General features: G+C 38.2%; 3 protein-coding genes across 11 annotated transcripts; 2 read left to right on the top strand and 1 right to left on the bottom strand.

Moving 5' to 3' along the window:
• On the top strand, positions 13,693-40,006 carry METTL14 (methyltransferase like 14). The gene is made up of 12 exons (XM_021396422.1): positions 13,693-13,829; positions 13,921-14,321; positions 14,686-14,774; positions 15,492-15,579; positions 24,395-24,475; positions 24,822-24,909; positions 26,873-26,963; positions 28,487-28,628; positions 31,034-31,126; positions 32,395-32,511; positions 35,038-35,248; positions 38,335-40,006. Exons 2-12 carry the CDS (start codon positions 14,256-14,258, stop codon positions 38,646-38,648), a joined length of 1,380 nt encoding a protein of 459 aa, XP_021252097.1. The 5' UTR covers positions 13,693-13,829; positions 13,921-14,255; the 3' UTR covers positions 38,649-40,006.
• Positions 44,668-113,718, bottom strand: SEC24D (SEC24 homolog D, COPII coat complex component). Of its 7 annotated transcripts, XM_021396407.1 has the most exons (24): positions 98,297-98,313; positions 95,435-95,524; positions 95,126-95,320; positions 93,376-93,502; positions 90,470-90,618; positions 87,876-88,133; positions 87,007-87,128; positions 83,922-84,033; positions 82,439-82,566; positions 64,374-64,512; positions 62,621-62,736; positions 59,644-59,768; positions 56,338-56,529; positions 55,683-55,776; positions 53,328-53,444; positions 52,678-52,848; positions 51,874-51,970; positions 51,054-51,199; positions 49,533-49,671; positions 48,971-49,089; positions 48,108-48,287; positions 47,415-47,606; positions 46,769-46,858; positions 44,668-46,420 (listed from the first exon to the last, which is right to left on the bottom strand). In XM_021396407.1, exons 3-24 carry the CDS (start codon positions 95,274-95,276, stop codon positions 46,280-46,282), a joined length of 3,105 nt encoding a protein of 1,034 aa, XP_021252082.1. In that variant the 5' UTR covers positions 95,277-95,320; positions 95,435-95,524; positions 98,297-98,313; the 3' UTR covers positions 44,668-46,279. The 7 variants fall into 7 exon arrangements, with proteins under 7 accessions (XP_021252082.1, XP_021252078.1, XP_021252081.1 ...); XM_021396403.1 differs by lacking the exons at positions 95,435-95,524; positions 98,297-98,313 and adding an exon at positions 113,580-113,718; XM_021396406.1 differs by lacking the exons at positions 95,435-95,524; positions 98,297-98,313 and adding an exon at positions 98,648-98,760.
• SYNPO2 (synaptopodin 2) lies at positions 113,671-205,647 on the top strand. 3 transcript variants are annotated; one of them, XM_021396398.1, is made up of 5 exons: positions 113,671-113,913; positions 175,442-175,593; positions 179,732-180,525; positions 183,688-185,867; positions 201,277-205,647. In XM_021396398.1, exons 1-5 carry the CDS (start codon positions 113,785-113,787, stop codon positions 201,838-201,840), a joined length of 3,819 nt encoding a protein of 1,272 aa, XP_021252073.1. In that variant the 5' UTR covers positions 113,671-113,784; the 3' UTR covers positions 201,841-205,647. The 3 variants fall into 3 exon arrangements, with proteins under 3 accessions (XP_021252073.1, XP_021252075.1, XP_021252074.1); XM_021396400.1 differs by lacking the exon at positions 201,277-205,647 and adding an exon at positions 191,264-193,710; XM_021396399.1 differs by lacking the exon at positions 175,442-175,593 and having other exon boundaries at positions 113,780-113,913.

The raw sequence follows: 216,997 nt of genomic DNA, 5'->3' as shown, positions 1-216,997 counted from the left end.
CGCGGGCTCCGGGCAGCGTCCCGAGCACCAGCGCCACCACGAAGCCGGCGAATGTCATGGTGCCAGTCCCGCCGGCTCGCGTCCATCTCCCCTTCTCATCGCGCCCGGGATGCGAAGGGAGAAGGCGGGGCCGCGGCGCCCCGCTAATCCCCCCCGCCGCGCAACCCCCGCCACCTCCTCCCGGCTCCCCTGCGCGCGGGGGAAGGGCGAGCGGGGCGGCCGCCGCGGTGTGTGCCGCTACCTGCCGCTGCCTTCCCGCGCATCGCCCGCCCGGACCCGCGCATCACCCGCCCCGAACATACCGCCGGCCTCAGCCCGGCCCGGAGCCTGCCTCCAGCTCCGCCATCCCCTCTTCCCCGCCGCCCCCCGCCTTCGTCGCTGCTCGCCGTCCCGCCGAGTTTTCCCCCCACGCTTCTCCCTCGCGCGTGGGACTCCCCTACAGAGCCGCCTTCTTCGGAGGCCGTGCCCCCGCGGGAGGGGCTCCCCCGACCTCTCTGACACACTCACAAATTGCGGAGGGAGGCCGGGCACAGCTGGACCGGGGTGGGGGCAGCGAGTCAGCGAAGCCGCAGCGCGGCCAGGGGCAGAAGGGTGCGGGGAGCCCCAGACGGGTCTGCGGGAAACAAAAGGGCTGGAAACAAACGCCGCGAAGAGAGATGTCTTGGAGAGTTTAGGTTTATTCCAGTTCCATGTGCTCTGAATGGTAATCTGCTTCTTCCCAAACGCTGTGGAGTTTTGCGTGACCTGATCGTCGCCGATTTCCTCCTCCCACCAGCACAGCCAGCAGTTCGTTTTGTCTCTGTCTCACATTGTTCAGCTTGGGTTCTTTGCTATTTTTTTAAATTTACCACTGTTGATGCTGTTCATATTTTCCCAAGCCTGACTGCCTACTGGAGCGCACACCCTTTTGTCACCGACTTGTCTGTAGCGCAAGGCTTTAGGTTCACCTCTGCAGAGGATCTGCTTTCTCCCCAAATGTTTTCGGCTGAGAAGCACTCATCTGGGTGAGCTTATTAGTGTTGCCACAAGCTTACCTTGTGACAAAGATCTAAAAGAGAGAGGAGCGCGCTTTCTTCTTCATGTGAGGGATCCCATGTGTTTAAAGGGTCCCATCCATTAAACAGGGGCCTTACTTTAGCAGGCTCCAAAATGTTCTGAAGGGGCTGAAGGCTTTTTTTTTTTTATAAAGACAAATGAGCTCCAGTGCTGAGGAAAGGCAGGTACTAGTGTTTGGTGTTATTTGTATTTGTTTTAGTTCCATTGAGCTGTGATTAAAGCATTGTTGCAGCAATGTAGTTGGTACTTCAGTTGCTCATAGTTAAAGAACACTCTGCTATGGTTTCTACAGCAGCGTAATGTGTCTGTTGCATTTGTGTGTGGATGTTATACACAGACTCTTTGTTCTTTCTAGGTTATCATCTACGCATATGTGTGTTCATTAGTTTAGAAGCTGTTAGAATTGGCGAAAGTTCAGTTTATCTTTGGGAAAAAAAAGAATACGTACAAGACATTAGCCTGAAAACAACTCATTATGGCTGTGTTTTAATAGAAAATTCATTGCTATCTCAACAAGTTAGTTGCTTTTATCCTTTGGAAGGATTGGTTAAAAGCATGCTCGGCCTGCCTGGTTAGGGCTACCTTCATTGCCTAGCTAACATTTTTTGGCATCGCAATAACAGCTAAATTTCATTTTACCTTACCTAAGCTCTTTTTTTCTCCCCTCTAGCCTGGAAGAGGCAGGGTTCTGCTGATTAGCATGGGAGGGAGAGAGTAGATGAGAATGATGAATCTTGCAAAACACTTCAGGCAAAGCTTCAAGTCAGGTGCTTATTCATGTATTCTGATTTCATTTGTCTTCCCTAGGTGTGTGGGACTGCAGGAATCTCACATGCAGTGAATTCTGCTTATGAAGGGTAGAGGAGTTTGTTTTTGAGGTTACAAAATGCTACTTAAGCAAGGGGGAGGGAGGAAAAGGGGTTATACAGGTAAGACTAAGAAGTAACTGGAGTTATAAAAGATACATTGGGAAGAATAGAGTGGTTGTCATAATGATCCCTTTCCCGAGAGGGGTTTCAGGCTTAATCAAATAATGCATGTGTACAGATTCAATCCTGAAGATTTTAATTTTTATCATAATTTTTATTTTTGATGTAATCACATAACAAGAGTGAGCCTTAATTTCTTTTAAAAACCGTAAGTTAGCTTTCAGCATGTGAAGTTGTTAGCTTCAGGATGTGAGGTTGCTAATGCTACAGAAAGCATTTTATTAGAATTTGTAAATTAGGGACTTAGTTTATTTTCCATTTAAGATTCTAAGTATGCAGGACTTTTCTAACAAATACTGTTAGAGTCTGGTTTTCTCAGGAGGTATGGTCAGCATTTGTTTGCTGCTCCTGTCTTGGCTAGACCATTTATGAGCATCTCCCACTAATGGGGACCCTGTGGTTTCTCATGTGTCCGGACTGCACATGCTTATGTCACAGTTCTTTCCTGCAATTTACAGGTACCGTGTATAAAATCACTGTCATCTGCATGACTACCTACATTTATGACACTTGTAAGAAGCTCATTGTCTCTGTAACTTCTACCTCTGTCACATTTCCCACAGTCAGTCAGCAGCTATTGGGAAAAGCGTAGACAGTGCAGCAGTTACATGCACAGACTGTGTGATTTGCAGAACCTTGATTCTTTTGGATATCACTGAAAATAATGGTGAGAATTACAAGTGTGTCTAAAATGAAACTGCATTATAATTTAAGGGTAGCCTTTACGATCATATGTTTACAATGAAGAAATAAAGACTTATTACCCTTTTTAAAAAGATGCCAAACATGAGATGTTCTTGGTGCATTAAGATGTTTTGGTTCTTCTATACAAAACTGATTAAAACTCACTCACAAACTGAATTAGAAATGAAAAGCAAAGAAAAACTTATGTTTGCTCAGTTAGGAAAATAAGCAAGTAAACCTCAGAAGGTTTCAATAGATCTGGGAACTCAGTACAGTTTTGATCCTTAAATTAGAATATCAAACTTTCTGGGGAAAAAAATTCTCACAAAGTGTTGAGAAAATAATACATTTTTGGAAACTGTGCTAGCGATACGCCTTCAGCAGCAATTTGGGATTTAAAGTTAGTAATCTGTGTTTAATAATACACACATTTTTATATGGAAAGGCTTGCTTTTGTCTTCTTACATCGGTAAAGAAAGTAATCTATTAAGACTTTACAGTGGATGAACTGGCTCCAGCTGAAGTCCATAGCAATTGTACCTTTTGCAAAACATTTCCAATGCTTGTGCTTAGTATTTAGATTGCACCTCCTATTCCCTATCCACAGATGTAGTACCTGTCGATAGCAGTTCTATGGAAGCCCTTGGAACAATGCTCGTGACCACAGTTAGCAAATCTGTGCTACATGTCTGAAAACTTCCATGAGGGCAGTTGTAGGAAATCATCTACTAGAACAGGTTTTAATTTGTGTACAATTCCACAGGGTTCCACAGGGTTCCACAGGGCTGGTTGCTTTTTTCTCTGCTGATATTTGACAGCCCAAATACCGAACCGTTGATAAAACAATGAATAGTAAATAATTCATAAGTATGAACTCTATAATCTGACTACTTTAAAAAAAATACATGCTGTATTTCTGTGTGTAGATTCTTTACATTACCTGAAAAATAGAAAGATAAGAAACACTCCCACGCCACAACAGTAGCATGGATTATTCATGTAAGAAAGGGTTAAACAGAAACTTACACAAAAATTTCCATTTTTCTTTTTTCCTAGTAGGGACTAATTTCCAATAAATTGTTCTTGCAAACAAGCAAAGATACCTGATCTGTGGACTAAACTTGGAAAAATGCTGTAGTCTTGCATTTGGAAAACATTTAATACCAAGCATTGAAACTCAGCTGGAGAATCAGCCTAATTCTACTCCTATTTAAATCAATATCAAAATTCATTGATTAGCCTCTCCCTGTATGCAGTAAAGCTGCTTACCTTTATTTTAGAGTCACCCATACAGCATGCTCTCAGCATAGGTTTTAGAAATCTGAGCACTTCCAGGTGTTGGTGGAATTCAGTTAAAATACAAGTGACACATGAAGAACTGAGTCAGTCCCATTCTACTGCCACTGATACACCTAAACCCTCTTCTGTTCCCTCTTGACCAGGTTAGAGCCAAACAGCAATGCAGATGTGAAAGATCAGAGCAAGGGTTGACTTCAGGCTACGCAGAGGAAAGTTCAGTACCAATATATGAGAAGTTCTCCTAGGAAATAATTGCAAGTACAAAGCAGAGAATGTAGCCAAACAGGCAGGCATTGTATGTACTGAAATAATTTTCAGAATATTAGCCTAATAATTTCTTACTATTATTTCTTCTCATATTCAAGAATGCTGAGGCCAGTAGATCAACCACTGGAATCAATGGAAAAACTTATGCACATGACCTAGTGGGCATTGAGTGAGATCAAACAGCACCAGACAGGGTCTGAAATCAGGATTAGAAGGAGAGAAGGCAAGGCATCACACAAAGGAGATTTCCATTTTGAAAATGGTCTACAGAATGGGTGCTGTGATGAGTCAACATTTTTGGGGTATAAGTCAGCGCTCATATAAAATATTTTTATTCAGTAATCTCATTCTTTTTATTAAACATGGGCAGCAGAGATCTGTAGTCCTGCCAAGTCTGAGTCAAAAGTAATTTGGGTTCATGCTTATATGGAAGAGAATAGGCCTTTTGTCTGTAATTATATATAAGGTCCATAGGGTGACCCTGTGTTACACAGGATGTAACTGAACAGCCTGTAATTGATGAGGTTTCCATTACCACATAATGCAGTGCGCAAAGTAATGAGATCATAGAAAAATCTTTTTTAAAGTGTTAAATATTTTCTTGTACAACAAGAAAAAATCATATTATAAGGCAATAAGTACCTTAATTTCAATACGTAAGTATACATGTGCCGTGGATGGGTTATACAGACATGCATTAAATACATTTAAAACTGAAAGGTAAATTAAATTATGCAGAACAAATGAACACTTTTTGTTTCATGTAGTCAATGAAAAAATGCTAAGATAATTGAGATAATTTTGACACATCCAAAGTAACTAAATATAATTTTAAAATTATCACAGTTTTCCACGGGAGAAAATGGTTATCTGGATAACAATGAAATATAGCTATATTTGTTTGATTTTTTATAAACAACAAAAAAACAGTTGTAGTCAGTATAAGCTCTAATTCTCAAGTTCAGTTCTCTAATTCTTAAGTAAGTATCCTCATTCTAAATACGTACACATCCAAATACTGTAATGCATCCACGTATAAGGTAGATTAATGAGTACTGTATCTAGAACTTGAGATGACTAGACCTGTAATTTGTTCATGCTGTTGCTGCTATTTCAGACACACATGAACTAGCACAGCATACTGTCCTGTTCATGCCCTTGCAATGTGATAGTATTTGCAGCAGGAGCAACCTCACCTTTATGTTCCTCTCCTGGAAGGACCACTTGGCAAATTCCAAGGGTGCAATGCCATGAAAACACTGTGGTTGAGTTGGGAGTGAGATTCAAATGGAAGATTAGGCATACAGCAGCACAGCTGTGCAAATACAGCAGAGGTGCTGCTTTATTTCCCGATGCCTAGAATAGGAAGTAAATCTGGCATTGCATGTTGCAGTGTGTTAACTAGGCAAAAGGTGAGTAACCAATACAAGCAAAGCACATCTTATCTAAGTGCAGATACTGATAATATTTATTTAAGATTCATGTAAATGTGCAAATGTAGATTCATATGGACAATACATTCCATTGCTAAGAATATTTTAGAATTAGCAAGGGTAAACAGTTTAGGAAAATTACTAAAGTATGTACCAAAGCCAAATCTGCATCCAATTAAGTACTGGGAAACAAAATTTAACTAATTCTATATTATCATTTGTCCTTTCTACAGCTGTTAGTAAAAATGAGAAAAGTGATGTTGAAAATCTTCCTGCAGTTCTCTTATCTCAAGATGTGAGATAAGATGACGCTTAGCCACCTATTTAGTATTGATAATCATGTCTATGTGAGGAAAACCTCCTCTGAGCTACTGAGTTGTAGTCAATATAAAAGTACCAGGTATGTTATCTTTGTGTTCAGCTGGGAAAAATATAAGTACAAAGAACACGTTTTTGTAATCTTCACTGTCTAAAGTTGAAGAAGAAAATCAGGATTAAAATTTCAGGCTGTAAGCTCTCACCTAGCAGAATGTATCTATCTCATTGGTTCTATAAATAAATAGATTTAAAGAGGAAAGGCTATGGATATTTTGAATTGAACAAAAGTTGACATTTGTAAATAGTCCTACAGATTTGCTGAAAAATGGAAGTTTAGATGGAACATTAGTTTCTAATGTGTTTACCTTGTATATATACATTTTTTGGTACTTGCTGCAATGAATCTGTTCTTTAAGGGAAGCTCTGTGTTAGATTCTGTGTTCGTGCTGGAGAAACAACCCACTCAAAAGGAAAAAGGATCAATAGACAGACTGCACCTTTGTTAAAATATTTAACAATTTGTTAAAATGTTTAACATTTTGGCCTAGATCTAACGGATATGAGATGAAAAGCATTTTTAATGCCTTCCTCATCATAAAACATGCATTTCAGATTCTTTTTTCACAAAGTGGCCTTTACGAGACAGTCAACATTGTGTCAGCCTACCACAGAACAGGGTGAAGCCCTACTTATTCAAAACGTCCACTGTCAGTGAAGACAACTGTTTCAGAGAGCTGAGATATATGACGTTCTACAATTTCCTCTGACATTCATGGTGTAGAGGGTTCCCTGAGGTAAACAATGGTTTATAAACGCAGTTGTTTAAGTTAGTTCTTCTCTCACAAGTAAACCTATTGCAATTATTTACATCTGGAATGGTAGCAGGTGTATTCTCTTCGTTTGGAATGAAAACATCTCTTAACAATATCTATTTCAGAGCATTGCCCTTCACTTTTGTGAAGTGTAAATGGTCATGAAAAGAGAATCACAAAACACAGAAAGATAAGTTGACCAGGGCTGGTTTGTATTTCATCTTTAATCTAACCCTAGTGTCAGCTTCCCACTAGCAGCAATGGAACGAGGCATTTCTAACATTTCCTGCAAGGATTTCTCAGTGTCCTTCCTGCAAGAAATTGAACAGCAATGTGCACATAATGTGTCAATAGGATTTCTCCAGAGTTTCGGAGGGATGCAGGAATAATTTTTGTACAAAGCTACACATAGATGCATCCAATGACACATCAAGTATTTGATTTATCTTCTTTAACATAAGATTCTTTTACTGGGAATGAGAGGATACAGTGAGTCACAGCTGTATTTTTACAATATATGTAATGAGGGAAAGGCTAAACAAATTGTTTCTATTCACCTGATTTGAGGAGGTTGGGATTTGTAATTATCTGAAGAAAAAAAAATGTTGTGCTTCCAAAAAGATTTTACAAATTTTAATTCTTACCTTACGATGGTTACTGAAAGCACTTGGAAGTACTACTCATCATGTGTTCATAATACATGAATGTTCTATGTTCTCTTTTGGGTTTGTACTGGAAGCAGTTAAAGCCATTTTTAAAAGAAATTTACTTGCAATTTCAATTAGTTACAAAGTTTCACTGTTAGGACATAGAGTGCATTTTACAAGTGTTTATGAACCATGTCCACTATGCCATATTAATTGAGGAGAATTTAATCTAAATCAGTGAGTCTTCTCATGTTAGTGAATAGATTTTGTGCATTATGAAAACAATAATTAGTATGCTCATATTCCTTATATGTTTGAATATAAATCTCAGTTGTTCCTACCTTGTTTTCACAAATACAGGGAGAGTGCAAGCAACCACTGCATACTGACTAAGCAATGCACAAAGGTGCCTCTTTTCAACATTTTAGTTGAAATTATCAAATGCAACTAGAAAAGTTTTAAAATAAATAAAGTGAGGATACCATCTGCCAAATAGGAGGAGAAACTGTACAAGATAGGATCAGACAAGACCTTGCACTATTGAACTATGGCATTTGGAATTAGAACAATACTGGCATTGTGCAGACCTGTCTCAGACATTTGCACTTAGATAGCTTTCATTACTCAAGAAAGTGGAAACTGTCTCTCAGGAGCTTTGGGAAGGCAATCAAGAAAGGGGGCAGACCGGCTGCTATCCAACACTGTACTGGCAAAACAAACTGCTTTCTTGTTATCTTCACTGTTGGCTTAATGATCTCTTATCCTTTCTTGTCTTCTTACCGATGTCCGTTTCTTATCTCTCCTGGTCTCTCTTGTCCCATTATGATTTCCCTGTTGCTATTTGAAATCTAATGGCAATGTGGAATTACATATTCCAATTTAATATTATCTTGTTATCTTGTCTGGGATAATGATTTATCAATTAAAAAGTAAAAATGAAAATTAAACACATTGGATTATGAAGATCCATGGATTACATGGATACAAAAGATATGTAGTGACTTTTTGTGTTTTTATATTGATTTGCTTAACACACCATTTATTTATGTAAATAAAATAAACTCTATGTATGCTACTTTTTGGACAAAAGGCTTCAAAAAAAAAATTATTTTAACCAATACATTCTAGTGATGTGTAACTAAATTCTGCTAGACCAAGTACTCAATTTATATTAACTAGAAGTCCCGCTAAATTTATTAATTGTAAAATCTCAAAATCTCATGTTTTTTAGAATTATTATTATTGTCCTATTTTGGAAACAGGTCTCAGAATTTTGCTATTAGCTTCAACAGAATCTTTATTTTGCCATTAGAAAGCAAATAAGAAACTTCTCTTTGGATCCATAGGAGATGGACTTGCAATTTGGATCACGAATAGTTCACGTTTGCACCTTCTTTTTTTCTGTATGTGTAGATTTTTCATCCTGAATCTTCATTCTGAATTTCTTAGAACCTAGGAAAAGCAAAATGCAGCAGAATAACTTCCTTCTGTAGTATTTAACTGCAAGCCATCTTCTGGCATAACATTGTTCACATTTCTTTACCGTCTTCTGTCTGTACTTCTGGTGCTTCTGAGGCTGTGGTTGGATATTTGTGGGAAAAAAAAAAGGATGTGATCTAGGGACTGTTAATGTGCTGTAAACATAAAAGTGTTAAGATACAGATACTGAAAAAAAAGCCGAATTCATAGGAGCAACTGACTGATGACACTGTAAACACTCTGGAAAATGCTTAAGCAGATGGGAGACTGAAAAATGAAGATAAGCTCTAAGTTCAGAGATGTACTTTTAAATATCCTGTATATTTTAAATATACCATGTTGGTGAAAAATTCTCCATCCTAAGTAGCTATGGAGGTATCCAGAAAAACATTAAATAATATTAAAAACAAATGTTAAATGAAAAAGCATGGTTAGGCACTGGAACAGGCTGCCCAGGATGGTGGTTGTGTCACCATCCCTGGAGGTGTTCAATAAATGTGCAGATGTTGTAATAAGGGACATGGTTTAGTGGGGAAATATCGGAGGTAGGTGGACGGTTGGACTAGATGATCTTGGAGGTCTTTTCCAACCTTGCTGATTCTATGATCTCTGAGACAAAATAAGGGTAGTATATTCACGTAAAATATGCACAAGTATTATATTTTAAAATAAACCTGTATAGGATTGATTGTAAGTACAGTAGGATACAATTTCCATCTATAAGATAAAACTAGCAGTATAATTTTAGTATCTACTGTGAGAAGCAAACGCAAAGCAGAAAAAAATGATACATAATATTTTGTCATTTCAGTGCTGATAGAGTTAACTCTGAAAGTCAGTGCACACTGGCACATATGGAAATGTTTCTTTGTTATTCAAAGCAAAACAAATTCACACTTCTTTAGCGCTTTGAATTATAAGAAAGCCAGCAGATGTCATGTCATTAGATTTATACTGCCCAAGAGGGGAGTGGATCAAATTCTGCTCAATGTTAGAACAAATAACATCATTAAAGTACTTATAATTAGTGGATATTTGCTCCTGCCGCACTCACTAAGGGCTAATTCTGGACCAGTGTTGAAATGAGAAGGAGTAAAATACATGTGATCTTATACGTCCCTTCCAACCCAAACCATTCCATGATTCTGTGATCTAGATGCAATACAACATCCATCTGGTTGCAACATAATCCTGTACACTTTCTAGTTTTTGAGGCGTATGCACAAACATTTCAGTTAAAAAGTCAGCTGTATCTTAACATATTCTCTGAAGGTTGTGGGGAGCCAGCAGTGTGTCTTCAAGCAAAGTGGGACTTGTGGGCTCAGGGCCTTAATTTGGTGAAAATTCTTGCTAACTTAAAAGAAGGGTTGTGAATAGTTGCCATGGCTCCCTGAATTTGTCAAAAGAAAGACTGTGTTAATCTGTTTGTTAAAATATGAATGTAACTATTGGCAAGCTATGGGGATGACTATAGTGTGCAAGGTAGCACCTCTGAAATTACATATGCCTAGCACCTAAATTTTGATAGTGAGAGACACCAAGACACACATCATCATAGCTTCAGAATACAATATACTACAGTGATGAAAATGAGTTAGGGTCATATTGTGCCAACTTTATTCACATTTAATAGTATTGTATTGTCTATTCTCTGCAAATAGTGCCAGTGCTTTCAGTGGATCATATAAGTTGGGATGGTGCACTACAACTGTCTGTGTCCTCAAGAGAGCTAAAATGCCCAGATTGTCTGGGAGATAATGTGTGTTTATTCCATGCGGGTGAATTGAAAATATTTGTATAATATTTTAAACATTTGTTTGAATGGTACTTATTCATGCTGACAAAGTAGAGTGAAATATGACACCGCATAAAAGCAAAGAAAGGAAATGATCTCTTTCAAAATGTCTTCCTGCAGTCACTTCCAGGTTAGTAAGGAGGGTATGATTAGTTGGTCCAGCTGCACCAACTTTCATGCTGGGAGCAACATGCAACACTGAGGCTTCATGCCCGTTACAAAGGACACGTACAATACTGGGTCAAATGGCAACGAAATTTGATCTAGATGAAGTGTGAAATCATGGTACACGTCTGTCAAATTATTCAAACCATATGGTACAGTGTTTATGAAGGCTTTATTCTGGATGCATGGTGGCTTACTGCTGACAATTAGTATCGGGCCTAATAAAAACTGCTGGATTTAAATTACTTCTAAGAGGTTATTAAAGAAAATTTTAATTACCACAGTGAGTTTATATAGATGCATGGTTGTAGTGCTGAAATTGAAGTTCCCAACTATTTGTTGTCAACAAGTTTTTAAAGAGATGGATACTTGACTAAAAGCATTTGAAAAGTCATGCAAGAAGAGCCTGGGGTTACTCTGTGCTTATTTTCTGTTTGTCTCATTTCAGCTATAATGTTCTCTTTTATTTCATCTATTTGGCTTATTCTGTGCTCTTAATGTAGTAATTTATTGCACATCTGATTGGGCATAATTTATTTTGAGGTTTGTGATGTGAAGAATTACTAAGGTGGGAGACCAGTGATAAATTAAGCAGCTTTGGCCTCTCTAACCTTTACAGTCTTTTGTACTGATGCAAAATAAGCTAGCAATTTTTGCTAAATGGAAGAGACTAGGCTTGAATAGATGTCAGCGTAACAGAATTTCCAAATAGGTGTGAAATTTGACGTTTATTTGGTTGTGTTTTATAAATAATTTACACTACCATAAATGGTTTTAAAAAAGTGGAATAGAAAGTCTGCTTATTGCTTTTGGAGACACCCATTTGAAGCTGGAAGTAAATACAAGTATGCAGGAAAACAGTATTAGAATTCAAAATTGTTTCAAAAATAGAAATAGTTAAAATGATAGAATGCAGTCCAATAAAGAGATGTGAAAGATAATATAGTCAAGAATAACCAGTTAAACAAAAACAATGAGAAAACAATTGATTTCATAAACCTGGAGGAAAAAAGACTGGGGAATGGGTCAGAGTTGGATCGGTGCTGAATGCAGTTCAACAAAATCACTTGTTGCAAAAATGAGGAAAGCTGCACTGAGATTCCTGAACGGGTCTGCAGCCTATAGCTCATACTACACCATATTTGTATTTCACACAGCTTTGGAAAGGCTCCATCTGCAGCTGAATGCCTGGTTTTGGAAATAGCTATCTGAGAAAGACTTGACTTGATGAGATTCCAGGAGGGGAAAAGATCAGCAGTCTCCATCCACAGAACAGTAGGATGGGAAGAAACGCGATGGCAGTCTTCCCAGGCAGTAAGGACTGTTGCAGACAAGAAACAAATAAACTTCTACATGCTCCTGTTGAGCAGTATGAAGTGCAGTTATTTTGCTGTCCATCCGAAGTAGTGGCTACAAATTCCAGCAACAAATATTTAGACTGTAGACTAGCCACAAAAAAATCTAACTATCATGAAACTCTGGCATGGTTTGCCTGGGGGAGACTGATGCATTTCCAGAACTGGATATTGGCAGGTTTTACACAATGTCAGGGATGACATCAGGATATGAGCATGAATTAGATGATTTATGATTCCTTGATAAGGTTCAAAATCTGTAGATTGGACTATGGTATGGCATATCTGTGTGTGTAGCTCTTCTGACAAGCAAAATTTGGCCTGATATTTAACAGGATAAAAAAAAACCAAACCATAGACTGCAGACTATGCTCAGAGGTCAAAACAAGCAGCATATACACAGAAAAAAGGCAAGAAGCAAAAATATAAACTTTTTGTTTTGAAACAGTGTATCTATATAGCATAATATCTTTCACAGCCATTTGTGTTTGTAAAGACTAGATTGTTTTAGCAACGGTTCTAAAAACAGAGTGCAGGCTCACACAAACTTCATCATGTCACATCCAGGAGGAAGTGATTTTGTTACTGTGCAGGGATTTCTGCTGTATTCATTACAGCCAACGGCAGCAAAGAAGCATGCAGTAGTATGAGGTAGCATTTCTTTTTCCATAACATTTCCATAGATAGGACAGTATAACTAGGAATGTACTCTCTAAGGCGATAACAAATCACCTCTTGAGATTTGGGTTTTTTAACAATTGAAAGCTCCATCCTTTTGCTGTGATGCTCTAGTATTAAGAATGAGAGGAGGAAAGAGACCAAAAATCAGAGGAAAAAATGCCTGAAAGATTCGAAAAATTCCCTCAAACTGGAACTTCCTAAGTAATCAGAAAACTGTAGGTGAAACATACAAATAACCTACAAGTAACAGTATTTGATATTAAGATTGGCATGAAAGACATGGTGAGAAGCATAGAAGTGAAGTAGTATTTTGGCTTCAGGAGGAAATGACATAAAAACTGTTGCATGGAAAACCAAAATATCCACCCTCAAAATGCTACCATCGCGGTAAGCTGGCACAGCTGTGAAATACCTTGGAGAAAAAGATATTGCTGGAAAGAATTCTCTGATGTACAGCTGTTTGCCTGAAGCGATGGAACTTATTTTGTAGTGGTCAAATGAAAAATGATTTTTAACGTCTACATTTGAACTACGGTAAAAACAGGTCAGCAGTCCACTTTTTACATATATATATATAATTTTCTATTAATGGGAGAGAATTTGTGCAGGAATTATCTGTGAAGAGATTTACGACACATCCGTTGCAGGATGCGTAACACGGGGGATAACGTCGCTCACGGCGATCTCAACGGACGGACTAGGAAAGCGTTTCTCCCACGTCAGTCCTACCCATCAAAGCCAAGCCGCTAACTGCCCCCGGGATGCTGAGGAGGCGGCGGAGCAGCAGCTGCGGCCCCGGGCGCGCTTCCGAGCAGCCGCGGGCGGGATCGAGTGACGGAAGCGGGACAGGTGGGGGATGTGCTGAAACATGCGATGCCTTGGGAGCGCGATGATGCACGTCTTTATTTACTGTTCCATGCTTCTTCAACGTTTTCCTCAGATTTTCGAGCCTCACGCTTCTCCTCGGCGTTCCCAAACGCACCAAGCCATCGTTACTGACGGGAAAACCGCCGCCGGTGCGCTGCGGATACGACTCCCGCTCTCATCACCGTTAGCTCCCTTCGGGCCACCGCCGCCCGGCGCGCTGCTCCCAGTGCCTCGCGTCCTGGGCCCTCGGCTTCCCCCCACGCCGCTGCTCCGGCCGCGCTCTCCGCCAACATGGCGGCTGCCCCCGCACCCCGCGCAGCCGCCACGCACCCCCATCGGAACAGGGGGCGGAAGTGACGCGCAGGCGGGCGCCCGGCGAAGCGGGTGACGACCGGTGGCGGCGTGGGGATGAACAGCCGCCTGCAGGAGATCCGGGAGCGGCAGAAGCTCCGCCGGCAGCTCTTGGCTCAGCAGGTAGCGGCGGGCAGGGGCCGCGCCGGGTAGGCACGCCGAGAGCTGCGGTGGAGTCCGGTCGGGTTGGGCCGGGCCGGGCCGGGCCCAGCTGGGGAAGCTCGAGCGTGCAGGGCCCGCCCTTTCCCTCTGGGGAGGGGGAGCGCGCGCGTGCCTGCGCCAGGTGCGGGAGTTCCGTTAGCAGCTGTGGGGCGGCCGTTGGGACGGGGTGGGAGGTAGGTAGGCAGCAAGCATGTCGGGTTCTCGCGGCTGAGCTGCAGGGCCGCTGCCGTCCGATCGCTGTTTTGTCTTTTTTTTTTCCTTTTTTTTTTTTTTTTTTTCTAATCAGTGGTAACTTTGACTTGAATTTGGCTTGTCTTTTCCTCAGTTAGGAGCTGAAAACGCAGACAGTATTGGTGCTGTGTTGAACAGTAAAGATGACCAGCGGGAAATTGCGGAAACAAGAGAAACCTGTAGGTATGTATCAGCACACCGTTTCTGTCAGAAATTTCGCTTTTTTTTAGAGAAAAAAGAAGTAATACAAGGAAATAGGATGAGATAACTTTCCTAAAAGCCAAGTAAAAGTTATGTAAAAACATACAATGTAGTGGAAGACAGTGCTTCACTTATTGCTCAAATCTGAATAAAGTGAGTAGGGTTTTAAGCAACAACTTTTAACATCAGTTCAGAAATCAAAATTCACTTTTGTTTCCTATGTTGAAAAGTTACTGTGAAACAAAACTGAGGTGTTAGTTACGATATACTGTCTGCATTGCCCTTTATGATTTGCACAGAGCCATTACAGGGCAGTTTAGTTGAAAAGATCTTATGGAGTGGTAGAAATGTTTAGTTGAAAACTGGGCCAGAGTACCTAGTGTTTATTGATTCTCACACGTAACAGTGATTTTTCTTGTGTGAGCAGGGCTGATTTCAGATATGTGCTGCTTCAGGTAAAATAAGCTGTACTTTGTAGCATAGAAGAACAAGGACAGAAGATAACTGTTTTAGGAGTCCTGACATTAGTGGTACTTGTCTCAGGTATCCTGAGTGAGAACAGACTTCTCAAATATGAAGTTTCAGAATCATTTCAAACTAACAGAAGCATGCAGTCAAGGCAAATCACTGGGGATTTCTGAAATGTTCTCTGGAGACATAGGAACTATTTGATATGAAGATTTTTTCATATGTTTATAGGGCTTCTTACGATACTTCTGCACCAAATGCAAAACGCAGATATCCAGATGAGGGAGAAGCTGATGAAGAAGAGATTGAAGAATATAAGGTAAGAAAAAATAACTTTTTTTCTCTGGTGTTAATGGCTCCTTAAGGGACACGTAAAATGTGTGTGTGTATGTGCGCATGTAAGTAAAAACAAATGGGCTGTGTGTAGATTCCTTAAAAATATTCATGAGGGCTGAAGTAATCATAAGCCATACCCCATCATATTTGAAAAGTCATGGCAAAAGGTGAAGTTCCTAGAGACTGGATAAAGGGAAACATCACTCCTGTTTTTAAAAAGAGTATTAAGGAGAAACCTGGGAAGTACTGATCAGCCTCACCTCAATGCCTGTAAACGTCATGAAGTGGATTCTCCTGGAAGTTATGCTAGGACATATGGAAGACAGGGAGGTGATTAGAGATAGCCAGTGTGGCTGCACCAAGGGCAAATTGTGCCTGAGCAATCTTATGGACACCTGCTGTACAGTGGCTGTTTCGGTAGATGAGGGAGGAGCTGCTGATGTCATCTACCTGGACTTCTGTAAGGCCTGTGATTCAGTTCCCCATGACATTATTGCAACTAAATTGGAGGATATGGGTTTGATATGTGGGCTGTCAGAGAGAGAAAAAATTGGTTGCATGGCTGTGTCCGGAGAATTAGTCAGTAGCTCAGTGTCCAAGTGGAACCCAGTAACAAGTGATGTCCCTCAAGAGTCTCTGCTGACATCAGTAGTACTTAATACTTTCATCATTGGCATAGTTAAAGGATTGAGTGTGCCTTCAGCAAGTTTGTGGGTGACACCAAACTGAGTGGTACAGTTGATACACTAGAGGGAAAGGATGCCCTCCAGTGGGACTTTGACCGGCTTGAGGAGCAGGCCCATGTGAACCTCTGGAAGTTCACTGCAGCCAAGTGTAAGGTCCTGTACCTGGATCAGGGCAGACTGGCTGATGAATTGATTGAGAGCAGCCCTGCAGATAAGGACTTGGGGATATTTGGTGGATAAGTAATCAGTTATGAGCTAGCAATGTGTGCTTGCAGCTCAAAAAGCTGTGGTCAGTGGGTTGAGGGAGGTGATTTTCCCCCTCTGTTCTCATCTTGTGAGACCCTGCTTGGAGTATTGTGTCCGGTTCTGTGTTGCCAGTACAGATAAAAAACATGGACCTGTTAGGACAGGACCAGAGGAGAGTGCCACAGAAATGACCAAAAGGCTGGAATACCTCTCATGAAGAAAGGTTGAGAGAAATGATGTTGTTCAGCCTGAAGAAGAGAGAGCCTCTAGGGAGACCTTATTGCTTCCTTTCAATATGTAAAGAGAAAAACTTTTTACCAGAGTCTAGTGACAGAATAAAGGCAGCAGTTTTAAACAAAAGAGTGTAGGTGAGACACTGGAAGAAGCATCCCAGGGAAGCTGTGGATGCTGCATCCCTCAAATTGTTCAAGGCCAGGCTGGATGGGGCTTTGGGCTACTTGGTCTAGTGCATGGGTGTCTAACCTTTTGGCTTGCCTGGGCCGTATTGTGTGAGGAGGAATTGTCTTGGGCCACATATAAAATGTATTATAATGTATATAAATAGCAAAATTTAATTTATCTTTGACAGGCTGCCCAGAGAGGTTGTGGATGCCCTGTCCCTGGAGGTGTTCAAGGCCAGGTTGGATGGGGCCCTGGGCAGCCTGGTCTAGTATTAGATATGGAGGTTGGCAGCCCTGCCTGCAGCAAGGAGGCTGGAGCTTGATGATCCTTGAGGTCCCTTCCAACCCAAGCCATTCTATGATTTTAATTTTTTTTTATTAAAACATAAAGCTAATGGGATATTTGACCTTATTTTTGTGAAACTAACGCATCAGTCTGGTTCAGTGGATCTGGTTGCAATTCTTACTGAGTTCTCAAGGTATTCATCAGACACCTTTGATGAAATATTACTCTTCCTGTGCTTCGTCCTTGAAAATAGTTGTTCACTAATGCACATGCTGCCAAAAAGCAATGACATGAATAAGGCATGATTGTGAAGTGAGGGTTATTTTTCTCTGGTAAAGTAGATCTTACAAAAGTCTGGTAAAGAGTCATGATCCAGTTTTTGAGTTGAATATCTGATTGCAACTTGATAAATTTCATTTGAAAATTTGAGGGTAATGTATTTATGTCGACTGAAAATGGACTTGAAAAAGTATTAAAAATTTGATTATTTTTCCTGCAATCTTGAAACCTGTTCTCGAATTCCTTTATTAAAGCAGGAGGCATGGCTGCATATTTTTTTCTCTGTTCTTAGGACTGTCATTTGCCGTAACTTGAGTTAACACTGCACTGTGCCCTCCCCGTGCCCTGGTTTCAGGGCATTTGCTGATCAGTGTTTGGTTGTTGCTGAGTGGTGGGTGCACCACTCGGTGGAGGGCAGAGCCACCCCCATTATGGCACAGGGCAGGGGGTGGGCTGCAGGATGGGCTGATGTGGGCTGTGTGCCGCCCTTGGGTTGGATGTGCCTGCTCTAGTGCAAGGTAACACTGCTTATGCTAGGGGTGTTGGACAAGATGATCTTCAAGGAGCCCTTCCAACCCAAAACGTTGTATGATTTCATGTATGTTGCTCACTGACGTCTTCCTTGATGTCTTCCACTGCAAAGATCTGAGAGAAACAACACAGTTCTCTTCAGACATGGTTTAGGTGTAACTGTAAGTGCAACAGAATCCATTGTTTGGAGGCTTAATTTAGTTCTACTCCTTGGAGAAAGTATGTTAAGGTGATAATGCCCCCAGGGAATGGCAGTGTATATTATTGCTGTTTGTCTTGTGTTGGAAGAAGTGGTAAAATGTTTATGTGCTTGGCTAAACAAACGAACAAAAAATTGAAGCAAAATTTGTGTTGGAAGAAAAGCTTGCATTTAACAAATGGCACAGGCCATTGGATGAGATGCGGGGAAGTTGAGGGTGTCTTCCAGCCTCTCTGTTAGGTGCAAAATAATGTCTTCAACGAACAGAAGACATATGGGATCCTAGGAGAGGGGTAGTGAGAGGCTTGGTTTGGGGTATGCTTTAGGTATCCATAATATCTAGGAAAAGTGCAGCTTAAAAAAAACAACAACAAAAACCCCTGTGGTCATTGAAGAATGTTTAGTTGTCAAACTTTCATGCCTTTTGTTTTTCAAATAATCTTCCGAGAGCTGTTTCATAGCTTTCTTTTTTATCTAGCGTAAAGTTTTGGTTAACATGAATGGTGGAGAATGGAGGTTAAACAGAAGAGTGATTATGATAAAGTTATCTTTCTAATTTGCTTTGTATCTTGTTGCAGCATATGTCTTCCCTCTCCCTTTCTAATTCATCCTCATAACCTTGCTTCTGTGATTATGTAGAATCAAGGTCAGTTTATTTATGAAATAACGTCTGCTGTTCTCTTGGACACCTAAAAATAGAAGTTTTTTAAATTTTAGGGCTTGGTTGTGTTACACTTGTCTTTAGATATACAAAGCTTTCTGTAATACTATCTTAATAAAACCAAAAGTAAAAGTGTGAAGGGACTTTTTTTGTCTGTCTGTAAGCAAAGAGACGTTTCTTTTTAGTGCGCTAAGTGCTATTCTGTATGTCTTCTAGCAAACTAAATAACAGTCTGCAAACAATTTTCAGAGTGCATGCGATATTTGTGAAGTTGCATCTCTTGTAATGGGCGTGTCCAGAGCTGGGTGGAGTACTCCAGGTGTAGCCTCACAATTGCTGAGTAGAGGGGAAGGATCACCTCTGGTTACCTGTTGGTAATACTGTGTAGCATGTGGCTAAATGACTTTTTTTTTTCCTGTGAAATATAGGTATGTGGGTAAGTGACTTAAGCTATCAAAGCGTATGAATCCTATTATTCACATGCGGAAGGCTTACCCTGTCTGGGCTGTCATCACAAGTGATCGGACCCTTGCTGTATTGTCGGAGTGGAAAAATAATACTATCTCACAACTTCAGTCCAGCAGATGATTAGATTTAGTGAACTTGAAACCCGCAAGTAAAAAATCTATAATGGAACCATCAGCTGTTTCTGCAGACCTTGTTAAGTCGATTTTGGCAAGGACATAAGAACTGAGTAAAATCCTCTATGTATTTATATAACCTTTTCATTAGTACTTAGAGCATGTTTAAATATAGTCTTGTTATATGAACTGGTATAAAATTCTAGATCTTTACGGTAGCAAGCCTTACTGGATTGAATTTAATGTGCCTTAGAAAAAGTGATAATGAACTTGACTGTCATTGTTACAGACAAATATTACATATTTGTCATTTTTTCCATTTTTATTTTTAAGGAAAACTAGAGGTAAATATTTTTTGATGTAAAGTGACTGGCATGTCTATAAAATCCTGATTTGCAGTATTGTTGGGTTCTGTGTTATGCTATCAGTAAATCCTTCTGTAGTGGTTTAATTTTTTTTTGTGCCCAGGCCTTACATTTGGTGAAAATGATGATGCCCTCAAACTTTACCTGCTCTAGCTGGACTCTGAGCTTCTGGATGTAATGGCTGGTAAAGCTCGGTTACTGTGAAGGTAGAATATTGTCATTTACTGCAATTCAGTGTGAAGACACGGAATGTGAACATGAAACCTTTAAATACTTGCATACGTAGTTGGATATTTCAAAGGGTTGCTTCGTAGTCTTCCAAATGCCTTACAGTGATATTGGTTTCTGAGAAATCTGAACTGTGACATTGACTTTTTCATTATTTGTGGGAAGTCTGAGAAGAGCTTTTAAGCTGTTCTCTTGAAGTGTTAAGTGTGTCAATCTTCTCAGCCATTTAGGAACTTCTAATGCAAAGAAGCATTTTGGGGGTGTGTTTTTTTGTTTGCTTGTTTTTTGGTGTTCTGCTTATGAAGAAGCAAACTTGGTTCTGACAGGTTCTTGGCGATACCAGGCAAAGTATTCACAGGTAGGCCACTAGTCATATGGAATGGAACTGACTCAGCTGGTGAAGGAGATCTCTGCTATGCAGCACTCCTTCTCAGGAGACAGCCCAAGTCCAAGAGATGCTTTCCCTTCAGTGCTGGCCCAGGGTGGCTCTACCCTGGGTCCACCTGTTCTAATCAGGTGGGGAGCACAGGTGCAGTCAATGTGCCTGTGCTCCCTGGGCCAGCCACACCCCTTCACCAGGTGCTCAATCACCAGTTTGAACCCTGACCTGATAATTCCCTTACAGCTGCTTTGTTGTTCTATGAAATAAGTGTTATAGTGGTGGTTCTTAACAAACATTAGGCTGATAGGAAGATAGAGAGCAACATAGTAAAACACAGGATAGGATGTTTTTCTTGATGGAATGTGAAGATTTTGTTGTATGGTTGAAAGAGTTGAAACTCTGTGTTTAACTGTACTTGCTACTACTCATAGAGTTAAACAAAACAAAAGAGATGAAAGGAAACCACCAGGACCTAGGTTCTGTTGAGTCCTGTCCATAGGACTGAAACATTTCATTGTGTCTTGTTTCTCTTGATTATTTGGAAAAACATAAAATTATACAGAGTTTAACTTTTACATCAGCATTTTCAAACTTGTTGTATCTCAGCTGTTGTATCTTTAATGTTTTGCTATTACATGCTAGACTGCATTAGAAATTTTTTTTTGAAACCTTTTAAAATCCCAAATTTATATTTCTCACAAGAATGTCGTGGAGTGCGTTGCAATGGAGCTGTTAAATTACAAGATGAGTTCTTTGCTGGATAGTTCCTGCTCTTAGAAGAGTCCTTTGCATCTCAGTTATATCATATCCTCAGTTTACATTCACGATACATGTTTAGCATGAACTTAGAAAACAGATCATTTTGTATGATCCACAAGGCTGACTTTACAAATATTGGAAGCAAAGTGGAATACTAAAAGTAGAAATAAAAGTTATGCCAAATGAGTAAAAGTTTAACGTAGATTTAATCAAAGTAAGAGACTATTTCCTATTACTGAAAGTTTTCTATCTCTTACACATTGTTACAGTAGCATCCAGTGCCACTTGAAGCCAGATAGTGAGAGTGCTCCAGCTGTTGGGAGCATTAGTCACTGGTAAATTCATGGGCTATGAGCAGACCACCGTCAGATTAACTGGGGGCTTGGGCTCTGCATTGCAAACTGTAGAGGTAGAGGTCGTGAAGAGAGATGCTTCATTGGCAGAAATGAATAACTAATATTTTAAGACCAGAAAGTTCAGTGGTGGTTCTGAAGAACTTCTGCAGTGCGTTTGTTTTTGTGGCACTGTCACAGTTGTGCTAGCAGGGTGGTGAGGCACTGGCGCAGGCTGCCCAGAGGAGCTGTGGATGCCCCATTCCTGGAGCCATTCAAGGCCACGTTGGATGGGGCCCTAGGCAGCCTGATCTGGTGGGGAGCAGCCCTGCCCGTGGCAGAGAGTTGGAACTGGATGGGCTTAGGCTTTGTGTAGGCATGTGAGAGCTGTGATGCTCCATCTTTCCCTTTCCCCATGTACGAATTTAATCGGTTTTGCTCAAACCTGTATAAATGTCTGATATCAACAGTATCCTGTGGCAAAGAGTACCAGGGTTTTTATTTTTTACTAAGTAGAAAAATACTCTTGGTTCAAATTTGTCCTCTGCCATCCTAACTTGATATAGTCTTTTTTTCACTTAGTTTCAGCAGACAGTAGCCTGTGGCCTTGGAATGCTTCCTTATTATTGTTCTGAATGTTGAAAAAATCTTATTCTGTTGAATCATCCTAATTTTTAATTAGTTATTCAAGAAAACTGTGCTTCAGTATTGTAGTTAGCTTTTGTTTCCTCTACTTAGCAACAACAAAACAGATTTGTTAATTCTGTACGAGAACATCTTACCTTGTATTGCTAATTTCATTTGGCACCTGCTTTTATTGCGTACTTTGCCCTTTCAAACTTTCAAAAAAGCTGATGTTGTAGGCTTTTTTGTTCTCGGCTGCAAGATTTTTTAAAATTGATTATAAAAGCATAAAGAGGACTGGGATGACTCAGAAGAGGGTATTTAACAAGTGGTTACCATCAAAAGGCTAAGAATTAGAGGAAAATGGGAGAGAGAAAACAGGTGTAAGCTTATGATCACATAAGCAGTTTTTAGTAAAACTTGAGCTTTCTGCTTATTTTCCCGAATAACACTTGCTGGTACTTGTCTTCTGTTCACTCCTTTTCCTTGTAAACACTGTTGCTATTTCTAGTAGTAATTTTTCCTTTTTTAGTTTTCAGTCTGGTTAAAGAAGAAAAAAATAAGACTGTCGATCTAAGTTACGTATGAGAATAATTGGGGGATGTGGAAGGGAGGCAAAATCTCTTGCCACGTGTGAAATACCTGCTAAAATTACATTGGTTTTAAGCTCCTGTTTGAAAAGAACACAGAGCTTATTTCATAATTTCAGCAACTGGAGGGATCAAAATAGGGAAAACTATTTTTTGTTCTTATACGTCGTAGGGTAAATGCAGAGATGGTAACAGCCTTCTCTGTATCTTTTGACTTAATATGTATGGTGGACAGTTATTGTAACAGAAATCTGGTTCTCTGTCTTTTCATTCAGTGTCTTAAAAAAGCCTCAAGATGACTTTTCTCCTCGTATGAAACAATATAGTAACTGATTAAAATTTCTGTTGTAATCAGCAATGTGTGAGAGTACCTACTTCATATGGTAGACTGTGTTATTCAGTGAGTCTTCGGTTTTATTTATACATAATATGCTGTTTCAGAATGAACAGCAAAATAGGAGGTAATGTGGAATGAGTCATCTTTTTTATTTCTGATCTCTCTGTGAATTCTACATTGGAAGCTCAGAGTATATCAGCATGAGAGGTCTCTGAACTCCAGAAATCTGATCACAGAATCACAGAATTGTAGGGGCTGGAAGGGACCTCTAGAGATCATTGAGTCCAACCCCCCTGCAGAGCAGGCTCCCTAGACCAGGTTGCACAGGTAGGCGTCCAGGTGGGTCTGGAACGTCTCCAGAGAAGGAGACTCCACAACCTCCCTGGGCAGCCTGTTCCAGTGCTCCATCACCCTCACTGTGAAGAAGTTCTTATGCACATTTGTGTGGAACTTCCTGTGTTTCAGTTTGTGGCCATTTCCCCTTGTCCTGTCGCCACGCACCGCTGGAAAGTCTGTCCTCGTCTCTTTGCCTCTTGCGCTTTAGGTATTTATGGACATTGATCAGATCCCCTCTGAGTCTTCTTTTCTCAAGGCTGAACAGACCCAGGTCGCTCAGCCTTTCCTCATAAGAGAGGTGCTCCAGGCCCTCTATCATCTTTGTGGCCCTCTGCTGGACTCTTTCCAGGAAATCCGTGTCTTTTTTGTACTGGGAAACCCAGAACTGGATGCAATAATTGGTGACACACTAACTAGGAAAAAAATCTGTGATAAGATCCCTCTTTCCCATTTATCTTGAGACTACAAAATTCTAAGTTTTAAGTTACTTTTAAGAACGGTCCAAATGAAATATCAGCTTGTACTGTGTAGTATTTCTTCAAGTGTGTATTGTAACAGATTTATATAGAAAAGATAGTTTCAGCTGCTAAGGTTGAAACAAAACAGATGTTCAATGGATATAAATGTTCAAAGGTTCTACTGGTGAAGAACTGCAGCAAAATCTATCCCTTGCTTTAATTAAGGAGTGTAATTTGGGAGGACAAAAATTGCGTGTAAAGTAGTGCCTACACTGTCACAGCCTAGAAATGAATGTTTTTATTTTCCTCTCTGAGACTTTTCCAGTAGCTTTGTCCTCAGTGATGAGAGACAGACCTTTTTTGCAACAGGTTATCTTCCCCTCTGCCCAAAATCCAAAACCTGTTTGGAACTGACCATGATGCACTGTTGCAGGAGACTTTCATTAAGAAGCAGATTCATAATGAGGAAGGAAACAGCGTGATCTCACACACCTGTGAAATCTGTTTTACTTCCCAGGATGAAGTGGAGCTGCAGCAAGATGAAGAGAATCTACCCTATGAGGAAGAGATTTACAAAGATTCCAGTACCTTCCTGAAGGTGAGCAGTTTTGCAATTAGAAGACTAATTAAAGGTATATCTTTGTGTTAAATTGTTCATGCAATTGATTGTACTTGAAACGCAGCCTTAAAGGCTGAGTGAAGTAGTTAACTGAAGTTTACAGGTACAAAAGTTTCCTTGTGAAACACACAGCAGTAACAATGAGCAGTAGCAATGCTGAGTCTAATCAGAGAGAAAAAACAGAATGACAGCGATGACTAGTTTAGCTAGTAAAGGCATGTTGAAAAAAAAAATCAGCTATTTTCTTGTTTTTCAGACTTAATGCATTGCAGCGTGTGTTCAGTTATCTCCCCTTACTGCTTACTGAACTCCTTTTGTTCTTTAGGGCACTCAGAGCTTAAATCCACACAATGATTACTGCCAACATTTTGTGGATACAGGACACAGACCCCAGAATTTCATCAGAGATGTTGGTATGTCATAGTTATTGATTGATGCTGTGGTATCTCATTTTATTCACTGCCCCTCCTTTTTCTTCCTGTTTTTAATTTCTAACGGTTACTGGATAATGTAGATGTACCGTAGTTCTGTCCCTCTATGTACGTACGTATCAATGTATAAATTCATACAAATGACTTTTTTTATCATCATCTAGGAAATAAGCATTACCAAGGGGCTATCTTGGATTTTCTTTGAAAGTATTTAACCAGGAAAAGTTTTTTAAAACAAAGCTCTTGTTATTCCAGAAAGCAGACAAGCTTAATGAGCAGACTTTGAAACTTTTGGAAATGTAAATAACTCCTGTAGTTCAGCCATTCCTGGGCTGTGTTACCTCCAAGAATTCATGTAGCACGTAGAGTACAGATTGTACTGAAATATTTAATGCATTAGGCAATATGGATAATATTTACTTACCAAAGTATGTAACTTCTGACGGCTCATTAGAAGGCCCAATGTATTACTGAGTTTAGAGGATGTCATTTTTAAGTTTATATTCATCTGGCCTTTGATGAACTTTGAACAAAACAGGACACCTCCCTGTGTGCACTTGTCAGAAACATTTCATTCAGCCCGTATTTTACCATCTTTGTGTTTGTCAGGGTAAGAATGGCATGTTTATAGGTGCCAGCCCAAAGAGGTTTTGTTTGCCTGTTGAGGCAGTGTTAGTTTCTGTGTACGTTGTGAATGCTTCCGTAAAATACATCTCGTACATCTGGATGTTTGTTATTAAAACCGGCTCTTTTAACTCAATTATGTCTTTATTTAAAAAGCATCTGGGCAACTGTTGCACGCTTGAAATGGTCGTACATTGTTCTTGGAAATCAGTAGGTAGAGAGTACATATCAGCCTATGTTATTTACTTTGACTTTTTATCTGTTGTTTAGCTGATGGTGACCAGCTTCCGTTTCCGCTGGTCAGGAGTATTTGAATTCCACTGGCTGGAAGCAGCGCAGCAGCGGATATCAGATGTGTTTTTAAGACATTAGATGTTTGAGGAAAAGGATGAAAATAAGTTTCTGTTTTCTTATGTACAAGTAACAAGATGGCAACTTTAGATACTAAGAACTTTTCACTTACCAGTGTGATGTGAGATTTGGGAGTTCAGAAGTTTGAAGTAAAGGAGGGGGAAACTGTTTTTGTTTTTCTCTCTCCCGTTTGTGGCTGTAAATTGGAATGATCATAGAGCTTTATAAGCAAATTGAAATGATGTGGCTTGGGGACTGGGATTTTTATGTTTTCAGCTTATGCTGAGGCTGTTGTTAGCAGGAACAGAAATATATTGGTTTGGGAATGTTTTTGAAAAGGAAATGTAGTATACTGAAATTGATTTACTTGTATTCTGTTTTTTTTTTTTAATGAAGTTTTCTGCAGTAATATTAGTTTTCCCTTGTGCATTCTGTACATGTGAAAGGTTTGAAAATTAGCAATCATAGAGCTAAATCTAGGAGTCCAATAAATAAATATGCATAGGTTCAAATCTCCATGACTTACAGGAATTACCAAATCTTTGTGTAAGGGTTGCCTGAGGGAACCAGCTACAATCCAGTTGCCACCATAGAACTAGTCCTCAAAGATCAAGTAAGACTAGTATGGAAATCATAGAATTGTGAGTGTGAGTTGTATCTTAGTATAGACTTACGGATGGAGAGAATGAGAAAATAACTTTCTCTTATCGTTCTTCCTCTAGTAGTTTAAATGAGAGATTGTTTTCTTCTGATAAAAGGTGATTTGAACTCTTGATCACTCCAGAGAAGATTAGAACATTGACACTGAATTCAGTATCATCCGGCAACATGAATCTTAATTAACTGGGTGAAGGCAGGAGGCTTTTGTAAAGTACTGCACAGAAAACTGCTTGAAAGGTTTGGTTTGTTCTAACAAAAATAAAATGAGGCTAAGTATTAACGTGTTAACTTCATCTTTTCTTCTTCTTAGGCTTAGCAGATAGGTTTGAAGAATATCCAAAACTTAGAGAGCTCATCAGATTGAAGGATGAGCTGATATCTAAATCTAACACTCCTCCCATGTAAGTGTTCTTGTGGAAAACGCCCTTTCTTCTCCAGACTGGTTTGAAGTTAGCTGTCTGCTTTGCAAATCTCTATCTTTAGCACTTGTTCATAATTTACATTTTCTTTTTCTGTTTGTGTATACAAATTAATCAGTGGGAACTTCAGAAGACTAAAATCAGCTTGCTTTCGTTATTTTAATCCAGATGTTTAATGTAGTATGTAGAATAGACTTTCTAGTGTGTAATTATTATATCTGAAGCTTTGTTTTTTAAGACTGAGCTGCCAACTGATTGGGCAGCAGGCATTTATTGGGAAGGAAAAGATATATACCATGTGATCATGAATCTCTTTATCATGTAGTTTACAGTAACAACAAAACCCTAAGAAAATTGGCCTCGGTATAACCTTAGTTGTTCTTCTAAGTGCTTTTGTATAATATTCAGCTGTCGTTTTAGTATCCCTCGATCAGATGTTACCATAGAATTTAAGACAAAAAAAAGTTTGGGTTGACTGGACGTAATTTGTCCTATTAGTTCTGGATTACCTCTCAGTTTTTGCTGAATGCTAGACTCAGTGTAAGCATGCAGCATGTTACTCCCAGGAGTCTGAACCTTACGCTTTTAATGTACTGCACCCCTAATCAGCACCCAGAAAAGCAGTATTAATAAGTCTCATGAAAAACCTGGAAGAAATTATCTGAATGACTGATACATAAACTACAAAACACAGCTTGCTATTTTCAAGTTTGTGGGTGGTGTTTTTTGTTTGTTTGTTGGTTGGTTGGTTTTTGCATTCTTAACCTTAAAGCACAAAAGGGAATAATGAATAATCAAATTCTGCCTTCTCATAGCTCCAAATAAACTCCTGAAATGACAGTCTCATTTGGGAAGAAGGGTGGTGGTAGCCTGCTAATCAAATTTTGTAAATCTAAAGGTATTGGGGAAAGGATAGCAATACAACAGTGACTGGTGGGTACGTGTGGATGCCACGTCTAACAGTGGGATTGGTAAAACGATGATGTTAGGGACCTATACTTTTGCTACGGATAGAGAAATACATTTCTGCTAAGTGAAAAGTAACCACATTTCCAGTATTCAGAGTCTCCTGAACGTAACATAAAGTAAATGACAATTCTAAAAGTAGGCCGTTTTTGTGAAGTGAAGCAACATGGAAGTCTGTTGCTCTGTCACTGAGTGCTGGCTTCTTAAATGTTTTCTCCTGTGTAGTCTGTGGATGTACGAAACATTCAGTGATTCTGTACTAGATATTGCTGTACACTCTGTCTGGGCATCTGTATCTTGCTTGCTGAAGTAAGAGTGGCTATTTAAAAAAAAAAAATAATGCAACAGCATCCGCTGTAGGTTAAGCAAGAATGCATTATGCATCTTCCTTGGCTTCAGTGCATTTAGGCTTTATGAACTAAATAAGAGACTCCCTCTCCTCCCCCCCTTAATTTTCTACACAGAAATGCAGTGTGAAGTATAATTTTCAAAGCATTGTTATAACTTCTTCAAGCAGTTTGTCACCTTTGTTTAAATAGGTACTTGCAAGCAGACTTGGAAGCTTTTGATATTAGAGAACTGAAGTCCAAATTTGATGTGATTCTCCTGGAGCCACCACTGGAAGAATACTACAGAGAGACTGGCATTACTGCCAATGAGAAGTGCTGGACCTGGGATGATGTAAGTATTTTTCTTGCAATGAAAAGGATTCTGTGCATGTACTTAAAGGAATAGTTGGAGGGATGTAATTTGTAGCAGAATGTGTTAGAGGTACTTAAATTAAAATGTGAAGTTCCCCATTTTAATTAATGAATTTTAAAATTTCAAAACAAAATGGCAAGTTTCTTATGAAAACTTGATGTTTTTATCATGTGCGTGCCTACCGTATTTGTGTTAGCAGACTTCTTTTTTCCTCCCAAGGATTTTTATGAATTAGATACACCATTTTGTTCTTGCTGGGCCTGATTGAAAACTTAAATGTAATAACAGATTTTCTCTCTACCTCCAATTTCTGAGTTTTCTTTTCTTTTTGATTTCTGCTGTTGAAATTCACAGTATCTAGTGTAAATATTCTCTTGTTTCTTGAAATTCTTGAAGAGGCTTCTAAAGTACGCTTTTTAATGCGTTGGTCTTTAGTCAAAAGAGTAGATGAGTATGCGTCGCTGATATGGCTCCTTTCTCCAAAATACTGATCAGGTACGAAACTTTAACGATCCAGTTGTAATCTTGAGAAGGCTGAGAAAAAGATCAGTCTTACCTTTGAAGTTTGTTTCATGTATTTATATATTCCTTTACAACTTACTCGCCTAGAAGGCTTTTTGAAGCCATGTTAATTTCCGTCCCCCGTTTGGGAGCAAGGAGAAATATTAATGTGTAAGATGCGATCTCTTTGTTTTATTGTGCTCCAGGGAACTGAGTTCCAGAAAAGGTTTTAAAATTCTTCCTACAGTAGTGCATGTAGATGTAAAGAAGAAAATGCTCAAGACTTGCTGATAAGTAACTGTTTCATTTTGCTTCCTTTTCAATAAAGTCAGCTCTAGAAGAGCAAGGTGAGGCCTAGAAGCATTGAAGTGCTAGGTCATCAGGCACAGCAATTGGATGACACAAAGCAAGCTTGAGTATTCCTTCACTTGGATATTGAATTAAAAAATCTTACTGTACAAATGCTGGGTTCTGATAAGCTGTTCCTAGTCTATATACCCGTATTTTATCCATTATAAAAAAAAAAATCCACAAGAAAACAATCTCTCGCAGTAGAGAAGAATACCTGATTAAAAAATGTTTGAGTAACCATGTCAAGAATGCTTACGTTCAGGCATATGGATGGGAATATACATTTATTTACATTTACATGTTTATTAATATTTATGTTATTGGAGACCGTTTTTGAAAGGCATGTAGGACTACGGATTAGCAGCTAATTTGACATAATACAAGCAAACCAGTGAATTGAAGAAGTTGAAGTTGAAATTTTCTGTGTTCTGTGCAGTTCAGAAGATGAGGTGTTGGGGGGACGACTTCCTTTTAAGCCTAGATTTAGTTTGGTCCCTAGGCTGACACTTCTTCACAGGTGAATCAGTCAAACTAAAGGATCGTATGAACAATATAAAATTCAGTCCACCTTTAAGGAATGAATTTGATAACAAGGGCATTGAGTACTGTGATAATGAATAAGGTAACTTGTGTGTTAAGGAGTGTGTAGTTTCTGTGTTAGCCACCCTGTTATTTCATGCAAAACTGTTGCCTGACAGCACTGAAGGGAAAAACATTCTGTCCTAACAAAAAAACTGGAAGTGTTGGAGGAAGGAGTCATACTCGTAGTCAGGAATTATATCCCTTTAGAATGCCTCATACTGCATTATTTTTCTTCCCTGTGGCACTGAATGAAGCTTGATTTGACGTGTTAGCAATTTACAGATGAATCTCTTCAATTTGTAATGAGTCACATATGCTTTCCATCTGAAATTACTTCGTTCTGAATGTTTCTTATTTGTCATTGCTCAACCACTGTCCTGATAAATTCTTGTTTTTTTTCCTGAAAGTGAAAATGGATAGCATGTCTCTTCTATATGGTAATAGGAATTAGGCTGTGGGTGTGTTGGTTTTTTTTTAATGTGTCTTCACAAGCTTTACAGGAATGACTCTGGGGCTGAAAAGAATGAGACCACTGTTGTTCTTGTTGTTAAATCTTTTTGCTACCAAAGGAATGAAGCAGTGGTTCAGGAGGGGGAAAAAAAAAAAAAAAACAAAAAAACATGCGGAATGTGTTATTCTTTTAAGTCTAAAATTTTCTATATGGGTACAATTTATGCTGAAAAGAATGATTAGTCTGGTCATCAATTACATTGGAAGTAATTGGTAATTAGGTACTGATAAGGTAATCTACACAACATGCTTTCTGGAAACAGTTTTAAGAAGATAGCCAAAGTATAATGCTATCTAGACTACCATCTTTTATTTAAGTGCTTCTTGATGGTTGTCTGTGTTAATGTTCAATATTTGTTAACTATTTTTCCTCATGTAACTGTGATTAAATCACAAAAAGTAAGAAATATTTAATTCAGAAATGTTTATTATTTTTTTAGATCATGAAACTAGAAATTGAAGAAATTGCTGCCCCAAGGTCATTTGTTTTCCTATGGTGTGGTTCAGGAGAGGGTCTGGATCTTGGCCGAGTGGTAAGACAATGTTTTAATTGAATTTATCAGGGACATATTTAAGAGTTTATTTTTGTCATTGACTTTCTCTGTGTAGAATTCTCAGCTGTAAATGCTCAGAGATGTTCAGTAGAGTATAATTTTAAGTGGAGTAAATAAATGTAAGTAGGTGTGGCATTAACCTTTTAGATACTAATATTTTCCAGATGAGCTGCTGTGACTATGTGAGGAAGCGTTCATTCACGACGCAAAAGCTGTACTGCTGTTTTGTTTTGGATGCATGCAAGTTACCATAGGAGCCAGTTGCCATGTTTAATGCATTTAAATCATTATTTGTTTGTTAAAAACAACTCATAATAGTTTTCTGCCAGAAATACTAGTAGAAAGGTGTTACTATTTCATAAAGTAAGATAAAATCTTGTGCATAGCACTGTTTATTTTCAGGCGTCACTTGGAGTTGGAGTAGATTTAATGTCTTAGCTCTGTGAAGTTCTAGTACCCTAGAAGATCTTGGAGTTTAAGAGTAATCTTTCTGTGTGCTTGTGTTGGAGCTGGTGGAATAGGAATTTCCTCTAGGCTCTTATGCTGAAACGTCATTTTCTTAGTATGAGCAGTGCTTTCTATTAAAACAGCCATACGGTATTTGTTAAAGGACAACAAAGCAAGGTTACTAATCTGTTTGCTTTATTGTCTTATTTTGTCATTCTGAGGTTGGTTAAATTAGCTTTTGTGGATGGATTGATTTTGGTCACGCACATTTATGGTAGCCAGATAGTTCTTGACCACAGCAATAGCCTTGAGAGCTTGAGTCCTTAATGTTCAATTTCCTTCTTTTCCGTGATTACGCTAGCAGGAGTTAAGGGCTAAAAAGGCATATAAGGTTTTTTGCTTGTTTCGAAATATAAGGAGAATCACAAAGTGATAGCAAAGGCTTTTTATCTTCTTAACAGAATTTTACTTTGATGTGAATCGCTGCCTGAGTGCAGGTTCCAGTGAAGGCAGGGCCAAGGCAGCTGTTCTTTAGACTGGTTCTGATTAAATTTTTAAGTGTCACATAGTTTAAAACAAAACAAAAGTGATATATAGACAAGTCAGTGTGCATGTAAAACTTTTGTTTTGACAACTTGACAAAATATAGTACAGTCATGCTAGGCAACTATTTATTTCATCTGTAGCAAACTTCTCTTCCAGGTACATTTTAAGAAAAGTCAAGTACCTATATTCAGTGTCGGTTTAGGTTACTTTAGTTTTTGGTGCTGTATGAACTGTTTTATGTCTGTTACATTTAGTGTCTACGCAAATGGGGTTACAGAAGGTGCGAGGATATTTGTTGGATTAAAACGAATAAGAACAATCCTGGAAAGACCAAGACTCTAGACCCTAAGGCTGTTTTCCAAAGAACGAAGGTAAAAGTTTGGCTCAATTTCTGCTCTGTTCCGATTGTGGCTCTTGATGCTAATCAAAGACCTGGTGCCTTCCCAGCAATTGGTGACCCAGTTTCAGGGATGTAGACACCAGGAACTAAGTTCTTTTCCACAGAGTGCATTATATGGGAATAAACATTCATTGGATGCGTGGTGAACTTCTGTCCCCTTCTTGACTTCACCCAGTGTGAAGTATAGAGGTATCATCTACATGTAATACTGCTTGGTAAATTTCTGTTATAATAGTCTAAAAGTCATATGCTTAAACCTCGTTGAAATACTGAAGACTGCTGAAGATGGTTCATGGATAGCTGGAGCAGGAATGAAATCTTGAGAGTGAAAATGGAAAATGCTGCTGTATGTTGTAATGTGTTTTGTCTTCTGAGTGGTTTCAGTCATGGGTGAATAATAAATAAGCATCTAGTCTATTAGTAATACCTCTTGTATAATACACAGGCTTCTTTCCAAGTCAGACTGGTGAAGTTGTTGCTAGAGGAATATCTTTTGATTGGAACTAAACTTGGCAGTAGAATTTGACTGAATTTAGAGTCAAATATATAAAACCGTGAATTATAAATTGATGTAGTCATGAAAAATAACTCTGGAACACTTATGTACATGCCCTGAGCTTGAATCAGATTAGTTAGCATCTCCTGGCTTCTGACAGTGACTGTCCTGCACTAGCGACAGAATTAGTCAGCTTGGTTTAAACTAAGCAGTTTCATAGGCATGTGTGGTAGAAGTTCTGTATTGGAAGAGATGTAGAGGGGAAAAAAAAATATGCTGAGTTAAGAGACTGAAATGCATCTTATTGAAGACCTTATTAATCCTGTTAACTTTTTTCTAGATAAAGGTTTTGTATATGTCTGGATGCAACTCTGGCAGCTTTACTGAAGGCAGAGAGTTGGCTGATAAAGTGTCATTAACCTCAAGGCTCATTGTATGTTCATTAATCATTCATTAGTGCTAAACAGCCTCAACTCTCAGATTTGCAAGTTTTTAGGAATATAAACTTCCCTTTAAGATATCTTCATTTTTTCTTTGATTTGCATTTACGTTAATCTAAAGCTTGTTTTGGGAGTAAGATGTATTAGCTATAAATATTTTGAAATGTAAGTACTGCGTGTTTACGGCGTATAGTATTGCAAATACGTGCAGCTTGCCCATGAGGGAGAGGCTAAAACTGTTACAGAAGGATTTGGAGGCACTCCGTTTATTAATGGAGGAGAATAGCTTCTGGTATTAGGGTTTTTCTGTTTATTGAACAAAGGTTGGGCTGAGGTCACCGTGTAATAAACATAGAAATTGAACTAGCTTGTTTTGACTAAACAAAGAGCTCTGTTGTGCAAGATGCATTTCCAACAGTTACAATATCAAATTCTATCCATTTGGGTTTAGAGTTGGCATCTCGAGAGAGAGGTTTTATGCTGTGTCACCTTTTATAGAATCTAAGGTAACATTGCATATGTTATGAAAATAAGACTTTGGATAATTCTAAAAAGGCTCTGCTTAATCGGTAAGTGTCTTTTCCCACCTTTCTATTTAGTCACATTCAAGGTCCAAAAACCATGTAGCATCCACGCAGTTGATCAACTGCATGTATTTGGTGGATCTCTTGTTCTTCCTTTCGTATTTATTTACTGACTCTTAAAAACCCTTGCCAAAAGTCTGGAAACGATCACACATTCTTGTCTGCAACTTTTTTACAGTCATCTGGTGACACTTAATAAATCAATGTTTTATGATATCAGGGAAAATAGTTCATTTGGGTTTAGTATTCCTATAAACAGAACCTGGAAATCAATATATAGAGCCTGCGTTTTGTCCTGTACCAGATGAGGTGATTTCTTATCATATATCCTACAAACTAGTCAGTTCTGTAGATCTGTAATGTGCTAGAAGAAAGGAAAGCAATGCTTGTTACACTTAGCAAGTGTTTTTTTAATGCTGACAGAATTTACTGAGACTTTATAGATAGTTTGGTCCTGGTTTTACTTTTTTTTGATGAAGCAGTATCTTCTAGATAGGAATCTGAGCATGAAAGCAACTTTTGTAACTTAAAGTCTGAAAAAATAGAATTGATTTTCGCTGTTTTGTGAGTGGGAACTTTGAAAGTTTTTTGTATGAATAAAGTTAGGATTGGAACGTGGGTGAAATAAACTGTTCCCTCACTCTCGGCATATGTACTTTCTTGTGATGATTGCTCAGCATTTCCAACTTAAAGCTCTAATTTTGCTGTTACTGAAGAGGTCCAGATATTTTACCTCAACTTCTGTTTGAGTTCTAGCACTTTGTAGTGTAGTTCACCAAGCCAGGTAACTTGAACTACACTCTGCTTTGTTTTCGAAAGGCTCTACTGCTAGCTTCAGCTTGTTCTGTTTTTTTTAGTTCGTGCTTCAGGACGTTCTCTGTATAAAAATAGGATCTACTCTGTCTAGAATTTCCTTTCCTCAAACAACAGGTGTATGTGCAGCATGTGACAGGTACTCTTCTATCCTGTGTATGTAGGAGCACTGCCTCATGGGCATTAAAGGAACCGTGCGTCGCAGTACTGATGGTGACTTCATTCATGCTAATGTTGACATTGACCTCATTATCACAGAAGAGCCTGAAATCGGCAACATTGAAAAACCTGTAGAGATTTTCCACATCATTGAGCATTTCTGCCTTGGACGACGGCGTCTTCATCTGTTTGGAAGGGACAGTACAATTCGACCAGGTACCTGTGATGTTTGTCAAATGGTTACATTTTTATTTCCTTTAATAACCCTCTTCAGTATCTGGGACCACTTGATGAGGTCTGATGGAAGGTGAGGAAGTAATATTTAGACTTAGTGTATGTTTTTTTTTCCCCGTGAGGTTTTACAGCAGATGCAACTTCAGACAGTGCAGTATAAAACAGATTTCACTAAGCTTTTTGAACAAGGAGTTGCATGGGCCAGAGTATTTGTCTTGGTTACTTCTCTGTAGTGGACATGCAGTAAGGAGTGAGAGAATTCTTCCTCCCTTGCTGGAGAAACTTTCCAGGCTTCCCTCCCCTTCCATTCCCACACAACTAACCAGCCTAATGTTCAGCAGCAGAGAAGATTGTGGCATCACTTGACAGTTCTCCCAGCGCTGTGATATACTTCAGTAGTATCAAGTATTTAGGTAGTACAAAATGACTTCTGATCTAATTAATGTTCTGTCCCTCGTGATCAGATAGCAGAAAATTTTGCTAGACCTATGGATCTCACATGCATGCTTTCATACAGAACCATACCAAGTGATATCACAGTTACAGTTCCAATTTCTGCTATTACTGTTGCATATAGGAACAAATCCAAGTCACAGATAAAGGTTACCGCTGCTTTCTGTTTTCTTTTATAAATGTTTTTAAAAGTAATTACTTGATAGAATAATAAGAAAGACCTTTAGGCTTATATCTCTAACTGAAGGTAAATGCTGAAATTGGTCAGTATTCTACTGAAGTACCGAATGGTGTGATTTCTTTCTTTTAAGGTCAGACTTATATTTCTGTTCTACTGAATTTCAGCTTTTTGGAATTTCTGTAATGAAATAAACCTCACTGAAGCTATAAAAATTGAAATGTGTCTCTCACTACAAGACACAGTAGCAGATCTCTTGGCTTTTAAAAACTGTACCAGTATCCCAAAGAGATTTCCAGAGATACCTAATGAGTCAGACAGTACATTTTGAGGAGCTGCATTTTTAATTTATGTGAAGATCTTTCTGCTGGGAGGCCGTGTTGTTTGGAAGGTCTGTGACAACTGTCAGTTTTTCAGAATTTTTTTTGAAACCAGTGTTTTTCGCTTGTTCTTGTATTCGTCAGTGAGTTGACATTTCATTTTCCCCACATTGCATGTGGTTACACTTTACAGGAGCATCATTTCTTCTTCTAAACTGATTTTAAATTCCCTTGAGCGTGGTGCCAGTCCTATTGTCAGTATCTCAAGATGCAGTCTTACACCGAGTGTTTCATCTAGCATGGTAGAAAACGCACAGAAATATATTTATTTGGATTGAAGGTCACTGCATTTTATTTGTCTTACTAGTCAGGTTTTTCACTTTATTGTGTACATGATGAAGGAATTGTGCTGCGGGAGGATAGACTACAATAATAAAATTTTGACAGATATGCTTTTTATCAGTTGTCAGTGCTGCTTCTGCCTTAAGATCTAATGTGGAATACAGCTCAACAGCCCCGTTTCTTTCAGTTACCCATGAGTGCTTGAAGTGAGTGACTTTGCACCTAACATTATGGATAGTGTGGTCGTGCTTTACAGACAGGTTCTGCATCAGTCTCTCAACAATTTATGGTGCAACATGCCCCTTCAAAAATGAAGGGGAAGGAGACGTGGAGATGTGGAAGCGTTGTGGTTGCCCTTGGTTTAGATTCTTCTGGCGGTTTTGTATAGCAGTGTTTGCCACTAATTAGAGATTAATATTTTGGATGGTAGAGAAGAAAGGGATACAAGTCCAACCATGGCCTGTTTGCGGAATGTGAATGCTAATAATACATACGATAGGAAAAAAAATTGCTTTTTTTTTATGGCTGTTGGAAAAGGAGCTATCTCAGGAGGCGAGCTGTAGGCGGTGTTTTACTTAAGATAATATCCAAGTGTTTTTCCACTTCTGCTCACAAGACTGTAGAGAAGTGAGAGAAATTATTATTGGCCGTTCTTTGATGAGCCTCTGCCCATAGTGTTGCATTGGTGTTGCACTTGTGCCTTGTTCTTTTTATTTTTTTGGAGATTCTTTTATTTTTTTTAGCAGAAAAATATTGTTTAGGCATTACTTCAATGCTGTTGTAGGTAAATTCTTGTAAGTTACTGTCACACTGCGCCATGTTTGTCTGATTCACCATTTGTATCTTAAAATTCAGCGGTTATCTTGCTACTGGATTGCATACCCTAACTCTCTAATTCTTTGTTCAAGAAGTTGGCAGGGCACAGTGCTTCTAGCAGTTAGCATTTTGAGCGTACAACTACTCGATTTTGAATTTATGGATCCTCACAGTGCTTTGTGAAGTATGAAAATCTAAACAAGTAGACGTGGGGTTTTTTTGGTGTATTTTGAATTCTTGTTTTCCCTAAAATATGTGATGAAGATCACTGAGCCACGTTTTTCTTCATTAACAGGATGAACTAAAAATTAAATTGCCAGTGACATTTTCAAGTGGCCCAACCCAATTGTAGTTCATATTACAAAGAAACATGAATGTACTTGATGTAAATGCCTGCCTCCTTGGCTCAAATGGTGAAGTGTTCACTGACTGCTGCGTTTGCACAGAAACAGGTTGATTTAACTCTTTAAGCTCTATTTGCATATCATGAGATTCAGCAGCAGCATTGTTATTTTGTCTCCAGGTGCATGCTTGCAGCATGCTGTGCTCCTGGCTGCCCTGTCTTGATTGGTTTTTGGAGACAAAATCAAGCACCTTTTGAAAAGGGAAGAGTAGGCTGTCTTTAAACCAGATGAATTTATTGATCTGGGTTCCAGCGCAGTCCCAGAGGAGCTGGAAGATGTAGCATAGGAACAAGTGGGAAGGGGTGTTGCAAAACTACAACCTGGATGTTCCCCTCCCAAAAAAAAAACCAAAACAAAAAGCCATTACAAATTAATGTAAAATCTTAACTTTCATCAACTGCGGCTTTCCTAGAGGTGAGCTTTTTCGTTCTGTCCAATGTGTAGATAAGTGTCTGTCCCTGTCACTTGAATGTTCACTTAATGGGAAAAAGGAAATTACAGCCACGAAGCATGAAATTTGTTATTGCTTTCGTTGACTCTGGTTTTATTCCTTAGGATGGCTGACTGTAGGACCCACCCTCACAAACAGTAACTTCAATGCAGAAACGTATTCTTCATATTTCACTGCTCCAAATTCCCACCTGACCGGCTGCACCGAAGAGATCGAGAGACTTCGGCCCAAGTCGCCACCACCCAAATCCAAGTCTGACAGGGGAGGTGGCGCTCCCAGGGGAGGAGGAAGAGGTGGGACTTCAGCGGGCCGGGGAGAACGGGGCAGGGAGAGGAACAGAACTAACTTCCGGGGTGAGAGGGGTGGCTTCAGAGGCGGGAGGGGAGGCACCCACAGGGGAGGCTTCCCCACACGCTGATGACTATCAGGAGACTGCTTCTTCCCTCAGTCCCTTGCCCCATCTCTGAATCTTCTTAATATTTTCTTAGCTAAAACGAATTTTTCTTGAGGCACAAGCTACGTGACTTTTAAAACTGTTTTTGGTGCAAGCAGTTCCAAATAGTCTCCCTTCCGGTGAGTAGCTGGGCACGTCACCTCACTTGGCAGCGGTGCCTGAGGGTGCTAAATTGGGCTTCCTGACAGCTTCTGTTTGCCAGAGCAGAGCCATCTCTTCAAACCACAGATGGGACTGAAGTGAAGATACTTGCTGTTCCCATATTGCAAGTACTTGCAAGTTATGTGTTTTTTAAACTGTAATTTTATCCAAAATATGGATTCCTCTTCATTCTTTATAGTTCCAGGTTTGGACTGACTTGCATCAATATGGTGGAGTAGGCATGAAACGCAGTTCTGAATTGCATGGCAGTAGCAGACTTACTCTCTTACTCATGGAAGAAAAACTGCTGTGTCTATGTTGACACCTATTTTAACTTCTTTTAAACCAAGGAGCAAATTGAATAAATAGAATTCTATTTTTTCTTATTTGGTTTAAGTTTCCCGAATTATTCTTGGGAATAGGGAACAAGTGTTATTTTTCTTTTGAAAAAAAAAAAAAAAAGTATATGCACATACTTTTCATGCCTGTAATGAAGAGAGTGATAATTCTGTGCAGTCGCATGTTGTGTTTCATGAGAAATAACAAGTTGTGCATTTACATCCAGTCCGGAACTAATGTGTAGGTCTGGGTTGCTTCTTGAGTAAGGATTTTCACCCTACCTCTGTTAATAGTCATCTTCTTCAGTAGGGAAACCGTTTCATTGCAGAGCAGTTGCTCTGTATATAATAGAAAGACCTCATAAGAGGCCATATTAGAAATGTGAGTTGATGCTATGAGTGACAGCTTCCTAAAAATAATCACCTGAATGATGAAGTCTCAGCAACCAAACCGAGTTATTTTGTTTTGCCTGTCGACCTGATGTGCATTGGGAATGGACTGCTGGTCATCAGCTCCAGAATAGAGTATAAAAAGAAAGCAATTCATGTTGGTACGTACAGTACTTGTTTTTAGCAAAGCTGCAACTCTGAACTTCCTGAACAATGCTTGGTAGACAGAACAAACCTGGCTGTTGAAGTCTATAATTCTTAGGTATGAGTTTTGGAGAATTGGCTTTTAAGTCTCAAAATGTTTCTCTCTTGAAGTCTAACTTTACTGTCCTGTATATAGTAGTGAATTATTAAACTTGTTTATCAAAGCTAATGTTGAAATATTCTTGTCAATATTCTGTGTGTTTTGTTTCTTCTTACAGTTTTGGAATAAAGTTTTATTGTGGCTTCCTATCTATTGTTAGAAAAAAGAGGAGGCACTAAGTGTTCATGAAATCTTAGCGTGAAGGTTTTTGTAGGGTCTGGTCAACTTCACAGCCTTGGTGGTGCATTTATTAAGGGGCTGTTCAAGGATAAATGAAACTCACCTATTGTTCATGTTTTGTTTCTTGCTGTTAGACCTGGGGAGCTGAAGAGTGGCTGGGACTGGGAGGAGGGGATGTGTTTAACAGCAGGATTCATCTGACTGTTGGCAAGGGCTTCTGAACACTCTTTAGAACAGCACTTGAGAGATGTTATGCTGCAGTAAGAAAATGTTTTCTTCTTGATTTTGCCCTAATGATGTCCTTACTGAAAAATACTTAGGACACTTAAGGTTAAGAAGGTAGCCTGTGTACCAGTGGCAAATCTTTTTTTCTTCATTAGTATTCTAAGAAATGAGAGTTATGTTTTCTTCTATGTCCAAAGAGCTAAGCACCTAAACACTGAAGCATAGGCTATACTGAAGATGAGACTCAAGAAAAAAGTAGCTGAGTTGTGTTTCTGTATTAGTTTGCAGAAGCCAGGATGCTGCTTGAGACCTGTGACATGATATGTGATGCGTGGTATGTGAGTGTTGGGTTTTATCTATCTGGCCAGACCAACTTCACAAAGGAATTGTAATGTACGTGTTGTTAACAAGCAACCTTCCTTACTTTTCTAATTGAGGTGACTGCCAAAGAAGTAAGTTTTTCTACATGTCCTCAGTGAAGAGAAGCTGCTTGCTGGAGGTATTCTGAAGATGGTGTTTCAGCAGTGATGGATTGCCTCTAAAGGTAACAAAGTAGCACATGGACGTAGCATACTTGCCATTGTGGAGATGATGCTTAAAAAATACTGTAGTGAGTAACTGCTATTTTTGCCCCCACTTAAAACAGTGAAAACATATGGCTGCATTTTTTAATTGCTGTTAATTTGGGCCACATCTGAAGCTGTGACTAGAGATGAAAAGCTTTCAATTCCATTACCAGTTTTCAGTTATTTTTCTCAGTTTTAACACTCTAACAGAAGTAGGATAACACTCAGTGAACTGATGAATATTTCATTTACTGCAGTTGCCTTAATTTGAGCACGTTATCCTTGAAGATTAAAAAGCAAAAGCATAAAGCTACCGATCTGATTTGGGATGCCTGTCTAGATGTTCTCATGTCTTTCCATTCTGGAAGAGGCTTATAGGACTTTGAATATATTATACATCCCCTGTATGAATTAGGTGAAGGGTTTGACAATTACATTGACAAGATACTTGAAATGTCTTAGCGTTTAGCTTCAAAGGGATTTCAGAATACCAGTCAGCTGCAAATGATTGTGTGCAAGTCCAGCCATCAACCTAAGGATTCCTTCCACTCTCTGATATGGTCAGTTGAGATAAATTGGTTGGAATGCAAGAGGTCTGTGTAGGTTAGTAGGCAGTGCTTTCAGAATTTTTTTTAAGATTTTTCCCTAGGCAGTATCATGAATGCGGGCTCAGTGTTCATAGGTACTTCACTCGGTGGAATTCAGGTTGCAGACAATTTTGATCAGAAGATGGAAGTTAAATGGCATCAAGTCAAGGAATTAATTTTAGAGTACTCCGATTTTCTAAAGCCCTTGGCAGGGGATAGAAATATTCAGAATGTGTTCAAGAAAAGGATGAAGCTCACCAAAACGCTGGAAACACACATTTGTATTGAGTAACTGAAAGTGACAGGTAATGAGATCCCCATTTCCGTATATGATGTTCTTCCCAAGGGGTAATGTTGTTGGCAACTTCATTACTGTAGTGGGAATCAACTAATGTAATGGGGTGAAGGTCACCCTTATAAAGGGGAGGAAAGCTTACTAACCTGTACGTAATAGGGTCATTTCCATAGGTGAAGAAGCAAGGTAAGTTTGTGGAAAAACATGAAGTAATTTTGAGTGTGATTACTGTAGCCATTAAAGAAAGAGGGGGGGGGGGAAAAAGTCCTAGCTACAACTAATCTGAGTATTATAATCCTACCACTTATGCCAGAGACAAGAATTGCACTTCTCGAATGTCTGTGGAATAACTTCTGTGGTCAATTGCAAGAGCTGCTGTACGTCACCTGAAGATGTATCTCGGTGGTAGCTTAGTCACTGTGACACCTTAGTGTAGGTAAAATTAACTGTATGCGCAAGGCTAGTGTTCTGATGAGTTGTGCACAACTTGGTTCTGAATAGCAGCTCTGTACAGGAACTCCTGCTTTCTGCAGGCTTTATCAGTACACAGGTAAGCGATGTGAATGTGTTCCTAATGGGGCATAAAACTCATTTTGCTTCATAAAGTTCAAGCCTTTTTTTTTTGTGTAGAATTTGATATAGAATGTTGAGTATTGCCTGGAAAGTAGCAGGGTTAGCAGCAGGGGCAGTGCAGAATGGGTATGTGGGTCTGCAGCAGGTAACAGTGCTGCTGTCTCACTAGATTTTCCTACTTGATTTGTGTTGAACAGATAGATAAAGTGCACGCTAACCATGAAGCATCTCTGCTTTTCTTTTGGCAAATCTTAAGTCTTCTGAGGTGGAAAGCTGTACGTGTTTTCCCAGTGTATGATGGCATAAGCCCAAACAGAGCTTGTTGAACACCCAGCCCCATAAAAAGGACAACCGTAGAACAAGAGGAAAAACTATTCTGTATCTTTCAAACAACAAAAAAAGTTTCTCCCTTCCTTAATTGCTTATACTTCCATTACACTCATCTAAGCAAAATAATTGTGAGAAATGGGGATAGAGGGAGAGGTATCCAGAATAAGTATCTTTTTAAGTGTAATTTTGAAAGCTCCTTTTCTTTCCTTGTGCCTGAAACCAAATAAACAGGGTAGTCTTGTGATTACATCGACGCTGCTGTGATTCTTTCAGGCAGCCAAACACGTGGCTTGGTTTTTGCTTCTCCCAAATTCAGGGGAGATGCCTGCACTCCAAGGCTGTGTGTGCACAAAGGGCACTGGAAAGATTTGTCGTAATAAATACATAATAAATACTGGCTTGCCAGGCCAATAGTTTTTAAAGAGCATTTTACTATAATAAATTTTACTAACTTTTCAAATTAATGTATCACATCTCATTTTTCATAGCTTTAAAACAATCGGTTTAGCCAGTGAGTGGTTCTACAAAAAATACTCAAAAACAGGAACTGTTAGAGCTCAAGCTCGCATTCCTCTTATTAAGTGTCTGTTCAGAGAAAGGCAGTGTCCTTACAGTTACGTTGGCTGGTTGGTGTTCCTGTCTCATGAAACAGAAGCAAAGGCTTGTTGAATGTGAGTGCACAACTCTGGCCTGGCTGACTCCCTCCCCTTTTGCTGAGGTGATGCTGAGGGCACACAGGGTAGTTTGGGAGTGTCTGTAATTACAAGTAAGTGGCTCAAACAGGTCAGCAGCGGTGTCAGGGGTAGGGTGCCACTGTCTGCTGCGTTTCCGTGGTGCTCTTGTGACTCACCTGCTGCGAGCAAGTAGAAAAGAACCCCTGCCTGGTTTCTGTGCTACCACAACTAGATGTTCCTTTCCTTAAAGGCAAGTTCAGACAGAATAATCCTTCACCTCCTCACTCTGTGACATGATACAGATGATGTGAGAATGACACTAGGTGTTTTGCTCCACTGCCTAGCAGAGAGCCTATCACTAAACACTTTCTATTTATCAGTTTTGTACACTTACCTCAGTTACGTTTGTAATGTCAAGTGGAATTTGGGGGAGTGGTAAACCTGCTGCAAGCTATAGCAATGGTGGTGAATTTTCTGCTGCTGTGGTCTGAAATAAGATGCAATATGGAAGTATGTGACACTTTGCTCCAGAATTGTAGATGTAAAACTAAAGCTCTCGCTGTTATTTATGTGGCCTGAGCTGACCAAAGAGAAGACGAACGGACGTGGTACAGATGCAGTCTTCTGGCCATCAGCAAACTGAATGGCATAAGGTAAGGAAATAGATTCTAAGCAAGTTTGGCTGTGGCAGGAGCTGACGGCCTGAGCAGCTCTGTCCTCCTGCCTCTGAGGGAGAATGGTTTCACTGCAGCTGACAAGAACTCTTTGCTCAGCAGCTGAGTATAGACATTTCCCTTAATGACAGTGCCTTTCTCTGTGAGAATCCCAGCATCTCTCCCATTTCCTGACTCACATAACTGTTATTTCTAAAAGTTGACTTGTCATATTATTTTTTTCACCAGGCTTGCTTTTCTTTTTTTTGGCACACTGGAGACCCACCTAGGCCTTGCAGTGAGTCTCCTTGCCGCAAACTGAGCTTGCAGAACCAAACACTGAAAAGTCTATAATCCAGAGTAAGCTTCCTTGAGTAGGAGAAGGTGAGCTGTGTTGGTCAAACCCATAATATTCACGAATTGTTGGATGTGTGCCAGAATGTTGTTCTGCTTTGTAGGAACTAACTGCTGTTGTGCATTTAACTTGGCTGCGTTTCCTGCTCAGTGCGATGATCTTTTTATGTTGTCTTGCCGTGCTTACGGGGGAAAAAAGGCAGGGGAGGAGTTGTGTGAACCCTGCAGCAAGTTTCCAGTGCTGGTCGTCCTAGAAGCACCCGCTGTAGTGTCCTGGGTGCTAGCTTTAGGTGGTGCTGTTTAAGAGGTACTGGATAGCTTTTGGCAGAGAGGCTGATGGCATTAAAATAAAAAAAAATCTGAGACCTCTGTCTTAGGAAAGAATAAACACACACATTATCATTATATTTAATAATTCCTTATGTTTTTACACTTAAGAGTTGCTGGTGTCATTTTTACAAATTACGCTGATCTGGAAAGGCAACAAATACTTTTTACAAAGTAAAATGTCTTCAGCAAAGAGTGCTTACTTTGACAGCTGAATTTCGGTGAGAGTATCCTTTTGCAATATATCCATTTGTTTTCAAAGTTATTATTCAGTGCACAAGGATGCAGCTGTTTTGATAAGCTGTCAGGAATGCGCTCTGGACTGCTTATGAAAAGGATAAATACTATTTAGTGACACAAGCATGATCAAAGGCACTTTTTTTTTAAGAGGCCCACCTCTTACTCTGTGAGGTTGTGTTTTATTTTGGTTTTGCTTTCTGTGAAATCCTGGTATTTGTAACAACAGTTTTTCAAGTTTGGAGAAGTTCAGATCTCATGTGCAGAGGCATTGGTCCTAAAGCTACAGACTGAAGAGGTACTGAGGTAAACAGCTCTTGCTGCCGAAGACTGGCTTTCTAACATCTACCTTAAATATTGATACTAGCAGAAGTTTATTCTTCCAAGTGCTGACTGATTTATTCATCAGCCATTCAAGAGGAGGTCCCTGTCACAGGACTGGTGTTAAGCACGAGGCTTTCCTTTTATAGCACCGCAACTCACCTTTGCTTAATTTGTCAGCTGTCTTATGGCCGACCTGCCACTGTAAGGGTGAGGGAAGCAGATGGTTAGCTAAGTCGTATTGGGATTTATTCCAGTTAACGAATGTGCTAAATAAAGCACAACGTGTTCAATTTTGAAAATGTAATTAAATAGCATGCTAAATTAATCGCTGCCCTGAAGACTAGGGGATTGTACCATAATAGCGTGGCATTAACTGCCAAGCTTAGAATAAGCATTGTTTGACTACCACGTGTCCTGCGGTCCATTGTAAATTCATTTATTCAAGTCCAGTTAGAAAACTGAGGCATTTTTGTGTCCCGGATACTTGTGGTGTAGAAGGTTACCCGGAGCTCTGTTTCTGCAGAAAATTAATACTTGCCCTTTCTGGGAAAAAGGATTATTTTTCGAGGTTAGTTTACACGTGGAGCTTTGGAATATTCAAACGGAACTACAAGACTGCTGCAAAACTGATTCAGCTGTGTGCTCTCGCTTCTAGAGAAAGCAGCATCGTAAAACTTTTCCCTTCTTCTGTGTAGATTCTTAGCATCTTTCCTGGCTCTCAAACAATTTATGGCTAGTAATAGGAATAGTTAAGTTTTCTAAATTATATTTTGATACTTGAAAATGCATACCGTACGCTCTTAAGCATTGACAGTTTGGCAATTCAATCTGGCAATTCAACTTAGAGAAAGAGTCAAGACTCCTCAAAGATTAATACCTGAGTGCTGAACTTCTATTCTACAGCTTAATAAGTAAACTAAATATTTAGAGAGAGGCTGGGTGAAAAGAAACTGTACAAAAGAGCACAGAAAAAGTTTGGTAAAGCACAGCGGAATGTCTGGGTACAGTGAAGTTGTGGGCCAGCTTTCAGGTACCAATTACTGTCCCTCCTGCAAAATCAGAAAGTAATTGGCAAATTATATATACTAAAAGTTTCTTTAATTGAGAAGCTGGCAGATCTCTTTGTGAACACAGCATAAGAAATCCACGTAAGAAGCTCCTCCATGAATACTCTTGTCTTCTACTAGGAACTGCCGGAATAGCATCTCTGGCTGCTCCCGTTGTTTCACTATCATCAGCTGAAAAGAGACACATGTATGTATTTCTAGGATACAATCACAGTAAGTAGCAGTACCGTTCTCCTGTATCTACTATGGAATGCTACTGAAGGAAAATAAAACAACAAATTAATAGTGACATTTCAGTAGCTGTACTTAGGAATACAGGAGAGCGATTTACGTGCAAGCACCAGCTAGCGTGAAGGAAGCTTTGCAGAATTAAACTGACCTTTCAGAGTACATTTCAGTGGCATACTTGGAAATTCCTGGTATGTAAAAAGCCTTTTACAGCTACAAGAAAATCTGTCAAAGCTGGCAGTGTTCTTTTGAACAGCTATGAAAACAGGCTGAGGCAGAGAGAACTCTTACCTTCATAGTGTAGGGCTTCTGGTTCTGGATGTGCTCCACTATTGACTTAATTTTCTTAGAGTAGGGATTGGCCAGGTCAGGCAGTAACGTCTGTCAGAATTGAAGCATTGCAGGTTGGTTGGTACATTCCAGTCACATTTATTAAAAACTCGTATAAGACTAGTTGCTGGTACTTATGATGTGTATTGCTGCGGGTGTCATTCTAAACTGGGAAATGCTATATCTATCTCCTTTGCAGAAATTTCCAGAATAACCCATCAGTCTTTAAATCATTTTTCAGTTTAAAATAATCACTATATTAAAATTCATTATCGGGAAAAGTTCCGGCTGCAGGAGAAGCTTTAGCTATTATAGAGTGCTTTGCTGCTGCTTGACCCATGCATATTCAGTAGGATTTTAATACCTGTCATAACTTAGGATACTTTGAAAATTCTGTGAAAGCTTCTCTCATAGTTGTTCGGAGAGAAAGCTTAGGACAGTTTTATGCGTTACTTTTGGTGTCTTCACATCTTCTGCTGGTACCCATTTCTGCTTTTAGCTGAATGATGAATGCTCCAAGTTCCCCCTCTGGTTTCTCTAATTCGTGGCCTGGTCTTACTAAACGATGAGTTCTGAAAAACGGACTGTTTTCCCCCCATATACTCACAGCCTCTGTGCTGATGTGTGCAAAAGACGGCACGTTGAAAAGCCCTTGGATGAGCTCTGGGGGTGTGCTGACCCCCAGCCACAGGAACATGCTCAGACCATTGGCCAGAATGAAGGCCCCTCCTTCTGAGAGACGCTCCTCAGAGCAGCGCACTGCAGCTGGCACGGCGTCGCTCTTCAAATCCAGGTTGTGCTGTGGGGCAAAAGTACCTCAGTTGAAGCTTCAAGGTGAGTGATGCTCTAATAATAACAGGTTTATTACACCTTAACGCTTCCTTTCCAGATCAGAGGAAATTAGTGGTTACATCTTTTTCAGTTAACACGCTACATGCTAAGAATCACCTCTCCACAAGTACAAAGATGCATGCATACCAGCCTTGAGCTTGACTAAAGCTGCCATCTTCTATTAGCCAGGTCAGAAACCAGGCTCATGTTAAAAGTACGGTGTAATTATGAGAGGGTGACGATGTCAGCGACTGATCGTGTTACTTCCCCATTTTCATTAAACTAGAGGTTCTACCTTCCCTCCGAAGTCTAGTTCAGCTAGCAACTACTTCACTTTAAAAATATAATCCAGCTTGCTGCGTGTTGCACAGAGAAAATGTTCTGCATCTCTACAATTTAAAACATGACAGCAATTTAAAAAGAAAACAGTTTTACCAAAAGCGAACAGACGTGCAGATAACATACGTACAATCGGCAGAAGCTGGGGATAGAAGAACAGCTGTGTGTCAGCTACTCCCATAGACATGACCAGCTGCCGATGGTACGCTCTCTCGTCAGTTGGAATTTCTGGTCTGCCAGTCAGCACGCAGCTCTTCAACAGGCAGTTCATGTACACTGGTAGCACCTTCATTGCATCTGGAAGGATGAGCTGAAAGACAGCAGAGACTTGTATTTAATATATCCCACGTGCTGGGAAATGACAGCTGGACTTTCAAACTACTATTTAATTGTTTTCTTCCACAGTAAGTACCTCTCTGGTGTTAGAAGCAACATTTGGTCTTCACTGAAAGAAATAATTCACTGCCCAGGCTTGCGATTATAAGAAGCATTAAATGGTACATGAAAGCCTAATTGGAAAACGTAGTTTAAAGGAGACTCAAAGAAACAGTCTAAATTGAAAGCCTCCGGTATTGTTGGGAGTCCTTCGCTATTAACCTCAGCATTCAAGTAGAAAATTGCCAATTGTAGTTCAGAAAAGTGAGGAAAAAGCCACTTATGCAGCACCTCAAAATCCAGAAGGGATACAGAAGTATTTTGAGAGCTGTAAGAAAAATAAAAGTTAAAGGCTTACTGGATTTGAATTCAGTCAAGCTATCTTTGGATTGTCCTGTGAACTGGGAAAAGGCTTCTGTCAGGAACAGCTGCTGAAAGGATTTACTGTTCGTTAGTTCCGTGATACCCCCAAATGCTCTGAATTTATAAAAAGAGTCACCTGTCGTCATCTTCAAAAGAAAACCAAAAGTATGTATGTCCTGAAACGTTCTTTTCTGGTACTGCTGGTGGTGCAAGTGTGCTGGCTGCAAGGAGGGGCTGAGCTGGGGAGGTCTTTACCTGGCTTACTGCTGAGGGGCTAGCACAGTTCTTCCTGTAACACGCCAGCATGTGCGCTGTCTGACTGACCAGGATCTCTCTGACAGCCTTCAGCGGTTGGCTTAGAATAGCTTTAAAAGCTACGAATACAGAAGAACAAAAGAGCATGTTCGGGTTCTGTTGCTTGTGTGCATGACAAATATACACTTTTAAAGTATGCTGCTAGATTTTAATTTTATTAAACTCACGTCTGTGGCTGTTTTTTTCTGACTCTTAAATCATTTTAGAGAATTTGTTAATTTTCACACGAAAAGCCCCGCCCCAAACCAAACAGAAATCCTAACCAAATAATACAGTGCCTATACACTTCTGTGCATTACCTGTTTCTAGCAACCTTCACAGGCATTCCATTGAGGGCATAGATATCTAAAATTTGCAATCTAGTTCTCTTTTAAATTTTATAGTACTTAAAAGAGATGGCAGTAGCAAGTTACAAAACATGACTTCCCCCTTGCTAATCAGTCACTCCAACTCCCTTCATTCCCAGCCCAGAGAAGAAAAAATAAATTACGCTCGACTTTACCTGACTTAGCAAAGAAGTTGATAAGTGCATCAGTCTCACAGGTCTTGTAAACATCAGCTAACTGGGTGCTACAATTTAAACCTATATTGTGTATGCGAAGTCTTCTTTGCCCACTTACTGATGTGTAGAGGACAGCACACTGCAAAAGAGGAGCCAGTTGTCTTTCATTTCAATTTTAAAACAAGAAGTTGATAATCATCACACAAGAGCCACCGAGAGGCACAGAATGACTTTTGAGGAACAGCCCAGCTTTGTGGTGCTGTTTCAGTGCTAATGAACCAAAGGAACAACAGATATATTAATTTTTATGTAAGTACATTAGACATATAAATGAATTATAAAAGTTACTAGCCCTGTAAGTATAAAAATAATGATGACTGTTGGGAAGGCTTATTGCTTTCTTGTGCTACACACTGATGGTATCATCTGAAAACAAGAGACCACTGATTGTAAGCTATACTTGAACATGCTATCAAGAAAAATGCCCCAAAGAAATGCACCTGAAAAGACACACTACCAGAGATCAGAAGCTTGCTGAGTACGACTCTGCCATCTTAGTTTTTGTCAAAGCAACAAAGAAAAACTTGTTAATCTTGAAAAGTCAAGTGGGGTCCTACTATATCCACCCTGTATCTTGCCTCTTCCATTGGCTTAGATAGTAAAATTTGAGGGATAACTTAAGAAATAGCTTACGACTCCAGTTCCACTTTTATATAATGTTAGCGTGCAGGAAAACTTACTTACATGCATAAAAAGTAAAGGAACCGTGCTCAAGATTTCCTGAGTGCTAACATTTTGCTGGCACTGCATGCATCTCCCTGGCAGGCGTTTGTTTCCTACCACCACAATCAAAAAATAATTTCATCATTGTCTGCAGATACAAGCCAAAGCCTGCAGGGCATACAGCGCGTACCAACTGCAGGTAAATTCACTGTGGCCAGCTCTGCACTGGATCTTTCACAAGTAACTCTCATATGAAAGAGAGTTAAATGCAACATCCGTATGCCATGCACTTCTCCCATCGCTGCTGCACCAGTCTCCAGTAAGTGCCATCAGACATACCAAAGGGGATGTTTCACAGTGCTGTACTCATACAAGGATTAACTGCTAACCTATGAAGTATTTATAGGGGCAAGATAAAAGCTAAGCAGCTTAGCTTAGAAACAAAAGTTTAGATAATTCTACGGCTTGTGTGAAACTTTCAAGCTGTAACATTTTCTGTCATTAAAATAGCAAAAGGTCATGAGGTCATGACAAAACATCCAGAATAGTAAACAGCAACCTCCCATTATCTGATAATGGTTAGGATGAATCTTCTGCTAGGTATGAGCATATCCCAAGCGCTGGCAATTCAAGCAGTAATTAAAACTGGCCTTTCTGTGCCTAATCTACATTTCCTGGAACTACAGCTGGGGTTCCATACTGTGGAGTAAACAGCCTGGCATTTCAGGCATCAGTCCTACGGCGTAACTTTTTTTGCAATCATTACTATGTAAATAAATGACACGTTGCATTTTTTACCTGAATTAAGGCCCCGCTGTCCTCATTCAGTTTGTCGTCATGTTTGAACTCTACTGTCACAGCCTTATCGCAGTCAACTGCTGCCATTTCAACGTCTGTAGTGTTGTTCATGTAAATGGCACCAAAGAAGTCAGTAGCCCTGAAGCCTACAGCCAGATGAAAAAGTAAACAAACCGTATCCTTTTACAATTAACAAATAAAAATGATACTGTTTTCTGACTTCAGTTTTGCTTAATGAAACTATTTTCCCTCAAGGGTGTGCAGCCTCAGGGGGTTGCAGTCCCCACCAGTCTTCCTCGCTGGTGGCATTTTCTGTCCGCTGGGTAGGAGGAAGAAGTGAATCTGTGTGGGCCATGGAGGAGCGCGGTGACTCAGGGACACCCCAGAACCTTTGGCACTACTCACTGCGCCACTCTGTGTGTTCGTTTATGCTCTCCTCAAATACGTGCATTTGAAAGTGAGAACGAATGGTTGAAAAGTAGAAGCATTAATTTAATTAGAAGTATTTAGAAAACGAAAAAGCGTGTAAGTGTTGGGCAAACATGCTCTTCTCTAAGACTTCCTTGCATTTCAGAATGCATGCATAATGATCAGAAGCCTTACTGCTATTTGCAAATTTGTGTAGGCATATACGTCAGGGGATACTCATCTGTTTTCTCAGTCTGTACTTTTCAGAAGGTACACAATGAAGTTAAGACGGGCAGCCTGCTGTTACAAGTCTGTATAGTTACAAGTCAGTATAGCACTTCTAGCACAGAATTATTTAAAATTATATATTCTCATATGCATATTTATTCTCATTCCCAAGGGGTACCATTACCTGTACTTGTTCGAACCCTCATTATTGCATCAAATGCCGTCTTTTTCTCTACATCCCTCCTGAGATCGGTTAGGAACTGCAGGCTATCGGAACTGAGCTAGAAAGGCAAAGCAAAAGCAAGAGTTGCAGATCACCACTGGGTGGCAGCAAACGAGCAGAAACCCAACACACTCCCCCTCCCTGACATCGCATCCTTTCACATTTGACTTCTCTGTTTTCCTTTAAAAGAGACTTTATTAACAGGAGCAGAGATGCACAAGTATCCACCAGCTCATCACCAGCTTGGACACGCAGAATTTCTATTCAGTCAAATCCATCTCCAATAACATCCATCCTAGCGAAGTTCATATGGTGTGGCCGTAAGAATTACAGAGTAGCCTCGCTCACTTCACAAAAAATGCTTCTGTAGCTCAGCTCCTGACACAAGGTCCTATATTCCCCATAGATATTCCTCTGAAATTTTAAACAAACAAGTAGTGTTGTGGCTTTATTTTGCTCTTTATCATAAGCATTTTTACCTGTAAGTACTGGAGTAACAGACTTCCCTGCAGATGTCAGCATATTTAGGTGAGTCAGTTAATTTTAAGGTACCAACCAATTTATGCAAAAGTAAAATTACTCTTTCAACACTTCAGTTTCAGCCTGACCTGCCATTTCTAGGTTTAAATTTTATCCCCTGAGGTTTCTAAGTAAATTTTGTACAGTTACTCTACTTTTTGGTTAACTGTCAAAGGTGACTGTGAAATAAAAACAAGCAATCCCCAGATGTAACTAGCTGCCAGGTTGGGAGCTTGCACCGCTTACCTGGAAATTGTTGTACTTGTACAGTGTTCCTCCAGTGTACATGGTGACAAGACCCAAGGAAGCTACGTCCACGTACTGATTTGGGAAGAGGAACAAATTCACGCAGCAGCCGTTAGCCACGCAATCTCTGGCTAAGGACTCATAAGAGTTTACCTGAGGCTGGAAGAGTGTCTGCACAAAATTAAAAAATAGAAATGTGATAACATTAGATACTGTTGGCAGCCACTCACAATCCAAATGTCTGCCTGAAAAATAAAAGTGATGGAAGTTTTAAGTGAGACATGGATTTGAATAAAATCACATTGCCCCTGCAAATACATTCCACTGATATTTATATGCATCAAAAACTCCTTACTAAACTAAATCACTGAACGGGTAGGTAGCAAAGACTATTGATGGGTGGAATTATCTGCAGCTATGGATTTCCTTTATAAATGAGCGTTGCTGCTTGACCATAGTTCAACCTTGGTGTTCCCATATGGCCATACCAATATATTTGTCCATTATATCTAAATAAGCAGGACAAAGAGTGGGAATACTGTATAGTTACAAGCAAATCTTTGTAAAAGAAGATAAATGAAAAAGATCAAGGTTTTATTAGAGAAATTCAGCGTAATAGCACTCCCTTAGGAACTCTGAGTGGAAAATACCTTTTCTTTATCTGTGTTGAGTAGTTTTTTGTCATCTCTGTTTCTCAGTTTTCCTGGTGCTTCTGCAGTTGGCAGTGAAGAATGGAAGATAAACAGCTTCCCAGCACATTCTGCAGCCTGTTGTAATGACACCCATATTGGCATTGAATAATTTTCACACACCATTGTTTCTCAGAACAGCAACATTTCTGCAAAAGTTCTTCAGCGCTAAATAGTTCATTTTACAGTCCTTACATTTGATGGATTCCCAAAGCTGGGAATTTTATGTCTGTAAATAACTTAGTCTAATACAGATGTGTTGGATGATGCATAAGTACAGTAATTTCTATATAGGAAGCTAAAATCTTGATGACTACGAAAAGTACTTCTAGAGAATTTTAAGTTAGATACAAAAGAGTGACAACTACATTCCTGTACTGCATTCTACATTCAGATCTACACTAAAACACCGGAGCAGCAGAACTTGTGATGGACATCTCCTCCTTTCACTAAGAAACAAAGTGAATACCAGTTTCAGCCAAAGTTTTCAATTCTTATCTAGAACTGTAATGAGGCAATGATATTTGCTACCTGGGATGGCCATCTGCTGACAGAAAAACCTGAATTCCAGAGGATGGCAACAGTAGCAGTACCGTAAGCATCTTTGTACTGTAACAAGCTTTTCCACCAAAATTTAGGAAAAACAAAAGAGTTTTTCGCTCACTCTTGTTATTAAGATAGCTAATAGGAATGAAAACTGATCAGCAATTGTGAGTTCACTGAGTATTAAAGAAATGGGGTGAATGGAAAGGAGGAGGAAAGGGAGCAATTGTTCTTTTCCTTCTCCAGGCTTACCAACACATCCAGTTTAAAAACTCAATACCTGAGACTACCGACACTAATGTGCTTCAGTACTCTTTCCCCTCCAGATCTAAAGATGCGCACAAGGTTATTCCACATTTCAAAATACGCCATGGCATTCTTCTGGGATAAGTAGCAATTTGTTTGCTATGGCAGGAATGCAATCAAAGACAGTTATCATACTTCTAACAGAGCTGAAATTTCACCCCTAATAGTTTAAGCATTGTAGTTTTTAATTATGAACACCACTTTTTTTGGTAACTTTTAAAAAGCGTTCTGTAAAGAGTGAAAGACTGACTGAGCACATAGCCATTACTCACCACATGCATCAGGAATTATTGGGAAACTGCCTAAAATGTATTATTTCTAAAAATAGATTGATATCAAAGAGGAACAGAATCAATTTCATTCTTTTTAGACAAGGTTTGTTTTCTCGAACACATGTATGTGCATGTTAATAACTTACAGTGAAAATCCTTGCAAATTATCACTTTAAGTACCGAGTTAAAAAGCTTACTTAATAAAAACTTTTTTTTTTTTTTTTTTAATAGGAACAGCATCAAAAGAAAATTCATGTTTAAGTTTGTTTTGCAGAATTCAAATACCAAGGAAGAGCATTTTGATAGAACTGGTAACCAAATGGTTTGCACGTATACCCTCTGCTACTATGAATAAGTAAGAAGAAAATAAATATTTCGGAAACAAATTTGAGAAATGCTGTGTAATTTTGGTTTAACAGATTTATTTACTCAAAGTTTGTGATTTACTTGTACACAGCTGACAGATAAATCATCTATTGTAAAACAACACTGGCTGTTTTTCTGCCCCTACAAATCTTGTGGTGGCATTCCTTTATTGGCAGAGCTCCACAGAAATGTCAGCATTTCGAGGCCTATCCCTGACACACAGAAAGCGACCGGGGGCACATTTGATCCACAGATTCATTCTCAGCTGTATGCGTGCTGTGAGATGTTGGCAGCTCAGCAGAAACCCTCCCACTCCCCACTCAATTCTGTAGTCATAAATTCCTCACTTTGTACAAAACGTCAGCAGAAGTTGGAGAACAGGCAGAGAAAAACCGTAACTTACACCAATTCTTAATCTGCCTTTCAAACACACAAGGACTAGAAGTCTGTACAAACATCCAGAGTATCTACCAATTCTGTAGCAACTAAACACCTTTTTGTCTCTCAAATGCTGAACAAGAAACCAACTCCCGCTCCCCATCTTTTCTTAAACATCCTTCCAATACAGAACAGACTCTGGAGGGACCGGTTTCCCTCAAGGAGGAGAATTTGAAAACAGACCTGCCAGTGTTTTCATTTCAACTAAAAAAGTTCAGATGTACCATGAGAGTAGCGGAACATCAAAGCTGGAAACAATCAGCGATTCTTCTGATTTCCCACTGTGATTTGTAGGACTCGTCACTGGCCTTTAGCAAATGGAATTTATGTAGGTTATCAAGTCTAGTCCTAATCAAAGAGCTACCGCTTTTTCAGAGAGGAACGTTCTAACCTTTAGTGCCTCCATGCCAGCCTGGATAACAGGAGCAAAGATGGTGTCACTCTCATTCGTGTCTGCAAACATTTCAGGAATCTGGTCCAACAAGCTATGAAAGAGGAAAGTATTCATGTCTCAACTGGTTAGCATATTTTTTTATAACCCCCAAAAATGTAGCATACCAAGTCTTCACAGAAGAAGATATTTTCCATGTTTTCCAAGCAAATGCAAAACTAATTTTGATCGCTCAATTGCTTAGGATTTCAGCCAGAATAAAATGAAATTTTAATTTTAAAATTCTATTGAAATGTATTATTTCAAAGCTGATAACATAAAGGGATACACTAAGATATGTATCACATACATAGGAGGAAAAACATGCAACGTAGCACAAAGCCACAACCCTCTCTCTCATTTTTGCAATGGCACAGCTGATGATGCACGGCTTAGAGCTGGCCTAAATACGCTTTCAAATTCAGCATTGTGGAGTTGTTGATAGCACTTCTGCTTTGCCTCAAAGGTGGAAATACAGGACTTGAAGCATCCGATGGCTTCTAAAGCATTTCAACAAGTACATGCATCCCCCAAACCTCCAAGACAATGAGCTAAAAGGAAAAATGCGTATTATAGCATTTAGGTCTTATTCAGATATGGAGTAATTGTACTTTACTTGTTAACAACAGATCGTGATTCCTGAAAGTCAACAAGGAAACCATCCAGCAAAGGAACAAAAACTTCTCCAACGTCTGAGACCACCATCATCTGAGGCTGAGCTAAGTTACTTTTCACATTGAAGAAGTGGAGGACCTTGTTGTAAGTGACAAAACCAACTCGAATTGCTGAGGATTCTTCCTGCTCTTCTCTGTGAGAAAAATTAAAAAACAACTGTTATAATTTTGTAACCCTGACCTTGCAGTAGAGGCATTCCTTTGAAATGCGAGGCTATTTCAGATCACTGTCTGTACTGGGAGCAACATAGCAAACAACAGCCAAGAAGATATAATTAATTACCCCAATCCTTGCCTTGGGTCAAATTAAAAACACTGATTAAATGAACTGTTGTAATTTTTTTAAATTATTTATTCAAAGTCATCCCTATCAACTCTGCATCCTATTCGAGAAGTCAAAAGTAGGATATAATAATAAACCATGTTGTCTTCAAGACATGGAAAAGAGGATAGGACAATTAGTACAAGATATAATCAGAAAAACACCTTTATGTAGAATACATTATAATTCAGTGACCGTAGTGATTGATACCTAGTAATAGTAACTAGGCTTGAATAATGCCCGATGACTTTTGGACTTCGGTGGATCAAACTTGTGCTTTGGCAGGACTGCTTTTAAGCATCAAAAGCTCTTAGATCCTTCATAGCTGTGCATCATGCCGAAAATGCACTGTACAAATCACCTGGCATTGCCGGTACGTTCCCAGACTGACAGAAGCCAGCCAACTGCTGCTCTGAGCTACACCTGCAAGAACACTGCGAGCAGCAAGCTCACTATCTGTTTTCCAGGAGGTAACTCCTCTAAGCAGTAGCTACTGTGCAATTAGCAGCACCATCACTAACTGGTCTTAATCATATCTACAGTAGCACCTTCTGTTAGTTTTACAAGCTTCCTCTAAAAATTTGAGCTTGGGAGGGAAAAGAGTTTTCTCATCTACAATCCTCAACATTCATGACAATATAGAATGTAACTCCGCTATTTTTTTATGGAGACACTGCAGGATGAGAGAGGGGCTGCTTTGGTGTAAAAGAAATCAATATTCTATATTGAACACATTCCATAAAGAAGTATCTTAAATGATTCCTCCAAAATACTGTAACTCAAATAGATGCATAACTTCTGAATGCACGTTTCTCAACACTCCAAGCACTCAGACACTACTGTTTTCTCAGTAACACGATACCGCTGTTATCTGTGGTGGTCTGTACACTTTGCACAACCCAATTTCTCTTCATAATGTTAAAGATCAGTTGTAAACACAGTGGCTGATCACCTCTGCAGCTAACACGCAACACCGTTCATTTTCAAGTCTCAAAATGAGACATCCGTATCACACATGTTCAAATGTTGTTATGTGTCTAAAAACCATACTGGCACAGCTAGTTAGCCTGACTTTCTGAGGTCAGCGGCACAATTTCTATAAACAGATTTCTCCATATTTCTCTGAATAGTCAGGGTCCTGGTTTTGGACGTGTAAATTTGAAAATGTGTATTCTAACATTTCAAGCAAGCTAAGAACTTGTTTTCTGCCGTGCTACAAGTCTGCAAAAGCACAAAACCCTTTTAACAAGAGGTCTTGGAGCCACCCAGCTCAATCCATTTGATATTTTTAACTTCTCACTCCTCATCCACTTTCAGGCTAGGCTTCTCTGCCACATGTCTTTATACCAGTGGCCTTTCTGTTACACACGTTGCTTTGATATCCAGAAGTCTTTCCTCTTGAACAATTTGGGCTACCAGAAATCTAAGCACAGGGTGAATTCCCAGCATGGTGTTTTCACCTCATGTGGTAACAGCAGAATATTTTTGCAGGTGTTTGTCTTCAGCGAGAGAAAATGAACACACAGTGAAGTTCATGTCTCAGCACCAAAATAAAAGTTTCACTACAAATGCTGGCAGAGTCCCTTAATATCTTGGTTTTTTTTTTCTCCTCTCTGAAAAACCAAAGGGTCTGTCCCTTTTTTTCTTGCTTTTTGTTTCAGAAACATGAAAAACTTTGGCAGTGAGTAATTAGCAGCAGATCTCTGCTGGTGAGGAAAAGAATGTCACTTCTTGTGATACAGATACGCGTGCTTCCATTTTTCCTTTACTTTCCCTATTCAAGTCTAGGTGTTTCTAAAACTGCCAACTGTTTATTGTTACTACACTCATGGCTTGTATTATGTTCAGAGTGAACACCAGGCTTGATGGAAAGCTCTAAGATATGGTCCGGATAATATCAAACACTTCTATCTCCAGTGACAAAGTACTTGAGGTCTTACACGGGCATCTGACAAACTAACTTCCTGCCCTGGACTGGAATTTCTTTCACGCACAGAGATCCAACAAGCACACATGAGAGAAGATTTTTAATATATCCCAGATTATCTCAAGGATCTCATCTCCCACTGTTCTCCACTTTGCTCCCTGTACTTCTTAAGCCTGTTCTCCCTCTGCAAAAACTTATTTGGAATGCATTTTCTTCTTGTATGCTTTAATATGCCTAAACTGAGAAACATCTTGCCTACTTAATTTCTCAGTCTGACTCCTTACATTTAACTGCTTGCATTATTAAAATGTTAATGAAAACTGTATTAAACGTATAATACTAAATCCTATACTAAATGACACTAAAATAATATACTGTCATTAATACTGATCAGTAGTGAAAGTACTACTGCATGTTTAACGCTCACAAAGCCAACGCGCTGTATTTCACAAATTGTTGGTTACTAAGAGATTTGTTCCCCTCTCAGATACATCCCACGGCAGAAAAGTCTCACAGCACAGTAAAAAGCTTTAAAAGTTTTGCCAATTAAACAAAAAGGGCCATAGATGCAATCCACAAACACTATGGCTTCAGAGAGACTTTATGCTCGAGCATCCTGGTTTGTGATATTTCCCTGCTTAATTTAATGACAAAAGCAGTGTTTCAGTAAACAGAACTACAGCAAGTCAAAACTGCAAGCTGGGACTTTGTTGATAGCACCACTAGAGTTCACTGCAAGAAAGGAAAAGAAAGCATGCTGCATGTGCAGTCAGTACAACAGATGCTTTCTGTTCACACAGCAGTAAACCCAGACATCAATCTAAGATTCTCAAAAACTGCCAGCAATGTTAAAATTAACAAATTAACATTTGGTCACTATCAGCTCAAAAGTGCTTGTACTGTAAACTGTCACGTTTCCTTAGCTTTCTTGAATTCACACACAGCTGCATGATTACTGTAGTTTAGCAAGTTAAGCAAAACACATTTATGTTTCTTTACCTAGGAAGTTTATCGAGAAGAGTCTTCAGTTCATCACATATGAGTTTAACAAGGCCGCTGTTTATATTTCTGTATGATACATCAATCATGAAGATATAAGCAGGTGGATTTGGAGGCTTGTTATTCTACAGAAGAAAATATCATTATCAGGGAAAATTAGATGGTGTCCTGATAGTCAAAAAAAGATTTACAAATGGTACTGTAAGGCAATCTAAATACAGTGTGCAGTCATTTGAAAAATGCTATGGATGAAAAATAGTAATTATTACAGAAAGATGATGTATGGGTAAGGTCCATCCTTGCAATAAAACAGTATTACTGGAAAGTGGCATCCTACTAGAATAAAGTATTTAAAGGGTAACAGTTTATTACTCAATTATTTAAACAAATTTGTCTGTGGCTTTTTTCTGTACCCGTACTGTTTTTGTATTCCATTTACACATACAAAATAACCTTGTTAATAGGAATACTTAAATTTCTGTTAAGCAATTTCTAACCATCCTGGAAACAGAAAACGTGACCCAAGTATTGAACCAGAATTAAAATATCTCAGTCCTTAGCAATACTAAGCACTGATCATCTGCATCTTGTCTGTTTGTCTTTCTGTCTTGCTTTCTCATGCTCCAGTGCACTCTGAACAGATAAGAAAACTTTCAGGAATAAGCTGATTTTCTCTAAGATAATTAAAGCATGAGAGCATCACATTCACTGTATGCAACTGCTGCATATGCAGCAGTGACTTGGACTGGTACGGTCTCCTTTGGGCACAGCTTCTTAGCCATAGTCTCTTGCTCATAATGTAAGTGCATACAAATCGTATGACACTTACTGACACAATATTCTGTACGTAATATGATGATGAAGGTTTCGGTTTTAAATAAAGCAATGTCACGGTTACAGATGGACCCAAGAAGAAGATCTTACAGAGCACACGCAGCAACAGTAATCATCATAGATAGGCTCACCCCAGGCCTTGTATCAGTTTTCCTAATGCTGATTAAGACAAGTAGGGGTTATTAGTTGGTGTCAAACCCAGGAGAACCTTTAGTGTTACATATGCTGTTTCACAGCCTTCATGTAAAGACTTCTGACCATTTACCGAATCATGCTTGTTACAAATAGACTTCAGAAAACTTTGTGTAAGAAAAAAATCATCTGACCTTTGAATTATGACTTACTGTAGTCCTCAAACACTTAAAGCTAACCATTATACCTTTCATCTCACTTGACTTGAATCATGTAAATCAAGATTAACTCTCATCAACTAAAACCAGACAGTATTTTTAAAAGCTATTCTGTGTTCTATATTTGGATTCTAGTTTCATAAACCGTATCAAACACTACTTTATAAAACTCTCATAGCACACTGCTGTTTATAAAGAATCCCTGCATAATTTCTGACAAATATATGGCAGAAATGAGAACTCATGCTCTTGCCGCATCCGCTTAGCAGGAGCACAATAATGCAGAACAGCTGTTATTTGTTAACATTTTTTGTAGCTGTTCATCCTTGTCATTTGATAAGCACAAGAGGAAATGACTTTTCAGTTTTGGTCTTAAACTGATTTATAAAAGAACTAAATCTTGGAGCAAAATGAGAAAATGATTATAAGATAATGCTAACTTCTCTAAAATCCAGTGACTTTAGCATTAGCATTTAGCATTAGCTAAAGTCACTTAGCATTTCTAGTGCTAATTTTATAAAAAATTAATTTCTTCTAACATTCTACCAAGTCTATGAAACAGGCTTTTCCCATATGAAAACAAACCACACTGGACAACTTATCACAGGAACTCCCTGATTTAAACAATATGCCAAAATTCACTGCACTGAAAGCAGCATTGTGGTGGTGAATGCATCATGCCCGGTTACAACTCTAGAGGAGAAGAGAAAAACTAAAATTGGCACGGTGCTACTTAGTACACATGCTTTCAAAAGCCTAGCTGCAGAAATCAGCAAAGCTGAACAAAATTTGATGGAGCTACGCTGCATGTACAGTGAGTATCCCACACTGCATATATATAATGCCCGCTAGAGTCACTGAGTTGCAGTCCTGTGATCTGGGGTTTAACCCAGATATCAATGAAATCTATAGAGGCAACCTCAGGTATTTCACTGGATTTTGGAGCAGTATCCCTGAGAGAAAGCAGGATTGAACAACAATTGCTCATTCATTCATGCCAGCAAGAATTTGATCATCTGAGGAAGTATCTACTTCAAGACTTTGTCAGATCCAACTCACTTTCCTAATATTATCATGAACTCATTCCATCGACAGACAGTTCCACCCGACTTCAGCAAGAACCAAGAAATACGTCTGTACTGCAGCTGGATAAAGCCACACTGGGAATTTCATAAAATTCTGTAAGGAAGTTTGAAAAGCTGAAGTAATTTATGCTATGGGAAGTGTCAAATATAGTTCTCTAATAAAATCAACTACAAATATTTCCAGTGGCTCGAGTAGGCTTTGGAACAAGTATTTAAGTACTTTAGTATTAGGAGACAGAACCCATTGTAACTTACTGGTCAGAACACTAAAACTACGTGTCAGGAAAAGATTCGAATCCCCACGCTAAGGTTTGCAAAGCTGAGAAGGCAATTTAGGTGTATGTCTGTCTTCAAAATTAATAGAAGACACGCTGTTAAAATGCAACACTGCAACAGAATTTGAACTATATCCTCAAAACATCCTCTGCACGCTTGCTAGGACCAAACCAGCATCCCAGTTGAAGACTTGCGATCCAGGACTTTGATGCACTGTTTATGACTCTCACCTGCTAGGTTCACACTCTGCCACACAAAAGAACAAAACATATTATCATAAGCTTAAAGTCTCCACACCTGTAAATTTTGTAAAATGTTCCTGCACTCTGACATTTCAGCTTATGAGCACGCTTACTCGAAGGCAGGGATTTGTAGGATGTTGTTTGTGCTGACATCAAATCATAAAAGAATTTGCATATTGAAGATACTCACTCGGCAGTAATCCAAAGTAGCAACATATTCGTATGATCCCAGAGATAGCTCAGGCCTTTCATAGTGGTCTACTCGTCGGCCAATGTGGTCCAGATGTTGGAAGAAGAATGGAGGGACTAAAAGCCAGTACAAGAGCAGAAAGAAAAGTTTATATTTTGTAGCAGAGGGGAACAACCCAACAGCTCCTTTCCACAGATATGACGTGGTAATGTAGCCCACTCGGTTACTGACAAAGGGAAGAGTGTAAACACTCAGCCAGGTTATGCTTTTATCCCTACATTCATCTGTGAAAATGAACAAAACCTATATTCCAGTAATCCAGGTCCTCTTCTAATTGGAGAATAAAGCATATTCCCCCATACGTGTCAACTGTATCCCTTAAGCTCAAGTAGGTAAAACTGACTCAGGTTACTTCCACAGGCACAAGGTCTGCTATCGTCAGGATACAGGCTAAACAATGGCTCTTTTCTTAGTAGACACTGTCTCCTCATAACTTAATCCAAGTCACTGGAGTTAAAAAACAGAGCTTTTTCTAAAGCCTGTGCTGCTTTATGTAAAAATACCACTCTGCAATGTTCATATCCCTAGCCTACTGTACAGCAAAATGCATTCAGTCCATTTTATTGGGAACCTCCTGTAGCTACAGATAAAAGATGCAAAACTCCAAAGCCAGCATTAAGAAATCAAGGGTTTTACCACCAACAATTTATATGCAGTTAGTCTAAAGGTTGGTCATACTGGGGAGGAGTCACATCTGGATTTTAGCATATTTTTCCTCAATCAATGTACATATAGGATGATTATTTTTCACAATTTGCATCTGTTAAAAGCTGGGAGGGTGCAGAACACCCTCTAATTCGTAGGGCATTTGAGGTCTCGATTTTTTTTTAAATTATTTTTCAAGTGATTTCCTACTTGGACAAAAGACACTGTACTCATACAAAGCATAATTGAAAATGACACTTTCTTAAAATGTTCATAATGCATTCGAATCTCTCTTTATACGAGTTTAAATTGCTAACAAACTACGAAAATTGCTATCTGCTACGCCTGCACGAACATCTGAGCCTCAGGCAGAAAAGAAGTTGGAGTTAGCCTGTCAAGGTTCCTGTTTCAGAACTGAAAATATTACTGTATTAGGGAAAGCACTACAGCACTGCGATCCAGCTGAGGAAATCCAACTTGATACAAATGTCTAGAAAGGCTAGTTCTGGCAAAGATCTGGGAGTTAGCCAAGAACACAAGAACAGTTATGAGTCACATGCAGCACACTTGAACAAATATGGCATGGTATCTTCTGTGAAAACCAACAGTTGTCACAGTAAGATTAATAGGTTATTTAACCACTGCATCCGCAGCCGTGGACAGGACTAGTCTAACATGCTTCTAAATATTTGGTCTTTTCTGAACATTTACATTTCTTAAATTAATTTCTCTACACAAAAGTTGCTTTGGGATAGCAATACAAGCAGCTTTGTATCCTATCTTGATATAATATTTTAAAATAAACTTTTGACCACATCAGACTGGACTTCACAATTCAGCATTATGTTTTCTTACAGATTTTTAAAAACTGGATTGAAAAAGTGTTTGATTTTTTTGGGTTTTTTTTTGTTTGTTTGTTTTGATACTGTGAAATAGGCTTCCTTACTGCATTATCACGTCAGCAAGTCAAGGAAATCGTTTCAATACATGGTTCCTTTTTAGTTTTACTGAATTTGTAGGAATTACAGACCAGAGAAACATCACTTACCATCGTTTATACAGTTGCAAAATCCACACTGATACCTTCTACCACCTTCAATAAACTGCATGAAAGGGCACATATAAGCTTTGCACCTGTTACATCGGACTGGTCCGGTCTCACCATGGTTTACAACATAAAGAGGTGTCTAAATGAAGAGGTAAATGAAGTTATAAAAAGCACTCCAAACTTGAAATCAAATAAAGTGAGCTAGAAAGCTGCTGCTCAGTCTTAAATCTTGTTAAATTTCACCTCATCAAGGGATTATTGTTCAGCATTTACCCAAATTAGTAAAACTGACTCACAGGTACCCTGAGAAACTAAATTTGCAAGTTCACAAACCCTATTTTTATACTTACCAAAAAGGAAGAGAGGATTCACATCAAAAACCTAGAAAATTTTGAAAGCATTGCAAGTTTAGGGCCCCAGGCTGACTTTTTCCAAAGGAATTTCACAGCTCACTAGGGAAAAAAATCGCAGAGGTTCAGGTATTTTGACTTCTCTATCAGACTGAGCTTTCCCAAATAAATTTGTTGCTGCTCATGTATTGCATGTGGCTATCTCAAACAGCTATTTGCTATAGAAAGCTTCTAATCTTTCCTACTAAATGCCCTGGCCCCTCGTACAGCTGTGTTACATGCTATACTACAGTTTAAATGTTGTCAGGGTCACCAGCTAGAGTAGAGGATTTAGAAGAAATACTAATATTTATTGAAGGAGAGTATGTACAGTAAACAAACACAGTATCTTAAACACTTGTCATCTTAATTACACTGACCATGCTTGCTTATAACCTCTGCCAAAAAGCACAGTTAATGGAAGACATTTTCCAGATGCCTCTTTCAGTAATAACTGTACAGCAGAGATTCCTGTAATTGTAATTTATGTTAGAAAAGTCATACTTGAAGCCATTACACAAATAGAAGTTTATTCAATTATTTGTGAAACTCTACAGAGCATAAACATGTCTTGTAGTCTTCCTCTTTTCTGTACTCTCTTCAACCTCAAAAACCCCTGGCCATAACAATAAGGAAATGAACCCAAAGTTGGGCCACGTGACAGAACTCGACACAAGGAAGAATATGGACAGCCCTCAAATGCTAAATTTTTTCCACTAGAATGTTCATTTATTTATTTATTTTAAATTATTCTCTCTTCCTACAGAATGGTTATATTTCATCTATTATACACTTTCATCTTTTATTGGAAGATAATCTCTGATTACCTGGAAAATCATACATGTTCTTCTTTGCATTCACTGCTTACGTGTATTTTATTGCTTATTTATATTATACGGAGACAATTATTTTACTCATTTATTTCTTTAAAGGTATTGATGCTTTTTGTAAAGATTTTATACATATGAGTAGATTCTGCTGCATGAGTTCTAAGTGATCCCTCCTGCTCCACTGAGATAACATTTTGCTTTGTACTCTTTCTTCTACGAAAATGGACTTTAACACAAATTAACAGATAATGTCTGCTGGCAAGCTATCAGGGTCATTTTTCAGACACAAAAGCCTTGACTATAAAAACTGCTCACCAGCCACAATCACTCAAAAAGTTTTAGAACTTCTGGTTTTTTTTTCATTACTTAGCAATTTTCTCATTATCATTCTGTTGTATTAATTTAAGGAGGCCTGGTTCTGGTTTGCTGTTAATTATATTATAGTCCCCAATAGGGAAATGAAGAACACCCTAAAATAACTCCTGATGCATTTATACACATTGAAATAGTAATTTTAAACCCTGTTCAAATACATTTAATGTTATCCAACAGCAAAGATGAATTACCCCTAAATGACCGTACTTGAAATACTTCACCAAAACCAGACCTTTACATAAAAAGATGTGTAGTAAGGTGTATCATCACGAATAAGAATAATCATAATAACAAATGTCATGCTAGGTATCTACTTTCTTATATATACTTAATACATTATCTTTTTTTTAATGACAGCAGAAATAAAGCTAGTGTTTTCTCTTCATATTTGGAACAGAACATTTATTTTCCTTCTCCCTTCAGCTTCTTTAAAAAAAAAAAATTGTTACAAAGTCCTTTTGCAATGTGGTTTCAGAGCTCCAGTAGACTAGCGGTTACTAAGATCTACCCACATTTAACTTTGTACATCAAATGGACTTGAAGTCAATGAGACAACGTGCAGTGCATGATTAAAACGCGCTTAAAGCCTTAAGAAAACAGAACCCAAAAGCAACGGTCAGCAAACACTGCATATACTAGGCTGGATTCTGCTTTACCTTGCCCACAGAAATAAAGAATGAAATACCAATAAAATCATACTGCAGAGGATGGCTATTTTCAGTTCCTAATAAACGTGCTAAAAAATAAACATTTTAAAGAAATTAATGGAACTATGCTCAACCAAGAAATACATGCAAATAAGGACTTTGCCTAACAAAGAAAATCATATAAACACATCTAATAATAAAGCAGTTTATATGAGAATTTCTGAATAAAGACTCAGATGGAAAGCATCAATACCTACTTTTTGAGGTGAACAAGTTGTAAAAGAAATTTTACCTCAAAAAAAGCTGAAATATTTCATGGCACTGTACCACTGCACCACTTATAACCCATCAAAATAAATTCCTTTCTGTTTGGGTAAACTGTTACTGCATTTCCATCTGTTAAGATAACTTCCATCAGAGTGAAATTACTTGTTTTCTTAATAGCTACACCTTAATAGGAAATGGGAAAAGAAATGGTGCTACATGGGAATACCTGCTTTCTATGCTCCCTTTTCTGTAGATGACAGTGACCACCAGAAGACAGAGATCTGTTTACAATCCCATGGAAATCAGTGGTAAACTTTCACAGAAGTAGTGGAATAAAATAATCTGATTTCTGAGATTCTGGCATTTTTTCAAATAGATATATTTGAAAACCAATGAAAAATGCCAGCACTTTCCTTCTCTCCTCCCTTAGTTCTCTACCAACAATAAATTAAGCAATTTAGGCATATACCATAATTATCTGAATATCTGTAGTACTTGTGTGTTTCGTCCTTACGCCTCCTTTCCTCCTTTATCTCTTCCCAATGTTTTGTCCAATTTGTCTATTTGGACCACCTGATTGAGAGCAGAGACACACCTCACAAATACAGATTGTTGGCTTTCCAGCACTATCAAAATATAAATATTTATCAAAATCCATGAAACCTAGTAGCATAAAACTGATCTGGAATGGGCATGTAAAAGGGATTCCTTTTATGTAAGCTGAAGGACCTGAGAGACAGAAAGAGTGAGCTGCCCTGGGAGGCAGAACATTACGGTTTTTATGTTAAAGAAAAGGTGGTCTGGGTAGAAGAGATGGGAAATACTGTAAAAGACCTGCACAGACTTTCCATTCTCTGAAGCCTCAGGGCCTCACTAGAGAGCAAGTCCTGAAAGCTGATCTGATAAACCATAACTCATCCCACTATTCGTCCAAATATAGCTGAGACAGCAAGAGTTTTACTTCGGAAATATTTCAGCTAGAACATCTCTCAGGAGTCAGAACAAAGCAATAGACAGACATTGATGGCACAGCTCCAAGATATAAATACATCCATAAAAATTTTCAAAGGGACTATAACCTGTTCTTTAAAGTCTCAGAAAGCTGAATTACTATTGCTAGCTAGAAAAATAAAGACCTGACCCACTCCTGAGGGTTCCTTGCAAAGTATCACTGTATTTATGTTGCAGGATCAGGGCCACAGATGGAAACTGTAAGTGTACAAAGGTGGACGGTGATGAAGCTCAAGATCATCATGGCATATCTCTGTAAAGGCAGTCTCAAGAGAAAAACAGAAGAGACACTCTGGAGAATGAAAGAGGCATATGCACTGAAGAAAATTAGCTATTTTTCACACAACAAAATAAAATACATACAGCATCTGTTTTCATTGCCAGACTCATGTATATATACAGGGCTGCAAGAAAGCAATTTACAACTGTGCTGCAAGTTGAATCACCACATACAGTGTACACAATGCCTTGCCTTTGCCTCTTCCTACCTACCACGGCCAAGGAGGATTCCTAGCCATGCCTGGACATACATCCCATCAGTACACTGATGAATCTCCATTAGGAGCCATATTTTTGCTTTAAGTTTTATTTCATCGTTGTTTGGATTAACACCCTACCACTGAAATGACAGGAATGTGAATTGAAGGGAGGTCCACACAGTCTGCAAATTTGGCTACATCCAAGAGGAACACAAGATCTCACACCAAGAGCGCAATTTTCAGTTTCATCAGTGTCTTTATCACAACGCTTCTTTTCCCTACAAGAGGAGTTGGCCATCAGTTTTCCCATGTACTTCTGAAGAACTTCACAGCTTTACAGAGTGGCTGGGCACAAGGCAACACTGTATGCTACATATGACAAGTTGCCTGTTCAAATGACTTTGAAAGCATAGCTCATGAAAAATCCAGATTTAGAGAACCTGAGATTACAGGCCACTAGTTAATGGAGATGTTTAGATGAGGGCTACTCGTTTCAAAAGAGTACCTCACAGATTTGAAAAGCTGGAGATATGTACCTCTTGATGACTTCAAATATGACAGTTCCTTAAAATTATGATCAACAGTACTACAGCAGATACAATGTTTTGTATTTATGTACAGTGAATATTAAACACTCTGTATACGCACAGCTGATTATCAGAAATACTGAACTGCCAACTACTCAATCCAGGAAGTTTATTCCACAAAAAAGTTGTACAAGACAACAAAATCCTCAAAGGCAGTGTTTCTAGAGATACTGTTTATAATGTTCTTTATGTAAATCTAATTATTAAAATACTTAAATTAGAATTTTAAGATAGGCTATACAATATAACTTTTTAATCACCAGGGGGAGATGGTTGCTGGCCAAGCGTCGTACAACTGCCCCATGCAAATCTTGTGTTTAATTAGTACACTAGAGAGATGAAGAAAAAGTCCTCAGGATGATAGAGAATTTTGAAATGTAGCACTGATGCTTTTTTGGGAAAAAAACAAAGTACCAACAAACCCTAGGTCATGAACCAAACTGTCTGCGTTTCCTAGGACTGTTGAAGGGGTTTGTTTTCTTTTATTATACACTCATAGATTGGTTTTGAGAAAGATTAACCACTCTACAAATAATCCCCGAGTTTTGAGTTGCTTTACTGATTCACATAAAAATGTCAGGAAAGCATTTCCCTTTGCACTGTTCCTGCTGCCTTTTATCAGAAGCCATTCCTCCCACAACAAAAACGATTTTGTCAATTCTTGGTTATTGAATGCTATCAGACTCCCCAGCTGGTAGGACTCAAGCCAATTTGTACTGTGCCCTCTACAAGGTTCACAGCAGGCTTAGGTATTTTTTGTAATACTGTTTTTTATTTTCTTCTTTGTTTGCCTGACTGCAGCACAGCTACAGCATCAGCCCTGCAATGCCTTTTTACAGAACAAATTAAAATGCAAGAGGCATGTTCAAATACTCAAAAACCCTCCACAGCCAGGCCAAGCATTTGCCTACAAGGCAGTATGAGAAATACTGTACCATGGCAGATGAGCTTCAAGTTGGCACTGCATACTGGATTTGATCCATTGTGTACAAAAATGAACAGAAAGATGAATCAACCTCAGACTATCCATGAGATCTTTATTCACCCAGCATTCCTCTTTTTAAGGAGAGTGCTGCAGTTAACTGAGTAGAGTTGGTAGCATAAAGAGTGTAAACAGACGATTTTTAAAAGACTGAGGATGGGGAAAATACTTGAAATAATGATAAAGTTTTGACACAAAGAAACCTGAGAACTAGGTAGCTTACTTCTTTAAAACTTCCATATCATGCCAGTGACAGAAGAAGGGGAAAAAAAAAGGTGTACTATAAATGCTTAAGAAAGGCAACACAAGTTCTCCTGGTCACGATCTCGGGATTGGGATACCAACTGTTAACAAGTCAGTGCTCTCCCACACTTCTCAACTTTGAATTAGTGACTGTTACTTGGACGTTTGGCCGTGCTGCATCTCAAGTGAAGGTCAGCAGCCAGGATTAATTTATGATGTAAGCAGAAGCATGAAATTGGTTAGTCAAGAAACTGTACTGAACAATACACTTTCAAAATGTTAGGACTTTAAAATAATCAGATCTCATGCAGAATCTCTCCCAGTCCGTCCTATCAAAAGTACAAGGCTGGTGCATAGGCATACACACAAGGGGAGCACAATGGAAGGAGTAAGAGAGAGACAAAGCTATTCTAGATCACCTCCCCTCAGCAATGCTGGGGGCAACACGCACACATACTAATCCACAGCTCCACTTTCCAGACATCAGTACCACGTATGGTCCAGCACTGCAGTCCTTGTTTGAGACTTTTTGGCATTACTGTCACAGTTGTAAAAACACAGAAAAATAGGACAGATAAATTGTAGGTGGCTTCTGTACAGAAATGCTAAGTAATAGTTACAAGAGGAGGTAGTCTAGCTTTATTGACCACAGATGTTTTACAACAGAATTGAAAGTTTAATTTTCAACAAGAAGACATGCTGATTTCTTCTCTCTCTGGCTCAACATTCATTCGGGACAAAAGGAAAACACTTTTTTTTTTTTTTTTTTTGCAACTCACTGCAGGAGAGTCCTGAAGGATCTTCAAAAGACCAGACACAATTTGGGCTCCAAACATTATTACTACTGACCTTCTGACAGGTCCAGTCTCTTTATATGTTCTGGATGGTCACATTAATGCTATTTTACTCTTGCATAAAACTTCTCAGGACTGCTAACTATATGATACATCTAACACTGTAGTTTAAAATAGAGGCACAGTCTCTTACATACAAACACAGTAAGTGAACTGGCATACCAATTCTGCTTCAGAAGGCCACAGACCACTTACCACAGACACAGCTGTGACCATTTTTACCATCCTCTAGAATATCCTTAGGAGAGCCAATCCAGCAACACATCAAACAGTGTGCATGGAACGTGCAGCTCTAGGTTTAGGGAATAAGTATTTAAGCTTGTAAAAAAAAAAAACAAAAAAGAACAAACAAGTGTAGTGTTGTAATCTCTCAAGCAACACTTCTCCTGGATGAAATTTTGCCACAGGAGAGCATTGCCAGTGTTACCCAAGCTTTTCTAGCAAAAACAAAACCAAATGCTAACTTTGGATTTCAGGACCATTCTGGCCTGTTGAGCTACTGTCAACTTTAGAGGCCAAGTATGCAGGTATTCTTCCCTCATTTTATACACAGACAGGCAAATACATGCACAGATGCAAGGACACAGATATATACACAATTTTCTTTTAGCATTTGAGAGAAAAGTAATTATGACTTGAGATTTAAAGCATGAAATGTCTGTTGATTGGAGGATTTCTTTCCTTCTCAAAAACTTGGAGTCGTTACTTTTTTACGAGAAGGTATTGTGACTTCTAAAGACAACTGACTATTCACGTTTGCATTCCTGAGAACTTGCTACAACAGGAGCTCTCTTGATCGTATTTTTAACATATTTAAGAATAACTTTAATTAGAAAAGCGCATAGACACGTTTAAGGGTATTTTAATTTGAGGTAGATAAAATAATTCTACTTACCTGCAGGTAACCTTTGAAACAATGCTGATTAGTAAACATGTCTCCAAAGACTAGTTAATTTGTTTTCAGTGCAATCAAACAGAAGAGTAAACTTAAACTGTTACACCACAACCACAAGACTATTATAGCTGGCCACTTGCCTCTATTACAGGAGTACTTATAAGGAGAATTTTTGTTACGTGAATAAAAAGCAGCACAGGATATCCTCACCTCTGAAGTAAGGATGTTTGGGATGAGTTCAGTATACTTTTTAGAAGTCCTTTCCATGACTTCTTAGAAAGAAAAAGCTTCTTAGAAGAAGCTTAGTTTTTAAGGTCAGTATCAAAAACTGTTATTTTTAAAATATCACATTGGGTAGGAATGCTCATACTGAGTCTCTCCCTATCCATGAATACTTTCACTACCATGATAGCTGATTCTTCAGGCAGACTCCTTCCATCAAGAATCTTTGCATGCAGCTACCCTCCTCTCTTTTATTAAGACTGATTTGTTGCTGGATGTCACGAGTAAGGGATAGTGCAGAGAGTTATGAGCTAAGCTGTCTGATAAGAACGAAACTCTGTACTGTTGCTCCTGTTGTCTAGGCCTGGGGAGTTATCCTACACCTCTACGTAGCAAGCACAGATGAATTTATTTTGTTAAACACTAAAAAAAAAACCAGCTCCCTGCTCCACCTATTTTCTGTTCTATGAGAAGCATTCCTTCCCTCAGAATAAAGAGACATACTTAAAAGAAGGCTTAGACTCTCCTATTTTCATACAGGACAGCTTTAGATTCTTCTATGATTAAGCCCTAGGTATAACCTGGTGCAGTTTGTTTGATACTGAAAAAAAATCTAAGCGTTAAAATAATAATAAAAAATAAATAAAACCAAACCACATCAGCTTCCTATTCAGCTTAACAAAACCTCATTTTTCCTATGGAATTACATACTTCATATTGATCCATTCAGAGTATGATTCTGCACTACTAGACAGATAAATAAAATATGCACAAACTGAATGTGCAAGAATAACTTCAGTTTAAAAAGCAAAATACAAGCGCTTCTCATCCTGAGCTAACTAAATACCAGCATGTTCTGACCCTGTCAAGTTTCCAAGGTTACTGAGTAACATCCCTGAAGGCTTAATGTTAGAGCTTGCAAACTTAGAATGTTTAATTTACTGCTGTTGCTATGATCAACTTTGGCTAGAGCGTATGAGGCGAGAAACACCACTTCACGAGAGCAACATGCAGCCTGTAAAGGAAAACGTACACACAGAATGTCAGATGACATTCAAGCTGCTATTTTGAGTTGCAGATGAATCTATCAATAGCCAAAGCAACTTTTTACTTGAGCACAATTTTTGTTGGCAAAACAACTATGTGGACATTAACGTTATTTTTTAATCCCCTCTTTACCTTCAGTATTCACTTTTGCTTAGTCAGGCTTCTCTTGCATTACCATTCTGAAGAACAGATAGTCTTCAACTACATGAAACTAATTACATCACATCAACCTCAATATTTAGAAATGCACTTTTTCCAGGACAACCTTTCAAATCTGTACAGATTAATCAAGATCTCTGATTAAAACATAAACAAGATGCATATGAATGTCAATCTTCCAATTCACTGTCCTCAAGTTTTCCACTGTTATAACAATAATGCATGGAACAACATTACAGAAATATAAAGTGTTCTAAAATGTACACTAAAGACAAAGGGGGCAAAGAAATATGGAAATTTACTTGAATTAGGACAAGCTCTGCTGCCAAAACTCTTGCTAACTTTGGCTCTTCATTCTATTTAGAATGTAGTTACAGCCCAATAGGCTAAAAACTTTCTCCCAGATGAAGTTGTCCTGGGAAGCAATCCAATTCCAAATGTTTTACTACCAAATGAAGACTAGTGCAGAGAGTACTCCATAAAGAAAGCCTTATCTAATACAGGATTTATGCATCTCTAAATCAGGCACTGCAGAACCTAGCTTACAAGAACTGGCCTCCAAAGTGATCTAAAGCTCTCTGGGTGAAGCATCTGGAGATACATACAAGCTCTGGGCTCATACCATGCATGCTAGTAAGGGAAACAAACAAACAAACAAAAAAAAACTAACAAACACTGAGAGGGCAACTAAGCTCAGCATCCTCCTCCAAAGTTCAGACAGAACTACAAGACCAGAGTCTCACAGTTCTCTCTTTCAAATGAAGGTGTCAGAAGGGATGCTTTGGAATATATTTTATTTTAACATCTGGAAAATGGAAGAAATAGTAATACTTGGCTCACATTTAACATGGTAGGTGCACAGTGATGACTTCAGGATACAAGTTCAGGATACATGGACTGATTTTTCCAAGTAACTCAAACATGGATTTGGTTGTAAAAATACAAGGCAGCTCTAAGAACATGGAGAAATGCCCTACAGCACAGCCTTGTCTCTAAGCTTACTGGCCTAGTTGTAATCTACAAGGTAGTACTGGTGCATGTGCTTTTTTTTCCAGTCCACCGTCTTCCATCTCTGGAAGTCTAACTAGAGGCAATTAACTCTTCTGTACAGACTGCGTGGTAGCTTGATATTCTTCACCCCTCATTCCTGGAGAGCGAAGAAGCATTTCAACACAGACAAACTCAGTGTCCTAACTATTAAATTATAACAGGTGAACAAGGCTTCCACACTCACCATGTTTCAGAAGAACATGACAACAAGCACATACTACTTTAACAGTGTGCCCAAAACAAACTGACAAAAATCATACATTGCTGGATCTTTGACAATCCAGAGAACCACACAGCATGCAATGCATTACACCCAACTTACTATTCAGAGATAGCAAAACATTATCTCTTCACTGGTCAACAGCTGCTGTTTCTGCTTTGGAGAAGGAAGCTTTTGTTACCTACACTCGAGAGGAAAAGTCCAGTATTGACAATATACAGGAAACAATAACGAAAGCCTCAATATAAAGGGTGATATGTAGCCTACACAAAGAAGGTCATGAAACGTTCAATAAGCTCTGACGTGTCATTTCCAGCAGCCGTGACTATGGAGAGGAATCTCAGTTAAGTCAAACCCTGGGGATTACTGAATTACAAGCCAACAGAGAACAGGGCAAAAAAAAATGCTAATCTCTTTTAGAGTCTTTCCTTCAGAAAGTTTTTTTTTTTTTTTAAATACTATCATCTTTTGCTATTAAAAAAAAAAAAGCTTTCTAGTAGTATGGACAATTTTACTGCCTAACTATACAATTTCTGTCTAAAAAGACTCACAGTGTAAAACTGCTGAATGGCATAAAACCAAATGCTTACATAAGCTTCAGCGCCCAAAGTTAAAGGTGGCACCCATATAAAAAGAAACTTTACAAAGAACTTCTGGGTGATCCTTGAGCTACAGAATAGCAACTTTTACTTCTGCAGAAAGCAAATTGGTTGGTAGATAGTACAATGGAGGAGGAACATCAAAGGACACGTTGATGAAAAGTACACACAGAGGAAGAAGTGATGTGGCTCTTGAGGAGGGATGTCATGACACACTATTGAATTGTCCTTGCCAAAGGACAGCCAGCATGCAGATAAGCATGATCTAGTTGATATAATGTACTTTGCTTCTTTTAAAAAAATCTTTTAAGAGAATCCCTCAACAAAAGCCATTACATTAGCTAGGCTCTCACATAATGTGGGGGAAGGTTCTCTCGAGAGTAACTAAGTAAGAGGGAAAACAAAGGGCAACATTAAAAAAAAAGAAATTTTACAGTGGGTAGATGCTATCGGTGAGCACTTCAAAGATCTACTCTGCTTTTTAATATTCCTGGTGGAAAGGAGCAATTGTTAAGATGTTTCCTTTAAATCATTTTATATTGCCTGAAACTGTGCTCCTCATTCCCCTCAAACCAATGCTCTGTGCAAGTACGTAACCATTAAAGAATGCATGTGCTTAATAACAATGAGCTTCAAACTAAAGCTACAGCCTGCTTGTCATAATTACTAGCCACTGAATATGAACTGCAGAACCCCTGAGTCCTCACTGAAGCCATGCTAGATTAGAAGAGTACAGTGATTTCCCTTAAATCTTCAAATTTAGTTAACATTGGAATTATTTTTTTAAAAAAAAAACAAAAGGAACAGTCTTGGGGTCTAAAAGATAATTCACACTCTGTTACTTTGTTCTTGAAACAGAAAATACATTTTTAACGTTGCATCATGAGCTACTTATTTACCTTGCTCACTTTCCAGTTTTTGCTAAGCTTATAGGACTGACACAACTCTACCTAGGAAATCTACTATCAACCCTGTAAAAATCGAGGCTTTCCAAACAGGTCAGCTGGATCAGTCACAATCAAATCTCAATATTCCTCCAAAAAGGTTAAATGGCTTTCAGCTCATGAACACCAGCATTTCTGAGAAGTAATTCCATTCAAGTTTTATGTTTTTATCTTGTTAATCAAATGAGGAGAAAACAGAAACTGACACATTTAATTCCCACTATCGAGTATTTCTGTGAAGAAAAAAATAAATAGGACAGAATGCTGTAGGGAAAACTATACAAAACACAATATTAAGGAGAAAAAAAGAACACCACTTTGGATATTTAAATATTTAAAATTATATATAATTAGAGTTGTTTATATTTGATTTTAAAACATGAAATACTCTTCAAACTAGTTTTTTGATCACATGGTTTATTCAGGCTCTGGAAACACTAGTGCGTCTCCAAAACAAATTAATTTAGAGCTCGGTCCATGATGATAACTATGAGAGCTGGTTTATTTTTATAGACTGTTGCTAAAGCACTCGTGGACTAAAAATAATTTCTGTTAAACAACGATACTGTATTGTCAAAACCTATAACAAATACTTTTCATAGAGCATCCAAATGAGGAGAGTGAAAATGTATGGTTATTTTTGGGACACAATAAATAAGGACCTAGTATAGTTAAGATTCTGAAGATGTAAGATTAATTAGATAAATTAAGATTAATAAGATTCTGAATGTAAACAAGATTCAGCCTAGAGCTGCTTGGACACTGACTTGGGGCGGGAAGGCACAAATGTTCTAATGACCTTTGTTTCTAATGATACACAGCATGCATGTAACGTTCCCTAGTATAGTTTTCTAGATTGGCTGTGGAAGGCTTTTTGTCTTTTGTAGTAAGCTATGAGAGAGACTGCGTGGCTTCCATGGACTCTGCCTCTCTTTCAACTTGAGGGCTTTTTTGAATAAGTTCAATTTACTTCTCTGTTCTTCTGAAGCCCAGTGTCTATGTACTAAGTGTGGCTCTTCTTAGAATATCAAACATGACTGTACAATGATTGCAATTGAATGGTCTCTACTTGAGTCTTAAATTAGCTCTTGCTTGTGATTTACCACTACTGAAATAAATCCTCCACGTTTTTCTTCAGCAAAGCCAGTTTGGCATCTGTTTAAGTTTTCCATAAATAGCTTCTCTCAAACAACCCCATTTTGCAATTGCGCCAGGTTACATGTGAGCACCTGAAACCCTGTGTCTTAGCTATACTAGATCTTTCTCATTCATTTTCACTGTCGTGGAGCTGAGTTTTCCTCTTTTTATCTGCAGACGAATATTGCAGCCTACCAGTATATTTTTATGCCTTTCTTTGTATTCACTTATGTCAGCCTTGTGCCCTCTCCGTTTGAGGCTTCCAGACTTCTAGATGTTATGGAACTTCTCAGACATACCACCACTCCACAGGGTCTCAATTCGCTGCAGAATTTTAGCAGCATAAGCCACAGTATCTCTGTCTTTTCATTCCACAATATTTCCCTATTTTTTCAAGATCCTTTCTTATCACAGAGAAAAATCCTGGTGTGGTTTGTGTTATTGCTGTTTTTTGTTTTAATGAAACACACTGTACTGATTCAAAGGCATGCATGAGATATTTACATTTAATATTCTTACCTGGCACTACGCTGATTTCACTTTGTGTTCATATCTACTCCCACAGGGATAATTTGTATCCCATTCTTTAATGAGAACAGAGATATCCGTGGTACACATCTACAAAACACACCCAGTTCAGGCTTGTGTATTTCTCAGCTCCCGAGGGATATTTTCCTAGACTCCATTCCACAAAATAATCTTACTCCTGCGGAAAGCTAACAATTCCAGTTCACTTCTAGAGACAGAACCCAAGTTGTGTGTGCGCGCACATGTGCCATTCCACAAGCCCGCAGTGATTAATGAACTCAAATCTACCATTCAGACGTGTTGAAGCCCTGAAATTCTCTTTGTCCAGGCTGGACCTTCAGACTGGAAAAAGCATTCCTGAGAAAACTACTGGACTTAAACTTGTTATTTGAAAAACTCATATGGTCAGAAACAAATTCGTAAAGCTGAAATTCCAGTTGACTGCTGTTTCTATAAACAGAATTGAGAGGTTTTTTGAATTCATGACAGACATGAATTCCAAAATTTCAGGGGACATTCTAGGCTCTGTCAGACAGAACACTACTGATCTTTCAGAGTAAAGTATGAAAGGAGAAAAAAAAAAAAAAAAAGTAAAACATCTATTTGTCAGAGTAGAATGCTGCGTAACCTGTAGAAGTTAGTTTAAGAGCACTAGTCTATACTAATTAACATAGCTTCCTTGCCAGTAATCTCCAAACAGAACTAGTTTGTGAATTTCTCAGAGGATCTCCTTATCAACGAGAATCAGGAACAAAACAGATTTGGCTGCAAAGTGATGGCTACCACCTCCACCACACACACAGCTCTACCCATTCAGGGGAGCCCAGTTGCCTTTTTCCCATTGCTATAGTTGAAACATCCCTCAGGCACTCCTTCCTCCTGCCTGCAGAGGCAATAAGCATTCAACACATTGCTATTCTAAGTTTACACTTCACAGCCAGCAGGAGACACTCCAAGTGCACAACCCTCTAACTGTACCAATACATAACAACACTGCTTACAAGCCACATACCAAAATGGTGACTGTGTTCAATTAAGAGAGGAAAATAAGGTTTGTACAATTGTGCTGTCCCTCTCATACATACATCTAATTCTATTGATGTGAGTAGACTTAGCTATTATTACTTTTTTTTTTTTTAAATGAATGTTTGTTGCAGTTCAGAACGCACCATGCTGAAACGCCCACGAAGCACGGATGGGAGAAAATATGACCCATTGTTTTCAATGCCGTTCACCTGAGCAGAACATAACGCTTCGCTCATGCAAACAACAGCCCTCTCAGTCAATTGAAATCCACACTCAAGACTGGCTTGCAGAAAGGGTGAACAAGCCACGTGAAGACTGTACTGCACCCTAATTACCTGTAAGTAAGGTAAGCTTTTTCCCATTATTTCTAACTGCCCTAATAAAGATATGGCATAGAGAAGAATGACATACATTCTATGACAATAAGACCACTGAGAATGCAAACATATTTTATATATGATTTCAAATTCATCCTCAGCCATAAGTGATGGTAAGAGCAAAAGAACAACTAAGAATTATATTTTTTGAATACCTGTAAGTGTATTAGTCGCTCAAATCACTGGGAAAGTCAACAGCTTTTTAAATACATCTTTACCAACACAGAAAAATGGGATCTACATGATGTGCATTGTAATGGATACTGCAAAGCATGTGGATTTGCTGAAGTCCTTGTAGTTCAAGTAAGATAGGTCAGTTTTTCAACTCTTCCTGATCATACTACCAGCTGCACAAATCGTTTGCGGGCATTTCACAGCTACGGTCCAGGAAACCCACTGTAACTATTCTTTTTCTTCTTTTTCCCCTGAAAAGGAATAGAATTCAAATTCTCTGTGTGCGAGCGCTTGATATATTTGAAACGGAGGCATATCTGCAGCTAAGGCTGCAACAAAAAGGAAGGAATGGAAATTACTCATCAAAAGTTTAGGAAGAAAAGATCATGATTTTAAAGTTCTTATAATATAGCATGCTATTTATCAATAGATTGAGATATTTGACAGATTCCCACTCAGAACAAAGCCCTGTAACATGTGCTGAACATCACCTGCTGGCATTGTTAAAAAGGCATCCATGAGATAGGCAAGATATTCTCAAAGGAAGAACATTCTGTGCCTTGCAGTCACTAGTTCCAAGCAGAAAGCACCATAGTAGGAAATTCAGAAACACAAATAAACCCTTCAATATAGTTTACCTCCATAAAAAAGCCCAATCTTTCAAATAAGGTGGCTTTACAGAATTAAAGTGGCTATAAATCTCACATGGAAGACCATTTTTATTATGAGATCTTAAGAGCAAGAAATTATTTTGGCAACAGTAGTGAAGATAAAGGGCATAGGCAAGTCTTGGAAAAACTGCCTCAGCTAAAACTCTCCAGTACTTCCTACTGTAACACCGTTTCTTCAGTTCTTACTATGTTGCCAAGCTACAATTGTTCAGACAGAAATTTTCCACAATGGACTTTTGCCACTTTTGAGAGATATTTTTCAGACAAAGTTTTCTAGCTTCTTCAGATAAAGAAGATAGGGGAAAAACCACACTGCTCTTTACAGACTAATGAATCCTGCTGACCTTTCCATTAACTTTTCAGAATTAATGGGCCACCGCATACAACTTTTTGTCAACCCTGGGAAAATCCTCCTGAACTTGGCCAAGTGTAACTGTTAGCACATAGTGCTAATTTACATATGCAGAAGAGATTTAGATTTCAGCAACTCATTGATCACGCTATACAAACACTACACAGGAGACAGGGAAGCCACACATGGTAAGCATAAATGACTAGAAGCAAAGTGAAAGACAAACAAATGGGGAGCCAACACGACAGCAGAACTGATACATGCCACGTGGGTACAGAAACTGGGACAGAGAGTACTAAAGACGAAAAGTTGTCTGGTAAAGTGAAGAGGCGGGAAAGCAACAGCAGGAGTTTCATCTAGGAGAAAATGCAGAGGGGCAACAAGCCAGGCCCACACATTCCCATCAAGAACTGGAACAAAAAACAAAATTGCTATCTAGTAGACAAATGGTGACACTTACAATCTGCAGAACTGCAAGTAATACATCCTATTCCCTGTGGATCCCAGAGAAGATAACTACATACTGCTCTGCTAAAATAAAACTTCTAATTCAAACTGCAGAAGTCTGTTGGATTGGAAGTTATCCATCCTGATAAAGAACAACATCTGTTTTTTTTCCAACTTATTTTTCCAAAAAAAAAAAAAAAAAAAACCCAAAGAATTTACAAGCAATATAACAAAATTCAAGAAAATCAAGGACTGCAAAAACCAAGCACTGGAAGTCTGTGTAATTTTAATTACGCTTTTCTGTGTCTGTGTTTCATGAGAAAATTTGTGAAGACACAATCACATACAATAACTTACATTACCTTCATGTTTGCTTTTTTTTCCTAGCTCTGAAAGCTAATTAGAGTAGCACACAAAAAGGAAACGCTGTCTGCAGACATCTGCTGCAAGGAAAGAGGCAGGCAGCTGACGGACAAGAAAGGACAGTCCTACAGATGATGCAGTTAAAAGTTGCATTTAAGAACTGTTTGTAACCCTGCTACTGATGCAATCCATTGGGAACGCCAGAAAATCCATGTAACTGTCCTGAGACCACAGGGCACTGTCAAATCTGCAGAAGTATTCTGCAAATGAACTAGAGCTATGTTTGGAATACGAAGGGCTATTAAAGATGGTAATGCAAGAAAATCAACTGACTAGGTTAACGTTTCCAAATGAGTGCCAAGAAGCGTGGTTACATTTTTCTTCCTCCCATGGCTCACTTCAACCAAGTAGAAAATGTCCTTCTCTTCTCAGGCTGTTTTGAAATTAAATTAAATTGTGTAGTGGAAATACTAAGTCATGGCTTGAACCAGTGACTGAGCACCTGATGGGCAAGTAGGGCTAACCCAGGGGAGCTCAGGTACATGCAATGCACCTGACTACAAGGGGTAGAGGCAAGGGTGTCTCACTGGAGATCCCTGCCTACCTGAGGCCTTCCAAGGGTAAGCAGATTCATTCCTTCCTTCCTTCCTCCCTTCCTTCCTTCCTTCGTTTCTGTGTCTGCAGCTGTTATATTTGAGCATATCCTCACCTGCTGCAGCCTAGGACTTTACTACTATGCTGTCATTGCTATACTTTCCATCATGTTAAAGTGTTACAAACTGTGAAGACCAAAATGGAAAAATACCATTGTTTGAAAGTAACTGTCCGCATAGTAAAATGAACCCTAGAATCTCTTGATACAGCTTGTGACCATATTCTTTTAATGTCTCTGCCTATACCGATATAATTCCAGCAAATGACAGTGATGACATAAAGTAGGGAATGAAGTGGCAACACCAGGAACCCAGTAGTTCACATTATACAGATATCACTCTTGTATCTTTTCAAAGATTTTTAACCCTTGAAGTTGCATCATGACCCAAGTGCCACTCATAGCCTTCCCATGGCTACCTCTCTACTCTCTCTAATTCCTTCACAGTCAGAGATAAGACACCCTCCATCCCACTCAAAGAAGTCAGTAACATCTAGGAGACAAAATCACATGGGACTAATACTCCGTTAGTCTTTACCTCATTTTGTGGAACAATAGCAAAAGGCTGGATGACAGCTGCCAGTGGAATGCGAGCCTGTTTGGCCATATCTGAAGATGATGGGAAACAGTAGGTAGTACATCGGATATAACGAGGGCTGGCGTGACCTAGAACACCCAAGAAAGCAGGCACAATGAAAGATGATGAAAGATAAAAGGAACTTGTCTGTTCCAAAAACATACCAGGATTAAAAAAGAAAAACCTCAAGAAAACCACACAACAAAAAGCAAAGTGCATATTCCTAATTTAAGTATGTGCTCTCCTTCCTCCCATGCAAGCTTTTGCCCATCTCATCTCTATATGTCAGCCTATTGCCTCCCCCCGTAGGCAATTTTTTTCTGTCTGAGTTTAATGCAGGTATTTAAATGTATCAAGAAAAAAAGGAAAAAGTACAATTATTTGCAATAAGAATCTCAATAGAGACTAACTTCACAATATCTGTATCTGAGAGGTTAAAAGGAAATAATAAGAACAAAACCCTCAGTGGTAACGTCAACACTGTATATAACAAAATGCAGCAAACTGATATACACTGTTAAGACCATTCTAATTCGCTACTTCCAATTCAGAAGATAGTATACAAGCATTAACAACACCTCACTCGTTTATTTTACAAAATGTAGTATGCTAAAATCGCTCCGTCGTTTCTTGTAGCACACTTAGCTCAGTTCCCCCAGTGAGAAACTGTGTATTGGAAGAGTACACAAGAGTTCTGTAAGTCAAAGGGAGTTCAGAAATTGGCTTCCTTACGTTCCTTTTTCAACCATTAGGCAGTAGGTCTTGCTTAGTCTCTTAAAAGGAATTTCTTTGTTCATTAGAACTGCATTACCCCATTCTCAGATAATATCCAAAAAAACTTGATGTATGTTTTGTATAGTTATCCAAACATTGATAAATAAACGCTGGACTAAATGATACCATCAGTTTAGTTTGTATTAAACTATCAAGTCTGCTGTCAGGAGCAGCACGTGCAATATGGTATTTACAGTCTCCAGGCAGAAGCAAACAAGATACACTAACCAAATGAAAACATTAAGCCAACATTCCAAAATTTGTATCTTAACATACAACAATGCTAGGCTCATTGCGTCTAGTATCCATCTCTTAAAATTTCAGAATAATTTGAAGATGCTTTTCAACTTGAAAACCTTGAAAATGTTTGAATTGAAAGTAAATGTTGTGTCAATTATTCTTATTACTTTAAATATCAGCAAGGGTAGAAGTGGGAGCAAGGCCATCCCAGGGATTTCACTGGAGTTAACCAGAAATGCGAGACTTCAATTCCCATCTGTCCTACTTCTCCTTTTCTCCACCCCTCTAAAGGGAATGGTTTTCCCATTCCATGTTCAATTTTAAGACTAAGGAGCACCGCTTTTACATGATGTGAGAATTCAGTCATACATACATATGTTCATTTGCTTTTACCTAAGAAGATTCCCAAAGCAGTAACAAAGACAGTTACCTTGATCTTGGATTAAGCAGTCAGTGGTGACAAGAGGAGGAACTTGTCCTCTTGTGTTTGTAGCATATATCTGTCCTCCCCTAGAAGCTTTATCATTTTCAATTACTTGAATCTGATGAACAAGAAGCAAAAACAGTATGAGAAAGGTTAGCCACGCATTCAGTTATGGTCATAAACCACTAACACTAACATCTACACCAAATAAACCTATTGACATTTTCTTATACAGATGTCTCATTAACTTATCACATACAAACTTCTGGTACAGACAAGAACTAGAAAACTATACACAGAGCTGAGCAGTATAACTCAAAAAGACAGTTGCCTGTTGGAGCTCTGCAGAGGAAACATTACACATAGGGCTTGACCAGACCTACATGCAGTGAACAAGTGAATCGTGTAGAGTATGTTGACTGCAACAACAGACATTTTCAAGAGAGTCTTGCCAGCAAACTGAGGAAAGTGATTATGTAAATATGCCCTTGCTACTGTATCAGGCCTTCCATACTCTGAAATCAAACTGAAGAGCCAACAGGTTGCATCACCTGACTCACATGCCTTATATGCCAGGCTATCTTTTGTATGACCACAATTGTGCCAGCTGCTGTTCTTACAAATGAACGTGCAGGAGATTAATCAGACTGCAACAGTGAGAAGAGTTAGCTTAACTCCTTCACTAGAATCCATCCACAGGATGGTTAAGACTTAAACGATAACCTATGTAGTGCATCACCTTCCTTGCTGAGCTATTTTCAGCACTGTCATTTAGAAAGTAGTAATTTCAGTCCCCAAGAAATTCTTGTTGGCCACTAGGTAGTATTTCAACACTGGAGCTCACTGTTCTCAATCCCTGAGCCAGACTACCATGTTGTGAGCTTCCTCCTAGAATAAAAGTAAAGGAGAGCAATCAGAGAAAACTTCTGGTGAGGCAGCTCTGATCATGTACAAATTTATTCTGGTTGATGCCTAGTTTACAGCAAGTTATGATGTATTTTCATGACATACTCATGAAGTTCGCTTCAGTACTGAACAAATTCCCTATGTATGCACTTTCTAATACTGTCACTTCTGCACAGTCCTTCATCCTGTTTGATACGTTTCAGAATAAAATATATAAAGCTGGATGCTGATCCACACCATAAACTGGGTCACTGAGATATCATTATTACTCTTTTTCCTCAAAGGAGATATCTTTTCAGCAATACATTTTAGAGTGTAGCCTAACAGCTGTGAGAAAAAAAAAGAGAAAAGACAGGGAATTTCTGAAACTGCCTTTGCCACTGCTGCTGGTATCCCATGCAATTGTATCTTTACACTGCACATGATTTTCTAATAATAGCTGGGAAATTTCAGAAGCCTCTGTTGGAAAGCAAACAGAGAAGAAAAACACAACTGGTCAGCACAGAGTCTACTGATCATTGGCCAAGAGGTATTTCCTAACACACTGGAAATAATCTGGGGCCTTTAAAATTTTCTTTCTCTACTGAATTTTTGTATAGCTATTTAAATATACAATACATCCCTCAGAGCTTGTTCTATCTTTTGCTTGATTACTTTTCCCTGCCTGCTTGGCTTGTATACTTATGGTCAACTCCTGCATTAGAAGGGAAAAAGGCTTTGTTCTAAAAACATCCCCTGGCTGAAGGAAGCAAACCATTTCCAAGACTTAACACAGCGCAGTGATCCTTTGCAGAGCTATTCTGCAGTTAACTGACCTAAACATATCATCATTCTTGGAAATAATATCATGGTTCTTGGAAACCAGATGCTGGTTTTCATAGATGTTGTCGGAGCGCATATCAACCTCTAACATAAGTAAGACAATATAAATCAATAATGGCTCCAGATAAGAAGTAAATTTATCTGGCAACACTACTGTAATTGTATAATGTAAATATAACAAGAGAAATACACATGGTCATACTTAATCTTCTGAATCAGCTTTTTTCCCCTCTACAGACATTGACCCAGATGGTGATTCTTTTAAACGTATCACTTTGATCCTCTCTGCACTGCTAAAACAAACCTTTTAACTATTTTAGCATCACTCTCATAGTAAAGGCTGTTTCTTCTATGTGCAGAATTGAAATAAGACATCAGTCTATGTTCTCATGCCAGACCTCCCTCTCCCCTAACCACTTTTTTAATATATTAGACATGATGATTTTATCCTTATGTGAAATTACCATACCGAAACACCAGTCCATTAAGGGCACTGCCTACATTTGCTAATTACGACAACACTTCAGTTTTTTGTCATGCGCAGGCATTGTTTTTCTGTTTGTCTGTCTTAAAACACACAGTGATTTTCAATTGCATTTAACTTGAAAATTGCATTTAGTGGAGGCAATTGCAGTTGTTACATTACTTTTACAATATTTTCAGTTTTCCAGTAAAAGCACCACTGGATAAAACAAAGGAAAGTCCCAGTATAAGGAAGCTTCCTGCACCCTGCTAGACAGGGCTTTCCCTCATCACAGTAAAATAAAAATCCTTTCCCATACAGCAGTACTGCTTCAGCAAAGGAGTGGAAGGCTCCTTTACTCAGAAGAGCTTGGTAGAAAGTTCTGGCCTATAGCTGCAAGACAGTCTGTTTCAAGAACCCTAACTCCTCAAAGACCTTTTGAGATGTCCAACTAATCACCAGAATTTGTAGAACTGTGCGCACCAGAGTGCGCTTTCCCCAGGAGTTCAGTACATTTCCACCCCTGGAACTTTGATGAACTGTTACCAACAGAAAACAAGTTAAATACATCCTGAATCTAGCAAGATATTCTGTTGGGTAATATTTAGACTACTTTGTTAGATAGACAAACAATACCTTGTTTTATTTTTCCTCTATCATTACTCTAAAAAGAAGAGGCAAAGACCCACCAAAGCATATTCAGGCATGTTTCAACAACTGCGCCTTCTGAATTACGTGAAGCTGAAGCATTAATTATATCCTGAGCTACTGGAATTCTTACAAGGCTGTAACAACTAGAAGGATGCTCAAGCATATTGTTCTAGTTAGAATATCAGCTTTGACTTTACTTTCTCTTCAATGCAGCAGATATTCATAAAAAAATAGTGGCCTGTTACTCACTGGGCTTGGAATTGAGTCAGGATCAAGCTTCTTCTGTGGTGGACCAGAGAGCTGTGCTGGACCTCCAGGAAAAGCACCAGGATAAGACAGTTGAGATCCTGCCATCTGAGGGCCGTAGTTTGCTGCAGAGTTAAAAATGACCATTGATTTAAAGTATTTAAGTTATGTTATCCATTTTTAACACCAACTTTTGTCATACAAATCATTTTTACTTCAGCTAAATGCAACTCCTCCTTACTTTCTGTTTTCAGTGAGCATCAGAAGTAGGTTCTGGCTCACACAATCTGTTTTGAAAGTAAGCATAAAACCAGATGCGACAACTCTAGCTTCAGACGTTTTCTAGTACATGTCACATAGGACTAGCTAGTACAGGCTATAACAGCTACTACACCTACAGAGCAGGCTACTGCATTAGTGAGAATTTCTCTGTTAACATCAGTCAGTGAAAACTAGTCTAGATAGTTTGACAATTAAAAAACCAGCTGTTTTACTCACATGTCAGGTAAAATAAAGCACGTTCTTTTACAAAATCAGCATATTCAATTTCAACTCTTTGTCACTATAGTAAAGAAGAGTATATAAAAAGGAGTATATGACTCCTTCCTGTAGTATACTGTGCCTTTACCCACTACTAACTGAATCATTCTGCTCCTTTTGCTTGTTCTTTTCTTAACAGAGTGTTGAATTGTTGAACAAAAGCATAGCCTGCCTTGAATGCTCTGTCAGTAACAACTTTCCATTCTACAAAACAGAGATTAAATTTTCCTTTCTTCAAGTCAGCAGAACATCAACCTTGAGAGGTCACAGTTCCAAGAGTGATTCTCAATGCATTTTTTGTTTTCAGTTAGATACCAAACATCCTTCTTTACCTTGCTGAGGATGATATCCAGGCCCTGGAGTTTGCTGCAAGTTAGGACTTGCAAGTCCAGATCCAGGGATCCCAACTTGTCCGGCCATACTGGGCAACGACGACTGAGCACAAAGGCCACTAAAATTATTTGCTGGTGGAGGAATCTGTGGTCCAGGCCGTAAAGCCATTTGGTGCTGTGTCAGTGGCAATGGCTGTGGACCCTGGAAAGATGCTGGATGTCCAGAAGACGTGTGAGAGCTCTGGACAGCACCAGGACCTGAGCAAGAAATTATATATCAAACGAGTCAAAAAATGATAGGCTACTAGCTTGGTGTGGAAGATGTTCTATTTTTCACTCAATACATTTGCAACATACAGCAAATACTGTATCTCATACTGACAGTGCTTCATCAGGTAGATTTTGAATGCCTGTTCACAAAATAGATCAAATTTCACAGCTTAAGTCTGAACTGATTCATATGTTCAACTTCATTTCCTTTGACTCTATTGTCAATAAAACCCGGCAGCTGGAGTGGATGGGGTAAAGGATAGGTAGGCCACTTCAACAATCCTTGATTAGAATACACATAAATCACTATTTGCCTTTGATATTATAATGAATTTTATGACATGAAACATTCCTTTTAGTTTAATAATCAATTTTTCTTACATTACTTTTTTTGTTTTGATATTACATTGTTCCCATTTCACCATGACGAACTCAATGGAAGTTTAACCTACACATTTAATCTTTTTTACAACCATTCTCTAAAACTAATGCTAAAAAATGAAATGTGGAAATTACTTTGCACACACTGGTGAGGAACTATGTTGTTAATAAGATCCAGATTCCAATTAGAATTAAGAGATCCCACAAGTGGTTTCTTTCTGAGACTTAAAATCTGTGAATGTTACATTATAAAGCCTACATTTTCAGTCAAACATCTCCCAAAGAACTACAGCAAAATAGAGCAAAAGGACTAGTGTTAATAAACAAATATTGAAATGAACCTTAGAATCATAGAATGGCCTGGGTTGGAAGGGACCCTTAAGATCATCCAGTTCCAACTTCCCTGCTGTAGGCAGGGACACCTCCCTATACACCAGGTTGCTCAAAGCCCCATCCAGCCTGGCCTCGAATGCTTCCAAGGAGGGGGCATTCACAACCTCTCTGGGCAACCTGTTCCAGCATCTCACCACCCTCACAGTAAAGAATTTCTTCCTGACATCTAATCAAAACCCACCCCCTTCCTAGTTTGAAACCACTTCCCTTTGACCTGCTGCTACATGCCCTTATAAATTCCTCCCCAGCTTTCCTGTAGGCCCCCTTCAGGTACTGGAACCTTCTCTTCTGTCAGACTTGTTAACTGAAAACAAACTTCATAGAAAACAAGCTCTGATTCTCAGTTGAACAAACATTGCTCCAAAAGTCTTAAAAGCTATCAGCTTCAGTGCACTGTCAACACAACTTAGGCTTACAGCAAACCCACAAGCTTAGGCTTACAGCTAAAACCACAACAATAAAACTGAACATGGGGGCAGAGTTGTAAAGAAGCAATGCCTTCAGTGGTCTGTAGGGCATCTCAGCCTTCCTGCATGTAAGAAGATAAGGAAGAGCATTACATTTTACATAATTATTGCTGGAGGCAATATAATGAAGGCAGGAAAAAAAGCAATTATTTTTTCTCTAAATAATTTCAGTTGCTGTATATGAAGTGCTGCTGTAGAGGTGCTAGGCCACACTTCATCCTGCATAGAAGAGTCTGACTTAATTGTGAACTTACAGTTCAGTACAGAAAGGCTGAATTCAAGTCTAAATTATTTTTATTAAGGCAAAGAAGCAAGTTTTCACAAGTAGCTGTACAAATAGAGGGTCAAACCTTTAGCAATTACACAAGTTTTTATTTAACTCAAATCAGTAACTTGTAAAGTCAGAGGAGGAACACCCGTACAGTCCAAACTGAAAACTTCATCTTTACTCATATCCTAATAAGATATCAATGACCAAAGTGGTCTTAGTTTAACAGTCTCATCCTCCTAAACATAACAGCCACAGCAAAACATGATGCTGACTACATTCCACTGCTTTTCAATCTTACAGTAAATTTGACCGGGAAATGTTTAGAAAAAGTAGATGTAGCCAGAGAGAAAATTACTGATGAAAGTGATTTACATAGAAGAATCACGTGATCACATCTTACATCAGTTTACTTTTAACCCCGGATTAAATACAAACAATTTTAGATGAAAAATTTACAAGTTTTGGACCAAAAAAGAATTAGATTGTTTTGAAACTGTAACTATAAAAAGATGAGAAAAATGAAACTCTGTCTGTAAATATTGGATGTTTTGGCTGTTACTGACAGCATAAACAAATAATGAGAAATGACTGATAAGAAAACTTTCCATACATATTGGTTAAACAAATTTTAATTCAGAACTAATCCAGCAACACTGCTGTAAGAAATAGGATAAGATTAATAACATAATTACTTGAGTAAATGAGAGTGGGCAAGATTTTATTATCTGCTTATATAGAAGTTCAGTACGTTTCTAATTATCACTGTCTTAATAGCTTTACATGAGAAAAGAGTCAAACATAAAATTGATTACCATAGCTATTTATCTGCATGCTGTTGAGCTGGTTAGCAAGTTGTGTTGTACATGAAGTGGATGCAGTATTTGGGGAGGCTGGCTGTGACTGGTGACTGCAGGGAGGATAGGAAGGTCCTGTATTGTTCGGAGGAGGAGGGCTTTGAAACCTAAAGGGAAAAATGAGTGCAGTTATGCATGAAATTACACCAACGAGTCATAATTCCAGAATGTCTGATACCTTCTCAAGTGTAATGCTGAAACAGTTAATTAGGATGATCAAACTCTCCAGAGAGTTTTCTCATCTTCTGCTCAGAAAAAGCATATTGTTATTAAAAGCACAAAGAGAGAATGCCCTTTTTTTTGAAAGCAACAAACGCAACAACAACGACAAAAAAGAATATCTTTGTTTGTTTAGTTATTAGAAACAAAGAAGAATGTATTCCACGGAGAAGAGAGGGACTAACTATATGAAAATTTGAAAATTAAGAAACTCAAGCTTCTGAACACATATCTCTTCATCCCCTTCATATACTTAGAAAGGAAGCTTCCCACTTGAGGATGAATGAAGTCTATTCAGAGAATAGACATTCAGAGTCTCTGTGAAGAAAGAGCAATTAACAGAGAAACTGTTGAGGAGTTGCCATCTGAAGAGGGAAAAGGAAGACACAGGTGGGAAAACCTGCTGCACAGTTATCAGACATGGGAAAATACGAAGGAAAGAGAAAGAACTGAAAAAAAGAAAGAAGTACTACATGTGATACTGTTTAATTCTGGACAAAGGAGATTTCAGGCTCTCTCCCAAGGATCTACACCGTTTTACCTACAACCATTTCTAAAACTGAGGAGGGTCCTAGATATATCAAAAGAAAACTTTGATGTGGATATTTCCTTTGCCAGAAGAACAACTCTCAGCAATCTGTGAATTAAACAAGATCTTGTTAAAAAAAAAAACAAAAAACGCTTCAAGACAATGACTGGAAGGAAGATAAGAAAGAATCAGTATTTTGCTGGGCTGGTCACCTCAACTTGATTCTCTTTTCCTTGTTTTCAGGTCTTCAGGACAATAGTCACTTCTCCCTGTTGACTACTACATTGTCTTTTACAATGCATCACCAGTCTCCGTGGGTCCTTTTCACACAGTGATAACAAACATAGCAGGCTTTCATATTTATATGCCTTATGAAACACACATGCCTTTACTTAAACACAAGTATCACAACTAAACAAAAATTCAGAAGCAGAAGAGTTCAAGCAATTAAAACAAGATTGTTAAATGATATTAAGTTCACTAAAATAAAATTTTACGAAGATGATAAAGGGCCTGGAGCACCTCTCTTACGAGGAAAGGCTGAGCAACCTGGGTCTGTTCAGCCTTGAGAAAAGAAGACGCAAAGGGGATATGCTCAATGTCCACAAATACTTAAGATGCGGGAGGCAAAGGGACGATGCCAGACTCTTTTCAGCGGTGCATGGCGACAGGACAAGGGGAAATGGCCACAAACTGAAACACAGGAAGTTCCACACAAATGTGCATAAGAACTTCTTTACAGTGAGGGTGATGGAGCACTGGAACAGGCTGCCCAGGGAGGTTGTGGAGTCTCCTTCTCTGGAGACGTTCCAGACCCGCCTGGACGCCTACCTGTGCAACCTGGTCTAGGGAGCCTGCTTTGCAGGGGGGTTGGCCTCGGGGATCTCTAGAGGTCCCTTCCAGCCCCTATAATTCTGTGATTCTGTGAAAATATCTATAGGCTCAAAAATTCATGGGGAGTTAGCAAAATAATTAACAGCTGACTGAATTAAGAAGAAAGCATGTTTACCCACTTAGAACCCTCTGAAATATATACACTTTGTAATCAAGCTTGTCCACCCACTCCTTTCAACCCCTCATACCACAATTTTTCCAAGATTTATTTTTATAGGTTCCACCTGTCCCTAGCATTCTACCTTCCCCAGTCCTGTTTTCTACACTTCTTCCAGTAAGCACTGGAGATAGGAAAACAACACTTGGAGCATTGTCATTAATCTCAGGCCTGAGCAAAACAGTCATCCACCTGAAAGCCAAACCTGCTTTATAAAATGTCTTTAAAGTACCCTGCAGAAGTTCAGCTGAGTTCCCACAACAGTGGAGCAAAGATACCCTAATAAGGGGGGAAAAAAACTACAGCTATACAGACACGTGACTGCAGTGAGAGCGGGGTTGGTCTCTTCTCACTGGTGACAGGACAAGGGGAAATGGCCTCAAGTTGCGCCAGGGGTGGTTTAGGTCAGGTATCAGGAAAAACTTCTTTACAGAAAGGGTTGTTAGGCACTGGAACAGGCTCCCCAGGGAGGTGGTTGAGTCACCATCCCTGAATGTGTTTGAAAACCGTTTGGATGTGGTGCTCAGGGACATGATTTAGTGGTGGGTTGTTAGAGTTAGGGCAGTTGGTTAGGTTGTGCTTGGACTTGACGAAGGTCTTTTCCAACCTGAGCAATTCTATGATTCTATGTACCAGCCTCTAGTCAAAACTCACTGACAGCTATTAATTTTTTACTAACTTTTTGGTACCTTACAACAAAGGAGAATTAAGACATCAGAAAATGACTGAAAAAGCAGCTTCTATATAAAAAAATAAATATATAACACCTTACTGCTGCTTTTAAGCAATAAGTCTAAAATTCAAGCAGAAAAAGTAATTAAAAATAAAAAGCAACTCAAGATAAAGACGTGACTTGCTCTAAAAATTGAATTAACGGGATTACAGATTATAATCTATGATCTGGCATCTTAACATCACAGGAAACTGAACTGAGATCCAATTCAGAAGCAGAATGAGTTAGAACTGCTAAATATAAAAGTTGCGCCATACCTAAATGGCAGTGAAGCAGCCAAAGAGAGGAAATAGAGGTCAAATAAATCTCATGTACTAATTCTTGAAAGTCACCTATGTGGCTGTTGTCCTGCTGCACTGGGCCCACTTTGGAAGTTGTTCTGGCTGAACTGATGTGTACCGGGTGGTAGAGGCCCAACAGGAGCTGAAGATCCAAGAGGCACAGTTGATTTTGACATACCTGCCAAGCAAGAAATATTTTTATGAAACAATCCTGCAAAAATGCATAAGATCATCAAGAAATACAAGTGTACAGCCCTGATCTGGCAGTGAGGATATCAGCTCTAGGTGGCCCTGCACGTGCAGTGTGATTAGACAAGATAACCTCCCAAGGCTCTTTCCAAACTCAGCCATTTTCTAATTCTGTAAGAAAGGACAGATTTCCGATCAGCGACAGAAGCAGATATGAAAAAGGACTGTAAAAAAGGAACCATACAGTAGTTGCTAACTTTCCAGAAAAAGAATACAAGGGGGACAGTAAGAAAGAAGCAAAGATGGAGGAACAGACCCTTTAATTCAATTTGGGTTACTGGAAATTCCCTATTACCCTGTTACCTTTGCAGAGAAAGCAAGAGACCCCTTTGCTTTGAGAGACTTTTGTCCATAAGAAAACTTGGGCCAACCTTTAAAAAAATGTCTCTATATGTAGACCCAATAAAACTATGTTAAAAAGAGTTAATTCAGAACTAGGACATCAACTTATTATAATTTATGTTATTATCAGAAGTAATTCCGACTATATTCAGCATTGGGTTTAAATTAACAACTCCTGCTGGTATTAATAAGTTTTAAAGAAAGCGGATAAAACTTTTTCTATAATTTAATGATACCACAAAAATCAAGCAGATCACACTATTTAATACAGAGGATATTTATTACTGTATTCCAACACAAATATTGAGTTTAATAAGTTATCACCATATATCCGGTATTAAAAAATTATTCAGTCTTCTTTATTGTTTTAATTGTAATTTTCTTCTGTGATATTGTATCGAGATGGTCCACCTCCTTGCTCCTTATTTTGCCTACATATATTAACAGACTTACAGAAGAAAGAGCAAATCTTACTTTTTAGATATTTTCCACATTCCCAGTTCACTAGTTTACTTCTTGAAATATTTGAAGCATATCACATATCAAGATAAAATTAATGTAGTGTGAAGGACAGATGATAATAGGCTTACCTTCTGGCTGTCAATTACATCATCTGAAGCACAATTACACTGGTAGAGATAAAAAGCAAAGAACCCATTTACTTGTAAAAGCTACCCTAGTTTCCCCTCCTCACAGAAAGTAACTGTCTCCTAAGTGGTTAGAAAGCAGATGGGCTCCACTTACCATACATTATCCAAGCACATAAGCCTAATAGGAAAATATCAACTTGTATTCATAGATATGCTTGTGCTCAAGAACTTGGCTGGGCACAGGTCCTACTCCAAAGAATACAACACATTTCTGAGAGCTTGCTTGCCATTAGCACTTATCAGTTCAGAACTCTCTCTCTATTCCCAAAAATTACTTCTTTCTATGTTTCTGTACTAGGTGTTAATCACAGTTCTGCATTAAGCACTGGTACCTACTGCTTCCTGGACAACAGAGTTCACACACAAGGGTCAGAATTCCACTACCAGGCACCTTACATTAACATCTGAACATCAACAACAACGTAGGCAATGCTAGTGCAAGATCCTGTTGCACTAACAGTGTAAAACTGAGCATTATGTGCTGACAAAAGTAAGATGAAGAGATGCAAAATATCACAGAAAAGCAGACTCTGAAGTCACATTTTAAGACAATTACGTACCTGGCTGAGGTGCTGCATGTGAGGAGTTAGGGTCTCCATAATGCCCATAATGAAGTGAAGAATTAGGTGGTCCAAAACCTGCAGAAAAGCCTCCCATTCTTGGCTGGGATTGGGAATACGGAGGAGCTGTAACATAACCTTGTTGACTCATGATAGCAATATTCTCATTCCAAGTATGGAGTTCTCTTTAGGAATCTGCAAAATAGAAAGTAACACCTGCTACTATTATTTGCTCTTTGTAACATTTTAAAAGGCTAAGAATTATGTTCCCAAATAGACAGAAGACACATTAGAAGGTAAAAAACTGACCTGGCAGTTAGCGCAAACAATGCTCTCATTTGACTGGTTGTTTAGTGTATGGGAACTGCTGAGTCATGGCCTGAACCACTGATTGAGCACCTGGAGGAAAGACCCAGTCAGCCCCAGGAACACAGGTGAAGGCAATTCACTGTGTGACCAGAAGGAGGTGGAGCCTGGCTCCACCCCTCTTAGGCCTCATTTAAGGGCTGACTGCAACTGAGGAAGGATCTCTTTCTGGAGATCTCTCCTTGGTGGAAGCTTTTCTCTGTGAACCCAGAATCTTCTGATCTGGGTGAGCAATCTACTTCCCTTCCTTTGTAGCACCTTGCTATTGTGCTGGTCCTTCCGCCTCTTTTGTAATGCCTTTTCCATCATGTTGGTCCTTCCAATCGCTACACTTAGTTTCCTCAAACCTGTGAATTTAAACAAATCACTGAAATTACCTGAACAACATTAACCTCTCTCTGGCCCATGGAGAGAAAAACTCTAAGGATGTGTATGTGGAAGAAAAGTAAAAAGAATAGTCTAAAATTGTTCCCTTTAATGGGAAAATCTAAACTTCTAATACAACTGAAAAAAAGACAGCGAGTCCAACGCTCCAAATACTAACTATTCCAAAGAACACACTGGAACATCAAGAAAAGCAGAGTGACTGGAGTGCAAAATTCCTCTAGTAGTCTCCTATCCGAGCAGACCTGTTTTAGATGACAAAGTATTCCACAATGAGAGTGGTATGGCCTCAGCAGTACCATATGTCATCCTCGCTGCTATCATGCACCTTTTTCCTAAGCTTTCACATCTTGATTCTGTTGCTTTCAGAGAAAGGGAGAACAAACAAAGAACAACGCAAAACATATTTTCCCACCATAAGATTTGTTCTAAAAGATACTTCAAGAAAACTTTCAAGAACTGGGAAATCTGGTGAATGCTATGTTACTAAACCAGTTGATTCTATTTCACATGATCAGTTTTCAAATACAGATCATTTTCCACTAATGGATTTGAAAAATTACTGAGGTTATACACACTGAAGCCTTGACTGCTAGCTTTCACTTTTCTAGATAAGAAATTTTGATTTCATGTTGAACTAAAAAACAAAACAAAACCAGAAAACAACAGAATTCCACTATTTTTATTTATGCCCAACCTAAAACTGTTTTGAGAAATTATTAGGATCTGATCCAGTGAACGCTTCCTGCTTCTGTAAAAACCCAAGTACGCAGGCCAGGCATCCTCAGAGAACTAGAGATCCATTAAATAAACTAGTATTTCAGATGTTAAACGTTCCTTTCAAATAGCTTTCCCAACCATCTGTATTTCATGTTCTCTGAGTTGCAGCATGGAGTGATCTCTGAGCATGCGAACAGCTCAAGGAATTGCGTTTCAGAAGCAAATATGAAGGCACCTCAAAATTAGGCACACCTCCAAGATTACAACATGGACATATTCATGCTGCACTAGCACATGGTAGTATACAGAAGCTATATCCATCAGAAAACCCATCTCTTGGCTTCTCTTATTAAACATACTGGAGGAAAAAAAAAAAGTTTTACTAACTTTACCCATCAGACAAGAAATCACTTTGAGCTGGGCACCCTCTTCACAACCTGGCCATGGTACTAAGCTACACTTGTCAGCATGGCATAAGAATTCTTAATTAAACTATCCAGCACTAAACTGCTTTGGATGGGAAAGCTTATGGGGCTGCCTCCTACTTCTTAGTTAAGAAGGTAAGATAAGAATAGGAAGAAGAAAAAATAAGTATGTTTACACAGAGAGGCTTCTTGCTGTCAGCCATACTTTCATCCTTTCCCCACCCCCAACTGAAAAGACGTGGCAGTGTGTTTTAGTTGCTCCAAAAGACAATAGATCAGTACTAAATTACCTACACAGTGGTATAAACGTATATATCTTAAATTTATAAAGAGAATTTCATTTTGAGCAACAGCCAACACCTTCAGCTGTGACAGCATCCAGAGGAAACGACTTCCTCCACCGCTTACTCACTCACACAAAATCTTGCCACGTCGAACTTCCCACAGACAGCATAAACACACGCAGGCTGTGCTGAATAGAGACAGCAATCAAACACACAAAAAAAAGCTTACAGAGCACAGTTCCAGATTCTACTTAAGACCAAGGATATTTAATCCCTTCTAAAGATATGGACACACAGAAACTCAAGATGAAACTAGCTTCAACAACACCTACAATATCAATAGCAACTGACTGCCTAGGTTTTATCAAGTTCTAAGAAGAGACATAAAGATTCTTTCTGGAAATCACACGAGGAAGATCTGCTAAACTGAAAGCTTTTCCTGGGTTTATTCACTAGAAGTGTCACTGCACAGAAGGACAAAACTTGTGTCTCTCAGCCCAGTTTACTTCATTCCCCAAGGCCTGCACACCACTAAAACAAACACTTCTCCACAATGAATTGCTACTAGAGAACTGGTTGTCATTTTTTTTTTTTTCCAGGGGATTGCTCTATTTACACAATGCTCTGCTGCACCGATACCACTGTGAAGATGTATTAAGTACACGTAGAGGATAACAGTTAAGAATAAAGCATCATGATCTCAGCTACCTGAAGGGGAACTATTAACTTTATACTACTTTCAAGACACCTTGCTTGGCAATGTAACATCTGGAAAGAGGTGCTGTTCCTCCCCAGGGCATGCTGCAACATCATTCTGCCAAATAATGTTTGGCATGCGTACCTATACACACACACACCTGTAAAAAGACACACAGCTACACACATTACTCTTATTTTTTATAACATACATTCTGGAAAAAGAAAGCAGAAGGTTACATCGACTCCAGCCCCGTGCCCAAACGGCACATCGTTAGCACTTGGCTCCGCATTACCTGAGGCCGCACGTCAGTCAGCGCTGCACCAGGTGCCCGTTCCGAGCCCCGTGTGAGACACGTCCGCCCGCCGCTCGCAGTGCCCCCGCACACGGGCGAATCCCCCCCAGCGGGCTGCCACCAGCCCCCCCGACCTCCCGCCCCCGGGCTGGCTCACAGTCGCCCTGTGATCCCTGCCCACCCTGGCACCGCTACGAAGCATCCACCGCTCCCCACACGGGGCACAGCCGCGATCTTCCCTCCCTCTGCCCCCAGCAAAAAGCAGCGGCCGCGCGCCGGGATGGCCGTTAGGGCCGTTACCTGGGCGCGGTGTGCAGCCCCCGCCCGCCTGAGCGCGCGCCACCCGCTCACCCGAGTGCCACGTCTGAGCCCGCCGCGCGTGACCGCCACCCAGCCCCCCCGCTCGGGAGCGCGCCCGGCAGCGCCTGCGCACTGCCCGCAGCGACGCCGTGCCCTTAGCGGCTGGGAGGAAACCGCTGGGGAAGGGCGGCCGCCTCTCGTTTGGTGACTTTTACATATACATATACATATATATATATATATATGTATTTTTAGCTTCATAAGGCTGCCGTACTTGCCGCGTCTGCCGGCCTGAGATGGGACCTGCCTGCTAGCTGCCGGCTTTGAGGAAAATCGGGAGAGGCCCGGGAAGCTGGGTGATCTTTAAAGTCCAAGCCCTTGTACGGCTCTGTCAACCCCTAGAAGTATGAAATGGAGGTCGCTCCGAAAGTAATGCCTCCTGTTTATTTCCATGGAAACTACAACAGAGTAACACTATTTGATAAAGCAGATTTTCAGCTACAAAACACAAGTTTTCAACACAGTCACCACCATTAGCTTTGCATTTTTCCAGCAATGAACAAGAGTCTATGTGTCGCCTTCATAAAAATCTGCACCAGCAGAGGTAATCCACTGCTTCTGTTGCCACCTTGTGAGCTGAAACGCACCACCCACCACCTCACTGTGCTCACATCCACTGGCTGGTCTCCCATCAATGCTCAGCAAGTGCCAATAAATTTTAGTTAGTGCCACTGTTTCTGCATGGGGGAATTCAGTGACACACCGTAGCTTCCATATCAGACACCATTTTGTCAGACTGCCTCTCTGTTGCTGGCTGTCACACAGCAACAAAACATAATGGAGTATTGTTGGGAAGGTTCAGCCTCTACTGCCATACCACCAATATCTGCCACTGACGCTGTGGGCCATCAACATAAAACAGGGGAAAAGAAAAGAAAAGAAAGAAAAGAAAAAAGAGAAAAGAAAAGGAAAAGAAAAGAAAAGAAAAGAAAAGAAAAGAAAAGAAGAGAGAAAAAGACCAACAAACCAAATGATGCCAAACATTCAGCTAAAAGCCACTTCACAATTCAGGTGCACCTGGAATTCAGGCTCCACTGGCTTTCTCATCCTTTGAATGCTTGTTCTACAGCCTCAGTAAAGCTTTTGAAAGTAGATTTTGGCACTGAATAGTTTTACATGGAGCTAAATCTCAGTAACGTGTATCTCAGGACAAAACTGTCAAAAACATTCATTGCTATACAAATTAATTCTGAAAAAACATCCCAGTGCCTTTGAAATAGATGTCAAAAGAAGTCTACAGGAGCATTGTGGTCATGAATGAGTTGTGTGAAGCCTCAAGAGGCAACACAAAGTGACAAGAATAAGCCCTGACCTGTCGTCATACACCACTGAATAACATAAGCTGATTTTCTAGCCATTACTGGAACCAATACTATTGGATATGTCAGAGAAAATCTGCTAAAACTTTTCAGATCTCTCACTCTGTCTAACCAGAATGGAAACCAGAATAGTCCAGGAGGTGGCAAGCATCAGCTGAGCTGCATATGGTTTTGGCTGCAGAGTATCAGTGACTCTTCCATAAACAGGATGCAAAACAGTGCCTTTCAGCACTGCTGTACTGCCATTTCACCATTTGTCCCTCCCTCTTTTGCTGGTTATATGGACACATACAATTACCTTATGCAAAATTCTTTTGAAATCCCATTCTACTGAGAGGAAAATAATGATGTTAAGTTTGGACATTCCCTATTTCGCTGTGGAGACAGGCTTGCTTGTCCCGCCAGCCCTGTTGTGTCTAGCCTGCAGCTATTAACAGTAAGCAGCTGTGGATAATTCAGCACAGAAGAGCACTGCACTTACTTGGCCACTGAATACTTACTATCAGATTTCTCCTCTGTGAAATCAGCTCTAGTGAAGTTGAAAGAGGAGATCAGCAAGAGATAGCAAGAAGCGATGTCATGCCAGTTCTTCCCTTGTTTCAGGATGGCTCAGGACACCTCTTTTTTGGAGACCACAGCTTCCCTTCCATCTGCATGGAATGCTGAGACAAAAGGCATCCAGTGTGCCGTGATCCTGACATTCTGAAGCCACAAAGAATACTCATCTACAGTTTCCACCTATAAACATTAAAAGTAATTTAAGGTCTTCAATTTCAGAAATGTGGAAACATCCTTAAAGATTTAAGTGCATTACTGATCTGGAAAATAATTTCATAAAAAAATGACACTGCAGGATTGCTAAACTGTTCTCACTTCATTTTAGTTAAATCATTTTAATTAAACTCTACCATAAAATCTGAGGGTCATATTTTTCTTCTCTATAAGTGATGAAGGTCTTGTAGGTTAAATTACCTTTCTTTAAAATCAGTTCATCCTGAAGTTGTACCTATGCAACACTACTAAAAATGAATATGATTTCAGATAATTAAGATCTAAATTAGAGTTATTGCAGTTAAAGTAAATAGAAGAATTTGTCTAAATATAGATCCTTTTTTTCATCCTGATTAAAAAATAGCAAATCCTCTACCTCCAAAATCTTGAATTCAAAGTTCTCGTTATATTTTTTTTCCTAATAGATCTGAAACAAAGAAAACAAAGTCTTCCATCACCTTAGGAGATATTGGTTACAGAACCAACAAGCGCTCTCTAAAAGACCAGCTCAAGTCTTTCAGAGAGCAATATACTTTTCTTTTTTCCTTTTTTTTTCTGATGACTTTTGGGACTGATCCGTTCTCTGAAATTATTACCAGAGGCCTAGAAAAGCCCCTCATGGGCAAACAGACTCCATGTCTCTATGTCATAACACGCCGCATTAATACAATGCATGATTCAGCAAAACCTAAATCCTAACCTAATCTTTCCATTTAGAGGATGTCTTTAAAAATGTCCTTAGCAGAAGCTGCCAAGAAGAATGAGAACAACAATATGATGCATTTGAGATACAGACATGTATCTCTCCCGGTGATAGCTACAGTATGACTTTTCTAACAGTTAACATTGATTGTGTTAACATACAGCTGTTCAGTTAACATTTGCAGTTCAGTGCTATATGATTTTTTTTCTATCAAAATATATTCTAAACCATTCTTTAAGAGAGGACGTAGACAATCTTGGGTATGTTCTTTAAGAAAAGTGTTTTATCACAAGAATGGCTCATAAAACTCCTTAAGTTCTACATACTGAAAGGCTTTTTTTTTGCTGGTAGTACTGTTTTTCTCTTAATTTCATTTGTGTGTCCTGCAGACATAACAGGTTTGTTTTTGCTTAGCATCAGAAACTCCTAAAGGCTGCTTACATATACTTTTTTTTTCCTATGTTGCTTACAATAAATCACAAAAGTCTTTAACATTTTATCTTCTGTATAGTTATGATCTATGGACAACAGTTTACTGTGAAGCACTTTAGAAGTAAAATGGAAACAAAAATTTATAATTTATTTAAAACAAAACCAAAGGCAACTTTTTTTTTTTTTTTTTTTTTTTTAAAGCAATGAAATATTGAAGGGATTGTTTTTTTTTCCTGAAAAAAAAAAGTGTGACTCTGAGGTCAGACTAAAAAATGTGAAGAAGAGGAAAGATTAGTATTTCAGGAAACAGCACCCTACTGAAAGAAGAAACACATCAGTACTTTGACTTGTTGCATTTCTTATATAAAAAACTAGGCACCCTACAATCATAAATAGGGTTACAATAGAAGTGAATACTGATCTCTCAGTTGAACAATTTCAGTAGCATTTAGAAAATATTATTGAAGTACACCCTTTAATGACTGCCCTTTATAAAACAAAAGCACAGGCAGAAGAGAGTTTTTAGAATATTAGGCTGATGTAGCTGCTCTTACTTGGGGAAAATAACACAGTAATGTTAAAATCTTGGGTATATAGTCATTGGTAAATACTTTTCTCTTAAATAATTGGTCTCAGTTAGATACTTCCTATAATGACTATCCACTATCTATTAGTCCTATTTCACATTAAAGTACAAATTAACTCTTTCCCCCCGCCCTCATGGTCAGACACTAATGAAACAGCTGATTAGTCAGAGTACCCAGAACCAAAATCAAGCCTGGCCAAACAGAGGGGCCACTAGGACACAGTTAGGAACTGCTGAGCACATGGATCATGAAAGAGATTCTCCTTTTCTCACTATCTCACTGAGGACCTCTTGCTCCACAGTGACGGAAAACACATTTCTACCTCAGGATGCTTGCAGCATACCATACGCAAAGAGGTCCTGACCCCTTGCACTCATTAAAGTTTCCCGAATATTTTAGAGATGTAGAGTTGTAAATCCCAGCACCCTGCTGAAATTCCAGTTTGCAAAATTATAACCTGTCTCTCTGAATTCCTCTGCAAATTCATTTAACTGAATATTAATCTCTGTTCCCTGTTGTGAACTTAAGTTTTGCTGCACTTGTACAGTTGCTGGTTGCCTTTGAACAGCTGCATTGTTCCACCCTAGAAATGGCTGCATTTTATTAGAATCTGTATTGGCAGAGGAAAGGAAGGGCAGAAGGGCTGGGAATGTGTCATTCCCTCCCAGCCTCAATCATCTTTAAATGACAGTGGCAAATTGTAAATCCCTAGTGATAAACCCTTTTGCCTTCACAGTACCCAACCGAGGACAAAAACCAGTGGCCACAGAGGACAGTCCAATCCTTGCCTACCTCAAAGAGCATCTCTAAAGTTTAACTGGCACATTTGAAAATATAAAGTTATGTTTATAGACAAAGCATGATATAGAAGTGAAATGGCATTTAATGCCATTATTTCCCTAAGAAATTCTCTCTGGCTCTTGTGTATACGGCATCTGCTTTAAAGCTAAGCTCCTCATTTCTTGTTATCTTGGCCTCTGCTAGATAAAACCACTTTCCCTGAAACTTGGTAAACCAGAAATGATTATAAATGTTCTAAGGACCACAAAAATCTATGCAAATCAAATATCATAATAGCAAGTGTGCTTTGGAACCCTCACTGTGGCTGCTTTTTTAGGAAGGATTTTTTGGCTAGTTCAAGCCTCTGGATTTTTCAATGTCTGCAGACTGCAGGGCTCATCTCCTTACTCTCAGTGGCTGTTGCTATTTTGGTTTTCTAATGAAATCAACATTCTTGCAACTCGATCTGGAACATTTACAGGAGATAGATTCAGTGTTCTGAGAAAACTGCTGTGATGTTTCAGTTGGGGAATTTCAGTTATCATTTTCAATTAGTTTAGTACTGTCTAAGATGCATGAGAGTGGAAGACTGCATTGCTAGTACTTTAAGAAAAGAACCGAGGACTTGATTATCCTGCTGTAACTGCTACATAACAAACTGTAACATAAAAACACAGGTGAGAGCTTCTCATTATAACATGATGAATAATGTATGACATATAAAGCACTGTGAATAAACATTAAGCCATCACTGACAGTCTGAGAAAGGCCAGCAGAAAGTTATGTGATCCTTTCCATGTTTGCTTGATTAAAGTATGGAATTTCTGAAACTTAGATACATTCCACTTTTACATTCAAAAGCATCTGAAGTAGCATTACTTTCATTGGCTTTCATTTTATATTTCCTGCTGGTGTATAAAATTTCTGTGTTAGTGGAGTCTTGCTAGGGAAGAGTACTTAAATAAGTGTACTGTCATAAAAAAAGGAAACTATATTTGAGCAAGAAGCTGCCAAACACTTCATATAAAACTATTTGATTAGTTTACTCTGCTCTCTCATTGGAAAACATGGGGTGAGTTTACAAAGTCTGTCTTTTCCTTTTGCCCAGTTAATAACTTGCTTGCTTTTCAGCCAGTTCTAGCAATCATTCAACACAACTTGTTGTTAGTAAAGTCATACTTGTTCCATATAATTGATTGCCTATGGCAACTCATTTAATTTTATTCCCCATCTCTGCTCGGTTGATATAATGAGCTGCATTAAGTTGTTTTCTACTTGTGAGTACTGAGAAATATTCCTAACTGCTGAATAAATCTACTGTATAAGAAAAACAGCTTTTCAAAATTACTATGAAAGTACTTGAGATGCCGAACCTTTTGTGTTTATTCAATATTTATCTTCACTGTGCTTCTGCCTTACACCATTGTTAATGTGGGAGTAAGAAATCTTCTACCCGAGCATGGAAAAGTAATCTAAGTACTAGACAGCAGTATAAAGGAAATCGATCTGTTATTTGTAAAAAATATCAGCATTTCTTACAAAAGTATTTATTTTTCAGAATGCTGTTTTGAAGCTATTTAGATACCTCTTATATCAACTGTTTGATTTCTTCCCTATCCAATGAAGAAACCCACATCAGAATTAAATAAAAAAGAAATCAGAATTAAAATTAAAAATCCATGACATTATCTGTATATGATATATCCAACAAAGGGATAGGAAATGCAGCTGGCACGAAAATAAGAAAGGACAGGACCAAAATTCTACATCACGCTTGGTCTCACAGAATGCATACTAGGGATTTGCCGTGTGGGTACACAATAAACTCTTGTCTAAGATTTGCAGACTTTGTCAATTGTCTGGAAATCCAGCAGGTCCATGCCAATACCAGCTAAGCAGTAGATTATCACCAAAAGCAGAAGCCTGTGTCAGAGACAGAAGGAACTGTGAAGTCTGGAAACTGGTTCTTGGAAAGAAGATGCAGAGCAGCAGGAAAGGATGTAGGATCAGCAGGGGTTAAACATCAAGGTGTTTTTTGAGGGCCAACTTTTCTAATACGCTCCATTTGGCAAGGAGTTAGCTATCAAAGCAGAGAGTTGCACTTCTTGTTCCTATAGCCATGAATGAAGATATCTGAATTGCTTTTTAATCTATTGCAGTTATTTGCGTGTCGGGTAAGATTTCATGCTGGGAGGTCCCTGCTGTATCCTCTTTGTTGTTACTGTTTCTCTGGTAAAAATCTATACAGAACCAGCCAGATGTAGAGAAAAAGAAATGCTGGTAGCCTTATGCAGCTGTAACTTGATGCTGCAGCAACTCTTTATGCGCTGCCCTCTTGATAGATGCTGTAGTTAGAACCAGCAACATCAGGCTCGCTGGGGCAGACACTGAACAATATCTGTACAGTATTTGGGTAGTGCCTGTTAGCAACTGCTTTACAAACCTTACAAGTTATGCATGGAAAGAGGGAAGAATAGGGTACTACAGAAGGATACAAACTCTCAAACCACTGAATAATATTTTCTGAAGTTCAAGAAAATTTCTCAAAGTTATACTGCAGATTGGCTATTTTCCCCATTTTAAAGGCCCCGACCAAAAGTTAGATGTTAATTTACAGCTGTAAAAACTGAACCCAAGTTTCCTGAGGCCCATACTGTATTATTACACAACTGCTCCTTTGATTCTCCTGTTCTTATTTTCAGTACTGATAAATTCATTCTTATGAGACTTTCAAGCAGAAAACAATGTGTGCTTTAAACTGCAATACAAAAATAGTTGATTTTTATGCTGGACATGAGCCATGCGTGTAATGACCTGTGCTTTTTAAAAGCAGCTAGTGAAAGGGAATGGATCACTTTTATGCTAGCTAACATGAAACAAACTTCAAGAAAGATGAAATTTGATAATTCATCAGATTAACTTTAAATCTTCAAGATCTCTTCAATTTTCAGTGTCACATTAAACCATCCGTTCAAATTTTAATACACTATTAAGGCCTAATTCTTAGCTCAGGTGATTAAAATCTCTTTTTCAACTGAATATGATATGGTTGCTCTTGATTTATGCCACTGTAGTGCATCAAAGGAGTGTTCAATATAGTATATTTATTTAGTTCACTAAGTAGGCGTGAAATGTTCTTTGCATATGTAAGAAAGAAAGGAGATAAAAAAGCTGACTGCCTAAGGTAAATTAATAGACAAAAGATACTGTATTAATTATCACCCATCATTAAATGACATCTTCGAGGAGCAGGGTGGAGTATTATGGCAGAGCTGATGGATTAAGATGGATTCAGATAAACATAAAACGTCTGCTTACATTTAAATTACATTCAAGACCCAAAAGCTTCTGCACTGAAGGTACAGTTTCGATTCCCATAGACTCTGCTAAAAAGAATGTATGCCAAAACCAGAAAGAAAATACCAAAGATAGGGTTTTCCTTTTAAAATTTAGAACCTTTCATCAGAACTTTTCCAACTACTGGAGCCAAAATGCAGTCACCCCATCTCCTGGGAGTTAAAATTAAATGGAGATAGACACCTAAAAGTCTCCCCAAATCCTCAGACAAATAAGTTTTTGCTTGCTAATGTCAAGTGGTAAGTAAAAACTGCAGTGGAATGATATGTGGAAACAGGAATTCCAGATAGGTCTTTGCCTACAGACGATCTGTGACATCTTGCCACCCACCCAGGCATAACCTTAGAGAGCAAGCCTTCACTGATCTACATTCTGGCATGGTGAATTGTAAAGTTATAAGGAAACACTTTGTATGAATTGCTGCTATTCATTGTGTTATCAATAAGTAATCCTCAAGGATATTAACTAAGTTTCTAGTTTGAAGGACCCAGTTGCTTCCTTTGCCTGCTTTTTCACTCCTAAAACAGTAATGATAATATCATTACAAGCATCAAGTGTTACTCTCACAAATGTAATTGCTTAGAAACCCTCCCCCCAGAAGATGACAACTTTCTATTTACAGTTGAATTCAGTGGACTTACGTTGTCTTAGCAAACACTGTGCAAGTGGTGGGAGCGTGATCTAATACATCTCTCAAAAGCGTCTGGTTTTAAGTGCATATGCAATCAGCTTGGGACTCACAGCGAGATATTAATAACAAAAAGGTGTGATTATGACTATGGCTTAGTTTGCGATCAAGAGGAACAGAGTCCTTCTCTGCACAGGCTACCTGCATTAATAAGCTTTAGCTTACGGCTAGAGTTACTACTGTGTTACTATTACTCATGCTGCCAAGAACAGGACAGGGAACAACGAGGTTGGGGCCAGATAAACAGGCAAAAGTTTGACCTTTCCTAAATATCTAAAACTTTGTTAACCTTAACTGAGTTGGAATGGATGTGAGGTAATTTGTTTCCAGCAGAGAGCAAAAACAACTTACTTTTGCACCTTTGAGAGAAGTGTGGCTGAGTACTATTCTGCATTGCCCCCAGCACTTGGCAGATTGTAGACTTACGGCTTTTCACAAAACTACAGCGCAACCCTGTGTACTTCAGTTTAGAAAGGGGTATATCTCAGGTTCTAAAGCATCACTGGATTTATTTTATGTTTCTGAGAAAGCGTTCTTTCAAATCAGAGCCAGATTCAGAACATTTCTCTGCTTCTTCCACGGCAATTCATTTTCTGTTTTTGAAGAAAAAATTAACAAAAAGTAAAAGTACAAAAAAGTTCTGAAATTCTAACCACTACACAATATCTAGCCTAATAATCCACATTAGGGATCAAAATCTGAAGCCTTTACCTTCACCGGTGAGAAAATGCTCGTGCCTCTTATGACTGCAGGCAGACATTTCCTGTCTGGCCTTACAGGCATCTAATAAATATCTAACAATGTTCTATCCTTAATTTCTTTTCTCCTCACTAAGACCTTCATATTACTGTTCTACAGTATCTTTACCACCACATGCCTGTGCTTTCAGTCAGCAAACCCTATTTAGTTTTCAGTGCGCAGCTAAGTTCCTCACACAATCAAACATCTGGAGTCTATTAATTTCTCTTGTAGGACAAGAGAAACTTGATGGGGGAAAAATGAAGAGCAATCAGTTTTAATGAATGTTAGCTGGAGCTGTGCAGCTTGAACCTTCCATCAACATATTTCATTCACTTTGTCCATCATTTTAAATCTTTTCCAAAAATTAAATCCTTTCCATGTGGCTCTGTTTCTTGTTGCTTCTAAAGCCAAGAGAACAAAATTAAGGCTAGAAAATAAGCAGAAATGTATTTTTGTACTACTATACGGTTTGGGGAAAATGTTATTTAGCTTTGCAATCAAAATTTGCTTTTACCATACACAACTACTGAACTACATTACTGTTAAACAAGGAATATTATTAGGCAATGATTCAGGACAACAGCATAGGCTACATTGCCCTATACTACTTTTAGCTTGCAGAAGCCACTTTGTTTTAAAAACTCATTTGAAGAGATCAGTTTGATGAGGCCATTTTCAATTCATTTGGAAGAGTCTCTATCTCATATACGGTTTGATTTTATTTTTTTTTCATTTAACTATTTGCAAGTGTGGCTTTTTTCTATGTAATTAATATACAAGCAAAACAAAAAGCATTGCAAATCTGTTTTCCTTCTCTGTTTCTTTCTCTTTTTCCTTCTCTCTCTCTCTCTTTTTTCCTGTTGATTCTCCCATTTGGCTGAAATTACATACTAAAAAAAATTGTGTATTTTATTAAATTGTTTACAGATGATCCAGTTAGAAACTCCTAGAAAGAATTGTTAGAGAACTAGTTGATTTTATGTGGAAAAAAAAAATCAGATGGAAAGGAATGAAATGCATAAAAAGGAGAAAACTGTACCATCAAGGTATGTAAGCACTAAATGCTGCCCATAAATTAGAGATCACGATATCCCCTTTCCCTCTCTCTATTTCTCATTACTAAGGAATGGGTGGAAAGGTTTGCATTTTTAAACAATCCACAGTCATAGGGTACTTTTGAAAGAAACTGTAGGTGAAATGACAGCATTTCTTTTATTGCAGAACGAAATACTAAGATACGTAGTTTTTCATTGCAAGTTTGTCGAATGTCTTCTGAATCTAGCTACAGAATTTCCTGATTTACATCACATTTAAAAAAAAAAAAAAAAAAAAAATCAATGTCAGTAAAACACAAAACTAATAGGTAGAAACCATAATGAGGAATATTGACCATCTGGATAAACATGACTTATCTGGGAAGAGTTAAAATGGTTTTCATAAAAGGAAGATCACAACTGGAAGGCTGTCCTTTGAAGGGATCAAGAAACACGAGGATAAGAGTGATCTAGTTGATCTTGGATTTACACAAGGCTTTCAACAAATTCATTCACCAAAGGCTTTTAAGAAAACTAAACAGCCATACTGTAACATGGCTTAAAAGTATAAATGTGATGCACACTGGGGAATTTTTTTTTTAGATTAAAAAAGGAGTATGAGACAGCTTCTTGTATAAAGAATGACTAATTAGTCTATTTATCTTACCTAGAAAATAGATGACTGAGGTGGATATGACATTTGTCTATAAAATAAGTAGCCTAGGGTGGCTGAGTACTTCTTTTTGAGTTACTTCTGGTACAAGAAGCAGGGGATCACAAATGAACCTGTAGGATCCAGACTCATACAAGAAGAGGTGATTCGTCATGTCACATATAGTTAGGGATGACTTTCTACAACCAGCTATCCATATCAGAAGCTAGGTGGGCTCAAAAGGAGATAAGAAAAATTCATGGAAAAGAAATTCATAACTGTTATTAAATGCACAGGAACTGCATTTGGCTGAGGAATTTCTTGAGTGGTACTCACTGAATGCCATCTGAGGAAAGTAGCATATATTTTCCATGTTCTTATTCTTCTTCGTAAACTGTTATTTTTTTACCCCTTGCCAGGATATACGTCCTCACTTAGGTCTAAGTACTACTACTTAGCTACTTTTATTTTACCATGGCTCATCAATGCTATTGTGCTAGATTTTTTGACTGACAGTTCTTGAAAACAGATGAGCAGTTGAGAGTTTGACCTGGATTCTTTTTATAAAGATCTTATCACAGAAGATCAAATTTCAAGCTAAAATTTTGCCTGTGTTTGGGCACAGATGAATGTTGGGTGAGCTCTGGCATTTGTAATGTGATGACTTTCTAAAGTTAATTTTTGTTGCATAACATTTTTATCAGTTGTTGCCTAGACTTGAATGTTTTGGTTCTAGAGAAAATGATGGAGATGAGGGCAATCCTTAAATGTCTGTTTCCTGTTAAATTTAAAGTTTTCAGTGATCTTGAAAAATTGTCTCTGAACTGATGCAATTTATTTGTGCCATAGAGACCAAATATCAACCAAAATGTCATAAACCCCATGAGTGACTCCCCTTTTATGACGATGTGTCCAGTTTCTGACCAGCATTTAGAAATCCCAAAGGATGCAGAGAATGCACAAGAAGATAAGAATACTATTAAAAAGCAAGATATGCTGAGGCATAGACATTAAAGAAAGTCATATATGGCAAATGGGAGTAGTTAATGCCTATGGAGCACTATTTGATAGAGATTAGGACATAGGAAGCTTTGCATCTCCCCATTATGGGAATAGGTTAGTTACAGAGTTCAAATGTTTTTCTTACTGAGGAGCAAGCAACAAACTCTTCCTTACAAGAAAAAAAAAATTAAACAGCAATTTGTTTGGAATGGTTGTTATAAAAACACCTCAACAGACTACTAGGAAAGACATCTTTTTCCTCTCTCTCTTCTCCTGTGGCGACCTTAATCCTTGTCAGTTCAAGCAAAGGACTCCACAGTTTAAATGTTCCAAGTCAAAAGTTTTGTCATCACACCTGCTCTTTTTTTTTTTTTTTTTTTTAAATATAATCTTCACAGCTTGTTCTAGAGTGGTCAGTACAACACAACATATATTAAAACTCAGAGCTTAAAAAAGAATTTCTATGTGGAGGACCAGAGGTCTCAGCACCACTGATATTATCTATTGCTGCTACTTCCACTAAATTGCAGAGCACCACGCAGATTTCACAAAGTAGAAGTAGAATGTTAAGCAAATACTGAAATATTCAGTTTTAAGAATCCAACAGCACTAGCTCACAATTTTATATAAAACTGTTATTTTTGCTGTTGAAATTTCTCCAGTGTTCCAAAATCACTGCTCCAGTGGCCAAAATCACTGACATAATTTTACATACCAATTTTATGTTGTCTTTTGCTATGACAATCAATTTTGAAGTGCTTCTCTCTGCTCTTTTGCCTCAAAGATGACAAACAGTTTAAGGGTGGGATTAACATCAGGGAAGACAAACTACTGATATTTCACCAACCATATAGAGATACTTCACTTATCACATTAAAAAATCGAACTGTTCTGACTTATTTTTTCCAGCTGAGTGATGATTAAACAAGCTTGTTCCACATTATCATTTTACACAGTTCTCCTGTATGGTTAAAGGAGATAAAAGCATCTGTATCTAGTAAAAGTTCCCATCAACTATGTGACCATCCAGATGCAGAAGTGCTTATGGTACATTTTACCTTGTTTTCTATAGTAGGTATTCAGAGATGTTCATAAACAGAGATCAGATTTGATTATTCCTTTTTACCAAAATGATAAAAAATAGCCTAGTACAAACTCAAAAGCACCCTAGCAGTAACAAAACTATAAATTTACTGATAAATAAAATATATGAAGGGCCTATGTTCTGTAAGATTCATTTTCAAAAGAAAACAAAAAACAAAAAACCATACCCTATTTTTGTATTTACCACAATGCTGGAGGACATTTTTTGCAGCTATGTGCTTAAGAATTTTACTGTCATAAAAGTATCTACAACAACTTTTATCAGTTAGAAAAGGAGAGAATTTTATCTACAGCAAGATTTGGCTCCAGGAAAGATTTAAAAAAGCGTCTGCTATAGCAACAGGTCAACATTGCACAAGACAGTAAGAATCAGCTAGCCCACTTGAACTGAGTTATTTTAAACAAGGTTTTTTTTTCACTCAAATGTTGTCTAGCAAAGCTCTTTAAAGACTGTTCCCTCTCCGAGTATGGTTTGTCTGCTAGAGTTTTTTTAAGTATTTAATTTTATGTCAGACCATGCTTCTTCTGCTTCTCCAGAGCCTTTGACTTGTAGTTAATAAAAGAAAACACTCCACCTTCAAATAAATCCTGACATTGAAAAAGTGACATTTTCCTCTGTTTTGGGAGCTTGTCTCTACCCAGTCTTTGGGTTACCTTAGTGCCTTTACATGTCTGATGAAGGGCTCAAGTACTTCAAAGCTTGCCTACTTTCTCTATAGTATTTCAGTCTAACAGAAGACCCTGCCTCTACCTCAGTGTTTTGCCTAATGGTCTTTAAAGAACATTACTGTTTAAAGAACATTGCTATAGCAATTGGAAGCATCACTCCATAGACATCAAACTGACAGACAAATAGGCTTAGTTTTAAACCCTCAACAGCTATCAGCTACTTAAAGTCGAGTAACTTAAAGACCAAGTGTTTCCCACTGTCCCGACATCTCTGAATATGTAGAACTAGCCGTCCAAAACCACTTTGTACTGACACCTTTTAAACCATTCCAATTAGACCTACAGGAGCTCAGCTGTCTACAGTTAGACTACTTCAGGTCAGCAACTGGGAACAGAACCGCGCATAGGCTTTGCAATGCAGTGGCTAATTAAGTTCACACAGAGTCAGTTCTTTTTATGCTTATGATAAGGTTACCTTTTGTTGGTACAACACAAATCAACTGTTGATAGCATAAGTAAAGAGAATTGGTATAATTGGTATCTCATTCCACCAGTTCCTTTCCCTTCCCAGGGGCAGTCTGCATAAGAATAGGCATTATTAGGGTCTAACAATGCTTCAGATCATTGAAAAACAGCAGTGAATGCTAAATAATACTGAGGCTACAGAGAAGCAGTGAAAGAAGCAATTTTAGGACTGGGAAATTGCAAAGTTTTTCCTTTTTTGGGGAGGGAGGCATACCTATAGTGGTGCAGACAGTGCATGCAGGATGGAAATAAAAATCCTTAAAAAATCCTTAAAAAGCTTTCAATCTAATTGTATCATTAATTCAGAGAATGTACACAGTGCTTCACTTGAAATTCTGCATTCTTCTTTGTTTGGAGTATGAATGCAAGAAATGGGTAAATTTTAAAGCAACTAGCACCATTCACTGAAGTAAACTTATGTCCTAAATCATCTCTGGGAAATATACACTTCTTCCTGCATTTGTTTTGATTTTGCTGTCATAAGAGACTCATGTTTAAATGCAGGCTTTTCTGCCTCACTGCCGAGCCTCTTTGTGTGCATTTCCTAAGTGTTACTTACTTTACTTTGAAGGTGGGCTGAGCATAGGAATCTGACGAAAGAGTGGGCTGTGCCCTTGATCTGAGAGCTCTTACATTCTTCTGAATGAATACATTTGCTAGTGCAGTACACAGCAGCAGCAACAGTGTGGTGCTCTGGGTCTCCAGCTCTGCCTCAGGCTCGCTGAACATCTGCAAGACAAATTTTTTTTATGTTCTGTAAATGAATGCTGCCTAATTGCACCAGGACAATGGGCACAGGGGATTATATCTGCATTGCTATGAGTGGAGGGGCGCCTTGGGGCTTTAGATTGCAAGGTGGCAAGGAGCAAAAGCAGCCTTTGCAAATCGCCAAGGTAGGATCATGAGATGTTGTCAGTGTTTTGTGAACATGAGTGAAGAGAATAGTTTGCTAACTATATACTGTCTCCAGTGAAACTGTTGGTGTGAATCGTACTGAGATGTTTGTTTGACTGTGCTAACATGTTTTGCAGAGATTATACAGGTGCTGATTGTGTTTGTTTCAATAAAAAGGTAATGATTACTTTCTGAGAGTTAACAAATATTGCAAACATTTTCTTGAACGTAAAAGATTTGAAACTGAGACGATGTATGCCTTTCAGCTCCTATATGATTTGCCATATGTTTTTGAGTGCACTCAGCATATTGCAAAACTGAATCTCATATTAGGAAATGCTGTTTCAGTCATCTATTTATGATGCTTCTCTTCTCTAGGCAAAGAATAAGTACAGCTTTATCATGAAAAAATGCTCTTACTATTTTGGGAATCCCAGAAAGAATTACACCAAGTTATCTCTGTTTTTGGAAAGTTATCCGGTCTTAGGAGCAGCCTTAATAGAAGCCAAACATTTCCTTTTATATTTCATGAACAGGCTTGAAAATTACTGAAGGCCTCATAAATTATCTTCACATATGAAATGAGAGCAAAACAGATAGTAGAGAAGTTCAGAAAAAATAAAAATAAGAATTGGTAACCCGAAGCCACAAAAGTAATACTTTAAAAAGTGCTGTTAAAAATCAGTGCTCATTCCATTGCAACAATGTCAATTTGTTATGGTTATTGAGGCTTATGTAACTGTATGGAGCTGTGTTCTGTTTTCCTAGAGAAGGGGGACAAATTTTGTCTGGAGCACTGGGATCAGCAAAATACCACTGGCTGAAACACTACAGGGACTGCTCACCATACAGGGAATTTTTCTTTGTTAAATTGAGAGAGATTAAAATATATAAAAATAGGCAGAAAAACAAGATGCGTAGGGATTTACAGATCACCTTTTAGTTCTTGGTAGTCCCAGTGCACTGAGTGTTAAGTTTTTTGAACTTTTATATATTATTTTAGGTCAGTAGTACAGCTATTTAAGCTCTAACTTTCTTAACCTGTCAATATACTTATTAATTAGTCCCATTTAATTTACTGGATCAGTTAACTTTTTCCACAAATAGCAGAACAATATGTGCAAGCCTACTTCATCTTATAAAAGAAGGTCTTTTTAGTTTGTCTGTCAAGGAGACATCATCTTTCCCAATTATTTTCAATGATTTTAAGTCCATAATGTTAACCATATTCAGCAATAGAACTATTTTTATTGTGTTTATGTATCCATTTCTTATTAGTGTTTTTGTCATGTTCTAATATTTTGCAAAATTTGAACATGTTTAAAAAGTTTTCCTACCGATAGGCAGCTCTTGCTTTGCAAGTAAAGCCCCTGGTAATAGATAACAGTGGAGTCCTGCCATCTAGTGAAAATTTATAGCTAGAACTTCAAAAATTGTAAGTAACGGTGAAAGGCAACTGATATTATGTAAAACTAAAAGTAAAAAGCATAGGAACTTGAATACAAAATTATGAACAAGTTTTCCTGACAAAAAAATAGGCTACACCAAATACATTTTTTTCATATTCACATCCTAGACAGCAGCACTTAAATCTGGCATCTCTCTTACCACTAGAACGTGGAGCTTGAGAAAGAGATAAGTGGTAACAGTTGTGACTTTTCACTTTTTCCAGTGGGGATAGCTAAAATTTTTATTGAAAATGAAACCAATCAAAAGGCCAACATCATATGTAAGAATACACTTTGTAAAAGTTCATGCATGCCAGCATGTATGTGTTATAAGCATGGTGGACTTGTTACTTTATGAGTTCCAGATCATTCATTTCTCCACGCTTTGGAGTTGGTGAGATCAGTGAGACTTGAAAATTAACACTAGTATCTGGCCAAAAAACCTGAAACTTGTGGCTGACAGGCCACAGCTTTTTTTGCAACTCACCTTGTCAGCAGGCTTTGCCATCCTTCCCGGGGAGCTAGGGCTCTCTTGGAGGTACACAGACTTGGGTCTGCAGGTCAGGAACCACTGCCAGGCTGAAGCACTGCGAGTTGGGTGGTCTGTAGAGAGGCAATGTTTTCAGCTTCTCTTTTGTTATCCATGAAAACTGACACTAGTCGCACATGGAAGATTAAATGATTCCCCAACTATTGCGTAGCAATTTTTGCTGCTGGCTCCAAGATCCAAGGATAGTGTTTCCCAAGTAACGTTTATATATATATATATTATTTATATATATATATAAAAAAATACATATTTTAAGTTCTGTACTGGGGCATATTAATGTAGATCCATTTGCCAATGTACACCAATGGAGGTTTTGCCAGAAGCGTGTGCATCTGCTTTCGGTATCACAGCTCACAGATTCTGGGAGAGCTACAGAGGGGTTGCTCTCGTGGTTGCCGAACACAGCTTGAGTGCTCTAAACCCCTGAATCACTGCAGTGGGAAGTGCATTCAGGCCCTGGTCACAAGCAGAGCACTGGCTGTGATACAGATCTAAAGAAGACAGGGATATAATGCAGAGGGAAGTGAGACAATCCATGAAAACATGTCAGGATACAAAAATCCCAAATTCACACTTATCTACAATTTGGTAAAGGAAAAACACTGTGTTTAAAACTAATGAAATAAGTTACTGTAGTTCACGACCAGAAACAACTTTTACCAGCTTTACTCATACTCGCTTTTAAAATGTCTTTTTTTAATCAAAAATGCCTATTTTTTGTTCCCTAGTTCTTAAAATGTATGTGCAAGTAGCATTCCTGTTAAAATCAATGAGAGTTTTGTCTGTAGTATAAAATATCATATAACATGATCATGTTAAGTTTTAATAGAGAGATAGAAACAAACCTTTTGCTTTCCCAAGAGATATGTTGGTATTTTTTTCTCATCAGCACATAAAATAGGAAATTTTCATCGGCAAATAATTTTTGAACCATTAAATTAGGTTCAAGATATTTCAATAATTTACTAGATGTGAGATTGACACAAATAGAGATTTTCTTTCAAGCATCACAAAGTATCGTGTTACTTTGCCCATTTATAACTCTTATTCAAAACAAGTAAGTTTTAAAAGCATTGATACCTTTTTCATAGAGGTGTACAAAATGTTTACCCACTCTCCAACTCAAACATAGGGTCCTGAAATCAGCTTACTTTCTTACGATGGCTAATGTTGCAACTAATGAAAAATTATTTTCCATTAAAAAGAATTTGCATAATCTAATACTGACCAATACATCAAAATGACTTTAAAATATCTTTTTAAAGTACAGTGTCAAAGGAGACATCGTGCTAAAGAAAGCTATCTCATAAATGAATGTTCTGGAAATAACAAAGATAATTGGGAGCATTATACTAAGGGAAACAGTGGTAGTGCTGATTATGCTGTGTGTGCACCACGACAATAAAGCATGCCAGTACTGCACCGTAGGGCAGCTTTCCCAAAGCAAGAGGTGGTTAGGAAATTTCAATATAGCAGTGACCCTAGATGGTTAAGAATTCAAAATATATAAGAGCAAAGCAACACATGGTGTGCTTTTTGTTTCCATCATGACATACATGAAAGAATGCTTTTTTTTCTAAATATCACAGATTTTTTTTCCTTGTAAATATCTTTGCAGTTGTTAATTTATAAAATATATAAAACTTGTTGGCACAAAAATGATAGATGATTTTCTGGACTAGCACTTAGAAGAAAGTCCCATGAGTTTTCCCACAAATACTTAACAATATCAGCCACGTTATATATATTGAAGCTATATCATTTAAGAAGCATCATTTTTGCAAGAAATAATTTAATGGAGTTGCCTATAGATGATTTTGGCTTATAATTCAATCATGATGTAACTGCATTAAAATTACCTGTTTACAAACAGATATACTATGCTCAGCATATTAATTCATTACTTACACCAAAGCAGCAATTTGATGAACTCAAATATGCAGTGAATTCTTAAATTGTTGATAAATCTTACATAATTTTTCAGAAACGTTTTAAAACTATTTCTTTAGAAAAATAAAATAGTAACATTTCCCCTCCTTTAATTTCAACTATACCAGTATACTGATGCAAATTATAATGCCTACCCTCTTAAATTTCAAGTTACCTGGAAAACCTTAGGGTTTTTTTAAATTTTTATTTATTTTTTATTTTTTTAAAAATTCTTTTGAAACTCAGTCTTTGCCATACTCTATTTGAATTTTTCTTATGTCAGAAGGTGCAAAATACCGTGCAATTTCCATTGTCTTGTAAATGTTAACTATACTCCAAATTAATCCTACAATATGCCTTGATCATTCAGGCTTCAAATCCAGCTGTCTGAGCTAGGCCTCATGCAAAACCTTTACAGTTTGTGACTACTTTGCCAGTTTCTGAAATAGACTTCTGCTGCTGCTGCTGTTCAGATAGTGGTTTTACATTTGCCTTAGTAATGAAATGCGACAGCTGGCTGCCTGGTCATTTTGGATGCACGCACTTGTCCATGAGAACCTACTGATTTCATTCCAAGTGCCAGTTTCATCATTTTGGATTCACTGGAACCTGAAATTGAAAGTGAAACTCAACTGGCAACAACTTGAACCAACAGCATGAAAAGTGGTATCTGGATTTGATTAATACTGGATGTATACAGAGGTGGGCTCTATTGTGGCCATTCGGCTTTCTCTCTGTATCTGAAATACCTGACACATGCAGAACGTGCTCAAGAGGTTTTCCTCAAATTGAACTTTACGCTTAGTTTAATAGAGAAGCAGTATGTCAGCACAGTTATGCTTTTGATCCCGAGGTAAGTCAAAGCATGCCATTGTCACATGCATGAGAGATACGTTAACACACAGTTGGCTCATCCAAAAAATATACCAGTGCTGCTAGGTGTAAGGAAACATTTTCAAGCCACTGTTGTTCTTTTATATTTTCACCACTGACACATGCTCACACTGCCAAGCAGAAAAAACAGGTTAGTAAAAGCTGAGATTCTGCTCGCTACATTCTAGTTCAGACATGATAAACAGACTTGGTGCTATACCTGTGCTCCCAGCTCATTTCAGTGCCAGGTCACATAGATGGGAATAGACCAGCAGCTGTTGAAGAAGTGTTTTTTTGCTCACCTGTGTACATCTGCATTGATGGCTTAGGAGCACCATCCTCCCAGTGAGACACAGGAAAGAAAGAATTTGTTTAATGCCATCCCCAGATGACATTTAAAATTATCTTTGAGTTGGAGTTGTAGCTCTGGTGCCATTTGATTCTGAAAATATACTAGTTAATGCATACTCAAGTAAGATCTTATTGTACGCTAGCATGTTTGAAAAAGAAGAAGCATACAAGTAGTGCAAAGGCTCAGTACTGAACCATGACTCTGCTGATCGTTCTTTATTTGTATTACCTGACATTTTAAACAGAATTTGAACACAACTTTAAGCTAATATAGACAGAGAAAACAGTGTTTAAAACATGCTAGCTGAACTTTGGCAGCAAAGGAGGGGAGTTTGGAGTTAACCTACAAGATTTTAAACACAACTTGCCTTACTTGGACTGTATTTAAAACTGTTTGTTTAAATTTGCTAGCTAATACATTTCCAAACATAGTTTGTTTTCACAGTCTGGACAAGCTCTTATTCTCAAATTCACCCATCAGACCATCTGACACAGCTTATATCTGATGGTATTCAGAAAACCATGTAAGGCATATTTACGTATTCTTTCACATTAGGAGTTCTGAGGAAACTTGTGGGTTTTTATCTTTACAGAAAATAATTTTGAATTCTTTACAGGCCTTGACTCAGTTTAACAACTGCTACATTTTTACATATGTTTGGATGACATAGTTCAGCTTCTATTTAAGTAAATGACAAAACTTCCGTTGACAAACTGCACAGAAGGTGGGTCTTATAGATGTTAGGTTAACTTATTTTGCAAAATGAAGGAACGCTTTAAATTTCCCCAAATCTAACTAGAATACGCTACTGCTAAATAACCGTTTATGGAAAGCTCTCATTACTAATTACAGACAGAAAAATAATTAGGAAAGAAAATTCCATATACCAGTAAAGGCTTATAAGTACTTCCCAAGGTTAGGGCTCTGCATTTTCTAGTTCCAAACTTTTGCATTCCAGCTATTGTGCCAAGTGGAAATGTTTAGTACTGTAGTCCCATCTAAGTTGTTTAAAAGCTGCCGGCTGAATTAGCGCATGATTGTATACCCTGGTTTGGATATACAGACCTACATACCAAGCTGGTTTTGGCATGCCTTCCACAGTACTTAGGCAAATACAAGCATGCTTTGGATACATAGAAGTATTCTTCTGTGTTTGTTTCTAACACATACTTTTACAGCTCTCATGCTAGAAGAGTTTTCAATGGAATAGAATGAACAACATAATTCACACTGTTTTAAACCAAACAAGTTAAAAAAACAATCTGTGTATTCCTACTGAATTAGATTAGTTGCTTTGTATAGAGAATTGCTTCATTGTTTATGTTCTTTGCTGGAAACATTTAAAGTACTTTGTATGACATTATTATATTTAATTGTTCTGTATTTTCTGCCATTGCACTTTGATTGTGAATGTGAATGCAACAGTAAGACTTTTGGCTAAGTTTACCGTTAAATATCACAACAGGAAATGCTGTTTATAAAACTCTTTACGATTGAGTTAGACCATTTGAGAAGATACAGCTAGCAATGTATGCAAATCATGGAAGGGCTTTCTTCCAAATGCAGAACTTGGTGTGCTTCATATTTGCTTTCTGGAGCAGAAAATAGCGTAAGGGACCATATTTCCAATAGTTAAATGCTTATATGTAGCTTTACTCTATAAAGCCAGACTGATGCACAGAGAGTTTATACTGCAAAAGGAATGATTCTGTGCATGGAATTAACTGTGGACAAAAATGATAACATTTGGATTGCAACCAGTACTGCTTGTTAGATGGAATGAAACTGGCAGGAAGGAAAAGCCCTGGATATCAGCTTGAAGGTTTTAAATTTCAGACTTAACATACACAAGTTACACAGTGGATTTCTTTTTCCTTTTCTGTAATTTTTCCCATCTGTCCCATTTCATTAGAATCTGCTGTCCATAGGCAGCGTGGATGGTAGGATAAGACTAATGCACATTTTGAGCAAAACACTTCAGCATGCACCAAAAAAGAGCTATTTATTGGTTACTTGCCAATAAGCATGAAAGGCAAAAATCTTCAAAACACCTCAGCACCTTGCTCTCACTGGGGCACTGAGAACAGCAAAGCAGCTGCTTTATTTGTTGCTTATATGGAAGGTAAATTACAATGAAAAACTATCTCTAAGCTCTCCAGAGGCAGTGGGTTCATACCCTGAGCTCTCTATCATGTGCTGCAGTCCCGGGCACAGCACAGGAACCTCTCTTGTTCAGAAGGGAAGCACAAACTACCTATCTTCTTCCTGCTTCCACAGAAAGTTATTCTGAATCCTTTAAGATTCCTTCTTTAATGCTTCCTTGTTACATCTTGGTCAGGGTATCTAATGCATGGGTAACCTTTTCCTTCAAAAGAGTTATGTCATCCTGGACAGGGAAGATGTGAGATTATTGTCTTATAACCTTGCCTTTTTTAAAGTATATTTCAGAAATATGGTCCCATTTAGAAAGCTGGATGCTTTGGTTTTTGTAAGAATGCTTTATATTACAATTCATTTGCAGAAGAACTGGTGATGGGTCAAAACTATGAGCAAATTAGATCAGCTATGGTTTCCTATGCTGATCATTTGTCTTGCTGTTTTCGTTTGGTATGTTCTTTCTATGCATAAACACACCATATATGTCATAAATTGTTACAATATGGAATTTCAAGAGAGAAAGTTTATAAAATAAAGATAATGCAAGGCAATCATATGTTCATTGTGGCACTCAGTAAGAGAAAGAAAAACAAACTAAATGACAGGCGAGTATGATCTAATAAGACCAAATTTCCTTTTCCTAGTACTTTAATATAACGAGTATCAGAAACTCCTTGCTGTCTACAGGCAAAGGTGGCAAAGCTGAATCTTTGTTTTAGAAAACAAGCAGCTGAAATTGCTACAAAGGAAGCCTTAACAAAGGAGTTGCAATTTTCCCATGAACTCAATGGGCAATTTGCCACTGACTTTAAAGGGTAAAGGACTGAGCCTTAGTATGTATAATATAGTATAGATATTTAATTAGAAGCAGATATTGAGAATAAAAATCCTCTTTGGGAAGGGCGTAAAAGTTTTTGCTAGAGATCTATTTCCAACAATATTCTGGGTCTAGCAGAAGTCATTCCCTTCAAAGGAAAACAAACCTTAATAAAAACAGACTTTGGGGTTGAATACCGTTGAACAGTGTAAATTTTTCAGGCTATTTGGTAATTGTATATTTCATTTCCAAGCTATCTTAGACATCTTTGTAAGCACCAAGATACTCTCTTGTGTTGAAGACATTTCAATTTGCTTATTTATAAGAAAGTGAAATGATTGCTAACAAGAGGCACTAGACTGACATTACTAGGAAATAGAGGGCATTTATTGAAGGGCATAATATATAAGCGTAAGCTAAGGAGGAATTTCAACTATGGACATATATCTCAGTTGCAAACATTTACTGGTTGCAGAAACTACTTCTAACTGCCCCTCTTGTTTCCTTCAGCTCTGAAAATAGATAGGCTTTTGTTGGCTGAAATGAGCAGGTATTTCTTAATATAAATACCAGGGCTTTGCTAACTCACCTCATTTTGTCTGAGAGCATTAGGACAAATCTTAGACTTTACGTCTACAAGACGTAAAGTGTGGAAACCTCCAGCAGAGGATAAAGAAGAAAGAGCAGAGTGCCAAGCAACTGTGTGTGGCAACCTTTTCAACATGCACAGCTATGGCTGTGCATGGCAGGCTGTAACTCCTGGTTGGCACACTTAATGTGCAGAATCATTTTCAATTGTCTACCTGACATCACTTTGAAAAGGCTCTAAATGCCCTGCAAAAAAATCCTCTGCTTTTCTTCTAGAAGAGCAGCATCTACATGGAGAACTGTGCAACGTTATTTATAATGGTTGCCTATGTCTGTAAAATAGCAGGTGTTTCCTGGATGCACTGCATTCAAAGGGAATAATTTCATGAATTTTATTAGCTTTATTCGCTCAACCACTACTCCTGGTGCTCCTGAAGGCACCATATCTCTCCTTCTCTCTTTATACAAGTTTCAATCCTCCTGTGCCAGAAGTTCTTCCTCTGATTTCTCTTATCATTCTCCCAAAAGAGCCCTTATTTAAAAATAGAAATACAGCTACTTCCTTAAACATCTCTTTCAGTAAATTTACTGAAAATTGAGGCCAAGTATGCCTAAGAATTTAAACCTTATTACTCAGCTAGAATAGTGTCCTTCACTTTCAGTCCTTTGGCCAGAAAGAAGAAAAAGAAACTTTCTCCTTTGAGTGAAGTCTCTCATCACTGAAATCACTTGAACTGCTAGAGCATAACAGATGTGGCTGGAATACACTGATCAGCGTTTTGTTCCACAAATTACATTTTCCTAATCTGCAGAGATCAGTTCAAAGACTTTCCACCATGAGCCACTGATTTTATTACAGAGGATGCATATGGAAATAATCTGAAAGGGATAAATTGCTTTATGTACTATCATGCATTCATCATGATCTCCCTGCACACTGGAAATAATACTTCCAGAATGCATAGTGTGATATTTGCTTACAAAATTCCTCAAATTAGAAAAAGCTATCATTAATCAAGGATGTTTTAAGCAAAGTCTAACGTATAATATTATTTAAATGCCTAAGATTCTTACAAAGAAGCAGCTGTTTCACATCTCTCACTGTGGAAAAAAAAGCAAAGTTTTATAATTTAGAAAAAAAGCAGATAACGGTTAAGAAATTAGCATGGTTTCACCTGTATTCTGTCAGTAGCATGAATACATTATGTTGATTGATACAAAACAAGCCATTCACAGCCTTAGAGGAGTTAGTTATAATGCATAACAAAATGACACAAATTAGCTTATGAAATGTTATTTCATGGGATCCATATTGTCAGCCAAAGTTTGTGTTTAGATGTGTTAGGCATGTTCAGGAGAATTCATGGGAAGATACCAGTCAATAAACTAAGCTGGAAATCACAGCTAGAGTATTATTCTTTTTCAAGTCCCCAAATCCCTTTGTTAAGTGAATTAGTGGCGTGCATTGCATCCTAGAGTCCTAAGGGAATTGGCTGACATAGTTGCCAGCCCACTTTCATTACATTTGAAAAGTCATGGCAGTCAAGTGAAGTCCCTGGTGACTGGAAATAAGGCAGTATCTTTTAAGAAGAGTAGGAAGGATGGCCCAGGAAACTACTGACCTGTCAGCCTCACCTCTGTGTTGGGAAAGATCCTGCAGCAGGATCTTCCAGGAAGCTATGCCAAGGCACATGGAAGAGAGGGAGATGATATGGGAGAATCAGCGTGGCTTCACCAAGGGCAGGTCATGCCTGACCAGTCCTGTCACTTTTTATGATAGCGTAACAGTGACAATGGAAAGAGGAAGAGCCACTGATGTCATCTATCTGTACTTCACTAAGGCCTTTGACACAGACCACCATAATATCCTTCTCTCCAAATTGGAAAGATACAGATTTGATGGGTGGACTTTTAGATGGACAAGGAACTGGTTATGAGATTGTACCCAGAGAGTGGTGGTCAACAGCTCAGTGTCTGGATGGAGAACAGTGACAGGTGGCATCCCTCTGGGGTCAGTACTGGAACTGGTGCTCTTTAACATCATCAGTGACATTGACAGTGGGATTGAGTGCACCCTCAGCAAGTTTACAGATGACACCAAGCTGTGTGGTATGGCTGACATGCCCAAGGGACAGGATGTCATTCATAAAGACCCTAGACAGGCTGAAGAGTGGAGCCAGGAGAATCTCATGAGGTTCAACAAATCCAAGAGCAAGGTCTTGTCACAACCCACATTATCAGTACAATCTGGGGGATGTAAGGATGGAGCACAGCCCTGCCAAAAGGGACCTGGGAGTACTGATGGATGGGAAGATGGACATGAACCAACAACGTGCCCTCATAGCCCAGAAAGCCAACCGTATCCTGGGCTGCATCAAAAGAACCATGGCCAGCAGGGTGAGGGAAATGACCCTGCCCCTCTACTCTGTGCTGGGGAAATCTCACCTGCAGTACTGCATCCAGATGTGGAGTCCTTAGTACAGGAGAGATTTACTGTTCCCCTTGTAACAGTACAAGGGGAAGTAGTTTCAGACTAAAAGAGAAGAGATTTAGATGGGATAGAAGGAAGAATTTTCCAACAAGGTTGGTAAGGCACTGGAACAGGTTGCCCAGAGAGGTGGTGGAAACCCCATCCTTGGACACATTCAAGGTCAGGGCTCTGAGCAACCTCATCGAGCTGTAGGAGTCCCTATTAATTGCAGGGGCATTGGGTAGATGACCTTTAAGGGTCTCTTCCAACTCAATCAATTCTATGATTCTATGATTTATGCTAAGACTGAATAATGACCTTTTATGATACTGGTATATTATTGATTATCACTAGATGGTGCTATTATTCACAATCCCCAAAATCATAGGTAACTAAATGAAAAGATAGATACACCTTGGAGAAATTTTGGTTGCCAGTTTAGTGTTTTCTTTCAAAAGCTGGTTAAGTATTGTTCAGTTCAACATCTTCCAGATGGAATAATTTCAAAGTGTAGGAATAATTCCTTCAAGACAAATACGTAAACAAATCAAGAATAACATAATGCCAAATCAATCAAGCTCTACCTCCCTCACTGCTTTTTTCAAGCCATTCCAAGTCTTCCTATCACATCTACTTAATAATCCCTGTGTACAGACAAAATATAATATCTTGAAGGAGGGCTCCATGAATTTGTGCTATGGTTTTATTTGTGATTTTATAACACTAGGACATGTTTTGATTTTTAAGAAAGCAACTTGAAAAATAAATATTTCATAAGGACTTAAGGAAGAAGCAGTGATAATCCTTTAAACAGAAAGCAAAAACATTTCTACATCTGTTTGACATCATATTATGAATATTTGGTAGCAATATTGTACATTACTATAGAATACATATGGTGAAATTAAAAAAAAAAGTATTAAAAAAAATAATTACATGAAACTTCAGTTTCTTCCAGCTCAATTTGTCCAAGGCCATGGCTGGGAGCAACAGAAGATTTAAGAAGTCTCCCAGGTCTTCTAACCAATTTACATTGAATTTTGAAATATTCTAAAATATTATTTTTTCTAAACTTCTTGTTATCCTGTTCTTCCTTTCCTCCCCCCCCCCCCCCATTTTTTGCCATGGCTTCAGCCTGCAATTTTAGCCCATCTAAAAGATGCATCCTTCAACAATCTTGGGTCTTATAAATCTACCTGAGTTTTGCAGTTTCTGCCCATTTTCACTGGAATATTTTGAAATTAACAGAGCAGTACAAGTCTGATCCAACACATTTTTCCCTGACTGCATCTTTCTTTCAAAGGCTCTTCAGCTTCTACATGTGCTACATTCTCAGATCATCAACATAATGTTACTGAAAGATTTCTGAATTCACAACATAATCCGTAGCTACAGAAAGGATTTTACTTTAAAACCTTTTATCAATCCATGAAAACAAGTATCTTCCAAAGTCTTAGCGTTAACGGTTTTCTTCTTCTATATTTAGAGCAACAGTGAAAAACAATATAAATCTAGTGCAAGGACCATGTGTGCCTCTTTTTCTGCGCAGGCAAGAACAGTACAAAGGGTATGATAATTAAGCTCGAAGAGATAGTTATCTCTGTGGCATTTTTTGTTAGTGTTACTCCATGAACAAATGCAGCACTGAAATTCACTGCCTAAGAACAATGGTGCCAGGCTCTGTACCACCCTTCTGGGTCATTCAGTTGTTTGCTTCCAGTCCTGATTTGCATAAGAGGCCTGGAAAAGTTGCAGAGACTGACAATTAGCACAAATTGATACAGGCTGCTAATTGCTCAAGCAAAAGCTAAAGACGCATTGGCCTGTTCAAATGAGGGTTGAATCCAGGCCTTCTGGATTCCTGCATCATCAGGCTCTGAAGAATTAAACTCTGGCACAGTTGAACAGCTACTGGGTCATGGGATAAGAACAGAAGCAGTGACTGGACCATGTTTTAGCACAGTCTCAGCTGAAAGTGAAAAGGGTGGGAAGGTTCTCTTCCTCTTATGAAAAACATTTTCTTCTCAAGTGTTCTAGGCTACAGCATGGCAATTAAATACACCTAAAGTTAGAGCCAAACTAAATCTTTCCTCTAAACCCTAATACTGCTCTTGACTCAAACAGACTTTAAAGGATGTAAAATACTCATTTTTCTATGTTTTTGTGCTGGTGTGCTCCATTAAGAACAAGGAACAAAATTTATTTCAATGACTGGATGAACCACGTTGCGTGGACATGCTGACTAGTCATAGTTTTACCCTTACAAACTGCAAGGGCAGTTAGTTATTGCCTCAGTCCTATGCAGTACCTTTTCCTTTTCTGTCACTGAACTGAAAAGTTTCTTCTCCTAGGTTTCCACCATATGACAATGAGCAAATCTTCAGATGAGACTTGTGCTGTAGGGCACTGACAGCTTCCTAAGAGTTTAGGATTTTTAGTAATCCAAAAACTGTGGGATTGAGTTTAGTATCTGGAGAAAAGCTTCAGTTTATGTGTGGTGGAAATGCTGTTCTAATAGGTTTCTTGGCAACTTCTAGTCCCTTTTGAATTGTAGCACTGTTGTCCACCTTAATGGGAGAGGGAAGGATATGCTACAAAGTTCCTCTGTTTTTATAGCTTTGTAGTAGTACAGAACACAACGTTCTCTCCTAGGGATTCATATAATCTCATATTAAACTTATACATTACTTAAAGCAAAACCTACACGTTGGTTTAGTTTGATTTAAAAACCTCCTTGAACTTTTAAATTTCTCTAGTTTTACACTTACAACATGCTCTTGGGCCAGATGATCTTTACATGTGTGTTCCACTTGGCTCCTTCAAGCCTCGTGTACCTCTGTTTTCTTCATCGTTTCAACTGATTTAGTAACAATCTAAACTTACATCTTCAGTACAATTCCAGCTGCACATGGCCAGTCAGAAATATATTTGTACGACTGCTTGCTTGGACTAAGCCCACAGCTAAGGAGTATTTAAGGTGAAATCCTCCCAGAAGCAGGCCCCAGTCCCATCCCTTAGCTAATATTGCTTACTGTGAATATGTCTGTCAGATCTGCTAAAGTCGTCCTTTTTGAAACATCCCTTCCACCTCTTGACCCCCCTTCCAGTCTCTTCTTTTTTAATGTGGAATGCTTTGATGTGGTCCTGTGTTGACAGTCACAGAAAATTTCTTTCAGAAAATATCTACACAATACATGTGTGAACATTGTGGTTGGGGGAAGGTCAAGGCTGGACTTGGTCTTATACTTCTTCTCACAAATGACAGTAATCTCTGGCATCAAGGATTCTTCATTCAGGCACAGAGGATGAGAAAAAGTTTACTTCAGCATGCAGCTTTCTAGTTCCTTATATGCGAAAAGAAAACAACTGGAAAGCAATCCTCTGTGATACTGTGACATGAATACACTCTTGCTGATGTGTTTCCTTTAAATTACTTATTAGGCTTAAGTTAAGATGAAAAAGGTAAGTTTCAGGACAAAATAATAAAAAAGAGGAAAGGAAACTGGACGCTAATTCTAACACTGAATTTGATTTAGGAAGGCATTAACCTAGGACATCTGATGAAAGACTATGCAATCCTTAAAAAGTGTGATTCCCAGAGAAACTTGAGAAGATACTAGCAGTTCCTGTAGCTGGCCCTGTCCCTCAAAAATATATTAATAATGGAGGTGTCAAAGTTTAACTCTTCTAGGGCAATCTGAGTTGATTTTCTTTCATATTAAAGAGAGCGTTGCAGATTTCTACAATCCGATTTAATAGCTTAGAATGCCATTCTTGATCTTCAGTTGACTTTTAAATGATCTCTTTAATGACCAGCATACTGAAATTTGTACCTGACTGTAAAGGTTTCTTAAAGAGAGCAAGAAACAGTACCATGAAACAAGTAATTACATCATTCCAATTTCCAGTGCAGAAGGTAACATGAATTATAGGGAAGTACTTGCGCAAGAAAAAAATCCAAAAATACAGGACTGATCCGTGTAAATACCTGTCCAGTTTCTAGCCGGGTCTTCATATGTGTCTCCTAGCCTCTACTGCCTTTATTTGGTGATTTGCATTTGGAAGAGTGCTACATTTTACAGCGCTGACTTTACCATTACCACAGGTTTCCTGACATGCCTAGTAATCCTTCATGAATAACACACTATCACGTTGTCAGATATTCCTTTAGATTATTTTTTTCTTTTGCTATTAAGCACGCATATGAGAAGATAAAGTGATTTCCATTTCCTGTTCTGCTTGCATCTCATCTTTTTAAGCTAGTATTTGACCTTCATTGGGAGTTGGAGCTCTTTCCATAGATCCTAAAGGAAATACTCTAAGGAGGATTTTATCCTATTAACTGCCAATCCCTTAATTTCACATGTATTTATAAAAAGTGCCTCTTAACTCTGTACAAAACACAGTTTTTTGTTGTTTTCTTATGTCAAGAAGGCTGTGCTTGGTCTCAAAACCAAGTTGTAAACATCTGGCAGTTTTGGATTTATACAAACTAGGGTTACTTGGAGGTTCCATATGGCTGTAACAACGCAACTGAGTTAGATGGATCATTTAACAGTCAAAAAATATGCAAGATATCTTGTAAAGAATTTGGAGCAACAGGCGCCTCACAAATTAAGAAGGAATGCTGTTGTCCTAAAGTAATATAACCACAGATCTATGAAAAAGCTTTCTACAACTACGTTAGGGTGAAATATTCTGAATGGCAAGTAGGTATTTTATAGCCATATGTTAATCTTCTTGAACGGGGTGAATTATAAAATTAAACTGTTCGAAAGGGTTTGCATTTTTATATTTTCCAGATGTTAGATACAAACGAGATTATCCCACTCATTTGCATATGCTTGTTTCTTTCGTTGCTACTTTCAAGAAATTTTTTAAAACTCATTCTAACATCCAGGTAAGATTTGAAAAATTTTATTTTAGTCCTACAGCATTTTCTTTCTTAATTGTTACTTCTATTTTTAGTTTTGGAAGAGGCAAAAGGACAGAAGCTTATAATGACTCCAAGTTCTAGCATTTATTTCTGTAACACTGTCTAGAATAGGCCACAACTCTGTCACACAACTCTTGGAAAGGTGATAAAGAAGAATCGAAGCATTCTTATAATGTATAATAATAAGACAGACACAGAGTATTAGATTTTAGATCTTAAAGACTTTCAAATATGAAGGTTCAGTAGAAGCAAAATCCTGAGTTAATCTAAATTTATTAAGCAGGTAGAACTTTGTCCTAGGTTTTGTCTTCACTAATCAGCTTTAATGCTTCTGGAAGTTTAGTAAAGTTGTAATGCGCAGGAACTATGATGTCTTTAAAAAAAACACAAAGCTTTTCACATCTGCTCTGCCATTATAATAAGATGTAAAGTACACTTTCATACTCAGTTCCTTGTCTTTCAGAAGTGGAGATGTGCCCATACATCTGCTATGTGTGGCTGTCTTATTCGTAGACCACAGACAACTGCATTTGTAAGCCATGCGTTACTTAATGAAAATACCAACAATAGCAGTGAATTTTGTCTTTCACATTTAGTAGCGTTTTTATAAAATGTTAATCTGCGTTGAAAATAAAAATTGTGAGATAGCACCTGTGAGTTAGCAAACACGTCCTCAAGCTGGCACAGATTTTGGCCAAAGGTCATTAAAGCACTTCAGAGTGGGAAGAGATATGCTGTATTATGCTTGAGTTAGTACATAATAATAGTATTTCAAAGAAAAATAATTAGATGAAATAATAGAGAATGTATGCCAAAGATCTGCTTGAAATAATACTCAGTTTCTTTTATTACTCCAGAATTGTTAAAAATGGCAGCACTGGAAAAGAGCTAGCTCTTTCCCAAGCTACACGCTTTTGGATTTCCTTAACAATTCAGTCTTTACTGCTTCTTAATAATGCAACCATTGTAATCCAAGAATGCTCCCCTGCTGTTTTTGCTTAATTTATTTTAACAATACAGAAGAATTCTGCTATAGCTCCTGTGGTAATACAAATCTGTGCAACAAAGAATTCTGTTGTCTCCACCTTTCTAATAAACTCTAGCATCAGGTTCAGAGCTAAACAGATAGCAATACAACTTAAAGCATCTCTGCGTTTGCATCTGAATGTCAAAACAGTTTTTCTCTCTTCAGCCCCTACCGGTTTTACAATTCCATTCTAATTTCCTACCTAAGTGACACATCCAATGAAATATTTTAGTTTGTATACAATAACATCTGCTTTACACAATTAAAGTTAACACCCTGAAAAGAAATACATATCTGTAGTCAGATAACTTAAAGAAAATAATAATAATAATAATAAAAACACCACGAAATAATCATGGCTATCTTGCCAACTGTCATGGTTTTATGATTTTTCGGTTATCGGTATTCCACATCATAACATTCCCACCCCGCTCGTCATGGAACCAGGCCGAACGCCCGTAAACCGTTGACACCAACTTACAAAAAAAAATCATGCAAGTCCCACGACATGTACTTTTTCTTACAGTATCAGCTACTGACGTCTTGTTCTTAGCTGATTTACTGCCTACATTAAAATTAGAATACAATTCCAAATAATCTCAGGTTCAAATGATTCCACCCAGGAAAAAAAAAAAAAAGGAAAAAGGAAAAAAAAAGGGGGGGGGTGGGAGCACCAATCAAGCAATTCCAAGGTTTTAATGTTTAAATTATTTTTCATGTGATATTGGAAAAAATTTTATTTACTAGTTGTGGACTAATAGCAGAAGCTTGGAAGGAACACAGTCAGTTTGAAAACATAATACACTTTGAAGGCATCTAAACAACAATTACAGTTTCTATGGATAGAAACTGGGGAGATGTGCAATGTAGCCACTAAATATTAAAAAAAAAAAAAAAACAACAAAAAACCAACAACAGTGGTTTCCAGAGTTTACAGTTTACAGCAATGGTCACAGTGATATAAAGTTGCTTTCCCACATTCTAGCAGAATGCCAGAATACTTCTGCATTCAAGGAATATAATGACTTCTGGAAATCATACAGCACTTTAACAGAACTTGCTGCGTTAGCTTACTTATACAATTACATACACTTGAACTGTTTTCTTTCCACATACAATATTATATGTGGATAATATTGTATGCAAATATTAAATACTTCTTTGCTAAATCCACTCATCTAAAACATTAAGTAAAATGAAATCAAGCAGTTTCCAGGCTGTTTCTTATACATTTCTGGTAAACTAGATGCTCCTTTGACATGTCATGTGTAATTTCAACATTATCCCTGTGTGTGACTGTATATACAGATGCTTTAGGCTAACATTAAACAACGTTCTATAGTTATGAGTGCTTTTGTAATCCAAATAGAGTAGGTAGTGTTTTTACAACTATCAGTTCTTGGGTTATGGAGAATGTCTTCAAACAGAAATGGAAAGAGGTTTATCATTACAAACAGGTCTCATTCCCTTAAAAGGAAGTTGTTTCTTTTTTCTTCTGCTTCTTTGGAGATCTGGCTACAAACTAGGAATGGTTACTGTATGACTCATTTGAGAAGAATAGCTACAGTATAAAAAGTTCAGAAAGGATTTTAATAAAAATCAAACTCAATTATCTTCTGCTTTGGGCACGATAAGGACAGTTTTAAAGTGGAAAATACCAGATTTTTCAGAACGATATAAATCAAGATAATATAGTAGTGTTCTAAAGGGAAGGAAAAAAGTCAGGAAAAATAAAACATTTATCTCTCCTTTCTGTTCTACACATGAGACAGAGGTCTCCTATACACAGACTTTACACGTAGTTTATTCTGGTTTGGCCTGAAAGTGAGCTCCTTCACCCACTGGTGCAAATCACTGACTGCCAAAAGCACACAGCAAACTCAGGACTCATCTGTGTATAGCTGAGTGGGTGATAATATTACTTTTCTACTGCACCTCTCCTACTTCAGCTTCTTGGAACCTCCTCAAAACCCCAACGTCCTAAGCCCAGCTCTTCACAGTAATAAAATTACTTAAAATGAAAGAGCTTTCATTACATAAACAGCTTTGCTGAGGACATTAGAGACTGCAAACGCTAGAAGTAAAAATGATTCTGTCATTCCTTTTATTTTTCTCTCTCCTGATGGCTTAAAGGACATATGAAAGCTAGGACAGAAAAAAAGCCCTTTTCATCTTAAACTTCCATTATCATTTATGATTTGGCAATTGAAATGTTTGGCAGAGCATAATGCATGAAAAAGGTAGTCCCACATCTCGCAGTGTTTGCTTACCGTGTCATTTTAAGGGGAGGCTGATCAGAGAGTAGGTGGCAGTATTCAAGAGACCGTTGTATCCTTTCATCATGAACCCCATCTTAGATTTTTACATAATGCTGCTCTAGCAAGAGAAGTAGTCACATAGTGCCATGAATTATAAAAGTCTGGTACGTAGCCCACCCTTAAATAGCATTTATCTAAACCCCAAGTGAGAAAAACTGGATAGTCTATTTACCGTGTGATAGTTAAAGATCTGCTGAACAGTCTGTAATAGTTTTTGTAACACTAGGATTTGTCTCTTTAAAGTGTGTGAGATTAGAAGGGCAACCATGCTAATCAACACGTGTCTGTCAAAATTCCGTAGGAGCCATCTGGAGGGGAACACAATTACTAAAAAATACCATTTTGTCTTAAAGCTGTAGTCCATCCTGAAGGAATGTTAGCAAGTTGCTTTGTATCGAGACACTTCTTACTCTGTAGTCCAAAGAATATTCCGCATTAATGAATCACAGGCATTTCACTCAAAGCAGTGACAAGAATTTGTCAGTTACCACGCAAAAGCGTTCATATTTTTTTTAAGATTGTTATTTACTTAGCCCTCAGTGCACCTATATTTTTGTTCCCTTAAGTATCAAAGAACTGTTACACGAGTTCACTTTGATGTAAAAGTGCATGCCCAATGTTGGTCATTTAATGAATGTGTTAATTAAAGTGCCAATGGGATTTCTTTAATCTCTCCTGCTTCTAGCATTATGAAACTTTTTTTTGAATGTTCCTTCTAAGACTGAGCCAAATGAGACTGAAGTTAACAGAAAGTGACTGTGTGATTTCAACAGGAATTTCACATTTCAAAAGCAAAAACAGAACAGTATTTTGGCAAGATTGTCCATTTAAATTTCTTTTCATAAGAAGTTTATGGGAAAACATGGAACATTTCACATTGTCATGAGACTACTTGCACTTGAATCTTCTTTTAAATACATATAAGGACACCCTGTGGTCTACAGAGCTAGATTTTAAAAAGAAGAAATTCCTTCAAAGCCCTCCTCACCTCCCTTCCACCCTGCTAACGCTCGATCAGCTGAGAACATCCTGGCCCAACAAGGTTCATGCATGCATCACAAGCCTTTATTTCTTGGAGAATCTAAGCATCTTGCACAACTTCAGACTGCTCTGTTCTTTACAGCGTAGCTCAGGAAGATCACATATATGCACTGTGATGCTTCATGACGTACCTTTGTGATAAGAGACCTAAAATTGCAGCCATAATTTACTATTGCATAGGAGGAAACTGAGTGCAGTATGTTGTACCTAGAGATAATCTTAGAATTAGGGTAGTTTTAATAGACTTTTTAAAAACCCGTTTTGCAGACTTCATGTTGAAAAACAAACGTATGGGTGAAACTGCTACTGTCCTACAGCACTGTTCAGTGTTGGAGCCTGCACAATGGGTAGCTGTGAGGGGACAGTACGGGGTTCTACTGCTGTGAAGAGACCAGGTGGGACAGGAGATTCCCCTCACATCCATCCAGCACTCTACCTGATAGCAACAGGAGTGATGTTGCAAAAGACTGCAAAAGAGAGCCTGTGCTTCTTTAAAGGAATGTCCTGGACCTGGTTGCCAAAGAGCTGAGGGAGGGAGAAGGCTGGCAGGAGACAGGAAAGAAGGAAATAATTCAGTTGAATTCAATTAGATTACATCAGCAGAACTAAGTAAACAAGTAAAATAAACAGGCCCCCTAAATCAGAAGTGACTATGACCACAGAAATCAAAGACTTGTTTTACAGTACACTGAGTTATCAGTGCTGTCTAACATGAGCCGCTACATCACACATCTGCAACATCTTCAGGACATGATTACATCTAGGACTGCACATGTGGCATTGGCCCACTTCAGTTTGACGCTGGTAATTTTTCAGGACCCATAGGACGTGGTGATGCAGCAAGGAACCAATTCCCTACTGAGGAACTGGTGCCTTAGTTTGTGGATGAACGGAAAACAGAAGCAACAGCATGAGAGCATAGAACTGTGAGAAAGATTTTTCTTCCCTCCTCTGCAGATGACTCCTGCAGAACCCCCACAATGGCTGCTCTAGAGGAATGCTTTCAGATTTTCAGAAAATCCTGTCCAAACTACTGGTCAGGAAATAATCTTAAGCAGATATAAAGCAATAGTCCAATAGTCTACTAATATTGTCAGGTACTCTAGATCATTTTTCCAATGAGTGGTAACTAATTGATTTAATGAGAGCGATTTTCATATTTAAAAGGAAGCATCCCGAAGACTTCCTGAAGACTGTAGATTAAATTTGTTCAGTGATTGTGTAGGCATTCATCAGCAAGCAATTGTCTGCTTTTCACTTATAACAGGCATTGCACTTCATACAAAAGCCAGAAATTTAGGAGGAAGCTGGGTGCAAGTACAAAATTTCAGCTGTAGTTTGACAAGTGTTTTTTTGAATGTGTAAGAGCAAATTTATAGACTGCTTGAATGCTTTCATTAGATTTTGTAGATGTGTTTGACTGAAAAAAAAATCACACAACTAATGACTAACAAACTTGCAATTTGAAAGCGATGTCCTACTCCTTTCTCATGTTGCATCTTAGTGTTCCAGTGCAGAAATGTTCCTGAATTCTTCTGGACGTTATTTTGCATTCTCAGCTCCCAGCAACATGAAATTACACACAGCATCAACAAGACTCCAATTCAGGATATTTTTGAGGCTTAAATATTCCTATGTTCTTCTTTAAAAAAGCAGTAAAGAACAATTCTTCAAAATGTATTCCAAAAATACTGGTGAGAATACTTTCATTAGTTCGAATTAATACATACAAATGTGCTCTTAAGTGGAAGAAAGTTTCCATGCTCACAATTCAAAATGTTGCTTCTTTTTTTTTTTTTTTGCAATCAGAAATAGAAACTGAAAATGCTTTTTTTTTTTTTTTTTTTTACAGTAATGCCTTTTTTGGTTATGGACCAGTGGTGCTGAGAAATACCTAATTCTTGCCAGCAGCTGAAATGTCAAATAGCAAGCTAGTCCATTTTTGATAGTACACATGCAAATATGGCCACATTCATAAAACAGCATTTTTCAGCATGATCCTTGAAACATCTAAAATTAAAATTGCAAGGAACAGCACGACAAAAAACAGCCCGATGCACAGAACAAGAGTGGCAATAAATGTTAGTAATTTAAGTGTCCGATCAGTTGTGTACTCCCAAAGAACATGGATGGAATCCAACACAAAATGTCAGAAATGATATTAAAAACCTCCCTCTTGACCCATTTCAGACTTCCGCAATATGGGTGAGATTGCTGAAAAATTTGGCACTCGTGGATTTTCAGGGTTTTGGATACTGGGGCTTTGTCCCGGTAAACTCCTTCTAGATACACATTTAGCTTCTCTACTAATGCAATCAGCAGAATGATTACTGTCAATGGAATTATGCTGAAGAGCTGCAGTGGAAGTCTTGGTTCCAGTGACTGTCGCAGGAGGCAGAAAGAGTTGGTGAAGGGTAAGGATGAGTTAAGAGTCCACACAGAATAGTCCCATTTAGTATTATAGACTGGAATCTAAGCTTAAACACCCAACACAGCTCCTTCTGTAAATATTTATGACCTCAGATTTCCAGTTTCTATTCTTTTATCTTCAAACCTGCCTTTCATCACATCTGAGATACTAAGTGGATCAGCTCCAAACAGACCTAGTCAGAAACTCATCTAGTCTTTCATCTTTCCATCGTCCCTCCCCAGGCTCTTAACACCTGCTGAGTGCTGCTCCAACTTCCTCCAGCATACAGAAAGACACGAGATCACAACTTCTGACTGTGAACAATCCACTTCTAAATAATCTTTAACCAAAAATCTTTCTTCAAATACCTTGCATTGCTTAATCTTAGCTACCTCGTAAACTAGGTATTACTCTACTTTATTCTGCTCTGTCTTCATCTTTTTGGTCATTTTCCTCTGTCCATTCACATATATCAAATATCAGTCATCCTTTTTTCTGGAAATTCCTATATTGCAAAACAGCTTTATTATGCTTCACTACTGTTTAATAGTTACTGGAATATATACATATTGTTTGACGTTTCCTATTCCTTTATTTGTTAGGTGCTTTAAGAAAAAAAAAAAGGTGTATTTCAATGAATCTGCTCTGCATAAAGGCACTGGGAAGCCACATTATGTGTTGAAGATGGCAGTTCCATCTGAGATTGTGAGGATTATCAAACACTAAAGAACAACTTCAGTTTTTTTTTTTTTAACTGAATGCGTAGTATTTTCCTGCAGATACTGTATGCACAAAAAGATCTAAATGATAATGACAGTAGATTAAACTTGGTTCACAAGTCTTCAAAGATACTCAGTATGACATTCCTTTTCATTTATGCAGCTGAGTAAGTTTACTTAAGCCAGTGCAGGGGGAAAAGGGGGTCTAAGAAACTGTTTGGATTGCATAGCACAAACACATCTGTACAGTTGAGACAGCTTTGAAAATCTATCCATTTTTGGAAAAAAAAAAACTTAAAGGTTTCCAGAAGAATCTTAATATCATTTCTCTCCCTCACACCGAAAGAACTCCCAAACCAAAACAGCTTCAGAAGCAGTCATGCAAGTACTCCTATATCCTAATATATAAACTGCTTAACCATTCAAGATACACAATAGTACTGTACGCACATAAAAAAATGGAAAGGGATTAGTCTAAATATTATGCATTCAAATAACCATCAGCGAAATACACCTTCAAAAGCACTGATATACTGAACAGAATTTACATTGCCAGTTTCAAACAAAAATTACCTACAACTCCTTGCAAAGAGAAATATCCAGTTATGGTATGCTTCAGTATTTAACCGTGCTTGGCAGGGAGAAGTAAAAACAAAAATATATTCTGGCAATCTGCAGCACATTGGATTCGACAGCACTAACCAACGTACCCATCTTGTCCTATTTAGGAAATGTTTTTGTTTAGATTGCTTCGTTTGCATTCAATATGTAACTGCAAGCTGATTCAAAATGACAAAAAGCTTTATCTCCTGTGAAGTATTAGAATGCAGTTGCAGATATGCTACTTCATTGCTTGACCATAATAAGGATTGCAAAAAGTCTGTTAGACTGGCAAAGAAGGTATTGTGTTGGCAGCAACTTCTCAGACAGAATTTGCTTGTACTACTGATTTAGTACTTTTGCACACAAAATAGTAAGGCACTTACATTTAAAGAGTGTATTAAATTCTCATACATTATAAGTGTTCTAAGCATGCAGTTTCAAAAGGCTGGATTGTATTCAGTGCTCTGGGGGAAAAAAATATATATATATAATTCCTGCTTTGCGACTAAATTTGGCTAAAGCCCCCTCTGGAGTGTTCCACTTGCTTGTACTCAGAACATTTTGCTATTTGGCCTAAATCAGGCCTGTGACATCTCACAACATAAGTCACCAGCTTTCATATGCCTGAAACACTGTAGCACACACAAAAGTGAAAACGGAGTTCGGACAAGCTGACACCAGCAGCATCATCTAGCAAAGAGCCAATACGCAGGCATGGCTGAGGCTTCCTCACCACTACGTGTAGTAGCTGCCATAGAATGATAAGTAAGTGGAAGCACTGGGAAGAAGTTTGTCAGTTTCCTTCCATTTTCTCTCTGTTCCACATTACATAATACTAAACTTAAGGTTCTATTTTGAGATTTGGATTCCAAGGAACCTAAATGTATAAATACCATTTGGCCTCATCAAGCTCCTTTGCTTCCCCTCTGACCTTCTTCGGATCTTTCTTCATCAGCAAATCTCTCATATTAAGAGAGCTAACTCAAATCTTCAGGGGTTCAGTTTTCTTCAAAACTTGCAGTTAAATCTTAAAAGGATGCAATAGGGAAAGCACACAATTGTATTTATTGGGACCTACTGGTAGCCATGTTGTTTCCTCTCCTTTGGTCACTGTGAGGGAGACTACTCCTGTCCTTGTGGAACAATCACTCTCTGACAAATAACTGGATACCACAGAGCTTGGTAGGAGCGTTACACAGAGAGCTATTGCAGTCCAATCTTTGAGATTTTTTTCCTCAGGTGAGTTTATTTTTCCAATCCTAACACAATTTTGATATACTTTTTCACCAAAAAACAAGGGTGATTTTGTCCCAGACAAGTTTAGGATGACGTGTCAGAACCTATGTTCATCTTTCATTATAGTCTTCCAGAAAAAAACATTTCAGCCCTTCCAAACATGCAGAATTACGCCTACCTCAAATGGATTGTTTGCTTGTACTCAGGATAGCTAGGCAACAAATGAGCAATAATTACTCATGACATGGTAAAATTGCATTGTATTAAGCTGTACATGTCCACATTTTTTTTCAGAAGACAAAATTGAATGCAAAATTCTAGATCAAAACCACAAATTTTGGAGTTCTAACATTATCATCATTTCTTTTTTTCCAAAAAAACCCTCCAGGAATAAATATTGCCAGCACCCAACATCAATGACAGTAACAATGGTAGGTTTAACTTCAGATCTAAACCCTGCAGATTCATATGCGTAACTTTTTTTTTACCATTAACTGAAGTTTCAGTTTTGACTAACCTTTACCTACTCCCCATAAGAGCATACTGAGAGCAATGCACAATGACCTATTAGTCATATAAAATGAGCTCTTGCCCAGAGGATGATTGTGGTACTTGCTGATCTGCAGCTCTGCACAGGGAGTCTAGCATATTACAACATCAGAAACACTGTGGAACCCCATAAGTGTGAAGGATACCACTCCACGCAAGGTTGGTTCGTGTGCTCAAAGTTCTGGGGAGCACAGTCAGGGGAGGGGGGGATCCAGGAGCTGGCTGAACCAGATTTATTAGCCTAAGCTCAGTGTTACTGCTGCAGGCAGCAAGGGCAAGAGGACACTGCAGCAGATTTTAGGAGCAGGATGAAATGGATACAACTGAGACTTAATTTTGCCAATTTCTTCAAGTACAGCTTGGCTGGAGAACTAGTGGGAACCACTACTGTATGATATTAGATATACTTGAATAAGTTAATTTTGTTTTCTTGGACAATGAAGTGATCTTCCTTCTTTAAAGTACTATAATTACTGTAAAATACAAATAGAGTATTTTGTTGACACGTGGGTTTTCTTCCTTTTCTTTCTGATTTTGTTTGGTTTGGTTGTTATGCTTGGTTTCTAACAAAGCATAACTTTCCATCCACATTCATGTCAGAAATGGCCTTATTTGAAACAGCAGTTCTTCTCAAGGTGCCTCACAGGGTGACGACCCTTAATTCCAGACATCTCAGATTTGATTAAAGCCACATGAAACACGTTCATTTTTGTAACCCTGTGCTAGTATATTGTCTGCTCTCCTTAACCACACAAAAAGCCTTTTCTAACACTACACTAATCCATCTTTAAGTTGGTCACATTTTCTTAAATTCTGTCTATCATAGTTCAAGCCCCAAACCAGGTACAGAATTGTCAAATAGTAGTTAGATCAAAAACCAAGATAAAGAATTAAGTATGAAATGTCACATTTATTTTCTTTTTGTGGAACATTTGTTCTATAAATATATAAAAGATGTGTCTCATGCGTCCTGCCTGTAAGTAAAACTAAAATCCTAGCACTTGTAGTGATAATCCCAGTAACTAAAAGGAGTACAGACTGTTTATTTTCCTTCTTCTTAGTTTAACTCATACAGAAGACCATTACATATATAGGAGAAAGCATGGAATGTGTAAAGCTTTATCTGACTTGTGAGTTAAGCAAGAAGGAAATATTCAATGTTGTCTCTGTAAATCTAGAGATTTCCCTCTGTGCTCTCCCTCAACATCAAGTGTATGTGCTGTTAAGAACAACTATTCCAAACACAAGGTTTCCTCCTGAAAGAGGAGTGGTCATTCTACTTTTAAATCCAAGAACAAAATAATATTTTTCTCTAAGCTGAACCTCCCATCCTCTTCTTCAGAAGTAAATGGCCTTATATTTTCCCTGGAGCTATAGAAGGGTGGCTACTCCTGTCCCCACCAGTCCCCAAAACTAAACGGTTAGGAGGGAGAGGAGGAAAAGAGAAAGGAACAGACAATGGCAAGAGCAAAACCTTGAAGCTCTCTGGGGAATTGCACAAGTCATGAAAAGAAAAAAAAAAAGAGAAGGCGGCAACATAAAACTGCCACCATCACAAATAACTGTATAATCATTTCAGTGGAACTGTGAGGAACTAATCTGGACTTATATCCATTTTATGACAAGATCGGTAAGATTATAGGTCTGTTCAACACAAGAAAAGCTATAGTCTAGCCACATTATGATTGAGATACAGGGGGCCTGTGGGTGATCACTACCTTCATCATTGCAGTCTAATTGTTCAGAGATCAAAAGAAAGCTTTTTTGGTCTCAGTCTTGTTCTCTCAGATTTTCACATACACTTTAATAAAAGTCAGTCAGTTGTTAACGTTCATAGTTTTGTGATTCTCGTTTAAATTCTCTGTCCCCTTACCCTTTAGAAGTAAAGCAGCTGCTCTGATCAAACACAGGCCTTGCATTGATTCAAATTTTTGAAACCCCACTGAAGATGACTCAGTCCAATGGGATACTCATGTAAATTAATTGATAACACTAGCTTGAATTTTTGTATTCACATTAACTTCTTTCTACGCACTTTTCCAAACCCCAGAAAAAAATTCCTATCTAGCTCAACTTTTTAACAGATGAACAAATTATGCATTTCTAAAGACTAAAGTCTCCAGAGACCCCAACCCATCACAAAATCATCACTGTTGAATATTCAGTCCTTTCAATAAGGATCCAGGGAAAGTATGAAAGATTTCAAATAACATGGAAGTGATCCTCCAGCATGATCATAATACTTAAGTTATTATAGTTACTACTACCACCTCCTAGTTAAGAAATATTCTTAATGCTATTTCTCACTTTAGAGAACCATATACTTGCATATGCTTTTCTAACTTTCACAGTAGGCATTCTTGAATGATTATTTTCAATAGAAATCCTCTTCTAAATCAGTGTTGACTAATTACAACACACAGAGTAAAATCTCTAAATATATTAAGCACAGCCACAGAAATTATCTTGAACTCCCCTGCCCCCAAGGTTGTCAGACACGGAATCCTTTTCTTTAAAGGAGATGTAGGCAGAAGACTTAATTGATGAAACAGTAATCAAAATAGAGATTTTCTGATTTGTCATCTGTCCATAAGTGCATGCGAGTTTTCTCAAGGTTGCGAAGTAAAAACTATTTCCAAGGCTTAAAGCAAGTTCCTCATATAAGAAGTCTAAGCATAATGCTGCCACTGCAATTACAATACAGTTTATAAAATCTGTTGAACCCCTAGTAGTTCTAGATGCAGAAGTACTTCTATACACTGAATCATGAGAGTAATCCATAACGAATCCCAGAAAAATTCAATCTTAATAATTTCCGTCACTGTGAAGAGCTAGTTACCTTGCCCGAATGTTGAATTCTAAATTAGATAAATGTAAAAAAAACACCTTAAAAACAATTAAACAATTTAAAGTCAGTAATTTAACACTGTCTTTAAAATTGTGGTTTCACTTTCTGTCGGAAACAAATGTTCCTGCAGGTGGGATCACCTGAAGAAATACCAAATACCCATAGTAGACTGCACAGTATATAGTAGTCCCAGTTTTTTCCACAAATAACTCAACTTCAAATGAGCCTGAAATGACTTTTTTCTTCAATTTTCATGTGAAATCAAGTGAAACAGAGCACTTTTAATTGAATTTTGCTAGGATTTTTGTTTTAATTCATTCTAATTCAATGTGAATGTCTGGGACGCAAATTGTTTACATGGGCATGCAGACAGAAGGCAAAACTTAAGTTTTCACGGGCATACTAGTGACTTTGGAATGTGAACTGTAGAAGCCACGTATTAGAAAGTTCATATTTAAGTAAGTATAGTATCTATTTTCCTCTTCTGAACACCTGTACAAGATAAAACTGCTTGTATTAATATATCTTAGTATTTGATTTCTTAAGCTTTAACATTAGTCGTAATTATAGAACAAGAATCTTCCCACAGGCCATGCAGTCGCAACTGTAGAATATACACTCAGCAATGTATGGGCATTAACTGTGAAAACATAAAATCAGAGCCTGGACAGCTGCACTGTTCACATCGATATGAGAGAACTTTTTTCCTAAAAAGTTGTTGGGAATTTTGCTTTTCAGATCTTTTGAGGCTGACTTCAACTCTAGCACACTGATTTCTATCTACCTTCTCAGTGAGAAGTGGCATATGACACACTACAGTAGTCATAACCTAGCAATGGGCTTCAGCACATACTTTGTACACATAGATGAACATTAATTAATGCAAAGGCTGTTTAGAACTAGATTCACTCTGAAATACTCGGCTGAACCATAGCAAATGTAACTATTAGCCAGTACATAATTGCATTCCTCTAGAACACTGAAACATAAAATAGAGCCAAAAGAAATAAATAAAAATTCTTATATGGATTAAATTGCCACAAAACTGAGCATTTTCATATAATCATGAGACCATACAACTTAGCACTGGTGGTATTTCTTATACCAGCCCAGTGAGCACAGCATCTTAGTGTCTCAAGTATTTACAAGAGGATCATAGCTTGAGTTCTAAATTTAATCTCTTAAATTGATTTCAAGTGTTAAACTCCTACACATACTAGAGAAGGAACAGGACAGAATAGAAAGCGTAGAACAGCTTCACAGAGACCACTGGGGAATTGCTGAGTCCCAGAGATAGTAACTTCAAAAAGATAGGTTCATATAGTAGATTTCCAAAGCCATTCAGGTACAGACATGTTTTGTCACCCCAGCCATAAGAACTTAAAGGAATAATTCCTAGATCTATTCATAAGTGTTCAAACATGGATTCATGTGAAGAACTCCATTCTGCAAAATTAATATATTTATATTAAAAATAATATATTTCTTTAGTAGAGTGTGCAACTGAAAATAACCTCAACTTTATCACACTCTCAGGTTAGAGTTTAAGAAATTATAAGTTTAAGTTTCCTACCTCCTTCCCTCCTAGGCCCAGTCCTACAGTCTAAATTCATCAGCCCACTACAGTAGTTCTTTATTTTGCATGCCTCTCAGAACTTGCTATTCTGGCTTGCTATTCACACAGATGTCAACGGTTTACGGGCATTCCGCCCGGTTCCGTGACGAAGGGGACGGGGGATCCACGGGTCCACGCCCTGGGAAAAAGGGAAAAGGGGAAAAGGGTAAGGAGATGGCCCTGAGAGCAAAGAACAGTGGCAACAATCTGAGGAGAAACAAACTAATTTACTAAATAAGATATCGGAATGCAAAACAACACACTATAATACAATATAATTACAATTTAAGCTGATAAATCCAATACAGAGAGAGAGAATGTCCCAAAATCAAGGTAGGCCTTACTCTACTACCGACGATAAGACGGCTGTAGAGCGAGGTGCTGCCAAGACGAGAGACGGCGGAAAAAAGAATGAGGTCTCGTGATCTGCAAGCTTTTATACTGCGAGCTTTTATCTTTTCCCTCCAGCTGGAAAATGGTAACAGAGGAGCAAAGTACCGTGGGGAATGTAGTAGTCCTTCTCTTCCGAGAACCAGGTACATTCACTACATGATGTTATGATGTGGAGTACCAATAACTGAAAATCATAAAACCATGACACACAGTACAGGTCCTGAACACCAGGTCTTTTGTAGTTTTATGTGTGTAAGCACCTAGGGGAAAAATCAATGACTTAAAAAGGAAGTTATGAGAAGGTCAGAAGTGAATGAACATGCAGAATTTCAAAATTGTTCTTGCCTGGGAAATAATTGGGTTCAAGAGAGAAAATTCATAATTGGGATTGCGTTTAGACCAGTGCATAAGCACTGGAGCAGCTGACTTGCATAGGCGTTCCTAGTACCTGTGTAGGAACAACCACCTTTCTTTTGATCATATAACTCAGCATCAAGGATCACTTTAGCCCTTTCTACCTTTCATACTACGTTGGTTTCTTCACTACTTCTTCTGTTAACTATAGTACCACAGAACAAGGCCTGGAGGCTTAAATCCTCACCAACGCAAATGGGTAAGGTGTAAGCTATAAGCCATATAAGCATCCCCTGTCTTGGGCATCTCACATAGGTCATCAGTTGCTGAAGAAAGCGGTCAAATAGCTCCATACCTTCAGGCAGTAACACTGCTGACCTTTATGGTGTGGGAACCTCAATAAAGCCCTGCGTTTACCAGAGGTAGGAGACAGTAAACAGCCACTAAATTTTGGGTCTCTAAAGCAAAAGAACTCTGCCTATGCAGATATTTCAGCATAAGTGTGCCAGTGGATTTCTCCAAGTTTGCAGCATAGCATAGTGGTGTCTTTTGGGAGCTGCTCAAACCATGCCACTGAAAAAAAGTTTAGGACAACACTGTAACATCTCTACTGAGGTATCTTTATGGGCTTAACTTAGAAAGGATATATATATTTTTAATTAATTGTAGCCAGAATACTTCTGACAACATTTTGTTGTGTAGACTTAGTCCAAGCTTGAAGAAATAACTACTTAGCAACTCTGTGTTCAAAGACCTGGCAGTCAGTTATTTTCTTTCATCTTCTAAAACATTTTAAGACAAGACTGTTTCCTTTTCTTTGTTTGTTTCTAGAAGACAGTTAAAATTCATAAAAATGGTCATTAAGGTAACTGAATAATAACATTGAATATGCAAATAGCTAATGGTATCTTGAGCTTGAATGTGTCCACATAAAAAATAAAAAGGAAAAAAAGAGGAAAATAGCTGAGTGAAGAATTTCCTACAAGTCTAATGAGTACGTAAAAGTGATATAACAAAACAAAAACAATAATATTTAATAACCTTAGCTTTGCACAGGGAACTGTGATTCACCATCAGAGGGGAAAAAAAAAGGGATAACAAGAATTGAGTCTTGTTAAGTTTTGTAAGTAAAACATAGATGTAAGCCATTAAAAGTGATTCCCTTAACTTTATACACCTACCACTTTTGAGTGATAGGTTTAGAGTTCAGCTAACAATTTTACATTAGAAGAATCATGCCTCCTGTCTGGCAGCTTGGCATCTGGCTGTGTGCTACATCACAGATCTAGGCTTGTGTGCTCTGTTTGCCAGTCATAAGTTTATTTTTTACAATAGTGATGACAGAAACTCAAAGGCCTAGAACTCCAGAAGTAATGAAGTCTCCAAAGTCGCTTGCACACACGAATTTGAAATTGCTGCTGAGGATATAACTCTGGACAACCCCTTCAGAGAAACTCACAGCACTTTTTTCTAAAGCTGAGTACCTGAACAGAGTTACATATGAAAACATATGCAACACATAACGTTAATTGCAGCTGTTTAAGCACTGAAAATTACCACAATGGTAGCTTACGCGAACATTTGGAAAGAATTGTTTACATATCTCTAATCCAAATGTCAAACTACTGTACCCAAGGTGGATTCTGTTCCCACTGTAGTCATTGTAAGCTTCTCCTTACATTTCAGCGTTGTTTGCTTTTACCTGACTTATCTGAAGAGAAAGAAACTATACCAATGAGTAATGATGGTTTTTGTATACAAGGTCGTTAAAGTTCTCCAACTTGCTTTGCGTCTTGACATGATTTACTCATTATCTCCTGATGTTTAGTTTTAATGCACCACAAGGAACCTGTCCCTCAAATAAACTATATCCCACTTGTTTGTGACATAGACAAGAGTTTCCTGTGGACCTGCTTTCTCTTGTGTAGTATTTTGTGAAGTGGGAAACTGAACAAGTACTACTGATATCCATTCAATACAATTTCCTACTGAAGGAAAGTATTTCTGTTATTGGTTTGCATAACCATTTTCCTTGCCTTCCCCTACCCCCCACGCCGCCGCCCCCCCCCCCCCCCGGAAGTATATTATGTATAACAAACAGTAAGTCCCACTCTCTTGAAACTCAGAATATGAGAAATTCTGACTGGAATTATAACCTAGTTTTATAGCCAGCTTTGGAAGAATCAGCAATGAGTCAGGTTCAATTCTAAGCAAATTTGCTGGAACCATTTACTTTTTGGCAACAATTGTAATGAACAGAAACTGTGCATGGGTGTTGAATGTCTTTACACTCCACCTTCTTCTACACTTACTTGAGAGAGAAACTCTCCCTCATAGGTTTAAGCAGTTATAAGTAGTCAAAAATAAAGTCAATAAATCTCTTGATCATCAGGATAAGTCACTTATTTGAGGCTCAGGAGATCTTGGCATGTTCTCTAATAACAGAATTGCATAGGAGAGGTAACGCTGCTCAAGACATTCACTATAACTGTAGAATAAAATATCTGTTCAATACCTAATCTGTCTGCCTGAAGAGCACATCACAAATGGAGGCATATGAGGTCAAAATATAGTCTGAGGAAAAAGTTACCTTCAAAATTAAACTAAAATAACAATCCAACCTGTTCAAACATCCAATACAGATGCTGTTAAGTTCACCTAAGAGGTGGTACCTCTATTTTTGTGGGGAAAGGAAGAATTGGAAAAGCGATCTGTTAAATCTGTTTTACTCAGAGATAAGATATGAAGAAATTCATATTATTATCATCCTTTATAAAAAATTATAGGCCATGAAGCACATAGAATTTGAATGACTGTAAGTTTATATTTTAGGATAGTGTTCTCCAGAGACTTTTTGGAGATTTCTTTGCTTGGCTGTTACACAGTAAGTGTGCTGTGAGATTTCAGGCTGACCTTTAGCTTTCCTAAATTTATCCTGAACACAAAAAGGAAAAACTGCAAGGGCTGTTCTGTTACAGGGCTCACTCATTTCTTTTTAACAAAGATATACTGCTGACTCAACAAAAGTAACTATAGATGCTTAAAGTTAAAAGTAAGGGAAATGCTGGATCCTACAAGCAGAATCTGAGTAGAGACATTTTCCTATAGATGGCTTACTATAGTTGCCATTACATAGTTTGTGGTCATTACTGAGCTTCCTGCCAGATCTGCACTTACAACACCTCTTTTTCAGGCTTTCCTAAGAATAAACCCTATCATCTTATCTCCTTATCTATAGAAAAGACTGAGGAGTGTGTGCCAAAGTCTTCATCAGTATTCTTTTAATCTAAGCTTCCTTTAAGGACAAAAAGGTAATAGTCATTTCTTTATGACTGAGCAAATTCAATCCTCTTTTGAGTTCTCACAATTCTACTTAAAACTTACTAAAATTAGAGTGTTGTGCTTCTAAATTAATCAAAACTCCATAGCTTGGGCTGAGACAATGCCAGTGGCTTTCAGACCCACTTTTCCCAGTAGACTGCCTTAAGGGACTTTTGTACTGGGAATAACTAGTGTCTTGTTTGTTCTCATAGCTAGCTTGGGACAGCAGAGTTCCAAAAGAAATAGAAGCGTCATTTGTTTATGTTAAGATACAGCCCTGCTCTAAGTTGTTATCCCATTTCTGATCTCTTCCATAGATTTAGCTTCTCAGAACAAGATGTTCCTCTTCCAGAGCGATTGATTTTAAGAAAATTTCATGATGTCTTATGTTTAAGACTTCCCACTTCATCTCATTTGAGTGTGGCAGCAGCGAAGTATGAGGTGCAGAGAGCAAACGTTCCAGAAGAAAGTGGAATATTTTTTTTCCAGTTTACAACCTGAAGAATGCATTCTCAACTCTTCTAAGCACAATACTATAGAGCAGCATAGGCTTGAATTGGCAATAGGGATTGGCTTGAACTTTCCATATATCCTTTGAACATTAACGAAATAACTTACAATTAAAAACTCGCTGTACTTTGACATGATAGGTTTCTGAGTACTAACTTATTCCATGTCTGATGATAGGGAGACTGCCTTTATGACATTGCTCATGCTCTTTTGTTTCTGCAAGGCCAGGATACATGTATATTGCATGTCAGCTTGCATTTGGATGGGAAAAAAATAGCTGCAATTATCCTCATGCCTTCCTCAATTCCCCCCAGAAATAAAGAACAATGTCAGCACCCTTTCCTACATATGTAAGATGCAGTGAAAAAAAATGCACCTCTTCAGTGGTTAACCAACTCTCAAAGGAACTCCAGGAAGAGCTATGCTAGGAGCTGCAGAATTCCAGAAAAACAGAGTTCAAGCAACTGTTTAGATAGCATTTTTTTTCCTGTTGATCCACAGCGCTTGAGAGTGGAATAACTTTCTGAGCTCAAGTTGAACAACAGGGTGGGGAGAGAAGTGCTCACAAATCTCAAATGAATAACCTGGCCTAGAATTAAGTTATAAGCATTCCTTCTAGCTCTCTTCAACACCATGGTTCTGAATTGTAATTGGTACTGAAAATGACTGAATAATTGTCATTTTTTTTGTATAAGGGGAGACTTGGCAGGAAATAAAGATATTTGGACAAAGTCTGGTGGGTGGCATGGGTCTACGTACATTTTGAGAATTACAGAAAAGTGAGGAGCAGACGTACAGAAGAAAAAAGACTAAGGACCTTGGAGATCATTAACAAATTCTCCTGTTGCAATGCTGCAATTCACTGCTGAAGTGTTACAAATTCTCCCTTATTACTATATATTTAGAAGTATAGCATATAGTGTGTTAACTTTGTATATCAAGAGTTTAAGGAAAACCTGAGGTACAGAGTTGGATGTAGCATAAATCTCTAAACTCTTCATATATATCTGTAGGGGAAGACTTTACCATTTCATGATCCACATATATCTCTGTATACTTGAGGGGCAGAAACATAACATTCCCAGACTTATTACTCAGGGCTGAAGCTATAGTTTATACATATGCAATGACTACCTACAAATATCATTATTCTTTTATAAGATGTCATGTCATTTTGGTATTAGACTGTCTAAATAGTAAGCCAGCACTGCTGTTATGACACAAGGCTTCTCAGAGCAAGTCTAAATATAGTGAATGGAGAGCTGTGCAAAATAGTTATTGACCTTCCGTTATCCGTGCCAGGAAGTGTTTTTTCCCCCCCATACATCTTGATGCATAATTACAGTAACAACAAGAGACTTCCCAAAGGTTCTTTGTGAGCATGTGCCTACCTTCCTTTCCTCCAATATTTCAGTTTCAATCTGCTCTCTTAGTGTAGGGTCTCCTCAATAGAGATGACTCATAATGCCGAAGCACTCTCCAAATGCAAGGCAAACTAGCATTTCCAGGGGATTTGGCTGAGGTTAAAAATCATTCCAGACTCTCTATATTAGATATGAATTTTGGTCAGGAAAAAAATAATGAAGCTCTTGTTCATTAAATCATTCTGCCACTTAGTTCATATTAGCTATACTTTAAAAGGTAATTACGATCCCAAGAACATGAAGTGTTCTAAGGTCAATTTTGCCAGATAAGTCTACATTAAATGTTCTGATACAGATGCTGGGAACTATATGATTCTTTTTTTTTTTTTAAATAACCAGACTCTGCTATAGTCACTGACAGCTTTACTAAAGCAAATGTGTTTGTAAGATGGCTGCAGGATCCCCAATAGCACAGAATATAGCTTCTTGCTCTGCCCCAAATAGGATGGGAGAAAATTATATTATATATTTACCTTTGGCTGCTGCTTTCTCCTGCACAATCAGTATGGACCTTATGAACTCCAAAGAGCTCCATGCTACTTTATTACAGAGAAGAATTCATAGATTTTTTTCTATGCTTTTTTATTTTTTTTTGCAACACAAAAGTAACATGGTCCTGCTTTGGCTGTTAGTGTCAAGGATTCATATTACAGGCACTATTCCTCTCAAAAAAAAACTAAGATGAAACGTGACTATGTTTAGAGTTCAAGATCTGTTTCTCTTTCTATGATTCTGTATGGCCCAGTCTGTTACTGTGGCAACTACATATTTGATAAGGTCTGCAGACTTGCCTCTTCTTTCCAGTAAGGTTATTTAAGTGATAGTTAGCATTGATATGTGGGGCTGCTTGCACCACAAGAGATTATATAGTGCACTGATTTCCTGCAAAATCACACCATATCTACCAACTTATGACTTCTTGCAATTTTACTCTGTCAGAATTGCAGCTGTCATGAATTGTGGCTAGCCAAAGTCAAGATTGACTTGGGAACCACCAAAGGCCAGCCTCCAGCCCTAAGGATTAAATAATCTTAGTCCATTCTTGACAGAAATTTGCTTAAAAGCCCAGATCCTGGGATCTCCAGTGGAGATCCCAGGACTCATAGGTTAACTAAGTTTTTCCTTATCATCAGAAATATTTAAGATTTAAACCTAAATTTTCTTTGCTGTAAAGTTGATTTCTTACTCTTTCTTAGCCTACACATAAGAACAAACAACTGTACTGTTGTCTTTTTAAGTTCTCTGCTGTGAAGAGGTTAAATTCTACACCTCCTCCATCTCTAGGGTTTTTTTTCCTCCAAAAAAAAAAAAGAAGAAAGACAGACTGAACGCACTAAATTCCTCCAGAGCTTCCTCATAGGTCATGTTTTCTAATTCTTTTAGCATAGTTACTAGCCTACTTTGGACCCTCTCCAATTTGCCCACATCTATCTGAACTTGACAAAGTAACCACAGTGCCAAATGAACACAAATAATTACCTCCCGTGCTCTACAGATTGAGCTGTCTTATTAATATGGCCCAGGATCACGTTTCCCTCTTTAAGAAATCAAAACAAAATCCAGGAACCACAAAAAAACTCAACTCCCAGAACCCCAGATCTTCCCTTGTTGTTTTAGAAACAGTAAACATCCTATAGTACCTTTGCAGTTGAACTAGTATCAGCAAGATATTTCTTGTCTTTATAAATGCTATTTCTCTTTCTCGAGTGGATGTGTTTGCCTTATTCTAATGAATTATATCATTTCACTTTGTTTTTCATTTTCCAAATCATCTTGAATGTTGCTTTTTCATAACGGCACCAGTCACACTCAATTTTATCGATTTATTTTACCAATTTATTTTATTAGCCAGTTTTATCTGCATAATATGTCTTTAACAAAAAAATTGAAAAAGTGAGCCATGGTGGAATCATGATATAAGCCTACAATACTTCTAGATATATCTTTTTAGTCTCAAAGTAGAATACTACTTTTTAAAACATATAACTTTCTAAAGGACCTAACCTTGCAAAACACAACCAGACAACGATAAATGACTTGAAAGAGTTGTAACAGAAATCCTTCACTGGTTTCTTTGAGTAAAACATTAATAGCTGTCTTATTAAAGATGGAATCTTGTTGCAATAATGTATGGTATGCTTTGTGCAAGAGATACAGAAACTCACATGAGATCTGTCATTAATGGTAACAGCTAATTTTCAACTCCAAGGGGATTTTTTCCTACTTAATGAGCTCTGGTGAAAATCCTCAAGACTCCACATCAAATAACATGTCTGAAGGCAAAGCAGCACAAAAACTGCCATATCAGAATGAATTTAGTGAGGATAAATAAAAAAAGGAAAGAAGTGTTTATATATCAGCTATATCTACAAGTCCGTAAATAAACATCAAGCTTCTAATTATTACTGTCAGTTAAAAGGGACTCTAAAATTCATATTAAGAAATATGAAAATGGTACTGACGGAATAAGTAGCATTACTTCTAATGGGCAATACAAAGAATGTCTTAGAATAAGGCTCTCTCTCTATCAGAACTTGTTTCAGGACAGCTTTTAATATAGCTGTTTGATTTTTCTTTTTTATAGAATTTACATCAAAATATTGTTTTATGTAAAGCTGAGTTTTTTTTTTTTAAATCAGTGTGTGATTTAAAAAACAGTAAATGACTGTTTTTTTCTTGAGGAAAAGTACCAAGTTTTCTTTTTTCATATTTCACTTTTGTCAAAATATATTCAGATATGGCAAGTTAGAAGAAATCCACCCAGAACTGTAGCAGTAGATAATAAAATAGTTGTGTCTTCAGTGCTACTTTCCTTGAGTTTTAATTTTGGCCTTATCTCCCTTTTTTTTTTTTTTTTTTTTAATCTCTGCCTTGTTTCTCTATTCCTTTTTACAACATACCAAAACAAATATTAAAAATATTCATAGGATAGTTTTAAAATACATACACAGGGTAGCAAGCAGCACTCTGGTCTGCAAGTACAAGTTAGGCAAAGATAAACACAGTTCATCTAATTGCATACATACCGGGACCATTAAGTAAAAATAAAAAATCATCATAGTATCTACACAGATTTATAATTTACTTTGCGCATGCCCAATAATAGGCATTTCTGATAAAGAATAACTAGAAAGTGCAATTGTTAAGAAAGAAAACAATCATCTTCCTATGATAAATCATTTTTAGTTTTTTTTTGTAGTGTATCACTGCCCTCTGCTGTGTCAGATGTGAGCAAAAGCCACTAAGGAACAATTTAACTTCTCTTGGGAAGCAGACTGTAATATAATTTGACTTGGGAAACCTGTAGTAAGAAAACAGTCTCATCTGCTTCTGAAGAAGAATTAAACTTTGTACTAGCAGAAAGGCTTTCTGTTTAAATATCACACAATTAGAACAAAGGTCTTTGTTATTACATCATTCAACTAAAATGTTTGAACTATATTTTACTGCTTTGTACCAATGGCACTGCCTGTCCATGAACCCAAGCAAGGAAGTAAAAAAATAAATAAATTCATCAATAGTCAAGAAGTTGAGACACGCAGGGTCTCAGATCTTCACCAGCATTTAATGTTTAAAAATCACAACCTTTCAGACCTAATAGTAAATGGGAAACTAGTCAGTATATTCATTTGATGAAACATGAGCATTTACTTGAAAGTAAACTGAGATTTAGTCTTTTTTGACTATAAACATGCCTACATAACTAATGAGACACTGACATCTGAAACCAAGATGTGGAGCCATATAATGCAAAGAAAAGGTAAATGCTCTGGACAAGCTCTTCAAAATGCACTGGAATGGTGCAACGTATCACCTCACTGTAAGGTAACACAACTTGAGGTTGAATAAAAATATTGAACTCCACCACCCTACTTTTAATAACAAAGGTAGCTTGTTCAGAGAGATATTTGGGACTTCTGGTGCTGATCAGCATGATACATAGATTCAGATTTAAGAAGTGCAAGCAGATTTTGAACTGTGTTTAGTATGGGGCTTTTCAGTACAGCACGGAATTTACTGAATAACCGTGACTTGTATCTAAATATATTACATGCATTTAAAATTTTATGAGGTAATGTAACAGTACACAGGCCGCTGAACTCAAGTACTATAACAACAGTAATGGGCAGTTAGAAGGTGAATATCGTTAAGTCTATCTTTATCTCAAATTAGCAGCTGGTTACAGTACTACGACACCTATTCCAATAGCATAATTACACATTGCAAATATACAATTCCTAATTCAACCGAACTGAGCACTTCTCACTCTTTCAAAACATGCAAGTAGTGTCACATGACAGCTTCTGGGGATCACAGTAACTTGCCAAGAGAAACTGATGGGGAAGAGAGAGAGCTAGAACCAGACAAACAGTAATCCTCAGGATTACACTGAGGTCTGGCTTTGTTGTTTTTTTTTTTGTTTTTTTTTTTTTTAAATGCACAAAACTACACAGATTTCACTATAAGCAACTATCATATTCTGTGCTCTGTGAAAGTTCTCACTAATTTTGCCAGCCTGTTTAAGCAGCCACATTCAGACTATTTTGGAAAATCCTCTTTATTTGCCCATATTGAACACTGTCTATTTCTGACTTGGTAGTTATGTCTTTCTTCTCTCTAAATGCTGTTTTTTTAACTGTTTGGAAAAAAAAAACAACACAGTCTTTCCTAGACTTCAGTCTGTGTCTCAGCTTATTCACATGGCTGGTGAATGAGAGTTTCAGCTATGTCCATTAGCACCGTCAGCTACTTCAACTACCTACATTGACACGAGACCTTTTAAAAGAGTCAAGATCAGTTATTGGTCTCTCCTTCAATTACACCATACATGCTTGCATCCAGACCTCTAGTATAGAAATTTATACACTATTCTTTTTTCTTATACACATTATCATACACGGTGACCACACCATGGCTAAAATCATCATGACCACGATCACCTACACACAGTCATTACTGCCATTTTTATCTTGGCACTCTCTAAGATATAATAGTTCTCAGAATAAAAATACTTCTTCCTTCATTTAAGAAAGTTATGATGCTCTGTCCAAATGTTCAGTATTTGCATGGCTAAACAAGAAAGTCAGTTCTTCAGTAAGATCTCAGAACATATCCTGTGAGTACAGTTCTGATGTATGGTTTTTTCTTTATGACTACCACATGGCAGTCAGTTACTGTACTTAAAAAAAACCTCCATGAAACTAAAGATAGAGGTAATAGTTAAAGTACAGTTTTAATACATAAAACCACAGCTGACACTATACTTCATGATAATCCTATACAACTTTTATAATTTTTTTTCCATATCACAGGAAAGCAAGAACAGAAGACATAAAAACTCCTACATTTACCTGGTGTTCATTATATATGACAACTATATATTTCATTTATGACAAACATACACTGTCAGAAGGAAGTCATTAAAGATCACACTGATGTCAGAGGCTGAGGATCGGTGAAATCTGTAAGAATGTTACAGAAAAAAATATCCAGAAAGACTCTTCTGCTCTTGAAAGAAATGCTAAAACTATCCAAGAAATTATCAGAAATCTTTATTCACTCAGAGAAGAAATTTGAAAGGGCTAATACTTGAGAAATGGGAGCTGTTACAGTCTGGGCATAGCAAGACTACCAAGTATAAAGACATTGAGTAATACGCTCATGAGATTGGTCTTATAAAAACCTGAGTAGACTTCCCTTATAGTGTGCATAGCTAATTCAAAGAGTTTTTAGAAGGTTTTGAGCTTCACTTTCCTGGTAACAGAATATAGACAACTCCTTCCAGTAACTGTACGTTGACTACCTGCCCTCCAAATTCCTTTTCAAATTCTCATCTGCCTACCTTGTATCAATCACACCATCTTAAATAATTTAATACTGAATGAATTAATGAAAGAGCTGAAAGCTTCGCTTGGACAGTTTGTTTTCCCAAACTATGATGTACCCTAATAGAGAAATAATTATTTAACATTTTCTATCAATTTCATAGTTTTTTACTCAATTTGGTTCATGCGTTCTGTTTTGGTTTCTCAGTAAGTATTACGGAAAACATTTTTCTGAAACACATAAGAGATCTCCAAGACTAATAATATGTTTGTTTATAAATATTTTGGAAGTTAGTGGTTTTTCAAACAAATTGCTATGTTTAACTAAATTCATGTTTACACACACGCCACAGCTGTTTTCCATAGCTCTGCATTTTATGTAGCTGATTTAACCTTCAGCTATTTAGAGGAGGCCTGATCAAAACACTGTACAACCATAATCATGACTTACGGAATAATGGTGTTTGTTTACAGCATTAAGCTGTTGCTCAACCTTATTTGCCTTTTACAGCAGTATTTCACAAGAAATACTGCTTTGTTTAGAAGTCCTAAAGAACAGACTGAGTTTCCTACCTCCCTCATTACAAACTTAAAATGTTTTTTTCCTTTAATTTTGCAGAATATTTAATTGCCTGACATGAGAATACTATGCACTAAGAACAGAAGCCTGCTTATTTAGAGACATATGAAAGACAGACATTAAAATAAAGTTGAAGAAAATATCGCAGAAAAAGTTTCTAATGGTATTCAATCAAATTTAGAAGTTAGTATCAAATAAGTATTTACAAATTGAACAGAAAGCCCATACAAATGATTTCATACATATCCTGCAAGGCTAGAACTCACCATTTTAGATGCTCAGTCAATGAGGACTAAAATTTCAAGTCACGTCTCCTTTGTTTTCAGCTCTACTTCAACTCTCTCTCCAGTATACCCATCTGATATAGGAAAAGAAGCTTGACCAATGAAAGGTTATACACCCTGCTGCAAAGAAACAAAAAGAGAACTTAGCCCACTTAAGACTTCCCTTTCTGTGGTCTAAAAGCTAAGCTAGGAGCTCATACACCTTTACTGTAACTTTGGTTTAGATATCTGCATAATATTAATGCATTTGTATTTTAAATTTAAAAAAAAATACTAGGACAACGTGATAGATTTATGTTGTACCTAAGCTACTAGTGCCCATCAAATGGAAATTTGTATTTACATAGCAGTATCAGTTCTAGCCTTCCTTGTACAACACATAATAGAATGAAAACAAACGGTGTGCAGAATAGGATCGCACACAGCATGAAGTAGTGGAAATGACACTGAAAAATTTAATTGAGAATGCATTCACACAACTGACTGACCAGATGCACATTAAAAAATATCTTCTCAATATCATAAAATTGAGATGTTTATTAATAAAAAGGAAAGTATGAAGTCCTCTGCCATGTGAATTGCGTAGTCAGCAATGGTCTGAATTAATTTCTATAACCTTAACCAACTATTGTTCAGGAGATAGATTTTTTTTTTTAGCTTTAGAAGGAGACTATTGAGGAGCTGGGGAGAGGCAGCTTGGGATTCCTCTCTGAGACAGCTGCGAAGTGGATCAAATTAGGAACATCTCTTCACTAGAGGGCAAGCCAGCAGTGCTGATGACATTTAGGAAGGAAGAGGGGACTGCCATGGGAATACTCCTGGGGTGCTTTCTCAGTGAGGCAAGGGAAGGTACAGAAGCACTTCATAGGAAGGAGATAGGAAACATTCTCAGCTCACTGCAGAGCTAAGTGCTTCTGCACAGGTGGGGAAGGATGACAAGCTAATTTCTGATGTAGTACTCTGGAAATGAATTAGACATTGCAAAAGGTCTTTATCAGAACCATATAGTAAAAGATATGACCAAATTACTTAAGTTTATCATGAAATCACAATTAACTTAATTATGTGAAAATTTTTATTGCTAACCTCTGGCTTCTAGATGCCCTGGTGATAAAGTAATAGAGTTCTCTTGTGGCACGTTTACAGTATGAAGAGCACTCAAGTTATACGGATGGTATTTTTTTTCCGATCTGGCCGACAACTCAGCCACTAAGGGGCAGTGTTGCTTTGCTGGAAAGCGCAGAGACCTGTTACACTTACGTCCCTCTCTCCAGCTAGAGGATCTCTAACTTCTTTCCTTTAAGCGCAGTTCCTATACTTTCAACAAAACAAATGCCTGAAATGTTAGTAGGGCCATTCAACTGTTCTGTTCCTGCCCAATGTTCAAAAACAATATAGATCATACATGAAGTGGATTTCACCAATGAAGGTGAAATCAGCTGTAAGGTACCTACGTGCAAAAGTTTGGCCAGAATATGCTTCCTAACGTACTTGAACTCCTTGTCATTCTTTTAATAAGACAAGACTGGTATGTCAGTGTAATCAAAAGAATTACAAAAGCAGAGCGTATTATTTCTCTTGCTGTTCCTAGTTCAGTGTATTGGGCAGATGATGAAATTCCAAGTACAAACTATTCAACAATTGCTTTGCCACTGACCAGTCTGCCTTGTCTTGCCTTCTGCATGTTACTGGAATGCAGGCATCATTTCCAGTTGCTGTGTTTTGTTCATGCCAAATTCAGATAATCTGGCTCTTCATAATTTTATTCACTTGGAGCCAAACAAGTTACACCACAGCTAGTTACACAACATAAAAACAAAAGCATAAAACCAAGGCAAGTTAAGACCAAAATCTGTTCGCTTCCATCTCCATTTAGAATTCATCTTATGAGCCGTTGGACTGCAGCAAAAACAGACCCAGAGTCCTTAAATTAGCACTGCTACCTTATCTAGTCCTCACTCAAGCAAAGTCATACTGGCCTCAAGTGCTGTGCTAACATTTGCAACAGCTGCTAAAACCAATTTTACCTGGGCTGCCTCTGAAGGCTCCACCCGACCTCAGGGTCTCCCTTGCTTTACAAATGAATTATTCCCTGAAGCCAAAAAGCAGCAGAAATGACACCAAGAAAGTTTATTGAGAACAGTTTAAAGAAATTCTGTTCAGATCTTTTTACTATCTATTCATAACAGAATTAGGTACTAAGGGCAACACAGAGTTATGTGTTTGCTGGATGATTCTACAGCAGGAAGAAATGAGTTTCAGAAGAAGGCTCTCTAACAAGCCACGCTGAAAGTCTGAGTTTCAGACACTTCCTTTTTTCTGCTGTTAACTGCAACAGCTACTCTTACCCCACCAGATCGCTTGCCTTTTCTTCAGCATTTTATCAGCTTAGGTGCATTTTGTACTTCGGATAACCAAGAAAACTGTAGCTAGAAAGACTGAATCCATAACATTTAATTTTACCTAGTTCCTTGTGAGGGACATGACACTAATTTGCTGGGTTTTCCCAGTGCTGTCATCTGCTTGCACACTAAGTTGCTTTTTGGCACCAGACCATGCTTGGAACCATTCCTTCTCTCTTGCATCATCAGTTGTGATGAAGAGCCTTCTTCATCATTTTTAATGGCCGAGGTAGTATTCTCAAGAACCTGAGAGAAATTCTGAGTACCATTAAAACCCAAATATTGGATCTTTAGATCTGATCTCTATTTCCCCTCACCATATAAGATATCAGAGTACCTTTGTTTCTTTTTTTCAGTTTTGCATAGACAAATCAAGTCCTTTTCTCCCCCCACTGTATTCTCATATATTGTAAAAAAATATATTATAAAAACAGTAATGATCTCCACAGCACAGCCTTATATAGCTCTTTGAGTAGAATCTCTCTCTAAAAATAGAAATCTCTTTGACATTGAAGTGCCAGGCAACATGGAAACTGTTGCATTTCAAGCCGAAGTTTTTGGAAAGCTGCTCTGTATTTCTTCTACAAGCGTCCCACAAATGTGCAATATGTGAGATCTGACCTGTCATGAACTTTGAGTAAAAGAGATTTTGTTTGCAGCCAGTGCTGTTGCAGCAATAGCTTCTTAGAGGCAAGCAATAAAAAAAAAAAAAAAGAATGCAGCACTGGCAAAAGGTGCTGGATTTACAGCTCTGCAAAATAACACCCTTTCTTTCCCCCTCCCTCTGCCCTCATACACCACTGCCAGCCGTTCCCAGACTGCCTGACTGGGCAAGATACCCTGAGTTTAGCCCAACACTTTCACAGAGGACAGAAGGGCAGACGAAAACAAGCAGACAGAAATCTCATATGTCAGCATAGCAGATTTTCCAGTTCTCAAGCAGACATTCCCCTTGTGAAAAACACAGAAAGGAAAGGGCAGAGGGAGCACAAATCCTCTTGGTTGAGCTCCTGAAGATGCTGACAAATTGCTCTTACGAAAGTCAGAGAAATAAAAAGTCATTAACTCCGCTACCATGCCTAAACTGGAAATTGTAGGAGGAGGTCTGATTCCTCAGAGCACTAAATCCAGGAGCATTAAAAAGAGCTCAGCACCTCTGTCAGACTTGCTCAGACACAACTGCGCCACAATCTTCCAGTCTTCAGTTCTACTGAAAGTCTCCTGCATTAACTGCAAAATAATTCATTTTAACGCCGGCTGGTCCAGTGCTGAAATTCTGGTACATAGCCTTACATGGTACTTTATTAAGAGCTGAAAGGCAGTCGATGAATACTAATCTCCAAATCAATTTTATGAAACATGCACAAGTTGACACATGGGTTCAAAGACTGCCTATACAAGAAAGGACTGAGGTGGTTCCAAAGTAAACCTTTGCAATAGACACATGTACTCCTATTTTTTATTATTATTTTGGGTTAAAGCCACATAAAAACAAGCCACTGAAAAAGAAGGAAGAATTTCATGTGAGGGCTTGTATCAATTCAGCTACAGGCATTTTAAAGCTTGACCGAATTAAACTAAGGTAAAGTCAGAAAAAGAAGACGACAAAACTCAGATAAGTAAATTTCCATTCCTAATTAGGAATAGGCTAATTTAATTGAAAGCACAGGCCTAAATAACACACTTACTGCTGTTATCAGATGAGTGGCAATGTCCACAGAGGGAATACCTCTTTCTCCTAGTTCCCCGGAGGATCTGGAAATAACACCCAGGAATCCCCACCCACCATTTTGTCCACTATCAGGGCCTCCAGCACAAGAACAGAAATCTCATCTCCTCTGTTCTGAGAGCAAACCAGAGGACCACTGACCTCCTCTGGTAGGCATGCATATTCTTGGTGTCCACACACCCCCTGAGCAATCACTTCTGCTGTCCTAGCCAGCTTTGTTAGAGCCATCAGAGAGAGATGAGGCTGAAGAACATCTCAGTCCCCAAATGAGTCACCAGGAGCTGTCCGGGATGGCAGGCAGATGACACCAGAAGGCATCTACATGAACCTATTTTGTGAATGTACAGGCATTCAGAAAACATTCACCTGGATTTCTAGAGCTTTCATTTGTAAACAATAAGATGCATAAGTCTGTTACTGCTCTGTTTTGAAAAGTTCTTTCAAAACATCACACCCAAAGCATGAAGGACACTAAATAACGTAGAAGACTGGTGACAGAGTTTGCATGCTTTTTTAAAGCTAAAAAATGACCTAAATTAATGGAAGCTGGGACACTGTTCCCGTACAGAGTTCTCAGCTGACTTTGAGCCACTGCTTGTTTCAAAATTCTCCAGTGACACGGAGCTTTGTGCTTTACTTTTAAAAGTAGGCACTGGCCTTTAATTGGTGCATACTAAAATAACTGTTTAAATTATCTAGATGCCACATTTACTAGATGCACATATTATTGGGTTTCTATGAACAATCTGATTCATTTGTACTTAAGGATGTGGCCCAATTGTACACAGCATGGTACAATCAGAAAGCTCTCTTAATAAATGCACCACTATTGCTTTCTCCACTGGAAGCGAGGCAAAGCTTCTGCTTACCTCTTCATGATCACTTTGGTATTGACTGAATGGCTACCAAGACAGTGAGGCAAGTAGCAAGAAATACATCATGGGGCACACATTTCAGTATAATCTTGACATCACCAGCAGTGACAGCTACAGCCCTCACTGAAACAGAAGCCTGCAAGACAGCATTTGTTTCTTCTTGCTGCCTTTGCTATTCCTTTTCAACAGATGATCATATACCATACTTACATATTTGCAAGCTCATGACATAATGTTATGAGTCTGTCATAAACAAAACCATTTCTGGGAATGGACTGTTGAGACTGGATAACAATTTCATTTTAACTGTCACTGGACTTGTTTTACTCTAAGGATTAAATATGTTGTCTATTATCCAAATTTGTAATGAGAACCCTCACTCCTTCCTCTTCCAGCCTGTTCCCCGTCTCCCCTGCTTCAACAGAATTTGGGCTGATGACCAATGGAGTGAAAATGAGACAGGGTAGCCACATAGGACTGTAATTGATACAGGATACGAAGCTAGGAACGAGTGAGTTTGACAAAGCACACAGTGGTAGCTGAGTGGCTCATCTGCTAGTAGGATGGATTGATGGCCTGTATGTCTCTAATTAACAGGCCAGTTCCCCATGCCCCCTCCAAGTAGTTTCCCCTTCCCTATTGCTTAGTCTGAAATGCAGATCACAGGAAAAAACCATCAAATTACAAAAACACCTTGGACTAAACTAAACAAAGTGTAAAGGCATCCAGCAAGCTCCTTCCCTCCCACCTTGCCATTCTTCCTTAAGATGATTTTCACACCATTCCTATCACAGCACTGGATAGCATTCCAGTGGGTAACAGGCTATTCTCATACTTGAGTCTTTTTCTCTTCTTTGCTACTTTTGATGCAAAAAGATGCCAAAAGTGGTCTGAATCTCCCAAAGATGTTCCTGAGATGACACACCCTCTGTTGTTGCCCAGGTCTGTGCTGAAAGTCAGCCAAGTGATGTACTGCACGAAAATTACCAATTATCAGACCCAGTTTAATAGCTATGCATGCTCTGTCACCACTACAGATGGGACCTGCAAATCTGTCTCAAATCTCATTCATAAACAACTCTCAGAAATTAGTTAATTCTAGATTATGGAGCTTATTTTACAGTTTTCCAGGTACAGGAAAACTACCTGTAGCTGAAACTCACAAACCAGCTTCAGTTCTCCTGAGGAACATGACAACACCAGACTTCACAAAAGCCAACAGAGCAGTCCAGCCAAAGCAAGGAACCACCCATTTCATGATGGCTAATTGCAAGCTTGCTCTGTCTGAATACTGCTTTGCTCTCTTGTCCTGTTGTACAGGATCAAGTAGAAAAAAAAAAAATCAATGTCAAGTTGCCCTCACATTAGAACTCAGATAGTTTCTTAATTTGGCAACAATTCTACATTAGCCAGAGATAGTAAGTTGGCCTCAGCATTAACCACAGTATTAGTGCTAGGGACAATTTTAACTGCAGCTCTGGAGCCCATAACCTCGAATTCAGTCACCACTAACTGCTGGCCCATCCAATCTCCACCACAGGTAGGTGAGAGCAAATTTCACGCTGCATTTTGCAACTTAAAATTATCTACTGTTAGCCAAAACAGTACAGCTTGGAGGAGCCCACCCATTAACGGAGCCTCCAGTACTGGAATGAGGCAATCAGTAACCCAGTTTATGAACTCCATGTTAAGCCCTGAGGCTCCGCCAGTTATAACCCCCTCTCTAGGAACAGTGTTCTTCTGCCACCTGATGTCCTTACTCATCACAGCAAAAATACCAGTTTGAGCTGTACCTTTAACCATGATCTGAATCTGGAACCTCAGTTCCACAGTTATAGATAACTGAAAAAAAAGTGTCCACATCAGCAAGTTTCATACATGATGCTGCTGAAAAATCAGTAAGAGCTTTTGCTCTAAGTTATTTATAGAAGTTTTGAAAACTGTCTCAACAGGCCTCTGGATAGCTAATGTTGATTTTCATTGTCAGAAAATAGCGCTCAGTATCAGAAGCCTAGAAAAATTGAGTGTTTCAACAGTATTTTGAAAGGATAAACACAAGTAATTATATGTTCTGGTATCAGCTCTGGCTGTATTAATGGAGCAGGCTGTATAGTGACTCAAAGAATCATGAGCATGCAGTTAATGACTATGAAGGGTTGCTCAATACAGGTCCACATACTTGAGCTGTCTCACAGCAAGATTAACTCCATCAAGGAAACATAATCATGTTGATGTAACATGCTTTTTCTAAGGGACTTGCCTTGGCACCACAGATTTTGCCTGAGAAATTTAAAACAGCTCATTCCTAAAACACTTAACAGTATGTACTCATTCTAGCTGACAGTTAAAGCCACACAAATAAACTTTAACACCAAGAATAGTCTCCTGACTCCAGCACTCCACCCTCAGTTTCTGTCTCCTCTTTGTTTCTCTCCATTTGTTTCCAAGGACCTGCAACTTTTCTTTGAGAGGCAGGCAGTTGCTGGCATAGGTCAGGCATGCCTGTTCAACATCTTTCTCATAAAGTTATCCCACTTACTAGTTCTGCAGCTACCTCGTGCATCTTTGTTACAGTAACGTATGATATACAAACTCCACAGAATGGACTAAAAAAAATATACAATATCAAGTCTTAACTGACCAAAGAGGAAGTATATGGCCAGTTTTTCCCCATTCCCTCACAATTACAGGAAATAAAAGATACTGTCCTTTTAAAGAAACTGAATTTCAGGTATGGAAGTGCACAAGTTTTTAGTTACTTCTCACATCTTATTCTTCTTCTACCAGCTGCGATGAGCTGTCCTAGAAAACTTATTTTCTTTGTAACCATGCACAAATATTCAAGTATTATCTTAGTATCACCATAAGATGCCTAATTCCAGGTGGCAGATTTTGCTATTTACCTGCCTTTTGATTGCAATTTTAGTATAGGAAATGGGATGTTTTTCCAGCTGGAAACACCTAGCATATGGTCTTAAGATCATACTAAAGGTGCAAGTACATGGCAGTGGAACTGCTGTGTCAGTAATGAGTTCATATCAAGATTACACAGAAGGTACACTTACGATAAGCACAGTCTGTTGTGGTACTTCTGCTTTTATTATCATCTGCTCTGTAGTGGTTGATATAGACATTTACATTTCTCAACTGTATGCAACCATATTAGCCTCTCCTAACTTAACTCACTATAGAAGTTTTTTTTCCAGGCTGTAAGATATATTGCATGGAAAGGACTTTTGATGCTAGCTATATAATAAAGTTCACAGTAAAGAAGCACTGACAATTCAGTTCTCCCACTGCACATAGGGAACATAAGAAAGAAAATAAGAACATAGCTACAATGCTCATAAAAAAAAAAAGTTGATAAGATTTAAGAAAAAGCCAGGAAGCATACAGCCAGTCACTATTCAAGCAGGGCAAGAAGGAAGGAAAATAGAGCAGAGCAGACAAGGTACAGCCACACTACTTAGGTGGCATTCCTCTTGTCACATGTTCACCAAGTCACAAGCAGCACTAGTGAAAAAGAAAATCAATATCACATTTTAGTTTTGGCACATGAGCTACTCTAGTACAGAACAGTACACTCCAATGAAAGGATAATCCATAGCTAGGCAGGCTGTATGCTAGAACTGTTGTGCAAAACGAGCAAGAGACTTCAAGCGCTGTACTCAAGCTCACTATTGGGAAATTTGCTGTGTCGCCAGCATACCAGATCAATATTTCAGAGGTCATTATCTCATCCCTTCTTCAGCTGCTAGTTTTGGATTTCTGCCAAAGAATGGCAACCACTAGCAAGACGATACACTACTGCATGAGTTTTGCAAATTTGAGCAAGCTTTTCTCTTCACTGAGATTAGTCTGCTCTCCGGCTCCAAAAGTCATAAGGGCTTGGTCAAGACTTAAATGGCCAAACATTTTCTTTAACTTTCCTACAACAGTATGTGTAAGCTGTACCAAAGAAATTGATTCTTCTGCATTTGTCAAAGAAACCATGAGGAAAACTGAACCTTTATATAAATAGGTTGCTTTAAAAATAATGCCTTCTATTTACTTCCATGGAAACTACTACAGATACAAAGAGCACAGTAACACTATTTGATAGAGCAGACTCTCACCTACAAAATACTATTTCTCAACATAGGCACCAACATTAGCTATTTTCACCAGCGATGAACAAGAGCCTGCATGCTGTGCTTGTAACAATCTGCACCAGCAGAGGTGACCCACTGTCAACATCACCACGGCTGAAATGCACCATCTGACACCCCACTGTACTCGCAGCCACTGCTTGGTCTCCATCAATGCTCAGCAAGTATTAACAAATGTCAATGGCTGCAATCTTTTCCATGTGAAGGAATTAAATGATACACCTTTGCTTCATACACACTTCCACATAGGCACCATTTTGTCAGGCGGCCCCTCTACTGTCATCTGTCACACTGCAACAAAATGCAGTGGAATAGTGCTCATGGAAGGTTCAGCCTCTACTGTCATACCACCAACATCTGCCTCTGAAGCTGTGGACCAGCATAACAAAATAGAAGGCATTGCTTTCAGAGCAGTATCATATGTCCTTCCCACACTATGGGAAGGAGGAGACAACATTTACAAAAGTGAACCAGTGCACTAAAGAAGTGTGATCTCACAAACAAAAAGCATCAGAAAGACTAATTGGAGACAGTTGTACAAGTGAACCAATAATCAGATTATACCATCATCCTGCATTCTCTACAAGAATGAATTTGTATGCGAGTAAATCTTAATTAACATTTTGCTTGAGCTACGGGTTGGTAGATGAACCCAGAACCTTTCAGGCAACTAGATCAATGGGTTACAAAGTTAAGGAGTATCTTCGCTTGATGTAGTGTAACATCCTACATCACATACTTTGCCACAAACTAGCATAATATTATAACATAATTCAACTTTTCTAGTGATGATCTTGGTAAAAATAAATTGCAGCACTTCTACAAGCTCAAAGAGCAATACCCTATACCATCTTCTAGAAAGATTTTCTAGATTTAATCAGACAGTAGAACTGGAAGAATAGTAACAAAAATATACTGGAACATACTAACTCTTTTCTCCTTGGGTATCAACTAATGTTGTTTGTCCTGCAAAGTAGCAAACTGCTTCTGACAAGTTTTTGCGATACCAGGCAAAGATTGTTGGGAATACCAGTAGTCATATATAGGGAAAAAAGCTGACTCTCCCAGCTGGTGATGAGGGTCTCTGACTGTGGAACAATCCTTCTCAGGAAGTGACCAGGAGACTATCTCCCTCCAGAGACTAATTCTTAAATGAGCCCAGAGAGAAGGTTGGGGGGGGTTAAGGGGGAACTTGGGGGACCAGGGTCCAGCCCTCACCATCACATGGGAAGCAAAGGTAAATTGTTTGCACCTGGGCCAGCCTCCACCAGGTGCTCAATCATCAGTTCAGGCCATGACTGAACAATTCCCTACAGCTATATTTTCCCATTTTAAAACCTATTTAGGAAGATAATGAATATAACAGGCAGACATAAAAGCCACCTATACTACAGTTGTTTCATCTAGGAGCTTCCCCTTAAGATTAGAAGCAGAAAAGAGTGTGCTAAACTGCCAGACTCTCAGTATTGTTACCCGGTGTTGGTCCTAGAAAACAGAGAAACCACTTCTGGTAAGTTCTTTGCGATACCAGACAAAGCGTTGTTAGGAATATCAATGGTCATATATAGGACTGACTCACCTGATGAGTGAAGAGGGTCTCTGGCTACAGAACATTCCTTCATAGGAAATAGCCTTCATCCAGGAGACCTTCTCCCTTTGAAGGCTAGCCCTTAAATGAGTCCAGGGAGGGATAGACACAGGGTCTACCCCCTTCCAGTCACATGGGAAGCACAGGCAAATTGTCTGCACCTGTGCTTCCTGAGCCAGCCTCCCCTCCCCCCCACCACCACCAGGTGCTCAATCACCAGTCACCAGTTCAGGCTGTGACATAACAGTTCCCCTAGATAGGCAATATTTCAGTGATTGTCTTGCAAACCAAGGATACTTAATTATTCAAAAACTTTCATGAGGCAGCAGTACCTTTGTTCAGCTCAACTATTTAACAGACTTTTGCATGATCTCACTACTCTTAATGGTACAAATTCTATGTACATTCTCTAAGAATGGGACACAATGACTTATAAAATATAGGAAACTGGGTGATTTATACTAGCTAAAGTCACAGCATTCCAAGCATAGCATCTAACATGCTCTAAAGACAAGCATCTTCACTGCATGCCCATACATTCAGAGAGGTTGGCAGGGCCAGGAATTTGGGTCTTACACTCCTGTTGAATTTGCCCTGCCTGAACTGTGACTGAATCTGAAAGAAGCAGGCTCGTCTAGTGAAGAAATTCAGTGCAGAAGGGAAAATGGTATCAACTTGATGTAAACTTACCTCCAGGCAGTACAGATGCAGCTGGTTTGAGCCACATCATGCAGCAGACTCAAAACTCAGGTATAAGTATGGCTAATGAAAACATATGGCTAATGAAAACACTGAAATTTAGTGTGCCATCTAAAGACACCCTTTATAAGAATACAGATTATGTAGCTATTATGGATTTTGATAGTCCATACACTGAGTAACTCTAGAAAGACAAGACATCCAGGTCTTGTCTGCACTGTCTAATTCCAGGTATGATACCATGCTATCTCAGTAGTATACATGCTTAAGATCTGATCCATAGATCTGAGCTTTGGCCTGCCAAAAATATCAGGCCTCTTTGTTTAGACTAAAACCCCAAACCCGTTATCAGGTAGACTTAAGTTACTGTACAGGTGTTTCCGTCTACAAAAATCTTCCTAACTAAAGGTTACTTTTTTTGTCTAAAAGATTTCCATGCGCATAAACATAGTAAAACAAAGTCCTAGGCCAACAATTTCTGATAATCAATACTGGAATTAAGTTCATTTGCAGCTAAATATTTAATTCCTTAACTTCGTACTACTAGTACCACTAATACACTAGTAATTGTGCCACTCAGTGCTTCTGCTTCCTGTTACTAAGAAAACATTGTACACTGTTAATTCTATTAGAGTGACATAACTTTTTAATATATTTAAATATACTTTCTAGCCTCTGTCTTTGCTGTGGGGATTATAATAAAATAGATGAAGTGCTTTTTTGTTCTGTTTTTTTAAATGCTGTATCTTTGATCCCTGATCCTGAACTTCATGACTAACATGAAGCTGTTCAGTTAATGAGGAATATAACTCCTGGAAAGTATGAGCTAATGCCCAATAAAATTATACTGAGTATTGATTACATTAACTTATTTATGTTGGAGAATGAAAAAAAAAAGCCTCTCTTAGAAGCTCCTTGTAAAAGAAAAAGGAAGACAATCAACTGTTACTCATTTACCTGCCAGAAAGTCCCTGTATTTTAATGTTACACAGAGGAAGTCCTGCAAAGTGGCAGACAGATACATCTTGCTTACAGAATAAAACATTTATTATACAATTTCTGTGTAATGAGAAGCCCTAAACTGATTATATTTTTTCTAAACAAAAAATAAGTCACCAATTCTATGGAAAAAAAATGAAAGACTTCAACTCCAGTCATATTTAAACAGAGCTATTCTACTAGGTAATGGTGAGATTGAAGAGACTATACAGAATAAAGGTTGTTTGTAATCCTGAGATTAAGATTAATGATTATTTTCATTAAAAAGGATCTATTTAACAGATTTTTTTAAAACACAATTGTGCCTTACTGATGATGGTAAGACATCTAAGGGCACTGTTCACTACTGTAGTAAAAAATACTGCTTTAGAAGCTGATTATTTGATAGATCTGAGAAACTAACCTTAAACTGGAATTCAGTATTCAACAGGAGCAAAAGAGTAGTCAAACGACAAATCCTTTTTAAACATTCTTCAGTGTCTGTTATTGATATTTAATTGTCACTCTAAAAGAAGCCACAAAGTCACTGCTGGTAAAGCTTGAAGCTGATGTAACTAAAGTAGAAAACAATAATGAAGATGGGCAACTGACCTAAAGAAGTCCTGTTTGTTTGGTAAGCTGCGCTACTATGGGCAGCACATGTTTGCCTCATCATAATGAAGCACCAGGCCAGTCATCAAAGACTCAAGACCAACACTTGGGACTGTGGCTTCAATGAGGACTTACATGTGTAAATAAGGTTTACTATCACTGGCTTCAACATAGAAGCCATACAGCAGTTCAGAAGATGCTTCAGGAATCAGATAGCATATTCAACAAAGAAACAACTCCATGTGTATGAGAAAAGGATAATAAATAGTGGAGAAGTGCATTTCCGCTATACCCAAGGGCAATATTTTCCATTTTGTTATCTGTTTCCTGCTGACAAACTGGAAAATGATCAGCAAAATACTATGAGAACAATTTAAGTTTCAGAAAGCCCACTTTAAACTGAGGATATCTCTATGTAAACATATGCTGATTTTGAAGCCACGAAAATCATACTTATTAAAAGTAGAGGTAGAGAGTAAAAGGATTTCATTCATGCTCAGATTGATTATTTTCTCATTCAGAGCAAAGGTTTAGTGAGGCTACAGCTGAAGCACCTCACTTAGATGGTTTTCTTAGATACAGGTTTGTACTCCCAGCAGCACACCAGAATAAGAGTTAGATAGTCACTGGTAAAAGCAACACTATGAAATATTCCAATACATTTTGTATTTGGGCAACTGAGGGATCAGAACTACTGAGTGTCCTTAAATGCAATTACCTTATGATACACTACAATCCTTACAAACCTTATTATCAGGTTCAACATACTCTTTGATCTGCATATTACAGGGCTCAGATGCATAACAAAGACTGTCAGCTGCTAAGCTCAGCCCAAGTTGCTTTCTATGTGTCCACTTGCAACAAATAACAGGTGCATCTAATTTAGCTGTTTAGCTTCAACAGGGCTACGTTTTTTGCAGCACGTTTCCCTGCTATCCTTACTTACCACATGTTAATTTGCAATGTGGAACAGTTTTGGGTTGCATAAACTGAGCTGGTTGAAGATGAAATGAAAGGAGCACAATACACCATACTAGGCAAGGGGTCTTCAGGTCATATAATGAGACTTGAGTTTGTCTAAAGTAGGAATGCTACAGCACACCCAGCATAGAGGCTTGGCACTCAGCATTAGGTTTCTCAACAAAACCTCTCCTTTGCCACATACTACTGCAAAAACAGCCACAGTGTACTCCTTCGGCTTATTCATCTTTCATTGGATAAGAAAGTGTCTGAAACTGCTGCCTGCTACAAGCACCAAGGACTGCCCCAAACCTATTAGCATGCCACAGCTACCACAAACCCACAGTAAGTTACTACAGCATGCTTTCCTCCACAGACCTGTGCCTCTGAGATAGTACCTCTCACCAGTACATCACTGTACCCAGACCCACAACCCCATCTCAGGGGTCACCAGGCTGTGTCTTTGTTCTTCCTGGGGCTGCTATGCCACTTGTTTTTTTTTCCCAGAAAGGGAAAGAAAGAGATAAACACATTTTCTACTATCAGTCTTTCAGACCAATAATCTTATATTAAGTCAAATTTCTAACAACCAAGATCTGATCTTCCCAAAATCTTACTCACAGGTTCCACCTCCAGTCTTTACAGACAATCCTGAACATGCCCTGAACAGCCCCAGCCCCACCTCCACGGGGTGATGAGGTGCCAGGTCAGGGGAATGAGAAACCCTCCACCAGACCCCATTGCCACTTCACTGGAAAAACTGATTTAAAAGAAAAATAAAGCAATTTAAACATTGCATTATATACAACTTGAGTAATAAATAATAATAAGTAATATATTGAAAAATATTAGTATATGAATATACTAATTGTATACTAATACTGTACTATATATAATACTATAGTTTACATAGATTGCTCCAAAAGTAATGTCTCTTATTTATTTCCATGGAAGCTACTATAGGTACAAAGAGCACAATAACTATATTTGATAGAGCAAACTCTCAGTTACAGAACGCTATCTCTCAGCATAGGTACCACCATTAGCTATGCATTTTCACCAGTGATGAACAAGAGCCTTCATGCTGTGCTCAAATTCTGCACCAGCATAGGTGGCCCACAGTCGATGTCACCAGTGCTGAAATGCACCACCTCACTATGCTCACAGCCAATGTTTGGTCTCCATCAACACTCAACAAGTGTCAATGAATGTCAGTGGGTGCATTTTTTTCTGTATGGAGGAATTCAGTGACACACCTTTGCTCCATACACACTTCTGTGTCAGACGCCATTTTGTCAGACCGCCCCTTTGCTGCCATCTGTCACACAGCAACAACACATAACAGAATATTGGTGGGAAGGTTCAATATCTACTGACATACCATCACCTTCTCCCTCTGATGTCATGGGCCAACATAATAAAACAGGAGGTATTACATTCAGAGCAGCCCTCTATAATACTATATATATATAATATAAACAGCAATATTAAAAAGTCCTGGCCAAGGCAGGAGCAGAAAAGTAATATAGACAGCACCAGGAAAAACCAGGCTGAAGTACTTCAACATTCCCCAGGAGCAGCTGTTGTCTAGACAGGTTCAGTGCAAAGTGGTACGGGCTCAGCTTTGCTGTGTTATACCAGTATTGCAAGCACTGCAAAATCAAGAAAATTTTACAAACATATTTTTCTAGTAGATCCCATTCACAAATTTTAGGGTGAAAAAGCCCCACCTTTCCATCTCAAAGAAAAGTACAGCACAAAGCAGAAAGAAGGAACAAGTAACTGGAAAGGCCTGGGCTGCACTATAGCGCAGGAACAACCACTACTTTTGGAAGAATCTCTTTTGCTTTATGCCCATATGTGCCTCGCTTTACTTTCCCAAGAACCAGATAAAGGTTTCTTACTGTTCCCTGTATGATCAAATCATATTTCTGCTAACAAAGTTAGCTTTTGTTCCCAGTCAAAGGCTTCCTGCCAAGGCTTCCGCTGTGAGAAAACCATTCACTAAGAAAGTATTTTACCAGGAAGATCCTGAATACCACAAGTTTGTTTTTTCTTTCAGAAATCTGAAATGTTTTTGTTTATAGGAGTAAACTATTTTTGTCATTTTCATCAGTTTCCAGTGAGGACAAATAAAACAACAACAACAAAACAAACAAACAAAAACACCAAAAACAATTAGGGTTGTCTGGTAAGGCAGTCTATGTATTGCTGTGTAACCTGGTCCTATTCTGAGACTAAAGCAATGATGGTACTTTTTCACCCTACCAGTAATTGCTACAATTCATTATATAAGGTGCTGTAGTTCACCCTCCCCTTTTATTTCTCTGACAGAAACACCACAAAGAGGGTAACACTGATGTTATCTTGAGGTTCAGGAAAAGGCTGACATACAGTCAGGAGAACCATTAATAGGTACAGCATGTGCAGTGTGATCTTGTGATGGTAAAATCATGTTGAAGTTTTGATGTATGTGGATAAACCTGGAAATAAAATAATGACAGGAAATTTTCTCTATTATCCATATGAACTGCAATGCTACCAGATAATGAAGAAGAATGACTTACAGCAATTTCCTTCCAGCATAGCCAGTGCTGAGTTTTCATATAAAGGTCCAAGTATCTCACAGGTTGTGATCTTTCAAGAATTCACAAGGGTGCAAAATGGAATAAGGGGCCATTTCCAGAACAGTAAAAAAAACTTCAGTGTCCTTGTATATTTTCTTTGAATGCTACCTAGGAGACTATTAAAAAATAATGAAACTGTTTGAGCTGTCCAATAATTTATAGAGATATATAAACATTGTACATCAGTACTTTTTCTTTTTCTTTTTGACATATATCACTGAAATCTTGAAATAATGGGAGTTTCTCTCCTGAGACAGCTGCAGGCCTAGAATGTCTTGTAAAATTTTAATAGTATACCTTCCTATTTCAAAAAAATAGTAACTAAAAATCAACCCAAATCCTAGCTCATATATAAAGTAAAACACTAAACACTGTCTAAACTGTCATTTATTCCCGAAGTACAGGGATGTTTATGCTCTTGCCTAGGGGAAGATAAACAGCAGCATACCACTCCATATTTGTAAATGTTAACTCCTCTGCAAGGTAGTAACCAGCTTCTGTATGTATGAGCCATCTGTTTTTTCACTGCTCAAAAAGCCATAATATGACATACAGATATGCATAAATTGAAACAACAAAGATCTATGGCCCCACCACAGAAAAAAGTATGTGCAACCTCACCCCTTATTCTACACACCATTCTGACTCCAAGAAACTTCAGAACAGCCTTCAGAAATGCCTCCTAGGCACTAGCCTAGTGGGCAATTAGGATACCTGGGATAATACTATAGGTTCATGGTCCGCAGGTCCTCAAGTGCAGTATATACAAGAAGGTGCTCTTCTAGAGTCAATGGGGATTGACTCTGCTGCTGTAAGTGTGGTAGATCTATGCTACTTCTAAAAAAATTTTCAACAAAATGCTCTGATGATTTTATTCATCCTTATAACAAATTGGATAACATATTGAACCATCAAATGCCCTTTTATGTGTATAAGTCAGAGTAAAATACTCTTGCAAGTATCCTGGTTAATATAATGTACTGCTTGCCAAATATGTACTTTAAAACTAGTACTCAACTGTATGGCATACCTTGAGTGGTTGTTAAAGCTGTCTAGGCTTTTTTATACAAAGACTATGATAGCTATAACATGCTGCCAGTGGAAAAAAGAGTGAAACAGGAAAAAAAAAGCAGCATAGATTCTGGAATGAGTACATAATGGGAGAGGTTAAACCATAACAGAAGTCTTAATCTTTAATAAATCAGGGAACTTATTCAGATGACAAAACATGGATTTAGGATTCAGCCATTCAGAGTTTTATAATTTGGCAACTAAACCTATAGTTGGGCTTCTAAGGAAAAGTGTCCAATATACCAGGAATCTGTAAACCTGTAGCTTTAACAGCATGCAGATATTGACATTCTGCCCAGAGTAGCCTGAAGATATATACTCTTCTTCTGAAATCTTGGCTTAGCAGTCTTCCATTTTGGGAGAAGCTAATGAGATTTCTTGCCCTTCTGCTACACTCTGATCAACTGGTTGTTGTCCCTAACTTCTGTGTCTCTCTCTTTTTTTTTTTTTTTTCCCCAAAAGTTTTTCTGTTTGCTATTGCGAGCCAGAACAGTAATGAACACAATTAGGACAAGGTATTGATCTGTGTTACTAGAAATTTGTACATGATCAATAATATTGACTTTTTTTTTTTTTCACAAAGTTAAGTTGGGGACATATTTGCTGCTGTTTTCAAATGAACACTAAATGTGCAATTTGGAATTTTGTTTTTGACTCGTAGGTTCGCAACAAAAGCAAAGCAGCTAAGGCTGGGCTGTGTGAGGGGGATGAGGTGGTGTCTATCAATGGCAAACCCTGCGGAGACTTAACCTATGCTGAAGTTATCGTTCTGATGGAAGGCTTGACTGACGTCCTGCAGATGCTTATCAGGAGGTACAGGAATGCTCAGAATGCTTTGGTGCAATTCTATTCAGTGTACCACATGGTGTTGAATGCCCTCATTTTGCAGATATACACTGTGAGCTTCTGATAGTCCTCCTGTTTGTGTCTTTAACTCTGTTTGTCTGCACGGAAAAGGGAGGAGGGACAGTGTATTTGAAGGAATCAGTGTATAGAATCCAAACAGCACAGTTTATGCACAGAAGAGTACGGTTTCCAAACATAACAATTGTACTTCTTATTAACAATCTTTGGCACTTAAAAGGTGTCCACTACCATATCTGCATATTGCAGAGTCTTGAATTCAATTATTCTTTCCACTCCTTTGAAGCAGTGGAGTGTTGTTATTCCCCATAGATAGGGAAGTGAGGCATACAAAAAGCAAAGGCTGTATAGATGGAGAAAGTGTGTTAGACAGATATGCCTTGATGATGACATGGCAAATGGTCTTCTTGGGTGGCAAAATGTGTAGCAGTCAGGAGGGAGAGAGGGCCTGGAAATCATGAATTCTATTTTTGTAGACGTTATCGCTTCACTGGATGAGGTGGGGCAAATCACTTATGTCTTTCTGGGTCTCAGATTCTCCACTTACAAAACAATGACAAGTTCATTTTCCTTCAAAAATGCTTGGAGCTTCTTAGAGTAGAGAACTTTCATGTAAAATTACAAAGAAGGGAGCAGACTGCACAACAGTGCATCTGCAAGGAGAGTCCTATAACAGTCATCAACTTAATATATACTATCTTCTGTTAAGAACCACTGACAGTGAACACATTCTCACCAAACTGTGCATTCAGACAAGATGAAGTCTGAATTGCCTTCAGTGTGTATAGGAAGAGGAAGAAAAGACCTGAGACTTTTCCATTCCTTGTAAGGAATTATGGCTCCCTGCTGAATTCCTGTAATTCCCTGTATCTGCTCTCCCAAAGGTAAGAGCAGGAGGACAGACGGGGCCAGGATTCCTCACAACAGCTAACAGAGCAGTGTCACTGCAAAGATTGCTGCAAAAAATGATTACCAAGGAAGTCTAAAAGAGCAAGTGACATTCCTCTATGGTTTCTGCAACCTGTGCAAGGGAAACTTTTCCGAAGTGTCTGGTAGTTTGAAGTTACTATCTGCCTTCAAAACAAAATGCTCTGAAAGAATATTCATTTTACTCATAACAGACATTTTGCATGGCCTGCCTGTACATCTTGTTTAGGGCTAAGTACTGTATCAATGTGATGAGATCAGGGGAAGAGTGTCAGCTGAGCATTATAGCTTGTCTTCTGCATGGAACATAGCTCTTGTTTCTGGTTCAGTAATGTATCATTTGAGTGTTCCTCATGTGCTAACTCCATTCCTATGTTTTTAATTCATAAGATGACAACAATAAATGCAGTTGTAAAAATGATATTTGTGGTTAACCAGATGCCATACAAATACCTCCATATGCTTTGACTCCTGGCTGTTGCTGCTCTTTAAGTGACATTTCAATTGGTCTGAACGTCCCATTACTCTCTAGCTCAAAGTGGCAGCATATCTATTCACTCAATTGCTTCTGCTTGAATGTATGGTAGACAGCAAAACATTTGCTGAAAATCAGAGCCAAGCCAAAATGTTAAGGAGCAGTGTTTCATGGAATGAAACTCCATGCCTCTTAGAAGTTTTAAGAAAATTGCAGTTGCTCAACGGTGCTCTGAAATGTTCCAACAGAATTCACTATGAGAATCTGTGAATTACTTCTCAGCAGCTCATCTTCCCCAACTCCCAACACTTCATATCAGTATCTTCTCTGGTGGGGAAGATTAAACTGAAACTGTTCTCCTTTGCAACCTCTTTTGTGGGTAATAGCTCTCTCAGTATTACCACCAGAAGGATTTTTCAGTATATGTGTTAGCATACTCAGAGCAATAAGAATCAAGTCATTTTTTCACAAGTGGCCAATTGTTAGCCATCTCAAGAAAAGGCCGGGAATCATAAGAAAGGAATAATGCCTAATTGAAGTGGTGTTCCAACAGTGATCTCTGCATCTGAGCTTCTTTTGCTGGTAGAGAAGAATATTTCTTCTTGGAGAGCTTCTGACTGTTCCTGATCTGTGTGCATGAAAGATCAGATTTTCAAAAGCTTTCACTGTTGATCTAATTCTGCTCTTACTGAACTCACTGGAAGAAAAATTATCTTTTAAATCAGGTTTTAAAATGCTTCTTGGGCTAGAAAAAGTTTTTCTGATCTGTAAACTACAGTTACTGACCAGCAGTGCCCACAAAATCTTTGTTTTGCAGGATCAGAGGAGACACCCTGCAGGGCAGGCACCCTCCAGATGCCATGTGGGGGAGCATCTTACTGACCTTCCCCAACAAATGCTGAACAGATGTATCTGGGAAACACTGAGAGTGGTGACAGCATTGCTACCCTGCCCTTTTCACCTCAATGTAGCAACTCCTGGGCTTCAGCTGAGTCTAGAAAGAAAATGTTCTAGGGGGAAGCAGGGAGTGTGCTCAATGCATACCAAAATGAAATGCACCATGTAAGGAGTAAAACATGACACTGAGACAAACTCTGCTGTGCTGACTCCATGAGTTTTGCTTCCTTCCTGGAATTATACAAGAGGTGTTGTGAGATGGAAAGACCTGAAACAAAAGTAATAATTTGAATAAATAAAATCATAAATGACAAAAAAAGAGATCAGACCAAGTAATCTGCCTCTTGACACATGGACACACATTTATGTCTATATAGAGTAGAAGTATATCCATAAGTAGCAAGGGCCTTTTAAGGTGGAAATCACACAGTCACTCAGCTACCAATAAAGGCTAACATTTAGGTGAACCATCCCCCAGCCTTATATCCTACATGGAAATGTTTATGGATTTCTGTAATTTATCTGTACTTAAAAGCAGTGCAATTGATCATCCAAATAACATAATATGATGGAATCCAGCAACACTCACAAGGAGCTCCCTAAATCAAAATGTCGGACCTTTATGTAGCTCCAAATGTGGTTTAATGGATGTTACACATTTTGTGCTATTTGAGACAGATCACAACTGCTACAAACAGTATGCCACATGGCCAGAAATGCAAGTGTTACTGAAGTTTCTTCAATACACTGACAGATTTATTCCTTCTATCTCTTCTTCCAGCTTTTCTTTGTAAAGTGGTTCCAAAGTTTCAGAATACTTGGGACTTGCTTTTGATTACAGAAATCACTATAATACTTGATGTGAATACTTCACCGAGGATACCTACTACTCCTCTCATTTGAAAATGTGCTTTGCTACCTTCTTGTCAACAAAAAGCCTAAATAGCATGCTGCAATCTTGTACAGAAAAAGGTTTCTCCTTGAATTAATTAGTAGTCATTATGGCCCAGAGTAGTGAAAGAGGAAGCTAGGAATCCTAAACTCAGTAAAACAGCCAGGTCCAGGGGAATCAATAGTTCAGGAGAGTTACACTGAAGTATGTAGCAGACTTCAGGAAGACATGGTAACATTTGACAGTCACCAATACTTTATTTCCTTGAACTAGAAAATATTGCATGGCTTCACTAACCTTTATTGTTGGACCACCAAAATAGGGCCAGAATGTTTTAATTATTCCATTCTATGTTTGGATTATGATCCTCACAGGAATTCTTTGAATGCATATTTTAAGTATCTTTCCTCCCCCCCCCCCCTTTTCTCTCTCTCTCCTTCTTATTCTCATCCAGTAGTTTATTCCTTAGAGAGTAAACTATTTGAAACAGCAACTATGTGTGAGGATGGTGCCTAAAACAGCGAGGGTAGTAGCCACAGTGCCAAAAATTAAGCACTATTCTGGTGTCATGCAAAGTTGATTTTCTCATACACACGTGAAATATGAAGAAGCATTGTCCTAGAATTCTCAGTAGGATCGCTATAACAGAAATGTGTCTGAGAAAACATATCAATTTTCCTCTTACTGAACTGTTAACTTGAAGAATTTTGAAATATTCAAAGATGTTTTCAGACTTCTACATTCTGAGAAAATTCTTCTGCTTAAATAGACCTGCTAGCAGGTACAATTAACTTAGGGGGAACAATACTATACAGAAATTGTTTTTGCAACTGTGCTTACAATTACTGTACTTACAGCAGCTTAATTTCTCAAATTACTTGTTTATGTATGTGCAGATCCTCCAGTGGAATAAATGAAACTTTGAGTGCTGAAAGAGAAAATGGAAAGCATGATAACATAAAAAATGAGGACTATAGGGAGAGCACTACTCTGCAGATTAATACAGCCAAAGAGATACCCCATGGAGACTTATGCATCACAGAGATATACAGTGAGACTCACCAGGGAGCAGGAAAAAGCAACATACACTTTTCTGAAATGACACAAGAGACCACACAAAGTCACAGAATTACTCCTAAAGTGATAGGCACCTCCAAAGCGCTTGTGACTGATGAATCAGCTTTCAAAGGGAAGACAGAAGAAAGAAGGCCAGGCAATATGGTTGAGCTGCAGTTATCCCTCTCAAATGACAGTCACAAGAGCACCAATGCTCCTGCTGTGACTCTCTTAGGGGCAGAAAAATGCACCCCTTCAGGAAGAGGACCCAATGTACAAGAAGATGGGACCAACCCTGTAATCACAGTTCCCCTGAGTGTGAAAGAGGGCAACATCCAGTGGTCAAGCAAAATAGTCCAGTTTTCTAGTAGCAAAGAGGTCGAGAGGATCCAAAGTGCAGCTCCATCTATCCCCAGGGTGGAGGTGATCCTAGACTGCTCAGACAGGGAAAAGGAAGCACCCAAGTCTCTAGCTGAAAGGGGGTGTGTTGATTCTCAAGTGGAAGGAGGGCAGTCAGAAGCACCTCCTTCTCTCCCCTCCTTTGCAATCTCATCAGAAGGCACAGAGCAGGGAGAAGACAACCAGCACTTGGAAAGGGATCACAGACCTCTCAAGCACAGGGCAAGGCACGCAAGTAAGTACGTCCCATCTACTTAATCATTTGCATTGCCTGAGGGTATATTTTGTAACTTGAAACATCATCTCAGAATTTAGATTGCATTAGAAAAAGTATTTAGAGTTTTTGTCTGCAGTTTTCTAACGGTCTCTTTCTGTCTTCTAAACAATTCTTGCTTTATATAATTTTTCAGGGTAATGTAATGCTCCTGGTAATGAGCCAAGAGTATAGCCATGCCTTAACTGTGCTGAATAACTTTGTTTAGTAGACTTCCACTTTGAAATTATTTCATGACTTTATCCAACTAAGAATACTTTTATCTCCAGAAAGGGCTGAATTCTGCTGGCTTTCTCATGCATGCTAAGAAGCAATGTGTAGAATATTAACGAAGAAAAAAAAAAAACAAAAAAAACAAACCAGGTTGCTTGCACATGTCTAAACAAATCCTGTGGATTTCTGTTTACAGCAAAAACTTTGTGCTGTCATTTGCATCATCTAAAATCATAGCCATGCTATTGCTCTTAAAAGGTGATAATAAAGAAGGCTATTAGCAAAGCTTGGTGTTGCCTGCAGACGAGATTTTGACAGACACTAGCATGTGTATAACTGTTACATGATCCTTTCAGTTTTGCCAGTCTTTTCCAGATTGTAAAGTGAACTTACTATTTCTTCAGACTCCCATACCCAGAGGTCAACAACAAAATCTGTCCAAGAAGTTTACATGAAAGTAAATTTGAAACTGAACCCAATGTCAGTTGATTGAGTGTAGATACATAAAATTTACTTATTTATTATTTTATTGAGACCTTTTTATTGGTGGGTTGTTTTCTTCCCAGCAATGTTAAGAATCCTGACCAGGGATTTAGTAACAGTATGGCAAAGCTGCTTGAATGTGTGCAATGATATACTGTAGCAACAAGCTATTTCATATGTAGTGTTGGAAGTAGTCTGCTAACCCTTTGCTAATTCCTCTGGAAGCATATTTTTAGCATGATAACCATTTGTATCTTATTTGCAAGTGGATTAAGCAGTTACTTATGCCTAAGTGTCTGCTTCCAATCCACATATTTTAACATTTTAAATAAAGCGTATAAGAAGAGTGGACATACTTTACATTTTGGCTGTGAAGTTAGAACCATCTGTGGGACTGTGCCTGTCTATCTTGGTGAATTGTATTGCTCTTCTAATAAGGCGAGAGAATACAGAACAAACTACATATTACATGACAAAGTCTTTTTTCAAGTAGGATGTATATTTTGCCTTTTTCCCATCTCAGCTATGACAGTCTTAATTCTTTCTAACCTAGTGGCAGGTCATTAGCCTTAGGATCTAATTTAATCTATAAAAATATTTGCTTTTATTATTATTTTTAAAATGTGATTTACACATCAGAACAGTCGCATTGCTAAACATAGAGGAATAGTCTGCATGCAGCAAATACCATGCATATAGGACATAGGGGTTCTGGTTTTTGTCAAATTAAAAGTTACAATGCAGCATTTCAGTCTAAACTACAAAAGAATATTTATTACAGGGGCTTTATTTCCTTAGCGTAAATTTTATCTGTAAATAGTAATTAGACTATATTTATCTGATTAAATTTATTCTGAAAACTTATAAATCTATTGATTAAGTAACTATGCAGATGAGTTCAGAAAAGATACACTAGCAAAATGAAAAGTTTTGATTTTTGCTTTCCACAATGCTATGGATACCTGTTGAATTGCCCTCCTAGAAAAACACTCCCTACTGCTTATGCAAAAGCAGCCTATTTGAAAGCTTGGAACTTAAATGCTGAAGGGTGATCATATCTGTTTGCAGAGTCACTCTAAAAGTACAGGCCATAATTTTGAAATTGTCTCCAGTAACCAATGTAAGCATTTGACTTGTCAAAGGACTGAGCCAAGGATTTTGTGATTTGAACCTCTCAAAATAAAATACTACAAATTGCTGGTAAAGGCACTGTGCTCTTTTTGCTTTTATAGGTTCTTGTGAGAACCATTGGTCTAGTCATGCTGTCATCTGGCATAATGGCAAAACTCCAAGTGTCTTTAATAGGAGAGGTATCGGGCTCCATCCTCTGACATAGCTAAAAGAATCATTAATAGAAAATACATCACAGCGCTTTCTTTAACAAGTTTGCTTTATTTGTGCTAGCAGAAGGTACTGATTAACTGGTTTATTTTCACAAATCAGTGGCACACCTTTTCCTGTTGAAAATAACTGGAAGGGAGCCATTGATTTAGGCAGAATTAGCTTTTTTTTTTTTTTTTTTAATTCTAGCTTTTTAGAAGAGAGAAGCTAGTGAGGTAGTCATGCTGATGTACAGTGCATCTATCTGCTTTATAGCTGCAGATATTCCTGTTCCCCATAACTTGATGAAAACCAATAATTTATGCTTTAAGAAATATATATTATTTTGGTAGAGGCCTCCTCCATTCAGTTGTTAAATGTGTATTCATTCTTGCCACATTTTAAAAATAAATGTTCTGGAGATGTTATATCATATCCTATACAATTTTGGATTATGTTTGCACTCCCACTGTCTTCAAGGGAGCTGAAAATTAATAATTTAATTGTATGATTCCAGGGATATATACTTGCTTTTAAATAGCTAATACATATAAATATACCTATTTTTATCAACTACACAGATTTTATAATGCAATAAACTCATACATGGTAGAAGCTGCTACCACTGTCAGACACAAAACACAGTTTTATTTGCTCTCAGATGTTAGACAGTCTTGGTCCTGGCTGGCTGGGAACCTGCTGTAAGCCAAGGAACTGTGGTCAAACACTTGCTAAATACCAGATCATGAGAAAATACTGCCCACCTATTGCTGCTGAGATGACTGCTGGGAATGAAAATTGGGGAAATTAGAAAAAGACACACATAATGTTCCTGCTGAAGAAAAGAAAGTGATGTAGTCTTTGAGCTTGTCTGGGTGTGGCTCTAAGTAAGGAATGCTGGGTATGGAATTTATGCCACAGTTGTTACTGTGGGCAAAGCTTATGCATAACAACTCCTCCATGCACAAAAAAAGAAGTGTTTTAATATGAGAGAGAGGGGCAGTATGTAAACTTCGCTATAGACAGATGCATAACTACTTGCTAATAAACTCCATGTATTTTTGTGGGCTGCACACAATTAAATGTGCACGTTGATTCTTTCCACAGGACTTCGGCGAAGTGAGAGCCTGTCAGAGAAGCAGGTCAAAGAAGCCAAATCTAAATGTAAAAGTATTGCATTGCTGCTGACGGCAGCTCCCAATCCCAATTCCAAGGGGGTGTTGATGTTCAAGAAGCGTCGTCAAAGGGCAAGAAAATATACTTTAGTCAGCTACGGGACTGGGGAGCTGGAACGTGACGAAGACGAGGGTGAAGAAGGTGAAGTTGAAGAGGGGGACAAAGAAAATACTTTTGAAGTGAGTTTGCTTGCAACAAGTGAGTCAGAAATAGATGAAGATTTCTTCTCTGATATTGACAACGACAAGAAGATTGTGACATTTGATTGGGACAGTGGTCTACTTGAGGTTGAAAAGAAGACGAAAAGTGGAGACGAGATGCAGACGCTTCCAGAGACAACAGGTAAAGGGGCCCTCATGTTTGCCAGGAGACGGCAGAGGATGGATCAGATTACAGCTGAGCAAGAGGAGATGAAGGCACGTACAGTGCATGCAGAGGAACAAAGGGAACTAACTGTGTCAGAAAACTTCCAGAAAGTAAGCTCTTCAGCCTATCAAACAAAAGAGGAGGAAATGTTAAGACAGCAACCCCATGTAAGCAAAAGCTATGCAGATGCGAGCCAGAATCATGGTAAAATTGTACAGCAAAACGGGTTTGGTTTAGCACCAGACACAAACCTCTCTTTTCAGTCTTCTGAAGCTCAAAAAGCAGCATCTTTGAATAGAACAGCTAAACCCTTTCCTTTTGGGGTTCAAAACCGAGCAGCTGCACCGTTTTCACCCACGAGAAATGTCACTAGTCCTCTTTCAGATTTACCAGCACCACCTCCCTACTGCTCTATCAGCCCACCACCAGAGGCATTATACAGACCTCTGTCAGCTCCCGCAGCAAGCAAAGCTGCACCAATTCTGTGGTCACACACAGAGCCAACAGAGCGCATAGCATCCAGAGATGAAAGGATTGCAGTGCCAGCCAAAAGAACTGGGATACTGCAGGAGGCAAAGAGAAGGAGCACATCAAAACCTATGTTCTCTTTCAAAGAAGCACCCAAAGTAAGTCCGAATCCTGCCCTGTTGTCCCTTGTACACAATGCAGAAGGCAAAAAAGGTTCTGGAGCTGGTTTTGAGTCAGGACCTGAAGAAGACTACCTCAGTTTGGGAGCAGAAGCTTGCAATTTCATGCAGAGTCAAGCATCTAAGCAAAAGACCCCTCCTCCTATTGCTCCAAAGCCTTCAGTCAAGGTCTCTCCAACTGCTGGTACCCCAGTTTCACCAGTTTGGTCACCAGCTGCGGCTTCTAACAAGGCCCCTTCTTTCCCAGCTCCGGCCTCACCACAGGCAGCACATCCTGCACCACTCAAATCCCCACAGTATCCTCATTCTCCCTCTGCCAATCCCCCAAATACTCTCAACCTTGCTGGTCCTTTCAAAGGGCCTCAGGCAACCCTAGCGAGTCCAAACCACCCAGCCAAGACACCAACCACACCAAGTGCTAGAGAAACAAAGCCACCCTTTGAGATGCCACCGGATATGAGGGGAAAAGGAGCACAATTATTTGCCAGAAGGCACTCTCGAATGGAGAAGTACGTGGTTGATTCAGAGACTGTGCAAGCAAACATGGCACGAGCCTCATCCCCAACTCCATCTTTACCAGCTTCTTGGAAATATTCATCTAATGTCCGAGCACCTCCACCAGTTGCGTATAATCCCATACACAGTCCATCTTATCCTCCTGCTGCTACCAAACCTTTCCCTAAGTCTACTGCTGCTACCAAAAATACCAAAAGAAAACCTAAGAAAGGTCTCAATGCTTTGGATATTATGAAACATCAACCTTACCAACTTGATGCATCATTGTTTACTTTTCAACCTCCTAGTAATAAGGAAAGCCTAGCTATTAAGCAGATACCAAAGTTGCCTGCTTCAAAGCAAGCTACGTCCTTACGACCACCTGGTTCTGGCTCTCCTACAAGTGTCCGGGCATCTTCAGTGTACTCTGTGCCAGCCTACAGTTCACAACCATCGTTCCAATCAAATGCCTCCACCCCAGTAAATGAATCATACACACCTACAGGCTATTCTGCATTTTCTAAGCCAGAATCCACTACATCTTCTTTGTTTACTGCTCCGAGGCCAAAATTTTCAGCAAAGAAAGCTGGCGTCATTGCACAGGTGTGGAAGCCATCTGTTATTGAAGAGTAAACATTATAGCTAAAACTTAGTGTCCACCTTGCTTGCAATGCATTAATTGTTTGCAGTAGTAACTGGGCACACAAAGAGTGTCAAGAGTATTCCTTAGCTTATATAATATCTTCAGATGTATCACCTCAAATCTGGGTCCAAAATACTTGAACTTTTTTAAGGAATCAAAATAGATACAAATTTTAGCATATTTATGCACATTATCAGTTGCTTTGTACACAAAATCCTGCAATAAATAGACACCATTGTGTTAAGTAAGCAGGACACTAGGTTTTTGCTTTAAGTTGACTACAACAGAAACAAGAGTAAGCAGTATTCCTGGTTTGTCAAACTAATAGAGAAGAGCTTTCTTTCTATCCCACACCCCAATTATGTCCAAATGACCTAGGGATTTGAGGACTTTTTTAAAGTGCCTTATTAAATGCTATTAATAACAACATGTATTACTAACATATATAGTCTAAAACAGATAAACTATTAGACTCCGACTGATCACTAGCAGAATAGAGCTGGATATACCTTTGGGTATGCACAGAGTCCCACTGACTTCAGTCAGAATCTGTCTTGGCTCAAAGGTCCGTCCACAGGAATCTGATCAATCAGTCAGGGGCTTAGTTTGCAAGTTATGTGGATCAGCTGTGATCCAAAATCATGAATTGCCTCTGTGATTTCACAGAGAATGTGCTTTAGGAAATGCAAGACTATTCTGTGGAAGACTAATTTAAAGTAGATGTGATGACAGCTGGGAAAAATTGTTAAAGATTTCCCATTTTTGGGAAATTTTACATCCTAAGTGGAGACATATATTTGGCCAAAAGTTTGCCTAGAATCCAGTAAGTAACATAAAAACTACTAAATCAAAAATATTGATTTAGAGAGGTGAGATGGGTTTTTGGGTTTTGCAGCTGCAATGTAATGCAATAGTTTCTTGTGAAATCATGTACTGAGAACTGAAGGGATGTATGTAACCGAGAGTCTTGCAACCAGAGTAGTGCATGCCTCAAAAATCAGTATTTAACTCATAAATACTACCTTGTCTTCCTATTTGTCTCATACACATTTTCTTAATTTCACTTTGGGCTTTACAGTGCTTTGTCCCACTCTAAATCTTTTTACTCTGGTCTTACACTTTCACCTTCTACTTGTATTGGGTATAAGAATTGAAATACTGCTACAGTAGAAAATTCTTAAGAGTCTGTAGTCTTGAAACCTACTGTACGATACTGCAAAAAATACAGTCTTGCTGAGATCCAGGGGCTATATTTGAACAGTTTAGCATACTATTCTGTAAGGAGACTTGTTTACATCAGAAGAGCTAGGTCTGAAACAAAATGTTGTTTCACATAGCTAAGGTTATCAAAATTCATCCCAAGTGCAACACTAAAGATTAAAACACTGATACGTGAATAAAGGTGGCAGAATCTGTTGTTATATTTATTTAAGCTACCATCCAGCTAGCTACTGACAAAAGTATGGATTTTTATATCGTAATGGTGCATACACTTTTTAGTAGATCTATTTAGATGAAGGTGTTGCCCAGTATGAACAAAATCACCTAAGTTTGATCTCATGATGGTAACTCAAACTGCAACCAAGTTTGAAAAAAGTAATTTCATTGTAAATACAGAAGGCAGATTGGAATCAAGTCAATAGAAATCACTCCTTTTAATTTTGGACCTTCAAAATTCCACTCCCACTTTTGGATTGGAATACTAACTGCATTAAAAGCAAATGACCAAGTGATCCACCTCCCTCTTAAAATTCCGGACAACTAGGGGAAATTTTGAGAAAAACAGTTTGGAAAACTCAAGTAGGAATTACACTTCATATTCCAGGAAATAGAGTGGCAATATTTTAATCATCTGGAGATCTCCCTTCTATTTTCCATCACCATTATCTGTATTTTTCTTCCATCATTAAACTTGACCCTTTCTTCTCTGCCTGTTTGAGTTTCTTTTCTTTTTTTTTTCTTTATTCCACTTCTATATACAGACAGATGGTATTTTAGAGGAAATTTATTGTCTATGCAATTCTGTTTCTATGCAATTTGTTCCCTTTTGTCACTTTCCCTTCTTCTTCCTTTCTCCCTTCTTTTCACCTCCTTCCTGCCCTTCCCACTCATTTTCTCCCTCTCCTCCTTTCCAACCTCCCTTGGAATAAAGATGCCTTGCCAAAGGTAACAGAAGTGCTACTGGAGAGCTACACAGAAATCTAACTCCTTTCAGACAACCTCATGTTGCCTTGTACGTTATTACTTAGTGGGCTTCTTTCAATTATATCTGTGAATTATAACCACACTTCTGTACTTGTTCACTGTATCACCACACAAGTGTTTCCTTAATGAGGAGATTTTTAGCAGTTTTGTACTTTCACCACAGTTTTGAGGTTGATGAACGTATCTACTAACGAGATCCAGAATCTCACACAGCATGGTGACCAGGTCACATCAAGCTCAGGTCAGTAACTTGTGGAGGTTGTCACCATCTCCAGAGCATCCTGTGTGAAATATGTGAATTACTGAAATCTAATTTCAAGCATATATATGCCTGCATGACATATCACTATCCAAGTAAGAAATAAGAAGCAGGATTATACTAATTATAAGCACAGGAAAAAAGGTGGAGCTGAGATATTTTATCCAAAGAAAATCAGCTCTCCAGAAAGACAAAAGTCAAGGTAATGGGAACTAGAGGAGAGTTATGACTAAAATAGAGCATTTCAGTATCCTAAGCCATCTGTCTAGAACTGAATTCACCTGAAGGACAGAAATGAGCGATTATCAGCTTGTAAAATATTTATGTATCTCTTTCATTTTCAGCAGAAACCAAAATTTCAGTTAGGACATCATGTAGATCATTTGCATGTTTACAGCTATATGCTAGTAGTCAGCTTCTGTGGTAGCTGTATAAAATACAGCAATTAGCTTATCTTCTCTTTACTTTGGCCAGAAGGAAAAGAAATTAATCTATGCTAAAACTTTGGCTATTGATTAGATTTGCAATTTTTTGCTGTTATTCAAATACAGGTATTTCATATGGCCAATAGTAATGACAGAAGGACTTTTTAAAGCATCAATATGCGTTAAAAGCAAAAGCCCCAGTGACATTAGTGCTCTTGACTCATTTAAGATCTTTTGAAAATCCCCAAAGACTGAGTCTGAATTCAATTTTATACACATACACTACTCTGCATGCATAGTGCTTGGATCCAGCTTGGCTTCAAGGCTTTTACCAATCAGGTAAGTCCATAATTCTTACTAATATTTCAGAAGACTGTCCTACTTAAATTAACAGTTTTATACAAAGTGTCATCTCTCAAGATGCAAATATTTAGAGGAAAGCTAAGCTGTTCATTACCACGAGTCCAAATTAAGTGCTAAAGATAACATCAAGCATAGCTGAAAGGGGAAGAAAATGAACTGTTTGCAGAGCGGAGCCATCAGAAATTTCTCCATGAAAGAGAAAGGAACTTCTACTTTTATTTTTTCAAAAAATAAAATTGTCTTAATATAATTGTAGAATATAATAAGAATTGTCTTAATATAATATGATACTTTTTCAAGATGCAGTGGTTGTGCTTAATATATGAACATATTTACCAGTGAATTTTAGGCCACTCCTAATAACTATACTTCTAATACATTCACATTGAAAGATCTGTTTATTTCTTTCTTCTATGTATAATTTCTTTATGTTGCTTTAACCACATTTAATTACAGTCCATACTAGAGGTATTATAATATGCCAGTTTGGATCTCATGTTTGAGATAGCCTCTCCTAGAAAACAGCTATTTTAATGAAGGGTTTATATTCTTCCAATTTCTGATTCAGTTCCAAATCTTTTTATAAAACCTGAATTTAACAGTTTTGTTTTGGAGATGAGTGGCTTTTAGACAAGAAGTTAAATTTTTGTTACAAAAGGAAACAAAATTTAGTTACTGAACATAGAACTGGCAAGTTCTTGGGGAACTACTCTTGCAAAGTTCCTGATCAGCAAAAGATAACATACTATGAAAGATCAGAAAGATATTCCAAAAACATCTTTTTTTTCTGTACGGACTCTTACAGAGTAAACAATACCATCTTTTACAAGTACACCTTATTCTTTTGCTTTCTGCCCTCTTATGGAAGAAGTCATTTAGTCAGTGTCCTAAGATGTGACAATGTCTAGTGACAAGCTGCCTGGTACCAAAAAACACCTGGCCTATGGACTGGGACTTTATAAAACACTCATATTAAGACTTGTAGTAGGGAGTGCCCATTTCTCTTCTAGATGTGCAGACAAGTCACTACAAGATCAAGCCAATGCCATTACAATATCAGCCACCAAAAGGTTTCAGTTCATTTTTGTCTGAAGTCCTATTGCACTGACTCAAAATATACCTGATTTTATTCAAGAATGAAGTTCTCGAAACATTTAAGAGTCAAGACACAAAGCCAGCCCTAAAACTGTTGTGACCCATTTTGCTGTCTCCATAGCAATCATGCAGCTATGAGGTTTTTTTTTTCCCCTTTTGGCAGAGTGCTGTTAGTATTCACCCAAAAATGAATGTTTAGAATTCACACAGTTTTTGCCTTTGAAGAAAAAGGAGGCTGAGGCATCTCCAGGCTCCAACAATTAGGAAGTGAAGGGCTGGTATGTGTTTCATATAGGTAAGTTACTGCTAAGTGACAGAGCAGCAATTTTGAGAGAAAAAATTATGGAATTGGAGACGTGCAGTGAGGAGAAAACTCCAGAACAAATGCAAAGGTTCAATTCTATCAGAGACTCATGAGGTCCTGAAGGTACAAAAGAAGAAAATAAGTAAGAAAGGCTTAAGTCTGCACTGAGATGGCTGACTATCTCCAGCCTTTTATTGAAATTTGCTAGGTTCTTCTTGGATGACAGAGTGCTCATATGACTGGGCATGATTTTTTCCTCTATTTACAAAATGATACTGTGAAAGAAGGGAAAAGCAGCAAACCCAGCAAAAAGAAAAAAGTGAGCTTTTTAAAAAAGCAGACCCTATCAATAGAGTAATGCTCTCAGAGACAACAGATATACAAGCATATTATCCTAGATAGCTCCTTCACACAGTAGTCTTCAAAAATGCTAAAGTGAACTCTGATAGAAGATAGTAAAGATAAGTGCCCATCAGCACTGAGAAGGAACTACCAAGAGAACATGATACAAGATGATTTGGGAGGAGCAGTTTACCAAGTATCCAGGACAGCACAAGAGCAAAGGACCAGCTTTACCACGCATCCTGCTGCTCCAGCCTCTCCATGGGGAATTCTTTGTACACCGTGAGGTAGGGAAATACCAGTGAAACAACAGCAATCTTTGTATCTAACCATTTGCAAAATCTTTCTCCTCTCTTTCTCCAGGATCCTCATCCAGATTTCCTTGCTTGCAGAATGCAAAGCGAGTGGTTATAAAAAGACCCACTTTTCCAGTGTTACCTTTTTCAAAATATAATGATACAACTTTGTCTGAAGTTAAATGCCCAGGATTCCACTGATCGCTTTGTGAGTTCAGCATGGCAAGCACAAACATTAATTACACAGCTTGGCATAATGCTATTTTTAAATGAATCTACTCAGCTTGAATGAGAAATTATATCCAAAGAAGACATTTGTTGACAAGATATTAAAAAAAACCTGTGGATTCAGAATCTTTGAACTTAGCTGGTAGAAATGTTACTTGGGAAAATATGCGAGCCTGGTATTTACTTGGTGCCACCTTCACAACTTCATAGTACCCGTGACTAGAACTGTTCTTTATCATAAACATTACTTCTGCATGTAATTACATGAGAGAGGAGCTGGAATCATTCAAGAGCTATGTTTGACAAGTGCTTTTCAGGCTGGAGTCTTACTCCAGGAAGAACATTACAATTTTATCAAATGATTAAAAAGTAATCCTGAAGCTCAAGGAAATACTGTGTTTGAAAGTTCTCTACAGAAACAGATTTGAGCTCTTGCTTTACAAGCTGAGGCTAACCACATAGTGATGTCCCCAGGATTTAAATCTTGGCATCCTTGAGTAAGGCAGGCAAGGACTTTTTTCTTTTTTATATATATAGCATGCTAATCAAGTCTCCTATTACTCTGTAGTTTTCAGAGGAAAAAAAATCTATTCTTGTTAGTAATGATCTTGACAAACTGTTTTTAATTTCAGTGCACATGAAAGCATCACAAAGTTATGTGGTGGTATGGTATAACAGCAACTGTACGCTCCCTTAGGCTGAGGAAACAGCTATGAGAAAAGTAACTTACTGAACCATGCTTACAGATGGACTAAGTAGATAAAGGCTTTGTGAGCAGGTTATTCAATATATCAGGACAAAGTGTTTTCAAACAAGAATCCTTGATTCCTTTGTATGGTTTGAGACAGACATCTTGAAAAGGTAATTCCAGACAACTGAAAGATACATTGCTACAAAAGTAACACATCATCACCTGCCATTGTTTTTCCTCATAGAATTGTAACTCAATTTAGGACAGAATGGTACTGCTCACTTAACGAGCAGCCCTTCACTAATTTGTATTGACTCTGTTCTGTGTTTAGCACCATTCCTTATATAATGTACACTCTTCAAAGTATGCTCTTCATGCTGAATGACTTACTTTCTCATAGCTTTTGTTAGTATTTAATTGATTCAGAAGCTGTAATTCATTTTTCCACTACTGCACAAATGAGTAAATGAAGATGGAGACATTGATACCAGGATGCTCTGTAGCCTTAGGTTCCCAGTTCAAGGCACTTAGCATCTTCAGAGTCCAACAGGATATGAATTAGTCACTGTATCAAAAGCATGGCTCTCCTTAACAAGGGTCTGTGAATGTTCACAGATTACAGTTCTCCAGGTGGAACTCCAGAAAAGGGAATCCTCAGTGACCAGCCAGTGAATATGTCTTTCACACAATATATTCCTTTGTTATATAATCATACAATTTGCTAAAAGAAATGCTAAAACTGCACTGGATGAGGCAGCAGTGCTAAGATTTAATAAAAATATGTATGCACTGGGCAATTATGTTTACATTTCATAGCTTTTGAATACTTACCTTCCATATTTAATTCCATTGCTTCAAGGTAACTTTGTGTGTTTAAGACCCAAGGGTTTTTTTTAGAACAAGCCAAACTTCAAAATACTATCATATATATAGATCACTGTAACCAGCAGGGTCCTCCAGTATGGCTTGAACCACCAAATGCCATAATTCTACTTAAGTAACTGGCAGCAACTGCTTGTTGATGTCTGGCTGTGAATCTGCTCTGGGAGGATGGCACAGTTTCCAGTGAGGCTCTTAAGTTTTTTCTGCTATCAGTAATATCAAAGGAGGGCAAACTCCATCTCTCTGGGGAAGAAATTTCTCTGGAGTTCTGAAGGAAAGTACACAGCAGTAAGCACAGGTTCTTTTCCCCAGGTGTACCTTCACAGCCCTATTTCATCATCTTATCTTTTTCTTGGCCTGGCCTCCTCCTCATAGCCTAATTGCAAGCTAAACAGGTCAACTTTCTATTCCTTAAGCTTCTCAAAGCTTACAAAATTTGGCCATTGATACCCAATCTCATCACTCTCCAAGCCAGTCCTGAATACAGTTTTTCCTTCTCCATCAAGTATTACTATGTTAGTTTTGTTTTTGTCAGTCTTTTCTGCATCCTTCCCTTGCTGGTTTCTTCCACTCTGCTGAAATTCTTCTTGCCCCAATATATTCATTTCAGATGTTTTCTCTTTCAAAGATGCTTTGGCCCAACAGGAGGTCTTGAGCTATGTCAAGAGGCAGGTGTGCTGTGCAGCACGCCTTAGTCCTGGACAGTGACTATGCAGCCTTGTGTTTGGACCCAATGTTGTGAAGACGTGCAGGTATGCATCATATGTCTACACACAACTTTTTTGTGAATGAAAACATAGCTGCGCAGCAAGTGCTGGAGCTATGGTACACCTCAGTGACTTCTCCAGCCTGTGCAGATGCACATAGTCTGCAGTTCTGACAGGTAGAGAAAGCAGGACACTGCAGGAACTAGGGAACAGATAAGGCATTCCTATTGAGCCTCACATTCCTGCTGAGCCTGTATTAATTAAAATTACCAGAGGGCTCAGCCTGGACATAAACAGGCAAGTATTAGAATAGACATATGAGACACTTCCGATGCAAAGATCAGTCTCAAGCCAGTTCTACAGCATAAAGCAGTACTACTTTTCAAGGAAAAGGAGGCTAGAATTTTTTTGGCATTTATGTTTTTTTTCCCTACTCTCACTCTTTGAAGTGGTTGAGCCATACGGGTTCACTTGGTTAACATGCAACTCAGGGGGCTGAATCATTTGGGATGAAGTAAATAAGAAAAATAACCACAAGACTAAGGATTTTGGTTTGAAAGATTTGATAATAAAATTATATGGATCTGGATAAATTATCTTTTCACTTGGAAATGTTCAGGAGCAATATTACCACCATCTCCAAGAATTACAATATATTCCATATTTACTTGATCTCATTTTAGAAAAAATATCAGTAACCTTCCCTTAATATTGAACTCTTTTGTTATCCATACAAATAGAAATGCCAGAAACTAAGACCAACTTGGCACTTGTTTTCAGACTTTTATCCAGCAGGAAGCAAGTCTTCACGCTCTAAGACCTTCTTTGAAATTGTATAATACTAAAGTCCAGAAGATGGCAGCAAGTGTTCTCCCTTACAAGAAATAAACTGTCCTTTTCAAAGAAACCTAAGATGCTTGTGGCCAAAGAACTTTCAGCTATTTGCTTATTATAAACGTAATTGCATTTATTTTTCTAATCATATATGTATAAAAATGTCACTAAAAACACGGATTTTATTCCATTTACAGAGATGGAAATTGAACTAGGTCAGTAAAAATTTATGACAAGTTAGCAGCACTCTTGTTTCTTTTCCATGTATGCTATAGGTATTCTACAGTAGTGAAGGACTAATTCTTACATCTTAATGTCCTCTTTACTACTACTTGACAATTAAAAAGGAATTTATTCTCAAAAGCAAAATTTGTCACAAACCCTATATAAAATGGTTGACAGTAACTGTTTCATGAGTTCTTATGCTAGTGATGAAAACAAAATTATTCTCACTCTGATAGTATGACTGCTTGCCTGAGATAACAACACAGTAGAAAAACAGCTTAAATTTAGAATAAAACAGGTTGCGGTTCTAAAATTATTTAAAAATTTTTTGAAAGAAAGCTCTGACGAGACAGCTTTGATTAAATTATGACCAAGCAGGACCTATGTGATTCTAATCTAGTACAAGTCTTAGCACTGTCACTAACAAGGCTTTAATTATTACAGATAGGTAAGATTCCCTGTCTCATTAGCCTCAAGGACCAAAATGCTGCATTCCAATTTTATCAGTTTCATCTTGCCTGCTACAAAGTATTTCCAGCACTTTGAATTTTTTTTTTTTTTGGTAGTTTTACTGTATAATCACCGTAGCTGTAGCATTTACTGCAAAGCTAGCAGCATTTCAGAGAGTTTTTTTTTTATTATTATTATATAGTTTAAATTGTAATTGGTTTCAGATGAAAAAAGCAAAAATAAGCTTAACGATGTCTTCCTTCACATTAAAAATTTGAAATGCTTGTTTTCTGTATAAAAAATTGGAAAGAATAAAAAAGAACATAAAAAAATATAAAAATCAGGTATTATTTCATCCTACCATCTTCTCAATAGTCTGTTCTCTAACTGCAGTAGCCATTACAAGACAATGAAGAGCAAAATGACAGACGTAACACTCAACCTTATATAAAGACAGAGTCATATTTTGCAATAGTACAATTGTTTTAACCACTTCCTTTTCCTTTGTTCCCTTTTGGTGTAAACATTAACCAGATGCTAATGTTGACTCTGATTTGAAACTGCTTAAGCCCCATGATTAAAATGAAAAGAAAAAATACAAATGCCATAATGATTTAGAAACCTAAGCCAATCATATTTTAGTTTTAGTTATTAATACACAACTCTTAAGTACTAACAATGCTTACAATAAATGTGCCCTTCACCGACCAGTTCACAAACATTTTGCATATTTTAAAATCAACGTTATCCTAAAACTGAAGTTCGTATAGACACATGGGCAGTCAGCAGCTGTTGCTACTGTTCTACAGCTGCAATAGACAGCTCTGAACTGCCTTTCCTTTTATTGACATCTAAGAATCATTTTCCCTTTAATAGTTACTGTAGAAAAGGGCCTTTTCTTTTGAAAAAATTCAGAACAGGGAATGGAAAAACACAAATTAGTCACTGCATGGCAATTCCATTTTGTTGCAAAACAACACTTTGTTCGGGCACAGTATTATTTTTAATGTTTTACAAAAAGAGTACAGTAATACAGTGTGTGATAATTTAATGATTCTGGTATTGAATCACTTCTCCTTCCCTTCTCTTTTGATTGTGAGAAGAAGAATGGAAGATCTCTACCCCTGTTTATAATTTTCTTGTATTTTACGGTGACAGGAGATAGAGTAATCTTTCTCCACTTGCACTTTATATTTCCCACTGTCTCATTTATGACCAGAGGTTTATGCACTCTTTTTAGTGCATGCATGTCAAAAGATCTACCTTGACAAATTAAATAAGAAGGGAAACATAACAGAAAGTATCGCCATGCTTGGCCACTGCTGTCCAGTAAAGGAATGATGAATTCCGGTGATTAAATGTTGCCTTGATTTCACAGTTTGTTAGTTCAAAGGAGCTGAACAACATAGTTGACTTAGAAATCAGTTTATGAGTATCAAATGTGAGTCTGCTATAAGTTTAGAGATTTTCAGACCTAGATTTTCAGTCTAGGAACATCACCACCAATAATAAAAATTAAAGGCAATATTAATCATATCTCTGTTCTTACATTTGAGACACACTTGTATTGAAGTAAAATCTTGCTTTTTTTTTTATTTTATACAACTATTTAAAGGTGTGGGAAAATGTGGAGATATATTCTCAAGCCAAAGATTATTCAATTTCAGAATAAAGTTGCAGTAGGTAGATATAGACAAATATTAGAATAAATTATTCCAATAGTATGTCACTATGCAATGTTTATCGATTATTTACCCAAGTGCACAAAAATCTGCTGTGCAGCATGCTCTTGGGTTACCTGCATTGCAATAGATGCAACCACAGCAATCTTATCAGTGAGTTGGCTTAGAGATTAAATTCCTCCTTCTTAGGGTAAACACTGGGGCATTATAGCACAGTGCACATAACTGATGCATTTGCTATATTTCTTTCATGGGTGATGAAAGAAGTTGAATAATTTTCTGTGAAAGAGACATGAGAATTACAAATATAACCCCCTGAATCCAAAAGGTTATAACTGCTTCAAGCTGCTGTCACTTCACAAAACTTGGTAGAATTGCTTCAGGCCTGACGTGATACTTAATTTCCCTAAATTTATTAAAAATAAAATTGGAATACCAAAATAACTGCCTATAGATGAGAAACATCCAGCTGACAGTACCATAGTTCATCATTCTAATCTTGCAGCAGGAACTTTGTTGCTGTCATTTTGGATATGGGTTCAACAACCATCCAGAATGAAGTAATCACTGATTACCTTCAGTGATAAAGACCTTACTGAATGCATGCATTGTACCCATTGCATCTAGTTTTCAAGGAAGATACTTTGCACTAAACAAAGCTGTCCACTGGGGCAAGAGAAATCAGTTTTTTGTCACCTGGTCTGTTTTTCTATCAAAGAAAAATCTCTGACGATAGCTATGAAAGTGAAGTCTAGAAATCAACATGATTATATGAAATCCAGGAGACCAATGAAAAAAATCCATAAGCTACTCTAGCAAATTGAAATTGGTGAAAAAATAGTAGTTTGGCTAAATGGACAAGACCTGAAATAGCTATTCTTATCTTGGGGTTCTGGAGTAGAAAAAGGGAGTACTTAACTTTTAAAGAAATAATTTATTCCAAATAAATGGGAACAATCTCATACTGGCCAGGTAAACTGTAACAGTCACTCCAAGTTACCTGGGAGTCTAAATCAAATTTCATTGGAAACAGACATTTTCATCTAATAGAGTGATCACTGGGTAAATCTCTTTTGTAGCTAAGGAAAAGCATCCTTATGTAATGAAATGTTCTTCATCTATGAGATGGTGTGAACTATTTGGATTCTTACATAGTCATTTTATCCCCGAAAGCCTAACTACAGTTAAAAAATGAGTTCAAGTAATTTTAGTATAACCAACCTCATTCGCAAGGTGCTACTCATACTCCAGCTTTACTGACTGCTTATCTTCCAGCAAGGCCTAACATTCTTGTCAAATACAGACCCACACTGCACAAGAGCAAAAAAAAAAAAAAAAATGGAGAAGAAATTCAGAACTAAAATGAGAAAAGATTTATAATTCCTAAGAGAATAAAATCTTTCATATCCAAGCATTTCACACTATTTGATTTTTTTCTCCTTGTGGAGCAAATATAATGTTCTCCAGATTATCAATATTTGAAATTCTGCTTTTTCTACAACAAGCTGTACATGCTGAATTTATGATCTGAATGACACTGCAGGTGCTGGGGATACATATGACTATAAGTACAAACACTTGTTCATTGAAGTCTTAAGATTCTCAAGACAGCAAAACATTCTTTTTCAAGTCTGTTTGTCCAAATTGTGCTAGTCCTTTTATATTGTATTGATTGATTCATGCTGAGGGTTTTTCTAGGAATTCATTTAGCTCTCCTGTCAGTTCCCTTTCTTTGCCTTTTATGATAAAAAAGAATTCCTAGAAAATAGAACAAAGAATAGGAACAAAGAATTCCACTTTCCAGCATCTCAGAATATTATCTTATTTTCCATTAATGATCTTGATTATCTGTCGAATCAGATACAGTGATAACTTGTATATTGGTATACATACAAGTGGTAACTTGTACTAAGAAACTCTAGAACTCACCACAGTGTGAACATTTAATTTTGTCCATACTGTACTGCAGCTTTTACAAGCTTCTACCACTATAAAATAGTGGTAGAAAATGGCCTTTCTTGTCAGACAAAGTACAGGAATACTTCTCCTAACTCATAATTCTCTAATCAAACTGTCAAGAAAAATTAGCTCCTGCTTTTTTACTGATGGTTAGGCCTAAAAGGTACCTCTGCCACTTTATGAACACTAGAAGTTTTCTCTAAACATGACAGACTAAACAGAGCATTCCTTCTGACTTGTCTTGAAATGTCAGTGACATTCAGTGATAACAGTTCTTTGAATATTATCATTTCCCTCTGCATCTCTGGAATCCCATGAAGTACTATGGCAGGGCTTGGAATCTCCATTAGAAGATTTTTCTGTTCAGCGTAGACCACAATCTAGAATCATTCAGAGAGCAGTTATCACAAATAGGCTAACTAGGAGAACCTGTTTAATCAACTTACTTTATCCTTCGGTACAATCCTATCTTCTCAGCTTCGTGGCTCAGGTTATTACATTACTTTCTAATAGATTCTGTATCTCACTTCACATGCTTACTTTGATTTCATACCCTTAAAAAAAATTGTCACTGATAATTTAAATAAAATGCACTAATCAGACATGCTGAAGAATCTGCTTTCTGTAGATTAAGTAAAGAAAGAAATTGCAACACATTAGAGGAAAGAGAAGTATTCAGATAGGCCTATATGGGACTGCCTACCACTCCTTGGTTCCAAGCATGATCTCTTACCTGGACTCTTATTTTCTATGGAAGTATGAATCCCTCATTAGGTGAAAATCTGGAGAAAGATTAACTCATTCTTGATAGCATATAACTTCATCTATGTGAAAAAAAGCACTCTGCATATTCTTTCATTCACTCACCTTCCAAACATTTTTGCTTTTTATATGTAACCAGTTTGCTAATTTGCCAAAAATTAAATATGTTTTTAATAGATAAAAATAGAACTCCAAGAAAGTTTACCAAAGTGGCGGTAGGATTAGTAGTATTAGGGAATTTCCTCTCTGGAACTTTAAACTGGGAACAGCTTGTTGTGGCTAAGTGGTGAAAAGATACTCCTATTGTAAAACATTAGTTATGAATCTTGCCAAAGCTATCATTACATAGCCCCTTTGTGTCACTACACACTTTTAACAGATTCAGCTGAACACCACCAAACTGACTGAAAATAATGCAATCAGTAGTTTGTTTCTCACCTTCCATCTCATTTACAAAGCTTATATTAAAACATAACAAAATCCTATGTGGAGTAGATACCATTTAATTTCTTAAGTGTGTAAAGAGCTTGTGATGAAAAAGTCTGTAAAACCTTATGTTTCTGTGTGAAACTTTGCTGGATAAGCTTTTCCTTATATGATCAGATACTCACTGACTGGCATCTGGATTGTGTTCTCAGTATTTAAAATTTTGGAATCTAATTAGGAAAATTAACATAGGTCAATGTTGCTTAAATGAAATTTTAGCACAGCCTTTGGCAACAGATATTGGAATTTCACACAGGATTTCAGAGTTAAAGGCATTTAAACCTCAGGATATGAATCAGTAGGTGTAAATCAATTACTGGAGGAACCACGTGTATGGACACTACTTGGTAACAACAATGCCATTTGTCTAATACAAAGAACATATCTGGTTTGAGGAAAAGGCTCTAAACTGTTGTGTATGCCAAACAAAGACTGTTGCGGGCAGAACCTTCTCACGAACAGAGTTTCTGTTTCAAAGTGCTGCATTACTAAGAAGATTAGGATTTGTCAAATATGAATGGATTGCTCCCATAAATGGGTCAGAATGTTCTGAAATTTTGAGGGCATTGCCTTCTAAAGAAGCCAGGTTAAGTAGCATCCTGTAAAGGTATTAAGGAAATACTACATTAACATTTTTAATTTTGTGTGTTCATTTTTGACCCATTCTCATTCAGAGTAAGTCTAATAATTTCAGAGTAAGAAATGCCTTTCTTTAAAGGATATTGCCAAAGATATGCTCTCAGACAGAACCAGTAATCAAATAAATTAGACTGAGCCTGCATGTAAACACACAAATAACTGTTACAACATGACTTCCTTTCTCATTATTAGAAATAGTTTTTTTCAAAACTAGACATACTAGCTAAGTAGTAGAGACAGAAGTAAAGCTGAACAGTTGCTAACAGAATTGTACCTTTTCAGTAACAAAAGTTTGCCTTTGGTTTATTTACTTTCCTCAGAAGTTCAGTTTGTTCTTTCACCCTGATTCTTTGCCTCCTTTTTAATACCTCATCTCTTTCCATTAAATTAAAGTATTAAAAAGTAGATATAAAACAGGGTTGCTAGGATGTCATGTGCTTCCAGAGTTTGTTGTTCCAGTTTGGCAGTGAAGAATAGGGGCTTCTGCTCTTGTTGTTTAATGACTTCATCCATATTTGGTATTTTGTTTTCCCAGGAAAGAAGCAGTGGACGTTCATTATCACTTCCTGGGAAACCTTCATTCATTTCTCGAGCCACATCTCCCACTTCTCCTCTTATATTTCAGCCTGCCCCTGACTACTTCAGCAAGCCAGACACAGCAGCTGACAAGCCTGGCAAGAGACTGACTCCCTGGGAAGCAGCAGCAAAATCCCCTCTTGGTCTAGTGGATGAAGCTTTCGGGCCTCAAAATATGCAGGAATCCATTGCTGCTAATGTAGTATCAGCTGCACACAGGAAAACACTTCCTGAGCCACCAGAAGAATGGAAACAAAAAGTTTCTTATGAGCCTGCAGTCCCAAGTGCTAGTCTAGCCTTATTAGGAGGGAAGCACTTAGGTGTTACATCAGCCCGAAAAAGCTCCCTGTCTCTGTCAAATGCCACCACACAGGCTGGCTCTCAGCAGCAGTATGCTTACTGCAGTCAACGGTCCCAAACAGAACCTGATATAATGTCCATGGATTCCAGGTCTGACTATGGCTTGTCAACAGCTGATTCAAACTACAATCCACAGCCAAGAGGATGGAGGCGTCCAACATGAACAGCAGAAGGGCCTGGCATATTTTCCCTTCTTCCAACTTTACAAGTCTTAGATTTGAGTTGGAGAAGGAAAGTTTCTTGCTGGCCTCACCATCTCTGAACTAAAGAAATGAGGAGGTAAAACTGAATGGAGCACAGTTTTCACATGACTTCAGGGCTAGCGGCTGCTAGAATAGACTACACCTAACCTAAGATAGTTCTGTTTGTAAAAGGGTGAAATTACATATTTCTTGGGGGTGGGATGAGAATGAAGGTGAGACAACCAATGTCCTCATTACAAAAATCCAGAAGGGATTTAGATGGACACAGTACAAGCGTTTGCAGTTAAGTTAATATGGAAAAGAAAAAAGAAACTAAAATAAGGGCATTTTAAAGGCAAGAAGTGTTTTACAGGATCTTGTAGGTTTTCTGGATACGTTAGACACCCGAGTTCCAGGTTACTAGATAGAACCAGCCTTGAGAAAGTTCCAATGGAAACTGAAGACTGAGAAACATTGGATTATTGGTTGTAAGTTTTCTTTACTTCATTCTAAGAAAAGAGCTAGCAAAGTAAATCAATGAATAGGTACACTACGGTAGCATTTAAAATACATCTGTGTTCATGGTACCTGAATATCTACAACACATAGACATATGCTAGTCTTACAGTCATATATTTCAGATTGATTTCATGACCGTTTCAATGAATTTTTTACATGTTGTAATCAATTCAGCAATCTGAATACAACAGGAAGAAAGGTGTTAATAATAGAGACCAGTACCATGATACTTGAACTACAGAAGGGATGAGGAAAGTATTTAGATTGTTTTTAAACTGGATTGCAAGGCAGTTTTGTAATAAACTCAAGTGAGAGTCTGGAACAGCATTTACTGCTCTGTGAAATGCACTACTTGCTGAACATTTACTGTTACAGCATCTAATAGTCTGACTGGCTGGGCAGTTATTCTTAGTATCTAGGTAGCTCAATGTTTAGAAGGCTTTTGATTTGTATTCTCAGTTCAGAAGACATTAAGTTGATCGTGAACATAAAGTTGATGAACATAAGTTGTTCACCAAGCACAGTAGCTGCTCTGTGTAGAAGGTGGTTTGTGAAAGAGGGTTTATGATATGTCTTACAATGGTATGAGCCTAGTATGAGTAGCAAATATTTGGACAGTTGGTTAGAGTTAAGCTATCTTGATGGATCTGAAGAGATGGCAAATAGTTGTTACTAATGATAAATACCTTGCATTTACAGCTTATTTAAACAATAGATGTGTGTCTAAAAATATATGCATTGCAAGCTTATTGGGTAGTTTAGGTATTGTTAAGGCATTAAATGAATATTCCAAGCTTTACAAAACTCTCTGCATCCTCCTCATTTTTTGGGGCATTCTTCAAGGATCCACTGGGCACAGCCAACTACAATTACTGCAGAAACACTGCTAACTATCCCTATTTTCAATAAGGTTGTTAGGTCTGTGTAAAGTGGTTAGATTAGAAAGAGCTGAAACAGATACATACTTAAGAAATAACATACTACAAAACATTCCCATCCACAAACAGTTTTCCATTATAGAATTTATAAAACATAATTGGTATAAAGAAAAGAAGAAAAGTAAACGAAGTTCATTTGAGTTGAAACTTCCTGTAGGAGCAACTAACTGCATGAAAAATATACCTTTAAGGAGTTCAAGCTGGCAGTAATTCTCTAGTCAAATATAAGACTCCATGAAATCAACTAATCCTTTTGACCAATCAGGAAATGAAAACATGGAAGCTGTAAATCTTTAAATTTGGGTCATATTGCTATAGCACCATACAAATTTATTCCACAACTTATGAACGCGTAAAACAAAGACAACTTAGAAATGTTACATGAACAAGGCTGCTATGGTATGTCTGAAAATGAGCTTTGCACCTAAGAGTCATACACTTACGTAATCAGATTAAGTTTTCCCGCCACAGGAAAAAACAAAAGCAACCCACATTATTCTCTGCAGCACTCCATAATGTCCGTTTTCATCACCACTGGGAATATCACCACTGAAACCAATTGGACTGTGGTAGTTCCATTAGCCTTAAGAGTACATGTTCAGATCCAGGCCTATTTCCCCAGAAATATATGTAAATTTTCACCTGATTTTAGCATAATTGAGATCTAGCAGTTATGTTATAATTAAGTCATTAAAGTCTTAGGTATTCAATAAATGTTAGTGTACATTTTACAGAAGGACTACATTCTGAAAATTATTTAATGCTTACGTATTCTGCTGAACTGTGGTATGTATTATAATAATAAAATGGTTCCCTGAATCCAAGACAAGTTCAGATTTTTGTTTGAAACTGCATCCTTTACACTGTTAAACTAGATTAATGAGTTTGCCATAAGACATTTTTACCAAATGCCATTATTTTAATTCTCAGAATCAAGTGTGTGGCTTTTGAATTCTCATTTAAAATAACAATATGAATTCTAAGGTCATGCGTAGAAGAAAGAATTGCGTGCTTAGGAAAGGAAATGTCTGCTTAATTTTTTGGTACACACAAGTCAAAATTGTCAAAAATATTTCAAATTTTTGTATTTCAAAAAAATAGCAAAATAGAATGACGTTAAGAGGGAATGTTGTGATCACATAGCAGTACAGGAAATATTTCAGGATCAAGCTCTAAAAAAAAAAAAACACACTCAAGTAGGCACCAAGCACTTAAGAACAGCAGAATAAGAGAGCTTCAGACAGAAGCACTGAGTTTCTTTCAATGTCCCAAGGAAAAAAAAATGTGATGTGACAATGTTCTTCTATTGATAAGAAGGGATTCATCAGTAAGTACTTCTATGAACATGAGAATTAATGGTGCTGAGTTTCCTATGAATTTGTATGTTATCATAGGTTAACTTGAGTGTTTAACATAATCTACAGATTTTTCTTTCCTGCTGCTAAAGATTTGCTAGTTCTCCTTCCCATATGGAATCCTTCACATCTAGTAAGGGATAAGTTCATCCTGTAGCATTTCCCTCAATAGCAACACTGATAAAGCATATACACCCTCTACTCTATTCCTCCACTCTATTTCTAAGAAGTCTGTGGGCAATGGATTATTTTTGAGGTCTATTCCACTGCCACACAGAAAGAAACAAACATTTTAAATATTATTAATGAGAGGACATGCATGGAAGCATGCAGACAGATCATGTAGCCTTGATTACAAAAGAAATCAGGCTAAAACCAGATTGAGACAATGAATGAACTGATTTCAATGGAAGCAGCAGGCCCAGACTATTAATTGAAATGGTAATGCATACACAGCTTTATGAATAACCACAGAACATCATTCATTCTCTGTTCTTCACCCTATTCCTCCACTAGCAAAGCATCTTTCTATCACATACTTGTAACTGTTGAGTGCAAGTTCTGAATATATTAATGCAAGTATTTCATACATTTGTTTTTGAATGCACAGATCTGTTTAATACAGGGGAAAAATATCTTGATATTTTAAATGTGGTTCTTCTGTTCACCCTCCATTGTCTCTGTTAATATGTAAAGGATTTGAATACACAATATAACTAAAAATTTAGTTTCTTTAGCTACACTAAATGATGACAACCACAATTCTTGTTCATGATTTGTTTTCATTTTGGTTCGCTTTAACACAAATATCTATTCACATTGCATTTCTGCCCAGTCACAAAAGACTGCATTATCTTTATAAAACACTTTTCATTTCTAAAGGCTTTTTGTTCACAGCAAAAGACACTTTGAGAATGTACGCCAGAGATGTAAACTGTATCATTTAATAAAATGATTTGACCAATCAGATGAGAAACACAGTTTTGCTTTCTCTAAATTCTTGTCTGCTTGTTTTGAATAATCTGAACCCAAGTAAAGCCTAATCTTTTCCTTTCTGCACCATTTTTAGATTCACTGACTGCCTGTCAGTGACCTTGGGCTGATATGAGCTTCTAAAAGCTTAAATCAACATCAGGTCAAATGGCAGCATGTCAATTCAGTAGAATTTTATTTTCATACTAAATAAGCAGAGAAAGGAAACAGAGGGAAGCACCGTCTACTGAGGTAAAATAATATGGTCAGACTGTTTATCATTTGAACATTTTTATCCCCACAGTAAAAACCGGCAACTAACATTCATTTACTACATGCATATAAGCTTCTGTTCATTCCCTGTAGGTTTGTTTTGAAAGGCTGCATTGCTGTATTCTCTTGTTGTTTATTCTTAATTGAACCATAGTACTTAAAATATTGAGAATTGTGAACCCCATCTTGACATTGTTCAGACTATTCAGCGAACAGCTCTGAAAGATATAAGTATGTATAATCTAGCTGTGAAAATCCAGATCAGATTTCCACTGTTGAAAGCAAATAGGCCCAATGAATCACTAAGCAGTTTTTACACTGGTAAAGCAAGAAGGCTTTTGCCTTCTATAAAAGTGATTGGTGCATGTAAAACTTGAGGAAATGATAAAACTTGAAAATAGTATCTTAAAATACCTAACATATATAAAGGATTTTCAAGGTTGCAAGAATATCAGTATTCTTCCTTTTTATGGTTACAGGCAGAATTTTCATTTTTATGTGGTAAGTTCTTGAATAGTTTGTAAATAAAGAAAGCATAAACCAGATTCATTTTAATGCAACATCCTTGAACTGTGCAGTTTGCATAGGCTGAAAAACCCACTACAGATGTGAATAGTCAGTATTTTTGTATGATGTGTCACCATACAGAAAGTGTAATTTAAGTTTCTTGAAATTCCCTAGATTGTCTGATGCATTCATCAACATTTAAGAGCTTTTAGAACAACTACAGGATGTCCGACTGCCCTGTTACTGAATGTGAACATTTGATTTATTAAGTCATTTTAGATCCAGAAAGAAAGGTGGATATTTCCAGGCCACTGTCTGGTTTTTCCTCAAATTGAACATTAATGCTTTTATGTTGTTCACTGGATTCACTACTGGATTTTAAAAATTAGTTTTGTGTTGCATGTGATCCTTACACATCAAGGCAGCTTCATCTACATTCTTAAGCATAGCTTACATCTCATGCATTTGAGATCTGAGGATGTTTTGCTCCAAATACTAATTTACAGTTCTCCCTTTTGGCTATGGGATGGCTACGTGCATCCTCTTGTCCAGTGCTTTGTGCACAGTCAGTGTGAAGTCCTAGAGTTCAGGAGGGGAGAGTAGCATAACAAGAAAGAGTTCAAAAAGGGATTACATATATTCATAGATGAAAGGCCTATAAAAAGACACTGAAGTGGACAAGCAAGCATGTACCTTCTAATATTCCTAATTCTGCAGTTAAGGATGCTTGTGATGGAAAGGAATGGCAGTGCGTAGCTAGACTTGCCTCTTTCATAGCATCTCCTACTTCCATTCCTACAGCAAAAATTCTGGGCCAGATGTATTATGGATTGGACCCATTAGGCACTTCTCATTGCTCTTAACAAGGAGAGAACAAGATTTGAGCTCCCAAGTCTTTCCCTCTCAAGCCAGCTACATCCAATTCTTGCCAGTTACTCAAGCAACTGCTGATTTTTGAGCTTGTATTTGTCCTCTTACTCAGAGCAGCAGCATTACTTGTCCCCAGTGACTGGAGAAAGGGAAACATTACTCCCATTTTTAAGAAAGGGAGAAAGGATGACCTGGAGAACTACAGGCTGGTGAGCCTCACCTCTGTGCCTGGGAAGATCATGGAGCAGATCCTCCTAGAAGACATGTTAAGGCACATACGTGACAAGGAAGTGATCTGAGACAGCCAGCATGGCTTCACCAAGGGTAGATCTTGCCTGACCAATCTGGTGGCCTTCTACGATGAAGTGACGGCATCGGTGGATGGGAGGAGGGCGATGGATGTCATCTACCTGGACTTCTCCAAAGCCTTTGACAGGGTCCATCATCACATCCTTCTCTCTAAATTGGAGAGGTATGAATTTGAAGGATGGACTGTTCGGTGGGTTAAGAACTGGTTGGCTGGTCGCAGCCAAAGGGTTGTGATAAATGGTTCTGTGTCAGGGTGGAAGCCGGTCATGAGTGGTGTCCCCCAAGGCTCAGTCCTGTGTTACCAAGCTCCGGCGAGTGCTCTTCCGGACCAGTGCTCTTCAATGTCTTCATCAATGACATAGATGATGGAATTGAGTGTACCCTCAGCAAGTTTGCAGATGACATCAAGCTGAGCGGTGCAGTCAATACATTGGAAGGAAGGGAAGCCATCCAGAGGGACCCGGACAGGCTGGACAAGTGGGCCCATGAGAACCTAATGAGGTTCAACAAGGCCAAGGGCAGGGTGCTGCACTTGGGCCAGGGCAATCCCAGGTATTTATACAAACTGGGGGAAGAAGTACTTGAAAGCAGCCCTGCGGAGAGGGACTTGGGGGTCCTGGTGGACAAGAAGCTGGACATGAGCCAGCAGTGAGCGCTGGCAGCCCAGAAGGCCAACTATGTTCTGGGCTGCATTAAAAGAGGAGTGGTCAGCGGGGAGAGGGAGATGGTGGTCCCCCTCTACTCAGCTCTCGTGAGGCCCCATCTGGAGTACTGTGTCCAGGCCTGGGGCCCCCAGCACAAGAAGGACATGGAGCTCTTGGAAAGAGTTCAGAGGAGGGCGACCAAGACGATCAGAGGGCTGGAGAACCTCTCCTATGAGGAAAGGTTGAGGGAACTGGGCTTGTTTAGTTTGGAGAAGAGAAGGCTCCGGGGAGACCTCATTGTGGCCTTCCAGTACTTGAAGGGAGCGTATAAACAGGAGGGGGATCGATTGTTTATGAGGGTAGATAGCGATAGGACAAGGGGGAATGGTTTTAAGTTGAGACAGGGGAGATTTAGGTTAGATATTAGGAGGAAGTTTTTCCACACAGAGGGTGGTGACGCACTGGAACAGGTTGCCCAGGGAGGTTGTGGAAGCCCCATCCCTGGAGGTGTTCAAGGCTAGACTGGACGTGGCTCTGGGCAGCCTGGTCTAGTGACTGGCGGCCCTGCACTTGGCAGGGAGGTTGAGACTTGATGATCTTTGAGGTCCTTTTCAACCCAGGTCATTCTATGATTCTATGATACTTAACACCTTACCTCTTCACTTCCAGGGTTATCCATCTTTATTGCGATGTTATGTGATGCCAGAGTTACAGGACCAGGATACAGATTCAGAACCATGACTTCAGGTGTCATCCAGGTTCCACACTGAATTCACAACCACTAACTGATGTCAGCAGTTCCGCAGTGTTTTGAAGCCTATTTCAAAAAAAAAAAAAGTGACTGACAAAGTAGCAAGGGGTAGTAATCAGATTTTCTAACATGAACTTCTGTTAGGAACTTGCTCTGTTTTCAATGTACAGAAATATGTAAAGTTATCTCAGCTGAGACTCTGTCCAGGCTCAAGCTACTGCGTTGGTATCTGTGTAATCAATGTGAAGAGGCATAATTAAAAAGCAATTCATCCACAAATACATAGATAAATTAGGTGGAGTGGATGCTAAGTCAACAGTCTATTTGGACAGATGAGAATTAAAGAGCTACTGACAGTGTGAAGAGTGCAGGAAGAAAGGTGATTGCACATCTCTTTCTACATATACAGATCTATCTTAAGTACAAATATTGTGAAATATTTGGTATGTAAAAGATTTTTACTAAACGCTGAAGCTATTATGGGAAGTGAAATTTTAATTTTGGTCATATTGGGATAAGTACACATTTAAGTTACAAGAAAATCTTCATTAAGCTAGACAGTAGTACACAAAGGTAAGTTGAGCAAACAAAGAAACAGAATACATGCCTTGCTTTCCAGACCTAAATTGTCTTTGTATTATGGTATATCCTGTACAAGCAGTTCTCAGTGGACTTAACTCTGAAACCATGCTGCTTGGGCATGCAGTACCAGCTCAGACTAAGAAATAACTGAACATGCTCCTCATCTAGCCAGACTTGATCTAGAATAAGGAATAAAGACCTAGAATCCTATATACACAGTTATGCCACTCCAAACTCATTTTGGTTTGCAGAGGTCTGATTAGATAGTTCTGTACTTATGATATGGATTATCAGCAAACCAGATATTCACTATCCTTGGATAGATTAAGTGCTTGTTACTTTGGTAGCTATACAGAACTTGAGCTCTAGGCAGATACTTTTTCAAAATTGACTTGGAGATTTCTCAAAGGAAGGGATCATTAAAAAGCCATCTCTTTCTGAGTTTTAATAAGCTGCTATTTACCCTGGCAGAATTATATACAGATCACTGTATTTTGGATGTGTATTAGCAGAGTTGGATATGACTGCTCTGTATTTAACTTCAAATGAATGGCAGTATAAATACAGGGTTGGATGACAGCTGGTAGATTGGTAACATTCAAGCACTATCAACAATAGCTTTATTTTTTTCTTGTGACCTTTGTCATAGTTTCTATTCCTTTCAAATGCTCTGTCATAAACTGTATACAAGAGGGTGGAGATCGAAGTGATTTAGGAGTAAGTTCTCAACTACAGTAAGGGCATTTCCAAGGCACAATGTAGCCTTCCAGATATTAATTTGATCATCTGCATCTTACTTTGGTATTTATTACTTTCTTCTCTTTTTAATATTTGCCATTACTCATTATCTTTCTTCCAGACACTATAGTGTGTATGAAATGCATTATATTTTTTTGACAAAGCAGATATACTTCCTGAAAAAGCACATCTAAGCTGAAAAAGGAACTGCATTGTAATAAACACTCACGTACATGTACACAGAATGCTCACAGAGTGCAGAAGATCTGAGACAGAGAGCAAGAGGGGAAAAAATTGCAAGAAATAAGGAGAAGCAGATAGATACTATTTTATGAGACTGCAGGATGTGATAGATTCCCATGCTTTTTTAGGGATTGGTGCTCTTCAGAACACGTGGTGCCAGATCTTGTGTAGACACGTGATCCTTCACAAGCTCTTGGCAAAAGACCTCATCAGTAGCTATTCTGAGAAGTACTCTGAAAAGACTTGTGATGCCTATTTGTGCCACTGGAGACTCCATGCCCTAACCAAGTCAAGACAATAGGAAAATAAAATCAAAGAGATTGATTTATCCTCTTTTATGAAATAGCTGAGTGTACTAGCACTCCGTAAACACCCTGGAAGGTGAAGAACCTATACACAGCTTTAAGTAGCTGCAATAAATAAACTGGCTGGTATATTTCATAGAATCACAGAATCATAGAATTAGCTAGGTTGGAAAAGACCTACAAGATCACCTAGTCCAACCATCCACCTACCACCAACAACCCCACTAAACCAGGTCTCCCAACGCCACATCTAAACGTTCCTTGAACACCTCCAGGGACGGTGACTCCACCACCTCCCTGGGCAGCCCGTTCCAGCGTCTGACCACTCTTCCAGAAAAGTAGTATTTCCTAATGTCCAGCCTAAATCTCCCCTGGCGCAACTTGAGGCCATTCCCCCTCGTCCTGTCACTAGTTACAAGAGAGAAGAGGCTGACCCCCAGCTCACTACAACCTCCCTTCAGGTAGTTGTAGAGAGCGATGAGGTCTCCCCTGAGCCTCCTCTACTCCAGACTGAACAATCCCAGCTCCCTCAGCCACTCCTCATAAGGCCTGTGCTCCAGACCCCTCACCAGCTTTGTCGCCCTCCTCTGAACACGCTCCAGGGCCTCAATGTCTTTTCTGCAGTGAGGGGCCCAAAACTGGACACATTACTCGAGGTGGGGCCTCACTAGGGCTGAGTACAGAGGGAGAATGACTTCCCTACTCCTACTGGCAACACTATTTCTGATACAAGCCAGGATGCCATTTCATTTATTTTTTGCTAAAATACAGTCAATTTGTCACTAAACACTCCAACCTTACTTAGAATACCATCACGTTTTTTACATCTCAAGTTTTTCCAAAACTGTGTGGTTTGGTTGGGATTGGCTTTAGCTATTTCTGTTTCCTTAGCTGATGGAAACACAGATGAATCTGACACAGAATTCAGGCTGGGACAATGCTAAGTCAGTATCCATGAGCAGTGATATGTAAAGTTGTTCACAAATCTTCTGGTGCAATTTAATTTTTGTTAACAGGAAGGGAAGGATCCTAAAGTGCACAAGCATTTCACCTTTTTCAAAAATCATTGACATTCCTGAAAAAAATGTTTAGTGTATTCTTTCAGCGTCCAACTTCCAAGCTCTGAACAGCAAGACAAACAGCACTTGAATAAACTCTACTGCTGTCCAATAGAGGGCAATGGTACACAGTTCACATAAAGCTCATAACCTATAGGCTTTCACTGACAAGGACTCTATTTCAATAGAGAAGACACAGAGTTAGAGATCACCAGACACCAACAAAGGTAATTACCAGTTAGCCCACATATATGCTGTAATAGAAGTAGAACTCAAGTACTATAAAACTGAGATAAATAAGGATAGGAGGTATTCACACTGTGCTATTTTATTACCACCACATAGACACTAGCTAGTTATTCCTGACCTCAATGCCATGGTTAGACATTATTATCTCATTTTACAAATGAGAAATGAAGAAAATATGACAACAAAAGATCATGTGAATTGCCCAAGGCTGTTTAAACAATAGACTCCAATGCAGGCATAACTAGCCCTTATCTTCACCTATAATTCACAAACTATTTATAGTAGCAGAACATGCTTAACAACCAGTACAATTACATTCTTACAGCCCAAAAATAAATGTCAAGGAAACTCCAAATCCATTGAAGAAGCAATCCAATAATTGCATTGCAGTCTTCTAGTACTTAGAGAACACATAAACAGGAGGGAAATCAACTTTTTACATGGGTAGATAGCAATAGAACAAGCAGGAATAGTTTTAATCTAGAAGAGGAGAGATTTAGATTAGATGTCAGGGGAAATTTTTCACTCAGAGGGCAATGAGGTGCTGGTACAGGCTTCCCAGAGATGTTGTGGATGCTCCTCCTGGAGATTTGCATGGCCAGATTGAATGCGGCCCTAGCAGTCTGATCTAGTGCTTGATTTAGTGGATGGTAACCCTACCCACAGCAGGGGTTAAAGATCTAGATGATCTAGAATGTCACTTCCAACTCAAACCATTCTACAATTTTAATTTCTATACATTATTTTTCCCAGGGAAATGACATTGAAGAACAGCTTCTGTCAGGGCTCATATGAAAGGGATTTAATTAATTTAAGGAGAAATGAACTTTAAACTCTTGGTTCTCCATCAAGTAAAGCTCCAAGTCCTGCACCAACGTCTTTGATTTTTGCAGTGTAACTTTTGAGGGATATGGAACTGTAAAGAAAACACGAAGTTCCAGATCTCGCTCATTACTGCTTTGGCATTCAGTGTTTTCTTTTTCCTTTCTGTTCACTGTTCTAAGAAAAAGAGGAATTTGGAGAAGTAAATAATCTGCAAAAACTGGCAGTTTCGATTTGATTTTACAGATAAGCCTCATCTGGATTAAAGTGTATAAAAGCATTGGTACAGCGAGTGCTATTCCACCAGGTACAATGCCCACATTCAGAGTGATTAAAGTAATGGAGAAATTACTCAGTAAACTGAAACACACATGTACAATTCCATGATGTGTTCCCATTCAGTGTACGGAGTTTTAATTCCACATCTGTAGGATATCAAGACTGAGAATGGAAAATATCTATGGCATGGTTGGACTCTTGTGAAGTGGAAAATATGAGATGCTAGGAGTTTTGTTTTCTGTTAATCATCTAACAAGGCCATTAGTCATGGAGTGCTTCTAAGCTAGATAAATCTGTGAAGAGAGAAGAGCAACAACATTAAGATGGAATAAAGCATTTTTCAAGGATGAAATATTCCTTGTCCTATTTTAAACTATTTCTTCTTGTGGCCATCTATGCCAAGATCTATGCATAGCAAAATATGGAGCAATGCTTGGTCTTTGATTCTCCATGTTTAACATCTGCATACTTGAATTCACAATTATTTGGATGGAGTAAATAAATACTCTTAAAAATTAAAAGGGTAGTTAGAGGATGCTGTAATCTCGATGTATTAATGCAGCAAATGTTACTTCCAAGGCTGTTGTTAATACTTGGTAAAAACAGTCTCCAACCTACTTTACACCTTCCATAAATACTGAAAAATACAGACTTAGTATGTCAATCTGCTCAACTGACAACCTTTTGTCCATGACTACTAACAGATAAAGGAAAAAGTGGAGGAACTGCTGAGTGAATCATAAACTTATAATTAATCCAAAACAACTGCACACTAGATGCACAACAAAAATTACTATATTTTGTACTTCACAGTGGTCAAATTGGTATAAAACATTAACACTTGCTCAGCTGTGATCTGTTATAGTTTTAAAGTTCACACTTGCTTAAGTTAATCATATGGCCTTCATTCTCATGTAATGAGGTTGTGTGTGACAAGAGTCTTAAAGTTGTTTAGAAACAATGATAAAAATTTTGAAAGACAAGATCATGATGCATCTTGATGATGCAGTAACAAAGAAATAGTATTTCTAATACAGTTCTTTTGCATTAACTTAAGAAAGGAACAACTGATTACGTGCTCTGTACGTTTCAGCCATAAAGTATTCTAACTTGTCAGTTAATTGTTGTAGCCTTTAACTCATTATTTCAGTCTTCACAGTTAACGTCACATCCTGACTAAAAAGATGAATTGACAGTTACTGAAAAATGCTGGTCTATGAGGTTTTGTAACCTATAAGTTAATTGGATCACTAGAAAATATCCAGACATTGGAAATGTCACAAAGCAGACCACTGACATCATCAATTTTACAAAAGTTCACCTAAGATGATTGCCAAGGATTTGCATCACTGAATGAGGGAAGTGGTTCCCTAAATGTGAGATTCAAAAAAGCCTACACAAAAAAGTGTGATTGATATTTTTCTTACAGTGATGACAGTGCTGAATCTTTTTCAAGTTAGGCTTCAGTTTCTGAAAGAAGAGTTTCCATCATCATACAGGGACAGCTTTAGTAGTAGGCAAGGGTGTGTCTTTTCTACAGCAAAAGTGACACAAAAAGAAAAACCAAGAATTCTTAAGCTTCTTTGATAATGAAAACACCAAATGGAAAACAAGCTCAGAGAGACCTGCAACTCCAAGAATGGGGTCTGCATCTCATTTTTGACTCTGAAAAATGAATAAACAATACACGACACTGAGTCTGTGTAATTACATAAACACCTTGAGAAGAACCTTCACACAAGTCAGAGACGGACTCTTCCACAAGAATGTAAATTCACAGAAATCAATCTCTCCTCAGAGGCCAAATAAGAAACTTATTTATCATGTACAATCAATCCCAAACTCTTACTTGAAAGGAAAATTCCCTGTTCTGAGGACGAACCTTCCACAGATCTGCTCACTTGAGAAAACAGACTACTGGATATAGATTCAGTTCCCTGAGAATCATCTACAACCAGCTTTTAAGCAGTCTTTAACTTGTTATTTCAGTCTTCCCTATTAATGTCATGTAATGCATAAGAAGAAAGGTGAATTGATGGTTCCTGAAAAATGCTGGCTTATGTTGTTGGTTTGGTAAACAGTAATCTCCGCTTCAAAAGTCCTTTGGCCCAGTACTGCATTGTGAATTCTAAAAATAACCTAACCTCTATATTTACAGTCTTGGATAAGGTAAGTCACCACATTCATGTTCAAATAAGAATGACTTACTTTTTCAGAAGTGCTGAGGACAAAAAAACCAATAACATGCATAAATGCTCATCACATCTTAAAAATCGGCCCATTGTTTTATGGCTTCATGCATTTCAGACATCTTGATTTTAAACGCTTTCTGAAAACAGTCTCACTGAAGTCAGGGACAATCTTAAATAGGAGTTTAGAGGCATGCTCTTTTTGCCAGTTGTATAGCTGCTTTTCAGAAAGTGCTGCTTTCCCAGCAAAAGTATTTTCAGAAGTAGATACGGTATGATAGGCTGTAGGATTTAATATTACTTAAGATTTGACTGTAGGTCTCCCTATAATGAATGCATGCAGTTTCCATTGACATTCAAAGGAGCTATGCATGTACTAAAGTGGAAATCTTTTTTGGCAAGTGACACTACCACACAGCATTGCAATCCACTGAGTACAGAGACAAATCCTGGTTTCATACTTTTGCAGTAGCAAAGCTCCCATTAGCTGACACTCCCTTCCCTGAACCAATCGTGTATATACTTGTTTTGATTTAAATATGTTCCTGTGCAGGAAGGGCAGCAGAGGATAATTTATTTTCACATAAAAAGATGAGCAGCTATAATGATTAATGTGAACATAATTTTCATTATACTGGGATACTAAAAAGAGAAAGAAATGTGGGACATGTTATGTAATGGGTACTTACTGAAATATGCTGCGTGTTCCCGAAAGGAGGTTTAATCCTCCTGTCTCTGAAGTGAACAGGACCTTTGCCACTGGTGGGGACCTCAGCTGCTTTAAATCACAAATCAATTCCCACTAATTTATTCTAATTTACAGTAAAATAGTCCTGTGAGTACTGTATCAAAAACAGGTTAAGGACAAAAAAAGTGCTACACGCAATAGCAGAGTATCCACTGCACGACATAACCTCTATTCCTACTTTGTAAAGAACAGTATCATCCTTGCGACGACACAGGCCTAACATTTGGTGGTAGCAACAAGTATGAGAGCTGCACTGCCCAAAACAACTGAGGTTAAAACGACACTAACACAGTTGCCCTCTGTCATGACTGCAAGTTCCTCCAGACTTTGAGACATTCATCTGAATCACTTACAAAAAGCAACTCTACCCAGAACAAGCGTCTTGGAAAGAAACCACTATCACCTAAGATGACACCTCTTGGAACTACGATGAAGTTTCCAGGATAGACTCATTGTAATTCAAGGGATTATAACATGCCCATAGCATTTTTTCTGTCCTCAGGCCAGCAGGGATATAACATAATTTCTCATTTTTTCTTGTAAAATAGGACATAGTGCCTGGTCGTACATACTCATGCATATGTCTGCATCAGGAAGCTTTTAATTTACATTTTTTAGCTCAAGTCAACTAAGCCACTAGGATCAGCTTTCCAAACTGTATTACGGACTACACAGTGACTTAGAAAGGGATTTCAAATTTTCTGAGTCTCTTCTACTGCATGTTACATCTCAGCAAAAAGAGCAGCATTCAGAGGGGTGATGTTCTTCAAACTCCCACTGTGAAGAG

This window comes from Numida meleagris, chromosome 4, assembly GCF_002078875.1.
Source record: "Numida meleagris isolate 19003 breed g44 Domestic line chromosome 4, NumMel1.0, whole genome shotgun sequence".
Taxonomy (NCBI): Eukaryota; Metazoa; Chordata; class Aves; order Galliformes; family Numididae; genus Numida; species Numida meleagris.
Note: the sequence above shows the minus strand (reverse complement) of the source record. Positions and strands in the feature narration are given on the sequence as shown.

What these genes read in the sequence shown, in the direction of transcription:
- SYNPO2 (XM_021396398.1), top strand. Translation starts at nt 113,785, where the DNA reads ATGCTGCCTAATTGCACCAGGACAATGGGCACAGGGGATTATATCTGC. An exon ending in CTGCAGATGCTTATCAGGAG is followed by an intron (nt 175,594 to 179,731) that starts GTACAGGAATGC and finishes ATGTATGTGCAG; the next exon opens with ATCCTCCAGTGGAATAAATG. An exon ending in GCACAGGGCAAGGCACGCAA is followed by an intron (nt 180,526 to 183,687) that starts GTAAGTACGTCC and finishes TTCTTTCCACAG; the next exon opens with GACTTCGGCGAAGTGAGAGC.
- SEC24D (XM_021396403.1), bottom strand. Translation starts at nt 95,276, where the DNA reads ATGAGTCAACAAGGTTATGTTACAGCTCCTCCGTATTCCCAATCCCAG. An exon ending in CAACTTCTTTGCTAAGTCAG is followed by an intron (nt 49,090 to 49,532) that starts GTAAAGTCGAGC and finishes CTGTATTCGTAG; the next exon opens with CTTTTAAAGCTATTCTAAGC. An exon ending in CACACATCAGCACAGAGGCT is followed by an intron (nt 46,859 to 47,414) that starts GTGAGTATATGG and finishes CAATTCTGACAG; the next exon opens with ACGTTACTGCCTGACCTGGC.
- METTL14 (XM_021396422.1), top strand. Translation starts at nt 14,256, where the DNA reads ATGAACAGCCGCCTGCAGGAGATCCGGGAGCGGCAGAAGCTCCGCCGG. An exon ending in ATTCCAGTACCTTCCTGAAG is followed by an intron (nt 24,476 to 24,821) that starts GTGAGCAGTTTT and finishes TTTGTTCTTTAG; the next exon opens with GGCACTCAGAGCTTAAATCC. An exon ending in AGTGCTGGACCTGGGATGAT is followed by an intron (nt 28,629 to 31,033) that starts GTAAGTATTTTT and finishes TTATTTTTTTAG; the next exon opens with ATCATGAAACTAGAAATTGA.